Source organism: Gossypium raimondii, chromosome 7, assembly GCF_025698545.1.
Source record: "Gossypium raimondii isolate GPD5lz chromosome 7, ASM2569854v1, whole genome shotgun sequence".
Lineage (NCBI taxonomy): Eukaryota > Viridiplantae > Streptophyta > Magnoliopsida > Malvales > Malvaceae > Gossypium > Gossypium raimondii.
In genome coordinates, this window is record NC_068571.1 from 50,318,801 (window position 1) to 50,570,082 (window position 251,282).

Here is a 251,282-nt window from a genome sequence, read left to right on the forward strand (position 1 = left end):
ATATGGAATACCAGCTCCAAACCCTCTTCCATGGCTGTTTCCCACCGAAATTTCAAGAAGAAATGGTCTTGAAATCCTTAAAATAAAATTTGGCCACATAAATTTTTTATAATTCCAATTTTGTCCTTAAATACATAAAAATCTTAGATTTTTTTAACGGTATGCCATCTCAGCCACTTAACTTGGTCCATTTGCTCTTTTAGCCCTTCCTTATTTAATTGTTAAACTATTTAATCACTTTAGCAAGTTTTGCATCTTTTCAATTCAATCCTTTTTAATTAATTAACTACCGAAGCATTAAAATTTTCTGACGAAACTTTAACACTACCATATTGACACTTTGTAAATATTTATAAAAATATTTACGGCTCGGTTTATAACATCAAGGTCTCGATACCTCTTTTCCTCAATTTCTTGACTTAATAAATTTTATAAAACACAAATTACTAATTCAAAAATCTCTTAAAAATCATATTTGGCTCGTAATTATTAATAATGAAATTTACGAGCTTATTTTCTGAATTTGATGATCTCGTACCACTATTTTCGACATTTTTGAAAATCGGGCTATTACATTCCAGCTACACGTTAATCTACAAGAACATTAAACAACACGAGTAAGCTTAATGAAGCTTAGCAAGTTCAATAGGTTAAACATTGATATTACCGAACTTAATATAATATAATAAATTAAATTGTAAATAAATCATACATCTTTCCCCATCAGATACAATATAATCAATAAACACACTTCCTTCAGATCAATATCAATAATAATCTATAAATCTTTCAATTCATTCACATAAGTCTCTTACCATTTCTTACTGAATCGAAGAACAACTTACGGATATGAGTACATCGTTCTTTTTGTGCCATAGTCCAACTATGGTCTTATAAATGCATTGCCATGGCCCTACCACGATCTTACATTTTTAGTGCCATAACCCAGTTATGGTCTTATAATCAGAATGTCATAGCCCAACTATGGTCTTACACATGTATTTATACTGCCATGGTCTAACCATGGTCTTATGTTAAAAGTGTCATAACCTAGTTATGGTCTTTTCATTAAAATGCCATAGCCTAGCTATGGTCTTACATTTAAACATTGTCATGGTCCGACCATGGTCTTATCCGTCAATTCATTCTTGCCACAGAACGATCGTACTCAATCCTGCGTTCTACTCGTTTTAAACATTCGATTCAATTTTCATACTTTTACAATAATCTTAATTTCAACAACAAAATATGAATAAATATATTATATCATTCCTAAATTAACAAATAATAATGAAATTTTAACCATATGAACTTACCTGGGTTGTATTGTAAAATTGGTAATAGTTTAGAGACTACTCGGCTAATTTCCCTTTTTCTCGTTGATCTACGAGCTCTTAATCTAGAATGTAAAATTTTTTATTCATTAGCATATATTTCAATTTCAATCCACTTCACAATTTATACCCCTCAAATTTTGAAATTGCACAATTACTAGAACTTTTATTATTTTTACAACTTAGTCCCTCACCAATTAACTTATCAAATGAGATATTTTTTCTCAATTAACACTTTATATAAATATTATAAGCTATTACACAGCCCTCAATAAATAGGCTTTAATACCAAACCCTAAGATTTTAATCTTTTCACAATTTGGTCCTAAAATCAATTTCTATTGAAATTACTTGATAAAATCATCATATAACAAAATTAAAACTTAAAATCCATGTTTTATCATAAACATTCAGTACTCATCAATGATAAATTTCAAAATTACCCATAGAATAAAAACTAATGAATTAGATAGTTGGACCTAATTGTAAAAGTCTCAAAAACATAAAAAAATTAAAAGAAAAGCAATAATTAAACTTACATGATGCAAAAAAATGAAAAACCAGCTTAGAGGACCTTCAATGGCGTTTTTGGACTGAAAATTAGAAGAAGAATAGCCTAGAAAAGTTTAGCATTCAATTTATTTAAGTTAATTTCACAAAATTTACAATTTTGTCCTTAAATCACCTAATTCCAAGATTTTTTTCTGCTTATGCCGCCTCAGCCATTCCTTGGGTGTCTAATTTCCCTTTTAGTCCTCCCTTATTTGCCATTTATGCTATTTAATCACTTTAGTAAGTTTTGCACCTTTTTCAATTTAGTCCTTTTTAATTAATTAACTATCGAAACGATAAAATTTTCTAACGAAACTTTAATACTACCTTAATGAAACTCCGTAAATATTTATAAAAATATTTATGGCCCGATTTATAAAATCGAGGTCTCGATACCCCATTTTAAAAACTAATTAACCTAATAATTTCTTTTAAACTCAAATCAGTATTTCACAAATCTTTCTAAAATCACATTTAACTCGTAAATACTAGATAATAAAATTTATGAGCTTACTCATCGGAATTGGTGACTTCAAATCACCGTTTCCATTACCACTGAAAGTTTAGGCTGTTACATTGATTATGATTCAAATATATATATTTAAAAAAAATAAATACATCACTTTCTTTTCATATTAGATAAATATAATTATTTATGTATGCAATATATAAACATAAAATGATATTATATCGATAATTATTTCAATAATTTGTGAAAATAGAATCAAATCAAAATTTCATGTGCAAAATTGCACAAAATCATAATTTATGTATAGTATTGCATATTTGACCAAAATTTATATATAATTTTAAGACTTATTCCTATAATGAAAAAATTTTAAATTAAAAATTAGGGTTTTATTTATTTATTTTGGTATTCTAGATTTTAATATTATTTATTAAAATAGGTTTAGTGAGAGATTTTCCAAAGTACATTTTACATTTTGGAGGAGTAACTCGACATTCGTGGGTGTTAGTATAAGTTTTTTTATTATTGAATTTATTTGGGATCAATGAGGAGATAAAGAAAGAGAATGTTATTTGACGAGTTTGACTTAAGAACTCGACACTCATGGGTGTAAAATTCTACTTTATATATTGATTCCCATTAATGTTCGATTAACATTTTGACTATTTTTTTATTTCTTTGTTCCTTATTATTATTATTATTATTATTATTATTATTATTATTATTATTATTATATAAAAACATTTATATGGTGTTGCCTTAATCAACCCCAGAACTATGGGGCTGGCAAGGCCCCGATCTCTCTAAAATGAAATTTTTTTTATTTAGGCCTTTTAACATTTTTAAAATTTTAAATTAATAAATATAAAATTACACTTTGACCCTCCCTAAAAATATAAAAATTTGATTTAATCGTTTAAAAATTATAAAGATATAAGTTATCAAAATGATGAAATTACATTTTTGCTATCGTAAAAATTACAATTTAATTTTGGCTCCCTCTAAAAAAATTTTTTAATTTCGCCTCTAGTGTTGACTCTTGTTTAACTCAAATTCAAATTGTGCAATCCCATCCCACATTCAATATTATTGTATCAAAAGCTCTCATGGTGTTTCTTAAATGGAAGAAACTCCTAAAAACTTGAGAAATTTTTGATAACTTAACTTTGTTATAGATGAAAGCATAAACATAATAGAAAAAAAAAAAAAAACTAGATGCTATGCGAAATTGTTGAAAATTTTTCAAAATTTGATAATCCAAAACAAAATAAAGGAGAGATGAAAAATTAATTTTCCTTGGAATGAAAATATTTTATATCTTGAATTTACTTGAAATCTAAGTCTGAAACTTAAATTTTAAGTAAATTAATTTAACCAATAAAAATAATAAAATATAATTTAACAATTGGATCCAAAAATAGCAAAACCCCCGTTAGTAATTGAAATCGTATATGTAAGGAATCGTAAACCCTTTTAATATACCCGCCTAAACTTAGAAACCCCTAATTTTCTCAATCCCCAAAATCCTTGATTTTGCATGGATGAAGCCAATATTAAGCTTTTTGATGGTAATGGAGAGAATAAACTAATTTGGCATCCAAGTAGTAATGGTAGATACTCCGTTAAAGGTGCTTATAGAGCCATGGCTGAAAGAATTTCGAGATTTGGCCCACATAAGAAAATCTGGAAGTCCTCCTTACTGCCGAGAGTGTGTCACTTTGCTTGGAGTCTTTGTTGTGACATTCTACCTACGACTTCTAATATTGCGAGACGTTTAAATAGTCCAGACACTAGCTGTAAACGTGAGATGCTTGCTTTGAAGGACTGTAGTAATGCTAAGTTAGCATTGCTACCTTGCAGGTTCCCTACCGAGGTTATGGAATCGGAAACCAGTAATGGCGTGGATTGGCTGGAATCAACGACCAACTCCATTGACAAGGAGCAATTCCATCTTCTTTTATGATGGATTGGGGGTTTATGGAATGTAAGGAACAAGGAACAAGCAGATTAATGGTTTAAAGAAGCTAACGGTCGGTAATCTAATGAACTCCATCAAAAGCTACTGTAATAAATTTAGAAAAGTGAATAGCTATTAGTCAGCGCTTAAATAGGCTTCTACTATGCAAAAATGGAAGCCTCCTCCTCCGGACTTCGTTAAAGTGAACTTCGATGGGAGTTTTGATGGTGAACTAAAGGCTGGTGGAGGAGGCATTTTGATAGGAGACTGTAATGGATTTGTGTTGGCTTGCGCAGTTGTTAAGCATGGGACTGTCACTAACCTTGAGTCAGCAGAGGCTTTGACAGCAAAGAAAAAAAAAAGGGCTCTTGAATTTACTCTACAAACCGGGTATCGAAGAATTTGTTGGAAGGAGATGCACTCCAGATTATCAACAAGCTGCAGGAACTAGGGGAAGACTTTTGAAGTGTAGGACTAATTAATTACATCAAAATTTCAAAAAGTTGTATTAAATCAAAATAATGACTTGTGAATAATAAAGTTACCTTTATATAGACTAGTATTTTGGGCCTAATTCGCAACTATACCTCCTCAACTTAGTTCTTACTAGTTAAATGAAGTATAATGACTTATAAACAAGATCTCAATATCTTTCTTGGTTCTTTTGAAATCTCTCAAATTTTTCAATAGACAATACAACATGTATAACTCAAAGATGTAATGTGATGTTGCCATTAGGGGAGTTTAAAACAATGTCATACTCATTTCTTTTAGTTAATGTTTTGTCTCACAGAGTTTTCCTGGTAAAGGTTTTTAATGACTCAGCTTGTAGTGAGAAATTGTATACTCTCTTCCATTTATTAGGTTTTTATCCCACATGATTTTACTTAATAAAATATTGTAAATATTTCATATGTGAATGTTATTTCAATTCTCATAATCCCAAATAATGATGTGGATGACCTTTCAATTCCTAAAACTCTCAAGAAAATTATAGAATACATTAATTTTCTTATTTATGTATTTGCAATTTATGATAGTTAAAATCCTAAATATAGACAGCATATATAAGTTTCCATCCCATCTTGTTGTTACCATTCTCATCTTTGTTATCACTACAATCTCTTTTCAGCATAATTGCCATACAATTGCCTTTAAATTCAATGCATTTAGTTTGTGTAGCGATGAATATAGTTGAAATTGAATTTTAAAGTTTTCAAACCAAGACATCCTTTAATAAATTCAATTGAAATAGAGGCTTGAATCAAGAAGTCCAGGATTTAGCATTATGATAATAATATAATCTCGATTTTATTGAATTATAATTATGTCGATGATTTTCAATTTCTAAAACTCTCATGGAAGTTATGGAATACCTTGATTTTTTTATTTATTTATGTATTTGAAATGATTGTATGAAACAGTGACACCACATCATCTCTGTCATTTTTCATTTGTTTTATGTGAATGACGTGTTTGTTGCACATTTAAATTTTTTTAAATAGATGGTGCGTTTATTTGTAATTAATGTAAAAATAATTATAACAATAAAATTAAATACTATAAACGTGAGTGAGATAAAAAAAATTAAATGCTCCGCACTCAAAATAAATAACCGTTAAAAGTTTTTTCTTTTAATAGGAAGGCGAAAAAACTTTTTCTGATATTATGGTGGGTACCAAGACAGATTTTAATACGTACTTTGATTTTCCATCCCTAACACCGGAAGTGCAAGCGGCACATCAGACGGTTCTGGATTTTGTTTTAATGTTATCAAATAGCTAATGTGACTGCTTAGCCGAATATCAAAAGCTTTGAAGGATTTTTCTCCTTTTCTTTCTTATGAACATTCGGCCATGCGAGGAAGAAAAGATGATGATTTTTCTCTTTCCTTCCACTCATCCACCAATTTATATGATAATTTAAGGCTTAATTAACTTTATTTTCTTAATTAATTAACATAATCACCATTTTAACTTCAATTGGAGATGACCATCATCTCCCACTAACATTCATTAATTCTTGGTTTAATTATTATTTTAGGACCTTTAGTTAATTGCTATTTCAATCCTCACTCATTTTGTCAATTAAAGATCTTTAGCAATTGGACTTTACAATTTAGTCACCGTGCCTTAATTAACTATAATTTCGACAAAATTACTTGACCAATCTTTAATATATTTTTATATTATCTCCGTAAATATTTATTTTTAATATTCACAGACTCGATTCATAAAAATAGGATTCTAAAACCACATTTTCCGGTATCACTAAAAATTTGACTGTTACAACAGTGACGATTATATAAGACTCTGTCCCGATGGTGTTGAATTGGGCGACTCTACTGCACGGGTCCTGATTGACGAGGGGATCCTACAGTATTGCTGCAGGGGGTTATACTGCCGGAACCGTTCATCACCTACTTAAGGATGAGTCCCATGCTGGGGTTGATATTGATGTGGAATAGGTTGGTATTGGTGCGGCGGGCATGATTGCTTGGAAAATTAAGACACATGGGTTGCAAAAATTAAAGGTTGAGTTTGATCCATGTCCATCTAGTCACCCTCCGTGAAGCTATCGATGGACTATCTCATACAACTGTGGCAATTTCTTTTGAGGGTTGCAAATGATGTGAAACGGGAGAAATTGATGGGTGGTTTCAAACATAAAAACTTGAATGGCTAGGGCATTAGAGACGCCCTTTGTGATTATTGTTACAAACTTTCTCAAGCGAGGTCAATAGGAGATCAACGATGCTTGGTTTGTTGGCACGTGTCTCAAGGATGGAGGAACATAACAATACACGAAATTTATATTCTTTAAAAATTTAAAAGGACAATAAATCATATTCATTAAAATTTCATGTAAGAAAGATTTTTGATAAATTTTATGTAAATAGTATAATATCATTTTAAATTTTATTAAAAAATTAATATATAGAAATTTTATAAAATGACAAAAGAAGAAGGAAGAAGAATAAAGTTTTGAAAAAAAATATATATTAAAATTATTAAAGTAATTAAAATTTTGATAGAAATAAAAATTGAAAATTCTATTTTTTTTGAAACGTTTGAAATTTGAACTATTTATAAATTTTTCTTATTTTGTAATATCCTTTATTTAAAAATTATTTCTTTTATTTAAACTTTTTATATTTAGACAAATTTTTTTATGATTTTATTCAAATTTAAAATTGATATTATACCAATTACAATAAAATGTAAAAATATTTTTTGATGAATTTTATTGAACATAAATTTTAATAAAATTTTGGAAAATCCAATTTTTTTATTTTGAATTTTTAAAATTTTTGGAAAATTTTACTGAATTTTTCAAAAGAACTTTTGAAAATTTTTGAATCCTATATTTTATTAACTTATTTTAGTTTTTAAAACCAACCAACCACAATTCCACGCTATCATATATTACAATCATCTATTAATAGAAATAATTAACATTAATATATTTATTTTCTCACTTTCGAAATTAACATGAATTAAATTACTTTTTAATTTAAAATCTACAAGAGCCTAAAGAATAATTATACCATAAAGATTGTGGAATCCATGTACATATACGACATACATACATTGGTTATCTAACAGTCGTGGGTCTGAAAATGGCTTCACATTGATCAGCTTAGAAGAAGGCACCACCACTAAAGTAAAACGGCTTGGGTCCTCACAAAAAAAATCATCTTCTTCCTTTATTTATTTGGATACAAGAAGGTTAGTGTATTATGGATCAGAAATTCACATTCAGAAAAGAAAAAAAAAAGGAATAATAAAAGGGAAAAAAACGTTGTTGTTGAACTGGTGCTTAGATATGGTCCTTAGGTTCTTAAGCGAGAAAAAGAAGATATGGTCCTTAGATACCTTGGTTCAAATGGTTCACATGTCTCAATCCATAGCCACCCAATATACCTATTATCCTTTTACCGGCCACCACCTTATTTTACTGAGAACTATCACCAAAAGTAGATGACGAAAACTAATTCTATGTACATATATATATATGATTAAGATATATTCACATTAATTTAAATTTTTATAAATTTTCAATACCTAAAAACATATTTTTTTCATTTTATAAATAAACTTGTAAATAGAATTAAGTAGGGTTGAATTCATAGAGACCGGTGATAATTCTACTCCTTCAAGATGCATTTACTAAAATTATTTTAAAGTACCCATTTTCGGATAAATGGACACATATTTCTTTCAAAAATGTAAGAGATTCAATCTCAACTTTTGTTAGTGATGTTTTAATAATTCATATTATTTGAGAAGAAGCAACACTTGAAAAATGAAAATTTTTCATGTAAATTCTCATTTTGGCACGCCATTATTGAATGGGATGATCTAATCGATCATGCCAACTAATTAATATAAAGTTTACTGTGAATGTGATTCAACAATACTAAAGTATACTTCTAGTTTACCATCGTATGTGATTTAACCATACAAATAAATGCACTTTAAACTTTGCATATATATATATATATATATATATATATATATATATATATATATGTGTGTAAAATTAAGCAAAGTTCGTAATCATTCCATAAATGCACAACAATTAAAGTCGCAATATAGAATGAAACTATTAATCTGAATTTCAACATCAAACTTTTATCAGTCTTCATATTATCTTCATTTTTTCACTTCTAGTGGTGAGAATAATTATTATGACTATCACTTTTTACTATTATAGAGCAACTTACCACATATCGAGCAAAAAGAAGTGCATATTTTAATTAATCAATAGCATATTTACAATACTTCTCGAAGCCTATATTTATGGATATATGAAGTATAAATAATATAAAATTCTACTTCGATAAACATTAGAGTCTTGATATATGCCAAACTTCTTATCCTGAAAAAATTCACTTCTATAATAATAAAATATTTGTAACACTATCAATATAAACACGTAATAACGAAACTTTTATAATATATCTTTTACACATTAAATATTTTTACATCACATTTTAAAATTCATTTTCTATCATATGTTCAATATTTAATTTATTACTTAAAATATTCTTTTAATATAATATAAAAATTAATAAATTAATATAAATTTTAAATAATTAAATAAAATATTAAGTATTTTCAATTATTGAATTTAAATATATTTTGATAATTAAATTAATTAAAATTATTTTAAACTAATTCGTAATAATATATAAAGTAATGAAGGAAACCAATATCTAAAGAAAAAAAATTTTATAGCATAGAGTAGAGGCGAATCTAGGGGGCTGGTAAGGGCCCCGACCCCTCCTAAAATGGAAAATTGTTATTTAGGCTATTTAAAAAATTTTAAAATTTTAAATTAGTAAAAATAAAATTACACTTTACCTCCCAAAATTATAAAAATTCGATTTAATCCTTTAAAAATTATAAAGTAATAGATTATAAAAAATTAAAATTTCATTCTCCCTAAAATATTGTTCTGGCTTTGCTCCTAGCATAGAAGAAAAATAAAACTTTTCCTTATTGTAGAGCTTTGTAGTCTCTTCGACCGGTGAAGATATTATTTTTAGGTGTTTATTTTGCACCCTTTTAAGAGAACTTAAAGAGGTCCACCGAGTTCAATAAAAGATAAAAGGTCATGTGCTTGAATTCTATTGAGATTAAATTGCTAAAAATATTTCCTTAATTGAATAGGTGCTCTCACTAAACTTCATGAATCCTTTAAGATTTTTACTAAAGGAGGGAGTAAACGCTCTAAAATTAATATTTTCGACACTTCAATCGATTGTTCAGAAAATAACATTTAAAAGACTTTCCCACCTCAACAAGCCGAAATAGAGACGTCTTAGGCACCGAAACAGGGGCTTAAACGTTCAATCAAGGTGGAGGCACCCACCATTTCAATCAACATCCTTTGGTTCGGCAATGATATTTGCTCGCATGTGATGCTATCTCTGCATACAACAAACGCTATCAATTATTGAAAAATATATATGAATCAATACCGGACAAAACACGACAAGTTGACAAGAAACGTTTCATGTTTATTGTCACAATCCCTGAGAGCTGGAATCCATTTGATAGGGGGAAAAGTCACAGCCCCTTTTCTTCGTATTTATATTTTAGATCACGCGTTTTTTTTTTAATTATAAAATGTGAATAGTTCATTCTATTGTAAGTTGATTTATTTTAGATACAGTCGGCTATATGTTACTTTATTTTATTTAATTTATTTGATTATAATATGAAATTTTATTATTTGGTGAATTATGAAAATAGAGTAAGATTCGATTCAAATCCAGGCTACATCTGAGACGGTGTGTACTCTGACAATCAAGTCATTACATGGGGTTTAGAATTTAAGATTACTTAAAAATATATTGTTAGTGTCAATTACATGGGTAAGAGATGTAACTATAATTGTAAGTGATGGAACAATAAAATTCATCATATTTGGTTGGTATTTTTTGATAAAAATTGTTGGAGAATTTTTAATACTTCTGTGAAGGCAAGATATGGAAAATCAAGTCAAACAAAGATGTTACGAAGACTTTTAATGTGATTGAAGTTTCCAAATTAGAAGAGATTTGAACTTAAAAGGATGTTCATATCAATATCTCAACCACTTTATTCTATATTGAAAGTTTAACTGTAAGCAATTTTCAAGGAATTAAATATTCACATTCATTGTATTTGCGCAATCCATTGAACATCTATTTAACAAAAAGACTTGTTTAAGTTTTTGCATGAGATCAAGAGATCAGTTATCTTGTTCGTATGAGACCTATTTTAGTGCTGAACTGTTGTAAGTAAAATGTTCTTGTTCAATTTACAACTAAGTTTTCAAGGAGAAAGTCTTAGTGTGGGTTTGGATGGGTGATTGGGTGCGGTGCGTTTAGTTTACTTTTTGTCTCACGCTACAGTATCGCTACAGTATCTAATCTCACCGTCACCGCTGTTTTTACACTAACCGCAGGTAAACGCGCAGCCCATCCAAACTCACCCTTAGTAAAGAGACTTAAATCATGTATTGTACTTATTGATTCATAGTGAATTACTCTCTAGACAAGGCTTTATAAATGTAAGAAATTTTCGATTTATGTAACCAGCGGTAAGTAAAGTTGAATTTGAACTTTTAAAAATTGAGAAGGCAAAATCAATGAACTTTTACACATTTTACTAATTTATTCTTATATATTTTTTATTGTTTACTACATAAAAATTGAAACTTATAGTATTTTATTTTATTGATACATAAATACATTTCTCTAGTAAATTAATCATATATATGTAATATAATGGACACAACATTAAATTGTTGTGTTATTTGAAAGAATATATTAAAATGAGAGAATTTTGATTCATCAATTTTATTTTTAATAAAGAAAGAGAACAAAGCCTAAAACGAGTAAAAAACAGCTTAAAATCTTTGCTCTCCACCACTAATTTTATTGTTATTTCATCTTGATTTATGCAAAATAAAAAAAATAGGTAAAAATTTTCAAAATTTCAAATTATTAAAATAAACTAAAATCATTTGAAGAAGATATGATATCACCCTTACCGACTCAAAATAATTATCATACAAACATCATACTATTATTTTAGAATGTAAAATAATTAAATTTAATGGAACATTCATGAATGCAATATATTTATGGGTGGGTTATTTGTCTAGGTTCGAAGGTTTGTCTAAAATTTGAAAAGGTTTGGGTAAAAATATTAGGTTCGAGAAATGGGCTTGGACAAAAAAATTAGGCCTATTTAAAATATGAATTGGACTCGGGCTTAAGCATTTAAAGCCCGAGCTAGGTCAAACCTGTTTTTAAGTTTATAATATTTAATATTTACGTTATTTTTATATATTATGTAATTTAGAACATATTAAAAAATTAATTTATACTGAATATATAATACTACTCTAATATAAATATTAAAATACTGTTAAAATGACTATAAAAGTTTTAATAAATAAAATATATAAAATTATCAAATATTAAAATAAAATAATATAAACACATATTTTTAAAAATTTTAAAAATGAGTTTGAATTAATCTTTTGCAAATATGGACAGATTTAGATAATATCTTAAACTCATATTTCAAACCGGGTCGAATTTAAACAAACATAAAATATATTAATATAATGATTAGAGCCAACCATCAGCACCTCTAGGAGAGGAGAATGAATTGTATGAAACTATGATTCCACGTCATATCTATCCATTTCCAATAGAAAAATAATAAATTAGATTTTTCCTCCTGATTTTTAGTATTTTTAGTTAGATTTGAATTCTTTTAAGAGGAAAAAGCTAAAAATTAGGAGAAAAAATTTAATTTTTCATCATCCTATTAAAAAGAAAAAAGGATAACATAAAATCATAATTTTATATAATCCGAGATGTAAAAATAAGCAACAGTACCGTATTTGCGTCCACTTAGAGCCCCGCCAATGAACGCATATTTTTCCATTTGACTGAAAACCTGTACATATTTCATTACCCAGAAGCTTACAAAAATAAAACAAAATCCAACTGCTACATTATATCATCCATTTTCACTCTCTTCCACTCAATCAGATTCCCTTAAACAGCCACCTCACAAATTTCCTTTAAAAAAGCTACTTCTGGTGCTACACTTACCCACTGGCTCCTTCCATATCTACAGTTCACTTCTGCTTCTGCCTGCCTGCCTGCAATGGCTTCCTACAAACTCTGTGCCCTCTTTCTGCTCTTCACTCTTCTTTTCCACTCAACATTCACCACTGCTTGCAATTCATGCAAACCCAAACCTCCACCATGCCCTCCACCAGCAACCCCTGCTTCTTGCCCTAAGGACACGTTGAAGCTCGGTGTTTGTGCTGACGTGCTTGGACTTGTCAACGTGATTGTTGGAACCCCTCCTTCCAGCAAATGCTGTGCTTTGCTTCAAGGGTTGGCTGATTTGGAAGCTGCCCTTTGCCTTTGCACTGCCATTAAAGCCAATGTACTTGGAATCAACCTCAACATCCCAGTTTCTCTTAGTCTAATCCTTAGTGCATGTCAGAAGGAGGTTCCTCCAGGCTTCAAATGTGAATAAAAAGGATATATTATCATGTTGCTGGCTAAAGTTTGGTCTAAGTTACTTTCATCATTTCTAGTGTTTCATGTTGGATATTAGGGTTTTTCTTTTGTCATTCAACAATTGTCGTTGTAATATTTGTTCTAGTTCAATAACTAGGCGTGTGGGTTCAATTACCTCAGCCTAATGTAATGTTTGATTAATGTTGTTTGTTCTCAATTAATGTCAAGTTTGATTTTGCTTAATTGTTATCATTTCTGGAGGCAGAATTTCATGTTTGCGAAAACACAATTAATTATCAAATTGGGGGGAGACATTGACTATACCATCAAACTAATTAGGATCTCAATATCAATAAAATGCAAATAATATCTTCTTTTGAAACTACATAAACAACTTGTAACATGCTTTTTAAGTTGAGGTCCAGCAACAAATAATTTATTATAAATAAATTGAAATTGTTGTCCCCACTATAAATAATTTGTGCTAAAAGTATCATAGAGTTTATTATATTAGGAGTCAGATTGCATTTTATCCCTTCTACTCGAAAAATGACAAATTAATCGTTCTACGTTAGATCGAAGAGCCAATTGGTTCTTTTTGTTAAAATATTCATCCGTTTGTACTGTTATAAAAATTGACATATATAATTGAAGAAATAACCAAACAATGACATGTGACGTGCCACATGTACCTCATGCTGATATACATGAACCAGTTTTTAACATTAGAAATGAATGGTTTTCTTAACAAAAAGATCAATTTATTTATTTTTTGAATAAAAAGAGAAAAATGCAATCCAACTTTCAATATAAAAGTCTTTATAATACTTTTACCAATAATTTGCAGTGTGAAATTTAAGTTATATAATTTAGAGTTAATTTTTTAGTTTTTCTAAACATGCAATTTTTAATGGCTTAGTCAAAAGAAAGACTCCATATTTTGCAAAGCAAAGGACGTACGACAAAACAAAAGTAATTACTACATTTTTCTATTCTTTTCTGATAGCATTATACAAAAAATTATCTAATATATTTAGTTTTGCAATTATAAAATAAAATTTGAATAATTATATATGTTATTTATACTCCATTTCTAACCTATAAATAGGAGGATAATGTGTTTCTGTATACTTGAATCCCTATCATCTTGTATTGATAATAATACACATGCAAGACTCAACCAGCTTGTAATTGTAAAACTTTAAATGGGTAAGGATTGATGGTTATATGACCATTCAACTTGACAATGAAAGGAAGCTATTTGAGTGGTGGATACATAGTTTGGAGAGATGCATGTCGATCATAGGTTTTCCGAATACATGTGATATATATATATGGGACCTTTGTTTCATTATATTCATATTAATGTTATATAATGAAATTTTATTTTAAATTTTATAAAATTAATAAAATAATTTACCTTTAGTGGCTACAAATGACACAACTTACCTAACATGTCTCACTAAAACTAGTTCCACATATAGAACATATATCATAACTAAAAATGGAAATAAGCAGTCATATTTACATTATATATATATACACTTTTGGCACTCTCGTTTGAAGTATTTATTTATAATTTGGGTAAATTCTTCTTTTACTCCATGCTTTTTAAATGATATTAGATCATTTATTTTAAACATTACGTAATTATTGTATGTTTAATTATTACAATTTATAAGATTTTTAAAATTAATCTTAATTATTGTATGCTTTTTTAATTTATTTTAACAGTTGTTGACATTTCTATTATTATAATGGTTGAGACACAATAAGTTGAAACAGTGCCAATTGTAGACTATTACCGAAGTGGTTATGCGTTGTTTTATTGAAGATATTTTTGGTCCATCTATGAAAACCAATCTTTGGCATTTGAAGATTGGATTGAATTCGTGTGAATCAATTAAGCCCTTGAAATGTGGAGATGTGATCGAGATGGTGCTGTTGATTTTGGAGACTATATCTTCGAGTGACTTTATTTTGATTGTCATTGATGTAATAGCTATTTTCAAGGAGTTACTTTGTATCCACTTAGATTCTATTGTTAGCAAGTTAGAATAATTGATATATGTTTGGAGGCTTGTATAGGTTCTGTAGGAGAGCTTATTGGGTGCATTCTAATATGTTCATTGTGGAACTATCTTGTGAGAGAGTGCAAACTATTATTGTAAACATTGTAGAGTATTTATTGCCTAAATTCTCAAGGGGGATTTGGAGCTGAGTGCTCTAGTCTTTAGCTATAAAGGTGAGATCTCTATGATTGGAGAATAATAGAATGTGAACAAATTGTTTTATTGTGGATAAAATATATATTGGTTAGTTCAAATATTTGATAATAATAAAGATTATTGAAAATTATTAAATACTTAATTAAAATATTTGTAATAATAAAAATTATTGAAAATATTTAAATATATTAATATTATCTTTTATTTAAAAATGTAATATTGAAAAGTAACTTTTATTTCCAAGAAAGTGTTGAATGTAATACTAAATGTGTTAATGTTGTTAAACTGTAAAATTCTAATAAATTAGGATCTATCATGTCGATTATTAAGATAAAAAATTAGATGCGGAAATGTATATAAACATATTGATATGTTGAAATATTCAAGTCTTGTTGTTTTGATCTTCCAAATTAGCACAAAATTATTTTAGAGAAGGTAACTCTCTCTTTATTGAATATGGGATGTCAAATAAGTTACATATGTCTAATTTGGGGACTATAACCGTAATTTAATACTTTTGCACATTAATCTTGATTTCTAATCAGCCCACCATCAATGAGAAATTAGTGACTAGAGTATCTATATATATTTGATCCATGATTTATTGAATAACTAAAGCATAATAAGCCTCAACTATATTAGCTCACTTTTAATTTAGGTTAACTTGTTATGATAGTAAATAATAACATGTAATTATTCTTATAATATACATGAGACGTCCATATTATCCAACAATCTCCCACTTGGACCACATATATATACTAATTATCTTTTAATTACATGTCATTATTAAGCCTTACAAGCTTAAAATTTTATTATCATAATCAAAAGTTATTCGAACAATTTCATCCATTAATTATGTTAAGATAGAACCAATGCAACTTTCATTACATATATCGTAACTAAATTCATCCATGATCACATATATTAACACAACTAAATGAAATAGATCAAGTATGGATGTGTAACATGGAAATTACATGTAAAGTGATCTAAACATGTCTATTTTCAACTGGTCCTCCTTAAACCTTAATGACATCAAACCTTACCAAAATTAGAGTGTGAATATATCAAATAAACTTTATTTTTGCAGAGAATAACCTTAAAATATTTGCAAATTGAAAATTTGTCTATGATAGAAAAACATTTAAAATTACAAACTTCCACTGAAATCGAATATTCCTAAATGACATCACACTTATATGAGCAGTGTGCTTATAAAAAAAACCTTGAGTAGTAGACCTTTAGTAAGTGGATCCATAACCATGGAGTTTGTCCCAAAATGCTTTATAGATACCTAACCACTCTGAACTTTCTTTAACAACCAAGAATTTAAAGTTTATGTGTTTTGAATTTGATTACTTCAGATGTTATTAAAATAAAAGCAACTACCATTTATTGTCAGAATTTGCACCCTAGTTACAAAATTTTGTACTCATATTCCATCAAAATTGAAGTTTATATACTAAATGATCTCTAACTTATCAAACCTCTAAAATGTGAGCATGCAATATTTTGTTTTTTGAAAATAATATATGAATCGCTTGAATGCTTTCCAAAGATCCATACCCAAATTGCGCAAATGTCTACACAACCTTTTGCATTTCCTATTTCCTCTCAACAAAGTCGACTTCAAGATTCGAACTTGATTTAAATGAACAACAAATGCGACTAGCGCGACTCGAACTCAGGCCATACTTGGAGCAATGAACGCCCTTGACCATCAGGCCATCACATGGGGTTCAATTAAGCTTTTTTTTTTTTAAAGTCTATTAATAGATATTTATATATTTAATTTAGGGTGTCTTTGATAAACTAAAAATTTAAGTGCTGAAATATTAAGTACTGAATTTTTATTGCTAAATTTTATAAGGGCTAGTTTTAAATTAAAAATTATTTGGTAAATTAGTAAATATAAGTATTGAATATAATTATGTTGTTTGAGAAAATAAATATTAATTTTTTAATTTTAATCTTATTGATATAATATTTTATATTATTTTAGATAACTTTGGATGAAATATAAATATATTAATTTAAATATTTTATTTAAGAAAAGATAATTTATTTCAATTTTAATAAAATAAAATCAACTTATGTTAAAACTTTAACCAAACGTGGTAAAAGACATGTATTACATAAATTTAAAATGTCTACCCAACATTGTGATAATTATTCATTATGTATTAAGGAGCCAATTTAATACTTACCTAAGCTTTTCCTTATGTTATTACCTAAGTAATCAGACGAGGCATAAGTAATAAGTAGTTAACTTACCTACTTATTTTTTGTTAAAATTTTTATATTAAATAAAAATAAAATATTAAAAACATTAATTTTAATAAAATAAAAAAATCCAGTGGTTTATCAAACACTTATAGAAATATAATTATATTATAGATACTTATAGAAATAGATATAGATAAAGATATAAAAAAAAAATCTTGACATTTACTAGATGTTTTGTTTTGATGACATAATAATATGGTAGTATAATAAAAATTAGAAAGCAAAAAGTATGGCCGAAAGGTGAAGAAGGGTTTGATGGTTTGATAAATGGGTTATGAGAGGTGACAACAAGTCCACATGAAGTACTACGTCATGGGCTCAGAGCAGTTATACATATGTATATTTTCCCCACCCATCTGCCCACACGTACCATCCCTTTCATTTGCGAAACGCCCGAGGGACCTTCTGATGCAAACCGCAACGCACGCCCTTTCAGCATGTTAAATGTTTAAATTTTTTTTTTTGTGTATTATGATTGAGTTTTTGTTGATCTATTTTGAGTCAGTATTCAATTGGTTTGTGATGTTAATTTAGGGTGGGTTTTGATGGACAGTGCGTTTACTTGAAGTTAGTGTAAAAATAATGGTGACTGTAAAATTAAATACTGTAACAAGAGATAAAAAAAAACTAAACACACTGTATCGCACCTCATTATCTATCCAAATCCACCATTAATCAGAAATTTAATATATGTGTATAGAGTAAATGATTTGACATGATTGGTTACAAGTTCAATATATGCAATAAGAAGATTAGACTCTTTTGTTTTTTAGTTTACAAGGACAATCATAAGTATGTGTATTGGGACAATCATAAGGACAATAACAAATTATATATACATTGGGATAAGCTATAATTAGAATCAAATCGACACAAGGCACAATTAGATTGAACTCAAAGTTTGATTTATTGATCGGGTGTTCATTTATCTTATGAATAGCCTAGGTTCGAACTTCAAATCATCATTGTAAAAAAAGAAGAAGCACAATACCAAAATATAACCAAAACTAAATCATAACAAATCTAGATAGTTACCACATTCGATGAGACATTAAAAAAAAGTACGAGAAAACATTTAGGGATAAATCTCAAAATTATACATAAATTTTTATTCAATGTACTATTTGATACATGAACTTTGATTTAATCATACACATTTAAATAAATACATTAATTTATTTTTATAGTGGATAAATATAATTATTTGTGTATGCAATATATAAATATAAAACGATGCTATATCAATAATTGTGTTAATACTTTGTGAGAATTTGATTAAATTAAAATTTCATGTATAAAATTACACATTGGGCCAAAGTTCATGTATAACTTTTGACATTTATCCCAAACATTTATTAATGAGTCATAGCCAATAAATCCTAATATATCCCTGGTGGGGCTTAAAACTCAAAAATATTTTTATATAATCAATGTATCCTTCATATTTGTCTTACAGTCTATGAAGACTAATCATTTTCGAGTTCATGATTGTTCTTTCCAACAATATCATTTAAAAAAAAAAATTTAGGGAGGCCAAAATTGAATTATAAAATTTTGAGGTGTCAAAATATTAATTTATGATTTCATTATTTTTGAAAGGACTAAATAGATTTTTTTTTCATTTTTGGGGGAGAAGTACAATTTGACTTATATTAATTTATAATTTAATCATTTACAAGGGACTTTTAGGGTCAAGGACCCTACATACCCCTTGTATTCACCTTTTTTCTAGGGTTCGACCTTAAATTTTCCCCTTAGAACCATTGCACCTATTAATAAGCCCAAAATAAATCTTGAAAAGAAGCTAAGATTGTAAGTTGTAAGATTAGAACCTGGGTAGGGGCGACCAGGGGGCTGGCAGGGACCCTGGCCCCCTAAAATGAAGTTCTTTTTCATTTAGGCTCTTTGAAATTTTTAAAAATTTAAATTAGTAAAGATAAAATTGCACTTTGTCGCCCCTTAAAAATGATAAAAATTTGATTTAGTCCTTTAAAAATTATAAATATAGAGGCTATTAAAATGGTCAAACTGTATTTTTATTATCGTAAAAATTATAATTTTAATTTTGCCCCCTAAAAATTTTTCTAATTTCGCCCCTATACCTGAGCCATTGAGGACCCAAGGGCATACCATTTCATTTCTCATTGACAAAATTAGAACAAATTTAAATTTATATAGTGTAAACATATCTAATCTAAAATCAGTAACAAATCAAGAAAATTACTTAAAGATCATATCATTTTACAATTTTAAGCTCCAAAAGTTAAAGCCATTCATATTGCATCTCATACGTTACTGTAAGTATAATACAAATGGAATAGCCTTTGAAAATGAAGGGTTCTCTTTATGTATATATATGTGTGTGTATATATTCAGTTTTCACATCACAATAATACTACTCGGCTAGCCCTCTGCCTATCATTTCTCCCACTTTCACTTCTTCTCTCTTCTCTTCTCTTCTCTTCTCTTGCCTTTCATCTACCAAGTTCTTCTCAATCTGAGATATGGTTAGGTGGTCAGATGCTTGCATGCAGCAGCTATGGTTCTCTTTGTGGTTTTCCACAGCTTTCTTGAACTGTATCAAGAAAAAAAGCTAAAGCATTTCACCATGCAACAGTACTGAAATCAAACACAGTTCAAAAAATCTGTGGAAAATTACTGAGAGGATCTTCTTCTTATTCATCAATATTCCTTCATGGTATTAGTTCTTCTTATGATTCTACAACCAAAATGATTTTATTTCTACTTTAAGCTTTTATTATGGAGTTGTGTTGTTTCAAGTTCAACTAGTAGTAAAAGTTTGGGAGAGCATATTGAGAAGAAACCTAAAGATAGTCTTAGTTTTTTATTTTTTTATTTTATGGTATTAATTTTCATATTTTTGTTTCCATTTTTATGTAGTTTGAACTTTGATCGGTGGAGAAAGTGAAAGTTCTTACAAGAATAGGTTTAAGATTAAAAGAGGTATATGAAGACAAAAGATATTAAACGGAATCTGAGTTAAATTTTTGAAACGTGTTTTTGATAAATAAATTTTAGATGATACCAAAAGTAAATTTAGAAATAATAAAATTATGTTGCATGTAGGGCGAAGCTAGAAAACCTTTTAGGAACCGAAATTGAATTATAATTTTATGATAATAAAATATAATTTTAAATGATTAAATCAAAATTTTATTATTTTTAGAGGATTAAAGTACAATTTTATATTTATTAATTCAAAAATTTTAAATAGTTAAAATAAAAAAAATTATTTTAGAAAGGAGCAGGAACTGTCAGCCCTAGTTACATACAATAATGATAAATACATGTTAATAAGAGTGCAATTAGAAAGTAAAACTATATGATAGTAACATGATACAAATAAAACTATAGGACATAAAGGGTAAAAACATTGCTTATTTAAGAAATTAAGACACACATGTTTTAGTATAATTGAGACAGACATATATGAATGTAGATGCAGAGTGAAAAATCTAATTTGGCAAAGGTAGAGGAGACATGGGAGGGGTATTGACGTCTTGTCCTTCTAATTAAAACAACCGACTCTCTTTCTCTGCATGCAGACATTGTTGAAACAAACGTGACCTTCATGATTTACTTGTCTGATCTCTTCCACTCTGTTTGTCGAATTTATTCATCTCAATTTGAAGGTTTTTTTAGAAAATTTGAAATGTTTGGATAAAAATATTAGGTTCATAGAATGAGTTTAGACAAAAAAATTAAACTTGTTTAAAATATAGATTGGACTTGAATTTGAACATTCAAAGATCTGATTCGATCTTTTTTTTAAGTTTGTAATGTCTTATATTATAAAATTCATTACATATAAAAAAATTAAATTTATAGTATGCATTTAAAAAATGTTGAGATGACTATGTATAAAATTTTAATAAAATATATATAAATAATAAAGATATATGTTTCAATTTTTTTAAAATAAAATTGGTGGACTTAGGCAAGATTTAAAGCCTGTATTTCGGGCTAAGTCGAGCTTGGATAAACATAAAGTGTGACCATGAACACCTCTAGACGAAATCGAAATAAAATTAAAAGAAAATGGAATTGAAGTTAATTTTTTTATTAAACTAACTTAAATAAAATTTTTAATATTTGAAAGTAGCTAAAAAAGAAAAAAAATTCATTTAACAAAAAATAAAAAAAAGATTAAATCAAATTATTAATATTTGAAAGGGACTAAAATTACAATTATATCATTTAATAAAAAATGTCGAACTTAATTTTACTATCACAAATCTTTGATTGATTTCTCAAGAGCGTAACCAAAGGAAGCAGGGCCTTGACCCCTAGTTATGACAAATTGTCATATAAGTCCCCAAGAATATATTGTTTGACTTCACCCTAACTGGTTTCCTTGGTTAATTTTTACACTACTACAACTTCAATTAGATCTAATAGTGGCAAGACCAATGGATCAAGGATTGAGATCCTATCCAATATCCTTTCATCCATTAATTTTCAATCTACTAATCAATACTTTTAAAACATATGATTTATGGGGAAATAATAGGTATGAAAAATAATGAATGTGAGTGAAAGCAATACCAATGTGTTGAATGTCATGGGTTTAGTGAAAACTGAAGCCCAATCATGCACAACACATGGCTGCCTACATCCAAGATTATGCTTTATAAGCCTAAAAGATTAAATTGTTTTGGTTCTAAAATTAAAAATGGTAACAGTAGATTGAGTATTAGTTTGATTGATATGAATATTATTACCAATATAAAGGGTGCGAGTTCGAGTACACTGGAGTACATTATCCTCCTATTTATGAGTCGAGGATTATTTTTTGATTAACACACCATGAATATCAAAGTAAAAAAATGTCAACTTTGAATTGCACTTAGGCTAGCCTAAACAAATGTTTGTTATCCCAACACAATCGATAAGTGTTTGTTTTGAATAGATAAAATATATATATTTTTACGAGAAAAGATTGTATGAAATAAGAATATTATCAATTTTTAATAATTTTATCTTAAATCTTAAGATTTTTATTTAATTTTTTTAAAATAAAAATGTTAAAATTCTGAATAAAAATATTAATATCGTGGTTGTATTACAATCCTTTCCGATATCGTCTTTGGCGTGAAATTTAATGCAAGGCAGAACAAGAGAATTAGGTAAGACCGTTCACAAGTGTCCCGAAATTTATAAAATAATATAAAATAAAATAAACTGAAAAACCTGCAAAAATAATGATTGAATAAATTAAATAAAGAAAAGAATAGAAAGGTATGGGACGGAAATTTTGGCATCCAGGACCAGGACTTGTGAGAGACGACCAAAAAGAGGCAGAAGAAGACACCTTCGGAATATAGAAGCAAGGTTTTCAGATGATACGCTACGCTCACGGCTCAATTTAGCCCACTCCTTTCTTTTCGCTTTTAAAATGCGCTCTATCTTCTTCTTCTTCTTTTCTTTTTCAACTCCGAATTGTTATTACTGATAATAATAGAGAAAAAAAAAAGAGGCGAAATCGGTCTCTGATCATTGAATTTCCACGCCAAATGCCTAACTTGCCTACTTTCCTCCCTCTGATCCGATCAGTTAAACCCTAAAGCTCTTCGCCCCTTGATTTTAATGTTCTATTTCGGTTCCACGAGAGAGAGATCGGCGTCGTTTCCGCAGTGAATAATAGAAAAAAGAGAAATAGATGATGCAGAGACGGAGTCCACCGAAGCATAGGCACGATGGGACTTCGCCGCTGCCTCTCGGGATGGATTGGAGTCCGCCCCCTCGTAAATGGGTCAGCTTTCCCTCCAAATTTATCCCTCTTTCCTTTTTTTTTTCCTTATTTGAATTTAGTTTGGAATCTGAATTAGCGCTCAATAGTGTTTTGAGTGATCATATGGTGGATCGAGAAAACAGAAAGTTGATCAATTTTGCAACGACTTGGTTGCTAGATTGTTTCAGTAACTTAGTTTACCTTGATCTTAAATGGAAAAGACAGTGCGTTTATTGCTTTAACCTGCTTTTTTAATACATCAATCTAGTCAACTTTAGAATTTAGGTTATTTTGCTCCCCAAGTTTCAGTGTCAATATGAGACCTTCTATTGATTTATAAGTACATTCAGCTGTGATGTGGTTTAGGGGAGAAAACAGCTGCAATATAAAGAATTAGGGCTGAACAAATGAGTAAGAAAGTTGGAAATCTAGAAAACTCGAGGGCTATAGAAAACCTTTAGCTTTTTATATTAATTCAAAGAAAATAAAAAGAATAACAATGTTGGCTGTAAAGCTTACAACTTCTTTATATAAGCTTTCTTTCTTGCAAGTAAAGTTACTAAGCTTTCTTGCAAATAAAGTTTTAATCCATACCTAGATTTAGACCTTAAGATAACTAATAATCTTAGCTCCCCAAAATATATCCAATACTTAAACTAAATACTATAAAATAAACTGAAATAATAAAATAAAATATTATAAAATTAAGCTCCTGCGTCATTCTCCCTGACTTGGAAAACTCAACTCCAGTGAGACAACTTCCACCATGTCCGCATAATTTTCTAGATCAGCTCTTTTTAGGCAATTCTTCATGTTGTTTTCCTGATTCATATCACTGGTTTGAAAAACTTCTGCATTGGTAAAAATTAAAGAATGAGTCTGTTTTTCAGGTTTTCTTTCTCCTAACTTTGCTTTCTTAAGCAACTTAATTCGATAGATTTCCTGGTCAAGATTATCAGCACCTTTAACCACTACAGAATCGTAAACTTTCTGAACTCATCCACCTTCCCTTTCTTCCCTTTCTTCAACTTCATCAATATGTGCCACACAAAGAGAGGGATCATTAACCTTCAATTTCAGGATGTTAGTTGCATAATGGTCTCCACTCCTTTTCTGATTTCCACAATTTTGATTGGTAGCAAAATAAGTAAATTTCATGTCAGCCACCAAAGAACTAGATCCGAGACTGTTCGAGTTTTCTGAAGCTTTGGAACCTTTAGAAACAACCACTATAAAATACTTCATAGTCATAAAAAGCATGTCTGACTTGTCAAAGGTTATGTCACTCAAATAAGCAGCAGATCGATTACAAACCAATGTTTCTGCAAGAATATCCTTAAGATCAGTACTTCTATTTCCATGGGAAGTTCTAGGAGATCCTTTCAAAGAAGGCTCCACCTCAATTCCAGACAGTATATCAATCATTCTACGACTTCCTTCTTTGGTTTCAAAATCATCAATAGAAGTTTCCACCATACCCGCAAAAGATAGGACCATTCTAGAATTATTACCAACAATATCAGCTTTTGGATATTCTTTAAAACCAGACCGTAAGTTGGTTTTACCCCTCTCAGCAATTCGAGGTAGTTTCATTGGATTGGTAAAGTCATGTTGAACGCTAGAATCTGTTTGATCACCAGCATAAGCAAGAGGTCCTTGAGAAACATTGTTCTTATTACCAGCATTCTGAGAGCATGTACTATCAGCCTCCATTTTATTCTCTGTAATTAATTTTCGTTTGGAGTCTCTTTTGAACTTGCAACATTCTCTAAGCCAATATGGGTTTTTGTACTCAGGTTTCAAAGAATTAGCTCTCTGAACAGAGGTCGTAACCACAATAGATCCATTGTTCTCTAGTTCCTTTGCACCAAGTTCAGTAACATATACTTTTTCTTTCTTCTTTTGGAACGTCACAAGCTGAAACAGCTTTTCCATTTGCTGTTGTGCTAACATGATTTATTGTCAAAATTTTTCTTGTCTACCTCAACCAGTGTCTTTTTTGATATATGAGCAGTAGGAGTATTCCTGCTCTCACTCCCGGCAGGTTCCCCAGCTTCAGTTTTTGTTGAGTAGGTTTCAGAGAAAATTACAATATTTAAAGTAGCTATTACAACAGCTTCATACTGTTTTGCAGTGTCTAGTTGTCTGCCTACCGCACTCATGATCCACATTAGATGTGCTTGGCATTTCTAACCATTTATAAAAGCCATCTGTAGTCTTAAAAGTTGTCTTCCATTCATCAACAATTCTCAATCTATTATGGTGGTAACCACTCTTCAAATCAATCATTAAAAACTCTATAGAATCAGTCGATCAAGAATATCATTCAGCCAAGGTATTTCTGCAAGAATATGATTTGTAGCCGTAGGAATATCATACAAGGCTTATCATCCAGTTGAGGATATTCTTTAAAGAATACTTCAATCTCTTAGATTTTATGTTGGGTATGGCAAAGATAACACTTCTTTTTAGAATGTTGGCTAGGGTCCTGATCATCACTCAATGGAGCATCTATTTCAATAACTGATTTGGCTTCACAAAGGGTCATGCTGAACATCTTAGGACTCTCAAATATGTTTGGGCCAAAATATGAGTCAGTTTCCTATTGATCCCTGACTTCTTCAAAACCCTTCACTTGAGCACTCAACGCCTTTATAGTGAAGATTATCAGCTAAGTGCATCTACCACAATGCTAGTCTCCTTTCCCTCTTTAGTTGTTGTTGCCAACACATCACGAGCAATCAAGGATTCTTCCTCAATTTCTTCGGATACTCATCATAAATAGGATCTAACAAATCATAGTCTTGCTCTTCCGTATACATCTTTCCAAAAAAATCAACAACTTCAACTCTGATTCAATCCTCATTTAATTCTAGGGTACACAATAACCATTCCTCCTGTCCACCTTGTATTGCACAGTTTGCAGGTCCAATATCATGAAAGGGGTTTTCTTCCTCATCAAATTAGATTTATCAGCAAGGCTACCTTTAGGTATGTCAAACTGGCTGTGGGTAGCTTCCAGAATCTCCATTTGGGTTCCTACTTTGATGTGGATTGGGGAAGAAAACAGTAGCAATTAAAAAGAATTAGGGCTAAACAAACGAATAGGAAAGATGGAACTCTAGAAAACTTAGGTTATAGAAAACCTCTAGTTTTTCTATTAATTCAAAGGAAATAATCAGAATAATAATTATGGCTGTAACGCCTACAACATATAGGATTTCTTTCTTGCAAGTAAAGTTTCTAGGCTTTCTTGCAAAAAAATTAATTAACAATCCTATACTTAATCCCCAAGTAATAATAATCCAAGCTGTCAAAAAAACAAATCTAATACTTTAAATAAAATAAACTGAAATAATAAAATATATTTATTTTTAATTTTAAGCTTCTGCATCGCACTTGTTCTTGTGGAAACAACCATGTTGTATTTCAGCCAATCTTGTTTCTTGACAGACTTCCTCTTTCTCAATCTCTAATTTGTCCAACCATGGGTTAAAAGCAAACTCTAGTCGATATGGTTTAGGGGAGAAAATAGCAATAATAGAAAGAATTAGGGTAGAACAAACGAGTAAGAAAGAAGTTGGAACTCTAGAAAATTTGGGGTTATTGAAAATCTCTAGTTTCTTTATATTAATTCAAAGAAAATAGTAAGAATAACAATGTTGGCTGTAAAGCTTACAACTTATTTATATAGGCTTTCTTTCTTGCAAGTAATGTTATAAAAGTTTCAATCCTAAACGTAGATTTAAACCTAATGATAACTAATAATATTAGCTGCCCAAAATATATCTAATACATAAAATAAATATTATAAAATAAAACTGAAATAATAAAATGAAATATTATAAAATTAAGCTTCTGCATCAAGTTGAATTGCATTAGTTTTTTTGGTTAAGCAGGATGATCTGAGAACTCGAGCAAGGATCTAGAAATCATCTTAAAATAAGGATTGATTTTGATGCATTTTCAATACCATTGTTTATGGTTCTTTTTAGCAGGAAAAAAGAAATGATTTTCTTTTCCTTCGTTTATTTTCTGATTCTTGTAGTAAGAGCCTGTACTCATTATACATATACGTGCAGAATGGGAGGGAAACTGTTTGGCCACATGATCCTCAAACAGGATGGAGTTACTCTGTTACAATACCATCTTGGGTTGTCCTTCCCAAAGCAAGAGATTCAGATCCTGTTGTGGTAACCACCATTGTCTATGCCTATGATAGATGTAATCCTATTCTGCTTTGTAGTTTGTAATATTCTTATATGTTGAATTCTCTTTCATAATACAAAACTCTACCTAGTACATTTCTATTTATTAAAAAAATCTAATACTTTTCTAATGGATTGTTATATTACAAATCAGAAAACTTTCAACATGTAAAGGGGCTTAAATTCTCTATGTTGGCAATCTAATACTCTAAGAGTTAATTTCATTTTTTAAACTGACACACTGGCATTTTTTCGTAATCATCAGTCATATAGATATAGTCATCTTAGTCATACTAATATAATTTTCACAGTTCTCTGTTAACATTCTTAGGGGGGCAGTTTTACAGGGTACAGGTTGGGTTACAGTCACCAGAGGGCGTTACAACCACACGTGGAGTATTAAGAAGATTTAATGATTTTTTGAAGCTATTTACTGAAGTAAGTCCTGGAATTTGCTTTAGTTGCAGCAAGAACTCCATATGTAGAGTGTAATGTTATGTAACTGAAGCTGATTGTTATGACATAATTGCTTGAGCAGAACTATGGATACAGATGATATGCATTCAGACTAAAATATTCAAATACATTTCATTTGGGACCTCACCGCTTATATTGTTATTTGACTTCTGTCTACAGCTAAAAACGGCATTTCCCAAGAAAAGTCTTCCCCCTGCACCACCCAAGGGATTGTTGCGTATGAAAAGCAGGGTTTTGTTGGAAGAGGTAGGCAATATGCTTTTCATTTTGGGTGTGTGTGTGTGTGTGTTTTAATTTTTTATGGTTTTAATAGAATTTCTGTAGTGTCTTCTTTCTCTTTATCATCTGGAAAATGTGCCATAACAATATTTCATTTGCCATTGTTTTCTTCTCTGATGATCAGTACTAGCTTTTTGGCTTCCCCTTATAGTTGCTAATACAATGCATCCTTGATAGCAAACTTAGAACTTCTCAGATCTTTGCCACAAAACTTAGTTTTTTATGGACATTTTCCCTGCACTATTTTGTCCTAGAAACAGTTTGCGCAAATTGGGGCATGTCTTTGTGATAGGCTATATTGATTGAAGCATGTCAAAGTTCTCTACGTAACTTGGCACTGCATAATTCAGAACTGAAGCCCATAAAGGTGTTTTCCTTCAGTTGTCTGATGTAACTAAAAGAATCCTGAAAATGGAAATCACCACTATTGATTTCCAAGGTTCAAATCATATGTTTTCTATACAGACATACAAACTTGGTATTGAACTACAGTTTTTATTTGACAAACCTTTTTTCTTTAACAAAAAACTTGAACTTCAAGAATTATAGATAGCTAAAGGAGCCTATTGTTAAGTTGCAACAGTAGCAATTAACTGTTTATGCGATGCGAGTTGGTATGTTTGGGAAAAAAACAAAGAGAGAGAAAAAAGGGAAGCTTCTGATTAAATGTTTGTCATGTCTATTATCTGAGTGACTAATGTCCTCAAAAGTCTTAGTTTTGTTGCAGAGAAGGTATTCATTGGAGGAGTGGATGACAAAGCTGTTATCTGACTTTGATTTGTCGAGAAGTGTCACAGTTGCGTCCTTTCTTGAACTAGAAGCTGCTGCAAGATCTGGTATGTCCAATTCTACTTCATTAACAGGACTTTAAGATGTAGTTATCTTATCTTCTACAATTTTCCTGTAAAAGTGGATTTCTGATAGAATCCAAGCAATAGTGGATGTCTATTAGAAGATATGTAGTCTATCTATGATCGAGATTAATTTTATCATGAACTTGGACTTTTTACATATTATATATTCTTTTCAGCATTCCAAGAGGTAAATAAATGCTCCTCAGAACCGAATGTTGCTGGAAATAGCACAATTTCATCAAATGAGATTCATCCCAGTTCAAACACATCTCATATTGCTGGTTGTTCATCAGTGACGTCAGATTATGGCAGTGATACTGCTTATGAGACATCTGAGCTTGGGTCACCTAGGTTAGGGAGAGAAAACAGCTCTGACATTGGTTTGGGAGATCTGACATTGGATGAAGATTTGTCAGGATCAATAGAAAATTTTGTGAAGTATGGTATGTCCAACATTGATGAGGGACTATCTATGGGACAGACAATTTTGGAGCAGCTAGAAGATTTTCCTAGGCATAAAACACATAACAGAAACATCAATAAAACTTTGGAGAAAGATACTTATAATGGAAATGGCTCTAGAGCTTCATTTCATGGCACTGATGGATTGGAACTCTTTTCCGAACCAGAGCCTGCTAAGGCGGCTGGTCATGCTCGAAAGCTATCAACTGAAAGTGTTGGGAGTGATGTAACTTCTTTGAGAGGTAGTGATATGTGCAACTTTAGAATTCCAAATTCATCTTGTGACCTTCCTGGAACTTCTGAAGTATTGAGTACCATGGGAACTCTTGGAAAATCAGATTTGCAGTTTTCTGGTGCTACACAAATTGTTCTTCCATTGGATCAGCGTCACAAGATGAACAGGTTTCTTTTGACAATGCAGCAGGGACTATTCACTGCAAAAACTGACATGGAGGATCTTATAGCAAGACTAAATCAAGAAATAGCTGTGAAAGGTTATCTTACAACAAAGGTTTGTAGAAGCAGTTCAATGTGGCTTTTGAGATTTCGATTTTGGAAGTTATCATAATATAAATTGTTTAGTATCAATGCAATTTGGATATTCTCATTATTCAGGGGGTTATTTGCAGTGACAGTATATAGTTTTGATGCTGACTTTTGATATTTCACTATATTGGTCACTTTTTTCTTTCAATAATGTGTTCTATTTTATCTACATTTAGATGAATTGTGCGTGCAAAACAGAAATTTTTTATAGTTCTTTTTCTTATGGGTCAGTTTTTTTTTTTAATTTATTTTTTGCCCCTTTTTGGTCAAGGATTTTCAGACCTGTGTCCTTTCCAACAAATTTTGACCAGAATCCTATATAGCTTTTTTAATTCTGTTTTTAAATGGTTTTTGTCTTTGGGTGCTTTATATTGCAATAGAGGTTGAATTAGCTTTCTTCTTAGTAAAATATTAGCAATTTGAGTTTAATTAACATATTGGAGATTCTCAGGTTAAGGATTTGGAAGTGGAACTTGAAAGCACCAAACAGAAAAGTAAAGAGAACTTGCAGCAAGCTCTCCTGATTGAAAGAGAAAGGTTTACTCAAATGCAGTGGGAAATGGCAGAACTTCGGCGTAAATTATTGGAAATGGAGTTGAATTTGAATCCTAAACAGGTAAAGCATTTGACTCCTTTTAATCTTGAAATATGTTTTTCTTTATAACTGCCACACTAGTGCACATGCATGATATTGGTGCTTTGTGCAGATATTTTTGTCAATTAAGGTAGATGATGAACATAGCCTTATAAATTATGCATGGAGTGGAAGTGCTTAAAATTAGTGATTATATGTCTCTAAATGTTTAATGTCTTATTTCCATTAAACGTCTATCTCCAGCCCTCTGCCTCTCACCCCACAGGATAAAACCAAACTAATCTCTAGATAGGAATGTTATAGAACCTGATTGTTGAAGTTTTCTGCTGTTACTTGAGAAATTTGTTTGAAAAGTTAACCGTCATTGCTTTCCCTTGGACAAGCATTGCAAATCCTTTTTGAGTGCCTAACATGCATTTTGAGGCAATTTCTTTGCCCCTTAAAGTAAAATATACTTGCCGATGTTTTAGTATTCACTGATAAAAATAAAACTTGAGACAGGATGAGATGCAAATAACAGAAACAACTAATCATTCTGCTGCTAAGGAGGAAGATGCAATGTTGCAAGAGTTAAATGCTAGTAAGGAGCAGCTGAACATTATCTCAAAGCAATATGAAGAGCTAGAGACTAAATCAAAAGCCGAAATTAAAGTTCTTGTTAAAGAGGTCAAGTCTCTTAGGAAATCTGAAAAAGAACTGAAGCAGGAGGTTGATCAATCACTATCAAAGATATCTGAGGTGGAGGTAATTGTCTGTACTAAAGCATTTCCAGAACACCCCGCTCCCCAAATTTACTGAGATTTTTACATTCAATGTGGTCAAAGCAAATCGTCGCTAATGGATTTAGTCCTTGGATTTTGCAGGTACAACTAGAGCACGAAAGACAAATCAGCAAGCATGTAAGAACTGCTAGAGAAAAGCTGCTAAATGAATGCCAACTTCTTCACAATCGTCTTCTTGAGTGCAATGTGAATTTGTCCATAGTTGATGATGAAAATTTAATCAAGGATTCTTCCTTAGTTGAAGAAGCATTGGATTTGTTGACTAAATCTGATGATAAAATCACTGTCCTACTTGCAGAGGTACCTTGCTTTTTGGCTATTTCCAGCATTGTGAAAATTATTGCCCCTTGATTTGATCTTTAGATATTCATTTTTATTGGAAATATTGAATAGAAAATGAAAGGCTTATAAACCATAAAATGGATTCCGAACTTTTGTCCTCTCTATCTCTCATTCTTTCTTCCCTACCCTGCCCCTTGCTTTTTGGCAACTTTGTAATATAATGTTCCATTGTTTTATTGTTTCATCTTCCCTGTCCTTTGCCTTTAGCTAATCTTTTTCCTGCATAATATGATTTAGGTGCAACTATTAGCGAAGGAAGATAGCAGTGCCATTGGGGATACCGATAATGTACATGACAACCACTACGATAATAGAATAGATGATGAGTTAAGGAAGATCATAGCAGACATCTTCACCGACAATGCTAAATTAAGAAAGCAGGTGAATTCTCAACTACAGCATAGGCTCAAATGTGACATCATGTCAAAGAATAATGACAAGGAATTAGAAAAATCTTAGAAAAGTTGAAATGGTGTTTGAATATTGTAGTTCTCTGATACTATAGAGTATGATAAGCCAAGCCCCCCACAATCTCCAATACAGTTCCCAGTAATCAATCGCATGCTGCTTTTATTGCATGATCTTAACAATTATAGTTGTGAATTTTGCGGTTACATGTATATCAGTGATGATGAGAAGATGCCCTTTTATGACACTGCTGTATTCTTTTTTTTTTTTGTCTAGTCACTTGAATAAATAGAAAGATGAAAGCAAAAAGCATGTGTTAGATGTGTCCCTCTAATCCCCGGGGGGGGGGGGGATTAGTTTACCTGTTTCTGCATTTGATAACTTTGTAGAGAGATCATTGTTCCAATAGCAGCAATTTTCAAGCATTAACAGTTAAACCATGTTGTGTAAAAGGATGATCAACTATTCATTGTAAGTGTAGTTTGGTCGAGTGACTATACTCTAAAATTATAAATATATTTGGACCATCATGCTTTGTGATTAGGGACTTTTGTCACCATTGTCACAAGTCTCTGAACAAAAACTGACATTTAGTTATGGGGAAACAACATTTTTTTTATTTGATGCTTTATTCACGATTTGTGGATTGGAAACATAAATTTTGAAGCCTAGGAAAGGATAGCGAAAATGAAGCACATGCAAAATAAGCCTTGTGAGGGGTTTTGTTTCCTTTGCCCAACAATTAGAAGTTAAAAAAGCTGACGGCATCTTCTGTGCAATACAGAAAAATATGAACATAAAATCAAACTACAAGTAACTTTATGAAATGAAATAAATAGCATTATCTTCAATTTTAACACACATATAAAATCTAGGTATATATGTTATTTAATATCAACTTTCAAATCGTCCTAATAATTATCTTTAAACTTTACGGTTATTTTATTTTAAAACTACCTATTTCATATATATATATATATATATATATATTTCACTTTTTGTCATTTCATTTTTAGTTTTTCACTCTTGTGGGATATATTGAAATATAGTAAAATTAATATACCAACTGCTTGATCCTAACGTAAAATGAATTAATTAATCTCCATCCATGTACTTTTTAAAAAAAAAAAAAAGAAAAATACTTCTCGGAATACATAGCCATTAATGTACATATTTCATTGCCTAAAAATCTAAAAAGAAAACTTAAATAAAAGAATAAAAATAAACTGATATTAACTGCAATAATGAAAGAATTCATAAACAATCAGGGATAGTAAAAACTAAGGATAATCACAATATCAAAAGATTTCAAAAACAACCATAAATGTATAAAAGTTTAAAATTTCATGATTACAAGACTTCAAAATAAAAATAGGAACCAAAGAGGAAAATAAAAACAACAACAACAATAGCTTTTAGATATATATACTCCCCTTTTTTTGTTACTGGTACTTCGGGAGAGCTAGTAGATCATTACGCAAGGCAATCTCATAATCTTTGGTCAGTTGAATCACCTTGATCTCAACTTGAAGCTTTGTAATGATACAGTTGTGTGAATCAATAGAAAAAGCAAGGTCATCAACCATCCTCTTGTCGAAACCAGCCGGGTTAGATGTAGTGCCTGCAATGGCGAGCACTTCATCAATCTATTGAATTTGATGTAGTGCCTGCAATTCGAATATTAAAGACCACACTATTAGGAGGGATAGTAAGAAATCTTACATATAGATACATGAAATATACAAAAAAAAATGGTGTCACATTAATAATAATGTTAATGATACTTGAAAATGAAAGTGAATTAAATTTTCATATATATATAATTATAAAAATATATAACTTTGAGATTGAAATTTATTCCGAAAACACAAATTGATTTTAATATTCCTCAACTTTTAATTCATTTTCTTTCTTCCACTCCTTGTGTCATGGTGGGTTCCAAGAGTGTGGACACCACTTTTTCTCCCTCAACTAATTATTGGCATAATGTGATTCACATAAAATTGAAAAGGAGCTACCTTTGATCAAACTAAAGTTTAATCATCACACAACACCTTTGCAGTTCATGGTCAACAATTTGCCACATTCCCACCGCCCCAACCAATTTGTATGCAAGATTATTATACTATACCTTTTTTAAAAAAAAATTGTGCAAAAGTTTTATTTGGATAAATATAAAACTATATAAAATTTAATTTTGTGTAATTACACATATAAATTTTATTTTTAAAAGATAGAATTAAGATTAAAAATATATAGCAAAATTATTTTGAAAAAGACAAAAAAAAAAAATCTAAGTTTGGAGTATAGGAGTGAATATGAGGGCAGAATGGCCAATCAGTTTTCAGTTGAATCTATTCGATTAAGATAATAAAACAACGTATTCAATTGTCTTCTATATCCCCTGGTCAAATATATTACACGTGGCATCTCCTCAGAATCCTCCAGTCACTTAAACAACTCCATGGCATATATAATTCGTGGTATCAAAAGCAGGGGATTGCACCCCACCTAGCACGTAGGCATTCATTATCCGAATCCCAAAAATTCATTTTCACTGGGCTTTGGCGAGTGGCGTAGAATCGCGATTCTTTCTCTGCTGAAGCAAACTCCCTGTTTTCCTTTTTGTTTTCTTTTTCAATTTCTAATCCCTTGCTCCATTTTCAAGTTACATTTCATTCGGAGCTCAAAACTTCGTAGGATTTTTTTTTTTAATCGATGTTCAAAATCGAAGGTCAGTATTTATTCAATAAAGGGATTAAAGAGTGGGCTTTTGTTGAAGTGTGCTCAAGAGCCAAAAAACATGGGCTTCGCTGCTGCTCTTCGCCCTAATCTTCCAGCTACTTTTCCTCTTCGTTTTCGCCAGGTGTTTTTCTCTGTCTCTGCATTTCTTTTCCCTTTTTCTTTGCTTGGATTTATTTCAGCCCAGATAATTTGTTTCTTCTGGAATCTACATGCTAACTTTTATGTTTATTTTTAGTTAGGATTCCTGAATTCACTGTTTTAATTATTTCCAAGCTTAATTCATGCTTCTTTGGTGCTAGAGATAATGAAAAATCTTTAGCAAGTACTTAGTAAAGTCGGTGAGTTGACCAAATGGAAACTGGCTAGTAAAAAACTGGATTTATGAACATCATTTGTTGGATTTGTAACTTTTGGATTCTGATAATTTTTGGATTAGGATATTAGATTTACTATCTATAGCCTATATGGATAGTAACTCTTGAATATTTGATACTGTTGATGTGCGAAACATCATACCAATTGGGAGTGAGCACTGAAGAGCGGTGCTTCCTCTTGATGCCTGAATAGGCCAAACCATAGCTGCTAAAGAGCTTTGTGCATTGGGGCTTTGAACCCATGACTCTAAGATATAGAAGTGATAATGAGTGCAAAGGTGGTACCATTTGGACAGGTCGTGGGTTCAAGTGCCCCAAACTCTCTTCAGAGTCAATGACAAAACTTTGAGGATGTACGGCACTTCAGTCCAACGACACCCAAAAGAACAATACTCGATTTATGTGATGTTTCACACATCAACATATACCAAACCTCCTGTCGTTTTGATTCAAAAGTACTGCATATTCGAATCTATTATCCGAATTTGTTTTGTTTATACATATATATTATCCAATAAATTGTTATCTAATTCATATTTGGATATATCATGTAGTTATTTATGGTTGAGCAATATCTTGTGCAGTTATCTACTCAGAGGCACAGTTGGAAACAGAAAACGCTACCTTTTGTGGCAGTAACAAGAGGGAAAGGCCATTCTCTTCTTATTGTCGAATCTGTCTTGAATAACAGTAAGTCGAGCATCAATGACAATGGGGCAGCTGAATCTGCAAAAGTTCTTCTTGAGAGATTGTTTGCGCAGACCCAGAAACTCGAACAAGGAATAAGCCGAGATGGTGAACCACTTAAGGATTTTCACCTTGCTCTTGACCTTCAGACTCTTGAGTCTGATCTGCTTGCTGCTTTGACAGCGTTGAAGCAGAAGGAAGATGATCTACAGGATGCGGAGAAAATGGTTGTGTTGGAGCAAAGTGAGTTAAGCCGTGCGAAGGATGAGTTGGAGCAACGGGAGAAAGAAATTGCTGCTGCATCTTCTAAGCATGAAAAACTGGAAGAGAAGCTAACGCAGGCAAATCTTGCATTTGCTTCTCAAGCTAGTCAGATAGAAGATTTGAAGCTTCAACTCAAAGAACAAGACCATAAGGTTGCTGCTGCACAATCTACACTGTCTGCAAAAGAAGATGAAATGGATAAAATGAGGCATGAATTGGTAAAGAAGACTGAGGAAGCTGAGAAGATTCGTTCTGAACTTACATCGAAGTCTCAGCTCCTGAATGAAGCCAATGAAGTTATGAAGAAACAAGAAATTGAGCTTCAAGAACTCCGAGAAGCAATTTGGGAGAGAGAAGAGGAGTTAGAAACTTCTCTGACTCAAAGGAAACTTGAAGAGGAGAAGCTGAAAGTTGCTGAAGCTAAATTGCAGCAGCAGACCATGGAATGGTTATTAGCCCAAGAAGAACTGAAGAAACTTGCAGAACAAGCATCTAGACACATGGGAGAAGCTAATGAGGCCTTCAAAGATTTCACAAGGGTGAAGCAGCTACTTTCTGATGTTAGGTCTGAGTTGGTTTCTTCTCAGAAATCTCTGGCATCGTCAAGACAGCAAATGGAACAGCAAGAACAGTTATTGAAAATGCAACTCGAAGAGCTTGAAGAACAGAGGAAAAGTGTTGCATCCTACATGGAAAGCTTGAAAAATGCCCAGATAGAAGTAGAGAGTGAAAGAGTGAAGCTTAGGGTTGTAGAGGCTCGAAACAAGGATCTTGAACGGGATTTATCTGTAGAGAGGGAACTAATAAAAGAGTTACAAGAGGAGCTGAAGAAAGAGAAATATTCACTTCAGCTGGCTATCCAGGATGCCTCTTTTCTTCGAAAGCAGTTAGGGAAGAAGCATACTGAATTTGTTGAAATGAACAATGTTCTGCAAAATAAAGAAGTAGACCTGGTGGAGGCTAAACTCGAAATCCAGCATCTGAAATCTGAGAGAGCTTCTCTTCAGCTTATATTGGAGGAGAAAGACCAGGAACTCTCTGATGCCAAAAAGAATTTAGAGCAATTAAACCAAGAGATTGCAGAGCTGAAGATGCTTATGAGCAGTAAAGAAAATCAGCTCATTCAAGCTACTGCTTTATTAAAGGAGAAAGATGAATATGCTCTGAAAGTACAAGATGAGTTGAATGATACAAAGATGAAGTTCTCTGAAGCTGAAACTGTCATAGAACGAATTGCAGAACTCACAAACCGACTAGTTATCTCAGTTAAGGATGAAGACAATAATGTGTTGAGGCCTGTTGATGATGTGAGCAGCGAATTAATGCATCAGCTGGTAGATAGGCCTTCTAGTGATTTTGGATTGCAGAAAAAGCAACTTGAAACTGAACTCAGATTCACTAAAGAGAGCTTAAAAGATAAAGAAATGGAAGTTCTTGCTGCACAGAGGGCTCTTGCAATAAAAGATGAAGAGCTCAAAATGGTTCTTGGAAGGTTGGAGGCAAGAGAAAAAGAACTACAAAGGCTGAAGGAAGAAATGATTGAAGATGCTAATGATATGAAGAAGCTTTATGCTTTGGCACAAGAGAGAATTGGGGAGAAAAGTATAGGTGACTTGGCCATTGAGAAGCTGCAGCTCGAGGCAGCTCAACTGGAAGTTGAAGCTGCCACGAGTGCTCTTCAAAAACTGGCTGAAATGAGCCATGAACTTTTGATTAAAGCTAGCACTAGTATTGAGTCTGATTCTGATACCAGTATCTTCCTGCAAAGTGGTTCTGATCCAATGATTAGCATGATGAAGAACGATGAAAGTTTCACTGAGGTTAAAACAGGAGTAGCCAAGCTTTCAGCTTTGACAGAGCAGCTAGTGAAAGATGCTGGAATTGTTGGTGCACACCTGCAAAGTTAAAGCTCCTGACTTGATGTTGTAGATAAATATCTGACTGTTTTTGCTCGCAGTGAACGGCCGGCATTGGGTGGCGTGTTCAGCTCAGCAGAATTTTGGGTCGTAGGTTAGTTGCCTGCTTCTTGATTATTAATCATGTTCTCATCGATCATGCAGATGTCAAAACGTATAATATTCTTTAGTTTGATGCTGAGCAAAACTCTACCAACTATTTATTCCTTGCTCTGAAGTAGAGACTTAGACCTTCTGTGTACTTGTATCATGTTCATGTATTTTATCATGTTACAATCTGTGTTGAAGTTATTTTATATTTATATAAATTATGAGATTTTAATAATTCATTTAAGATAGATTTTAAGCATTCATATATCCAGATTTGGGTTTCTTTAGGTGTCTAATATTACCAAATCTACTCAGAAGCCCCAGTTCTTTCGCTCACTATTTTATGCTCTATTTATTGAAAATGCAACTGTTCCTAATATCAATTGAATTCTTACAATTTAATCACTTATTGATATATTCTTCATTTATTCATAATTAATATCTATTTTCCTTTAGATAGAAATTACATGTGTAACTCTATAAATATGTTTAATAACAATATTTACGTTAAACGTACTAGTTCTGAATCAAAAGGAAATTTGACTCTGCAGTCTTTTATTTTTGGGTTTATGGTATGTGTATAAACACAGATTAAATGTGTCATAATTTTATTAATGAATATAATATGTATATTAAACTTGTGCCGTGAATTTTATTTCATTGTTTTGTGTTGTAAATTTATTGTGGCAGTTTGGGACTATGGGCAAATTGGGAAGACGATGTTATTTTAATCAAGTTGGTGGTCATGATAGAAAGTATAAGATATCCATAATAAGATTTATATAAATCTAGGCTTTGTTTTGTGTTACTTGTGCAGAGGTTGGTTCTGGAGTTGTTTTTCTATTATTGGAACGAGGTATTTTCGAGTGGCCTTTGTGAAGCCTTGAAAATGAGGGTATAGGAAAGAAGTGAAACACTGATACAATAAATGAGTTTTGTTTAACAACTATGAGCGCTGATGTTGTGAAAGAGCCTTTGTGCAGGAAAAAGGAAGTTTTAGGGAATAGGATGGTGTTGTGGTGGCTTTGGAAGACAGGACAGATTGTCTGTGGGAATGAGTGGCGCCGATTTAACGTGCTCCATTGATATCAGTGTGTAATTCTTCTCTAGTTTCTACCACTGTTGGTGATTAACAAACTCCTTTTATCCACTAAAAGATATGGAGTTTGAAAACAACTGCCAGCTTTTGGCATTTGGCTTGGGCATTATACGAGCATCCGAGCCAAACATAGCGATATTAGTTTTGAGTGGTTTAGTTGAGAATTGGGAACTAAATGTACTAGATGCTCAAATTGGGATCAAACTGAGTTAAACATGATCAAATGTTTTCAAATATACTCAAAAGTCTTTTTACGACCTCACTCAAGTCTATAATATGTGTATTTAAAAAGGTGAAATAAAATTATACGAATATTGATATATTTAAAATAAAACACATGATTACATGAGAAAAAAGATTGAAAAGCAAAAAAGAAAATTCTCGAATGTCATCCATAAACTTGAGCAACGTCAAAAGAAAAATCATTAAAACCCAAAACGATAGAACTAACCAAAGGTGAGAAAAAACACAGTAATAAGCACTATTAATCCACAAATGAAACTAAAAAAACACCACAATACAATAGACATCATAGTACAAATAGCCAAAAATCTCCAAAACACAGTAGCAAACATATATCACAAAAGCACCCAAAATTCTTTGTACAAAACATAAGCTCCTATCATCGCAAATCCACTTCAATTCTGTATACCTCTCCTTAGTTTAATGTTTGTCAATCCACAACTACATTTTCTTCCCTTCCAATTACATTGAGACTTCTTTTTCCCCGAGAGCTCATGTTTCTTCTTCATCCTTGATGACATCTCCTTCCAAAACGCAATGGTGACATCTCCTTCCAATTACATAAGCCCTTTGTATTTGCCTTGCCTTTCTGTTCAATTTTTCTCAATTTCCTAATCCTCTTTCCTTTTTTTTTCTAGCAAAATCTTTAAGTAATGTGAACCAATCTTCATGACTACTATCAAACCTTTTTCCTTTGATCTCACCAACCTCCCTAAACCTCCTTTTCCCCAATATGACTTTCCTGTGTATCACGGCTTCAGTTTGGCTAACCATATTATCAATTAAGGGGTCCCATCTCAACTTGTAGCAATAACGTTTTTCGCTTTAGACTCCAAAGTTGTATCCATTAAAAAACCTGAGCTATTTCCGCCCTCAATACACATAATCAGCTCTGAGCTATTTCGTACATGTAACGTCGTCCATATCATCAATTGCCATTATGTGGGTATCATCAACGAGCTCAAGGTCTTTATGATGCTTTCCAAGATCCATAACTCAATTATTAGAGCCTCAAAACTCAGTTTCTTCAACATGATCCATAGGAGCCACCAAAGTATTCTTTTCCATATCATTAGCTAAAATATGATAGCCTATACCACTACCCCTTACGTGATCATAATCACAGAGCAAGGATTGAGCAAACGTTGTCCCATCATTAGGATAAAACTCCACCTTCTCCACCCGAATTGAATAATCCTCCCTAGCGCATGAAACTAAAATAAACTTTTCTTCATATGTTATAGTTTCAGTAAACAAGAACCCTTTACTAAGGTTTGACAACCTCATTGTTCTATTATTATAAACTTGAATAAAAGATTCCCGAATACTTGCAATAGTATGAAATGTGTTCATATTCCAAAGCTTGAAGGGGAATACCATAGCAACAAATCTACACAAGTCTCGTAGCTGGATCGGAACCTCTTAACCAAACCTCTATATCGGATAACCATTCAATGAGCCAACCACAATATCATTCTAAAGGATGCCAATGTGTTAAGGCTTTCAAATTCGATTAAGGAGTAGCAACCATCCAACTTCATAACATTGACATCAACATAATCCAATTGAAAAAAGTTTCTCAATAGCCAATCACTACGATAAACCCCTTTTTGCTTTCCCTATAATACTCGAAAGCTTATTTAGCATTTCATTGTTGACAGTTGCATTATTGGATCTAAATGTTACCTTAGATTGGATTTTTTGAACTTTTGAAGCATGTATTAAGATCAATAAACACTAAGAAGGGGTGATTGGTGAAAAAAAGAAAAGAAAATGAAAGCTTAAATTTGACGAATTTATAGTAATTCAAACTCAATTACCTGCTTTCATTATTTTCGCTTTCCTCAACTAAGGATTTCTCACCTCATTATCTCTTAAAATTGCACTTGAGGTGGATGCAACCTCTTTCATATACTTCACGTCTATCATTGCCTCTACTAAATTTAGTTTCGTCTCATTTAATTGATGAATAGTATGACTTCTAGGACTATCAAACATGGCTTGAGAAACGGAAACATGTGTACTGACACGCTTGGGAGGGATTTTCAACTTGTGCCTCCCTCGAATGTTTTTTTTATGCATTTGCAACTCTCCTACTTTAGTCCCGTTGTTCCTAATTGATGCCAATGGGGTTTGTTTGTATCCAACTGTTAACTAGTTTTTATTAATGTATTGATATTCCCTTTTCAACCAAAAAAAAGTTGAGGGTTGTTGAAGATTTAGTATTATTTTCGAATAAGTTGGATACTAGGGTTCTTAAGGATTACTCATATAAAAGTCAAATCTTTCAAAATGTTTATATAAGGCCTAACTTCTATAAAAATGTTTAAATAAGAATTTTACACACACTTCAATCCAATTTGAGTAAAAATTAGATGAATTCTAACATATTTAAAATAAAATGCATTATAGTTGAATTAGATATTGCTTGAAAATAAAAGAAGATAATAACAACATAATTTGAGACCTAATTTGTTTGAGCACTTTCAAAAAGTTTGACTCTTATTTAAGCACTTTGAAATGTTTGACATTCATTTGAGCACTTTGATAAAGGTTAAATCCTTCTATGAGCATTTTAAAAAAATTAATTGTAATGTAAACAACCCCTAAAAAAGTTGAGCACCAATTTGAACATTTAACCTACGAAATATGAGAACCTAAGATTGAAGAAATAAATTTCTTTTTTGTTTTTAGTATTACATAATTTCCGAGTTGGCTTTTTATTATATTTTTTTTAAAAATTATACGTCAGCATTAAAAAAATGCCATTTTAGTTTCACAAATGCAGCACATGTATGAACTACAAAAGTCACAGAAAAATCCTTATTTTAACACATTCAAATTTTCTTTTCCTTTATTTAATCATTACCCTTGTGCGGGTAATCTTTGGCTCAATTTGAGCATTTAACCAACCAAATTGTGCAAACTTTTGGCCAATCATTTTCATTCGAGGCAGCAAGAACAGTATAGGTTCTGAAACTGTTCTTTTCTCCCACAGATTCATTGGGAGATATTTGCTTTGTCATTGGTTAATGTTCAGTTTTCATCTATGAAAATCACTGGTAAGTCCAAGCGGCCATTCCAAGGAACCAATTTCTCTTGCTCGAATGTGGCTGATTGTAGTATTCAAAGCATCCTAAATCCTTTGGCTTCCTTGATGAATACTTAAACTAGTAAACCAACCCCCAAAAAAAAAAAAAAACCAAAATCGATTATCACTTGAAGAAAAACTAGTTCATAGATGAATTTAAATCAGAACATAAAGCAACCACACGAGCATAGCCCCATTTAAGTTTCTAAAGTTGCTAACTTTCAATCATCTTACGGAACTTAGGAACTTGAATAACTGGCGCCTTTGGCAGATAAATTGAAATCCATAAATAAAAAATAAAGGGTTCAGATTTCATTGGAGTACAGAAAGTTGTCCCTTGTTCTACAATTCAAAATCATATTAAATACATAGATGGTTTCAAAACTATATAAACATTATTGACTCAAAATTAAACCAAATATGAAGTGGGATTTTAGAGAGGAAGCACCTTCTTGACAATATCCTGACTGAGAGCAGCAATCTGGGAATCAAGTGACTTGATAGTCTCTTCTTTTTGATTCTCCAAATTAGCCAAAGCCTCCTGCAATTCAACCTCAACTTTCTTCCTCCCTTCAGCCAGTTTCTCCTCAACTTCCAACTGAGTCTCCTTCTTCATCTTGTTCAAAGCGGCTGCAATCTCAGCCCTTGCAGCTCTCATAATAGCCGCTGCTTGTTCTTCAAGTTGCTTCACTTCCTCAGACGTGTCCTTCACACTGGCAAGTTTCTCCTTTATGGCAGCATCTCTCTCATCCATGAATTTCCCGAGTGGGGTAAAGTAGACCTTGTCAAGAGCAAACATGAGGAACAAGAACTGGACCATCATGATGGGGAGGGTTAAGTTGAAATCGAAAAGAGCGGCCTTTTCTATTTCTGCAGCAAGAGAAGGTGGGGCAAAGGATAAAGTGGTGACTGTGAAGAGGGAGATAGATTTGAGAGTGGTGGAGGAGAGTGAGGGGATTTGTTGGGTTTTCAAGAACTTTGGGGTGGGGAGTTTTGGGAGGGAAAGTTGTGGGATTTGTTTGAGTTTGGGTTTGGAAAAGAAGGATGATGAAGCAGCAATGGAGATTACAGGCTTTGAGGAAGCCATTATCATGCTGGCCATGGCTTCTGGTTTGAGGAAGTAAGGGAAATCACAGACTCTTTTGAGTTTTAGATGTCGATACGATGTGAGATTGTGTTGTGCAAATTGAAAGGAAAAAAGGTGGGGTTTTTTTTTTTTTTTTTTTCAATTTTTTGTGGAGATGGTGAGCATGAAGTTTTGCAGAAGGTTATCTCATTCTTTGCCACACAAATTGATGAGGTTATGGTGGACTGAATGACTGGGTCAAGTGGTGTGGGGAAAGTGGGCTTTGGATCAGATAATGGGTCAAATGGTACTTTTTCATCGACCCAATAGAAAATTTGGGGTTCTTTGTTCCATCATAGTTGGGTACACCAAAGATTCAAAGGGCTCAAAAAAATTGGAAATTTAAATGAAAATCAAAGTTACAAATCCTACCCTAAATCAAAATACTAGATGTTGATGATGCTAACTAAATTTGTATTCAATTTTTCAGTAAGATGTGACAGCATGTTGAGAACTAAAAGAGCAGGAAAAGCCTATATAAATGTCAAATCTAATCGAGTTGAACCGAACAGAATTGAGTATGCCATTACCCTAAAGCTGTAAAGATTTTTCATTGAACTTTTCACAAGAAAGCACACATACTACGGCAACCTCGGTATTTGAAAGTTCCTGCTCTTTTAAGGGTTGGAAGCTTTGAACATGTGGACCGTAAGTGTTCACACTTGCCTTTTTGTGTCTCACTATCCTTGTATCCTTCTTCGTTATTAAGTTCAGCCTCCACAGAGCTTGATAATGGCCTGCATATTTCGAATACGATGACAGGATTATAGCACTATGGATGATATCCTAATATAAATAGCAATACTTTTACTGATGTAAAGAGCCTTACGTGTATGAATGATCTTGAGGAACAGTCTGTTTAACTTTTTGAACCTTTGTCGAGATATGCCTAGTGAAATGAAGCTGAAGAGGAAAAAGCGAATAGAGATTGACACATTTAATTGTGGGACAAAAATATGATAACAAACAATGTTGTAAGAGCAGAGGAAACATGGGACAAACCTGATCATCATCCTTGATGCCATACTTTTCGATAAGATCAGCGTCTGTGATCAACTTCACATCACCATAAGACAAGCAAAAGTGTCCCCAAACACGTCCCCTCCATGATGTATTATGCAGATTCATATGAATTCATATCACAAAAAAGCAATACAATGTCAATAACACAGATCAATTCGCCCATAGCCAAACTTGAATATTAGACATCACGTGCGGGCAGGGTAATAAGCAATAACAACAAAACGAATTGGCTATGATACTACATTAAGAATCTGGCCTAGAACCAATTTGCATGCATGAGAAGCCAAACTTGAATAGGGAAGGGATTTTCAGACAATGAAATAAGTGAAGTTACCATGAAATCTTGTCAGGACCTTCGTCTGGCATATGACAAAAGACATTCTGGACTCCCAGCTTGAGATCTGCAACGGTAGCCGACTTTAAAACTTCAATAACTGCAAGAAAAACAGATGTTAATGGAACACAAAAATAAGTGAAATGTAATTATGGCATTTGGGATGGGAAAAGAAAGGAGAGAAAAAAGTACCAAAGGAAGAGCCATCCAATTTGCGAATGGAGAGATTGAGGGTCTCTTCGGGAAGCTTAGAATAAGAGAAAGATTCGTGAGTTGAACCATCGGCGGCAACCACAGGGGATGATGAGGTTGACTTCCCTGGAAGCCTCTCCAAAGAAGCTGTTGAGGTAGAAATTTCCTCCACTTCGAGTCCCGACATGCTGTCAATATGTCAAGAAGAAAACAGAAGAAACAAAAACAAAAAACAAAGCAAAACAACTATAGGAAAATATATAGAAAAGGACCGGGAGAATATATCGGGTGGGGTCCCTGAACACACCAGATGTCAAAGGCTCAACCCATTTTAGGGAGAAAACTTTGATTCTTTGGCGACATGGGACGACCTTTGTGTGTCGTTGGAGATTCAGAGAAAGAAGGAGGGAATGGGCGTTTCTCGTTACTTCCTATATTTGCTATATTTGGAAGGCTTTTCAGGGGACAAATGGAACTGAGAGGAGATTGACAGTTTGAGAGTCTCAAGGGTCAGGTTCTCATTTATTACACACGCCCCCAGTTTTTTTCCTTTTATAATATACATATATTTGGTATAAATGCTTCTTCAATTCACCTTTCAAGCCATTTGGATGCCGAGAAAAACCAGAGAATAACTCAGAAAAAAATGTGATTGTCGATGTGACTCACTCTGCCAAGAGCCCTACAAGTTCACAGGCTGAGGGTTACATTACACATTGTCTCCTTACATTGCCGAGAGTTTTGGCAAGTTAACGGAGTGTTTGATTAGGTGAAAACACGACAATTGGAGTACCATGGCATATAAGTCATGACTTTAAGGGAAGATGCCACCACTTGCCATAAGCCATCAGATCAAATCCAACCATGCGCAAACTCTTCAATTGGACATGATTCCACCTATTTAGGCACTACCAGGCACCCCACTCTATGAACCATCATGAATTTCTACAAAGTAGAAAAACAGAACCCTGACCAAGAACAATATCAAACTAGTCGAAGGTTCGTAACCCTCGAAAGAGTTCAATATGTACTCTAAAAAAGAACATTTGAATGTTCCAGTTATAAAACTACATATCCATCTATAGTTGCAGCCTTTCAGGTGTAAATAGAATCGCAAAGCTTCTGGCATATAATCAGTTCAAATATAAAACGAAATGAAATAGGGGAACTTCAACATTTTCCTTTCCATTTGAGGAAAAAACATGGAAATCCCAACTACAAGAATTTGACAAAAAGAACAAGAAAGAAAGGAAGTAAGAAAAATGATCCCGAAAAGAGATATACAGTAGGAATAGTTGTAAGCTATCCTAACTCTTCACTATTACAAAGTTTCACCAAATTTAGTACTCTTGTGACCCCGAGGGAGGGAAAAAGGGAAGACAAAAAATGGTGAGATGATCAGACTGCAGAGTCATCAGCTACGTTGGCTCTAACCGCAAGGGATGTCAAAACTTTGGATAAATCTCCATTCCTTTTAGAAGGCTATCTTACTTCCAACAGCTCATAAGCACTTTGATTGAACAAAGGTAAAGCAGAAATCAGCAACTTAGCCTGAAGTCAGTTATTTCCCCACAAGCTTGTAGTAGGCATACAAACCAGAACCAACAAACCCCAGCAATTGCCCGATAACATTCAGCTGTAACAAAAATAAATAGAGTTCCTTTACAAAGTGCAACTTAAAAGGAGAGAGACAAATTTACATTTATGCCAAATGTTAACTAGCAGTAACAATAAGGTATTGCACTTACAATATCAAAGGGAAGCCCACCAAAAAGCATCCAGCCAAGTCCAATGGTAAAAAGATCCTACAACCACAAATTAATTAGCAAACCAGAGAACAAATTTGGAAATATGCGCATTTTTTTTTCTAACAAAGGAAAATATGTACTTGTATGTGCTGCATGACAGTAAATGAGGCCAAGCAAGATATCTAGAAAGTTCATTTATACATGGAGATGAGAAATGCATCATTATACCCTCATGGTCAAATCAAATGCGAAGTCAGACAGCTTAAAACTTTTAATAAATAATGCATTTAAAGGAGTTCAGTGCTTGGAACTTTTTGGGGGGCCAACATTTGGTGGAACTTCATTCTGAGGATTCCTCAATTAAACACAATTAGCAACAATGAGAATGAAATTGCAGATCATTATACATGACTGCCAGACTGTAGGGAGGAGAATGCATGAATCATGATTGGAGACGAGTGTAAGCATACCTTCAGATTCCCACAAATGGTTTGTGTAACTGCCGAATTGAGAGTTGTGTTCAAGAATATAGTGTAATTCAAGAAGAAAGCTAGCATACAAGAAAGAATCAATACGGCCTGTCCAGAAAGAAGGGGGAAAATGTATCACCATTGTAAGAACCATATTGAGTTATTTGAGGTGAAGCTAAAAGGCACTGCAACAAGAGGTAAACTGGACAGTGTTTCAAGTTTTCTGAACTTCAAGAGACTAATACAAGGCATAAACATATCAAATGTCAATAATCCTTCAAATGATTGAAAAGAGAATGGTTATGAAGCAAATCATTGTGGACTATGCATTAATATATGCAACTGTCGTTTATAAAAGAGTTCAATTACCAACAAACAGGCAATCCCCAAACATAAAAATAAATATTCATATTGATACAGCAGCTAGCTTGAGAGCGCAAAACATACCAAAAAACCAGGTGACAAGAGGTGAGGGAAATTCATTGTAGTCTTCAAATCACCATGAAGAAATGTCCACACTAACAAAATCGGTCCACATATTATACCTATTATAAAAAAAACCAGTTAATCATAAAATAGCTCTTAACTGAGACCAAAAGTTAAGTGACCATGGAATAAAAGAAAATGTAATTCAAGCTGGAGTTATAAGTTACCGTTACACCACATAAGCCCAAAGCTATTAAGCCCACTAGATTTCCCTGAAAAAGAGAAAAATAGGCAAGCACACAATAATTATGCCAAAACAGAGAAGGGGAAATGTAGTTAAAAGAATAAAAGATAGAAAGAAAATGGAGAGAATGCTACCAATTCGGGCAATGGTTGCAAGATATATAGCTGTAGAGATGTTGGCCAAGAAAACAATAGCGTATCCATAAAAGTCAAATGACAAGTCACGAGCTCCCGCAACAAATGCACCAATAACAATCAATCCAACACTGATAAGATCTTTAAATTTTTTCAGTTGAAGGAAGAAATCAGAAACATGGCTATTCAAGCAAAAGGTCTTTCAATATTTCCCATTAAAAAGTAAAATTTTTATGCAGCTAAGGTTTTAAAAACCACTTAGTTGAACTCTCACAATAGAAAATTTGTATAACTAGAAGTTATGTCAAGTAATAGTAGAAGGAAGAATTCCCTATCACAGCCACGATCTTACAAATAGGAGCACATTTTACTAATATCTGCAATGACCATAGAAGAAATGGAACTGAAAAGCCAAAGATTGGGCTTGAGTCCAACTCCAATGAGAGCACATCAAAACTATGATAAGCCCTTTTATTGGTCAGCTTAAAATTTTGTATTAGCATTCTCATCAATGAAAAACAACCAAACAAAACTTATGTTTCAAAATCATACTCTAGCAGCAACTCGGTCAAACACAATGTAAGATGCTCTAAATAAATTTCAGAACAACCTGAGCTACAGACATTACTAATCATCTTCCCTAGATTTTCTTACTTTCAACAAGATAACATTTCCTAGAGAAGCAACAGCAAGAAAGGGATCGAAGCAGCAGTTACCTTCCAACTATAGATGATGTATACTTCTGTCCTGCGAGGAGAAACTCCACAATCATCGTAAAAACAACAGTGGTTCGCCTAAGAGTAGTGTACATGGGAACATTTACTCCACGAATAGACTCAACAGTGACTAGCTTTCAAGGAGAAAGAGGAAGAACCCATAACTTTTTTATCAGCCAAATATTTAAAAAAAAAAGTAAACGATTATCCAATGGGTCGAAACATAATAATACCATGTAAAGCAAATAAGTTCCTGCAAGAGGAAGGGTATGAATCAAAGTCTTCAAGGGAACCAAACTGGTGTTGCTATCAGAAATGGTTAAAGATTCATTGTTTGCGAAAGATATCATCTTCCACCGTCTCAGTGCATAGAGAAAGGTACACGAACTTATCATCTACCGAAGAAAGGATACAAGATAATTCCAAAACAATTATGCAAAAAAACATATACGAATAATATAATTGAAATGAATTTTTTTATTTTTACCTGAAAGAGTGTAATTACATTGGCACAGGGGAAACCATAAGAAGATAAAGCTGCTTTATTGAACAGTATCAAAAGCACTGCAACAAAAAAAAAACAATTTAACCAATAAAAAAGCGATCAGAGAACTGAAAATTATAAAAAGAAAAAAAATGAAACAAAGAAGAGGGAAAAGGGAACGAACCAGCGCAAGACATGTAATAGATGGCGGCGTAGGCTCCTCTCTTGGTCATGGCGGATCCTTTGAAAATCCTCTCATCTCCTCTTTTGAGAAGCCTTTCTTTTTCTTCTTCTTTGTCTATCGGCGGATCCGAAACCGGAAGCATCGGGTTCTTGAAGGAATTCGTCGCCATCATTGACATTTCTTTGCTCTTTCGTTCTCGTTTTTTTTTTACTTTTTTTTTGTGAGTTTTGGAAGACGACGACTTCAAGCGATGGTAGTTAAGAGTGAGGAGAGCCAACCTTCGTAGCACGGCAACGACAAGTACGATAGCTGAGTCACTGAATCAGGAACTCGAACAGGGACCTAGTCACCAATTAGGCCCAATTCGTTTGAATATTCCACGTCTTTCCTCTGATCTTATCAACTTTTAGAAACAATTAATTGGGCCCAAATGCAAATCCGGGGCCTTTTTTAAGTGATATAGTTCATGTGTAGAGTCTAGTTCAGTGAGAATAATGCAATTTGAAGAGGAGATGTGGTACACTTATCAAAAATCTGTACTCAACAGCTGTCCTAACAGCTGTCATGCAAGTATTGGTCACCGAGGCGTTGGCTCGGGTTTTCCTAAAAAACTTAAAAGAAAAAAGAAAATGAAAGGCCACAGATAAAATCCTAAGCAAACAAAACCAAAAATAAAAAACTGAAGAAACATAAATTCTATAAACACATTTCCTCCTCTTTGCATCTTTAGACGTTTTAATGGAGTATACTGGCTGTTCCTTTCCATCACTGTAAATGATCCCATTGAATCACTATAGCAATGTTTAACAGTCACGTCCCACGACTTGGTTAACCATTTTCGAATCTGCCTGAGCAAACCCATACTCTCTTTGCCCAACATATTGGCCACCCATAGATTATCAGTCTCTCAAATCAGCTGTCTAATATTCAACGCCCAAGCTCTTTGGATACCTTCAAAAACACCCCACAATTCCGCTTCCATCGCAGAGCATATGCCAATACGTTTGAAGAACACCTCCAGCAGCCGCCATACTGTCCGATCGCCTCAAAGCCCGTCAACAGGAGGAGGGGACCAGCAGACCCACGTTGGAATTCTGCTGTTATTTCCAACAGCAGGCACGTTTCTATTCATTGCTGGAAGGAGATGAGAACATTGCTGGAGGCTCCAGTTCAATATCACGACCAGGATCGAAGATACGCCTACACCGGTCCTTCCAAAGTCCCCAACATATAAACCCGAATAATAGATCCCGATCCGAAAGGGTCGAAAACCGCTGTGAGCTGCCAATAATACTCAAAATCCATTCGCTAATATCAGCTTGAACTATCGACGATCATAAGCCTAAAGCTATTTAACCAAAAGGAAAGAAATTAAAGTCATTGTGGTAGAGTCCATATTAGCTAATAATTGACCGTGCAACAACAATTTTTTTTTTCATTGTATAGCAAATCGTTGATAACAAATATTTTTTTTGAATATTAAACAATTAAAAAGTGTAATTTAGAATGAACGAAAATAATAAAAACTCAATTTTGAAAGAAATTGTAAAAAATGAAAAAAAAAATCCTAAAACTATTCTTGTAGTAATAAAATAAGCTTCCTTCAAAATCGCAACTTAATTGGAAGCTTTGAATATCAATGCAACATAAAAGCACATGATAATGTCAGTGCCGGTTACAACTATTAGATGCAACGGCAATGGTAACTTAGGGAACCGCTGAAACACTATTATAACTTACTTTATTTGGTTGACATATGATTTATGAGAACTTTTAGCATCCTATTAGTGAAAACTCATCATGCTAGAATCAAATCAAGTGTGATTTAAGTTCCTATAAATAAGAGTTTTTATTTTGTGAGGAGATTATTTTTGCTCTTATATATATAAATAAGTACACTTGGCTCAATTGTATCCTAACCAATATATGACAAGCAAAACCAATGAACTTTTAATGGGTATGAAAGCAAGCTGCTTGACACCATCATTGAGTGATTTGCAATCAAGATAGAAGGTTCATGATTTCTTGCCTTCTATGTTGGATGATACAAATTATACCTATTGAAAAGTTACAACGAAAGTTTTTATAAAATCTATGAATGAAAAAGCTTCACGCTCAACTCTAACTAACTAAGAACCTCCAAGATGTGTCTAGTATAAGTCAACTCCAAATTTACTTAGATCGTTAAGGAAAAAAACTGGTGAATGCAAACTCCAAGGATTTTAATGCAATCTTCTATGGCATTGATTCTAAAGAATTCAGGTGAATCTCTAAATGCATTACTATCGAAGAAACTTGGACTATTCTTAAAAGTACGAACAACCAATTGCACTAGCTCGAAGATTATTAGATAAGCTTGTATACAATGGTCAAACGTTAAGTCTTAGGATTTGAATTTTAATTTAACGTGATTAATGGTTATTTTATTTTTCATTAATTTATCATTATCATTAGACTAAATCGTTATAGTTATGTTTGAATTTAAATATATTTCACCATTTTTAAAAATTTCACCGTTATAATACTTAATTTCACTAATACAATCTTTTTATTAACTTATCATTATCTTTAGGCTCACCATTATATTTGAATCGAACACATATTTTATAATTAATTTCATCGTTACAATAACTAACCCCATGGCTACCATTAGTTTTGAGATCCTTCTTTAGTGTATGTGATCTAAATATATTTTTAATTATTTATTTTAAATTTGTATTTTAATTCAAACACGATTAAATTTTAGTCTTATTTAATTTGATTGTTGCACTAATTAATCTCATTACCTCAATCTTATTGAACCGACCCAAAGTCTAAGTCTAAAGTAATAAAGAAAAGGTTAGTTATTATGTTAACGTCAAAGAACATAAAACAAGCGGTAAAATACAAGCATTAGCTTTTTTCCATGGAAAAATATCGACAAGATTTTTCGATTGACTCTGTTCTGGTCTTCGTCTTCCTATAATACAGTAATACTTTTTAATGAAGGGATTAAAAAAAAAGCCTCCTGAACTCATGGCTCTGCCTAGTCTTCTTTGTCCTTGTCTTACACCCCTTTTTGCTGATTCTTTCACTTGTAAATATTGTATGGCCGGCCTTCCCCTTCTGTATTTATTTTTGAAAACCTAACCGAAAACTAATCTGGTATGAGTTGAAAGTTAAATATCAGATTATAGAAAATCCGAGGCACACAAAGAAAAAAACCCAAAGCTTGGACTTGGGACAACCCCACTTTAAAATAGTGTGTGTATATATATATTTATACACCTTAGTTCTTTCATGTTTTCTATAGCTATTCTGATATGGGGCTCCTTAGCTTTACTTTGTTGATCCTTGGTTTGTTTCAGCTTGTTTCTGCACAACAAAACACTGATCCAAATGAAGGTCTATAAGCAAAAACCATTACTTTTTATAGATGTTATGATTATATTTCAACTGGTACTTGGCATTCTAACTTGCATGTCAGTGTTTGGAGTTTGCCAATGTTTATGGAAAAATCTGAATCTTCTTATATGCTTTTTATCTTTCACAGTGGCTGCCCTTAGAACGCTCATAAATTACTGGAACTTGGGAAGTAAGATAAATCTAACCATTGACCCTTGCAACCAAAATGCATCATGGACCTCTGAGGATTCAAATCCTCGTGTTGCTTGTGACTGCTCCAGCAATATTTGTCACATCACTCATTTGTCAGCACCACCATGGATAATTTTTTTATTCACCATTTCACTTCTGTTTTAGTTTTATTAACCTGAACTTGTTTTAAACATTTGCAGGAAGATTTATGCTTTGGATATCAAAGGTGAGATACCCAAAGAACTGTTTGAGCTTAAGGAGCTGATGGACTTGTATGATACTAAACATTTTTGAACTTTGGTCCCCTTTTTTTTAGCCTTTGTTTGAAATTCATTAATCTGGTATCTTACCTTTGATACAGGAACCTCGGTCAGAACGTGTTAAACGGTTCCATTCCGGCTGAAATCGGACAACTATCGAAGATGCAATACCTGTAACTGTCATAACTTGCTAATTTGAAGTTTACTGATGAGCTCATGGATATGATGGACTAATGCATTTTTATGATCCAAATCTGTTTTATGTGTAAAGGAACTTGATTTATCACTAACATCCTTTTGTTTGAACAATTCAACAGAAGCTTAGGCATAAACAATCTAACAGGTGCAGTGCCCCCAGAGCTTGGCAATTTAAGCCAATTACATTCCCTGTTAAGTTCATATCTATCTGCAATTTCTTGAATATTTTTCTTATTTTTGGTTTGTTTTAAAATTAACCAATTTAACCAAGTTCATTGTTATTATTATTCTTTTTTTGTATTTTTGTGTTACAGGAGTTTTAGCTCCAACAACTTCTTTGGACCATTACCCAAAGAGCTTGGAAATTTGACATCGTTGCAACAGCTGTAAGTAGCCTAAAATTTAATCTGTTTGACAATATCTCTTGAATGCTTGTGCATGCTATGTCTATGTTACTCGGACTCGGGTCTGAGTCTCACTTGCACATAAGTGAAAACTGAATTAAGCATTGATATAACAACTTAAAATCTACCCCCAGTTTTAAGAGCTATCATTAACTTACCATGTTTCTATTTGCTTTTAGGTATATTGATAGCAGTGGAGTGAGTGGATCAATACCTGAAGAGTTTGCAAATTTGAAATCCCTTCAGATTCTGTACTTATCTATTGATTATTGGAAGCAGCCTTTAAAATATATCTTCCTCATAGTAGAAATACAAAAGGAATTTGTTCGAAAGCTTATGTTTTTATGTTGACATGCCAGCTGGGCTTCTGATAATCGTTTAACTGGGAAACTGCCTGAATATTTTGGTACCTTCACAGAATTCAGAGACATGTATGAATATGGCTTTCATTTTAACTATATGATTCTTTCTTCAGAAATCATAGTAGACAATCGGTTTTTTATAGTTTTTTTCATTGACAGGCGACTTCAAGGAACATCTGTTGAAGGTCCGATCCCGAGCAGCTTTTCGGCTCTAACGAAATTGGAAGATCTGTAAGGCCTATTTGATTGCCTTTCTTGCAGAGATTTCCCTTCTTTTTTTTTTGTAGAATTCATTTTAATTATATGATTCATTGTATGTTTGATTCATATTTTTAATTTATAGGAGAATTGGTGATCTAAGAGGGGAAGCTTCATCTCTTGATTTTTTGGATAGCCAAACAAGTTTGTCCACACTGTAAGAGTCTTTCTGTTTTTTCAGCTGTTGTAATTGTTTTCATATATTAATGTCACTTGCAATGTTAAATGCAGATCTTTGAGAAATTGTCAACTGTCGGGACAAATTCCAGAACGTATTGGCAAATTCACCAACTTGAAATACCTGTAAGCCTTATTTAGTTCAGCTATGCACTGAAAGAGATTTAATTGTTCAGTCATTACATGACATTCGTATTTATCTGGACAAAATCATGATCTCAGGGACCTTAGTTTCAACAAGTTGACAGGCCAAATACCTACCTCTTTCCGGGGATTCTCTTCATTGCAGTTCTTGTAAGTCATCTAAAAGCTTCATGTCCTTAAATTTGAATGATCTTATGCGTAGAAACATGAATATCTCGATCCTTAAGTGACTTGGGGGAATAATGAGCAGTACAGGTGCAGCATCAATTCATCTGATTATACTTATATTGCAGGTATCTTGGAAACAACAACTTGAGTGGGGAGTTGCCTGAAGACATTATAACTCCAGAGCTCATTGCACTGTAAGTGTGGTTTCGAGTTATGTCAACGGTTTTCAAGTTGCTTCGCATGACCTTAAGCTTAATTCTCATGACACTGAGTGATTGTTTTTCATTGCAGAGATGTTTCATTCAATCCCCTTTCCGGAAATTTACCAACACAATTCGCTAAGACGAAATCAATGTAAGTTTCATCTTTCCATTTCAACCATATGGGATACCCCTAGTGCTAGCCAAATGCTCATTGATATTCTCCTGTTGCTCATATTCAGCAATGTTGTTGGAACCTCTATCAATGCAAATGGATTACAGGACAAGTAAGCAAATAATTCCATGCAAATTGGAGTTGCATTTAATGATTTCTTATGATATTTTAACTAGCTTTGGCAAATTTATGTCAATGGTGATGAATATAGCAAGGTTTCTGGGATGTTGAACTGCATCCAAGGCAAAACCAAGTGCAAAAACAAGGGCTCATCCAGTGAGTGTAGCCTTCCATCTTCTCCTTTATGTTCTTTTTATCATTCTTCAGCATTGAATAATGAGAATCAACCAATATGTGCAGCTTCATTTTCTATCAAGTGTGGAGGCACTGCTCAAAAGTCTGCATCTGGAATTGAATTTGACGACGACTCCGAAGCACTCGGAGCTGCCGCATTGTATACAAGCACGGACGAACAATGGGCAGTAAGCAATGCTGGAAATTTCATTTCGAACCCAAAGGGAAATAGATATGTTGCAATGACAGATTCTCAGATAACAGAAACTTTAGAATCAGAGCTGTATAAGACCTCAAGGATCTCACCTAGTTCCTTGAGGTACTATGGCCTTAATCTAAAGAATGGAAAATACAGTGTTGAGCTTCATTTTGCAGAGATAGAAATGGAGGACTCTTCGTCCTGGAACGGTCTTGGGAGACGCTTATTTGATGTTTACATTCAGGTATGTTGGCAAAAAATAAAAATAAAAAAGGAAGAAAGCTCTATCTTTAGCATTTTCAAGTTGCAGATTATTGATTACTTGATAAATTTGTTTTAAGGGTGAGAAAGTTCTTGAAGATTTCAATATCCAAAAAGAGGCTGGTGGATCCAAAAAAGCCTTGGTAAAAACATTTGAGGCAAATGTGACCAACGCAATCATGGAAATTCACTTCTTCTGGGCAGGAAAAGGCACTTGCTGTATTCCATATCAAAGCACATATGGTCCCTTAGTATCAGCAATCCATGCATCTCAAGGTTAATTTTTCTGTTTTCCCCTTCATAATCATTCAATTTTGCTGCATACTAATAAATTTTTTTTGCAGTATCTGAAGCTGCGGATGCCTCTTCAAGCCGCAAACATGTTGGACGAATAGCCGGAATAGTAATCGGAGCTGTCGCCGGTGTTGTGATACTGTCTTCTGTATTCTACTTATGGTGGAAGAAGGATCCACAGGGTCATATGAGAATTTTCACAGACTCACCAAGGAAACCATTAAAATAGTTCCATTGTATACATAAATGAACCATGTCCGTATACATATATGGACGGTTGAAAACTATAATGTAAAGGCATTTTGCTTGATGTGGGTATCTCAAGGTGGGATCATATATTAAATTATGTAATCGCTATCTTTCGCTTGCTTAGCCCCACTATTGTGTAATTTTATGAATAAAAAGTTGGGGTTTCTAGTGGCTTTCGCATTAGTACTGTTTTTCATTGTTTTTGTTTCTTTCTTGGTGTCCGGATGTTGGTGAATAAAAGTAGGACCATCTTTGTTTTGTCCAATAATGGACCGGCCAAAAAGTCTTTTCTGATAAAAGTGCCTGTAGGGGTCTGGATATTTTTTCAAACTTCATTGAAGTAGGGTTCAAATTTTGGTTTACTGTAAAATAATAAACAATCGTGGTGTAACATAGTGATAGCCGAATCACCGTTTGCTTTGCTTTGTAGATTTTTCTTATAAAACACTCCCCAGGTATAGCGTGTATAGGTTGAAATCTATTTCGGATTTTTTTATTCAAATTTTATTTAAGTTGGGTTCATATCGACCCAAAATCATGTTCCCTGAGTTGCTTATTGGTTGGGTAAGGGCTTGTATTACCAAGCCTAGATTCTTTATTGTTGTTAATGAGGTTTATTTCTGGAGCAAAAGGAGTGAGACATGGGACCCTTAGGAGTGAGACATGGGACCCTTTGTCCCCCTATGAATATTCTGTCAGGACTTCTCAACAAAGCTGGAGATTGGGGAAGTTTTCATTACCATCCTAAGTGTAAAAGAATTGGTGTCACTCATCTCTGATTCCTTGATGACTTTTTGGTCTTTGGGAAAAGCTCTTTGGAGGCAAATGAAGTTGTTAAGAATGCACTGGACTTCTTCTATAAGATAATGAACTCTGGAAAATGTGAAATTCGAGGATTGGTCTAGAAGAACTTTCATGTATTATAGATAGAACTGCCATGAAGATAAGAATGTTGCTTGTGAGATATCTTGGAGTTCCATTAGTTACTAGGTGCTCAAGGGAAGGTGAATGTGGTCCATTGGTTGAGAAAGTCACTTAGAGGATTCGAAGTTCGACTACTAAGTTTCTTTCATTTTCAGGTAGATTACAACTTATTTTGTAACACTCCTAACCTGAATCCGTTGCCAGAATAGGGTTACGGAGCATTACCGAAATTTACAGATCAAATAAACAGATATTTCATATAAAATAACATTTATATCAGAAACCAATCAAAAGCAAATATATTGTCACTTATGCGAGCCCTCGAGGCCTAAAATACACTTTAGAAATAAATCAGAACTAAATTGGATACTCAAAGAATTTTTTGGAAAACATTAAAAATTTTCAAAGGTGCAGGGGACACACGCCCGTGTGGCTAGGCCGTGTGGCTCACATGGTCAAGAGATACGCCCGTGTCTCAGGCCGTGTGGGTATTCAAAATAGGGGCATACGGTCGTGTCCCAACCCGTGTCCATACCCGTGTAACTCTCTGACTTGGGTCACACGGCCAAGCCACACGCTCATGTGCTAGGCCGTGTGAGCATTTGTTTTGCGCAAATTAAAGATACAAGGGGACACACGGCTGAAACACATGCCCATGTCTCTGCCCGTGTGGACAAAATAGACCATTTTCCTAGCCACATTTCTTACCCAATTTGTCATCAACCTAAATCAACATTTTAGACATCAACAAGCCATAACAAGGCAATCAAATCAAGCCAAAATCAATACTTAAACATATAATACTATCACATACCAACAATATGCCCTTAGGCTCTTTAAATGACAACATAACTCATATCAATCTAATAACCAATTTCACCTACATAATTAAATACATATATGCATAATTCACCTAATATACCTATTCAACCCAATCATCAATATACCTATAAGATTTTCATCATTCAACCATTTCAAACACACATCAAACATGATAGGGTCATTTACATACACATCAAAATTTATCCATCATAAGTCATTTAAATGGCTAGTGATACGCTGTAGAAGTAACATATTTTAATCATATTCTTAATGCGTTTTTGGATGATTAATTATGTAAATTAGTGAATTTGATGCTCCTAATCCTTTAAATTCATGTTTCTATACTTAGGAGAGCATTTTGGAGTAAAAAGAGCGAAAAACAAGCCAAAATCGGACAAATAGAGTTGTTTCCAAGATCCACACGGCCTGGGCATTTCCACACGCCCATGTTAGACACACGAGCTAGCCACACACCCATGTGTCAACCCATGTCGATATTGCACCCTATTTCCCAACAATGCGGAAAAACCCAATTTTTAGGCTTTTTGAGCATTCTAAAGTCTATAAATATCAATTAGAAGAAGATCTAAAGAGGCATGCAGAGAAGATTGAAGAAAAGACTCAAAGAATGCCATCGGAATCATCTCAGAAGCAGATTTCCTTCAAGATTGAAGATCTCCATTTAATTTCTTTAGAAGTTTTATTGAGTTTCTTTATGTCTTGCTGTTATCTTAACTTTGAGATGTTTCTATTTAGGATTATGAACTAAATTCCCTAGATACCTAGGGAAGATGAAACCTATGATGAATCTTGTTATTTGATGTCTGATTTACATGATAAATACTTGATTCTTGTTCTCAATTATGTATGCTTATTTCGTGTTTTGATATTTTAAGGATATTAATTCATGTTTAATGTGCTTATTTTAGTGGAGTAAAAGTCCCTATTTAAGAGTAGATCTAGCATAATTGAGTGGAGTTGCATGCAATCCTAGAAATAGGACGACATAAATCTACCAGATTAGAGTCAAATCTAATAGGGGAATCCATAAATCGAGTTAATGTGATAATAGGAGTTTTAATTAGAAAGAGATTTCAATTAATCAAGTTAGAGCCAGTTGTTCTTCCTCTCGAAAGAAATATTAACATAATTTAGGGAATTCTACGGATCAAGGCACAAGTGAATAAATATTTTAAATTCAAATTCATAATAATAAGTAAAGTCTAGGTGGATTTTTTCCTGTGTATTGTCTATCTCATTGATATCTTCCATTATTCTCATATTTTATTCTCTGTTGCTTTCTTAGTTAAATTGGTTTAGTAATTTTAAATTAAAAACAATCACTCCAAATTGTCGGCTAAATAATAGAAAAACGGTAATTACTAATACTTTTAGCCCTCGGGGATACAATATTTCTTACTCACCATAACTATACTATGGTTCAATAGATGCGCTTGCCTTAGTATTGTCGAAACCATTTTTTTTATAAAGGTCGACTTTTTATTTAAACGAAAACGAACATGGGAGTTGCCACCAATCCTTTTTGATGAGGTGTGATCGGGTTACCTCGAAGAGTGGTTGTTTTTAATAAACGATATCTAATATATAAAAACAACGATTTTGATCCACAAAATTCAGAAAGACGAGTTCGGGAGTCGGTTACGTACGAGGAAGGATTAGCACCCTCGTAATGCCCAAAATTGGTACCTAGTTGATTACTTAATGTCTTGGTGTCAAAAATTAAAAACTCGAAAAGAATTTAAAATATGATCTCTCTTTATATTGTGTTATTTTTAATTAAAATTACTCAAATAAATCAAAAGGTGTAAAATGCCTCCTTACCTCGAAGTCACAAAATGTCACATCCCATAAGTTAGGACACGACACCTTATATTTTTGAGAATAAGCTTGCCTTTTATTTTTTATTTAAACCTCATTTATTTTAATTTTAAAATAATATTCGGTTATTTAGGTTCAACACGAGAAAAATCGAAACTCAGTAAGTTAGGGCACGACTTCTCGAATTTCCAAATACGGAATATTGCCTTTATTATCGAAATTTTCTTTTTACGAATTTGGGTAAAAATTAATATAATATTAAAATTGATATATGAATAAAATGTTACACTAATGAATGACAACAATATGAAAACATGAATAAACGAATTATAGTATACATGTTGGCAATAATCACATGAAGCATGTCACTTTAATATCAATATTAACAATCAAAGAAAACGAAACAAAATAATATATAGAACAATTTGGAGTAAATAGTATAAAACAATTTAAAGCAAATAATATGTAAAACAAATTAAAATAAATAATATACAAACTACAAAGCAATTTAAAATAAATAACATATAAGACAATTTAAAATATGATGTAAAAAGTTTAAAATAAATAATATGTAAAAAGAAGTTTCAAATAAATAATATACAAAATAGTTTAAAATAAAGAAATGATGTGTATAAAAATATTCAAAATAAATAATAAATATAAAAGCTTAAAAATAGGTAATATATAAAAAAATGGATAATAGTTTGAAATATTTTAAAATACATAATATGTGGAAAACTTGAAATAAATAATAATAAAACAATTTAAAATAATAATATATGAGAAAAAGGTTTAAAATAAATAAATGAATAGAAGATTCGAAAATAAATTGAAATCAACCAAATTTGAGACTAAATCAAGACACAAATGAAATTAAGGGTAAAAACTATAATAAAATAAACAGAGAAGGACCCAAATGAAAGGGCGCAAAAGGGCGAAGGGCCAAATGGGTAAATAAACCAATCCTGGACACGTGTCCACTTTCCAGCGCATCAGTGGGTCGGGGACCCAATTGAAAACCAAACAAAATTATGTGGTCAAATTAAAACAAAAATAAAAATAAACAAAAGGGACTAAATTAAAAAGAACAGAACTGCGAAAGGGCTAGGGGTGCAAATAACCCCATCAAGCAAAAACACGTGGATCCCCCCTGGAGAAGGTCGGGTCGCGCGCGGATAGGCCTTAAACGGCGTCGTTTTGGCGCTTGGGTTCCCAACCCAAAACGGCTCCGTTTTGCTTCCTTATTTAAATCTAATTTTTTTTCTAAAATTTTTATTTTTCTCTTTTCTCAAAAAAAAATCCCAAAATTCTCTTAACCCTCTCTTCCCCTCCGAGCTCTGGCCAAAGATCCGGCCATCGGCCTTCGCCGGCATCCGCGGTGGCCGGAAAAAACCAAAAATAATCCCTTTCGATGCCCTTCACACGTGGAGTAAGGATCCGAGGCCAAAACCCCCGAAAACCTGGCCAAACCCGGTGAAGCAACGAAGAAACGTTTCGTTTCTTTTCCTTTTCCGGCGTGGCCGTCGACAGCGAGTAGATCAGCCGACGTAGGTAAGTTTCTTTTCCTCTTCCCTTTGTTTTATATTCGCAGATAAAATAAAAATAAATCTTAACGTGAAAAAAATAAACGAAATCAAACGAAAATCACCTTGAAAAATATATAAAAGTCAAGCTTTTTTTTCTTTTTTGTATTCAATCTTTTTGAAAATAAAAGAACCGCCCTCTTTTCCAAGCTATTTTCGGGCTCTTTATAGCCGAATTGTTACAATTTTTTTTGTTTTTCTTTTTCGTTTCATATATTGTTTTGCTATTATTTTCACGTGTTCTTTCTGCTGCTTCTGTCCTTTCTTCTTACAGGTGTTGACTGAGGCGTAAAAGAGGTGCCCTTGTCATGGAGCGGTGACGTGACCGAAGGATAGCGGCGGCACATGGGTAAGGGTCAGAAGACCCTAGGTGCGGCGCACCTAGGGTTTGCTTAATTGTTGTTTTCTGTTATAAGGCTGATTGGGCTTATTAGGGTTAGGTTTAGGTTTGGTTTGGGTTTGGGTTTGTGGTATTGGTTGGTTTGAGTTTGGGTTGGGTATTGTTGTTTGGGTTTTGGGTTGGGTATGCCGCAATCAGTGTAGTGGAACATGATCAAGATAGGATTTGTCTCTCATACATAATGAGAGCAATATCTTAGTCCCTTAATTGAATATGACTAGAAGTGCATGACTATACTCAAAAGAGTTAATATGAGATATCATTCACATTTGTTTATCTTAGTCTACTTGGGAATTAAGAAACAAGAGAATGGAATGTACAAGTTTGGTTGTTATGTTAAACCGTGACTTCTTGCAACTTAGGTAGCAGTGATGCATTATTAGATGTCACTCACTATTTGTAAAATTAGAATTGTTTTAATGTTACTATCAACGTTGTAGAATCCTATAGGGTCACACCCTATGGTTGAAGCGTTCTGAATCTAAAGAAAGTTGTGATTATATTTAACTATCACATAAGTTCAATTATTCATAGAAATTTTCTTATGATTAATTTAATTTGACAAAATTAAATATTAGACATAATATGTGTACATACTTAATGTACATGCATAGATGATCCAGTTAATATAATATATGAATTATGTTCCAAACAAATTTTAATTTGAATATCTTTACCAAAATATTAAATAATAATTTAATTTTCGATCACAGATATGTTTTAAGGAATTTTGGAAACTAATATCTTTATGAAAAAGGATATCATGTTTTATGGAAAATTCCTTATATCCCTCTATGAAAATAGAGATTTTATTTAATATGGTATTGTGAATAAAAGGTAGGTCCTATCCCAATTTTGTTGTTACCCACGAAATACTACTTTAACTAGTAGTAAAGAATTTCGTTTCTCTTTGAAAAAGTTTAGAGAGTGACTCTGGTTGTTCTTTTTCGGGTGGATCTTGTAGAAGCCGATACGATTTTGTTGCAATTGAGGTTTATCATTTCAACAAAGGCTTTAAACCCATATCAGGGTTACTCTTTTCAAATCGTTTTTAGGTATATTTTTCAACTCAAATTCGTTCCTCATACATAGGTCAATGGATTGTGATCGTTAATATCATTTTTTCACTACCTCACTGGACGTACCAGAATTCAAACAAAAGGCTCTATGGAGGAGACTTATTTGGTGTAAATTTTAAATTTCCAAACATTCATTCATCTCATGTCCTTCAATGTTAGATAGATTACCAATAAAGAGCATATTACAATTTTAAGAGATTCAAATTATTGTCGATTATAAAATTTACATATTATATATTAAAATAAGGGAAATTTTTTTTTATGAGTGTGATTCTGTGAGTATACTAAGCAATTTTGGAAGAGAATATTGAAAGCTTGAGGTAACTTTCATTTCCATAATGCAACATGAGAGAGGAAGGTCAATTGAATTCTTGAGACACAAAAGGAAGAGTACTATAATTTTGGGGTTAGTATAGAATGCCCATCCTTACTTCCTATGATGGGAGAAGAATGGAAAATCATATGGGAATTCTCTTAGATGGTATCAGACATTTTTATTTAGATTAAATTCACTATTAAAAATAGATCTTACTGTTAATATTTCAAAAGTTTACAAAAGTTGGGAATAGTTGTAAGGATTTTCTTGCTCTTTCCGTGATTAATTATTTATCCCTTTAAAAAATACCCGCGATAAAAGAATTAATTATAACCGCACATAAATATTTGATTTCGAAAATAAAAATTAAGTCATCATACGAGTGTAATATCACCGCGAATGAGCTTTTCATTGCGATATAGGAATTTCACCCTCCTCCATCGTCAAGTCATTTCACTTTAAAACTAGTGTTTTCCCTTTAAATTCCTTTTACTTTTTAAAGAGCATTAACTAGAAACTTCTGTCCTCCACTTCCTATATTTTCTTTTTTTCTAATTTTTGTGCTTTAATTTTATTGCATAACATGCTTCTTGTTTTCCTCTAAGCCCTCACACAAACAAGCTTTTGCTGACAATTTGAATTTATCCTCGTTTGAACAAAATCTAATAAACTCTTAGTATTTATGTATTTTCTATTTATTTTATTCATTTTAATTAAAAAACAATGAAATTTCAAGTATGTATTGAAGTTAATATATGTAGTTAAATAAAAATTAAATTTTAAATATTTAATATGTATTTTCATAAAAAATCATTTGATGTACCATCAGTAGAGTTCTTTAAACTCCACAAGTAAGTTAAAGATTTGACAAGTGTATTATAAGATGTAGATAAAAATAAAATAAAAATTATATAAATAAATGTGACACTTGTCACAACCTATAACGATGCATCAAATAACTATTCATTTTCATAAATAATTATTAAAAATAAATAAAAAGTAAAAGAGAAATCATGAACAAAATATAATTGTCGTTACTAACAATTTTAAAAAATAAATGGTTTAATATATCATTTGGTATCTGAGTTTGATAGTTTTTCTAATGTGGTATATGTGTTATTTTTATTATCTAATTTGGTACTTGTATTTAACAAAAGTTATATGTTTTGGACCCAAAGGTAATGATGTTAACATTTTTAGTGTTTAATTCGGATTTTACAATTGATTTGAAGAAAGTTAATTGCTAATATTATTAGGTTTGGATTTTTTATGATTTTGTTAATAAAATAAATTTAGTGTTAATTATGAATTTATTTAATTTTGGTTTCTAGTAGATATTTCATCAAATCTACTCTAAAACCCAAATTAAACACTAAAATGTTAATCTTGTTATGTTCAAGTACCAAAATGTATAACCTTTGTTAAATACAAATATCATGTTGGACCAAAAAATAACACAAGTACTACATTAGAAAAAGTGTCAAAGTTAGGTATCATATTCGAGTCAAACTCAAGTATAAATCATATGTGGGTTTTCATTCTTTATGTGCTCGGTTTATGTATCACCGTGTGTAGGTTCTCTATACATTTATTCGGTTTAGGTTTGAATATATTCTATTTATTATTTCATTCTAATCGTGTTAATCTTAGTTATGGTTATCCGATGTATTCTTAATAATTACAATTATGATTATACTTATAACTTCCAAAAAAAAAACCTTATGTATAATAGTTGAAAAATACATTCTATTTTATGTATGATTATATTAGAATATAACGTAAGTTATAATTTAATTTAATAATAATTAAATTATTTTATAACTAATTAAATCATTACTACTTTTAATTAAAATTTATTGAATATAAAAATTAAAGATAAAAATAAATAAAATAATATATTTAAAATTTATTTAATAAATAAATCTAAAAAGATTGATATATTTTTCATCAAATCTCACAAGAATAAATGAATATTTTGAATTATACAGGGGAGAATTTTTTAAAACCTCATTCAGGGTTTAAATACTTTTCTTCTCGAATATATTATAGAAAAAAATAAATGAAGAAGAATCATTTTTTTTTGCTATAATATTTAAAACTACTCATAGTTCATTTTTCAACCCTTAAATAAGAGGATAATGCGTTTCAAGACAACCGAATTTCCATATTCCTGTACTGATAATAATGTCGATATTGATCAAAACTAAGGCTTAATTAACAACTACCCATCACATTAAGAAACCATTTTGTTGAATTGTTTAGCCATTGTGTCTGGTTAAAAAATATTTTTTAATAGGAGCACTATGTAATGGGTAAGTTAAGCATCTAGTGTCTTTATTACAAAGTTTTATTCTCATGTATATTATATAAACCTTTTTTCTTTTCTTTCTTCTTCTTCTTCTTTTGGTTTTTGCATAACAGTGCCATCGATTTCTCTAGAATTCCCAACACATCCTGAAAACCGCAAATATTGAAGCGGGATTGTGGGTGTTGAGAGAGAGTTCAAAACTCTCCATTCATAAATACTTATAAGCTTGAAAATTGAAGTTGATGCAATTGTCGTTATTACTTTTATTTTTAATCTTTTAACAACTAATTCCTTTCTTGTTACCTTGGTTAATGATGAAGGTAATCGGAGTTCTGATGCTTTGACAAATTTGAAGAGTAGATTCCATTCCAATGTTCCTTCAAACATATTTTGCTTAGATGTATTATTTCATATTATTTATTTATTTATTTATTTTATTACTTAAGAATTTGTGGTTAATCTAGTTCATGTTTTTACCAACAAAAAATTCTCTCTTCTTTTTAAATTTAACACTCGAACATGACTTTGAAAAAGAAAAATTACATGACCCCAACCCAATTTGTCCATATTTTTTTTACAAAATATCATAAATTGTTATAAGAAAAACTAATTAAAAGTATATAAAATGTTGTAAAGTCTGAAAATATATAAAATCAAGACGGAGCCTTAAAATTTCCGTTAAATTACTGGCTCCACTCAATCTTTGAAATAAGAAAATTTTGATCCTCTACATTTGAAAGAGTTTAAATCCTAGTTTTGACCAAAAAAGGAAAAAAGTTGATTAGTTCATCATTAGTGTTTGAATATTAGGTGTAAATTTTGGTTGACCCAAAATTTGGATAACTCGGCAATTTTGGGATTTAGATTCAACGAAAGCCGGGCTGCTAAACTGTGGAATATAATATAACTCTCTTCATTAACTAAAAATAGCCTACGCTCAAACTTTTTTCATGCAAATCTCAACTTAATAATGCAATAAAATATAAGTGGAAAAAAAGTTTTATAGTAAACAACTGGTTTTGAAAATAATAAAATTTATGTTTCTGGAAACTTTCTTCTTCTTCTTTTTTAAGAAGTCACTGTTTTCTGCACGTGGATGACATAAATTTTGTCTGCATATAATGCACTGTTATATATATTTACATATTTCATATATTTATATTTTAGTTTATCAAAATTATTAAAAGGGTTCTTGGACGTTAATATGGTAGATTTGTTATTTAACTATGGTTACGGAACGCGTGGGAGGAATATCTTCGATACAATAAAAATGTTAATAACAAGATAAACCATATCATTCATTGTCATTCTAATAAAACAGTTAAGTCAATAAAATATTTAGTGACCAATCATTTATCACCCAATAAAAATTAAGTCATTCATTGTGTGAATAATTAGTCCAAGTGACAGATTTACTATTCAGACATCTTCATGACTTGCCACTATCCTAACACTAATGGGTATAACAAAAACTATATTAAAAATTTAATAAAGAAAGTATATAAATTTCATTTTGCAACTATGTCGGTGATTGCAAAAGTTAAATAATAGTCGCAAAGCAGCTAATCGGAACCCAATCTGTTTCTCTCTTTTTTTACGCCAATACACATGAGAGACATTACTTTGTTTTTCATTTTTTCGGACAATAATCACACGCCCCTCCGACACCTCCGCTAAAAACAGCTACTTCTCACCAGATCTCTTACATCCAACGGCCTTGATATCTCCACGTCTCCGTACCCCAATCCATTATTTGAATCTGGCTCTTTATTTCTCCTCCACATCCTCCGTCCTTTCCTCCACTCTTTTTCTTACACGAAGAGAAAGAATCAACCGGCGCCGCTGCGATTGATCGCCTCTTTCGCCGCCGCCGTACGCCGTTAATCTAGAAGGTAAGCTAAAACAACAATTCTTCCTCTCTGTTCTTTTTTGAAAGCTTTGCCCTTGTTTGTAGTTGGAGTTCATTAATGGTTCAATTGATCTTAATTAGAGTTAGTTAATTAAATTTTGTTAGATTTCTACTTTGGAGTTGGAACATTTAAATTTTAAAGTGAAATTACCGTTAACATAATTTCCAAACAAAAACAAAAGGAGGAGATTTTGGTTTAAAATCAGACGGTCGAGATGCCGAGCACGATTCAAAAAGCGATCGGGGCCGTTAAGGACCAAACCAGCATAGGACTAGCGAAGGTGGCTAGCAACATGGCGCCGGACCTCGAGGTGGCGATTGTGAAAGCGACGAGCCACGACGACGACCCTGCCGACGAGAAGTACATACGGGAGATCCTAAATTTGACCTCGTACTCGCGCGGGTACGTTCACGCGTGCGTGTCGGCGGTGTCCAAACGGCTCGGGAAGACTCGTAACTGGACCGTGGCGCTCAAAGCACTGGTGCTTGTTCATAGGCTGTTGAATGAGGGAGATCCGGTGTTTCAAGAAGAGATCTTGTATGCTACGAGGAGAGGTACGAGGTTGTTGAATATGTCGGATTTTAGAGATGAGGCTCACTCAAGTTCATGGGATCACTCCGCCTTTATAAGAACCTATGCTATGTATTTGGATCAAAGACTTGAATTGATGCTTTTCGACAGGAAAAGCAGTGGAGGCAGTGGCGCTGGGGGAAGTAGTCATGGAAGTGCTGATGATAGATATGGTGGGCGAGATAATTTCCGATCACCACCACCGAGGCCGTACGAATATGATTATGGGGATATCAGAGGTGATAATGGATATGGAAATTATGGGATGACAAGGAGAACGAGGTCTTATGGTGATATGAGTGAGGCAGCGGGGAGAGATGGGAGAGAGGAGAAGAAAGCAGTGACGCCATTGAGGGAAATGACACCAGAGAGGATTTTTGGGAAGATGGGTCACTTGCAGAGGTTGTTAGATCGGTTCTTGTCATGTCGGCCTACAGGATTGGCAAAGAATTGTAGGATGATCTTGATTGCTTTATATCCTGTTGTGAAAGAGAGTTTTCAATTATATGCAGATATTTGCGAGGTTTTGGCTGTGCTGCTTGATAAGTTTTTCGATATGGAGTACCCAGATTGTGTCAAGGCATTTGATGCATATGCAAGTGCAGCGAAGCAGATAGATGAGTTGATTGCATTTTATAATTGGTGTAAGGATACGGGTGTGGCTAGATCGTCGGAGTATCCCGAGGTGCAAAGGATCACTAGTAAGTTGTTGGAGACATTGGAGGAGTTTGTGAGGGATAGAGCTAAGAGGCCAAAGAGTCCAGAGAGGAAAGAGCTCCCTCCTCCACCTAAAGAGGAAGAACCTGCACCAGATATGAATGAAATAAAGGCACTACCTGCTCCGGAAAATTATACTCCACCGCCACCACCAGAGCCTGAGCCTGTTAAACCCCCAGAGCCACAAGAGGATTTAGTGAATTTGAGGGATGATACTGTCTCAGCTGATGATCAGGGGAACAAATTGGCTTTGGCTTTATTTAATGGTCCTCCGGCTAATAATGGTAATGGATCATGGGAAGCTTTCTCATCAAATGGACCTGAAGTGACATCTGCTTGGCAAACCCCAGCTGCTGAGCCAGGGAAGGAAGACTGGGAGTTGGCTTTGGTTGAGACCGCTAGTAACTTGTCAAGGCAAAAGGCAGCTTTGGGGGGTGGTCTAGATCCATTGCTGTTGAATGGCATGTATGATCAAGGAACGGTAAGGCAGCATGTTAGCACTGCACAGTTAAGTGGGGGGAGTGCGAGTAGCGTGGCATTGCCAGGCCCAGGGAAGACCACAACACAAGTTTTAGCTCTTCCAGCACCAGATGGAACAGTTCAGAATGTCAATCAGGACCCGTTTGCCGCATCTTTGAGCATTCCTCCTCCTTCCTATGTACAAATGGCTGACATGGAGAAGAAACAAACTCTGCTTGTCCAGGAGCAGCAGGTATGGCAGCAATATGCAAGGGATGGAATGCAAGGTCAAGCTAGTTTGGCCAAAATTAATAACCCTGGATACTATGGACCTGGACCTATGCCAGTGATGCCTTACGGAATGCCCCCAGTGAATGGGATGGGGCCACCAGCCGGGTATTATTATACTCCATATTGATTTTTCCACATATAAAATAGATAACTTTTCTTTGCTTACCTTCTGTATTATCTTTTTCTAGTTTTCTTTCCCTTTTTATCGTTTCCTTTGAGATGATATGATGTTCTGAAATATGTTCACGAAAGACTTGCTCGTTCTGTGGATTTTTTTTTTTTTTTGTGCTGGGAGGTTCATGATCTGGTTGTGATGTCTCTTTGTGCTTTTGTAATATTAGAATTTTATTTACATTCTTATTTTCATTGTGTGACCCTCTCCTTAACATCCATTGAATTGGCTCTACAGTGATTAAATTGTGATTGATTATCCAAAAAATTATACATTTATCATAATTTGTATATTTTCTTGTCAACTTTTAACATCTCACACTGATAGGTCTCCTATTAGTTTCAATTTAGTTGGTGAAGCGGTTCAAGGAGTTAGGTTTCGGTTTCTTGCAATGTTAATAGATGCACCTCCTTATGGCCCCTTTGTAATTATGTTGCTTAGAAAGAACCATGTTATGTTGCTTTGGACCAATATTTAACCCTGTCAACCAGAATGCCTGATTTGTTGATTTGATATGCAATCACTTCTTGTATTTGTTGGCTCCGCATAGATTCTCGTACCCATACTTAAAAAGTGTTTATTGCTTTGATCTCTTATGGTTTTGTCCCATAAGAAGCACTTTTTATGGGTCAAAACCGTGAGACTCTCGAGTCGAAGTTGACGAATGCTTTGCAGGTTGGGTGCGAATCTCTTCAACTGCTCAGCTTTGATGTTTCATTTAAGTTATGCTGGTAGAAATGTTGATTGATGGATATAGTTCACCATATAGGTCCCTTCTAGTTCAATGTTTCTATTATCTAATTTAGATAGACCTTTTTTTTTTTTTGGACATGTACATACTGATTAATTGAATGGAAATTCATATTGACATGAGATTTACACTTGTGGTAATAATCCGGTGGTAACTGACTGTAAAGCGGTGAAAGGCCTAGAGAATTGTCACTAAACTGCCATATATAGTAGATTCTACCTGGTTACTGAGATCTGCTGGCATAGGAGCTTGAGAATTTCTTGGAGCATTGGATGCCTATGCCTTCGGCCCCATTGACACAGAACATTATTTTTAGTGTGTAAAAACTTCCTGGTTCCTGGTTTAACACCGAGAAGAATCAGAACCCGAAACTGAAAGTGGTGGTCCATGTTGAGAATTAAACCTCCCAAAATCATGATGTTAACAGCTTTGAAAAAGAAATCTGTTGTCTTGTTTGGTGGTGGGTTCGGTTGAGAACAGCCGCCAAATGAACCAAGTCCATGGAGTCTGTCCTAAATGGCTAAACCTCCCCCTGGATCATGACCCACTTTCTTTTTTCATTTCCTATTCTCGTCCACATGATCCAAAATAGAGCCATCTTGAAGACCTGATCCTTTTTTTTTTAAATTAAGAAATGAACCAGCTTACCCAAAAAAAAAAAACTTTTATAAGGTGGTGTTTCCTCATTTGGTTGGCCATTTGGTTGGCCATTATGTACGTTTCATGCACGAAATTTGAAGGCAAAGTTGGATAAAAAAGCAAATTAGAAGTCAATACAGATTGTTACCCAAAAAAAAAAAAAACTTTTATAAGGTGGTGTTTCCTCATTTGGTTGGCCATTTGGTTGGCCATTATGTACGTTTCATGCACGAAATTTGAAGGCAAAGTTGGATAAAAAAGCAAATTAGAAGTCAATACAGATTGGTACCACTGGTGGAATAATTGGATCATCTATTAATTTACTAATATACCTGTCTTAATCCGGTATTGAAAGGCCAAGCTCAGCATCAGCTGTGCCTATATGTGGTGTGGGTCCTTTGGGGGTGCGGTGTTAAGGCGGTTGAGCTGTCCCACCACCTCTCATGATGTTGGGCTGGCTACCAATATTTTTTAATGAAAAGCTTTAATAAATTTTGAGGGTTACGTTGGATTTATGGTCAAAAGTAGTTATTCAAGCCATTCTACAACAGAGGCTAGGTTTTTTAGATCAGATGGACCATTCTATTCATGTAAAGAACGCCACTATTCATCGGCCTATAACACAAGGGTGGTTAAGGTTTCTTCTTTGCCATTTTAAGGATTAAGATTCAAACCCTGGAATTTTCCTCTCTCTTTTATTATTATTATTATCAGCAAAGCATGCAAAATACGATTAAATTATCAAAGTATCAGGATACAACAATTCCCCTGCGGCATCAGCTCGCAATATTGGGATTAAATTATCAAAGTATCCTGCTTCCCATTCTAGCGAGCACAACGATTACTCTCCCTAAACGTGGGCTGGATAACATGGTGCTCAAACTGAGATAAAAGGTTCCTGAACTCAAAGATTAAAGATTCTTAACAAAAACAATAGCTGCAGTGGCGTCAAGCTCAACAATAATCTTGTTTATGTTAACTGATTTAGCTAAACAGAAGCCATCCTTGAGTGGCTACAACTCGGCTTCAACACTCGTAGCCCAAGGGATGTGTCTATAAAACCCCGCCACCCATTCCCCATTGATGTCTCTGATCACAACCCCTGCTCCTGCCTTTCCCGGATTTGACAATGCCGATCCATCAGAACTTAGCTTGAGCCACCCTTGGGGTGGTGGGTGCCATCTAACACCCACAACACTTGGAAAAGGAAGGGATTTAATAGATGTTAAAGCTGCAAAGTACTCAACAGCTTTAAACATAGCTTGGTTAATCAATCCTCCACAAGGCTCCTTTCCTGTGAATACTTTGTTGTTGCGTGTCAACCAAATTTGCCATAATGTGAAAGCAAATAAAACCGTCTAAGGTATTCTGTTAATCATTCCTCTTTCAATTATAATGGTACTAAAAAAATACCCTCCACTGTTCATCAGCCATTTTCAGATGGTCTTCCATCGAAATTTTAAGTGTCCCTTTTTTCTTTTTTCTGTTTTTAAATTTAAAACATTAGGTTAAAGTACGTATAGGTCCTTGTATTATTGTGTGGAGTCCATTTTTATACCTTTACTTTTAAAATGAGCAGAATTTTTTTATATATATATACTAAAAACAAAAGCAATAAGGTCAATTTTTTTTAACAATCTTATTATAACTTTTGATCATATCTACTCTTTTTGATACAATGCTTAGAACTATCCATAGCTCTTCTTCAATCCTTAAATAGAAGTATAATGCGTTTCAGCGCACTTAAATCTACATCCTTTTATACTGGCAACAATTTCCATGTCAATCGAGCTAAGACTCAATCGGTGCAATACGATCATTTTTATAACAGTTGAAAAAACAAAGTTTTAATTTTATGCAGGGTAACCATGTTTTGTCTAAGTCAAACTTAGATTAAGTTCAAATTTCATGGCAGTTAGTATATTATTGTGTCATAGTTCTATTATGGTTTATATGTGTGTACAGTAAGGAACGGGGGGAAGCAAGAGGGATACGGTAGGGACTGAACACAAAGACAATTTTAGAGTAGGTGAACACGAACGGAGAGCAAACATAAAACTAAGTTTACGTGTAAAGCCTCAAAGTTTGAAAGCTGTTTTCTTAAAGAATTTGTGTGTATGTATGTATGTATGTATGCATGCATGTATGACATCTGTGAATATGGGTTGATTATTGGAATTCTAACGTATCTAGTGTAGTGTGTTATCCATTGTGTGTACTCGTGTTTGTTATAATACATGCCTATTTTTTAATAGCACATGTATAGATAAGGTGAAATTTCATTCATTAAAATTGTCAATTTTCAAGTTTAGAAAATCAATTGACTTGCGACTACTTTTTGGATGAGATCCATGAATTTTTGAGTTGAGATGTCTTCATATTGTTTAAAAATCTATCTTTTGGCTTTGAAACTCACCTTGAATCAATCAAGTTTGAGTTCGATAGCTCAAATTATGACCATAGTAAAGACTACGCAAGCAAAATTTCTGGCTAAGAGTATTATAGAAATTACAAGTCTCGGATTTTTAATTTGAGTTTAAATTATATTGGGCCCGATTTTTAGACTTAATTTATTATATATGACTCAAATGTTATATTTATTAGATCTTATTATTTCATCATTTATTTATTCAAAAGTTTGAATTTTTTTAAAGTATTTTAAGTTATATAGGAATTATATATCAACAAGAAATTAGTTTAAAGCTAATTCTTGGCTAGTTTAATTAGAGATTCAATATATTTAAAAGTGCTATTTGAATGTACTTAGCTAACTTGTATAATGGCCTATTCACGGTATGCAATTCAAAATTCATTCAGCAACTTCTCTTTCTAAGTTAATACAATTCTTTTTGAAGAGTTCTAACAATCTTTTTAGATTGTAGAGATCATCTTCAATGCACTTTTTCTTGGAGGAAAAATTAGAGCTGTTTAAAGTGAGTTGTGGATTCATTTGGTTCCCAAAACTCCTTATGACTTCTACACGCCACTTTCTATTTTTTTCATCTATCTTGTTCCGTTTCTTTATTATTATGTTTTGTTCTTATTTCATGGTTTCTAATATTTAATCTGGATTCTTTATTTTTTTTTCTATATTTTATTATTTGTTTTAATTGTTGTCCTTTTAAATTTTTAGATCTAACTTGGATTTGTTAGTGTTTCAAGTTGTATTAAAATCTAAGTTTCTTTTCAATCGTCTAGAACCTTAAGTTAAATCCGCGACTTGAACAAACTTACATTTCATATCACTGAAGGATGTTCAATTTACTCAAAAGTAAGGCAACATTTAGCATGATGGTTGTCAAAATTACTGGATACGATTTTGTTTATTTTTCCTTTAACCTTAAAATGGTGTTTTCAAACCCAAGTGAATTTTAAAAATAAATAAAATAAATTTAGTACTTTTGAGTTCGTAAATATAATACATTCAATTAATAAAATGTATGTCTACTAATTTTTCTTGTAGGATCATATTTAAATATTAGATTTGAACTTGTAATATTCGAAATCTAAAAGTAACACGTGTAAAGTGAGATACCAATTTTTTGGAGTTATGAGGGTGTTAATATCTTATTTACACATAGTCGACTCCTGAACTCAAATTTTTTCTGATTTTCAATATGTGGACCAAATCTTTTTAAAAGAATTTGCAAACTTTTCTTCTAAAAAGATTACAGGTGTCATACCTAGATGAAAAAATTAGTGGTGACTTCAAATTTTTTAATAAAAACAAGTGTTGAAAAATTAAAATTCATTTTTTAGGGATAGTTTTGAGAATCGAGCCTAAAGTTAAATAGGTATTATTTATGATTCCGAATTACAAATTCAACTGTGTCCTTTCATTTTTTATACTCGAGTTTTTCTACTATTTTAGTAAACAATTTATGAGTTTTTATTCACTTATTGTACTTGCAAGTTACATAACATGAGCTCTATGCCCGAGCTTCATCCGTGTAAGTGGGAGTATAAAACTCCACATAAATATAAGAAAAATATATCCCCTCAAATTATCTGTATTAGTTTAGTAGACATTTGTAAGGATAACTGAACTGTTTGAATCCACCTTATTAGAGTTATAATGAATTTCAGTGATCGCCAAAATAAGTAGGCATGATAAATTTTCCTCACATTTTATTATTGATGTTATGTCTAGTTTTCTATATTTATATTTTTAATTATGTATGGTTGGGTACTACCTTAGTTGATTTTTTTCCTTTCCTTCTTTTCTCTTTTTGTGCATGCATCATCGTTTGTGTTTCCGTACTTCTAGTGTTCCATACAAAAACGTTTATTTGTGAACATGGCATCATCACCTGGTTTTGATCTTTAGTTAGTGGTCGTGATGAGATTCACCAACAATTATGATTTTAGAATCAAGTGGTAATCAACAGATTCATCATCAGCACACGACAAAGGGTAGAATTATAGAAAACGAACAAGCAACCCAAATAAAGAAGTTAGAAAGGGCACCAAAGAAATTGCAAGAACAATTATCCCAATTTCAACAGGAAATGAGAGAGCAAAGAGAAGAGTGAAAGGATCAGATGATGAAGATGTTAAGGCAAAGAGAACTAGCTAATTTTTTAAGTAACTGAAAACTCAATTAAATTAAAATTTTCTGATTTGTGTTTAATTTTTAAGGCTTATTCCCCTCGAAATTTAGTTACACAAATCCCGTGAGCAAAAATGAGTCAAGGTGTGAAGAGAGAAAAGCGAAGTCATGACATTAGCAGATTTTGACAAGGCAAGAGACCTAAAGAAAAAACAAACCGACAAACAAAGCCCCTACAACTATGTCTAATCTCCCATATACCCGACACGTAGCAAATATCTGACCAACTCCGACTCTGTAATAATTCCATCAAACGTGACAATCTCCATAAATAATCGGCACAGATTACGATTACATTGTACACTGCATCAAATTTGGAACGCATCAGGCCTAGGCCTGGGATTGAAATAGAGCTCAACAGATAAAAGGTGTTTATCCTCCATTTGTAATTAGTAATGCATATGAATAAAGATAAATTTAAGAGTTTTTCAATTTTTTGATTTTAGATGAAATAAGTTGAAATTTATGTTCTTCTTTCAATATTTTCCTTTTAAATCTTAGAGTTTATATTTTATTTCCGGTTGTAAAAGTTGTTATATTATTTATAATTAATTATGATTTAAACAGAATTCTTTTTATTTATTAATAATACATAAAATTATACTACACATCACTTAATTTGAGATTAGAAAAAAAGCTGAAACTTAATTCAGTAGTTTGAAACTACTACCAAGATTGGTTTGAAAACCACTGAATTTTTTTAGGTTAGGTTATAGGGATCTTAGCATGAACTATGAAATATAGGAATTTAATATTAATTCTATTATTATTTGATGAAATTTTATTTTATTTATGATTTAATTGTTAAATAAATTTTTATAACTGTTGAAATTTTCTTTTATCATTATGATCACATGTTAAATAATATTTGTAACGTATTGCACAAAAATGATAATATGAATTAGAAATTTTAACACCATATTAACATATTTAAATTTATTTTCATTCCTAGCTTAAACTAGTTTGTTTTCTTACATGTTATTATTAGTTTATTGAATGTTATTTAAAAAAAACATACATGCGTCATTTTCACACACATGCCATGCTCTATATAACTATTAATTAGAATTTAAAATCTTATTTAAAGAAAATTAATTCTTTTATTACTTGATAAAGTTTTTGTAATCTTACTTAAATATATCAAATTTCTTATTATTATATTTGTTAGAATTAGATAGACTAGTCGGTTGGACTTATTAAATCAAAAATTGATCGATTGGTGTCTATCAAACTTTAAATGAATTACTTGAAAATTAAATCGATCAAAATCAAATTTAACTTTTTTTTTTATTGTTTTTAATGTTTATCTTAAAACTAAATCCAACACCAATCAATGATATACCTGAATTGATTTTAAAAAACCTGCTTACAATAATCCATGCCGGAGTACAAATCTAACTTTTATTATTAATAATCTTTGTCACATAAAGCAAAAGGATGGGATTAGAGGTAGTGAGCTATTATGAGGGAGACTGATGGGGGTAGGGGAAGCAGGCATGTGGATGAGTGGGGGAGACGCCAAAGTCATCAATTAACCCTCTTTGAAATTATTTGTAAAGCAAAATAAAAAGGGAAGAACCAGTTACTCCCCCCGTCTTTTTTCCTCACTCTTTTTCTTTTTTATTTATTATTATTATTATTTCACTTCTTACATTTTGCTTCGTACAGTAATGCATTTTGTTGTCTTTGGGCGACAGAAAGGAAAACCCCAAAAGCTTAAGCTTACCCTTAAGTTTCTACACAGCCTTACCTTTGTTTCCCTTTGAAGAACCAAAGAATCATTGAAGATGCCCAGACCAGGTCCAAGGCCTTATGTCTTTGAGAAAAAATCTTGGCACAGTGACAGACACCAACCCATCAGAGGTTCTCTTGTTCAAGAAATTTTCAGGTTTTCTATTTCTACTCTGTTTTTTTGTTTGTCAGTCCTTTTTTTCCCCTCTCTCTTTTTATGTGTTTGATTTTGTTTTTAGAGTTGTAAATGAGATTCATAGCTCAGCAACTAAGAAGAACAAGGAATGGCAAGAGAAGCTCCCTGTTGTTGTCTTGAAAGCTGAAGAAATTATGTATTCCAAAGCAAATTCTGAGGTAAAAAAAAAAAAGTTTCTCTACATTGGGTAATTGCTTATTAATTGTGTAATGAAAAACCCAAACCTTTGATCACAATATTTTCTTACTTTGTTAGTAATATAGATGCATTGGGCACTATTGATATATGAAGCTCATATTTTGTATTCACAGGCTGAGTACATGGACCTTAAAACCCTCTGGGATCGAACAAATGATGCTATTAACACAATCATTAGACGAAATGAGAGTACTGAAACGGGAAAGGTTCTTCAACCTTGTATTGAAGGTACCCTTTCACTTTTCTTTGAATTTGAACCCAATTATGCATATTTGCAATGGGATCTTTCTGGGAATTTTCTGTCTTGATTATGAAGAGCACTGGCTTTAAATGTACCTTGTGATTTATATGTACATTTTTTTGTTGGTTAGCTGCTCTCAATTTGGGTTGCACAGCGAGGAGAACCTCGAGGAACCAACGAAATTGTAGCCCAAGGTGTTACCTTAACCCAGGTACTCAAGAAACAGAGAATACCACTCAAGGAAATCCCATGACCAACCCACATTGCTTGGGTAGCTATTCTGGCTTTGAATCTGAGAAACACACTGGCTGGAACGGTTATTTCGCTGCTAACAAGTTTCATATTGCGTCTGAGAATGGTTCTCTTCCTATTAATAAAAAATGCTTATCCTTACAAAAGTATTCAGTTTATCCTCTTTACTATGGTAACGATCTTAAAACCGAAGAACTGCAGCATGGTTTTGGGATCATCCATAAGATGATTTCTGATACAGTAGAGCCTGCTAAGATGGTTGCCATTCATAAGCTCCTTTCTTTGGATGTGGAGTCTTCAAATGGGATGAACCAAATAGATGCTAGAAATACTTGTAATAACCCACACCACAAGAGTGCCTGTGATCTATCGTTGCGGTTGGGCCCTCTTTCAACACCTTGCCTGAGTGTTGGAAACGATCGGCCAGCAATTGATAAAAGTTTGCCTTCCTTTCATAGGAGGAACAGAAATGACCCCTTGAACTCATCTTCAAAGTCAAACAACCAGAGCGTTGAAGGGGAACATATACATGTGGATGCATCAATGAGAAAGAGAAAGACAGTTAATGATCCTACAATGGATCGACGACATTGTTTGTCCTCCGAAGCTTCCTTACAGCCATTCAACTGGAAGCCTGAAAAGTGCAGGATCCTAGACTCAGCCCCTTTAGACCATTGACATGAACTTGGTGAGTTTGTGCGGCTGTTTTGTTTGTCTTTTGTAGTGTTTTCGTAGTAATTAAAATGTTGCAAGAATGTGAGTAAATAATTGAGTAGGTTTCAGTTTAAATGTGGCAATCAACAACGAACTAAGGGGACAGACCCTTGATCCGCAATGTATAAAGAATGTTGTCCTTTACATGTTGCTGCTTGTACAACTTATAACTTAGGGTCGAAAATGGATGATAAAATTTGGACCGGAGATTTCCTATATGCTGTAAATTTGTTGAAGATTTAGATATAATCTTTTAAATATTTATTTTATATATACATATACAAGATCAATGAGCACAAATAGATCAAAAAAAAACATATATGAGATCAATCAATAAGCACAAATTGATTAAAAATCGGAATATTTCGGGATAAAATTGACCCACCTAACAAAAAAACTTGTACTTGATAATAGTGCGTCGTAATTGCATATTAGGGACTCAAATTTGTGTGGTTTGTTAAATTATTTCAAAATAGATGAAAATAATGACATATGTTGACGTGGTAAAAAATTCCTTGTGGTCCCTTAGCACCCTTATATCACTAGAAGTGTCTCGTTATTTCCTAAAAACATATATTTCAAATGACTCGGCAACAGTTTCAATTCCAATTTTGCTGCCTGCGCAATAGAAGAAAGAAGTTTTGTGTGAGAAGTTGAATCAAGCGAACCCGTTTTATACCTTAGTGGCCGGAGTGCCTCTAGCTCGAACACTACTCATTGCAATTCTGGGTCTAACTCTAGCTCTTTCTGCAAACTTGAGAAGTCAGATTTTCACAAATGGCGGTTTTAAGGGCATCAATATTAGAAAAACCAAAAACTTCTTTGAACTCAATCATCTATAACATCAATGGCATATACACATTATACATCATCAGGAAATTTCGTAGCATCGAAAATATTAAATTGTATTATATCTACATCAAAATTTATGATGAGTGTACCATCATCAGGCACCTCAATTTTTGTTTTAGATGTTTTCAAGAATGGTCCACCCAATAAAACCTTTGTCAAGTTGGGTGAATTATTATCCAACATATTCAACACCAGGAAAAATTAATTCATCAACTTGCACAAGAACATTTTTCAACAGATAAATCACGAATCTATCAATAAGTTGGATAATTTACACTGGTTTCATGCAAAGAACCTACCTTCAAGGATGAGTAAATAGACGATGACCTAACATCTATTGATACTCCTAAATCGCACTTAGCTTTCTCAATTTTGACATTTGGTAAATTGGTTGGGAGTACTTACATTAGGTGAAAATATTCGAAACACATTTTACCCAAAAACATAGAGAAAAAGCAACATGTTTTGACATACATTTTATTATATGCATTTACTTTCTTTTTTTTTCATCAAAGAAATTTTCGGGAAACAAAATGGAAAATACAGTTTTTACATAATATGAATTTTTTATTTAATGCTTAAATTTGTGACTTTTATTCTTGGACAGTATAAATAGAAGCCCTTCGCAACTTTAAAAAGGACTTTTGACACTTGAGCATTCTACTTCTCGAAATTTTCTCTAAGCTTTCTCAACTTATTTCATTGCTTAGCCTTATTCTTAACCTTCACCTTACAAACCATCACCTGTGGTACTACAAGATCTACTTCATTCCCTCTATCTTATGTTGGTACATTCTATTCATTTGTTTGCAACACTTCCTTTCTCCATCAAAATTAGGTTTAGAAATGACATTTCATAGATTATTAATTAAAGGCATACAAAAGGTGTAATACAACGATGTGACCAAGGAGTTTTCCCTTTCAAAAAAATGTGTGAAGTTAATGTGTAAATATTAAAACCTAAACAAACTGTACAATATATGGAGGCCAAGTGAGGAAAAAAGAAGTCTTTAACTCGTTCATTGCCTTAAAAAAAGAAGTGAGACGAAGAAGTTGCAGAAGAAAAAGAGCTATAATGAAAATCAATTTGCAATCTCTGGTGAAGAGTGAAAGCAGAGACTCTGCCCTTTTTCTCTTCTTCCTCAAGCTCCTCAACTGCTATGGCCGCTAGGAATCTTTTTATATATTCCCTGCAACATTCTTTCCCGCTACATATTGCCATCTCATCATCCTTCTTCTTCTTCTTCCCGTACATCAAACTTGAATCATCGAACTTCAACATGTACGCCTGTTTGCACCCCTCGAATAGCCGCTCACCCAACGTATCGATGATGTAATATGCCTTCGATTCGACCTTCAACACGAAGAAATGATCGTTCCAGCTGATGATATACACCCTCGGCTGACAATTGTTTGTTTCGCTGCTTTTTATTTCGTTCCATATCTCATCGAAAGACATTGCTCCTTTCAAGCACTCGAATTTATCGGGGCTGAAAAACCCCGTGAATGATTTTTCATGGGAGACGGTGACGGGCCTGACATCGGCTTTTAGGACGGTCTCGAGATCGAAATGTTTATCGGGGAAGGCATTGGTGTAAGCTGTGTTGGAGCAGAGCTTACGCCATTCAGAGGAACCTTGTGTTATGAGGTTATCGAATTCAGGTCTCGTTGGCATGGAGGCATGGTTTGAATGGAGCCAGTGAGCGATGACGGCGACCAGAGCGGTGCAGGCACTCTCCCCAGCGGCTCTTTCGCTTCGTTGGTCAAAGGAAGCAAAGAACACTTGAGCTTTCAGCCTTGCTGCTCCATTTCTGCTCACTAATTCTTTCACTTCCCACCAATATTCTCCCTTCTGCACAAGGTTGAAATGTTTGGCAGTGTGAATAATGAATACTAGACTCCTTAACACCTTAAATTAAAAAAATTCTATAATATAATATTGATATTTTAAAAAATTAATTAAAACATTTTAAATTTTAAAAATAAATATAATTAACCTAAATAATAAAACTTCATGTATTCGTCTGCCGGTCAGATCGGTGCTCTGTTTTTTATTTTTTAATAATTTATTCGAATGGGACAAATCCACATTTTCGTTAATAAATAGATTTTCCTTGTTTAACATTGTATTTTGCGGTAAAAATAAAATAAAATTTGATCAGACAAGACAAAACGAACCTGGGAGTCAACGACAGAACAGGTTTCAGGGTGCCGGTCAAAGTCAAAACCCAAGAGCTCTGTTTTCTTCGCGGACGTTCTAAAACTTAATCGTCTTTTCTTCCACGACAACATCCTTACCATGTAGTTCTGGGCCGGTCCCAACCGAGTTTCCAAATTTCGGGACGATTCCAACTCAGGTCCTAAACTCAGCTCGCCACTGCTGCTTTCACTCGTGGTGGTAGAGTCATCCCCATTCATACCATCCGAGTCAAATACCAGGGACTCATCAGAGTCAAAGGAATTCAGTTGATAGTTATTCTTTTTCTCCTTCCGGCGGGTTAACCTCTTCACCATCTTGAAGAACCCATCTTCCTTGTTTGACTCGACTGAGTTTTGGGCACCTCCTGTCGTGTCTCTCACCTCCGCAAAACTCACCAATATCTTAACAAAGAACAGAAATGAAATCTAGATAAAGTCAAGCGGAATTCACAAGAAAATGGTACTAAAATATATATATATTTGAAAAACAGAGAGAAGGCATTGCAGAATTAATTTGGGTAATTCTAAGGTGTCGAATTCGAATCTTGATAAACCGGTGGAACTTACGGAAAGAGTAGCTTCGATGACCACACCATTCACGTTCAACGTGATGGGAAGCTTTCTTTCAATCTCGGAACACTCCATTTCAGAAACCAGCTTTGCCAAATCCAAAGAAACTTTCCCCGCCACCGCCAGTTTACTTTTTTCTTCGCAATTCTTTCCCTATATTTATAAAAGAAATCAATACCAAAACGAAAGCCTTTCCCCAAAAAAAAACTGGGTTTTAGTAATTACTTACAAGCAAGACATCGAACAAAACATCCCAGGAACCGAAACCAAGATCTTTGGAAACTACTGGGAAATCACACAAGTTGTCAAATTCATCATCCTCCCATTCAATTGATTCCCCATTTCCTAAAATTTTCTCACTGCTGCGATTCCTTTTATGCCTTGAAGACGACGATATATGAAACGAAACCAAACTAGACTTGGGTCCTCTCCACACCATTTCAATCAACACGATTTTCTTATCATCTTCTTCCTCATTTCTAGTTATCCCTTCAAGCTTCAATGGCTTCACTTTCACGTGCAATCTCTTTACTGGAGACCTCAGCCGCCACTTCATATTTTTGATAAAAAGGATATGGAAATCGGTATTTTATGGAAAATTTTTAGACTCCTAATTTGGATCTTCAATTTGTAGAAGACATCGAAGCAAAGAGGGCGTGTTCTGGTTTTTATTGGTTACGTGGCGAGTTTTGATTGGGAGGATGAAAACACACTGTGGGAAACTGCCACGTCAAACGCGGACAGGAAATCCGACACGTGAGTTACGCGTAGGTTAAACTAAAGGAAAACATATCCGTAAACGTTTTTTATAATTTTATTATTTATTTTGTGTAGAGTAGACCAATTAAAATACGTGTGGATTTGTTGGTAATCTTTCAAGTCAAGTAACTCAAAACCAGTTCAAGGATATATCCTAGCTTCACCTCTAAATATAAACAAGGAAAGAGTGCGATCCACGTGTGATGTGCCAAAAACATTTGCTGTTTTCAATATCTCTGCCCATCACGTGCTTTAATTTTGGTTATGGTGACCCGCTTTCCCGGTTCAACTTTTATGTTGGGATAAAACTTGCTTTTCACATTCGCTTAATATAATTTTTTTCTATTTTATGTTTTTAAAAAAAAATTAATTTTCTCAAATTCAAATCCAATTAATTCTTTATAATTGGAATAATAAATTGGTGTAAGACAGTCTCACTATTCCATAATTCTTATTTTCCCTTTAATTATATATAAATATTAAATACCAAAATTTAAACACTATATAATAAACATAAATATTTATTTAAACTCTAAACCCTAAATAGTAATATTGCACAGATTAAATCCTAACCTTAATGCTAAATTTAAATATATATATATATATAATGATTCATTTGTCTCTCTAATTTTATAAAAATTCATTTGAGCTCTCTATTTGTTTTTCCGTCTTTTTAATCTTTTAATTTGCGTTTTTTATCAAATCACCTAACAGTAAATAGAAAATCTAAGGTTTTTAATTTTATTGACTTCATATACACATGCATTGTCACATGGGTGACTCGTCACTTTTAATTATTTTTTAATTTAAAATTTAGAAAATTATTTAAAATTATAAAAATATATTTTTAATATTTTAAAAATTAATTAAATGTTGACGTGTCATTTATGTTGCAATCCATGTATATTAAATAGTGAGATAAAATAATTTTTTATAAAATTGGAGGGTTAAAAAATTATTATGCCTCTTAAAATAGACCATGTCGAAAAATATTACAAAAATAAAAATAATATTAGAACTTTAAAAATCCAAAATTTTATGAAAATTATAAGAAATTATAAAATGGTTAAATTATAAAATTTTATTTTTTTCAATATGATAAATTTAAGGATTAAATAAATAAATTACTAAATTAAATTCATCATAATGAGTGTGTTGTTCTTTTCTTTTTTTCTTAATTTGCTTTAAAAGAGTTTTCTAATAAAAATTTATGTGCTTTTAGTTTGAAATTTAATCATCAATATGCTTAATTTTTTTAGGGTAAATTACCTAGTTGCTTACCCAATTTTTAGGGCGTTTTATTTTGGTCACTCGAAATTAAATTTTTGCAATTTAATCACCCAACATTTAGGACGTTTTTATTTTTGTCATCAAAATTAAATCCTAGCATTTTGTTCCAGTGAAAATTGGGTAACTTCAATTGCTTTTTTTTTTCCTCTTTTACCCATATATTCTTCTTCAGGCTTTTCTGGTGTTTGGTTACCCTTCTTCTCCCCTTTCCCCTTCCCCTTGGGTTGCAAATCAGTGTTCTTGGATTTTCTGTGTTTCTCTTTTTTTCTAATTGAAATTTTCATTTTTTTCCTTATTTGGTTTTGCATTTTTTTTTTAATTCTGTGTTCTTGGATTGACAGGAGCAAAAGTTCTTGATCGGAAGTTCAATAATAAAAATGTCTTGCTTCATTTCCATTATTTATTGCTTGGTTAACATTCTGTAAGGCCTTTGTAATTATGCTTCAATATCGTGTTTCAGTTTTTTTTTTGTTGATTATTTTCTAATCTTGAGTTTCCCCTGTTCTGCATCAGATATGCATGTACTATGAGTCCATAATCCATATTATTTCAGTGATAACATGGGGGGTGTACTGAGGACATTGTTATTTGATCCCTCTTTTTTCTTTTTTCTCTTATTTAAGGGACTTACATTTGTTATGCTCAGGTGTAAACCTTGATGGAATCTGTTTTCACTTTTCTTTCTCAGAGAGTTTTTACATAGCTTTATGGCTCTGTAATGATGGTCATTGAGTATATCCGTCCTGTGGATTTTGATCTAGCATTCTCGTCTCCCAAAAATATTTTAAGTTTTACATTTTTCCTTTTATTTTCACTGGGCTTTGGGAGAGGTTGTTAAAACTTTTGCAAAACCAGTGAACTTTTGTGGTATCTACCAGATTGGTTCAATGCCATTTGCTTATTTTCTTGGCATATGGTGGAAGTCGTGACTCGTGAAAAGCATTAAAAAATAGCTCGTTTTAGTATGTATAACCTAAGTTGTCGGATTTTGGATCAGTTAATATCCAGAATCAAAGAATCACTGCAAACGTGATATATTGTTCTTATGGTTCCTTGCTATTCTGTAGAATCGGTGAGTTTATTTGCTATTCTGTAGAATCGGAGTTGTTCTTATGATCAATGTTGCAAACTTTTGCTTCTAAAGATGCTTACAGTGGGAATTTTTATTGTTAGACTCCTGTGACTTCTTTTATGACTCTTCAATAGTCTGATCAATAAAGTCTTTGTTTTGAATGATTTTCTTTTGTTGCAAAGGATGGTGCGTAGGATGAATTCAGTTTTATGCTGTATTTTAAAATGCTATGCTGTCTGTATGCTGATCTGCATTTTATTCTCTTGTGTTCTTTGTCTGGTGATGTTCAAATTGTTAGGGAGCTTGTTACAAATTTGTTAACGGTTTTGTTTATTAATGTTTTCTCTGTTCATTGTCTTGGCTTTTCTAATCTATTCATCCTTATTCTGCAGCATATTGAAGACTTGACTCAGGAAAAGTTTTCACTGCAACGAGCTCTTGAGGCCTCACGTACATTACCAGAATCTTTGGCTGCTGAAAATTCATCTTTGACTGATAGTTATAACCAACGGGTTTGTTTCCAAATATTAGATTAGCAGCATTACCGGCTGTCATGGTCATGATATGTTTTTTTTTATCAGTTCATCGTGCTTCTCCATTGCAGCACTTTCTGTCATTTCATTATCCTAATTTGTATTCTCAATCCTTCTTAAAAATCTCTTAATTATCTTACATTTACTTTTCTCCCCAGAGAAGCATTGTCAACCGGCTAAAATCTGACATGGAGAGCTTACAAGAAGAAATCAAGGCCCAACTGGTTAGTATTTACTATATTTAGGTACTGGTAGTCACTTCAAATTGTTAGAAATAATTGAATCTCATATAACTACATACCACTTTATGTCATATGGTTAATGCAATGGTGTTTGTATGGCATGTGTCATGTGTGCACATATGCACATTGGTTTAGACTTGTTTGTGCTTAGATAAAGTTCTATCTAAAAATTGAGATACCTACTGCTGTCTATTGCATCTCTGGTGGTACCCATTAACCAAAAAATGCAGTACAAGGAACCCTCTTGAGGTTGTCCATGTCTATGCCCTTTGATCTACACTTGAAGGGGCCTTAAGTAGTGCTATCCCAAAGTTATTAAATATTGGGTTTGTTTCGGTTTTATATTCAGGTTGGGCCTCTCAACCTATTGCCTATTGGTTTTAGGTTAGATGCTTAATAACTTTTTATCTATAAAAATGATCCTAAGGCTGGAGCTTGTCCATTTTTCCTGGATTCAATCAATAAGTCTTTGTTTTGAATGGTTTTCTTTTGTTGCAAAGGATGGTGCACAGGATGTTGTTGAACTTTGGCCTGCAATGCAATAGGAAACCAGCAGCAAACCAGCGTGCAGACCAGCATCCAAGCTGAACCAGATAAGCAGCAGCATTTTGTTTATTTTGTTCATTTGTAACTTGATTTAGTTGCAATGTAATTTATACTTAAAGTTAGTAGGAGTAGTTGTTGATTTATGTTTGATGTTATAGCTGGTATGTCAGCTACATTTTGTTTGTAATTCTATCTAGGCTTTAGTCATGTATCTTATACTTGACTCGTTCAAGCTTTTGATGGTTTTTGAACCATGAACAATAAGAAATGAATCAGATATGTTGATGAAGAATTGAACATGTGGTTTCTATTGGATTTCTTCTGAAATTAAGAAATGAATCCTTTTTCATTCATCATTGCATTGCTTCATCTTTAGCTCAAATGTGAATCATTTTGCATTTTCTCTTCTGATGAATATTCCAATCTATTGGACAAATACACTAGTGTGATGTTGGAAACATGGATCTAGATTTGAATTGTATGCCTTGGGTTTCAATATAAATGAAGCAGAAATTATATATTTAAATTTGATTTATTATATAAATAGTAAGAATGAAATGAAAAGTATAAAAATATTTTGAAAATATGAATGTTACATTTTTAAAATATTTTATCCAATTCTGTTGAAATAATGTTTTGATTGATTGTAGGCTAAACAGGATTTAACAATGCTAATGTTATAAAGTCATATTTTGACGTCTTTAATCTTATATTATAACTCCAATGTTAAACTAAATCAAACTTAAAGTTTAAGTTAATTTTATCACCCCAATGTCTTATAATATTGTATTAGTAAAACATTTTAAAGGATTTGGTATGTAGGCAAAATTTCATACAAACATAAATAACGAAATTAGTTCAATTGAGTAACACGTTAAACCTTCTTGTTAAACCGAAACATTCAAGAACTTATGTGCTAGGAATTAGTAAAACCCAGTAGCATATTTATGTAATTGTAATAATTCATTTTATTTATTTATTATTGAAAATAAATATAATTGTAATAATTTTAATCATTTATTAATTTTATAATTGTTAAATAATTTTAAAAATTTATATTATATATCATTTTTAATCTAATGTCCTTAAAAGTCATTTTTTATTTTCACCTCACCGCTACAGCTGCGTTTGAATTCAAACACACACTCCACCGCTGTTTCTAATCTCACTGCTACAGTACCCAATCTCACCGCTACAGTAACTAATCTCACCGCTACAGTAACTAATCTCACCGCCACCGCTGTTTTTAACCTCACCGGAGCTAAACACACCGCCCATCCAAACTAAGGGTGGGTTTGGATCGACGATTGGGTGCGGTGCAGTTCGTTTAACTTACTTTTTGTCTCACGCTACAGTATCTAATCTCACCGCCACCGCTATTTTTACACTAACCGCAGGTAAATGCACCGCCCATCCAAACTCACCCTAAGCCTTAGTCACCCAAAGTTTAGGGTGCTTTCATTTTAGTCACCCAAGCGTTAAATCTCTAACGGAAGTTAACTGTACACACCAAATCATGTTTATACTTTCATTTTAGTCACCCAAATTTTAGGTCATTTTTATTTTGGTCACCCAAAAAATATTTTTTTAAGTATTGATTGGGGTAAAAAAAAATCAATGATTAAAGTGAAAAAGCGATATAAATTAAAATAATAAACAAAAATGGTCAAATTGTGCTTGTTTATCCCATTGATGAAAATTCTAAATTTGGGTTTTGAATTATAAAATTTTAAATATTAACATTCAAAAATATACTAACAAATTGGGTGACATTACCAATGGGTAAAAAAAATTCAACAATTTATTTTGATATTTTGAAATTATTTTCATCAATGGGATAAACAAGTACAATTTGATAATTTTTTGTATTATTTTAGTTTCGACCTCTTTTTCACTTTAATCCTTGATTTTTTTTTACCCCAACCAATACTTAAAAAAGATATATTTTGGGTGACACAAAATGAAAGTGACTTAAAAGTTGAGTGACCAAAATGAAAGTGCAAACATGACGTGGTGTGTACCGTTAACCTCCATTGGAGATTTTACGCTTGGGTGACTAAAATGAAAGCGCCCCAAAAGTTAGGTGACCGACTAGGTAATTTACCCTGTTTAAAAAAATTAAGACTTGAAAAAATTTATTTATTTAAATAGACTCAATTTTTTTAAAAAAAAAAAGTCAAATGGAATTAAGATGATAAATTGAATCACAAGTTTTGGCTTATTAATTTAGACGGTGTTCACCTTATTCAAGAATAGAGTTTGAATTATAATTGTACAAAAAAATCTGTTAACTTGACTAATTTAAACCCCTTTTTTTTACTCAAATCGATTGAATACTCACATTTATCTCTAACCGAACAATTTAGAAATTGTTATACTACTATTGAAACTTTTCATTATATTTTGCTGGGATTGATATTTGGACATGATAACTCGAGAAGAATTCTATACGCCATCTCTACGAATCTTAACATTAAGTATGACCCTAATTTTGTGTTGATTTTGATGGAGCAACAAACTCTAAATGCAGATAGTCTCATATAGTTATATTAAAAAAAATTGTGTATCTATTATGGTATATTTGAAGGCTTAAACAAGAAATTATTGTTTTGTTAACAAAATAGTTATAATATTTTATAGTGGAAGCAGATGGAAAAGATACATCATACAGGAGGGCAGATCTCCACACACTACTGATGACAGATATTCGATGTACCCAAATTTATGGATGCTTTCGGCTTACACCTCTGTTTTCAATGAATGGGTTTCTTTGTGAGTTTTTGCTACCAAACATCCTTCAATGAATGGGTTTCATTGGATGTTTGCATGGTATAAGTGGAGAGGAGAGTTTATTCACCACCTTCCAAGATGCCTGCGCCTTTTCCACCAAGTACCAATAGTGTTGGAGATGTGTTTACTAATCTGGGAATCTGCAGTAGAAGAGATGAACCTCCTTGACTTGCCCCAACTGCTTTCACTTTGTCTGTACTAATTTTATCTTGTTTAATACCCAATAATAACTCACCTTTCCTTGGACTCGAGAGCTTTTCTGCTTCAGAAAGTTGTCTCTTTCTCATATTATTATTCTTTTTAGTCCAAATCCAGTGTTGTCATCTCCCACAATTAATTCAATAAATGTATTCATTATTCCATCTGCTGTTGTAAATAAAACTCCAGTTTTAAAAGTCACGCCATCATTTATAGTTTGTTTTAATTCAAGTCTTTTAAAACGTTTAATATATTTTTGTTCATATTTGATTTCGAGACGTTTGGTATACGCATAATCTATTTATGTTTTTGTTTAATTTATTCCATTGATTTTTTTTAACGAATTAATACATAAATGTTATGTTCATAAAATAATTTTAAAAAACGAGAAAGATAAATTGACATTAATTATAATGTTGGAATGATCCAGAAACAAACTAAAGATGCGTCAACTTGACCAAATTAGCTAAAATTTTCATCATAGCCTCGCCATCGTCAAATCAACCTGACGATGAACACCGATCAATCAAGAAAAACTATAAAAAGCCTCAAGAGATCCACCACATTAGTAATGCACAAAAGTCAAGTTTCAGATGGCTTATCTTCTTATGATTTATCATGATGAAGCATTTCAATAACGATTCTTAATAAGTCTGGTACCACTCTTATATTGGCAAATCTTCCATATATATCAGAACATGACTAAAAGTTAAAAGTAAAAAAAAAAATCACATTTGCTTTTAGAGAAAACAAACTAAATAAAACAAAAATTATGAAAATGTCAACAAAATAAAATCACAAAACTATGGATAAAACCACAATAGTGTGAACTGAAATTAAAAAAATTATGAAAAAAAAAAGTTGACAACTTACTCAAAAATTGACTCCATGATCAACGAAAAAAAATTTAATTTGAAAAAGTTGAACCCCAGAAGTTTTTCTATGATTGAAAAATATTCATTCAATGAAATTTTTTCTACACTTCAACTTGACCCACAATTGATTGATATAGAAAATATAGAGTACAATATATGTAAATTCATTATAAAGGCAAATCTATAGGCTAGGCACTATTTCACATATCTGCATACGATGGCCCGTGACCAAGATATGCATGACAACCCAAGACATTTATATGAGTAAATTAGGTTTACTTAACTTATTAGTAATGATCCAATTTTTGGAACATTTTGAAAAATCGATAATCTATTTGAAGTTTGGTAACCCAATGCCCACTCTATTAAGTTACAGGTAATATGTTTAATTTGAATTGTAAGAGATATAGATAATAGGGAGTTTAAATTTCCTTTGAACTTTATCTTGTTGGTAAGTTTGAATTTAAGTTGATGTAATTCAAATTGCACCGTTGACGCATGGGGAATTCAACTATAAATAAAAGCCTCCCCAACCTTAATCTTATCATTTACCATTGAGTTATTCAATACATTGAGATCATTTGCTCAACTTTCTTCAGTGTTTTTAGTTTCTTGCTTGTTTTGCCTTACTAGCTTTTTAGCCTTAGAATTGTTTAAGATTCTCAACTTGATGAAAGCTAAGAGATTAGTGAAAGATGATTAGAAGTCTTGATGGAAGATATGTTTTAGTTAACTTGAAGTTCCTAAATAATAGTTCTAAAGTTGGAATTAGATTCAAATAGGAGAGTTGTGAGATATGAAAATTTTGGAAATTAGGGTTCTAATTAAGGGAACTAAATGAAAAATATGCATTCATGTTTTGATTTCTTTTGGCTTTTATGCTTGAAATTTTTGAAAACTGGTATGGTGATATATTCATATGAAATTGTATTATAGACTATGATATCATGTTAACAATGAAAAATGCCTTATTAAACGAGATTGGTCAGCATTGCGTGAAATAGAAAATAAGCTGAGGATATAAAGTTTGTTTACACAGTTCAGTTTTTTTGCGCCTATGGAGCCTAACTCAATGAGAAGTACCCATTATCTTCAAACTCTTACACAATGATCCTAAATCTATCACATACTCGTGACATTTTTCTTGCTTGATTCTTTAGATCAGAACCCTCACTACTAAATTCACCCCTGTGAATTCAACAAGTAAAATCACAAAGAAAAATGTTTTATTAACAATATGCACTCACAATATATAGTTTGTCACTTGAACAAATTTAGTGCTCTCAATTTTAGGGTGATCCAATCCTTCAAATATGTTTTCCCATGTGATATGATCTTCATTGATGGATTGGATATCATTCACATAATCAACACATCCGATAAACATGATTCAATAAATTATCAGCAATACAAATATGGAAACTGAATTAAACAACTTTAGTGGTCAAGGCGTAGAAGCTCAATTGCCTTTTCGATATTTTTCAACAAAGTTATTAATTATATTACTTAGACTTATATTTTATTTATTATGAATTTAGGGAAATAATTAAAGAAAAAGGAGATTAAAAGGTTATTTTTGGCAAGTTTTTATGGTGTGGACTTTCAACTTACACTACTTTAGTATTTTGGCCATATAACTTGATCTATAGACCTCCATTTTGATTCCATAATATACCGTTTCAAAGGGAATTGTAATATATAACCGAAGTTATTTTATGACTGAGCCTAAAAAATGTCAAGAAGGTATCTAAAAATAGCTTGAAAGTTTGACGTGAAAACTTGCCAATAAATCTGGAAAAATTATGCTTTGTCTAATTAATGCATTTTTGTATTTTCTCCATTATGTGATCGCTCCCTATAAATAGACATTATTAAGTTAAGATCTAGAGATAACTACCTTAGTATTTTTTTTAATTTTTGTGTTTTATTTTCTCCAAGAATTTCTAAACTCTGTTCTAGTAATACTTGTGACGAATAACATAATTAGATATAAGTTACGTATGCAATTTATGTTATTTGGACATGCGATCTAATTTAAATGAACCTCGCTGGTTTGTGTTTGTTGGTTAGAATTAGGTCTTTCTAGTTCTTAATACTATTGGTAAGCTAAATTCTAAGTGCTAAGTTATAAGGTTGTTTATTAATAAGGGGAATAATCTCTACGAATTTCCTCTTAGTTATCAACAAAGTAAGGAGAGATTGGTTATTATGCGCAACATTGACAACTATAACTAATTTATTAAAGAACACTGAAATTATTCTTGCATCAAATATCAAACACATAAATCAAAACTGAGATTTTAACTTTGACTGGATTCTCATTATACTAATTTTCTTATATTTTATTTTGTGATCTTTGTTTACATTGTTTTAATTTTAATTTTTAAAACCCTTAATATTTGTTTTTACTTGTTTTTAGTAAATGAATAAAATTAACATCAGTCTTTGTGGATTCAAACTTAGTTTACTGCTATCTACTAATATTTTTATATTTTAGTAGGATTTTATATTTGTAAGTCTCGACAAAATGTACAAAACGCTTGACAATTGTATGATATTAACACAATCTATGTTTACCATAGTTTGGCTATACTTAAAATATAAACCACAAATTTTTTCAAGACTAATGACATTTTAGGTCCACCGTATTTTCTAAAAGAAAATAAAAAGCTAATTTATGCTATTTTTAATTTATTATTTAATAAAATAATATGTTTTTTTCTTTTATTAAAAACATTCAATATAATTTTTTAATGTTTACACTATAGTAATATATATTATATAGAATTAATTATTATGTGCTATAAATGACATGATATATAAAATAATATATTAAAAAATAAAAAATAGGCAAAACCAAGCTGGACTCTAGTTTTGAATGTTGGAGCTCAAGCTCAATCTATATTTTAAGTAAGCTTAATGTCCAAACCCTCTCATATTTCACGTATTAGGATGAGCTTTAAACTTAAACAATTAACCCAACCCATGAAAAGTTTAATATTAGTTTTAAAAATTTGATTACCTGAAATCACTCTATATATCTTTACATCGAGTCTATTGCTTTTAGAATAAGCGATAAATTATCTTGAATTGTGGAGAGGAAGAATTCTGAAGACTACTAATAATTGTCATATATTTCCTTAATTTCTTACACAACTGTATGACAACCTGATTAGCCGGCAAAAGCTTTATTTCTTGATGATAAAAGACAATGACTTCATGATATTAATTCTCCTATATTTTGAAGCTTTCATGCATTGCTAATCAAAGATACCCTTACCATTAAGAAAGGTTGGCCCATCACACTTGCCCTTTCTTTATTTTTTTCCATGTAAAACATTTTCTTTTTCACAGTAGAGGTTATTTAAGGATTGAATTTGAAACACGTGTCCATTCAATAAAGATGTAATGAAATGTTATTTTGCAAGCAGGTGAGAGCAGTGGCTACGTTAGGGTTGCAAGTGGATGAGATAAGCATGAAAAACACAATACGTGGTGGACTGGAGGCAGGCATGAATGCATGGCAGCAAGAACTGGGCCATCATCACTCGTGCAACTGCTAAGGAAATGTACCCAATAAGGAAGGGCAATCCAACATGCCCATTTATTACTTCTGTATCTTAACGTTCATTTAACTTTCTTCATATATTTCTTGAGTTTTAATTCGATTGGTATGAGTGCATTAAAGTGTATTATCCTCCTAATTATGAGTTAGAAGGGATTATATTTAATTCTAATCATTATATAAAAAGAATAAACATAATCAAAACCTATAATAAAATTATTTAGAAAAATAGCCTGTTTTATTATAAGAATATATTGAGTTGTCTACATTCAAATTTTAAACTTCATGTTAAAGCAATGGAAATAATTTGGTTTATAAAAAAATTACAAAATTTAAAGTGGGTTTGAAGGAATAATTTTAAAATTTTAAAGATTTTTAAAATGATAATATTTCAACACTAATAATTGTAATTGCTTGGTTGGGATGAATAATTATTTAAAAAAACTTAGGTTATCGGAATTTTACAGATTAAAATATAGAAAATATTCAATATGTGAATATCATTATATTTCTAAAATTTCTAAAATTTATAATAAAATAAAAATTTAAATATGTATATTAAAGTTAAGTAAAAGTTTTGTAAAATTTCAATATTACAAATTTTTACCATATTATTTTAGTGTTAATAATTGATGCATTAGTCCTGTTAGTAAATCACATAAAGTTAAATTTATTTTAATGTTAAAAAATTTACTGCATGGGTTGGAATATTTAATTAATATTGCAAATTAGTTTGAGTTGCATTTTAAAATTTTTAAAAAATAGATTAAAAAAAAGTCCCGCCACTTTCAAATTTATTAAGGGCATTTCTTATCGTCATTCGTCACGCTCCGGTCAAAACATGCAATTAACTTAGCTCACCATGACGCCAACCTCGCGCTTGCCCTTCCTTAGGGTGCAATGGTCAAAGGTCTAATTTTAGTTTTAATCCCTACAAACTTTGAAATTTAATTCACTTACTTTGTTAGCCTCATATTGGTAAATAACGTTAGTTATTACTGTTAAGAGATTATGTGATTTTTTTATCCGTAACCATGAGATGTGACGTGGTGATCGTTTATATTGTCTTTTAATTATATGGTTGAGGTTTGATTTCTGCTTACGAGAACGAAACATATTTTATAGTCAATCATTTAGTTTTTCGAAGAACTCTCACGATAATAGAATTAATTATTATTGTCGATAGTGGATATCCTGATTTTGACAAAAGAAAAAGAATGTTTTTGTTGTTATTTGATCACATAATCAAAGTCAAGAAAATTCATAATAATTTTTTATAAAATTTTCATGTCAATAATTTTAGAATGGTATTATCATTTTAACTACTATAAAAGCAGATGATTAAATTATACTGAATTAAAATATGAGGATTAAATTTTAAATTTGGCATAATAAAAGGATTAAAACTAAAATTAGACCATGGTAAACAACACTTGAAAATTTTACCGAACTCCACTGACTAAATTTAAAATTTCAAAACTTTTTTTTAAAAACTGGAACATTCACTGCTGGTGGGAGGAGAGTTATATATGATTGAATTTTAACTGTATTTAAAATATTTATAATTTTATTTTAGATATTAAATAATCCGTCGTTTTCCTTTGAAAGAGAGTTATGGATTTGAAAGCCTCTGGTATAAAAGACCTTTCATACCCAAAAAAAAAAAAAAAAAGAGTTCAAATTCCAAATATTTTATTTATTTTTATTTAATTATCTTTGAAGATTCTTCCTGGTTTGGGCCCTAGACTCTCTAATCTTCGCTGTTTATCTTACTTTCTTCATCTTTTTTCTCAGATCCTTTCGATTTCCTTCACTGATTTCTGTCATTAATCTTCGTCTTGGCTTTTATGGAGATTTGATTTAACTCACACTTTACGAGGTAAGAAAAGAAAGAAAAATAAGTAATAATTTTCTTTTAGTTTTCTGAAAATTTCTCGTTTCTTTGCTTCCTGAGAAAACCGATGGATTTCATGTTTTTTTTTTTTTTTTTTGGCTAAGAGTAGATCAATGTGAAGCGAAATGTGTTAGTTGTTTGGTGGCGTTAAAGATCTATGTACTTTCTGGAGCTTTGCTCTACCCAAAGCATTCATTTTTTACTCGCTTTTTCACTGATTTAATTGAGTTTTTTTTTTTTTGGAAAATTTAAGCTACTGCCGAGCTTATTATGAAATCGACTTCTGTTTGCTGTTTATCATCAAATATAAGATCTAATTTAGCGTGTCTTTTGCTATTTTCCCCTCAAATTTTATTGCTGCAAAAAAAATAGAGAGCCGATAAATAATTTTTGGAAACCAAAATTTGAACGCGAATAGAAATGGACCTATGAAAGTTAGTAAGCATAATGTGAATTTATAATTGTTTTTGGGGTTTGAGAATTTCGGATTAGTGGAAAATGCTATATATGTTGTAGTTAGGCTTAAACTTTTTTTGTTTTTATTAGTGTTGCAGTGTGTGATGGATTCGGATAATCTCTTGTCTGCGGGTGGGCTTGAGGTTGCCCATCAAAATGGTGTTTATCCGCAACTTCGGGTGTCTGGGGACGACAGTGGTATTTTGAATAATGTAAATGGAAATGCTGAGGAAACTGTCGGGACTTGTTCGCAGAATGGAATAGATGACAATGGAGCAACTATGGAAGCTAGGGAACGATCGAATGACTTAGTCGATAACAATGGATCAATTGGTTCTAAGGTGGTAGGTCTTCCATTTTATTTGAGTGCTTTAATGAATTTCCATTAACCAAGTCTCATTTCATATTCGTGCGTGTGCTTGTCTTCGTAGGAAGGGGAAGTAAATGATCATGTGAATGTGAAGCAATCCAAACCTCAGAAGGTTCAAAGCAAGACCAAGAATGAGAAGCCCTCTGGTACCAGAAATGCTTCTTCAGCTTTAATGAAGAAAAGTAAAGATGGAAAAACTGCAGAGGTGAGGTTGACAGCATCCAATGGCGGATCTGTGGCTACAAATTCACATCTGAAACAGCCTCTGAAAAATAGATCATGTAATGAAAGACAAGCCAATGCATCCAAGGTGAGAGTTTGTGGTATTACTGGTTTCCTTTTATTTGCATTTTCCATTGATCTTTTACTCATTGATCCTGCCATTATGATTTTCTGACAGGGTCCTGAAAAACCGGATGCAGCCTTCTCTGAAGGCCCCTTGTACGTACTACTTGTGCTCATGATTGAGTTTCTTTTCCTTCTCTTTTTTAGTGCACCCTTCTACCTTTGGTGTTCATTTTGTTATGCAACCAGGGAAAGCTCTTAGTGGCGACCTTTCATCAATTTATTTATCCCTGAAATTAACTCTATGTGCTAGATGATGACAGATGTTTTCACCTGCCATGTCTCAACTGTTTTGTTGTGTATTCCAGGGAGAAACCCAAGCTGAAGCCTCTTAAGAAGGGGCCTCTTAATAAAGCTGAAGGAGACACAGAGTCCTCGTATCCTTTTTGGTTTGAACTTTTTATTATTTCTTTCTGTCTGGGACTATGGGTTGAAAAGGTTGCTATTTGAGCACTGTTGTATTTCTATTTTTTAATGACCTATTTATGTTTATCCTTATTGCTTCATTGAAGCCCCATGGCAGCTGATGCCAAACCCCGTAAGGTTGGTAGTCTTCCAAATTATGGTTTCAGTTTCAAGTGTGATGAACGAGCTGAGAAAAGGAAAGAGGTTGGTGCTTTATATCAATTTTATGTTATTGGCCATTGCAGCACTTTTATTTTACTTAAGCCTTTACCATTGTGTTGTACAGTTCTACACCAAACTTGAGGAAAAGATTCAGGCAATGGAAGTAGAAAAGAGCAACTTGCAAGCCAAGTCCAAGGTGTTATTTTATAACTTTGATGGCTTGTCATCCTCAAATGCTTCTTTCTTGTCATAATAATATTTCAATTTTCTGCCAGGAAACTCAAGAAGCAGAGATCAAAATGTTTAGGAAGAGCTTGAACTTTAAAGCAACTCCAATGCCAAGCTTCTATCAGGAGCCTCCACCCCCTAAAGTGGAATTAAAGAAGGTTAGTTTAATGTTCTAATGTATAAAAAGCTAGATGATCTGTTGAATATAAAACTTTAATAGGCGATATTTACTTCTGTTTGAACTACAATGGCATGCTTATTCAATTTCTTTCTTTCTTCTTTTGGTCCCCCCTTTTTCCCCCCCTTTTTTTTTGTGGGGGGGTGGGGGAGGAGGGGAGGACTGAAATTCTTAACATCTATGCCCCTAAGGTTTTCTTATCATTTGGTTTGCCAGCTTTTTCTACTTGTATGCATTTGTATTCAGGCATTTACATGTTTCCATTCATCATTCTACAAGAGCCATTTTCTTTTCTGCAAAACGCTTCAGATTGTTCAGTGGGAGGACTGAAATTTTTAACATATATGCTACAAGTTTAATTTCCAAGGTTTTCTTATCATTTGGTTTGTCACCTTTTTCTACTTGTACGCATTTTTGCCTAGCATTTACTTCTACTCATCCTAGAAGAGTCATTTTCTTTTAGCAAGATGCTTTAGATTGTTCAGTGGGAAGCCATACCTCTGCAACTTTCCTTTTTAGTTGTAGTAATACGATTAACATATAACAACTTGAACTGGTTAACAATTAAATCTATCTTGTGATTGTTATGAAAAACCATTCTGAATGAACCTGGGAGCATAAAAAATTGATATTGCAAATGCAAGGTTGGCTTTGAAGGAAAATTTTCTCTAGTCTTTCAGACTCATATCATGTCATCCCAATATTTTCCATTGCATGTTTGATACTGTGCTGAACTTGGTCGATCTCTGTTAGACTAGGTCATGAGAATTGCTTCTTACTTTCCTTGGAGCTACCTTGTACTAGTCACTGTACCTCTTAGTGCCAAGTAATATCAAAGCTACTTTAGGATAAATATTTTGATCTATCTTAACATGTCCTAGTTTTGGCATGATGAGCTTACATTTATATGCTTTGGTTCAACATCTTGAATTGATAACTTTGAATGGAACTATCAGAAACCATTTTATTTTTCCTTTCTTGAATGTGCTGACAGATGTAGCATTTTATAGTTTTATTATATGTTTCTTGCATATGCAATTCTGTTTTTCAATACATCTTTTTTTATCCATCACCAGATTTTATTGCTTTCTTTTTCCTCTGCTGCAACATTTATATTTTAAAATTTCATGGATGCAGATACCACCAACAAGAGCTAAATCTCCAAAGCTTGGTAGAAGAAAAAGCTCAACTCCTTTGGACTCTGATGGTAACAGCAATAGTGGTCACCAATCAGTCCAGCTAAGTCTGGATGAGAAAGCATTTCAGAGCACCTCTTCTAAAGTAATTTCTCCTGTCAATGCAAAGAAGCCACAGCGGAAATCACTTCCCAAACTGCCTTCTCAGAAGACTAGTCTGTCTGGTTCAACAAATGACGAAAAGATATCTAATACGTCCAGTCAGAAAAAGGTAAATGCACCTAAAGCATCTACCGAGCGAAAGATAGCCTTGCCTAAAGCAACAAATGAGGAGAATAACACTTTGTCTGATGTAACAAATGAAGAATTATCTCCAACCCAACTGCAGCCAGCAGTTTCTGCTGCTGATTCAGGTGAAAGTCAGCCAGACATTGATCAAGTGGACTTGGTTCAAGAGCCGATTGCACTGGAGCATTAAGCATGGCAATGGTTTCAAGTGGATGTTCATATACAAAGTTCTTGACCTGAATTTGCCTAAATAAGGACGTCTAAGACTGAATTATTTGATGATCAAGGCATAAAAAAGATTATACATTACCGGTTATGATGTTGTCTTCTCCGATATCAGCAGCCTTGGTTATTTGGTGTGTTGCTTGCAAAGCTTGGTGGGTTTGTTGTTAGGATTCTGCATTCCTGTTTGCAGCACTGTATCTCAATTGTTTACTAAGTTGACCTAATTTATGTTGTTTAAGGATGACCTATTGAACATAATTTGGAAAATTTTGGAGTCATCTGTTGTTGCTGTTAGATAATTCATGATCGTATCGGGCTTGCCTGAACCTGCTGAACAACTTAATATTGTGAAATAAGTCCACTTTCTGTTTCTGGGTCTGCCATAGTGTATGACATTAGCGCTTGCGTTATTTTGCGGAGATTAGATCTGCTAGTTGAAATGATCCCTTTGTAGGGTATGTTTTTCAAAATGGGGTGGAATTGCTGATAAAATGTAGAAAGATTACGAGTAGATTTGTGAATTGGATCGGTTTAATTGGTTTTAGTGTGTGTATGTTTTGAGTTGGGATCATTCAGATTTACAGTTTAAGTTTTTTGTGATTCCAATTTTTACATATTTGATCATGTTAGATTTAAGTTACTTCGGATTTGGATGTTTTAAGTTACGTCCTTTATAGGTTTGGATTTGTTTCTGGTTTAGGTGGTCTAGGTTAAGGTTAAATTTGGATTTGGTTTCGATGCAAGTTGTTGATTCTTTAGATGCGGTATGAGAATTTAATTGATTGAAATATGCTTTTGATGTTAGGGAGAAAAATTAGTTTATTTTTCTTGAAATATAATCTTGGTGTACAAGCCCAATAATGCCTGGGCCCGTACAATAACCCAAAATAGAAAATTGGGCCTATCCAAATCCAACTATGAAGCCCAATTGGTTTAAGGCATCAGAAACCCTAGCAGGGTTAGCGCCGCAAGCCCCAGCAGACGTCCCAAGCACCGCACGTCTCGGGGCCGACTTCTCCACGCACGTCGTTCACGCGCACGTCACCTGCAAAAAACAGACTCAAAAGAGTCCGATTGAGATAAAATAGCAAAGTAATTAGCAGATTTTTTTCATTTGTTTTCGATTTTGGAGGCTATATAAAGCCTTTGTTTTTGTAAATGAGGGGGAGGAAAAAATAGAAAGAGAAGAAGGGCTCAGATTGTTTTCGATTCAAGGTGAATCGGTTTTTTTTTATATTGTATATCTATATCTTTTTTTTTTCCTTTTCTTTTGCGTTTTAAAAAAAAAAGAAATAACAAGAGGGGAATCTTACCTCTTTCACCGGCGACGCCAAGGGAGACCGGCTCCGTCGCGATCGGGGCACGAGCACGGGCGAACGACGCTAGGACGCTAGGGGTTAAACCCTAGCAGAGCGCCGAATAAACATTTTTTCCCCATTCGGATTCAAATGATTTTAAAAGAGAAAAAGTTGTTTTAAATAACTTGCAAAACGGCGTCGTTTCGTCCAGGCCCTGACCCGCGCGGTGACCCGACCCGAAGGGGAGGATCCGCGCGCTCTGGCGTCATAGGGTCTATTTGCGCATTGAGTCCCTCCTGTTCGTGGCACGTTGCAATTAAACCTATAATTTTTTTTTAAAAATTTAGGCCGCATATTTCTTTTTGTTTCAATTGGGTCCCTCCCTGCATAGCGCATTGGAAGGATGGGATAATATCCCTTCTGGTCCTCCATGGTTGCGCGCACGTTCGAGTGGGCCCCCTTTTTTAAAATTTTTATTTTAAATACGCCCATTGCTTCGTTTTTAACTCAATTTAGTCCATCTTTTTTTCATAATTATGCTATGTTTTTTATTTTATCCTATTTATTATTATTATTATTATTATTATTATTATTATTATTAATATTATCATTATTATTACTGCACATATATACGCATGTTTTAAATAATATACATATATATACTTTTTTTATACTTTATATTTTTACTTTTCTAACATTTATAAATTTTATATTATATATGTATGCATATATATTATATAACATATACACTTTTCGCTTCATAATTCAAGATACCCATACATTTTTATATATTCATGTACACGTTTTCCTTTAAATTTTTATTTTTATATATCCTTTTTATACATATGGCACATATTTTTATATTTTTACTTTATTTTCACAATTCTCATGTATATATTCTTATATTTTTAAGTTATTTTCACAATTTGCAAATACATACATGCATTTTATTTAGATTTCTTTCATTCCATCTATTTTATATGTACACTTATATTTACACGTTGAATGTATGCGTACACATGCATGTAAATTTACTTGTATATTCTACCCGTATATATATTTGTTAATATTTATTCATTTTGGTCTTAAATTAGGATTTGTATCGTATTGTATTAACTTTTTAACATACCCATCTAAAACTATATTTTGGTTTAAACTATTCATCAAAGTGAATTTCTTGATTTGAAGGTTTTTTTGGGTAAAGCATTATTGGAAGTTTGGGATTTTCGAGGGAAATTGAGCCCTAACGTATTGGGTTCTGATTTTCTTTGTCAATCCTAAATGATCGAGAATATTTTTATTCAAAATGCATAAAAATCATTTTTGGGAACTTAACTTGTTGTGCCCTAACGTATTGGGTGTGGCATGTTACTTTCTCGAAAGGAGGATTTTCGTATAAAATAAAAGTGACATTCAAAGTTTGGGGATTATGAGGAATTGTACCCTAACGTATTGGGACTCGATTTCTTTACATGACTTGAACAATTGATTATCCTTTTGCCAATTTCATCATTCAAACTTATTTTAAAATCTTTTTTAACTTTCGACACTAAGACATTAAATAGTCAATTTGGTACCGATTTTTGGGCGTTACGAGGGTGCTAACCCTTCCTCGTGCGTAACTGACTCCCGAACCTGATTTCAAAATTCGCAGACCAAAATAATTTTTTGAGGTGGGCCGGTCACACCTTAATAAAGGATCGGTGGCGACTCCAGTTTTACTTTTAAAAGTCGACAACTAAAATTTTGTTTTAAAAAAACAGTTTCGACACTTGAAAAGTGATTTTTTTAATTGGTGAGATTTAATTTCGAATGCAGAGAGAAAATTTTCCAATGCAGCTTGTAGAATTAAGTAACTGTGTGTAAAATGAGCCTAATCACTCATGTCATCATCTACTCCAAATCAATTTTTAAATTCCAATTTTCTCATAAAAAAATATGACATGCTACTCTGACAAAAAAATCTTTTCGTGTTAAAAACAGAAAATCTAAGGACTATTGAAAAAAATGCCATACATCTAAATTAAACTATTAATTTAAAAATTAGTTTTAAAGTAAATTTAAGTTATACATGTAATATATGAATACATTTGAATTTATATCTACAATATAGTGAGGAAAATTTACGAATTTTATATCTCACAATCTTAAATTAATATGCATGTTTTTTTAATATATTCGTATAATGGATTTGATCAAATCATTATAAAATCATTAATTTAAATATTTATTAATAATAAATAATTTTACTCAAATACTTATTAATAATAAAAATATTGGAAAATGTTAAAATACATTAATATTATTATTGGCTAAACTACTTAGTTGGGTCACCCAATTTTTGGGTGCCTTCATTTTGGCCACTCAAAATGAAATCGTTACAATTTCGTTTAGGGTACTTTCATTTTAGTCACTCAATCATTAAATCTCTAATAGTGATTAATTGTACTCGCCACATCATGTTTATACTTTCATTTTGGTCACTTAACTTCTAGGTTGCTTTTATTTTGGTCACCCAGAAAATATTATTTTTTAAGTATTGCTCGAGCATGGCGATTAAGATCATCAGGTGTTGGGTTTTATAGTAGATTCCTGAAGTGCCTCTCCAACTAGACTATCTTCATCTTGTGACCATTGTAATCAGATGAAATGTCAGTATCTATTCCAAATGCTTGAACAAGGACCACTTATAGATTAAATTCAATGTTTCCCGTTATAAGATGCTTGTCTATTAGGAGTCTCGTCAGCAATGGTTCATATTTTTGCACTATTGTCGCTTCGCCATAAAAGAGATGAAACATATAGATATCTAGCCTCTGTTGTTCAATCAAAGCGATATAAATATTAGGACAAAAGTGATATTTCCAATTTACTTCACATTATAAAAATGAGTAATTCTTTCATCAGATGTATCTAAACCTATATTACCACGAAGCCAAGACAAAGAGAATACTGCAATGTCGTTACTTGCCAAGAAATATGTACTCCTTCATATCTGAATAGGTTGGCAGCCATTACAATTCACTTATATATAGTATTTTAGAGGTTCTTAGCTATTTAAGGTTAAAAAGGAAGGATGCAATATAGTTCTATTTTATATAATTAATACAAAATAACATTCTTCAAAACAATAACTAATTAAGATAATTAATTTTGATATTAATTAAGTGATAATTAATATGCTTATATATTTGTTCAAGTAATAACTCTATTTTACAATTATCACAACTTTTTAACTAATAATTGTTTTAAATATGTAATTACTATAACTACGATGAAATTCTAATTATTTTTAAATGTATATTTATCACAACCTCTATTTTACACCAAATTTTTAACTAATAATTTTAAATTAAATATTTAAATATAAATTTAGTAATATGATGAAAGATAATTGATATTAAAAAAACTTATATAGATTATTGATAAATATTAAAATCTATAATAAAAAAATTGAAGACTTTACAGTAGAGGGTATAACATGTCTATAACATAAAATAATGTAATCCAAGAGCTAATATCAATCCAACTTCATTTCAATGATCTTTTACGCGCGGGTTAATCAATCACGCAGTTGCCGAATAAAAGAAAATCGCTCTGTGTGTAAGCTTAAGAACCATTTGATATTCGATGTTCAGTCTTTCTTTCCTTCATTCTTAATCATCATCTTTCTCAGCAGCCCATAGATATCGAGCATATGATGCAAGGACATAGCTGCCATTCACAATCACAAGGATCCATTAAAAACCAAGAGATGATTCAAGGACCAAATCAAGAATTTTGTATTAAAGGGGTTTGAAATTATGATACCAATTATTTGGAGAAGCCTTAACAGCTCGATCAAAATAAGATTGAGCAAGAGCTTCATCGCCATGGTTAATCCATATTAAATCTCCATACAATGAAAGAATTTCCCCATCGTCTGGTTTCACAATAATTGCTTTCCCGCAATATTCTTCAGCTTTCAGAAGATCACCTTGTACCTAATCAAATCCAAAAAAAGAGAAAGGAATTAAACAATCAAATGAACAGAAAAAAGAAAAAGGGTTTAGATTCTTTTTGTTGTTTCATTTTCTGGGCCCGATTTGATTACCTCTTTTAAGAATTTAGCGTAGTTTGTGAGAAGAACAGTCTCTCCAGGGTAAGTTTTGATCATCTTCCGGTAATACTCATCCAATCTTTGTTTCCCTTGACCCCAATCTCCGAACCTATCTACTCCGCCGCCGCCGCCGCCTCCATTGTCATCACCACCATCATCAACGTCACCAAGAAGGGAGAGTTGTGGGAAAGTAAAAATTTCTTCTTTGACCGTATTGGGAGACCCCATTGAACTTGTAGGTAGCTTTTGCCTATTGGAAATAACAATCTGCCTCATGTTCCCATCCGACGACGCTCGTTGGATTTTGTTGATGGGGGAGGACGTCAGAGAAATGGGTATTGATGGGATCCGGTGACCGGAGTCAACCGCCGGCGAGCTCTGAGGTATATACGTTTTGAGGATAGGTGTGGATGAGCTTCGTAGAAGCATTTCTTGGCTTGTTTTGAAGGTGTTCGTGTCTCTGGGAACCCTTTTCCGGGGAGTGTTTCAGAGAATGAAAGTACAGCAAAAAAGAAAGATATGTGTTTTTCTGTTCAAGGTTGAGGAGAGGAGACAGACAGGGAAATGCATGAACTAAAGATTGTGTGAAGTCTGATATAGACATATTCCATGGTAAGATAGGAAGGTAGGAAAAAAAAGAGAAATGGAAAAACAGGCAAAACTGTAAAAACGGCGGAGAAGAGTCTAAACCATTGACTTTTGGCTCGTGTTTTATGGCACTTGTCTTCCATGTAAACTACCACTACTTTTGTCGTATCGATGACGGTCCGAATTTTTATATAGGTTTAATTACTTATTTAGACCTTCAACTTAAAAAAAACTATTTTAGCTATTTATTTAATTGTCTTTTTTTAGCTATTTATTTATATGGACATACACGTGAATTATCATGTGGATGACATGTCAGCATTTAATTAAAGTTTTTAAAATTTTAAAATTTTAAAAATTATAAGAACTATTTTTTAAAATTAATTAAATGTTTGCATGTCATCCACGTGTATGTTACATTATCAAAGTTAACAAATGTTAACTTTTTCATTTATTTTGAGATGATTTGATAAAAATATAAATTTAAAGATTAAAAAAAGATAAAAATTGAATTAAGTTGGAAGACCAAAAGATCATTAAGTAAAGCATATGCTATTTTTTTTTAATTTTCTTTTTGTCGTGACAAAGAAGAAAAAGCATAGGCAGATGTGATGATGTTAACATTCTAAAACTCAGGCAGAAGGCACTAGGTCTAATTGCAAAAGTTGAGGACATATGTGTAAATACTCATTAGCAGCAGGTTTTCGGAATGCTATCCGACAACAAACAAATTGGTTTGGTTAATTACAAGATTGTTCCTTTGTAAAGGAGAAAAAGAATGCAGGGATTATCTATTTTTGATAATGGCTTGGATGGACAGTGTAATACGGTGCGTTTAGTTTACTTTTTGTTTTACGCTATAGTATCGTTTTAGTATCTAATCTCACCGTCACCGTTGTTTTTACACGTACTGTTAGTAAACGCACTGCTCATTTAAACTCATCTTAAGATAAAATGTAAACTAAATGCACCGCACCGCACTCCATTGTCTATCTAAACCCACCCTTAAGAAGTTGTTTATGAATTCTGTACACAATAGACCAACATTTTTTGTTCTCATGAACGTCACAAACAGCACAGGGTTTCAAGGAAAATTAGATCCATCGGATGGCAATCCATAAGGATATATAAAAAGAGTATACATGGGTTTACTATAGATGTATGGCCTTGGGCATTAGGGTGAGGAAAGAGAAAGAGAAGCTATTTGTGTTAATTTTTATATATGTTCAGAATATTTAGTTATAAATATATATATATATATATATTTATACATTAATAATTTATTCATATTGTGTTTGGTGTATTTTGTAAGTTGTTTTGTAATTATTTATCTTATGTTGTGTTTAAATCATGTATTAATTATTTAATTCTTGTGTTTAGTTTATTATCATAATTCAATTTAAAGAAAAGTGATGTGTTCCTGCACTTGATCTATAATGATTTGATTTTTAATTAATTTAAAAACTTATTTTAGTAATTGAAACTTAAAAAATATATATTTTATTACGTAATTATTTTAATTTTAATGTTAAAATTTTTATTTAAATAGATTGAAGGCTGCTTTAAAATTTTCATTACATGGTTGACTGGTTACAGACTACAGTTGAAGGCAAAATTCAACCAGCAAAACTTAGTCATGGCAGACTATATAAACTGCTGCCATGGCCAATGCCCCTGAAAGCTCCTTGAACTGCCGAAAGCAAAGGAACCAAAACTACGATGACTCCAGACTTTCAATCCACCATAGAGGAAAACAAATTGCTGTTATGTACCTAACCGCGGTACTTATAGCTGATGGACCCAAAACTCAAACAAACTGCTGCTGCTCAAAAGGAAGGGATCTATATCCATTAATTCAGAAAAGGATATTACATCTCCATAACTGTTGCACAAGCAGGTCAATTGCACTGCGGCTGATTGCCTTGCATTGCTGTAGGTTTAACCCCAAGAGGGTCTTACCCAAATTTCTGAGTGAAGGCAAGCTCTTGTCCGAGACCATAGAGCATCCAGACACAGAGAGGATCTGCACATTGATCAGATCAGAATGAGCCAGAGCTGCAATTCCAGAATCAGTGATAGCACACTTGGAGACATCAAGATCACCGAGTAACCGACAGTTCTCTGCAATTGCAAACAAACTAGCATCACTGATCTTACAACCGTCAAGATTCAGCGTTTCCAGAGTCCACCTGTGCAAATTTGTCAACCTACAAACACCTTTGTCACTCAAATTTACACAATCTTTTAGGTTAACCTTAACAAGACCAGCATTACGACTCTTAAGCAATTGGAGAAACCCTGCATCTGTTATTCCATGAAGCCCTCTCAACTCCACATGCTGCAGTTGAGGGCACAACTTCCCCATCACAGCCAAGCTAGAATCACTAAAACCAGGGCAGTTACGGATGGAAAGTGATTGAAGGGATTCACAAGGGGACAGAGGAGGCAATCCTGTGGTTAGGTCCATAACACCTAAGCAGTTCACAAGAGAAATAACTTTCAACTTTGCACTGCAGTTGAGAAGAGAACAAAAGAGCCCAATTTGGGTAATTCTGTGACAGTCCTCCAGCTGCAAGCTTTCTAGTGAACCAGCTACTTTGGCAAAAGATACCAACCCCTTATCCGACAACAAATCACATTTAAAGATGTAGAACTGCTTCAAATTCACACAACCCTTTCCAACAGCTTCAAGTCCCCGATCTGTCAAACCAAGGCAGGATGCAATTGTGAAAGACTTCAATTTTTGTAGTCCTTGACTATTACCCATTATCCAGAAACCCTTGTCACTCACATTTGGGAGGCTAGTGAGAGAAAGGTCTGTCACTGACTTGCCATAGTGTCCAATAACAGAAAACATCTCATCAGTGATATTCAAGGCCTGTAGCTTTAATTTTGTGAGGGAATAAGAGGCTGAAGACAACAAGCTTGCAACTCCTTGATCTCCAACAAGGGGGCAGTTTTTGATTGAAACAGATTTTAAATTGGGACAGTAGCATGCTAAAGCTAGGAGACCTTCATTTCCAACGTTGGCACAACTCTCAATGGTCAGATCATTCAATTTAGGACAGCCCTTCGCAATGGCGAGCAAAGACTTGTCAGTAACTGCAGGACAGTGGCAAAGGTCAAGCGTTACTAGCCGGTGACACCCATTGGCAATCTCACACAGACCATCTCCAATAGAAGACAAGTTCCACAAGGAAAGAACTCTTAAAGAAGGGCATCCACGGGAAATGGCCCTGAGGCCAACAGTAGTTACTCTATTCCAGGAATTGCTACCTCGAATAAAAAGCTTGCCTAATCCTCCACGACTAGCAGTTCCGACGGCAATAGCAGCAAGTCCACCGTCTGTTGCTTTCTTCCCTTCCAAATTCCTTGTGAAGTATCCGTCACTGTCAACATCATTATGTTCAACCTCAGAAACAATTCCAACCTTCTTATTAGTACTCTCATCCTTGGGATTCAAAGCGTGGATGATGTTGTTGTCACGGATTTCATATTTGCAGATGTTGCTTACAAGTATAAGCCAACGCTTGGAAACACAAGCGCAGGAACTCCTCTCTCGGCCACCACGTAACCATCTGAAGATTTCAAATAAGCATTCATCAGGGAGAACCTCAATTGATGGTTTCTTCTGCTCAAACTTCTCTCCAGAGGCACTGGTGCGAGACCTCTTGCTAAGAGGAAAATAGACATCCATATGATGTTGAAGGAACAAAAAGAGAAGCGCCTCCTACGTTCTATTTTGCAATATTAATAAAAATCAGTAACCCAAGTTGCTTCAAAAATAATCTCAGAAATCTAAGATTTGTCTGTATAATAAAAATGCATACAACTGAATCTTATCTCATCTATAAACCAAGTTCAACAAATCAAAGATACCCAGATTGGAAAACAGCTGAAAAAACAATATATACTCATAAGGCAATGATGGAAACTTGCAAACATGAACAGCTTACCACCTCCAAAGAGAGAAAAAAGAAGAGAGACCCAACAAAGAAGAAGGCTTAAACGTCACCATATGTAGCTTGAAAACATGAAAGAGATTGAAGCTAGAAAACTGGGGGGAAGGATATGAAAGATGGATGGCAATGAACAAGGGCTAGCTTTATGAGGAGAGGAGAAGATGCAATGTACCTTAATTCTCTCCCACCATTTCAATTATGCTTACCGCCTTTTCTCGGTTTATTACTATAATTATTACCATGATCGATAATCTTATGATCGGTTGGTAAAATATTAAAATTAATTATAATAATTTTACCAAAAATCATTAATTATAATTATCATATATTATACAATGGTTACATACTTTTATATATTATCATAAAATATTAACTCAAATAGAAAGTGTTTTATTTTATTTAAATTTTATTAGACTCTAGTTATTAAATAAAATATGAGTTAAATATTTATAATTTTTAATAAATAATTTTCTAATTTTTTGAAAGAATTTAATAATTAATTTCTAATTGGTAATTAAATGATAAAAATTAAAATTAAGGTTTAAAATTATATATTAAAATTATATCTCAAAATACACAAACATGATATTATGTTGTCTTGAAGATTTTCTTTTGCTGAAACTTGTGAAAATAAATTAATATTTTTAGAAAATATTTATTAATAAATTGATTGAAATTTGAAACTTTTAAGTGATTAAAGGATTTTACTATTTTCTCCCTTTGGTTCATCTATTCGGGAAAAGAGTAAAGTGCATATGTGAATCGGTTTCTTGCTATCTATCTATCTATCTATTATTATTATGTAAGTTAGAACAGTATTTGAAATTTGATATTTAGAGTTGCTATTGTACTCAGTGATCGGTGTTGAAACTATCAAATAAAAATTCCTACGATAAAATAACTCTAAATAATAGTAAAGAGTAGTAGGGTCGAATCCATAGAGATTGATTATTGTTATCTAATTTTGTTTTTTTCTTGTGAACATGATTTTTGTCGTGGCAATGGTCGTGTCCACAACTCAAAACGAACTTGTTGAAAAATAAATAAATAAAATAAATTAGGGGAGTTGAAAATATTTAGAAATTAAATAAGTGAGATAGTAGAAATAAACAATTATATTAATCGAAAATAAAATTACATAAGAAAGTGGATTTGAATTTTGTAAATAGAAATATAAAGCCTTAGTTATAGCGATAAAAATGTCCTAACCGCTAATTCTTCTTTTCAGTAGCATTAAACTATTGGAAATGGATAATATCCATGTTTCATACAATCTTTTCGACATCTCATCTTTAGAAAAGAAAGAGTCTTGTCTTCTCTAAAATAATTGTGTATTAATTTGGAATATCAAAATCAAAAGGTTTAAAGATTTTAGGATATCAATGGATTCAAATATGCTTATGAATTTAAAATTTTTATTCTTGATAATCTAATATGACAAATTTTGATTTATCAAATATTATATAAGAGTATAGTTGTAGACACCAAATTAGAAATGCAACAACAGATGAATTTTGGATTCAACAATAGGATAATAACAGTTTTAAATTTTTATTTGGAAAGGATTTGCAAGGGATGCATGGCCTTTCTCAGGAACAGTATGCATTACATTGTTGATTAACAATTATTTTCATTATTACAAGTTCATGTATGAAACCAGCTAGGTGGTTAAGAGGGTAAGAACGTAATCAGATTTGATGCCAGGGATAGATTTGGATTTGGTGCCTAGGATACGAGCTTTCGTGTCCGGGAAAAACTCCATGTTCGGCAACGTCGTAATGGCTCCGGTGTCGCTGATTTCGATCGGATATCGAAGCAGGTGACCAGGCAGATCTTGAACCACTGCATCGCTTGAATACTCATTCCATAGCTCCTCCGCTAAGGAATTGACTGTCTGAACACATTGTAGACTCTCTGGATGCTCGAAAATGGTGTGTGGTCTTGGAAGTCCAAGGTGCTCCCACCACAATGCCATTCGGAAACCGTAGATTTGACCCTTGGCTCGTTGGCGATCGGTTGCTATATGAAACGGTTGAAATGCTCCCATGGCAATCTCAGTGTCTCTCCCACCATCCATTGATCTCTGGTTGATGTTGGCTGATCCAATTATGATGTATTCATCATCCACTGCAACAACAAAAATTGAACACAACTACGAGTTTAATGGTAAGCTAAAGCTTTATTTTACATTAATGATTAGCACGATTCATGGCGTTACCAATCATCATTTTCGCGTGAACGTAGATCATGAAACGTCGCGACTGCTGAGCTCTAGCGTAATCTGAATTAGGATCCGGTTTCTCAGGAGGTACATATTCTCTAGATTTTGTGGTCTCCTTGTTTCCAAGGCAGAAAAATGTCAAATAGTCCCTGGGATTTGCATTCAGTCCCTTTTTTTTAAGAGCTTCAGTAATATCAGTGTACATCATCTCCATTGTTCTCCTTTGCCAATCTAAAATTGCTTGAACGGATTCACTCTCAGGTATACCTTCAGGCCACATTGGGATCACTATGTAGACAGTGAACCTTTCTCCAGCTTCAATTTTGCTCACAATTTTCAGTGAAAGCTCCTTTGGTATGAGATGCAAAGCACCAATGTCGTCCACCTTGATACCTTGTGATTTCCAGGCAAATGAGCTTCCCAAGAAATACTGATTCTCAATATAAATGAAATTCTTCGCCCTTCGGATAGCATTGATATAAGCATCTTGGATGCTTCGATCAATGGTTACGTTTTTTCCGCTTACGAGACCGATTTTGGCGGCTTCATTGGGTTCTTCAGGGAATCCAGCAGCTGCCCCACCATCAATGGATCTGAATATCTGAACGTTCCATGTTTCAGGGTCGTTCCATGATGTCAATGGCGACGGTTGAATCACCATTTCATCGAGCTTGGTTCGCGGGATCAGGATATCGGTCCCAACTTGCTTTTGCCATCGCTGCTCGAAATTGTACAACACGTCCCAAGCAACTGGACCTTCTAGCTTGCAATGGATATCATGCCAAGGTTCCCTCGGACCACCCTTCTTGATCGAAGAACCAGCAAAATTCGGCTGATGGAAATCGTCATGATGGACCGTCCCTAGAGTACTAAACAGGGGATGCTCTTGTGTATCGTATCTCCCGTCGCAAAGATCAATACCGCCGACAAAACTAACTACCGTCCGCTTTCCGGACCTTTCGCTTGGCAATTCGCCGTCGACGACCACCGTCTTCTGATGGTGAGTAAACATGGTGTTTATATCACTTTCCTGAACAATACTTTCATCATGATCAGGTTTCCGAGGACATAAAACACAATGCACATTAGTACCCTTGAAGACATTAGCGGTTTCTTCATCATGAGTTGCCATTAAACCATCCTTCTTCAGCTCCTTAACCGAAGTTCTATCATCCCAAACAAGCATAAGAACCGTCACACCTTGTTTAGCCTTTTCTTTGAGAAGCTCTCCGAGTGTTAGGTCGCCACCAGGCTTCGGCCGTCTCGGGTCCCGTATCAAGGTTATCTTGGTGTATACAGACCACCCGGTTATATATATAAAATGTTTGGCATTGTCTATTGCATCAAAGATGTCTTCCCAGCATCTATGAACCTGATAGCGCTCACCTCCAGCCAAAAACACCGGTTGGGAATCATCTTCAGTATGAGCATCTTTGTAAAGTGTAACTTTGCAGCCTTGTCGTTGAGCAAAGTAAGTGTAGGGAACTCCATTAAAATCTCGGTTTTTGATCCCTCGAGACCAATGAGCATCTTGGGTGACATTGAAGAACTGGAGGTGAACATGGATCTTGGAATCTCCATGAATGGGAACATGGTTTTGGTCCAAGATGTTAACCCACCGGTCCACTATGTTCCCATTAATGATATCTTGAACTGGAACGTAAGCTCTGCCAATGAGTGTTGCACCAATAGGGTTAACATATTTGACTGTGAAGATGATGTGTGAGATTAAGTGTCCACAATAGATGCGGAAACTCTCGTTCCATGGAGATGCTTGGCCTTCATTTTTTACCATTCTGGTCCTTGCCGCCCTTGCCTTATCTAGATCAACTGTTGCATATATTTTTGAATCAGTGATCTGCAAAACAATTCGGAGATATTAAGAGGGAAAAAGATCAACAAAGTTGCGTAACTCAAAATATATATATATAAAGGTTGAGATTGTATAGGGGTAGCTACTGATTGGCATAGCACGAGTCTCTTAAGCTGGGCCAGCAATATTTTCCCTTTATCCAATAGTCCAACATCCTTCAAAATCCAACAAATACAAAAACATTATATGTTTAGAATTTACCAATTTTGGTTGAATGGGCAATTGTATATATAAAGTTTGATTTTGTGTAATTTTATATTAGAATTTTTATTTTTTTTATTTTTATAAATTATTAACACAATTATTAATATAACATCATTTTATGTTTATTTATTGCATATACATATAATTGTATTTCTCCCATATAAAATAAACTGATGCATTTATTTCTTTAAATGAGCATGGTTGAATCAAAATTAAGATTTCATATATACATTTGAACCACAACCAAAAGTTTCATGTATATAATTATATCAAATTAAAGTTAATGTATCAAAAATGAGACAAAAATTAAGTATTAAAATGAGAAATTTCGATATAATTTAGGAGCCAAATTATATATAAAATCTTAAATTTAAAATATAAGAATTATAAATTAATTTAGGTATAAAATCAATAAAATCAGATGAATCGAACTAAATCAATGGGTGGACTTAACTTTGCTTACTCAAAACATGAATAAAAATGAGAAATACTCTAATGATGAATTTGGTTATGAGACTGAAAGAGCTAATGGCTTTGTTTCCCCATGTCTCTAGTTATACTAAATACATAACAATCACAATAATATGGGAAAAAGGAGATAAAGCAAAGTTGGAGACATGACAATGGAAAAAGGAGGTTCTATAAGAGAATTCATATATGTATCTACGTAAATATCTTTTATGCAATTGGTTTGTATAACACATTCCAAATATACCAAAGATAAATGCTTATTGATTTGATTTTTGGTGGTAAGAGAATTGTTTTTAATTGCATAACCTCATGGAGTTCTCACCATTTAAATGCATGCAATGAAAAAGTTATGTTGTGAGCAAACGCAGAGATATCAATGTATATGTATGCAATGGTGACCATACTTAAAAGGGTCCTAATCATTTACCTTGCTGAGCAATCCTCCAGAGATCTTTAGTCTATCAATCTCATTTATGGTCACATTAAGTGTGCCATGCAGCAAATGTTGCTCCATTCTTGACCTGCAAATATAACTCTTTATGATATTGCTTACGACTCTAATGAAAAGTTACTTGGAGACAATGTTGGGGGAAGAAAAAAGATGGTACCGAACATATTTATAGTTAACAAAAAAGTGGGTTTCTCCATAAGAAATGTTTCTTGTTGAATGCATAGAGAAAGATTTACACGCAAGGGGAGTTTGGAAGTTAGAATAAGTTCCTGCCTTTGTTTCATGCAACTTTGGCATGGGGGAAGTGGCCAGCTTGACTAGGTAAAGATTCTAAATTATACGAGAGTAATAATAATTAATTATAGATCAGAATCAAACATTGGGTAAGTCATCCTTTGCTTGATTAGAGAAAAGCTATGGTTCTCGACATTGGACATGTATATTATTTATTTCATTAACTTTTACAAATCCTAAAAATGCATGTTTCAAAGATAAATATAGAATTCGGATATTCGAATCAACAAAGGTTTTTACTTTTTTTATTTTTAAATGTGAAAGATTATTAGGCTTGCATTGCACAAAAGAGAATGAAAGAAGCCCTTTTAGAAAATAAAGAGATACAACTTTTGAACTGGTAGCTTTAATGGGTAGATATGAGTAAAAATTGATTTTAATTCAAAAAATTAATTGTTTTAATTGGTTTTGTCGATTAGGATATCGATTTAGATGATTTGATCAGTCGATTGTTAATTTTTAACTGATAGAACCAATGGATAGTGTGATATATCTCCGACAAGCTTCCAATCCAATCGAGCTTCCGGTAATCATTTCAATGCATCTAATAATTATACATATTACCAATAATAATTTAATTCCAATAATAAAATACATATTTATATAATATTCATCACCAAATAACATTCACTTTAATTAAAATTATACAAAATATAGTTCATACGAACTTACGAGGCTAAATGCGTAAATACCAAAATTCGTGGATATTTTGGTAATTTTCTATTTTCCTCAATTTTCACCCAATCTTGATCTAAATTAATATTTCATTCAATTTATTAATGTAAATAATAAAACAATTCATTTCATGTAATTTGGTCACTTTTGACATTTTACAAATTTACCCTTAAAATTTTACTTTTATTCAATTTAGTCCCTAAACCTAAAACATGCAAATTAGCCATTTTAATGAAAACTCATGCTAGTTGCATAATTATATATATATTTCTCCTCCTCCTCTCCATTCCACACCCTTAAGGTATATAACATGCTTATATATAGCATTATCTATAATTTTACTATTTATTTATATGTTCATTCAAAATTGTCCACTTGAGTCATAGTCACTAAATTATTTATATCTTGAGCTATGGAACTCCAAATTAAGATCCGCTAAATTTCTTTGAAACTAGACTCACATATCTTCTTACCATAAAATTTTCAGAATTTATGGTTTAGCCAATAAGTGCAGTTTATTCTTTAAAGTCATCCTTGTTCTGCTGTCTGACAGTTTCGACCCTTCTTCACTAAAAATTAATTATCTCCTCATATGGAATTCAAATGATGTTTGTTTCTATTTAAAATAGACTCATTAAGAATTTAAACATATAAATTTAAGCCCCTAATTATTCTTCTCAAATTTTTACTTATTTTCCAAAGTCAGAATAGGGGAACCCAAATTCATTCTGACATTGTCTCACAAAATTTATTATATCTCATGATTTACAATTCCATTACTTACACCATTTCTTCTATGAGAAACTAAACTCAATAAGCTTTAATTTAATATTTTTTTTCATCCTCTAATTCGATCTCCACAATTTATGGTGATTTTCCAAAGTTAACCTATTGCTGCTGTCCAAAACTGTTTTAGTGCAAGATGTTGATTACTAAGTTTATAACTCCCTTTCTCTATAATATTTCTCATCACTTTCACTTAATTCCCTTCACTAATATATCAAGAACATAAGACCTTATATAAGAAAACTCTACTATAACATCATTTCTATGCTTTTTCAATAATATCAAACTTAAAAATATATTGAAATCTTGATGTTCTTACCTTGTCCTATTAGTTTCAACTTTTAACTTGATTTTATCTCTCCTCCAGCTTCTCTTTCTTGAATCTAACTTGATATTCTAGCTCCCTATAGTCTCCTTGTTATCTTTCTCTCTTGATGGATATGGAAATTCTTTTGATTTCTAGGTGAAAATGGTAAATTTTTGGTGGAAGGACCAAATTGTAAAGAAAGCAAAACTTTCTTTCTTTCTCTCTTCTTCTCACGTTGGATGCATGGGAAGATGATGATTTCTTTTCATCTTTCCTCCCTTTTATATTAATCATTTAATAATAAAATAATACTAAAAATCTTAATAAAATATTAATTAAATAACATTTATCTAATTAATTAATTAAAAATATCACCAACATCATCATTACCTTCTAGAGTTCTCTCTCTCTAATTGACCATTTTTCCCTTCATAATCTTTTAAAATTTCATCCTTGAGTCATCACTTAATTTGGTAAAATTGTGATTTAGTCCCTCAAAATTCTTCACCTTTTCAATTTGGTCCTAATTCATCATTAGTTTCTAGATTATTCCACCCTTAAAATATTTGCACTATTGGTCCTTCAAATTTTTCATATTTACACTTTACCCCCTCAAATTTTGAGTATTTACTCTTGGTCAACAAAACTTTTCTCATTTTTGCGATTTAATCCTTTCTTGAATTAATATATCATAATACACTTCCCAATGTTTCCATAACTCAAAATTTCACTTTTTGTCACTTTATTTCCTTATTTTACTATATCAAGGATACCTAATTTCTTACTGTAGTAGTTTTCGGGGTATTTCAGTAGTAATTTTCGGGATATTACAAGCGGAGGATCAATTGGACATATATAATTAGGGCTTAAATAATTTTTAATTAAGTTCCAACTCTTCGTCTATTAATTACTACATTATTTAGTCATGAAGTCATTCCACTAAAGTACCATGATTGAACTTTCCTCATTCTATACATTACGAAAGCTACTACACCAAGTGCTTGTCCAATGATCTTGTCATATGTGAGTTACCCTTATAGGATATCATTAATCTCTTTAGAATAAAATATGTTCTCCCAATATGATCCTAATTTATCTCACAGTAATCATTATATCTTCCTTCATTAGAAGTCAATTACTAACAAATAGTAGTTAAATTATTCATATTAGAGAAATGACTTGGGACCTCATTACTTTTCATCTAGTATTAATGCCAATGAGAGGATATCATTTACCCTTTATTAGGCTATAAATTTCACTATTGTAAGTTAAGTTATGTCATGCAAAAGTTATATACCTAATGTACTATAGCTTTCGACTATTACCAATTGAACTCAGGCTATCAATACATCAAAGTATACAAGTTATGCACATATAGTTTGTCACTTACTTAAGATTGAGGTAAGTCACACTATGAAAATCTGAAATGAATAAATCCACAAATGGATCTAGGATTTATCCTACTTGGGTCCTATTCGATGTATTGTTAGTCCAATTAATCATATTTATGTCTCTATCTTTTAAGAGTTATATGTTCCAATACCCAAGACAATGTATCTCCCCAACTGGACTTGATAGACAATATAATAGTCTTCCAATCGACTTACTCAATTCTAATACAAGTTGTCTTCTTACATTATAATTCAACCACATAATACAACTTAATATTAGTTAAACATTAGATAATCAATAAGCTAATATTTACTTTCATTTTGCTTTGTGTACAAAAACCATTTGAGGATATTTATGCAAAAGATATTAATAGTAATGATAAAATTTATTCAATTAATTTGTTTGAAAAATTACAAGTACATAAAGTATATAAACGATATCACTACACTAAGGGCACTAGAACCCAACATTCGAGTCCACCTAAAGCGAAAAGAAAGAATCCCAAGAAGCCTAAAGACTTGTCAAAATCTAAATGTTTCCTCTATAGTAAAAAAGAGCATGTCAATGCTAATTGTAAAGAATGGAAGGACTACCTAGCCTTTAAGCATAAAGGTACGAAACTTTTGGCTATTGAAACTTATTTAGTGGAAGATTCAGTAGACCATTGGGACATTGATTATGGATCCATTAATCATATTTGTGGTTTTCTTTTTTTGTTACAGGAGTTCAAAAAAATAAAAGATCTTCAAGATAAGAATCTCTTGTAAATCGAAGATGGGAGCAATGTAGTGGCAGAAGTAGTGGAAGACGCATATATTTATTTTGATAGTTTTAGGAATATTATATTTTAAATGATATTTTCTATGTATCGAATTTTAGAACAAATGTAATTTATATTGCATGTTTATTTAGAGATGGTTATACCGTGACTTTTAATAAGTTATTGCAATTCATATTTGCAATAGATGGATGCAAAATAATCTCTATTTTATCAAATCAAATATGTACTCAATGTTAGAAACTGAATTAGTGAATAAGAAACTTAAAATTTTTACTCTAATGATGCGTACTTTTATCATCTAAAACTTGGTCATATTGACCAAGATAGAATCACTAGACTTATGAAAGATGAGATTTTAAGTTCTCTTAAAGAGGTATATCTTATACAATGTGAATCTTACTTAAAAACAAAATGACTGAAAGATCTTTTAATGCAAAAGGTACAAAGATCGTTCATCTCTTAGAACTGGTACACACTAACTTATGCAAAATGTACAAAGCCTTCCTTTTCTCTTTTATTATTTATTATATTGTTACATTAACGATAGAAAAATGTTTTATTTTTATTTTTGAAATTTAAATATTATAAAAAAAATATTTATGAAAACCAATTTCCATTATTTACTTAACCATTTTAAAATTTTACCACTTCAATAATTTTTTTATATAAAAGAATTAGAGAAATTTTATCAAAAATCGAATGAAGCTGAATTAACTATGAACCAATTTATGGATCCATCTATCCAAATTACTTTCATCTGTGCCTGGTTGTAAAAGGCAGCGAAGAAATGAGGTTTTGCCATAAAAAAATCACGAAGTCGGCTCAATAATCAACCATCCAATTTTGCATTTCCTATTAACATGCCAACCCAAAAGTTGAAAAACCCCCCTCCCATTCCCAATCATAATTAATTCTCTTACCCTCCCCTCACTCAAAATCAACTAAATCTTTCATGTGCTAGAATTATGTGACCTGAATTCTGTTTATTCTAATTTAAAGTGCAAGTCACTTGTCAAAAGAATAAAATAGAGGGACAAAATTAGGAATCTTGCCGCACAAGTTGAATCCATATAGAACTATACTTATTCTATTAGACGTTGATTATAAAAAGATTGTTTAACTCTTAAAACATGTATAGTCGAAAACCTCTTTTATTGTTGTTTTTTTCAACATTAGTGAATTTCTTCTCTGCTCGTTATTTTTTTATAAAAGTTTTTCACGTAAAATCTGCTTGTTTTTATTTTTATTTTTTATTACTTTACGATCAATCGTACTACCATTATCGATGTATAATATAATAATATGTATAAATTAAAAATTAATAGATATTGATGAAAAAGTCCAGGTGAGCAGAGATGTCATCTTTAATGAAAAAGCTTGCTGGAATTGGGAAAAGAGTGAACCAGAAGCTACTTCAAAAGACCTGGTGCCTGATCAAGCTGAACTCGAGCAGCTTGGACCTGAAACAGATATTGATGATGTGCCTGTGAGAGGCACAAGGTCCTTGGATGAAATTTATGAAAGGGCACAAGTTGCTATAGCAGAACCTAGCAGTTTTGAAGAAGCTGAGGCAGATGAGGGCTGGAAACAAGCTATGGTTGATGAAATCAACATGATTCAGAAGAATCAGACATGGGAACTGGTTGACAAACCTGCTGGAAAGAAGACCATTGGAGTAAAATGGGTCTATCGAGCAAAACAGAATGCTGATGGCAGTATAAACAAGTTAAAAGCCAGGCTTGTTGTCAAAGGATTTAGCCAAAGGTATGGTCTGGACTACCTGGAGACTTTTGCACCAGTAGCCAGGCTTGACACAGTCAAAATAATAGTTGCTTTGGCTGCTCAACATCACTGGACCATTCATCAGCTTGTTGTGAAGTTTGCATTTCTCAATGGTTTCCTGGAAGAAGAGATCTACATCGAGCAGCCTCAAGGGTTTGTGGTCACTGGCAATGAACACATGGTGTACAGGCCAAAGAAGGCCTTGTATGGCCTGAAGTAGGCTCCTCAAGCCTGGTATGCTCGAATTGATTCCTACTTGCTCAGTTTGGAGTTTGAGAGAAGTGCCAATGAACCAACTTTGTATGTGAAGAAAAATCAAGCTGAGACTCAGCTTATTCTGTCACTCTATGTTGATGATTTGTTGGTAACTGGAGGAGACAAGAACATGCTGCATGATTTCAAGAAAAAAAAATGAAGAAGATGTTTGAGATGTTTGATCTAGGCAGAATGAACTACTTCCTAGGAATGGAAGTGAAGCAAACAGCAAATGGAATCTTTCTCAGCCAGAGTTCCTTTGCTATGAAAGTCTTAAATAAGTTCTCTATGAAGAATTGCAAGCCAACAAGCACACCAATGGCTGTTGGAATGAAGCTATCGAGACAGGAAACTGGTGAATCAGTTTGTGAGACTATGTACAAGAGTCTCATTGGTAGTCTACTGTATTTGACTGCAACAAGGCCCGATATCATGTTTGCAGTTAGTGTGCTATCTAGATACATGAATTGCTGCAAAGATCAGCACTTTCAAGCAGCTAAAAGGGTGTTGAGGTACATTAAAGGCACCATTAATCATGGTGTGTTGTTCAAAAGGGCTAAAAACATGAAGTTAACAGGTTATGTCGATAGTGACTGGGCTGGATCGTGTGATGACATGAAGGGCACATCTGGATATGCATTTAGCCTTGGCTCAGGCATGTTTTGCTGGAGTTCTAAGAAGCAAAGTCTGGTGGCACAGTCAACAGCAGAAGCTGAATATGTTGCTGCTACATCTGCTGTGAATCAAGCCATATGGCTTAGAAAAATCTTAGCTGATCTAAACCAAATTCAAGAAGGAGCAACAGAGATCTACTGTGATAACAAATCTGCTGTTGCAATTGCAAAGAATCCTGTCTTCCATGGTAGAACAAAACACTTCAACATCAAGTTACATGTTATAAGGGAGATGGAGCAAGCTCATGAAATCGAGCTGATTCATTGCAATTCAGAAGAACAAATTGCTGATATCTTTACAAAGGCACTTAATGTGTCCAAATTTGTTAAGTTGAGAAGGGAATTAGGTGTCACAAGCATGGAAACTAAGGAGGAGTGTTGAGTTTAGTCCCATGCAAAGGTGGCCACGCAAAAAGAAATGGCAGCAGGCAATCGAGCCATGGTGTGCAGCAGCTGAAGCTTCAAGTTACTAAACTACTTGTTGTTTTAGTTGTATTTTAATCATTTTGTAATCTGGTTCATATTGAACTAAGTAGGTATTTTTTGGTGTAATTTTGATGTTGATTGACTGAAATATCAGCAATGCAATGTGTGCAAGCTAATCTTGTAAGTTTTAATGCATATTAGTGGTGTTAGGTAATTGATTAGGTGATTACTTGTTCATTTGACAAGTTAACTGATATAGGTAATAGCATAATGCCTTTTTTTGTTGTTAATGAAAAGATTTCATTCAAATCTATCTCTATCTTTTCTGTTTTTTCATTGCAAATTTCTTTTTGTTCTTTCTTCTTCAATAGTTTCTTCAGCAAGGCTCGACACTTGATGTCCAAGCAAAGCTGAAACCAGCTTGCTGCTGCCTCTTGCACCAACAGGTTGAGATTGCATAGGGCAGGTACTGATTGGCATAGCACGAGTCTCGTAAGCTGGGCTAGCAATATTTTCCCTTTCTCCAATAGTCCAACATCCTTCAAAATCCAACAAATACAAAAACATTATATGTTTAGAATTTACCAATTCTGGTTGAATGGGCAATTGTATATATAAAGTTTGATTTTGTGTAATTTTATATTAGAATTTTTATATTTTTAATTTTTACAAATTATTAACACAATTATTAATATAACATCATTTTATGTTTATTTATTGCATATACATATAATTGTATTTCTCCCATATAAAAATAAACTGATGCATTTATTTCTTTAAATGAGCATGGTTGAATCAAAATTAAAATTTCATATATACATTTGAACCACAACCAAAAGTTTCATGTATATAATTACATCAAATTAAAGTTAATGTATCAAAAATGAGACAAAATTAAGTATTAAAATGAGAAATTTCGATATAATTTAGGAGCCAAATTATAAATAAAATCTTAAATTTAAAATATAAGAATTATAATTTAATTTAGGTATAAAAATCAATAAAATCAGATGAATCGAACTAAATCAATGGGTGGACTTAACTTTGCTTACTCAAAAACATGAATAAAAAATGAGAAATACTCTAATGAATTTGGTTATGAGACTGAAAGAGCTAATGGCTTTGTTTCCCCAAGTCTCTAGTTATACTAAATACATAACAATCACAATAAAATGGGAAAAAGGAGATAAAGCAAAGTTGGAGACATGACAATGGAAAAAGGAGGTTCTATAAGAGAATTCATATATGTATCTACGTAAATATCTTTTATGCAATTGGTTTGTATAACACATTCCAAATATACCAAAGATAAATGCTTATTGATTTGATTTTTGGTGGTAAGAGAATTGTTTTTAATTGCATAACCTCATGGAGTTCTCACCATTTAAATGCATGCAATGAAAAAGTTATGTTGTGAGCAAACGCAGAGATATCAATGTATATGTATGCAACAGTGACCATACTTAAAAGGGTCCTAATCATTTACCTCGCAGAACAATCCTCCAGAGATCTTTAGTCTATCAATCTCATCTATGGTCACATTAATAAGTGTGCCATGCAGCAATTGCTCCATTCTTGACCTGCAAATATAACTCTTTATGATATTGCTTACGACTCTAATGAAAAGTTACTTGGAGACAATGTTGGGGGAAGAAAAAAGATGGTACCGAACATATTTATAGTTAACAAAAAAGTGGGTTTCTCCATAAGAAATGTTTCTTGTTGAATGCATAGAGAAAGATTTATACGCATGCAAGGGGAGTTTGGAAGTTAGAATAAGTTCCTGCCTTTGTTTCATGCAACTTTGGCATGGGGGAAGTGGCCAGCTTGACTAGGTAAAGATTCTAAATTATACGAGAGTAATAATAATTAATTATAGATCAGAATCAAACATTGGGTAAGTCATCCTTTGCTTGATTAGAGAAAAGCTATGGTTCTCGACATTGGACATGTATATTATTTATTTCATTAACTTTTACAAATCCTAAAAATGTATGTTTCAAAGATAATTATAAATTAAGTAGGACTGTATGACAGCTGTTAGAATTCGGATATTCGAATCAACAAAGGTTTTTATTTTTATTTTTAAATGTGAAAGATTATTAGGCTTGCATTGCACAAAAGAGAATGAAAGAAGTCCTATTAGAAAATAAAGAGATACAACTTTTGAACTGGTAGCTTTAATGGGTAGATATCAGATTAAGTGCTAATGGTGAGTAAAATTGATTTTAATTAAAAAATTAATTGTTTTAATTGGTTTTGTCGATTGGGATATCGATTTAGATGATTTAATTAGTCTATTTTAATTTTGACTTTCAAAATTGAACTGATCGAAAAATCGTTTTATATTATTTTATTTTTAATTATTTAAAATATATTTAATTTTATAATATATAATAAATATATACCCACCAAACTCAACTCAATAAATTTATACCCAAACCATTAATCCATAACTTCTAAACCCATTAAATCTAATAAAATGCATCCTAATTAAAAAATACGTTACACCCCTCGACATCTTCCCCCAATTTCTCCAAAAACAATTGCAGGCCGCAGCATGGTGCTAGCAAATAATAACAATGAAACCCCATTCCTTGAAGAAATAACAAACAAAACCCCCATTTCTTTTTCCATTTTGCTTGAAGAAAGAAGGGTAAACTATCTAGTTGATTACCCAATATTTAGGGTGCTTAATTTCATTTTAGTCCATTTACTTAACGTGCTATTATGAAACTACGATGACTTCATTAATTTAATTTTTACTTCGAATTTTAATTATTTAATTACAACTTAATTAAATAATAATTTGAAGTTAATTTAATTACCAAGTCATCATATTCATAGCAAAAAAATACATTTACTGTAGATAGTGATACATGCAATTTACTTTTCTAGTTCGTCGTTTTACATTTTCATATCATCGGTTAATGCAAACTTTCAAGGTAGTACGGATCTAGCGGAGGATCAATTGGTCATATAAAATTAGGGCTTAAATAATTTTTAATTAAGTTCCAACTCTTCGTCTATTAATTACTACATTATTTAGTCATGGAGTCATTCCACTAAAATACCATGATTGAACTTTCCTCATTCTATACCATTACGAAAGCTACTACACCAAGTGCTTGTCCAATGATCTTGTCATATGTGTGTTACCCTTATAGGATATCATTAATCTCTTTGGAATAAAATATGTTCTCACAATTGATCCTAATTTATCTCATGGTAATCATTATATCTTCCTTAATGAAAAGTCAATTACTAACAAATAGTAGTTAAATTATTCATCTTAGAGAAATGACTTGCGACCTCATTACTTTTCATCGAATATGTAATGCCAATGAGAGGATATCATTACCCTTTATTAGGCTATAAATTTCACTATTGTAAGTGAAGTTATGTCATGCAAAAATTGTATACCCAATGTACTATAGCTTTCGACTATTACCAATTGAACTCAGGCTATCAATACATCAAAGTATACAAGTCATGCACATATAGTTTGCCACTTACTTAAGATTGAGGTAAGTCACACTATGACCATCTGAAATGAATAAATCCACAAATGGATCTAGGATTTATCCTACTTGGGTCCTATTCGATGTATTGTTAGTCCAGTTAATCATATTTATGTCTCTATCTTTTAAGAGTTATATGTTCCAATACCCAAGACAATGTATCTCCCCAATTGGACTTGATAGACAATATAATAGTCTTCCAATCGACTTACTCAATTCTAATACAAGTTGTCTTCTTGCATTATGATTCAACCACATAATACAACTTAATATTAGTTAAACATTAGATAATCAATAAGCTAATATTTACTTTCATTTTGCTTTGTGTACAAAAACCATTTGAGGATATTTATGCAAAAGATATTAATAGTAATGATAAAATTTATTCAATTAATTTGTTTGAAAAATTACAAGTACATAAAGTATATAAACGATATCACTACACTAAGGGCACTAGAACCCAACATTCGAGTCCACCTAAAGCGAAAAGAAAGAATCCCAAGAAGCCTAAAGACTTGTCAAAATCTAAATGTTTCCTCTATAGTAAAAAAAGAGCATGTCAATGCTAATTGTAAAGAATGGAAGGACTACCTAGCCTTTAAGCATAAAGGTACGAAACTTTTGGCTATTGAAACTTATTTAGTGGAAGATTCAGTAGACCATTGGGCCATTGATTATGGATCCATTAATCATATTTGTGGTTTTTTTTTTGTTACAGAATTCAAAAAATAAAAGATCTTCAAGATAAGAATCTCTTGTAAATCAAGATGGGAGCAATGTAGTGGCGTAAGTAGTGGAAGATGCATATATTTATTTTGATAGTTTTAGGAATATTATATTTTAAATGATATTTTCTATGTATCAATTTTAGAAGAAATGTAATTTATATTTCATGTTTATTTAGAGATGGTTACACCATGACTTTTAATGAAGTTATTGCAATTCATATTTGCAATGGATGGATGCAAAATAATCTCTATTTTATCAAATCAAATATGTACTCAATGTTAGAAACTGAATTAGTGAATAAGAAACTTAAAATTTCTTACTCTAATGATGCGTACTTTTATCATCTAAGACTTGGTCATATTGACCAAGATAAAATCACTCGACTTATGAAAGATGAGATTTTAAAAACAAAATGACTAAAAGATCTTTTAATGCAAAAGGTACAAAGATCGTTCATCTCTTAGAACTGGTACACACTAACATATGCAAAATGTACAAAGCTTTCCTTCTCTCTTTATTATTTATTATATTGTTACATTAACGATAGAAAAATATTTTATTTTATTTTGAAATTTAAATATTATAAAAATATTTATGAAAACCAATTTTCATTATTTACTTAATCATTTTAAAATTTTACCACTTCAATAAATTTTTTATATAAAAGAATTAGAGAAAATTTATCAAAAATCGAATGAAGCTGAATTAAATATGAACCAATTTATGGATCCATCTATCCAAATTACTTTCATCCGTGCCTGGTTGTAAAAGGCAGAGAAGAAATGAGGTTTTGCCATAAAAAAATCACGAAGTCGGCTCAGTAATCAACCATCCAATTTTGCATTTCCTATTAACATGCCAACCCAAAAGTTGAAAACCCCCCCTCCCATTCCCAATCATAATTAATTCTCTCACCCTCCCCTCACTCAAAATCAACTAAATCTTTCATGTGACCTGAATCCTGTTTATTCTAATTTAAAGTGCAAGTCACTTGTTAAAAGAATAAAATAGAGGGACAAAGTTAGGAATATTGCCGCACAAGTTGAATCCATATAGAACTATAATTTTTTTTATTAGACGTTGATTATAAAAAGATTGTTTAACTCTTAAAACATGTATAGTCGAAAATCTCTTTTATTGTTGTTTTTTCAACATTAGTGAATTTCTCCTCTGCTCGTTATTATTTTTTTCGATAAAAGTTTTTCACGTAAAATCTGCTTGTTTTTATTTTTCTTTTTTATTACTTTACGATCAATCGTGCTACCATTATCGATGTATAATATAATAATATATATAAATTAAAAATTAATAGATAAACTTGTTTGTTTGGATAGCAAATTTTAATTTATATCTCATAAAAAGTATAATCTCTTTTGGTACAAACTCACATCAACTTTTCATCCATCTTTCAATATCGCTTACTTTTGCTAGTTCCTTTTTTGTTTATTGAGACAAGTGGTGAGGATTGTTTTTATTTTTGGTGGTTTGGATTAAATTCAAAGTTTGAGTGAGATGAAACCTATTTCAAAGGGAAGAAATTGTCAAACAGTGTTATTCATTTATTCTTGGAGTTGTATGATGGATGTGTAGGTGAAAATCTTTATTGCAACAAAGCACACTAATTACTTGGATGACTTTTAAGACTTCCCAATCAATCTAATCCAATCCACCGACAACCTCATATAATTTCATTCTCATAGAGAGAGAGACCTCTCCATTATTATTTTTATTTCATCCCCTCTTAAAAGCTACACACCTGATCTCTGAACTTCTCTTAAGTGTTTGTTTCTCAAGAAAATTAAAAACATGGTACTAACAAAGAAATTCAGAGGTGTCCGCCAGCGTCAGTGGGGCTCTTGGGTTTCTGAAATTCGCCATCCTTTACTGTAAGCTCATCCACTCACCATTATCACCAATATTAATTACAACGCACACATATAAATTCTGGGTTTTAATTGTGTAGGAAAAGAAGGGTATGGTTGGGCACATTTGAGACGGCTGAGGCGGCGGCAAGGGCATATGACCAGGCTGCCATTTTGATGAACGGGCTAAATGCGAAGACCAATTTCCCAGTACCCAACAGTGGTGGTGATGATAATGGGTCTTCTCCGTTGCCTGCCGAGACTTTGTCTGAGTTTTTGGGTGCTAAGCTAAAGAAGTGCTGCAAAGACCAATCTCCATCACTAACTTGTCTCAGGCTGGACACCGATAATGCTCATATTGGGGTGTGGCAAAAACGAGCGGGGAGTCGTTCAAGCTCCAACTGGGTGATGAGAGTTGAGCTGGGGAATAAGAAGACAACAATGGAAGATGGAGCAGCTTCGTCTTCGTCAGAGTTATCGCATATGGTTGAGGAGACTGAAGCAGTGGGAGAAGAAGATAGGGTTGCAATGCAGATGATTGAAGAATTACTCAATTGGAATTGTCCTATGAACTCAACTTCAGCTGGAGTTTAGAAATATATATATATGATGTACATCCTCTGCAAAATTTATCTGCCATACATACATGCATGTAAAACTAGGGCAATATATGCAGTATATGTCTTACTTTCGTAATAGTGAAAATTATTATATGAAAATATATTATATATGAGAACAGCCTAATCAAAGCTTATAGGCCTAGAGAATGTTCAGTCATTGGAATCTTGATATCCCAAGTTTGACTCCAGCGTTGCAAAAATCATGCTTTTTAAAAAAAAAGAAATTTAAGTGGAGATATATTTTCGATTATTTGTTATACTTTGTAATGCTTCATTGTGATTATTGTTAATTTAGATATATATTACACGTAATGAGGAGGGTCCACTTATCAGTGACGGAATCAAGGAGATGCTGGTAAGTCCCGACTCCTTTAAAATGAAAACTTTTTTTATTTAAATTTTTTATAATTTATAAAATTTTAAATTAGTAATGATTAAATTACACTTTGGTCCTCTCAAGAATAATAAAATTTAATTTAATACTTTAAAAATTTTAAAGATATAGATTATAAAATTATAAAATTACATTTTACTATCGTAAAAATATACAATTTAATTTTGCCCCCAAAAAAAGTTTCTAGCTCTGCTACCGCCACTTATACAATTAATATTTTAAAAATTCAATTGTTATATTTTATATTTCATTCATATAGATTATGCATGTTAATTTGGCATAAATTATTTTTTTAACTATTTTTTTATGTAATAAAAATTTCAACTGTTCAGTAACTACCAATATATATAATATTTTAGATCAATATGATAGATATATCGGATGATCGTTAAAATATTAATCGTACAAAGCTATAACTAGAACTACCTATAGCCTCCCTCCCCAACCTATAAATAAGAGGATAATACACTTCAACACATTCGAATCCACATCCTCATACATTGACGATTATAATTTTAATACATGATTATTGTAAGCATTGGTTTTGGAAAACACCCAAAAATCAAATTAAGATTTTGGTGGTTCGACTTGACGTGGATGAACGCTTTTAGCACAAAATAAATGCAAATTTTGTTGAAAGGTAAAGTACATGGAATAAAAACTTAATTAAGCATGAATGGAAATACATTTTTGAGTCTATTTCTTTTTCAAATGAGAATGATGTTTCAAGAATTAAGAATTAAAACTCTCTTTTACCTTATATTCTACCTAAGTATATATACCTCTTTAATTTCAATCATATCACATATTTTTTAATAAATTTATTTTCGTTTTATCAATTTATTAATATTTCTTATAATAAATAATTGGGTTTTTTAAAAAATTATGGTTCTGTAATATGATTTAACTTAAATGAATGGAATAAATATTTCATAATTTCTTTTATCGTATCTTTCTTAATTTTAATTGGATTATTTTGTCGATTTTGTTCGTTGCTTTGGACTATTCGGAATTGATTTTCTTATTGTGATAGATGCTTGCAATCTTTTCAAATATTTCATACTTGAGTTGTGACAAAACCGATTGTCAATATATTATAATGTTCTATTGATGTTGAGGTTAAAACTTTTGTCGTGTTGATGAAATTTATCTTTCACCACCAATAATAAATGTTTGTTATTGTTTTTCTAAATTATATAATCATTTAGCTAATTGGTGCTAGCTTATTGTCAAAATTTATGACTTTACGCCAAGACTTTTTTAAAGTAATAGTTGAAGTTTTATATAACATGACACGGATTCAGAAAATAATTATAATATTACGAAATATTAATAGCCCTGGTCATGAGTCCGGTCAGGTCGGATATATAATTTTAAGCCCAAGTTCGATTTAAAAAATTGGTTTAAAATTTTGTTTAAGTTCGATCTAGATTAAAAATGTTAAGCTAGAGTTTGACCTGACTTGTCCATATTAAATTTTTTTGAATTATTTTTTATATAAAAATAAATTTAAAAAATATAATACATCAAATATACTAAAAAATATTAAAATAAATGCATCCTAGCAAATAGAAAATACATTACAAAAAAGTCTTTATACTTAAATAAGATAGTTGCAACTTAGCATACAAATGCCTTTAAAATAGTAGCAAAATTAACAATAAAATAAGAGTTATACAATATACAAATAATAACAATAAAATAATATCAATATAATAGTAAAATGGTCGCAAAACAGTAGCAAAAGAGCATCAAAACAATTCATTTGGGTCGAGCCAAGCTTGAGCCAGAAAATCTTACCTTAGGGCCGACCCATTTACAAAATAGACCTTAATTTTTGTTCAAACTTATTTTTCGAGTCTATATTTTTATCTAAACCCTTCTACATTTCAAACAAGCCTTCGGGCCTAGATGAATAATCCTACCCATGATTAAACCTTCTTTCTAACATATCAAGATTTAGTTAGATATGTATAAAACATACATCAACAAATAATAAATATAAGAACAAATTTTCTCAAAAAAAAAGTATAAGAATGATCATGTCTATACTCACTCGTGTAGATATATATAAATTTATGATATAGAACAAAAAATTATGATGCTATGACTTATTAATGTATCAAATTTATATAAATATGTGTTGGAAAATGTGTCCATATTATAGTAAACATAAAACTGTTTTCTATGTATTTGAACGATAAATAAATAGATAAAGTTAATTTTACATTTCACTATTATATTTTTTGTATTTTTGTCTTTCACATTTTGCATACATAGCAAAATTGTGACAAACAAATATTAGCTCATTAACTGTCTAAGTTCAAACTGATGTTAAATAGCACTGTAAGAATGTTTACATTGCGAGAGAGACAACTTACTTCAGTAGATAATCTAAACGAGTCTGTAATCTCGTAAAAGAATCAAAGTGAGCATTTGATTCAAATGCTTAGAAAGATTATTATGTCGTCTACAATTCCAATTAGGGAGATGACTAGTCTTGACTATCGAAACAGTTGACTCCACGAGTAGAGATATAAATGTACTCATTGGAAGAATGATATATTAGACTAGACCCAAGTTGAATTAATTCTTAATCCGTTTGTGAATTGATTCACTTATAACGTTCATGGTATGACTTACTTAAACCCTGAGCTAATCACTGACCATGCGTATGTAACTCATGTGCTTTGATATAAGTGGAGGCTTATACTCTAAAGATGATCGAGTCGATATTCGATATATTGGGTACATGAGTTGTGTATGACATGACTTTACTAGAAACAATGGAATCCATAACTCAATTAAAGAGTTAATGATATCCCCTCATTGGCATTGTGTAGATTGATAAATATGGAACGTGGTCACAACTTGCTACTTCTCGAACAAGCAATTTATCACAGCCATTAATTGACAGTGATCATATTAATCATTAAGAAGACACAATAGTGACAATGAGATAAAATATGATTGTATTGAGTGAACGGATTTAACTTAAAGGAATCAAGGATATCATATGAGGGTAATACACACATGGCAAGGTCATTGGATAAAGCAGTTGGATGAATTGTTCTCGTAAAAAGTATACAATAAGGAGTTTTCAATCATGGTACTTCTTGTGGACTGACTCCATAATTAAGTAAATTGTGAATTATCAGAATGATGCTTCTAGATATAATTACAGTTAAATCAAGCTTAATTGTATATGTCTGATTGATCCCACCACTAGCTCAACAAAAACTCAATCTGATTACATTTGAATCAGAATAAAATTCTACAACTTTGGAAATAATTTAATTGAGTCAGTTTATTCAATGTAGAATTAAATTAGGAGGTCGTGAGAATTGTTCAATTAGAGAATTTGATTAAAGAATATTTTTGAAAATTAATTTGGAAAATCTCAGTATTTTTGGGAAAATTAATTTTGATCAAGTAAAATTAAATTAATTGAAATAAATATTATATTATTGGAAATTAGTTTTCAAGTCAGACAATTGATCCAATGGGTAATTGAACTTAAAAGTTGGATTCGAGATCAAAAATTGAACCTGAGACCGAAACCTAAAAACTGGTTGAACCAGACCCTATGTATGAAATTAGGCTGACGATCCAACCGGTGGCTGGATCGGACCGGCCGGGTCGTCACTGGCCTAGACTGAACGAGCAACAGATAAATCGATCATGCTCATTCAGGTAAAACAACGACGGTTCGAGGTGCTGGGGAGAAGTGGCATCGACAATGGCACCCCCGACACGGCGGTTGCGATGGTGGCGATCGGCGAATGGTCAACAACAATGATTCTTCAATGGTAGAGCAGTGAAAAAATTAGACTCCTAGTAGGATTCTACCAAGTAACTTGATTTCAAATTAACTTTTCCAAAGATAATATTGTTTTAATGAAATTAATATTACATTAAATTTAGTATTTATCTAGATAATATTTTATTAATTTAATATTAATGTGATTAATTCTAAACACTTGAATTCAAGAAAAGTTGTAGAGAGACAATTCTCTGAAAAAATTATTTTAGAAAATTTCTAGAGATATTCTTATTATTTACAACTTCACTCCAGAATTTTAGAGAAATTATGAAATTGTCCAACTGGTAATTTTGTGAATTTTTTTTTATTCGAAGGGAGCCCACACTAGACAGATGTGCACTTGAGGATAGTGGAAAAGACTACTCGGTCGAAGCGTTCATCCTAGATGAATCATAAATGTATGATTTTGATTAAGTGTTTGTTACTTTAGATAACACAACCAAGTTCTTGTTTTTGGAAAAATTTTAAAACTCCAGTTTTTCCTTAACCTATTTTCTGCTGCGTTTTCCAAACCCGATCTTCCAACAATATGTAGAGTCAAATTTTTTTTGTTAATTCATGTACTATGCATAAATTGTGGATTTAATTTATCTACTTTAATTTGGTTAAATTTAGTCCCAGTACTTTTCACACTTTGAAATTTCAGTCTTAACACAAATGGTAGCAGTTAAATTTGTTAGGTCAAATTACATTATTAATCCTATATTATGCGAATCGACAAATATAGTTTAAATGGATGATTTTTAGTATCTATATTTTCTGATTTTTCATGATGTAAATTTTTCACAGTATTATGTGAAAATAACAAAATAATATACATAAAATATATTTATCACATAAAATTTTAAAATAATTAAATTTAATTCAACGAAGCAAAATTTGAGCAACATATAAAACATAAGTCAGCATGGTACAAATATAAAATAATCATATCTACACCCACTCAATACAAGGGAAATATAGATAGAAAGGTAAGGGAAGAAATGGAAAGATAGGCCTTTAGGCAGTTGGGTGAGAGTTAATGCTGTTTGTTAAATAAAAGTGAATATCTTGTGATTTACTTAAATACATATTTTACAACTAAGTTAAGATTTTTTCATATATTGTATTTTTATTTTTTAATTTTAAAAATATAATTTAAGGATGTTAAAACCATATAATAATAATAGTGAGTGTGAGGGCTTCTACTTAGTGATGAGATATGTATATTTGTCATTGGCTAGTTAATGTAAAAATAAGTAAAATGTCATAAATGTCCCTATATTAAAAGGCGGATTACATTTTGTCCTTCTAAAAAAAAGACAAATTAGCCTCCTATATATTAGAAAAAAGTACAAATTAGTCATTTCGTTAAAAATTCCGTCCATTTGTGTTGTTAAGTGATGGTTTGGCTTTTCCTTTTTTATATAAGTGATCTAGAAATAAATGATGAGTAGAATTTGGTAAAAGTACCATGAAAGCCTTTATATTAGAAGTCAAGTTGTATTTTACCCTTTCTATTAAAAAAGCGGTAAATTAGTCTCTATATATTAAATCAAAGAGCAAATTGGTTATTCTATTAAAAATTTCATCCTTTTCTAGTGTTAAAATTTCATCTTTTTCTACCAACGGTCCTTGTTTACCTTGTTTATTATTATGTATTGTATTTAGCTAGTTTAGTTGTTGATTCATAGGGATTGATTTAGATCTTCATTATGCTAGCAAGCCTCAAAAAAAATTTGTATAATTGAGAGACTTGTTTAAGTTATTGTACTGATTATTAAGAGCACTTAATCGATTAAAGTAACCAAAAACATTATTTGTGAGAGTGAATTTGATTATAAAACCTTTGTATTGTAGTTTTACAAGCTAAGTTGACAGAGGTGAATTTAGTGGTGAGAATATCAATTTTCTAGGATACAGAAGTGAGGAAATTGTCACTGGTGTGATAGATCAGGTTCACATGTTGTAAGGATAAAAGATAATGTATACTTCTCACCGAGCTAAACTTTGTAGATGTAAGAAAATCGAACTGTGTAAACAATTTTTTTATCATTTTTTTGGTGCATTGTTTTGCCGTACTTGAAGAAGTGCTAACTTTCCAATCAATTCTTTCAAGCACTTAACTTGTTAATTAACAATAAAAATAATCAAATATATATTATATTAACGTGGAACATAGGTAAGGCTGATTTACCAATAAAAACTTAATTTTTTATAAATTTACCGAAATGGGCCCTGTATTTTATTATTTATCGGAATGGGCCATTTTCTGACAAATCGCGTCCACGTCAACGCGATGTCAGGGGACGTGCCAGGAAATCGTGGCCACGTCAGAGCGCTTTGCTAACGCGTCAACAAAGCGCGCTGACGTGGCCGCGATTTCTTGACTTGTAGGTTTTTGGATTTTAGGGTTTAGGGTTTTTAGGATTTTTAGAGTTTTGGAGAAAAAAGTAAACAGATAAGTCGCGCCCACGTGTACGCGCTTCTTTACGGAAACCTCTGCCCTTGAATCTACAAAGGTTGAGCATGCATTCACTGAAGTACTAACTCAAATACATCATGTGATCAATCGAAAAGCACTCGAAGGAGGGAATGATCAAACAACATTGCCCAAGGGACAAACCATCAATGTCGGCTTTCGGGATGATGTTTCAGTTGTGAAGAAAGACTATCATTGCTCGCATAATTGTTAGATGATTCCGAGTGTCCAAATTTGCTTCCTCATTAAGCACAAGCTTTCCTCACCGTGATCTTTCTCGAGATCTTTCGTTGAAGACGAAGAAATCACAGCATTCCAGGGATTTTCTTATAGTTTGTTCAGACAGATCTAGTTTTAGTATTTTAAATGATTTTCATTAGTTGTGGAGAATAAATTTTAAATTAGCTATCATAATGTTTTCTATTTTCAAAGGAGTATTTTATGTAATATAATAAATAAATAGGGATAATTTAGGTATTATAAATAATTTAAATAATTTAGTGCAACTATATACATGAAATTTCATTAGTTCACGCGTTGGGCAAGTCGCGGCTACGTAAGCGCGCTTTGCTGACGTGACAACAAATCGCCCCCTTGTGGACGCGATTTGTTGCCACGTCAAGAAAGCGCTACCGACGTGGTCATGATTTCGCACGCCCCCGACATCGTCTTGGCGTGGACGCGATTTGCCGAAAAAGACCCATTCCGGTAAATAATAAAATACTGAACCCATTTCGGTAATTTAAAAAAATAGACTTTTTTAATAAATTACCCCACAGGTAATATAGAAAAGCCAATCGAATTAAACCATTCATGGTCATATTAATAAGAAAGTGAAACATGGATAGATAATAACCAAGGGCAAAATCAACGGGGTGGTGTAGCAATTATATGTGGCCCTCTACTTTTTACAAGCTCAACCATATAATATACGACCCACACTTTTTTTATTTATTCATTTGCTTATAAAAATTTGATAGTTTTCAAGTTTTGACCTTTGCAATGCCATTTGAAATGACCGTGGGTCCCTTACCCATACCCCCATTTCCATTCAAGTCTACCACTATTGTAGCATGTGGTAAACAATTTTTGGAGTTGCCAACACTTTTGATGGAAAGTCTAGGTGACAAAGTTGTAGTTGGCATACCCCCATTAATTAGCTTTTTGTTGGACAATTTCTCAATGCAAAGATCTCTAACACCCAAGTCTTTGACTCTCCACCTACTTAATTGTGAATGGCCTAGGATTGGTGTATCTTCAATTATGGTTGACAAAACGTCTTTATGGTACCCATTTGACTTTTGAGGTCAGTTTTACATTGTTTTGAGACTTGGGAGGTATCTAAATATATACATTGATGGAAAACATCAATTAATTGATTTTTTACTACATTTTCAATGTTTCTTCTATCATCATTTAAAGCTTCGTGTAAAAGCATCGTCAAGGCTTTTGTATTGGGAATTAGTCGTAATTTGTTCTTTCTATTCAAAGTATATGAAAATTAGTTCATGCATATTAAATTAAAAAGTAAATTAGTCATTTTATTAAATTTCATCCCTTTGTAAAGACGGAAGGCTCCGCCCATTATAAAATTTTAAAATATTCATTTTAATCCCTTAAGATATTTTTAAAATTTTATTTTAATATTATAATTAATGTCTAAAAATGATTATTTGTGTTTGTCCCCAAATTTTAAAAGCTTTTGCAGCTTGATTTCTTTAATATAGTTTATAGATTTTATATTAAAATTGATATATTTTTAGTTTAATTTGATAAATTAATATAAAGTGGTATCCAAATATTAATTTGGTAAAAAATATTTAGTAACATTTTAGTTTAATTTGATAAACTAATACAAAGTAGTATCTAAGTATTAATTTGGTAAGCAAATAATGTTAAATAATAGTCGTATCTAAATAAAAAAGTAGTATTTAAATATTAATTTGATTAAAAAATAAACTTAAATAATTACGGTATCTACTACAAATTGAGCATTTAACCTATTTTGCTTTTTTAAATTTAACTTGGGTATCAAGCTTAACTCAAACTTAAAAACACCTTGTTCAAAATAGGCCCGGCCTTGCCCACTTTAAAAATGTCTACTTTATATAGATATCTCAACCCCCCTTATAAATATTTTCAGTTTTGCCTATATTTCTTCGTACTGTTAAAAATTGACATGACTGACAGAATAATCAACTAGTGACATATGGTGTACCATGTGTGCTAAGCTGACATACAGAGACTAGTTTTTTAACAATGGAAATAGATTAAATTTTTAACAAAAAAAACATATTTACTCTTTAATTTAACGTATAAGAATTAATTTACCCATCTTTTGAGCAAATGGACCAAAATGTAATTCGACTCAAAGTATAAAAGTATAACCTTATTCATTTAAGTATAAGGTCGTAAATCTCATGGGGAATGCTGTTCCTCAATAAGTTTGGAGTGATCCATTTGTCTGGAAAAAAATCATTATTGGCGTGTGAAATTTGTGGGCTTATTGTTAAATTGCAACTTAAAGGATTCTCCGAAAGTGAGTACCTTTGCAGGCTCAGTAATAAGGGATTGAATTTGAGTTTTACATTGTCGATAGAATCTTAACTTAGTTGGTATCGATATTGTCAATGCAAGAGGACGTAGGTTTGAGTGCCGCATTATCCTCTTATTTAAGAGTTGGGGAGAGATTGTGAATAGTTTTAGGCATTGTATCAAAAAACAAAGACTAGAAATCGTGAGGATGCTATACATTCATATGAAAAGAAGTAAATAAATAAAAAAACGAGTCTCACGTTTTGGTTTCTTTAGTAAATTTGGGTTGAGTCATTTATTTAATTCAGTGTTTATAATAATTGATTTTAATTGAAACGGGTGATATTGTTGATATAGTTGTAACTTTAAAAAAAATGAACTCGTTATCGAACAACATAGTTAATAGAATTTTTTAACTAATCAATTTAGTCACTCAATTATTAGTAAGTTTTTTTCGTCACTTATGAAAAGTTATAAAAATGTCACCCAAATACTCGATTTTGACTCTTTTTTGGTCCAATTTAATCTTGATCCAGATTTCTTTTAAAACAAAAAAAAAATTAAAAATACCCAAAATTATTAACGGTGTAACATATGTGATATTGTACTTGGAAATTGGATATGCACCACTAGGTTTTGAGGACATCTTTGCAATGTGGATTGTTGTTCTGTGCGCAAGTTATAGGTGAACCCGTGGTTGGATTGTGTGCTCGAGCATTATCAATGTAACGAGTCTCTATTGATCAATTGAATTTGTAGTCTCTTTTGAACTTTTAATAGACTTGGCATGTACCTAATTGACTAAATTATCTTTAAAGTACCTATTTTGACACTATGGTTCTTGTTATTGATATATTGTTGGTTCATTTTGGTAACTATGTTACACCTTTAACAAAACTTGTGACCTTAATGGGTTGCATGATGTGTTTAAGTTGTTACATTTACTTGCATAGTCAAATTTCAATGTAATATGTTTATAAGCATGAGTTTAGGTGTTTAGGACTTGTTTTTGCATGTTACACACATTCGTATTATGTTGGTTTGATATCTTATATGTTTCAGGATTGATTACATTACTTAAAATGTTTTTTTTCTTAGGTGTAAGTCTTGAAACAAGTTGAATTTATCTCGAGATAAAGTGAGTATATTTGTATGAAACATTAATTTTTTGGTGCATGTTTTTAGACATACCACACTTGTCTTGAGACATGGAAGGCAAAATCTCAAGACATTACAACCATGTCTCGAAAAATGCAGATGAGTAACTAAATTTTAAAAACAAGAAAAGCTTGTTTTAAGAAACGATCTCTATGTCTCGAGACATGACACTGTGTATTGATATTTTAACTCAAGATTCAGACCTAATTTATGCCTCGAGACATGACACTAAGTATTGATATTTTAACTCAAGATTAAGACCTAACTTCCCATTTGATCAAAATTTAATTTAAAAACATTGAATAACTTACTGTGGAAACCCAAAGCATTATCCAATCCATCCATGAAAACCATCCTTTGCATGACAAACCAATGCTTTATTAACATCAAATTTCAGAGCTACTTCCCCAATATTGCCTCTCCCTTTACTTTGATGAATTATTTTAAAAGCTACCATGATGTTATTTATAATTAATTGACCTGGTGGACCAATCAATTTCGACAAAATTACTTTCAAACACTTCTCTAAGACTTTCACGGCTAAACGAAACTTTTCATGGCTAAACGGGGCAAACAAATTCGCATTATCATTAAAGATGTGGTGGCGGAGTTAAAAAAATTTTTGGAATAAAATTAAATTGTATTTTTTAATTTTAATAATTTAATAGTTTACATTTCTATAATTTTCAAAGGATCAAATTGAATTTTTATCAATTTTAAAGGGTCAAAATGTAATTTTACTATTTTATAAATTATAAAGGGTATAAATAAAAAAATTTTATTTTAAATGAGGGTCGGAGCTCTTGTCAGCCTTCTGACTCCGCCACTGTAGAAGTGATGAACTTAGCTTGAGCTTAAGAACCCTACTCGAAAAACTTGAACTTGAATTTGTTTTAAATATAAATTGATCAAAAAATAAAATTTTTTGAAAAAAAATCAAACTCAAATAGGCTTGAGAAACTTAAACCCAAGTTTAATAATAATAAAAATATATATTTTATTAAATATTTAATTATTTGTTTAATTCAAATATTTTTCTTAATAAATTAATTAATTGTTTCATATATAATGAAATAGTAATTTGTACGAAAATGATATTATCACTATTACACAAACATCAGAAACTCTATGATATTAGCCCCTAATTTAGACGATTTAGATATAAGAAATATTTAATTTTATTTCAACTATTGATAAAAAAATTTATATACACTAAAAGCTATTTTCGAATTTAAACTTTTGTGTTTTCAAATGAAAAGAAAAAAAAGCTTAAACTTTTATCATTCCAACAAATAATTTTTTTAAACTTAAAATAGCTCAAAATTAAAAAAATCCAAACTTTAAAAAAACATTCAAACTCAAACCTAAGATAACTGCCCTCAACTTGCCCAATTGTCACATTACAAGTGACCAGTATACTAGTGAAACCGTCAAAGTAAGCATCAGCAGAAATAACAAAATCATGAGAGTTTTTATATCGGTATTTGTTGTTGTCTAGGTTTTACCGAAAACCGCTCGAGAATTATATTTAAATTGTAAAACGGATGAGAACAATTATGATTATATCAAAGATATAAATATAAATGTCTAATATTCTTTAAAAAATGTTTATAGTGAATAACGGCCGGGGTACATGTCATCTATATTAAAGGACTGGTTAGTTTAGAACCTGACAAACCAATGGAAAATTGGGGATAATGAGAAGGAATGATCGACCCAGTTTGCAATAATGTGTTGACTTATGTTGAAAGCCGTAATGATTTTTATTTTCAATAACATTCATAACAATATTAATGATGTTGTCATTATAAATCGTAACGATTTTATTTTCAATAACAACCATAATAATATTGATGATGTTGTCTGAATAAGTGTAACTTGAGCTACAAGCTTTGAGAATTCAAAGTCACGTGAAGTCCATTGTGTCCAAAGAGTAGGAGGTGAACGTTGGATGATACCAGAAAAAGGGTGGATTAAGCTAAATACTAATGGAGTAGTCCCGGTCTCTAATGGGTCTGCCTCGATTGGAGGGGTATTCTAGGACCATTGTGCTAAATGGATTTGTGGTTATACTATCCGAATTGGAGAGGAGTCAATGTCCAAGGTCGAGGTAAGAGCCATTTTATAAGGCCTAAAAATTGGACGGGATTCTGACTTTAGGCAATTAGAGGTAGAGTGTGATAATACTTTGGTAGTAGAAACTATTTTAACTGGGGGTGCAACAAGTAGGATGCCAAAGCTGCAACTGATTCATCATTTCTTGAGTCGTGATTGGAGAATATACTTTCTATATATTCTTAGGAATCACAATAAACCTGCTTATCATAGGGCTAAAATTCTAAATTCAAATTACAATGAGATGTAGGTGTTTACTGAAGCCCCGATTTCGGCGGAAGAGCTACTTAAGTCGGATAATTACTACTTGACTGACATCATGTAATAATAGTTTTTAATGTAATCACTTTTACGTTGTTTGCTTTTAACAAAATCAGGTACGTAATCGGAAAAGTGACCGGCCATAAGCTTATGAACAATTAAGATAAAAAGTAAAAACAAAATTATAATAGATGGGGATGGACTTCCCATCAAGTCTTAAAACTCATTTCAACATTTTGTCGAGGTTTTTGCCATTTTTCAGACATAAAACAAGTTAGAAGTACTGAACGTACAAGGTCTAAGATGAAGAAGGTGTTTGTTGCAGTGAAAGGCTATGTACGCAGGGGCATTTTTGTAATAAAGAATGAGGCTTAAGGACATTAATTCTTATTTAATGTAGTTCAAATGTCCAGCTGAGCACATTTATGGCATTCAAAGAAGATGATGTGGAAGAGCAAAAAAATACAAGGAAAGCTTATAACAGCGCCAGCAATGCATTTTGCCACTTGTCATTGCTCTTACTAATTTCAATTTTATCAGTGGAGGCCACTATTACAAGAATCCTAGTTCAACACCCACTACGTATGTGATTTTCAGTTCTAATTTACCGTTTCACTACACCAGCAGATTCTCTTACATTTGGACCAATAACTGATCAAATCAGTCTGCAACTTACCATATAAACAAAATGCTTGTAATATATAATGTGATAACTTGTGAAATGATCTTTTCAAGTTTTTTTCTCTAGAATTCCATCCTTTTTCCCACATACACAGCACATATAATCATACGCATATTCCATAATGGCCTCGATCACTCTTGAGGAGCTCCACGCATATCATGCCATTGATCGCTCGGTGTTCTCTCGACTGGTAATAACACTTAGAAGGGATCCAGCTGAATCTCTGTTAGTTATGGCGATGTGGTTATGGTTAGAAGAGAAGGGTTATCCCAACATAATAGCCAAAATGGTGAACCTATCAGATCCATTGCTGGAAGCACTAGCCGGTGAAGCGGTTTCGTGTTTGAATTGTCTCGGATCCAAGAATCCTACCATTCCACCTAATGGCATTCTCCCTCTTACTACAAGAATCATGGAGAAAGATGTTTCCTTGCACATGTTCTATCAAAACAAATTCAGTACCATCAGTGGGATCAAAAGTTTTATGACCACTGTTTGTTCTCGGATTTTTACTGATATCTTGCAACATGTGGTGGGGAGCACATCACGAGTGATTCCAAACCAGCCTCTTGTCATCCCTGGTTTCCCTCACTCATTATTTGGCAGCGTCACTATAGTGCCAAGAGCCATGGACCATGATTTTCCTATTGGGGGCTTATGGGGATGGAATCCTTCCAACAACGTTTCCGAGGACGATCGGACCTTGTTTCTGACGTTCTCGCGGGGTTTTCCGGTTTCGGAAGATGAAATAAGAGAACTGTTCACAAATATAGGCGTTTGTGTTGATAGTGTACGTATGCAGGATAATGTCCCCTATGGTGAACAACCTTTGTTTGCTAAAATGGTGCTACGATCCGTTGCGAATGTCGATCAAATTTTGAGCGGGAGGCCCATAGCTAAGTTCCGGATCAACGGTAAACACATATGGGCACGGAAGTATGAACGAAGAGAGTAGATACACCGAGGAAGCCTGATGTTAGAACTTTTATAGATAATACATATACATTTGTCTTGCCGCAAACCTTTAGTACTTAAAAGCTTGTCTTCTATGCACTGATATTCATAAATATTTGCCAAGTATGTATTACTTTATGTGAATCAAAACTAGTACAGTAAACATTATCAGCCTTACTTTTTATCTCCATAGACACAGTTCTAACGTTATATATGTAGAAGGTTCTTTTTTGTTTTGGGGTTCTAAAAGAACACCGTTTCGAATAAAAAAACCATGCGTTTGCCGGGAGTCGAACCCGGGTCTATTGCTTGGAAGGCAATTATCCTAACCGTTGGACTACAAACGCTTGATATGTGGTTGTCACTTAATCTGCCATAATAGCCGAAACCAGATATAATATTTGAAGTGTAGAAGCGTGATTACAGCTACTCAGGTTTTGATGCATGATAAAAACACCGAATGGCAGAAGAAGGATGCGGCGTGTTTATAAGAAAATGAAGAGAATATCCAAGTTTGTTGTTTCTTCTCTGTTCTCCCATGTCCTCATCTTCCACCATTTATGTATCAATGCTATTTGCCTCATTTCCTGCTTTGGGTTAATATTTGTTTTTCATCATTTAATTTAAAAAAATTAATTTGGTCATTGAATTATTCAAAAATTTTCATTTAAATCATTGAATTATTTAAAAACTTTTATTTAAATAATTAGGATGTTAAGTTTTTTTTTTTAAAGTTCCGCTAATAAGCTCCAAGTAACAATTCGATTATCGTACCGCGAATCAATATTCATCAATGACAAAAAAATATACTTTAAATTCGAGTTGATCCCATAATTAATGTCAGAGATAAGAAAAAAATGTGTTTAAATTTTGATTCAGTAAATTGTAACATTAAAATAATTTCATAAAAAATAAACTAAATTATAAAAGAGAAAAGAAAAAATTAATTTATGTAAATAGTACAAATTAAGAAAGTCACATAACATTTTTAACGATTTAATTACTTAAATAAAATTTTTTGAGTAATTTAATAATTAAATTATAATTTTTTAACTTAATCTTAAAATTTAAGGTTTTTTTACAAATGATTTAAAAGCCCAATTCAAAGCATTTAAGTCTATGTCCTCGAAAGGACAAAATAGCAACACTGATGATATTTGTCCATAAAGTGGCAGACGAAACGTGACGTGACATAACGTAAAGCATCCTGTATACAATTGCTACCATTTTCCATGCGTTGGCTCCGGGGAGGAAGGGCGTTAAATGATGTGATTCTACTTTTATTTCTTTTTCTTAATTTTAAGATTGAGTGGTATTTAAATTATTATTTTTGTCTAATTTTTTTCTAAAATCTAAATTGTCCAATTATATCAATGTTATTTTATTTTATCTCAAAATATAAATAGATAGGTATCACATCACGTTTTCATTTTATAATGTTTTGGATAAAATGAGATAAATTTGATAATTTGGGTACTATTTTTAATTAAAAATTTTAAGTATTTAAATAAGAAAAATAATATAGTTTGAAGATTAATTTTGCATGTAAATCTTTTTTAAATATTAGTATTTGTATTTTTATAAATATCTTTTTTTAAATTAAGTTATTATTCTTTTATAATTATAAAAGAATAATAAGGTTTTTATGAATATAGCAAAAAAAAATCAAAATACGTATGTAGATAAGTTATTTTTTAGAATAATTCTTTTTAAAAGGGTTTTCGACATTCATAGGTGATGAGGTCAGTGCATTGTCAAATTCTCACAAAATTCATGCCCTGATTGCTAGGAGAAAAAACTATAAAATATAGTGCAAAAATATTGGGTGTCAAGTTCATGTTAGTCAATATTGACTGAGTATAGTCGAGGTCCTCTCTTATAAATACTCATCTCATTTTCTTTTGTTTCATCGAAAATTACCTTTAAAAGATCTCTTAGACTCTCCACCTAACAAAAAAACCCTAAATTTTGTACTTTCTCTCTAAAAATGATTGCTTTAAGATTTCCAGAAGAACATATAACTTATTATGCAATTGATATGGTAAAATTATTTACTTGGTTTTTTAATTCCATTATGATGAAACTTTGTAAATGTTTTACGAAATTAAATATTATTTTTGTAATATTTTAAATCATAGAGAGATCAAAATTGTTTGAGCATGGCATAATTTAAGCATTCGAAGCTATATAGGCATATACAAGACCACTTAAAGAGTATTGGTTTATTTGCAACGTCTATAATAATAAAATTTGAAACGATCCTAAAGTTGATTATTGCCTTATTAAGAAAATGGAGTTTGAAAACCCATACATCACAATTTTTCATGTAAGCAAGTGACCATAGCATTTAAAGATATCACTTTAACAACCAATCTTTCAATAGACTAGTAAGTGATATACGAAGATAGTAATAGACACAAAGCCATATTGTTGTATTTGTATAGTCTAAAGAGGAGAAAGAATTGGATGGAAATCGGGTGAAATGCACATGATTAAAGGGACTTATCAAATCAACCCATTCACTAAAAATGTGGAAGAGATAGACTGATAAGTAAAACTTCCATGCTTTGGATGATAGAATGAATATTACTTTTAGACAGGTTTGGCAATATAATGTCCATGCCATGGATTTTCCTCTATTAGAATCTTTTGATATGGTTGATGCATTCAATTGGGGACTAACGACTTAAGGTGTTTTGATGTGATTCAATATCAAATTAATAAAATAAATGATTGTTGTATGATGTTGCAAACTTAAGCATAGATATAGATGTTGCGGTTAGCACTTATCATTCTAGTTATAAGAATTCCCTCTTATCTAAAGGTAGAAATAAAATTGTAATAAATATCTTAAAGGCTTAATGTATGATTTAACTCTTAAAAGTAATCACTTTTCTCATTTTAGTACCTAATTTTTCAGGAGGAAACCCGTCATTAAAGTTGAGAGAATAGCTGTGGAAGTCATAGCTGAACTGTGTGCTGCCTCTTTGCAACCTTATGGCTTTCCTCCACGGGGGCTTGAGCTTCAAAACAAACTACTTCAACGCATATAGTTTAGGGCAGCAACACAAAGTCGGCCCTCGATAAGTTTGATTGTGTGTCTAAGGAAAGTCAAGGTTCATGGCCGATTGGGTCCCGATTGCCAGAAAAATACTTCTCAAAGAACTCAGAGAAAGAAACATGGAGTATTCTGGTGGTACCCGATCGGAGCTCCGACGGAAGTAGACTGCGACGGCGATGAACAACGGCTGTGATGTTCAATATTTAACAAAAACCCTTTTTTTTTCTCACTTTAATCCAATGAATGAGATCATTTCGATATGCACGATTCGCATGAGACATGCTTGACACATCTTTTCTCGGGTAAGAAAATAAAAGAGTACACAATCTAAAAGATTCATAAACATTATTACAATTTCGCTGCTAGTTCGAAAAACATGAACCATGACACTCACCAACCGAATTGTTTGGCCGCCCTGTCCGAATATATCGCACGACCAACAATGGGGCTCTTAGAATCCCTGGTTCGTCATTTTATCGAACACTTCCCGACCAACATTCCTCCATTGCAATTAATATGTGAACCAATGCGCTTAAAAACATTGTTATTCACTTCAAAACCAAAATTTAACAACAATCCATGTAAGAGCATGCCCAAATTCAAGTCTCTAATGCCAAGACAGGCCTTTAAAACAAACGGGCATGTGGAATTGTTGGACAAAACTTGAAAACCCATAAAGCGGTTTTGAGCATCAACTTTGATAAACTTTGTAAAATCATAATGAAATCCTTCTCAGAAACACAAAGCAGGGAGAACCCAGAGTTCCCTTAATCCAACAGTCAACCAGCGCTCCACGTCAGTATTGCTTTTTGGTCCCACGTGGCTGGTTGATCGTTGGCCACGTCACCTTTCTGTTCAACTATAGAACAGAACTTTCTTTCTCATCTTCCTACCAATTCGCTGGTCTAGAACAACAATCGGAAATATGAGAAGAATTTTTTCGATATCTTCGCTTCTGAATAAGGGATCTATTCAACGAAGAGTTTCAAATAAGTATCTTATCAATGCAATTCGTCCATATTCAGAGGATCTATCTTCCCCGAAATCTCCAGGTTTGTTCTTATACTTGATGTTTTCGTTTTACATTTGTTTTTATAATCTTCTTCATGCTTTATCCGATTAATAACTTGACCCCAAAATTTAGTATTTCTGTTAACTTAGATATGAATTTAGGATTTTGAACCTTGAAGTATGAATATGATTGTGCTAGTTTGTTTCTTCTAGGAAAAATAAATTATAGAAAAAAGGGATAACCTTCTTTGGGTTACTTTCTTTTTATTGGAAGGTTGGAACTTGTTCGGAAAGGAAAAGTATATATTTTTTTTTAACTGACAGATAGGAACTTTAACCACTGTTACAACCAAATCTCGGCAACTAAAATATCATTCTTTTATCACTTTTACATTACATCAAGAACATTTTATTTAACCTATGATGCTCTTATTCTTTAATTTTCTGGGTATTGGACACTTGCATTTTATGCATATTTGGATTCAAATATATGGAAAAATTTACCCATACCGTTCTTGTAACATAGCATTTATTCTTATATATCTGGAATTAAGCAAGCTAATGCTTTCAGGGCCTCTATTGCAATATCGCAAGTTAGTGGAGCAAGGAAGGCTGCAGCATGATCCTTACCAAGAAAGGGTTGCTTTGGCATTGGAAAATTTGCTTGGGAGGTTGGAACAGTATGAAAAAGAGATGGAGGACTACCATGTATGTTTTGAACTCTTATCTAGTGATGTACCATGAATATATTTCTTGTGATTCAATTGCCTTGACATTTTGTTTGTATGATGTCGTGTTTAAACTTTTCTTCTATTTGTAGATTAAGCTAGCTGAGTGGGAGAAAAACAGGGAGACTGAGCGTCGGAAGCTTTTGATGGAGGAAGCTGAGCTCAATCAGCGTGGGGACCTTTGGACATCGGTTAATAAGCGGAAGAGTGAACTTTTAGAAAGATGGTCATTCAGGTGAGGCATGCTAGTTCTGTTTTTATTTGACAAAATACTTTTCAAACATTTGGATGGAAATTCAGATATGTTCATATTTTAGTTCTTTTGGTATTAATGAAGTTCCATTTGATTCAGGAGAAAATCTGAAGATATAGAACCTGGAGTTGGTAAGTGGGTTTCATACCTCAATCGTGAGAAGAAGTTGGATTCACTTGTTGGTCGCCATCCTACTGCTCCTCCAGCCCCAAAAGGACTCTATATATATGGGAATGTTGGAAGTGGTATGTTGCCAAATTTTATCTACATGGTAACTGAGGTTTTGTGCACCAATAATCAAACCAGAAAAATAAAATTGGAATTGATTTCCCATTTTTTTCAGTTTCATCTCCTTTATGTTCTTTTCCTTGATTCTTCCAGGGTTAACAGACTGATTGCACAAATTTATTAACTTAAGATCTTTTCTTTTTTTTTTTGTAGGGAAGACAATGCTTATGGATATGTTTTATAGTGCCACTGAGGGGATAGTTAAACATAGACAAAGGTTCCATTTTCATGAGGTGAGCTCTTGGAGGTGAGCCTTTTCTTGTGTAATCTCTGGTTCTGTCTGTAATGATCCTATTTTTGTAAGTGAAAGCTTACTGTTCCCAAAGACACACAAAACAACATTAGTATTACCTATCTTTCCTAGTATCCGCAATCCTCCCTGTCCAAGAATAAGCTCTTTCTCATGCAAACGTTCACCAGTTTCTCAATATAAGTATGTGTTAATAGGGAATGGCTTTATGGTAATGAGTAGTTTGCACTCTTGTTATTTATATATATAAAGAAAAAAAAACATGGAAGTCACAATCGCTTTACACTTTGGCAGGCAATGCTCAAAATAAATGAAGCTATGCATAAATTGTGGAAAAATCAAGTTGAGGAAAAGTCTATTCAGTCAAGCTTATCTTCTTGGATTATGAATCTTCCCTTTGATATGAAAGCCAAGGAGTGGTTAGCTGCTGAAGAAAGATATAAACAAGAGTTTCAGATGAAAAATATTCTTCCAGCAGTAGCGGATAAGTTTCTTGTTGACAGGCAAGCCGGTGAAAGAGGAGCTAGTATTCTTTGCTTTGATGAGATACAGGTAGCATTTTTATCCAAATCATGACCATTACTTAAGTCTCAGATACTGAGATATTGGTGTCTGACATGAACATTAGATCTCTAACTGACTAGAGAACTGTTTCCCAACTTTATAGGCATAATACGATAGTTTCTTAGAATCAGGGAAAAGAACCGCTATTTTCGTATTGTTTTAGCAGTGACTCAGTTCCCTTTCTATCACTTTGTTGACGTTCTTCACTGCACTCTAATGTTGCTAAAAAAGGAACAGTTTTCAGAATGCCCAGCTCACGATGTATCTCGATCGGTCTTGCTTTTTGTTACAGGCAGTTGATGTGTTTGCTATTGTGGCCTTATCTGGAATTGTAAGCAGATTACTTAGTACTGGAACTGTTCTAGTTTCTACCAGTAATCGGGCACCAAAGGATTTAAATCAGGTGTTTTTGGAGAGATCAATTCCTTTCCTGTCAGTTGGATGTTTACGACTTCAATTATTACTTGTTTAACAATTGATGTCTCTTCTCACTTCTTCTTTTTTCCCTCTATAATTTTCTTATGCAGGATGGTATGCAGCGAGAGATCTTCCTAAAATTTGTAAATAAGTTGGAAAAACACTGTGAGATTATTTTGGTTGGAAGTGAGGTCGATTATCGCCGACAAATAGCACAGAGGTCTGTAGATAAGGTGATATTTCATTCTTCTCTACAAGGATACGTATTTGTTTTCACCTTTCTTTCCTTGAGATAAACAATGTTTTTCGTTCTATATTTCAAACTGTACATAATCATTCTCTTTTCCTACTTTAAATGAACCTGAAAATCTATTTAGTGATTAAAACTTGAATTTGTTCATGCAGGTTCATTATTTTTGGCCTCTCGATGGAACTGCTTTAAAGGAATTTGAGAAAATGTGGTGTCAGGTTATAAACCGGGCTGGAGGAGAAGTCACATCCAATACTGTTCCAGTGATGTTTGGAAGGTACTTGTTAATTTAAGGGCATCAGTTTTAGATCTATCAAATTCTAAATCTGAAGACTTTTTTCACAAACAGGACACTGGAGGTTCCTCAGAGCTGTAACGGAGTAGCACGGTTCACATTTGACTATTTATGTGGCCGGCCGGTATAATTCTTTGCTTATTATTAATTGATACATTATTATTCCTGTTTTCTCTCTGTGCTTTTTTAGGGGGAATAGGAATAGCTGCAAAATCAGAGACTTGTTTATTTTTCTAACCTGTAATTCGTATGTTAATTCACTTTTATTCTCTGGATATGCGCTCTCTCAATCTTGTTTAGACTTATTAACAGCGTATGACTTTTCCAACATCTATAAAACATGAACTTCTTGGTTCTTTACTTCCACTTTCTCACTTACAATTTATCTACAGGTAGGTGCTGCAGATTATATCGCTGTTGCTAAAAGCCACCACACAGTCTTTATCTCTGATATTCCAGTTATGAGCATGCGTATCCGTGACAAGGTACAATTTCTATAGAAGCAGCAAATAATGCGTAAAAGAAAACGGGAATTGAATTGCTGATAGCTTTAGGTGCTGCATTTCCTTACCCTACAATCAGTGTTGTCTTTCAACATTTCAGGCACGTAGATTTATTACTCTCATCGATGAACTATACAACCATCATTGCTGCCTATTTTGTTCAGCGGCTACTTCAATTGATGACTTATTTCAAGGAACTGAAGAGGGTACACTTTTTGATCTCGAAAGGTAAGCTTTTTCATTGCGGTTTCTATGACCGTTTTTTAATGTAAATCACTAAATCTTAACATTCATCACAATGAATAGCTTTTTCATTGTCGGTTATCTGATGATCTGGTTAGAAAGATCTGGTATGCAATTAATTGAAAGCATCAACCTTCTTTATTTCCAGTTTTCAGTTCGAAACTGAGACAGAAGGTGCAAAACTTCGGCGAGATGTTTTGGCAGAGGGGAGTGTGAGTTCAGGAGGTGCACCAGCTGGTATAACATCCATGCTATCTGGTCAAGAAGAGATGTTTGCCTTCCGCCGAGCAGTAAGTTGCCCTCTGCTTTCCTTTTTCAGATGTAATATCCTTTGTCTTATGCTAGGAAAGTATATTTGAAGACAAACCGAGGAGATAGTTACTAGCTAAGCAGAATTACTACGGATATAATAATATAATCTACTTTTGTAGGTATCTCGCTTGATCGAAATGCAGACACCATTATACCTAGAAGGAGTTCGTTCCCTTCATCCTTACTTCCAGAGGAAGCACCAAAGCTTCAAAAATTGTAGTTATAGTGCAAGCACAGTGCACCATCAAGTATCCCATTGAGCAGTAAGTTTATATAGTGATTAGATTCTATGCATGTGTATTCAACTCATTTATTTCTTATTAACAGAAGTAATGAAATGATATAATAAAATCAATCAAGTTGCCAGCAGCCTTTCTTCTTCGAGAATTAACATGAGCTATAGTTGGAACTGAAAATCCGAAGCTAAGAACTCGGATGTTATCTCCTTATGGTATCCTCCTTTTTGAAGGGTATTTCAACATTGTTGTGGTAATTGCTGTAAGGGAGATGTTCAATTATTCTCTCTGAAGTCTTCTGTTTGTGGAATTTATTCACCATCTTATTCAGTGGTATTCGATCATCTTATCCAGCTTGATTCTCTAGCTGATGATGTTTGCTTTATTCCATGTGATTTAGGATCTGCTTTATTTTTATATCGACATCTCTCGACACATTTACTATCAGCTGTGTCCATTAAAGGAAAGCTCCTTTTTCTGTTGCTGCTTGTATTAAAAAGTTGAAGGACACTTAACCTTCCCTTTGTCTCAATAGAAGGAAAAGCCAAATAGGTAGAGCATATATGTGGTCACTTCTTTTTAAGCCAAAAGAAAGTTAATGAATCTCAAATTGGGACATGATAACCCATCCATAAGGATTAAGGGTCATGTTTGTCTCTTCTCTTCATGTGTTCATCTGATAATTTTTGTATCACTAAGAGGAGAATATGATTTATTTTATGGTGTTTTTATAAACCTATAGCTTCAACAACGGTTCAAAAAATTCATTCCCGAACGCTTTTGAAGTTTGAAAGTAGGTTAAATTATTATTGTTATAGAATGAAAAGATAAATTCGACTGATTGAGTGTTAGTTTGATTGGTATCAATATTGTTGTTAGTGCAGGAGGACGTGGGTTCGAGTGCGCTGAAATTCATTATTCTCCCCTATTTAAGAGTTAAAAAATTTGAATATTTATCTGTCTAAATTCATTCCGAATTTATAAAAAATCATCAAAATTCTAAAAAAAATATTAAAATTTAAAAAAAAAAACCATTGAGAATTTGGGTTTTCCCTATTCTGATTTTTGAAGTTTTTTGCCCACTTTAACCCTAGTGTTATTAAAAAAAATCAATTTAGTTCCTAATATTATCATACATTTCCGGTTCAATCTTTTGGACATTACAAAAAAAAAATTGGCTGTGATATCCAATCAATTGGAGCGGTGGAATGAGAGGGTTTTTTTATTTAATATTAATATAATTATTTTTATTTAATATTAATTTATTATTATATATTTTGAAAATATTTATGTATTTTTATATTTTTGAATTTTTAAAATTAGGATCAAATTGAGAATATTTGTAAATTTGAGAGTTAATTTTTAAAATTATGAGTAAATTGATATAATATGTAAAAAATAAAGGTTAAATTAATTATTATACCAATTTTTTAATTGTTACTTCAATTTGCTATTTGTAATTTTAGCAAAAGTGACTAAAGGTGGGTTCGTAAATTATTTATTTTGAGTACTTAAAATAAAAATTTTAAGTTTTTTTTTTCCCTTAGCTCCAGTTTTAATACCTGTAAAAGATGGTTTTTTTTTCTAAATAAATAAAATTTAATTGGGATAATTTGATTCTTTCACGTGCCTAGAGTTCCCAGTTTGCAGCACGGTACTCAATATCGTACAATTTCACTACCAATCATATCGATTGCTACTTTTAAAATTTTAGGTAGAATAACTTCTTTAGTCCTCCATTTTTACATCACCTCACTCACTGCTCTCTGCCCCGTCCTCTTATTTTTAAACGCATACATCCCGCTTCGATACAACCCGACGCGCGTAAAGGAAAAAAAAATTGATTTGTCGTCCTCGTAATGATAAGGATAACTTAAAATGACGTTAAAATGACGTAGAATGACGATTTCGTACAACCCCTTTCCAACGCCCATATTTGGTGTAAACCATCCTTGCACAGCACGCCCCTCTGCAAAAGCATCACTTCAAAACAACAAACTCCATCTTTCAGACTAATGGAATTCAAATACAGAGCTGTTGATGAACGGCCGCCGAAGGATTTCCCTCCACCCTCCTCAACTTTCAATCCTTTACCGCCTCAAGGATTTCTACCCCACCCTGTCAACCTGGAATTGGGGAAGGCCCAACTCCGAGAAGCGATCGTCGCCTCGGATATTGCTCGTCGGAGAGCCTTAGAAGCTCAAGTCAGAAGGGAGTTAGAAACGGGCTTACCTTTAGACCAAAGGCTCACATTGCACCTCCACTCTCACTCTACCCTTCCTTTCATGCATCACTTTAATAACTATAATCGCTGCCGCTCGGAGTCGCCTTTCAGCTTGTTTCCACCGTCACTTCCCCTGTCGCCGATCTTGTTACCCTCACCTCTGACACAGGTTTTGGACAATGAAGTTAAAAATACTACGGAGAACAAGAAGTTGATTATATTGGTAAGCACCTTTTAATTATTTATTTTACTCAATAAAATATTTCAGCGTCAAAAAGGCATAGTTTTTTTTTTTTTTTTTGGTTAAAGCCACAAGCTTGAACGAACTTCATATACACGCTATTTTATCATGTAAGAATCTTACGCACAATGGCAATGAAGGCATGATCCCTTTTGAATTTACGGGTTGGGTCGTTTAAGTAGAAGATCAAAGACAAACCTTTGAAATCATAATTTAATGTTGCCGTAGTAACGTATATGTGCTTGTACGTTAGTTTTATGGCGATTTAGTTCTGTTTCTTGTGTTGTTTTTTTGTGTTTGATGATGTTGCAATTGGAACAAGACATGCATCTAGAGTTTGCTGTCTGTTCATATAGGGTAACCCTTTCTCTTTTCAACTGGACATTCAGAAACTAGTCCTAATGGGTCATTGATGCATCACTCAGGAAGGCATTTTTCCTAGATTGCTATAGCTGCTTTTACTCTGTGTTATCGTGGTCTATTGTAGAATAGTATAGATTGATGATGAATTTTCTATTCCATTTGGAACAGCTTTTCCATTTGCTTTGGATTTGTTCATGCATATGCATCTATGTTTCTACAAACTTTATTTATCACAATGCAACTTCATCTGATCTTTGATAATCTGTTGGCTGCTTCAAAAGTTTCTTACGACAGTTGAGACACCAAACCAATATGTTTAGTGTTTCATGTTAGAAATAGAGATATAACTGAATCCATCTAAAGTTACTTGGATTTTGTTTATGTTTATATGCTTAAATTAATTGATTTTACTTTCATCATTAGCATACATTTATACAGATCTTTGTCTGTATGCGTGCCCCTAAATTTCTTAATAGATTATATAAATATCATTAGAAGTGCTAGATTTTGCATAGAAGCAATCTCTGGTGCTTTGAATCTTGTTATAAAGTTCTTATAAGTTTTCGTTGGCTCCTCTTCTGCTGAGAAAGAAAGTATATCGGCTCAAATTATTGATGACTTACGTTTGAGGTCTATGCTGCTTTTTTTGACTGATTCGGTTACATGTAAGATGTTAGCAAAGGCAGAAAGTAGAGAGATTGACCATTGTTTAATTGATTATCATCACAACTTTCTGGTTACAGATTCTTCTCTGAGTGTTGTATTGCAGGAAAAGCCTGATCCTAATCGTGTTGTCGGAGTAAAGCGGAAAACACCACCTCTGGAAGGAACTGGTGAACTGCCTCTGCCTTCAATTAGCTCGAAGGGGAAACAGCATGATGAGTGGAGTTGTGCTATTTGTCGAGTCAGCACCACAAGCGAGAAAGGTTTCACTGAACACCTTCAAGGTAAGAAGCACAAGGCTAACGAAGCAAGGCTAAGAGCTAACATACTGGAGAAGAGTTCTAATACCAGTACCAAGACCATAACAGTGCAAAAGAAACTCGGACTCTCAAATCAGAATGAAAAGGATGAGCTGCTGAGTAAGGGAGAGAAGGCAGAAGAAAGGTTTACAGAGAAGAAATATGCAGATTCCTTCGAGAAAGAACAAACGGATGAGGTGGAGATGACACCAGAACTTAGCAAAAAGAAGAAATTTAAGTTTTGGTGTGACATCTGTTTAGTTGGTGTGCATTCTGAGGTGGTAATGGAAACTCATAAGAAGGGGAAGAAGCACATTGCTGGGCTCCTGAAACTTGACAAAATATAGCTGCCCTTCCTACCGCCACCGCCATCACCGAGCAGGCAAGATCAAGAGCTACTGATGTGGTCTCTGACAAAGCAAAGCTAATGGATGTTCCAAAGGTTGATAGAGTTATAAACTACCAGCCATGCAAAATTGATTGTGATAACCATAGAGAGAACATACACTACAAATGTATTGGGAGTTCTAAAAATTGCACTGTCTGCATCTTATTACTATCTGAGACTTGATTAGATGTTGGTATTACTTATGTGCACCCAAGATTTATTTTTTGCTTAAATGCCTAGGGTGTTGGGAGTAAACATGCCATTCGATTGCCCTTACTGTACCAGTGGCGGTGCAGATAACTTGGCTGGAGGGTGCATGAATTGATACTTAACCTAACATCCAAGCTCTGTTTGGTGACATTTGAACTAACTTCACCGTGCACTTGAGCATCATTTGGTGTTTGCTTTTGCTTTGGGCCCTTGGTTTTGGTGGGTCCAAACCAAAACCATGGAATTTTGATTGTTTGTGGTTGCATCCTAATGGAAAGTGACAACAACTTCCAGCCTACTCCAAATACCCATTTTCAAAAGTACCAGGATGGAACAGGCCACACCTTCCATTGCTTGGCAAAATCTAAACTATGGATGCTCGGCGACAAAGTTTGGTATCTTTCAACAACCATTCCCACCAGAGATAATTCCAAGGCAAGGCAAGGCAGCAATTTAATATATGCCAACTATATTTTTCTTTACAAAAGGAGGAAATGAAAAAGGAACATAGCGCAATTAAAGGAGGGGGAGGGAGGCTATAGCTAAACTCACTTAGTCCTCAACCCCTCCAACTAAGAACTTCTATTACAAGTAATGACACTTAAACCCTCAATGCCACCTGATCTTGCCATGAGATCTTTCTTTTCCCAACTCTGTTCGGTCCGTTCCCGGTGTTCCTGCAGGCTGATATTTTGATATCATTGTGCTGCTCATCACTTGCCATTCGGATTGAACTTTTCTTGAATTCCTCTATTCTCATTGAATTGTCCATAGCTTGTAGTTCTTCCTCCTCTCTCTACAAAGGAAGACAACTAATATCACATTAGCTTTGTTGTAGAAGATTATAGTATGCAAACTGCAATGAAAAACACTTGTAATAGTTACAAACAGACTACCGAAATCTGGTTTAAATCAAAAATTGGCGTCATGGTTGGAGCGGTAGCCTCCTTTCCACTGTAAAGCCTTTCCCTCTGGTTTAAGTCAAGAATTGGTGAAGAACTTCGCAGAATAACTTCCTCGCCATTGATATTTTTGTGCTGCTTCTGATTTAAGTCAAATATCAGAGAAGGATGAGCGAAAGTGGTTTCCTTTTCACTGTAAGTCTTTCCCTTTTGGTTCAGATCGAACCCAATAGCTAGATGTCGCAAACTGTGTTCCTTGCCAGTTGATTTCTTTTCCTTCACATTTGATTTGCTTCTTTTAACCACCGTACTCTGTGGTTGCACAAAGTTTCGGCCGGCTAGGGTGTTGGAAGATCGGTTTTGCATCAAGAACTTGTGCCTCCGTTTCAAAAACCTAAGAACAAACATATGGTCAAAAGTCAAAAAATCGAAATATTACCTCTACATTGATAATTGTGATTCTAAAGCTTGTCAATCCTAAAATGTTATGGAGGAACAATATATCATACCGAACTTCGGCCAAAAGGGTTAATTTTTGCTCTTTCATCATCTGCAATTTCATTCTCATGGCTTCTGTTTCCTGGAAAACAGAAAGCACATATTAGGACTATACTAAGGCCTTAACACAAGTGTATAAACAAGCCATTAAATTTGACATCATAGAAGGCAGAGGAACCCCAATATTTTGGGCCCTCAATTTTTTTGGAGGAGGGTTTGAACATACTGCCCTTATAGTTGGTGAGAATCCATGATAAGTCCTTAAACTACTAAAAGCATTCCCTATAGAAAAAGTTAAGAATTTGTGTGGGAAACAATCAACAATCTCATCATCAAACATTCCAATGAATTGAAAACAAATACATATAATCACCTTCATCAATAAATATCAATGGATCAAAAGACTATATTTCCATCATATTTTAACCCAAATAACAAAGGCCTTAACATGTTCCCATATAACAACAATCAAATGTTTTCATTTCCTCATATTTTAACCCATAAAAAACAGATACAAAAAGGGATCATTTTGGGTGAGGCAAGATCTCCATCAACAGAGACGAAAACATAAGATCCAAACAATCAACATACCCCAATCTTAAAGATTGAAAAACAAGAACGTAAGCCCCAGAGAATAACAGAAACCGGATCTAATAAAATATGAAAAAAAAAATTTGTTACCTTGTGCAAGTCTTCAAAGTCTTGCATAAGGCTCTGGTGCTTGAACCTGGTCCTTTGGTCCTCATACATAGGATATGGAGAATACCCCATGGAAGCAGCAACCCCTTTCATCTTTTTCATGTTTCCAGATCAGAGGGATCAGAAAAAGTGAAGAACCCAAAAGGCCAAAATAAGGAAATATGGAGGAGGAGAAGAAAGAGAGAAAGAAGGGTATTTGATGAAAAAAGGGAAGAAAGAAAGAGATATGGGCAAGAAATAACAAAAGGAATAGGGAATAAGAGTAGAGAGAGAGGATAGGAAGGTTCTCGTTTTGCTGTTTACTATAGGGAAAAACTCTGACCGAGACAAAGAAAACCCAATGAAGCCCACATAATAACTCGGTGAAAAACATGTTTCTTTTGAGAGTTGAGACACTGATGAAGATGGGATTTTTTTTTTGGGTGGGTTGCAGAAGGGTATTTCAGGTAAAAACGTTTTCATAGAAATGGTTTCTTTGAGGTGGGTTTTGGTTGGAGGACATTTGAAGACATTCCCCCCATCTTCTATTTACACAAATTTTGGTCCAGCTGGGCCATTGAAGAAAGAGAGAGTTAGGTACCCTTTCTTTCTTTGATTTCGAAGAGGGTGCGTGGAGTTTCCATGTTTCTTTCTTTTCTTGGTCTTTTGTTTGTTTCGTTTTCAATTACCCCCCCCCCCCAGCAAAGTAAGGGTTTTTTTTTTTTTTCTTAAGAGAGAGAAAAGGTAAAGGCTTTGATGCGAGAAGGGTGGGCTGAAAAACAGCAGCAAAGGATAAAAATAATATAAGCTGATGCTGTTTTTTCTGATGTTGTTGTTTGTTATTTTGTTTCTGTTTTTGAGTGCTGGCCTGCCTGGGTGTTTTCACCTGTTTGAGGGTCACCCTTATTTTTCGTGGATCAGTCCCTGATCCTGAATATATTAAAGTTTCAATCAGAAAGAGATGCTTTTTTTCGTTTCACATTATTAGGTCCCATTGCTTATAAATTTCCCATCATACCCTTCCCTTCATTCATGAAAATGCTTCCTATTTACCTCCTTTCAACAATGAATAGGATGGTGAATCCAGCAAATCTTGTATTAGAAAACCCCTCTTTGAAAAGCTTAAAAAGAAAGCTAAAAAGCTGGCTGTGCTTGAAGATTTGGAGCTGATTCATAAAGAAAAAAGATACAAATCACATGTATGCATATGAATGTATTTAAAGAGAAGGATGGTTCGGCATCTGGTCTCTGCGTCATCATGGTAGCAAACCTAATTAGCCTTTAATTTTTTTAGTGGTAAAGAGCTGTGATTTATTTACTCTGTAGTTCCAAAATCCAGATGTACATGTGAAAGTGAAAACAATCAGTCCCTTGGAATTATGTCTAAAGTTAGACAGTGGAGGACCAAAAAAGGTTGAAAGAAAAAAAAATTGTACTTTTTGTTCATCTAATCTAATGGTCTCAACTGTTTTAAACAGATTTTTTTTGCTTTTCTTCTTTTCAACAGTTTAAAGCACCCTCTCTAGGCTAGCAAGCATGCACTTTCTCTAAACCCCTTTTCTTTGATTATGAGTTAAGACAAGTGAACCATTAAATAATAGAAACAGAACCAAAGTGGACACTTCCACCATTGATGACTTTTGGAAAGAAATTATGGTGGGAACTTAGAAGAGAGAGACTGAAATTGGCTTTGTGTAGAAAGTTGACCATAAAAAAGAGGGGGAATACAATAGTAATTTCATAGGGGGGGCATATTATGGAGGGTTTCAAATTTCAAAACTACCATGACTCTGGGGTTTGAAACTTGTTTGTTTGCTGGGTTTGGAACAAGTCAAGGAAGTAGCCGGCTTTTGTTTAATGTTCAGTGCATCATTTTTGACGATACTGTTTGGTTCCAACCAAAAAGCTATGGCACCTGGTACTAAGTTGCATGTACCCTTCTAAAAGGATTGGGTTAGATATTTAAAATCAAAATTGAAGTAAAACCGACTACCATACCAACCCTTTTTTTTTTTATGATTCCATATGAACAGGCATCAATTTTTATGTATGTCAGCTCCCATCTAAAAATGGAGTGTCATTTGGTTTTTGGGCCTTTTGAAGTTGGGTTTGAAACTATGTAATACCTTGTATTGTAACAGTGAAAACCATTTCACAAGCATAAGCAACAAAAATTGGGCCTGAGAATATCATTATCAACCCTAAATGTAAAAAAGAAAGGCAAAAAAAACCTTATCTTGTTCTGAAATCTCTGTTTTTTTAGTCTATAGAAATATCTGAATTTTCTGGGGGAAGGGAACCACCTTCGTAAGCAATGGCTTCGTCAAGTGTCGTGACTACTCAAATATCAAATCAACTTGGAACCACTGATTGGAAGAAGTCCATCCCTTCACTCTCCCTTGGTAACTCTCTCTCTCTCTCTCTCTCTCTCTCTCTCTCTCTCTGTGTTTGGTTCTGAGAAAATAGAGGATCAGAATAGACTATGGAAAAGTTTTAATCTTTATTGATGGATTGTTCTAGTGATTATTTTTTAGTGTATGAACATGAATGAAATTGTTTTATTGGATCCCATTTAATATTCTTTTTAATTAATAAAAAAGGTTTGAACTTCCAATTCACTTTTGTTTTTTTCAAATGATAGAAATTTTCTCAGTAACCAAACCGATGACTGTTCCAATTGCATCAATTATTCCCAATTGATGAATTTAAAGAGTGAATTTTAATATGTTTTCTCTACCGACGGTTTTCAGGTAACTTAAACTTGAATAAAAATCTAGCTGGTAAGCAGTTTTTATCATTGTCAGCTCCTCAAAAATCTGGGCTGAACTATAAATCCCTACGTGTAAATGGTCTGTTCGGAGGAAAAAAGGAAAATGGTGAGAAGGGTGATGATGCACCTTCCAAGGTAAGCTATGGTAGCATTCGTTTCTGCTGTATATTTGGATTATAGCCTCTTTATCATTGCTAAATTCTGATCCATATTCCAATATTATGATGACATTTTTTGTTATAATTAATGCCCCTCTCTTTAAACTAGTAGTAAATACTAGTTGTGTCGTGTCCCAGCCTTGTCTATAATTGAAAACGATGCTTCAAGTTATGCCTTAGCCCTTAGGTGATTTATGTCAAGCATTTATTGCTGGCATTTGATCCTGGTAGTTCGGTAGATCAGTCTACAAACTGCATGCCTTATGTTATGGTAAGCTGTATTTGCAATCCATGCTAATTTGATGCATGTTTTATCAAGGGTAATGATAATGAGAAAGGAAAGAGCTTCTGCATATTCATAGGCCACTTTTGTGTCCATGAATAACAAAAATTCCATGTGTGAAACATATCCAATGAGACTGTGTACAAAACTAAGGGAGTCTAAGTCAATATGCTATGGTTCTTCGTGTTTTTTCCCCTGCTTTATCAGACATATTCATATCCATGGTGAGAGGTTATGGATCTAATCCACTGTCTTATCATTAGATTTACAGTCTGTCAAATAATCACTAATCCATTTCAAAGTGTCAAATTTGATTGATTGCTCGATTTGACTAAGCACCATGCTCCGCTTGAGTGCTACACGAGCTTCATCATCATTCATAATTTGAAGACTGAACCATGGTTGACTCTCTACCTCCTTTGAAACTAATGCTGCTTGCCTTCCTACTAATTTGATTTTAGGCAGGAATTCTTGGGAACATGCAAAACCTATATGAGACAGTAAAGAAAGCACAAATGGTTGTCCAGGTTGAGGCTGTGCGAGTGCAAAAGGAACTTGCCGCGTATGGATTTTTTTTTACACTTACTATTACTTTCACTGTCTTAAACTTTTCATTTCTCTGTTTGTGAGTTTCATTTGGTTTTCATTATGTTATGCAGAGCAGAGTTCGATGGCTACTGTGAAGGTGAGCTGATTAAGGTACGTTATTACAGATTACCATCCTCTTTCTATCCCTTCTACCAATATCATGTACTGCCACACATAGCAAACTATGGAAATGAAAATAGTTCTAGACATATCAATCTATACTTCTTAAATATAGATTATAATTTCCTCTACCACTTATTGTTCCATTGAACAACTTTCCACTTATTTTGCGTCAATTGAATCATTCAGTTTTTACAGTTGGAAAGATTGTTTGCTTGTCAAAATTCAAATGAATGACTAGATTGGTTATAATTCTATTTGTGATCTTGGAGATTAGGGGTAGATAGAATGATATAAGAGGCCTTGGATTAAATTTAGTTCCATTTCAGTTCCCCCAAAGAACTTTTGATGCTTTACACTCAAGCCAACTGTATGGCGTATCTCTCTATCATGTTTTACAGACTTTTGACTCCCAATATATTCTCTTTTTCAGGCAACTTTATCTGGAAATCAGCAACCTGTACGCATAGAGATCACTGAGGCAGCAATGGAATTGGGTGCAGAAGTGAGTCTGGTTATTAACTATTTTTCCTCGAGACCATTCGAGATTAGTCCTCTATTATGGCCGCATCTTAGGTTCTTTTTGCTTTCAAATTCCTTCTAAGGAATGTGCCAGGAAAGGATCAATTTTCTAAACTTCCACCTGGTTTAGTTGGGCTGCCATTGTAAGGCATTAAGAAGAACTTAAAACACTGTTGTGTGCAGTTTTACTTGATTCCGGTATGAAGTTGCTAATTTTTTATGCTTAATTCATGCAGAAGCTGTCTCTTTTAGTTAATGAAGCATACAAGGATGCACACCAAAAAAGTGTCCAGGTGATATTCTCATGATTTTTCATAATTCACAGAGATGGAAACGAGAAATCTTTTCCAGGTTCACTTTACTGATGATTTTTTTTTGGGTTTTCACAGGCCATGAAGGAAAGAATGAGTGACCTTGCACAAAGCTTAGGTATGCCACAAGGTCTCAGTGAGGGATTAAAACAACAATGATCTCTCAACTAACACCTGGATGGAGCTTAGTGAGGGATTGAAGCAACAATGATCTCTTGACTGGCACCAGGATTAGCTTCAGTTTTGCATACAAACCAATGGTAGAAATTTTCATTTGTACTTTTTACTGCGAATTCATGTTGTGATTTCCGTTTCTCCATAGAGCTGGCACACTCTGTTCTAGAACTCCTTCACAGTTACATCTGTTCTCATTTCTTTTTCGAGTCAAATTCTTTGCCTTTCGTAGTCATGCTCTACACCCCTCTTCCACGGATTGCCCGAAACAGTAACAGCAGTATCCTTAGATAAGTTAGATTCAAAATAATTTTACTAGTTTCCAGATATTGTTTACAAGGAAGAAGGCAATGTTTTAACACTTCAATGTTACTTGAAAATGACAATGAAACTTGAGATTATGTTTGTTAAAATCCCATTATCTAGGCAACAGCATTTTCCTATTGTTCAAGGTGAAATGTAGAAATATTAAGAGCTTGCGCTCAGTAAATTAACAATTTTAGTTTAGATCATTACGAAATGGAATAGAACTAACAAGTCTTTAAGTGAATTACAATCAATCCTAATTCAAATGAATCATTCCTAACTCCAGAAACCACACGTAAAACTAATTAAATGGGGGATTTTGGCTGTAGCTGGTAGGATCTGCATTGTGTTCATCTAGAGTTTGGCAATTTTTCCCCTCTCAAGAAGGACCTGAAAAGAATGAAAGCTCTCCTAGGTTGAAATAGTGGAACTTCATGGCCAGCTCCCCTCACTGTTGCAAAAGTTAGCCCTTCATAAACCTCTGTCCATCCTCCAACCTGGTCAAAAATCATTTCAAATTGAATTCATAACACATTTTTTTAGAAATGCAAAATGGGGTTTTAGAATCAAACATGGTGTGTGAGATTTGAATACCTGATTGCCAGAATACCAAGGATACCATGGTGTTTTGATATGGAGGTTGAGATGGCTAAGGGAAAACCTGGTGGCTGTCACAGGTACTACTGAATCTGTGTCTCCACTGCATCAACAATGAGTACTTATTATGGCTTATTACTTTCTGTCAGTTTTTAGTTATTGGGGGGAAAAAACCAGTTCTGCAGCAGATTAAAATCATCAAGTGCAGTCAAACACTCAACCTCTCAACCCTAATTTCCTATTGTCATTCATATGATTTGACACATCTTGAGCTAAGCTATTTGAGCTAGAGAATAGTAAATTGTCAAAAAAAACTCACCTGAAAACCCATATCCTTAGACCTGCTGCAATGAGCTCTTTGTATATTGGAAGCATTGAATTTTCAGAATCATTCCAGTTTTTTATGAGAACATCACTGTCCAATGACAAAAAAGACAAACATTTCTCAATTGAAAAAAATCCCCTCCATTTCAAAAAGAGTTCAAGTCAATGATAAAACTAAGGTAAAACCTGCAAGCAGTCCATTTATAAGGAATTCCAGTAGTATTTGCATGCATAGCCTTTTGCACATCTGGTCGATTATAGTACTTCTCGGCATAGTTCTCGGTACACGGATCGTAACCCGAGATCTGTCGATGCAAAAGAGTGTTTCCGAGCCTAATATGCCTGGCTGATTTGTTTGTTAATGCCAAGCAAGATGGTGTATAAATGCTGTATTGATCGATGTCTCCGAACTCATGGTTAATGGCATAACTCACAGCATCATCACATCTTGTAGAGCTTTTTTCTGCAGTGAAATTGCAGTGTTTCATGATGGATTTATATGTTCTATCTGATATCATGGAATGGCTCCACCAAAATGTAACAGTTCCAATACTGTCATAGTAATTGTCTGTCACAGCATTTCCTACCTGTATGTATATATGATCAAACAAATGTGAAAACTCCATTAACATGAAATGAAGCTTTTTGGTTGATTGTTTGTGATGCTTTATAAATGCTTTATTTACTTACCATAAATCCTTTAAGATTGATGATTGGATTTGAGTGAGCTTTATTGTAATCATGGATTTTTTTGGCCAACTGGGGAACATAATGCCCTACGCAAACATTGACAAAAAAAACTTACATATAACATGTTGCAGGGCTGGATTTAAGAATAGTTTTGCTATCGAAAGCTCGTTCGGGCCATTTTGTACCTGCATAACTTTCTCCGGCAATGTAAAATTCTCGGTGCCTGTAGGCCGGAAACCTTGACATCCATCTGGTGAGAAATATTAGAGCATCCTGAGCTGTGTCATGAACAAATTTACCGTCATTAGGATTAAGGAATGATATACATCAATAATAAGCTCTCGAAAAAGCTACGGCTCACTGCAAAATCGAAAACATTGAAACACCTGTCCGGTCGTCACCAGAGTCTTTAAGATCGGAGCTCGTATTTGTGTAGGAGAATCCAACTCCAGCAGGTGATTCCAGGAACAGAATGTTTGCTTCTGTAAACCATATGAAGATATCGAATTTGTTTAATGAACATTACTATTAACTTAATACAGCTTTCATATGTAATACAGCTTTCATATGATTATCATATTTGGACATAGATCATGCAATGAGTAATTGATTATTTACCCATATTCCATGAATATTTGTTAAGATAAAGGGATGAGCCAGTTTTATTAATCCGAAATGGTCCGATTTCCTCTGATGCTCCATATGCCACTGATGAGCAACCTGGTCCTGCCCACCGTGAACCAAAGACAAAAATAAAAATCATCAAATCACAGTATTTATTATTGTTGACAGGCAAAAATATACGAATTTTTAAGGTGAATTGGCTGGTTTAAAATTAGATCAACAAGGCTTTTACTGAATTCATATACCCCAAGTGCTTGTTTCAGATAAAATTAATCCAAAGAAATCATTTTATTGTTCTTATAAATATTAAAATTCGAGTTTTCATCGTTTGATGAGAAATTCATATAGGAAACTGTGGAAATAAAGTGATACAAAAATTGAGGAAGAGATGTGACGGTTGAAATGAGAGGTTTGAATGGTAAAGAAGATAACGAAAAATGAATGATGTGAAGCAGGAAAAAGAAAAGAGGGGAAGGCAAGGCAACATGGAAGAGTGGTCCAGTTTCAGTTTCCACTACGTAAAACGTGATGCTTCTATTCCTGTCTACCTATCTAACAACTTGCAGTAGGGTCAAACGTTGTGTGAACTGTACAAATTGGGGCTCCCTAACCCCAATCAAATCACCCTTTATCTTTTCCTTTAAATTTTATGTTATAGTTTTGTACATCGATAAAAATATGCAACTCGTTTATTATAAATTATATTTTATTTTATTTACACGTTAGATTAAAAAATAATTTCTTTTTAATAATTTCATCTATTTCTATTGTACGGTTACATAAAATGTACTAAAGCTAAAGCAAGTCACTCTTAAGAGAAATAAATGAATTTTAAAAATCTCGAGTAAAAAGTTACACCTAACTTGCCATGTGTAACTTCTACTAATGTACATTGACTAGTTTTAACCGTGAAAATGGCTGCAATTTTTAGTAAAAAGATAAGTTTACTCTTTAATCTAATGTATAGAGGCTAATTTATTCATTTTTAAATAAACTAAACAAAATACAATTCGACTCTTAATACAATGACTTCCACAATACTTTTACCCAAAATATAAATATTGTATTAATATTTTTTAAAATTAATCCTTAATTTAAGGGTTAAAATCCCAATTCAAATCTCATAACCACATAAGTTAATATCATAAACAATTTGCATTTAACTTGCTAAAACAACATATAATATTAATAAATTTAAGCTATCCATCGACTTACAATTTGATGAACCATTAACTCTCTTTTCAGAGCTAAACCTAAATTCAAGTTTATTTGCTTATATGAGATTATTAATTAATATTCTTCTTACTAGACAGAACAAACTAGAAACACACATGCAAGGGGAAAAAACGTTGCTTTCCTTGAACTATATTCAAAGTTTAGTAAACCCTAAACCAGTAGGTAAGATTGTGATTATTATTATATATAAATTACAAATTATGTGTATATATATCTTTTTCAGAAAAAAAAAACAATTAATGGTGTCACTGGAACAACCTGAGAAGGAACACCTACCTTCATTGCTCTTAATAAAATAGCTAAGCTAACAGTGTTCTGATATGTCAGCTTCTGTTATTAATATGCTAAGATAGGGACCCCATGTTATTTATATTTACTATGCTTCAGTTTTTAATGAAAATTTCTAAATAAATAAAATACTAGTTAAATCCCTCCCCCACATCATCATCATCATCACCATCACTGAATGCGCGTGCTTCAAAGAAACAAAAGCAAACAGTTGTGAGAGTTGTTCCATGGCTGCCTTGTGTCTCAAGTCAACTCAAACAAACTACAAGATAGAGAGAAAGGGGGAGCATCTTTGCAGAAACATGGAAAACTTTTGGACGGTTCTACTGGGAAAGAAAAGTTGGTTCACTTTGTGGGTTTCTTTTCTTTTTTGCCTTTGATAAAAAGACTATCGAATACAAACAAACGGCATAAGAAAATGACAAAAGAATTGGGCAGAGGGCGAGGCTTTTTTGAGGGAATTATAATGGGGTTTATTCAGAAAAACAGGCATAAACGTCAGTTTGTAGAAGGAATAAATAAAAACCCTAAATGGATACAGACACTGAAAGATGACGAGGTCCCACTTGTGGCAACTTATTCAGATCAAAAATGGGGTTCAATTGCCATTGCTTAGAAGGTGCATTGTAGCTATGGTTAAGGGAAGTTTACTAACATGTTCTTGGATTTGATAGCATCAGACAGATTAGGGCATGAACTGGGACATTAACATGAACGATGCTCTCCATTTATGGAGAGCCATAGATATTTTTATTTTGGCTCATAATTTTGGAATCAATTGCAATAAATTTCGAGCACTGAACCAATAAAGAAGGCTCTAATTGCAGTGAAAATGAAATGCTCAAATATCAGTTTATGGCATTGTGATTGCATGCAAGGTAAAAGCTAGAAGATAGATACCAAAGACTGACTGACCTCCATTGAGCCAAAGAAGAAGAGGTTTCTTCTCAGGAACTGTAGTAGCTTCAGTGAACCAGTAAAATAGAGCTCGCCCATGTTTTTCATTCACAGTAACATAGCCTGAAAACTGTGAAAACCCCACCGGTGGTTGCCCTGGAAGTGATGAAATTCGATCCAGTTCTTGTTGTTTTGGTACAGCATTAGCAGCAACAATGCCAAATAAGAGAAGACTGTAACATATAGAGATGACAAAGCCTTTGCTTTGAACTGCTGCTACCATTTTTGCAACCACGCTTTTGAAAATGAAGCCCAAGGCTAAAACCGTAGAGTTATATGGTGGTGAATACATACACACATATATATAATATGAGTGTGATGTTGCTGAATTACTTACTACACCATTTCAGGTTAGGCAGGTAGCTATATGTGGTGTGGACCTCTCACTCGAGAATCAGATGAGAGAGGGTCCTACAAGAGAGCTGGATCGGAACTTTGGTTTTAAACCCATAAACCACATCATAAATGCCTCACAACACACACACTATCTCTCTCTTGCCATACTGTAAAATGTAAAAATACCAATAAGGCAAATAACCCAGAAAATTATTTGGTTTCAGTAGGAAAGCTATGCACTGACTTTCTATATCTGTAATATCTTAGCTAAGCAGTTTTGGTTCTTACAATAATGAATATTCAACTTGTTAAATACCTAATCCCATTAATGGAGAGTAGTAGACGTGTAAACTTAGGTTGTGAATTAGTTTTCGCAGAAGGGTTATTCGAAGATCATCGAACTCGAAAACTTGATCATAAATTCATTCACATTTATAATAATCTTTTTATATAGAGCAATAGTGGTCAACATAAGGTATTGAATTTGATTATTATAATACAGGTGTTAATTTGGATTAAATTAAAGCTCAAGTAGTTTATTTGAGAATGGAATTTGATGAGTGTTGTAAACATCTTTGACTTGTTTAGTTTGATATCTGATAAGCAGATATCACAGCTAGCTTTAATTACCAACTCTTTTGTCTAATTTAAGACTCCAAAAAGGGTTTGTAAAAGTAGTAAATAAGCTGATCTCAAGTAAAAGAAAACAGTAAAATTGCTGCCATTTACCTACTTTTTCATTTATTTCTTGGTCTAATTTTGTTTTGATCCATCTACTTGCTGATGTCAACCTCCTCTTATCAATATGTTGAAATTAATAACACCCTTAATTGGTATAAATAATACGATGTTGCACTGTTAATTCATGGATAAATTTAGAGTTTATTATAAATAGTTGAAGTTTAAATTATAATTATTCCAAAAAATTAAACGAAAAATTCCATATTTAAGCCTTTTGGTCTTTTGGGTAAACAAAATTTTACTTTTGGCACTCTTAAAATTAATTATTTAAGATTATTTAAAATAAATTTTTATCTTTTTATCTCAGTGCAAAGTTCCTGAATTTATTTTTGTCAGTTTTATGAAAATCTAATTAATTATGTTCAACTAATAATAAATTTACATATCAACCCAACGTTTAAGCTTGTTTAAGAAAAACAAATTTACGTCATTAATAGTTATAAAATAATAATAATTCGATAAAAATGATAATAAATTTGTTTGAATTTTTCAACTCTTAAGATAATTTTATTAGTTATAAAAAATCATAAACGTAAGGTATCTGAGTCTGGTATCCTTCCTAACCTACAAACTCAATGAGAGCTGGTTTTAACCACAAAATCAAATTAAGCAGCAAAGCAAAAGGAATGCTCCCTCTACATCACTGCCTTTTGGTGGTCCAAAATGTGACCATTCAAAAGGCCTGTAGTTTTTATATTACTTTTTCAAAGTGGTACAACTTCAACTGCAATGATTGGCTACATGAGAGGATATACTGTTATACTATGAGCAAGCCTGAAGCAGGAAAAAGAAAGATGCTTTATCATCATCAAATCCCCAAGGAGTTGATATCACCTCTCTTTTGGTGGAGGTGTCAGCCATGCATAAATCTTCCCCCCAATGCCTTTTTTCTTTTCAATGGAGTTGTGGATTATGGTTTAAAAGCATGCAATGGCAAAGTGGTTAAATCTAGATTATTATCTATATGTTTGAGATTCAACGGTAAGAAATTTGATGTTTTTAAGTATTGTCTTAAACAGAGATGGAGGCAAAAAAAAAAAACATTTCTCTTTTCAGAGGTGATATTTGAATTGTAAATATTTGAGAGAGCTATAATGTATTTTTTATACATAAGATTTTACAATTTTTCAAGAGATTAAATCATAAATTTTCTATTTTTTAAAGGAATCGGAATTGAATTTTAAAATTTAAAGGTCAAAATATAATTTTAGCAAATTTTATAATTTTTAAAGGTGTCCCCCTAACTCTATCCTTGTCTTGAGTTCAAATCTAGGGGATGGAGGTAACATTGGGATGACAGTACACAAAATAACCCAAATTTAATGAGTTCTAACCTGATCCAACTTAAAGGGGGTGGGTTTTTTTTTTTATAAATCAAGTTTATGGTTGGGGTAGAATAGGTTTGGAACTAAAAATTTTGAGGTCGTGTTTAGGTATTAAAATTTTAAATGAAATTGGGTTTAAAGTTGAGTTAGGGTCAAAGGTATAAAAATTGAGTTAGCTAGGATCGAGGCAAGCAAAAGATCGCTCCGCCTTGTCATCCTCACTTTGATATAAAATTCTAATTTAATCTAACTCCAAATTTAACTAACGGATACCGAAAGATAAAAAAAAAATGAAAAATTATTGGGTTGGTCAACCTTCCAATTATTTGTAGCATCACCCCATTACATTGTCAATGCAAGTTGGTGAAACTCCTTTATTATAGAATCTTCTTACCCACCAAACTTTGCCTAATTTATATTCAATCCTCCTCTTTTTAACTTCCAACCCTATTAACGTCCTACCCTATTTTTCTTATCTATTAAAAATATCAATAAATATTATTGCAAACATCACCCATGATTAAAAATGAACTTACAAAGAACCCCGAATGTTAATATGATGGTTTGTTTCGAGTCGCATTAATCACGTTATTACTAAAATTTTGTCTTCTTCTTATAATTTTTCAAAACAAAAAAATAACTTACACATCATTAAAAAAAAAACAATACAACAAATATTTTAAAATCTACAAATGAAAGTATTTTATCTTTATTTCTCAAACAATCTCGTTGACTTAATTATCACTTTAACCCCCCCCCCCAAAGGTTAAGAGTTTTGACATTGGACAACCACATTTGTAACAGGTTTGGGTACTTGCAAACATGTAGTACTACTGTACTTGTTATGATTATTGAGCTTTGACCATATACATTTGTCCAAATTAATAAAAGAAGTGTTTTTTTAATTAAAATATTAATCTCAGATTCAATCTTTAATTTTATTTTATTTTTAAAAACCTTCAGCGGTGAAACAGCTAGAGAATTAATTTCGAGAGGTCTAATTTATTCAACTCTTACAATATTTGAGATCTGCCCATGATTTCCGAGAGGTTGCCTCTACCGTCTTTACTCCGTGTATTAATATATATAGGCCTAATTGTGGTTTTAGTACTTTTACCTATGCTGATATTTTGTGATTTAATCCCTTTAATTTGGTATAATTTGATCTTTTTATTTCTATAATATTATTATCGTTACTTGCTATTGTTAAAGTGTTGATGTGATTTTTTTTCCTTTTCAAGCATGTAATTGACATGTAAATTTATTATTGATTTAACATAGTTAATTGGATTTTGTATGGCTCTATCTCGGTAACTGTTTAACAATAAAATAAAAATAAAATAAAAATCATGTCATCGCTTTAACGACAACGATTAATGGTATTATCAATTTGGATTTATTCATGTAATTAGTTTTGGGTTTTTTTAATATATGATTTATATTTGTTTAATCTAATCATTTTTATGGTTAAATTCTACTATTCATCCCTGTACTTTGTAAAAGTTGTGAATTTATTCTTTGTACTTTCATTTGATCAATTTTAATCGTTATACTTTTCGGATTGGTCGGTTTTGAAATTTTAGTACCCAAACAAGAGTGATTAAATTGTTTGGTTAAATTCAACCATTAATCCTATACTATCCGTATGCAGTTATATGTTTAATTCGTATTCTCCAATTAGATTATTTAAAGTCTCTATACTTTTCAAATTTCACCTTTGATGTAAATGACATTCGTTAATACATTAATTGGATTTTAGTAAGTAATAGGTAGAAATAGCAAGCCAACATGGTATTACATGTTTGTTAATATGTTTACCACATCGGATTTTGGAAATAGCAAAACTTAGCTTAATAAATTTAATGATTATCATTTGAGAGGGCTGAAATTTTAAATTTTAAAAATATAAAACTAAAAATAATTAAATTAAAGTACATTAATTAAATCCACAACTTTTACAAAATAGGAAAATAATAACAATATTTAACCTATTATTATTCATTCATATAAATAAGTCGAGCAAATCAAAATGTTCAAAACTTTTAACAAAAAGGATTATTGATCTTTATATATATATATATATATATATATATGGATGGATTGGGAATTTTATTTACATCGCAAATCGACAAATACAGCCATATTATCCAACTTGATATCTAATTTATTAAAATAATCCATCAGCTAAATTATATTAGTAGTTACTTAATTATATTTTTTTGTTATTTAATTGTGAAAGCTACAAAAGAGTTATCTAATTATTCAATTTTATCTTTTTTTGTCACTAGCTAACTAATGTAAAAATAGAAACATCCAAAAATTCAAGGATAAACTACACCCATGGTCACTTTTGTTTACCTTAAGTTACATTTTAGTCACTTATGTTTGAAATGTTACGTTTTTGTCACTTATGTTATCGTGTTGTAACATTTTAGTCATTGAGCTATTAATTGTCGCTAAACGTGTAACGGTAAGTTGACGTGGCACGTTAAATCATCATTTCAAACAAAAATTTTAGGGTAAATTATACAATCGATCCTCATATTTTTTTCATTTTAAGCAATTTAATTTTTTTATGTTCATATTTAATTTTTTAAATTTTTTAATTATTTCCCATTATTTTATGTTTCTCCTTATATTTTCTTGCATTCTCCATTTCTTTTAACATATCAAGAAGTCGAATTGGCAGTGAAGAATAAGTAGGAAGTCGAAAACCATCATTGCCTATAACCAAAACCCATTAAACCCATACCATGCAATTTTTTCTTCACTGCCAATTCGACTTCCTAATATGTTGAAAGAAATGAAGAAGGTAGGAAAATAGAGGGAAAAGCAAAAGAGAATGGAAAAAAATGAAAAAAAAAAGTTAAAAGAACATAAAAGAAAAAATTAAATTGCTCAAAATGAAAAATATGGGGACCAATTGTATAATTTAACCTAATTTTTTTTGTTTGAAATGATGATTTAAAGCACCACATTAGCTTATCTTTATACTGTTAACGACAATTAACGGCTCAATGACTAAAATGTTATAACACGATAACATAAGTGACTAAAACGTAACATTTCAAACATAATCGACTAAAACGTAACCTAAGGTAAACAAAAGTGACCATAGATGTAATTTACCCTAAATTCAATATAGTTGGGTGACCAAAAAAAGATAAATTTGAATAGTTGAGTGACCAACTTATAACTTTTCATAATTTGGTGACTAATTTATTAACTTTTCATAATTAAATGACCAATATATATAATTAGATGACTAATAACGTAATTTACCCTAATCAATTATATACAAAATCATTAAAATGAACATTTTCCTTTTATCTGTTGAAGCAACAAAAACATAACTTTTTTAATATTGTAGGTTCTAATCATATCTGACTTTTTAAGACAATACCTAGAACTAGGTATAGCTTTTCTTTAATTTATGTCCTCTAACATTGACAACAATATCATACCAATTGAGTTAATACGCAATCTAGAAAAAAAATAATTATATATAGACAATATTATTTGTATGTGTTTAACACAAAACGCTATGTGCATGCTTAACATCTCTACTACAGACTAACTCGATCCAATGTGGGTCTCTCATCGATCCCACAAATATTTTAATCACCACCAACGCCATATCTGTCCTGAAACCATCTCTTTAATTTAATCCACCACTTCATATATGTACTTCAACTTGACATTTTAATAATATAGAGAGAGAGTCAAAGGTTGATTATAGTAGTAATTTATAGAAGGAAAATGATTTCTTTTGGATGTCATGCATTATCTCACCATGTCATGTAAGTTAAAACAATAACAACGTATCTTAAAAGTTGGAAAAATCTATATTCGAATTTTAGTAATAAAAACATGAGGTTGGGCTTGAAATACTGAAATATAAAATGGAAAAGAAAACCATAGTTAAGCAAAAGAACGTGGGTAGCTAGGGAGACATTTGGCCATAGATCCTCCTTATTCAGAATAAATATCTAAAATTAAGGTTGGGGGCGTAGATGTAGAGCCATACATGCAGAGGATGGATAAAATATATAGAGAGAAAGAGATGTCCCGTCGGCTACGGCACCGCCGTTTGACCCCATTTTGTCGCCTTAATAAAATCATTCATATGAAAATGAATGTAATTTTCTTGGTCCTCCACTTCCACATTTATGAAGCCAGCAGATACATACAATCAGATCACATTAAAGACCATTTATAAGACAAGAAAATTATGCGGAGTATAGATTTTTTCGGTTTAATTTAATAAATTATTAAAAATTAATTTAATTATTTGTATGTCAGCTTATCCGATCGGTCTGATTTTGAAAATAATGATTTTACTTTGAAATTTAAACAAACACTAAATTTTTTTTTTGAGATTATATATGTCTATTGTTTGAGCTTTAAAAATTCGTTTCTTTTAATAAATTAAGTTCTATTATTAAAACTTACCCTTGGTGATATTTGAATAAGAAAACTACAAATCTTAAACTTTCAATTTTACCATTAAATTAAAGTTTTTAATAAGTATATTTCTTGAAAATATCTATATAATGGGGTGTCATAATCTACACCCAACATATTGATGCTTCGCTAAGGTCCTTCTACTATGAATGTTTATTGAATTTAATTTTATTATAATTTAGTTATTTTCAGTCTTTTGAAATGTGTCTTGAAGCTTCTTGAATCCTTGATGATTTCATCAAGAAGGGTGTCTGAAAGGAAGCTAAGACGACTGGGAGAGAATCTGGAATTCTTGTGTATTATTGGTAAGTCTCTTGCATCCATAATAATGAAGTAATTAATGACTCAACAAACTGTTAACCGAATGCACAAACAATCTTGTTAGAAATAGCTTAGTCAATATGTCTGCCACTTGTTCTATGGCTGGTACATAGTTAAAGCTCTACATGCTTTGATCTTGCATGGAAGACTGTATTTCTTGACATAGCAACGCCACTTTTATAGTCACACTATAGGTACTTATGGTAAATAAATTGACCCCAAGTTCATCGAGCAAAGATCGAATCCAACTGAATTAGAAATTGTGTTTGATACACTATTAGACTCAACTTTTGAAGTAGAAAAAGGAAACAATTGACTGCTTCTTTGAGCTTTAGGTTATTACCACCGAGGAATAGTGCATAGCCTGAAACCCATCTTCAATCTCCCTAGGTTGGTGGATTACATGCATTTGCATGTATTTTATACTAGAGTGAATTTGCATCTTAGGTTATCATCGTATATTATCGGTTGTATTAATAGGTGGTTGCAAAGATAATCCACTTTTAAAGAATAATGATTCTGGTGGTGTTTGTGACATTCGGCAGATAATTATATTATATCGAACAGTTAAATTGTTCATAAAATGCTGAAATTATAGATAATGATAGATACGTTAATATTGTTTATAACATTAAAATTATACGTGAACTCACGTCTTCTTGCATATAAAAACTTATTGAGGGTTAGTAGGAGGAAATGAAAGCCAAATAAAAGAGAACCTACAAGTGCAAAAATGGCATCATATAGAGTTATGAAGGCAGGCCGAAAGAAACAAGACTAATAAAGCTGGGGCTCTATAATTATGGGTTCCCAAAGCCCTATTTCATACTTGCACTTCACTAACACGTTTATTCAATCTCATCTTAATAGGTGCTAGGGCTTTTACTTCCTCAAAAGTTCTAATGTTTTTTTTTTTTAATTTCAACTTTTAAAATTTATAATTTAAACTTAAAATTTAGGGATAAGTCAATTTAATTCCTGAATTTAGTAACTTTTTAATTTAATCTTTAGTTTTTTAACTTAATAATTTTTTCAATTTTGAAATATGTGATGATGTGACACTTTAAGATTGTGCCACATCATCACCTAATTTTCAGAAAATAATATTTTTTATGTGATGACTTGGTATAATATTATAGTGTCACATTAACACATGGACCAAAATTGAAAAAAATTTTAATTCCAAAACTAATGTGAGAAAGTTATTAAATCTCAACCTAAAACTAATATGAACCTAAAAGAAGGTTTAAAGACCAAATTGAAAGAAATTACTAAATTCAAAGGCTAATTACTACTTTATCTCTAAAATTTAATGTCAAGATTCGGTACTACATTCTTCGTTGATGACATTTGGTACGTGAATATGTGGTATCTTGCATTGAAGGCTTCTTTTTAGGCATCAATTGGAAGCAAGCTCAACTTCTCCTGTTTTCATTTACTCATTTGGCAAATTTAGCTGAAATAATAATGTTGGTGCTACAAAAGGTTAGTTCACATAGCTGAAATATTGGTAGGTGTTAGTATAAGTGTAATAGAGTGAAGCAAGAAATTTTATAATGAAGAGGTCGAAATTAAATTAAAAATAAAAAATTTATCATTTATTAATTAAAATTTATTAAAATATAAAAGTTTTAAAAAATATAAACTAAATTAAAGGAACTTAAAGTCCTTATCAGCCTCCTTAATGTCGCCCTTGTAAGTATATTTTAATGTATCATTTAATTTTATTATTATAATTATATATAAATATAAATATAAAATTATTAATTAAGTTTAATAACTTATTTTCGTAATTATAATAAATTAAAATAATTAAGACAACATATTAAAAATTGGTTTAATCGAAATCTTGATTAATTAATACAAGTAGGTACGTATAAGTAAAGATTGATACTAATCGAAATGAACCGAAACAAATTAAAATGGTAACCGGATATTGAAATTTTGATTGAAAAGAAATTTAGACTAGTTATTGAACTAACCAGTAGCACCGATACCAATAAATTTTTTTTTTTCTTTTGAAAAGTGAAACAGTCCTATTTACTCTAGCTTTAGCCAATCTATCCATTGTCGAATTGGCTTCAACCGCGACATATGCAATAGACCGGTTCAAATCTTGAAGAAATAATGATGTCTAGCACATAGCATTATTACAGTCACTTTCTGAACTATTTGGAAGCATAGAAAATCTTGAGAGCTTCCTTGATCGCAATGGTCTCCGCTAAAACAGGATCGACAACCCCAATGGCCTTGGAGAAGATAACCAAAGATGACCCTAGGTGATTACGTAAAATACCATGGATACCTGCTGAACCATAACTACCCAAAACAGATGCATTCACGTTAAACTTAAAAGGACCCAAATTTTGGAGGGTCTCGAACGCACAGTAGGCATATTGTCAACACTCTTCTTAGGAGGAGCCAAAAGCAAATCATTCAAAGATATCGCCACAGTTGGCCTTTGAGCCTTACACCACCAACCCAATCTTATTTTGATGGTCTCAAACAACTGAATATGATCGAATATCTTCCCATTATAAACCATGCTATTACGCCACAACCAAATGCGCCAGATGGTGGCAAAGAAAGCCATGCTCCGGACTAGTTGAAGTCTTTTAGAGGGAAAGGAGTGCAACCACCTCTGGAAAAATAGAACTAATTGAACATTCCAAAGCGCACCACCCATTTGCCAAATCCTCCACGAACATCACACGAAAAAATAATTAAGTGTTCAACGGGCTCTGACACCGAAAAGCTAAAAGGGAAAGTATTAAACTTCAACTTATCTAAAACTTTAAAAAAAAGTTTATGGTAAAAAAAAACAATTAAACTCTTAAAAAATTCATCATATTTAGCAATTAAAAAAATCGATTATCCTTTTGTATTAATAAAAATAGATGTTGACCGATTTGAACATTAATGAACACTGACATAGTTGATGAAAATCAATACATGGCATTGATAAATACTATTCATGCGGTATACTACATGCTAGCTTTTGTCAGTCACGTCAATATTCGTTAATGGTCAAACCAATTAATAATGGTTTTTGTTGACAAAAGAGACAAGTTAATAGTTTTCATTAACGGAAAAGAATATTTTATTCTTCTCTTTTTGTTTGTGAAAATCTTAAAGCGTTAATTATTTTTTATATTGGTACAATAAAAATAAATTATAATTTAAGAGTAAATGTTAACACTAATTACCTTTTTGAATAGCGGCTGTGATGCAATAAAATTTTTACCTCATAATTATAATAATCATTCTTACCGTCATTGTTATTTTTAATTTACTGAAAGTAAAGGGACATCATTGTAAATCATGATTCTGTTTTAGAGTTTTTTTTTTTTTGGCATATCTCTTAAAAAGAAAATAAAAAAACATGTTAAAATTCCAAGCCCTATGAATTTGGCTTTAAGTGACAAAAGTGTTATTTATTCCAATCTTGAAAGTGGAGGTAAGTGATACAGACATGGAAGCCTTGTTGGACCGCATTTTTATCTTGTTTCCAAAGAAAACACTTCTCATCTCCTGCGTTCTGAAACGCACCGTTTCAGTACTTTCAAATTTTAATTAATTTTTTTTTTATTTTACAAAGGCTTAATTAATTGTTTAAGTAATAATTTATCGAAATTCTTAATATTTTAAAAGGCAGTATAAATTATAAAATGGGAAGAGATCCATTTACACCGGTATAAAATTTAAGTAGTTTCATATCCTTTCGTAACTTGTTATACGATTAATATTTTAACATTCCAACCGTTGAATTTATCAATATATTTGTACTTATCATGAATGTAATTTTGGAATCAATTCGATATCTCTAATATATTAATTTAAAATATTAACTATATTAATATATATTTAAGGATTGAAAGTTTTTACAAAAATGAATAGTTGGAAATTTTTAATTTATGTCAAACTTGACATGCATGATCTAGATGAATGAAGTATGAAATATGACAATTAAATTGTTAAAATATTAATCGTATAAAAGTTACAAAATTGTTTAAAACCACTTAAGTTTTACACTAGTGTAAGTGGATCCGTCCCTATAAAAATAATATTAATTTTTTAAAATTTATAAAATACTTAAAAATTACTAAGGATTATAAAAAGTTTAAATGTTATAAAATATAAAAATATAGAAAATTTATTCAAATTTTCCAAATATTATAAAAATTAAAATAACTGCAACTTTTATTTTCTCTCAAGATATCCTGCATTTTACTTCAACTCATCCTTATCAATTTTCCTCACATAATCTTTTCCTTAACTAAAGCATTACACATCAATAAAGGTCTCTCTACTTTTCAGATTTAAAATCAAGTTTAATTTGTTAACCTTGTTAATTTTTTTGTTAATTTTTTGATGTCACATTTTAAATGAAAAATACTTGGTATTCATGTAAAAATGACTTATAATGAACATGAATTTAACAAAATATTTTTAATAATGTTAACAACTGAACTCAATTTAATATCTAAAAGTATGACTAGCCCAAAAATAAATGCACATGGACTAAATTTCAAATTCTGAAGAGTACAAGGAGTTATGGCATATTTTAACCTAATATAAAAATATGAATATTTTAATTATATAAATACAGTATTTGTTTAAATAATACTTAGCTTTATTTATCCCTTACAATTCTAATGTGTCAATATGTACTCTCATATATGTAATTTAAATTAAATTTTAATTAAACATTATTTATTTTAAGTTTATATATGTCATGTTTGTTTTACAAAGAAGTAAAATATAAATTTATAAAATATAAAATAAATTTAATTAAACAATGAAAATGTAAGAAAATCTCAAATGTATGTGTATTTCATTGAAAACAATTTTTATGAACTATTTTTACGAAATCTATCCAATAACAAAAGATATTTTACATGAATTCATCCAAATATAAAAAAATTAATTTTTCTAAAAACGAAAACTATTTTAGTGAAACAAACTAGTGTAGTAAAAAAAAACTATTTATCTCAAGTCATTAGATAGTTTTCTCATTTTAGTCTCTTCCTGTAAATTTGGCTAACAAAATATTATTATATCAACTTTAATAAATTTCCATTAAAATTGAAAATGAATGAATAAAAGAAAAGCTTAAAGTTGAATGAGTGTGTATAATAATATTGTAATTAGCGGGATTAACGGAGGAGTGAATGAAATGAGAAAAATAGCTTAGGATGGTGTTACTAAAATGTTATTAAAGAAAAGACCTATATAAAGCCCTACTTCAACATTTTCTCAATTTGATTTTTTTCCTTTTTCAAATTAACCTTTTCGTTTTCTCTTTGTTTTGGGATTTGTTAGATTTAGAAGGAAAATTCAGGTATTCTTCTTTTCATTTTTATTAACTTTCAATGTTTACTAGAATTTTATAGGTTTTGGTTTATAATAATTTTAGTCTTTGATTTTGTTGGCTGGAGGTTTTGATTTTATTGTGATTCCTGCTGATCTACTTAACAGGTCTCAAATTTAAACCTTTGTTTCGTTTTGTTTGGTATCTGAGAAAATTGTAGACTTTAGGTTGGCATTTTAATTGAGGATCTTGAATTTTGCTCTTGATTCTTTTATTTTATTCCTTCCAGATAATATAAATATCATTTCTTTTTAGAAAAAAACCTCTTTCATATTATAGGGAAAGGGCAGATAAATTTGAATTTGTAGCTCAACGGTTTCTTTCTTGCACAGTTATGTGTATTATATTGCTTGGGTATTTTAATTTTGAGTTTTGATTTGATTGTATTGCAGGAGAGTTATTGAAATCAAGAGATGTTAGAACAGTTGCTGATATTTACTAGGGGAGGATTAATCCTCTGGACATGTAAAGAACTTGGGAATGCTCTTAAAGGATCACCAATTGACACCTTGATCCGGTCTTGTCTTTTGGAGGAACGCTCTGGTGCAGCATCATATAACTATGATGCCCCAGGTGCTTCTTATACCCTCAAGTGGACCTTCCATAATGAGCTTGGCCTTGTATTTGTTGCTGTTTATCAGCGTATTCTCCATCTTCTGTATGTGGATGATCTTCTTGCACTGGTCAGGCGTGAGTTCTCTGAGATTTATGATCCGAAAAGGACTGTTTATAATGATTTTGACGAAACTTTTAGGCAGCTTAGGATGGAAGCAGAAGCTAGGGCTGAGGAGCTTAAGAAATCAAAACAGATGGTTAAGCCTGTCAATAACAGTAAGAAGCAAGGGCAGGCTCAGAAAGCTGGTTTTGATAAAGGAAATAAGAAGAGGGAGGGTAGCTCAGCTGCTGGTGGTGGGGATGATAATGATGAAGGGAAGGGTCGTAAATTGGAGAATGGGCACTCCAACGGTAATATTTTTGAGATTGACGAACCTAGGATGACAGCTGCTGTAAATGGTAAAGAAAATACTAGTTCCAATTTTAGTGCTTTTGATGTAAGTAAGCTCCAGAAAAGGACTAAAGGTGGAAAGAAAACTGACACTGTAGTTAACAAGGGTTCCAAGGTGGACCCTAAGAAAAAGGTTACAAAGAAGAATAGAGTTTGGGATGATGCACCTCCAGAGACAAAATTGGATTTCACTGATCCAGTGGATGGAAATGGAAATGAGAAGATAGAGGTTGTTCCAGCAAGTCAAGGTGAAAGTATGATGGATGTAGAAGAGATTATCAGCAGCGATAGTGAAGGTGAAGAAGATGACAATGTGCAGAAGGATAGCAAGCCTGAAGCTACGAAAAAGGGCTGGTTTTCCTCCATGTTCCAGAGGTAATTTATTGATGTAGTTCCTTCATTTAGATCATAATTCTATTCTCGAGTATATTTGTTCTGTCTTCATGAAGAGTGAAATAGGATGCAATTTTTTTGTGAAGCCTACTTCATTTTGAAATAATGTCTCATAGCTTGATCCTGTTTAGATGTTCATTATAAGGCTTGTCCTGGATGCTTTTTTTAGTTTTTATAGATCCTTACAAGTTACAACTGGAGTTTCAAATGTTTGTTTATTGAGTTGGCCAAATGTTGCCATTTTTGGGCTTGATGTTAAATGGAGAAACATGGGTATATTAGTTGATTTATGCGATGCTAGACTTTATCATGTAAAGAAAGGAATATTTTAGATATCATATGCTTGTAACATTGCCTGTTTTTCAGCCTTTCTGTTTTCCCATAAAATCGTGACTCTTATTGTGTTTAGTAAATGGCAGGCAGAACTGTATGCTTCTAGACATGTTTCATTTGGTCTTTGTACAACTTTTAGTGGAAGCTTTTATCATATCATTGTGAAATTTACTATCTGATTAAATCATTTATTCATTTTCTTCTTTCCTGGACTTAGTATCGCTGGAAAGGCAAATTTGGAGAAGGGAGACCTGGAACCAGCTTTGAAGGCTCTGAAGGATAGGCTTATGACCAAGAATGTGGTATGTTTTCTGCTAATTTAACATATTTGATTGCTGTTATATTAGTACCTATTCATATCTATAGGTCTGCTTAGTTATATCTGACATTCACAGGCTGAGGAGATAGCGGAGAAGCTTTGCGAATCAGTAGCTGCAAGTCTTGAAGGGAAAAAATTGGCCTCATTCACAAGGGTCTCTTCAACAGTGCAGGTCTACAAACCTCCATCTTTATTATGCGAACTCTCAATTTATATTTCTGTTTTCTTTTCTTGCCTTTTGATTTTGTATAAATTTAATTGTTTATGGTAATTGTGACTGCAGGCTGCAATGGAAGAAGCCCTTGTTCGTATTTTAACTCCTCGGCGCTCCATTGACATACTGAGGGATGTGCATGCTGCCAAGGAACAGAGGAAGCCGTATGTTGTTGTCTTTGTTGGAGTTAATGGAGTTGGGAAATCAACAAATCTAGCCAAGGTTGAGCTGGTTTAACTGCTCTATGTCTAGATTTTTGCTTTGGGATATGCCTTCTGGTCAGGCTGGCTAAAATTAAATGTTACTTTGCAGGTCGCATACTGGCTTCTGCAGCATAATGTCAGTGTTATGATGGCTGCTTGTGATACATTCCGATCTGGTGCTGTTGAGCAGTTGAGGACACATGCACGCAGACTCCAGGTATTACATCAATTGTAAATGTTTTAATTTTGACATACTTGGTGCCATTATGCTCGAAGGTGGTTTGCTTCAGGTAAAAACGAGTATCATTGTATAGCTACTCTTTTATATCTGACTTGCTACTTCTTGCTCTTGCTAGATTCCTATATTTGAGAAAGGGTATGAGAAAGATCCTGCAATTGTAGCAAAGGAAGCAATTCAGGAGGCCACTCGTAATGGTTCAGATGTTGTTCTTGTTGATACAGCTGGTCGGATGCAGGTATCTTCTAATCAGTAAATTTATTTGTTTGTAGACTTTATACTTCGGTTATAGCACAGTCAAATTAGTTTTTCTAAAGCCCATGACATGTGAGAGGTTTGCTTTGAAAAGTAGTACTTAAGTGCAATCCTAGTATATTTGCTTTTCTTGTTACCGCATTAATGATATAACTCTATGCTTATCAGGATAATGAACCGTTGATGAGAGCCCTTTCGAAGCTTATATACCTCAATAATCCAGACCTTGTCTTATTTGTTGGAGAGGCACTAGTTGGGAATGATGCTGTTGATCAGTTATCAAAATTCAATCAGGTTTGCTTTCATATCAAGTCTTTTGTCAATTTTATCTAAACCATACCTATGTTACTCGGACTCGGGTGTAAGTGTTGGATATGGGTTTGTCTATGACACGGGTATACTAAAATTTTCTGAGTTTTTCTTGGAGAATCATACCCTCATTCTATGTCCAAATATGTCTTGAATATGGATATCGGACACTAGTACTTCTGAAAGATGTACAGTCGGAGCAACATAGACCTATACAACTTAAATCTATGTTACGAAGCTGTGCCCTATTCTTCTTGCAGAAATTGGCTGACCTCTCTACTTCTTCTACTCCAAGATTGATTGATGGGATTTTGCTCACCAAGTTTGACACTATTGATGATAAGGTAAAATGAGCTTGAAACTTGAGAAGGTTTTCATATTTTACATAGGTTTGAGAAATCACACTGCCATTTTACCTCACCTATGGTGAACTTCCAACTGAAATTGATGTAGGTCGGAGCAGCATTGTCAATGGTTTACATATCGGGAGCACCGGTTATGTTCGTTGGGTGTGGGCAGTCATATACAGACCTGAAGAAACTTAACGTCAAATCGATCGTCAAGACACTGCTGAAATGAGTGAATGCTTGATCAAAAAACCCCCCCACATTTTATTTGCAATGCTCAACCAACTCTTTTGTTAATGACTTTGGCGCTTGATTGCATGTTTACTTTAATGGAGGTGCATTGGTCCCTTGTGACTGTAAGTTTGTTTATGTGAGATCTTAAAATTATTCCTAGTTTGGTTACTTTGGTATCCTAATTCTCTTGTAGAGGTGATCATGGGCCGGGTGGCCCGATGGCCCGCCTTAAATATGGGAGGGTTCGGGTAAAAATATAGGCCCGAAATATGGTTTTGGGTAAAAAACGAGGCCGGCTCGAATATAATAAATATATATACATTTAAAAAAAAAATTCTCATTTTCCCTCCCCATTTCCCCCTAAGCCCGTAAAAATCCCTAAGCCCTTCCCTCCTTTTTTTATTTATATTTTAAAATTTTTAATTTTTATATTTCAAATTTTAAAATTTAATTTTAATTATTACTATTGTTAAATTTGTTGATATGATATTTCATGGGCAATGGTTCTACTCTAAAATAAAAATAAAAATTCTTTTTTTTTGAACTCTTTATAATTTATAAAATTTTAAAATAGTAATGGTAAAATTACACTTTGCCCCTCAAATGATAAAAAAAGTTAATTTAATTTTTTAAAACTATAAAAATTTAGGCTATTAAAATGGTAAAATTATATTTTTCTATTAGAAAAAGGGCCGAGTTGGGCTTGGGCTTGGGCTTAGTTTTTTTTGGGCTAGGCCTGGACAAAATTTTAGACTCATATTTTGGATCAGGATGAGCCTAGAGCCTAAGAAGTGGGCTGAAATTTTTCTGAGCCTGGCCCAAACCCCGCCCGGCCATGATCACCTCTATTCTCTTGTCTGTGCTGTTTAGTCTTAGAAAAGAACAAAATTAAGTACCACTTTTTAGTATTTAAGTAGGAAAGATATTTAATTTGCTTCTTTTTTTTTCTCTTTTCACTTTTAAAACAACGTGATAACTGAGATGGGTTAGAGATAAATCTTAAAAATACAGTTCACCAATGTGTATTTGTTAAATATAAAATCTTACTTTTGATTAAATTAATTTTGATTTTAGTTTAATTTTAGATATTTTTTCTTGGCGAGACAAATGTACCCATTGAAAATAGATAGATTTAAATTTAATTGTTTTAAAGTAAATTATACAAATAGTCACTTAATTATTTTCGCGTTCTTGTTGTGGTCACTTAATTTTAAAAATTTCAATTTAGGCATTAATGTTTGAATTTCTTTTGTTTTGGTCACTTTTCATTAAATTGATAACGGAAAGCCTCATTCTAACCGGTAGAATATCATATTTAATCCTCGACTTATATATCCTATCAATTTGATCTTAATTCTAAATAATTCAATAAATTTAACGCTTCACATTTATAAGTTCCATCAATTTAATTCTCAAACTTACTAACTTAAGCTTTCGACTTCTAAAACATTAAATCTTAAAAATTTTAAGTACACAAAAGCTTCCAAAAGAATTTAAAATTTTCATAAAATTTAAAATTGCGATCAACAATCCAATTTATTGCTACTATGATTGAAATTATTTAATAAAATTAAAGTGGCAAATTTGATAAAAGAAAAAAAAAAACCATGTTACCGATAAAGAGGGAAACATGTTACAAAAGCAGACCTAAAGAGCAAAAGGTTTATTGATAGAAATGAAGAAGCAATATAGATTTTGAAGGGCTTCTCCTTTTTTAAACAATAAAAAGAGCATGGAATAGTTCTACAATCTCACTGTCTGCAACAACCTCAAAAACAAAACCATCTCACTTCCCTTCTTTCCCTTAATCACAACATACATTTTTGTTCATCAAACATATCTCAAAGACCGACAACCTGGGAAAAGTTTTATTCTCCTCTTTCCTCCATCTTCATTGTCACTGCTACAGCATGCTCCAAGCTTTTCATTAAGATGAGTTTTTCAGAACCCATTCCACCAAAGTCGCAATGCCAAATCCTGTTGCTACCCGCTTCTTATCATTCCAGACGGGGCCAGCCAAGTCGATGTGCATCCACTGTACTTTTTCATCAACAAACTGCAAAAACATAGCTTAACAATCAAATTCTGCAACAATCTTTATATCAAAGAGGTTGAAATATGTGTGCAAGTGTATAATTCAGATAGTAAAATTATTCAAGAGACATACCTGTTTTAAGAACAGAGCAGCAGTAATAGCGCCACCTTGACGACCACCGGTATTTACCATATCAGCAACTCCTGATTTCATCGACTCCCAATAGCTTTCTTCTAGTGGCATCCTCCAAAATTTCTCACCACTGACCTCTGAAGCTTCGAATACCTCCTTTGCCAGATCATCACTGGGTGTGAAAACACCTATAAGGGAAGAGGTTCCGACGAATTGATAGTGGTGAGAATGTCCATACATGCTTTTTTTTAAATTGATTAACAACCAAGGAAATGGTAAATGCAATGTCTTCTCAACTGACTATGAATTGATAGTGTTGATCATTACTACTATTAAAACCTTTAAATTTGAATGTCTGGAAGGCAAATGAAGGATTTCATTCATTATCCCTAACAAATATGTCCATTTATTGTGTAAGGTATCATCTTGTTAATAGTCATCCAGAGAATAGATGAATATCATTATTAAAAAAATCAAGTTCCCCTGCATCTAAAACTAACAAAAGATCATTTCAAAACACCCTTTTTGAGGACATTTAGAATCCATATGTTGTGGATACCTGCAATGGAGGGTCCAAGAGCAACTATACAAGCTCCAGTTAGTGTTGCAAGGTCAACTATCTGCAAACAGGTTGACAAAGTCTTAAAATGTAATCCTGATTACTCAGAAAATAGCAATTTACAACTGTCATCACAAATTAAGATTGCAGAGTGTTTGGCTTGACCTTGTCAACACCCTGTTTGCAAGCATATACCAGAGCATCTGCAAGTGTAAGCCTGCCTTCTGCATCAGTGTTATTAACCTGCAATCGACAGAGTGAGCAATGGCGAGCAATAAATTTATTGAAACAATGAAGGAAGTAAAAACTAACCCAGTTAGCAATGTCACTGTACCATATAATATACCTATACTTCAAAAATAAAATTAAAATAATAATAATAATAATAATAATAAAATAAAGAAACAAAGTATACCTCAATTGTCTTTCCATTTGAAGCTGTGATAATATCTCCGGGTCTCATACCTGTTCCACTTATCATGTTTTCGCAAGATGCAACAATAAAATGAACCTGCTTATTAGGACATTTTTACTGGGTGACAAACTAGATTCATGAAGCAAATTAAAAAGAAAAGAGAATAAAATACAATAACGAAAGAATACTCATCCTTTCCCCAGCCCTTTAGAATGTAAATTTGAAAAGGATACAAAGAGAGAGGTAATGCTGAAAGAGCAAAATGAGGTCAACCAAATGACTTACCTCTACTCCAGGAGGTTTGATTTGCCCAAGGGCTTTTGCTGCACCAAGAACTGCTGCAGAACCTCCCATGTCAGTTTTCATGATGTCAATGGAGCAACCAGCTCCAGTCTTGATATTGTAGCCACCACTAAGGACATTTAAGACAAACATTCAAAGCCTATATAAACACACAGCTAGAATACAAAAAGAACAACGGACATGCATTCTGACCACTCATGTTAAATAGATCTCAATAGCATTAGGAAGAAATTTTGGTTAGATTATTCAAGTAATATGCTGCACATGGATCCCATGGTGACTGGTAAAACTGTAGATGTGTACATAAACACTTGGTGAAGAACCCATCTCTTTGTTTATGGCATTGCACCAGAAACTTGAATGTACCATGCAGGCATCTCATCCCTTTCTTTTTTTTCTTTACTAATTTCCTACTGTAAATCATAAATATCTTCTTGTAGAATATGTGGAATCTATGTTACTCACAATGAGTGTGACATACCAGCATGTGTTCAATATAGATATACATATGCTCTATCTTTTAGAAGTTCTTTCTTTCTTTTTTCCATATTTTGGAGGATCATATCCCTCATAACCGTGTCCAAATATGTGTCGAACACGGGTATCAAACAAGGGTACAATGGGGAAAATAAAGAGTCGGAGTAACATAGTACGAAATTACCTGTCAAAAGTCAATCCTTTTCCAACTAATGCTAACTTGGTTTTAATAGGTCCACTGGAGGGTTTGTAACACAAATGAATGAAATGAGGGGGATTTGCAGATGCAGCAGCAACTCCCAAGTAAGATCCCATCTTCAATTCCTTGCACTGCTCAGCGCTCAATATGTTTGCAGATAGAACATCACTGTACAAGGAAGCAATATTTGAAGCCTCTGCTGCTAGTGCAGCTGCAGCATTAAAAGACATTAGATCAAAGGCTAAGAATTATATCATCCTTCTCAAACAAAGCCCTATTATAGTCCCATAACCGACAATAAGAAGTTCAGTTTTGTACTTTTGCCTGAAACAATAATCATAAAGAGAAAGGATTAAATATAAAAGGTAAGAATAATGCCCATACGAACCAGGGGTAAGTACATTTGCTGGTGAATTCACAAGCTCTCTTCCAAAAATTATAGCAGAAGAAACATTTTCAGCATACTTGAGCATCTTCTCCAACTCCGGTCCAGTTCCAAGACCAATAATATCCACAGAATTAAGCTTTGGTTTCCTTGGCTCCGACTTGTATCTACTGTCTTCATATATGCCCAACACCGTCCCTATGATAATGCAAATGTTCGAATAAGATCAATTTCAATCTTAGGAACAAGTACACATTAATCATGATGCTAAGAAACCAAAAAAGCATTACCAGATGCTATTGCCGAAGCAGTACTCAGCTTTGACTCATTTGAGAGGCCTTCGGAAGAAGCTAGAACGATAGCCACACTATTGGCTTGCGCAGTCTTTGCGGCTGCAGCAACAGCTTCACCAAGCCTTTGAAAAGAAGCTGGAGATGAAGCTGTCTTTCCAAGACCAATCAAACCAACCCTTTTGGAGCCACAGCTGGGAAGTCGAAGAACCATAGACTTGCCAGCTTTCCCGGTGAAATCCTCCTCAGAAGAGGCCTCAGCTAACATACCACCCAACAGGCCATCCAATTTTTTCAAAATTGAGTTTTGAAACTTGTAATTTTCATCCTTGGACATGTCTTTTTCAGTGACCCCAACTGCAAGTATGTCCCCTTTCCATTCTGCCACATCGATCTCTTTTGCAGCAAAAGAGATCTTTCCAGCATTTTTCACAAAAAGGCAACATCCATTTTAGTATTTCACCAAAATAAACACACACAAACAAAACAACCTTTACATATTAAGATCATAAGCAAATAAATCCGTGGATCTAACTAACACGATCTTATCATATAAAATCAATATTAAAAAAATGAAAAGGAAAATGTTTAGCTTATCTTTACTCCATCGATTTCAGAATTTGAGCCTATACTCAATGACATGGACATCAAGAAATTAAATACCAAGAACCCTTAAAGCATCAATCCACAATCAAAGGCCAGTTCTTTAAAAACAAAATCATCCCCAAACAATTAACAAGAAGTTCACTTTCTTTTAGATATATGCATTATCCCCATTAGCAAAAGATAAAAAGATTTTCAACCCAGAACTTACTCTGAACCTAAAAAGTCAATCAAAAAACAATTTTGCTTAAACACAACACAGAGAGAGAGAGAGAGAGAGAGAGAGAGAGAGAGAGAGAGAGAGAGTCAGTCTCAGTCACCTTGGGGTGTTGGATGTTGGCTGGCTGAGTAAAGCCAAGAGTGTGTGCCATGAACTTGGCTCTTGGAGAACACAAAGGAGCAGATTTAAGTTGGTGAAAACACAAACCAGGAGGAACAAGTACTCTAAAAGAGAAGTAGGTAAAGGAGCGACAATGGTGGCGATCATTTCGCAATGTAGCTATAGTGCATGTATTTATATTGAAGTTCCCCCAAGACCAAATGGGGTTCAGCGAAAAGTAAACGTAAAAGGGAGCAAAAGGCTAAAGCTGATGGATGCATTGACATCATTATCTTGGGCATCTCGTCGCCATAAGTTTTGCTTCGTTGGATTAGGTTGATATTTTATTAATGCTTGCTCAGCTTTACCTGGTTTTATCTTATTTTAGTTTCTAATATATTTTTATTGTACATTACATTAGTTTTTCCAAACCACAACCCGACCCTATGCATGAAAGAATATCTAATATTATATTTTCCAGGTGCAGCATAAATAATTAACAAAATTAATATATGTGATGAAATAAAATCATTTATTAATAAGAATAAGAGTAAAGAATTGGATATGATTGGTAGTGGAAGCGATAAGTTTACCAATTTGTTGATTTAATCGATTTAATTATTTACAAAAATAAAAAAATTAGTTGAATCAATCCGTCATTTGTCCAACTAATTTTTAACTTAGTTTATATCTTTCTCTAAATCGATATTCTGATTGATTTTCAGTCCAATAAATTCCATAGATGAATCTGATTCAATTCAAAAGAACGAGTATAAGAGGACAAGAAAAAAGTTGGTTGGCAAATCCAGCAGCAAAGGACAGTGAAGATAGGTTGAAGATGAATCCTGTATTATTAGCAGGCCGTTGATCCATAATGCTTCCAATCTTATTTTGCCTAGTTTGGAAGGCCCAGAGTATAGAAGAGCAGTGTAGCAGCGTTAGAGGAGTTGGTTGTTCACCAGAAAAAGCACACCTTATTTCTGTATTTGCCATAAGATAACAGCACATTTGATGTAGTAGAAAGCCTCTTCATTATATTTCAACCAGTGTGCTACCCATTCAGTTAGTTATATGTAAGAATTCAATACAATCAGTTGACCCAAACCAAACAGCATGGGGGAGTGGGCATAGATGATCTATCAGGAATCCTGCATTGTAGTTCCTATCTAATTGGTAGCCAACTGTTTCCAAAGAAAAATTAGTAGTTTAAATAATAGTTTAATCTTCCATTTTGCTAAGTAATTGAACCTCACTTTCAGGCTTGTAGAAACATATAATCCTCCTTTACACTGAACCTCCAAACATAGCAATCCCCTTCCTTTAAGAGGGAGAAAGCCCAATGTGGAAAACCCTTCATTCCAAGGCCCCTGCAAGCTGCAACTGCGAATGAATCTCATTCTACTCCCACATAAGCTTAGCTTCAGTTTTGTTATTACTTACAAGCACACCCGATAGACGTTGACTGTTATATTGCCTCAATAAAAACCCATTGATACATTGCTGCCATCCCAAATTTGAACGTCTGACAACATATATCACCTCCGCACAAAATGCTTTTCCAAGTCCAAGTATATGCTTTCCTTGCTTGAACCTGCAAGAAATTTTGTTCCGTACAATCTTTTGCCAATAGAATGCTTTGCGTAAAGCCCTGTGGCTTGGTAATTAGTTTCCACGCTTGCTTAGCTAGAAGAGCATCATTCTTCATCTGAGTATGCTGAATACCCAGACCTCCAAACTTCATCGGTTTGCAGACTCGGTCCACTCATATCATGACCCCAGAAGAAGGATCGAACTAATCGATCAATGTACCTGAATACTAAAATGAGAATGACTTATGATGTGCCATAAATATATGTTGAAACTGATGATCTTAAAGAGTTGGTAAATAAAAATTTTAATGTGGTTGACTTGTTGAGATGAACATGTAGCATAATGCGATATAGCAAGGCACAATATATGAAATTGTAGATTGCTTACTAAAAATAAGTCAAGTGGTTAAAATGAATTGGAAAAGAAATTATTACAATTGAAATAATAAATTAATTTATTAAATGATCATGTGAATTGAAAATTTCTATCGATTAACAATAATTGATAATGTATAAAGATTTGAAATCGATTAATAAAATGTGGTAAATAGTGACATAATCACCTAAGAACGTGTATACATGTGAAATGAAAGAAAATAAGTGATAATAATGCTCTAAGAGTACTTGCATGTATGAATGAAATACTTTCAATTGAAGTGGTAATATAGATACATTGCTTATTTGGGTTACATGAGAAATGAGATGTGGAAATTGATTAAATGCTCAATAAGCAGCGGATAAGTGTATATATATGCGTGCATAAGAATTATCATGCGGTATTGATGATTAATATGTGTGAATATGAGATATGCCATAAAATTTAGATAAGTAAAATGAATAATTATATACTTATTTCTTAGTAAATTTGATAGAATAATTAAGATATAGCTGACATGTCATAGGAATTAGTTGTATATTTTTACGGAAATACATCATTTGATGGAGATATATGCCTTATGACATAGCATTTATGTGCAATTTATAAGACCTACATATATGTGATTTTGGTTGTGATGGTTGGATGCATACTCGTGCAATATACATATGGTTGTGGTTGGATGGAAATTCTAAGTGTCCAATTTTTATTTTACTTAGATTACTAAAGGTTGAGAAGTGAAATTTAATAATAATGGACTAAATAAACAATTGATGACAACATGAAATTTAAAGCATATCTTTTAATTTCGCTTAAATGAGGTAAGAGTGATTATATAATGAAATTGTAAATTAGTAAAAGAATTTAGAGTTATGAAATCAATTTGATGGAATATATAAATCGCACATCGTAAATGGAGTTAAAGAGATAGAATAACTTACTAAGATGCTCAACAAGTGTATAATGAGGAAAGTGAATTTATAAGGTGAAATTGTAAAATGGAGTAAGACTTAAACTTATGAAGTTAAATTGATTGAATAATATATAATCCAGATAAGAAGTTACAAGATAAATGATTAAGTAAATGGTACGATTTGAAACCATAATTCTTTATTCATTAGATATTCATCGTAAGCTTAAGAAAGGATTTAGTAGAGAATCTTTGTGTACTTACTAAGCTCATCGAGCTTGGCGCATTAATTGTTTAAAAGCGTAGGTGAAGGACTTGTTTCAGGAAAGCATGGAGGACTTGGCTACATCAAATGCACCACATCACACCCTCTTGAGAATTCAAGGTCAAATCCTTGGTGTAATCTAGGGACTTTAGAGTCGCATGTATATAAGTTGTGTATATTTATAGTGAGTAATGTAATAAGTATTCTGTTAAATTCTTTACAAGTATATTTAAATGATCATGTGATATTTGGAATGATAATACGATGTTCCTTATCCTTAGGGTTTTAAAAGGTTTTGTTATTATTGGAATGGATATGAAGATGTTTTATCATGTTTTGAAGTGTTCCAAAGTTTGAATTCAGATCTCCTGTATCCATGTATCTATGCCTAATCTTCAAGTATCGGTACTTGGAAAGGCATTTGCCAAATTTTTACAGTATCAAGGTAAGTTATAGTACATATTACCCTATACCTTAAAATTTATGTTTTTGTCTTAAATCGTCACCCAATAAGAACTAAAAGTAATAGCTTTCTAGTAAGAGCACTAGTTGTATATGTGTATACCTATGAACTTATTTTTGAAGTTTTTGTGGACTTTGATCCTATCGCTATATCAAAATTAAACGAGAAGAGGTTAATAGCACCCGGACGCATGGCAAGTTCCTTGTCACCGAAACTAAAGCTTTGAGAATGCACGCCAAATGCCTAAGCTAGATGCTCATTCTCCTTTTAACCCTTTCTAACCTTTTCGATTATGAGATTTAGTTGACAACTAATAACAGTCTCCATACCTGATGGAATAAGACAAAAGATTTGATGTTATTGTGTAAGACAATAGCACACTTCTAGCCATCCACTTTAAATATGGACTTATTCTAAACCTATACTCCTAATGTAGGATTCATTAAATTGATTGTTACACCCACAATTAGGTATCACTTACATCTTTCCCTCTTGTCTTAGCAAGTAATTAGACAAATATAACATGTTCTAGTGATTATTTTACTTTCCGTGAAAAGTAGTTGAATAGTGATCTAAACTTTTAGGCTTGTGTTACTCAGATTTGAGTGTAAGTGTCAGATATGGATATGTATCTAATATGAATATGGTTTTAAGTTTTCACATACATTTGGAGGATCTGATTAAATTCTTTTTAAACTTTTACAAACATTTAAAAGATCCTGAAAGGTCAGATCCTCATATCCATATGTCAGACATGAATACTTTAAGGAAAATCAAGAGTCCAACCAACAATTTTCCAAGGATATATGTATCATATAGGACAATTTTACAGTTTGATGACATATTTTACATCATAAACTTATTATTTCTATCCATTAGATCGCAGCTTGCTTAGTTGATAAATCCCAAGTCAATTCATTTGATTTAAATTACTTTCCATTCATTTGGTGATTATCATTGTAACAAACTTTTTGCAGGTTTTGATGATACCAGGTTATAGATGAGTTTTGGGTCATTTGACGACTATACGGAGTTTTGTGAACCACAAGCCTATAGTTAGCAAATTCAGATATCCCCGCCAGGTTCCGGTTAAAACTCCAAAAGCAGATGTCATAAGCAAAGATATGGTAAGAAGGGGTCTCCAAAGCACGGGGCGCACGTCTACTCGTTCATGCAAGTGGCGTAATGACAAACGACCATCTCATAAGTTGTTTCAGATTCCAGGAGTGTATAACAGCAGAAGGAAAAGAGGAAAACGGGACCGAAGACATGCCCAAAAAGAAAAAAAACCAAATAATGTGAGGGAGTAAGACTTGTCCATAGCTATTTACAATGAATTATGATTGACAACAGAGAAGATTGCCTTCCAAACTATGTATTAAATGCAGTCACCCGCTGACCTGCATAGCCGCAATCTTAAGTTCCGGCAGGCTCATGTCACATAAAACAAAAAGAGAAAATTTTGGAACATGGTTCCAAATAAGATCACAATAAATGGGTTGCCAACCAAATCTATATTGTTTCCACTATTATAACCTTGTTCCAAACAGATTGAGAGAGAGAATACAACAGAAAATATACAGCCTCACCAGAAATAACAAAGGAAAAACTAAGCGTAGGAAAATCAAACCTGATGAATTATCATTTCAATAGTTTATATAGAGACATGCCTGATGTTGACAACAGAAAAAGGCCCAATAAGTTCAGCATGGCTTGATTTCAAATCCGATACTCAGTAGCGTTCTAGCTGATTCCATTGCCTTCTCACCTCCAAGGTCTACAGCCTCACCGGTCAATTCACCTTCTGTACCCACTGACCACTTTGTTGATGTAACTTGCTTTTGCTCTCCATCAGCTATTGCAAGTTGTAAATTGTTCATAGAAGCAGGAGCAGCAGCAGCAACGAGAGGAGCACTTGAAGGGCCATGCCGCTTCTTTGGTACAGGCATGTCATGGTCATGAACACCTTTATATGTTATAACGACAGCATTTGTATTATCTACAGCTGTCTCAATATGCTTACGAACAGGACACCCAGCAGAAGTGCATCTATAGTAGTTCCTAGAGAACATTATCAACTAAAAAGATCAGAATGAAGCCAATAGAACCCATACGCATTCAAGTAAATTGGAACTAACAACTTAGTTCAAGAAAGAGCTTGCAAGTCTACCAAATTGGTCATCCTGAGAAGCAAAAATGCCCCATATAATTCATAGTGGTTTGGGAGAGATTTAGATAAATATAGCACAACATTGCAAAACGAAGTTAACCTGCATGACTTTGCAAAGTATACTAAAAGGGCAAAGTACTGCAGAGACCAAAGGCAATGATAGACCACTGGAACTTTTTAGCATTAATTGTCATCAAACCCCACAGTATAAATGAATGATTTATCCAATATTTCAATAAAACAAAGATAATATAGTAAACCTTGCAGGTTCCATATCACAGGCATGTAAAAGAAGCAAACGACCATAACGTAGATTAACAATGATAACAGGTAGACAAAGTAGCCACATGCCTGAGCAGCCACATACATTGAGCAATGGTTTGATGGGAAAAACAATGAAACCTTTATCACAAAAGATACTGAGAAGTGAACAAGCACCTGGGATTAGAATTTCCTTTCACCATTTTCTGTCCATATTTTCGCCATCTATATCCATCGCCAGAGATTCCTACATCACCAGCTGCATGCACAACAAATTTAGGTTTTTTCCCAGCTTTTACAACAGAACCAGCACAAACTGCATCACCTTTCTTCCTCCTGGTTATCAAGAAAATGAGAAACTATTAAAACCAGGTTAGCAGAGACACTTTTCCATTAATAGTACACATCAGACATATGTCACGAAGGGGGAAAAGGCAAAGAAAATTCATGGAAAAGCTTGCCTTTTATTTGGTTCTGCTTCACTCAAAAACTCTTTCTTCATTTGCACATCACCGTGCCCATCAGAGCCACTTGAACACTGTCGTTTTCTTTCAGTATGTACAGTTGGTTCTGGTAAAGATTCTTTAGAAGATGTAGAAGGATCAGAATCATTAGGTATTCTGCTAGGCTGTTCTCTGACAATTGAAAGAGGCACAGCAGATGATAAAATATTGTTTTCCCTTGTAAAATTCATTTTCCGTGGTGGTTCATGACTATGTATGCCTTTATTAACAATCTCAATTACATGGCCCGTCTGATCAGAGCATTCTATCTTTTTGACCTGACAATTGGAGAATGTGCATTTGTAATAGCTTCGAGAACCTTTAGGACTCTTCACTTGCTTCTGACCATATTTCCGCCAATTGTAACCATCAGACACAGGTGTCTTCACAACGGGAACAAAGGATAGCATTTTAAGATTAGAAGGGTTTTGCTGGTTTGCTACAGGAGGAGATGCGCCATTAACCTTCTGATCTAAATGACTTTGTGCTGGTAGAGTTGGAGTGGGAGGAGATGAAATATCTTGTGTAATAGAAGTTGGTGATGGTTGTGATGAAGAAGTTGGAGAAACAGATGACTGGAGCAGATGTTGTTTTGGAGCTTCTGCACGCTGGACAGCCAAACTAGGCAAAACTTTCTGGTGGGCTATCTTAACTTGCTCCTAAAGAAAATTAAACAAAGAACCAAATTGAAAGAACTATTCAATCACAGAAAAAAGTTAATTTGTACGTATGTCCTTTCTCATTTATATTAGTCCTGAAGACCTCTAGGAGAAACAGAGGAAGAGATAAGATGTGCAGGTCCTAAAGAATTGATGACCACAAAGATCTTCCACATCATTGTAATCGTTTAGAACTCGTTCAATTTTCTAACTTGAAGGACGACATACATCACCACTAAAATACTTCAATTCAACACAATTTGAAGTTATTATTACTGGCAAAACTTTGACAAGGATGATTGGATGTTTGAGGAGATGATTTTTGCATCCTTTAGCCCATTGATTTACCATTGAAGTTGATGAAGCTTTATCCTTTAGTGACCACTTTTATATAAAAGATATATTAGATCATTGAGTTCATGCACAATGACCCACATATTTGCAAAAATAAATAAATTAATCATTAGTATATTTTTTAGAGATTTGGTCGTAACGGGCTTCTAAATATGAACACTTCCATAATAAAGGAGCACACTTGACATGAGAAACTACCACATTCTTATATCCTATAATTCAACTTTACTACCATATAGGGTGGTGTAGTATTTAATCTTGCAAATTCCAAACAGTCATTTCATGGACCTCCAACATCGTTGAAAAGAGAAACACAGCCGCCCTCAGCACATTATTTCATGTGCAAAGTGCTTTTAGTAATATATTTGATATTTCAAGGCAACATGGCATAAAAGGAAAGTCTTTAAGGCAACAAAGTCATCGATCCATACACCACAGAGAAAATCTAATTTTAGTTTCTTTGTGAAAAAGATAGAATCCTCGTAAACACTAACGAAATTCGTATGATCGCCAAATAAGGAATCAAACTACGCAGAGAAAAACACAAACAAAAAGTATGGATTTCAAGCAAACAGATAAAGTAAGAACACCGGAACATCGTAATCGCAATTTTTTTTTTCAAAAATAAAAGAAAAACACAGAAATGAAAGTCTTAAAATGATTATAGTAGCTAAAGAGTAAACTCCTGACCTTAGATTCAGCTCCTTCCTTCAATTCCGAAGTAGGATTTTCCCGCAACCCTGAGAGATCAGGGCATACTCGCTTAGAACAATTTCAACATTTTTATTAAAAAAATTAGGGTAAAAAGAACGAAATTCTTCCATAAAACACTCAGACAAAAATAAACAAAAAAATAAAACTTACTCTCACAACGATCATCATTTGTTAGGGTTTCCAATTTCGAGGCTCTCACCTCAGCATCACTCGACGGCGCCGTTCCAGCCCCGTGCGACTCATTAACTCTACTCACTCCTTCCTCTTCCTCTTCCTCTTCATCCTCTAACTCGTCCACTTCTTCTTCTTCTTCTTCTTCCTCCTCCTCCCCTTCTGAATTGTCGTATTGCTTTCCCTCATGTCGTTTTGCTTGGCTCTCAGTCTCAGCCATGCCCGATTTTTCCCCAAAGAAACAAAGCAAACAATTTTCGTGCTCTTTTTATTTCCCTGTTAAAAGAATTCGACACTATTCGTTTCTCAGACCGATAAAAAAGGTCAAGTTTTTTATAAAATCCCTGTACTTTTTCCTTTTTTAGATTTAATCTTTCAATTGTAATATTCATTATATCTAGTCCCTCTTTTAAAATATTTATTTTTAATCTCGAGACCAATTTTTTCATAAATTCTATCACATAATTTGACATGCCTTATTTTACATATATATTTTTGATATTTGTCTAAATGTACACAAAATAATATATATATCTTATATAACCACATGTTCAAAAATAAGTCATACAAATTATTTGATGAAATTCATTAAAAAGCAGTATTCTTAGGATTTAAATACAAATTTCAAATAATAAAATAACTAAAAACAATCAAATTATAAAGAAATTAAATCTGTAAAAAAAATAAAGTACAGGGATCTTCCATAAAATTCTACCGGAAAACTGGACGTGTCGTTTTAATATGTTTATAACTTGAAACGGTATGGAATAGATTTGGAGAGAGAATGAAAGAGAAAGGGGAAAAAGGTTGCTTTAAAAGAAGGAAAGGAAGAGAGAGAGAGTAGAAGGGTATATATGTCTTTCTTTGACTTGAATTGACTCATCTTTTCTTTCCCAGGTGGTTTTTACGTGTAACAGAAAACTCCGTTGATCTCTCCGTTACTTTAGATGCGGTGGATCACCGTTGATATTGTTGACTTTGACTCATTCCTTTGATCGACGTCGTTTCGCTGGCCCTGGCCCGGCCCTCTTTTTGCCTTTTCGATGGAGTGGTGTGTTATTTGGATTCTTATTCCCCGACATCAAAAATTAATGTGTCACAAAATCGGGGCCTAGTAACGCTCCACGTGAATTTCTGAATGATAAGACAAAAATTATAAATTACTCCAATTTTCAAATTCTCTACTCTCCTCATCCGAATGTTTTAATCTTTTTCTATTATTTGGTCATGGTATCGGGCGGGGCAATTTAGGTTTTTTTTCACCTCAACTTCGATTTTTTTGTTATCTTCCGGATCAACATTCGATTGAATCGAGTAAAAACTTCTCAAAACTGATGAGTTTTATTTCATTATTCTAATTCGGTTTTTTCTAATTTAGTAGAGTAGAATGAAATTCGAGTTGAGTCGAATAAATTTATTTGAATTAAAAAAATTAAACTGATTATATTGAAATCTTGTTGATAATATGACTAAATTTCAAGTTAAATAACATAAATACCATATATTAAGAAAATAAGTTATACTATATATTTTAACGGTAGTTTTTGATACACTGCCAGTAGAATATTTTAATTCAGAATAATCTCAAAACTTCGCATGAACTTTGTTCTGATGTGTAATTGATACATGGAACTTGGATAGTGGTTAAAATGTATACATGAAACTTTAATTTTGATTCAATTATACGTATTTAAAGAACTAAATACATAAATTTATTGTATACAATATGTAAACGTAAATTGATCTAAAATGATAATTGTGTTAGCGATTGTGAAAATTGAATGGAATAAAAATATCATATATAAAAATGCACGAAATCAAAGTCCATATAAATAGCGCACATTTGTTCAAAGTTCATATATAGTTTTAAGATTTATCTCATTTAAAATTTTGAGTAATGTTTTATTAATATAATTTTTTTTAAATACCAACTTTTATTTTCTTAATATACTTTAAATAGGACATATGTCACCCCATAGGGTTTAAAATAGAGGTGCTCATGGGCCGGGCGGCCCGGCCCGACGGCCGCCCGAAATATGGGATGGTTCGGGTAAAAATATAGGCCCGAAATACGGGTTTGGGCAAAAAAAGAGACCCTTTTAGAAAACGGGCCGGGCCTCGGGCACCACTTTTTGGCACGGGCCCGGCCTGAATATAATAAATATATATTTTTTATTTTTAAAATATTTTTTTTATTTTTTTATTTTTAAAATAATTTTTTGGTGTTTATTAAAAAAATGAGCCGGGACGGGCTTGGACTTAGAACTTTTTTCTAGGCCCGGCCCGGCCCATAAGCACCTCTAGTTTAAAACAACCAAATAGATATGAACTTATTTATTATCGAGTCAATATCTCAATAATGAATTTACCAAATACCCTTCATCTTTTATAAATAATATATATTATTTTAAGGATAAATTTATCTTTTCATATACGATCTGGAAAAATAGATACGCATAATGAAATTTGAACACAAAATATTATAATTTTAAATATTATAATTTTATCATTTTAATAAAAATCATTATTATATTGTTGATGTAACATAATCTAGTATTTAAATATTGATTCCATTAAGCAAATATTCCATTGATGAAAACTATAGGCCCCAAGCCGTATTCAGCAAAACGATATAAAAGAGAGAGAGAATGCAAGGACCAAACCAAAGAGGGAAACATGGAATCGAATGACTTGGAAGAATATGTGGTAGTGGCTTAATTTTCTTTTAGTTTTAGTAAAAGGGCCTAACTAGCATTTTTCTATTTACACATATTACTACTATTAAGCTTCAGGGAAGTCCACCTTTGATTTGATTTTAGAATCCTTTTAGTTTTTTTTTTGGCTTAATGATAAATTTGGTCACTAATATTTACATGTTTTCTCAAAATGGTTCTAATTGTATTTTTGAATTTTTTTTTGCCATTAACCGTAATTTGTTTTTCAAATTACTTTTTTAATAAATTTGATGAAAGTACTGTTAAAAGCGGGATGATGTGAAATTTCATATGTGAAATATTTTAATGAGATATAATTTATTACTTAGATAATCTAATAAAATAATTACATGTGAAAATAATAAAATAATTCATGAAGTTAAAAATAACAGTTAATTTAAAGAAAATAAACCCAATTATCTAAAAATATTTCAAAATGAATGCACACATCAAGTATTTTCGTTTTGATTTATTAATTATTTTTAAAAATTTGCACGATAAACAAACATATGCATTCATTTTGAAACTTTTTTAGATAATTAAGTTTACTTTTTTTTCTAAATTAAGAGTTTTTAATTTCAAGTATGATTTAGTTATTTTATTATTTTCACATGTAATTATCTTATTGGGTTACCTATGTAATAAATTACATCTTATTAAAAATATTTCATATTATCCTCGTTAATTTTTTAATAGTACTTTCATCAAATCTATTAGAAAAATAGTTCAAAAAGAAAACAAATGTTGATGGCCAAAAATGCTCAAAAATATAAACAGGGTCATTTTGATAAAAACATGTAAACGTTAGTGGCCAATTTTGTCATTAAGCCTTTTTTTTCCTAAAAAAAAAACAATTTAGGAATCTGATTCTTCGATCTATTTCTTTTAGGGTAAACTATCAAAATAATCACTTTTGTTTATCTCAAATTACATTTTAGTCATTTATGTTTGAAATGTTTCGTTTTAGTCACTTATGTTAACGTGTTGTAACATTTTAGTCACTGAGCCGTTGATTGTCGTTAACGGTGTGATGGTAAGCTAACATGACACGTTAAATCATCATTTCAAACAAAAATTTTAGGTTAATTTATACAATTAATCCCCATATTTTTTCGTTTTGAACAATTTAATTTTTTTCTTTTATGTTATTTTAACTTTTAATTTTTTTATTTATTTTTCATTCTCTTCTACTTCTCTTTTGTTTTCCTCCTTTTCCGTCTCTTTTAATGTAGTTTTGTATGTTTTTGTTAAAGCTAGTCCCTATATTTTTATTTTTTGAACAATTTAATTTTTTCTTTTTATTTCTTTATTTTCCTTTTCTTCTTCCCTTTAATATTAACAAATGTAAAATATAGAAAACTACATTAAAAGCAGATGGAGAAGGGAGGAAAAGAGAGAGAAGTAGAAGAGAATGAAAATAAAGAAAAAAAAAGGAAAGTTAAAAGAACAAAAAGGAAAAATTTAAATTACTCAAAATGAACAAAATATGGAAACCAATTGTATAATTTAACCTAAAATTTTGTTTGAAATAATTATTTAACGTGCCATATCAACTTACCGTTACACGTTAACAACAATTAACGGCTTAGTGACTAAAATGTAACATTTCAAATATAAGTGATTAAAATATAACCTAAGATAAACAAAAAAAGAGACTATTTTGATAGTTTACCCTTTCTTTCATTAACTAATTCTTTAATACAATTTTGTGCTTAAAGTACTATATTTTTAATAAAAATAAATATTTAATTATCTAAATTTTAACATAATATAAATTTAAAATGTCGATTTGTAGAATCAAAATATTTCAGCAGGAATTTAATCTTGAAATACATACGAGAGTTAGACCGAGCAAATAATTGATTTTCCATTGAAATGATAAACCCTTAAAACTAGGATGCCAAGAATGGAAAAGTGAAGAGAAAGATAGCAGGGTCCAAGACATAATTTAACAATCACTATACATATATCCCCTGCCATGGTGATTCTTATATCATTGTTTTTCATACAGTAGCTCTTGGTTCAATATCTTTGAGAAGACCAACAATCTGTTGCATGGTTGGTCGCTTGTTGGGAACATCAGCTGTGCATAAATATCCAATCTTCAGGGCCTCCTCCATTAGATAACCTGGCCCTGTTTCACGGATTTTAGGATCAATAGCTTTCGATCCTTGGCTCTTTCTCACCAACCCTCGAACCCAACTCACTAAATTTGCTGCTTGTTCCTCTGGATAATCATCTCCAATTGGCTTTTTCCCTGTTGTTAGCTCAAACAAAACAACCCCAAAGCAATATACATCGGATTTTGGTTCAGGTGGTACAATTTCATCCTCTGCACCAGTCGCAAAAACACTAGCTAGTCCAAAATCAGATAATCTAGGCTCTAAATTTGAGTCAAGATAAACACTACTAGCTTTAACATCTCTGTGGGTTAATGGAGGTGAGCAACCGTGATGAAGAAATGCCAGTGCTCGTGCAACACCAAGGGCGATTTTGTATCGAAATCCCCAGGTTTGCAATAGTCCTTTAGACCCAACATTGTGTACACCATTGTTGCCTTCTTCTTCCCATGTATCAGTGCTCCAATCCTCAGTTGCTTGAACACCAAGTGGCAAGTCGTAGAGCAAGTTCTGCAAGTTCCCATTCTCCATGTAATCATAAATGGCAATCCTTTGATCCCCAGCCAAGCAATAACCAGTTAATGGAACAAGATTGGGGTGTTTGATTCGACCAAGAGACTCGAGCTCTCTTGCAGCTTCTTGGTTTGTTAATCTTGATCCATGAACCAAAACTTTAACAGCTACATGGTTTCCACCAGGCAGAAATCCCCTATAAACAGGCCCGAATTTCCCTTCTGCTAGTAGTGTGCCTCGATCGAAATTAGAAGTTGCAGTCAAGAGGTCTGCAAATGTTAGATTTAATAATGGTTTCTCAAATATCACTACTGGGACTGATGCTGCCTGCTTAACATCAGCCACCCATGTGGTTGAATCCGTTTGAAAGGAAAAAGGACCTGAAATGTTCTCCTCTTTATATGAAGGTTGCTTAACAATCCATGTCATGGATTTCTTTCTGCAACTAAAGGCTAATAATAGCAATCCACCAAGCAAGCAGACCACGGAGAGGGTTAAAGCTAGGGCAAGCTTGAACCCTTTATGTGTGTGGGGTCTTCTTTTGAAAAGGGCAGGATTTGCAGCAATAGGGCAATTGTTTAATGAGCCATAAAAGGCTGTTTCCAAGATCTCAGAAGATAACCCTGAATCACAAAGGGTTAAGTTGTTGTAAGAGAAGTTGTATCTCTCCATAAAATGGAGTTTTTCCAAGAGAGAAATGGGGATTTCTCCACTCAAATTGTTGTGTGAAACATCAAGTGATTTGAGGTTTTGGTTAGCCAGTGATGGAATGTGGCCAATGAGGCTGGTTTTAGACAAGTTGAGATACTCTAAACCCAAAAGCATTTCAATTCTCGGGAATTTTTGGCTAGCAAATCTATTACATGCAAGATTAAGATGTCTAAGATTCTGAGCTTGACTGAGATTCATGAAAATTTCTCCACTGAGTTGGTTCTCAGATAAGTCTAGATAAATCAAATGAGACCACTTGAATTGTACCTGAGAAATGTGACCTTGAAACTCGTTCTTGCTGAGGTCAATCACTTCCAACTGCCCTTGAAATACACCCACGACTGAACCCTTAAACAAGTTCCTGGAAATGTTAAGGCTTGTTAGAGACTTCATTTCGGCAACATCCATAACCCTGCCATGAATCTCATTTCTAGCAAGGTTTAAAGTTTTGAGCTTAGGAAATGCAGCACCAAAACCATCTGGCAAGGAACCATTTAGATGGTTTGAAGAGAAATCAAGTGAAACCAAAGACTGGCAATTTAGAATTCCTTCAGGAATGCTCCATTCAAACCCATTACCACCAAGCTTAAGAACTTTCAAACTAACTAGTGAGCTTATAGTTGTAGGAATTTCCCCAGAGAAATTATTACCAGAGAGATCCATAACTTCAAGCAGACCAAAGTTGACAATATTGTTTGGGAGAGACCCTGAAATCTGATTATATGAGAGGTTAAGACTCTTAAGTGAGACTAAACTCCAAAAATCTGAAGGCAAAGCAGTGATTTTGTTATTGCTAAGATCCAATGACTGAAGCTGAGCTAACTTTCCAATGGTGGTATCAGGAATCAAACCAGAAAGGCCTAAACCTGAAGCCTTCAATGCAATAACATTCTCCTTGGTATCATCACAATTCACCCTCACCCACGAACAAACAGAACCAGGGAAGTTGTAAGACAAAGAAGAGTTTGAACCCATTTTGTTCAAGAAGTTAGAGACATAAAACCCATCAGTGTTGGGTAGTTGACAAGTAAAATGCTTGAAGAAGAGTGATAGAATTAGTAAAGAACCAAAGAAACCAAAACCCATTTGAGCTAACAGGTCAAAACTTAGAAGCAACAACAAAATGAGTACTCCTCTCGGAAGAATGGATGGTTATTTTCAAAGGGGAAAAAAATGATTTTTTTTAATTAAAAATGAAGCTTTGAGTGTCTTAGAACAAAGTGTGACCTTACCTTGTCTGGCATTGCAAGTCTATCAAAGCCAACAAAACAAAAAGCAACCAAAGTACTTTTGTGTCTTTGTCTCTACATAGGGCATAAAAAAAGCTCCATTCCTTTTTCAAAGGTTTTGGGCTGAAAATAATTATTACCACTCAAGAAGAGAAGAATCCATAAACAAGTTATGGAGAAGATAGAGAAGCAGAGACAAAGGGTGTATTGGGAAGGCAAAGATATGGTAGTTTGAAACTGTCAGAACTCTGAAGTTGAGCTCATTTAAATGAAATACAGTTCATTAATTTAATACACAGGTATAATCAAATTTTCGAACATGACAAACAAAATTATATATAATCGAGGATGGTGGATTTATCAAGTATGTTGGTGGCTATTCAATGATTATTGAGGGTTCATCATTTTTTTTCCTGCCTAATTCTCTTACTTCTTTCCTTTTCTTTATTGTGTAACTCAATCAATGTAAACAAAAATATAGTTTAATACTTGCTATATTTAGCATTTATGAAGATTAAAAATATCATAATTTAAACTTATTGGTTTAGATTTGAATCGTGTTAATCGTATTGTTGTTAAAATTTTACTCTCCTCCTATACTTCGTTAAAAAATATATATTATAATCTTCACTGGTCAAATAAAATTTAATTCGATTTGAAATCTATTTAAATTTAATCTTATTTATTAATAAAATTGAAATTCAAAACTTTAGTTAATATTTTCAACATCAAAACTAATTCATTCAGCAATAACCCCCAAAAAAAAACCATCTCTTTGTTAATTAGATAATATGCATAGATGTAATAAAAGAAAATTTGATACAAACGAGGTTAGATTCCTTGTCTGAAATGGGTTCGAGCCCTGTGCCCTAAATTTTTGCAAACAATTCCTATTATTTTAGTTTTATTTTATATTCTCATTGTTTATTTAAATAAAACAAAACATTATAGCAATATTTCTTTTAATAGAAAATTATTAATCCATTCTATGGTATGCAATTCGAGGAAAAAAAACATAACAAACATTTGTTGTAAGCAGTGATGGATAAGCTCTATCAACACAGTAAAAGCTTCAGTTTTAGCATCAATAGAATATTATGACACGTTAATAATTAACTTTATCACAACTTAAATACGGCATATTTAGAGTGATTGCAAACAATTAATACGATAAAGAAATTAACTCTGAATGGGCAAAAGTAGCATGCAAAAATCGACAAGAGAACCTAGCATCCACTAAATTGGAGAAGACAAATACTTATAGATCGACAAGACAAACACATTCTCCAAGAGCCGGCAAAAGCTTATAAAAGTGAGACTTATTAAACAATAGAAAACAAACCAAAACACATATGAAACTTAAGACAATATGGGTTCAAATCGACTCGTGAAATTATTTATTATTTTAAAATACTCTCAAAATAGAAACATATTAGCAAGTCGGCGAAGAATCACTAGTAGTTTCTGAAAAGAGAGACACTGTCATCTCTCCGTCACAATTTGTGAAAATAGTAAAGATATTCATAAAATAAATTTGTAAACTGAAAAGAGATAATATATAAAGTGAATGAAGGAAAAAAAAAAAGAAAAAATTGATAGAAGAGAAAAATAAACAAATAGTAATCAGCTCGAAAACAAACCGCTTTTGCTCGAGAGCAATATTTAAGTTAATAGGACTTGGGTAAAATAAAATAAACGGGACAGGGCACTGGTAAGTAACACTTATGTCAAAATTTTGAAAACGTGGGAGGTATATCATCATTAGTAATCATCACTAGATTCACTACTATCCACTCATAAAAATAAAAATAGGTAATTTACATTATTATTCTTCCCATTATTAATATTTTTTATTTTCATCACTAAATTAAATAATAATAATTTTGTTATAAACATTTTTTATTGGCTTTATTTTAGTCATTTTTTGTTAAATAATCAATGAAAATAAGTACGTGATTTTTTTAAATGGGTATCGATAAGGATCTAAACATGTAGTTTGGCTGAAGAATCCATAGCTCCCAAACAAGGGTTCCCATAGACAATGCGAATTATTGAGGTCAAATTTAGTGATGAGGTTCGTTAGAGATCTGCAAAGGGAAATGAAAAGTCAAAACCCGATGCTTAGGTCCGCAATGTGCTTAGTGGATGAAGTATATAAGAATGTTAAATAGCAGGGTGAGGTCTCCTACCTCTGCTGCAGACATGCTACCTTATTTATAGGCTTTTTGGCTCCTGCCCTGTCGATGCTGTTGAGTTAGGGTGGGTTTGGATGGGCGGTTGGGTGTAGTGTGGTGCGTTTAGCTTACTTTTTGTTTTACGCTACAGTGTCGCTACAGTATCTAATCTCACCGCCACCGCTATTTTTACACTAACCGCAGGTAAACGCACCGCCCATCCAAACCCACCCTTAGGCTTAGTTTAGAAGGGCGGTGTGTTTAACTCTGGTGAGGTTAAAAATAGCGGTGGCAGTGAGATTAGTTACTGTAGCGGTGAGTTTGGATATTGTAGCAGTGAGATTAGAAACAATGGTGGAGTGTGTGTTTGGATTCAAACGCAGCCGTAGCGGTGAGGTGAGAATGAAAAATGACTATTAAGAACATCATATTAGAATTGATATATAATAGAAGTTTTTAAATTATTTTACTTTTATAAAACTATTAAAATATGTGAATTTATAAATTAATTTAATAAAATATTAAAATGTATCTTCCAATATTTTATTATAAATATTTTAATAAATTATATAATAAATTTAAATTATTTAATAGATAAAATATATTAAAATTGTATTTATATTAAGAAATTGTTAAAAATTATATTTATATTGATTAATAAAACATATTAATATTAATCTATGATTAAAATAATAAAAAAGTAAAATTAACATATATAATTTTTTTTAAAAAGATTGCAGGGGTAAAAAGAGAATTACTCCTTCCACTGGTTGTCCAGTTCACTCATTGCCCTAGTTCACTCCACTTGAAAATTGAGGAGACGGTGTGGTGAGATGGTGGAGATGCAGTTCACCATTAATAATCCAAACAACAAAAAGGGTACAGTGAAAAGGCATATGCTTTAAGATTCTATCTCACTGATGGTAGTTGTAAATGGTGGAGATGCAATTCACCATTAATAATCCAAACAACAAAAAGGGTACAGTGAAAAGGCATATGCTTTAAGATTCTATCTCACTGATGGTAGTTGTAAATCCAAATGGAGCCTTAGTCCGATTTTTCAAGGTCGTTAGCTTCCTCATACTTTTTTATGCTTTGCTTGACTAAGCATTTGACTGAGTTGCTTAAGAGAACTCTGTATGTTTTTTAAAGCATTAAGAGGGAGCTTTGAGAGCGTGATACTCTTACATGGGAGGAACGTTAACGTTCCAGTGAGGGATGGTCCCTCTAAAGCTTAGGTGGCGTGGGCCTTTGAGGCCAACCCTTGGTGGGCTAGTGGAATTTGTTTGGACTATGTTTTCGGCCCAAGTTTATTGGGTACTAAGTATAATGAGCAAGTTCCTATACTTCTACTTTTAGAAATTTAATATTACTTTTTAGATTTTAAAATTTAAGTCCAATGGTTAGCACTATTAAAATTATTTTGTTAAATTTAAATTCATTATACCATTATTTTTTTAGCTACATTGCTACAAAATAAGTATTTTTATTTCAAAATAGCTCATTAACAAAAGTTTAACAAAAAATTTACGTTGCTAACAATTGGACTTAAATTTTAAAATCTAAAAATAGAGGGACTAAATTTTGGGAAATAAAAGTAAAGGAACTAAATTTCTAAATTGGTAAAAAGTGCAGGGATCTATGGCATATTTTAACCGTAATGAAATAATAGTAAAAGGATTCAATCTACACAAAATTAATAGTATAGGGGTTGCCCGTAGAATTTTAGTGTATTTAAATATACGTATGGGTATCCAGCGAAAAATAAAATAAAACTAAAGAAAGAAAAAAAAGGAGAGTAGGCTGAAGCGGTGCAGCGGCGCCACCGTTACGAGTGCCATTGGCGTCAGAATCCCAGGTGTTTCGCACCTTGCATCACATGTCATCCAGTGTTTCTTGGGTCCGTCAAACCCTTACCTTTTGGCCCAATTTGTACTCCTGAACTTCGAACTCTTCGTTTTCCGGAGCATTGGAGGTTAAGCAAATGGAACGTGCATGCATATATTTAGTAAGAAAACAAAATTCTGATTGTATTGGTCGAGTGTTTATTTTCTAAAAATATTTAATAAAAGAATAAAATTTTAAATTTATTTCTCAAGTATTCACCTTTTAGAAAAAATAAAAAATATTTTCTCTATGTTTAAAATTTTAATAAAAATATATAAAATTAATAAACATTAAACTAAAACTAGCATAAATTATCTTTAAAAGAAATATCGATGAGCCTTAAAATGTGTTTTTGAGTTAACTATTTACAAAAATAAGTAGAATTGGACAAAATGTGAAACCTATATTTCGAGGGCCGGGTTTGAATAAATATAGATCACGTGGATACCATATAATAACTTGACCAAAATTTGACTCCTCAACCCATGAATCTTTTTTATCTTAGATTCAATTTCCACCGTTTGTAAATTTTTTTAATTTGAACTACTTCTTTTATAGATTTTTGTATAAAATATAAAAGAAAGTATATTTATTATAATGATTGTTATTTTTTAAACAAAAATGTTTTGTAATGATTCTTTTAATTCAATTAATTCATGAAATTAAAAAATGTTGGTACAATATGATATTTTGTGTTCTTGGGAATAGATTAATGGTTGGTTTCCTCCAGATGTTATAAGGAGGCAGACCCATAATCCATGGCTCCCCAACACTTTGTATGGACAACTAACCATGACATAATCAAAGTCTATTCAAATCCTTCATTGAACACGTGGCTTTTCAGCAGGTTGAGTAGTGTTGTAAGAGTAAAGCCAAATTATTTTTTTAGACCCACATTTCTTTCAAAGTTTTGTATTTATAAACCATATGACTCTGAATTATTGAAACGCAACAATCAGATTCTAGGATTAGGATTAAGTTTTAAGGGAGTTTAGTAAAATTTTTAAAGATTTTAAGGGTTTAATAAAAATAATCCTAAAAAATTAGGGTCTAATTAAATTTTAAAATTTTATAAGATAAATGAGAATTTTCAAAATTTTAAAAGGGTTAATTAAAATTTTCAAAATTTCAAGAAAATATTAATTCTCAAAATTTGGGAGGATGGAACAAGACTCTCATAACGGTTCGCCTTTGAAAAATGCATTTGAGGGTAACAAAAGTTTAAAGAAATAACTCTAGATTATACTCTCAGAACATTATCTAATGGATTGAATCAAATATATCTTCAAATACAAATGATTTTTTATTTAGAGGGTTGTCAGCATCCTATAATCACCTGGAATGATGATTATTAAAGGTTGAATTAAGCAGGCAAGTGATAGCTTATTTGCAATAAGCTAAGGTGTTAATCAACAAGCTCCACCTGGCTGTTGCAAAATTTTGTCCAAGGACCTTTCAATGATGATTCCTTGCCACTTTGTAATCTGCTTTACTTCATCAAATATTAGCCCCAGAAATATTTTTTAAAAGCATCTAATTTCAAAGAAACATGATCTGAGAATTCAAGTTCATCAAGAAACATATCTGAAATTGAGTCATATCATGAAATTCAATCAAACATATTCATCATTCCCATGCTGATAGAGACAGAGACACCTACCAAATCCTAACAAGTATAACTAGGTTTTACCTACTGATCAATTTGTCTCTAATTCAATTATTGAACAAACTCTTTAGAGTTTAGCATGTTGCAATGGTAAATTAGTCACTCAAGCATCGGTTGATTATACATGCCACATCATGTTTACATTTTTATTTTGGTCCCTCGCCGTCCAGGTTGCTTTTATTTATAACAAATTTATACTAACGAAATTAAACGAGTGTACTACCAATATATTAAATAGTTAGGCGTGAGTGTACGATCGAATCGAGTGAAAAACTTTCAAGTTAATCGAATTGACGAGTCCTATTTATCATCCTAACTTGATTTAAATTTTTTTAATCAAGTCGAGTTAAATCGAGTGAAATTGTTCGAGCTAGATTTAAAAATTGAACATGTCAAATTAAAATCTTATTAAAAGCACATAAATTTGAAATCATATATATTTGAAAGCTTTTTCAAAGCAAAATAAAAAAAAGATATTTTAGTATGATAAACTTGAATAAACTTATTTAAGTCCCAAACTTATTATTTTAGAAAATTTCTAAAATATTAACTTACTTCACATATTTTTTAGAATTTTTAAATTTTTACAAATTTTTAAAAAATATAAAGTTTTGAATTTTATAAATATTTTAAATTCTTGAAAATTATATTTTATTTTTTGTTGAAATAGAGACCAATTTGCTCATTTTCAAAATTGACTGGGACTAAAAGGGTATTTGCATCAATCTATTATTCGAATTATTTGGGTTATTCGAATTGTCAAATTCAATTTGACTCAAATAACTCGAAATTCAAACTTTTTTTTATTTTTCGAATCGAATCGAGTTTTGTTCACCCCTATACATAATTACCCTAATTGATTTAACATGAATTCCATGAAAGGGGAAGTTCTATATCTAGCTGACTACCACTATTGTGATAGGATTATATTTAAAAAAAAAAAAACATGTAGTGATATTTAAATTTTGCTTATAGAAATAAAATATTCTACCGATAGTAGTGTATTTTTTTTTAACAATCTCGTTATACGTTTAGATTATATCTGTTCTTTTTGAGACAATGCTTAGGAATTGTCCATAGCCTCTCACAACCCAAAAAAAAGAGAATAATGCATTTCAATGTACTAAAACTCGCATCCTCCTGTATTGGCAATAATACCCGTGCCAATCGAGTTAAAACTCAATCGGCACTAATAATAGTGTATTAAATATTAACTTTATAATAATCCTTATATTAATGAGGAATCAAATATAATAAGACACTTTTACTAATTAATAATTAGTTTCAAAGTATGTGAAGCTTTTAATATCAACTTAGCAAGCTCTCCAATACCTGTAAATGATTCGAATCATAATTTATGCAATCAAGTGAAGAATAATGGAGTCAGCTAATCATAATTTCGTAAAATAATTATCTCTAAATTCATAACCAGGTATCACTAAATTAATTTATATGATATATGAAGTCCAAAGTTCATGTCAAATCCTTGCCTCCCCCACTTTTGTCGTATTGAAAAGTTTGGATGTTATTTCATTTATAAAAAAAAATTAATTACGTTGATTTTTTTCCACTTATTTTATAAGTCCATTGGGTCGATTAACGACATGAACAAAATACGCATGGTTAATTACGTGTGAAACAAAAACTAATGAATAGGTGGGTAGGGTCAGACGTGATTATAACTTTGTTTTAAATTATAATAAGTTTAGGTTTCATTTTTAAGGGTAAACCACACTTAAGGATATTGAACTATTTGTAAGTTTATATTTTGGTCATTTAATTTCAAAAAGTTACATAATGGTCATTGAAGTATTCAAAAGTTTTTATTCATTTTACTGGACTATTAAAATCGCTATTGTCTGTTCACACTGTTTGTATCAATCAAAAGCTCTTATTTTCCTTCTATTTTATTGTTTAGTTTTTTTTTATGAAATAAGTTTGAATGTCATGAATCTGCGAACCAAAACCCAAACATATTTCTTCTGCAGTCTCCAACACCGTCTATTAGATCAACTTGGACCTATATGGTATATTTTTCTACCCGTCAATGGGTATTGATCGTTAAATTATCAACTGGAACTCACTAGCTGGATTTAAAAAAAAAAGGAACTTAACTAACCTAGTAACTTTAATAAAAGCTTTCGAATAGTTTAGTGACTTAAACAAAAGCTTTCAAATAGTTCCACGACAATTTTATAATTTTTTAAAATCAAATGACCAAAACGTAAACTTACTAATAATTCAGTGACTTTAGGTTTAGTGTAGTTTACTCTAAATTTAATTGTTCCAATAAGTGGTGACCTCTGCCATAATGTAACACCAACTATTGTTATTTTTTTCTCTCTCCAAAATGTAAAAATCATCTTCCCATTAGATACCAAATTATTTCTCTTAAGCTAAATACATCGTTTTCTTTTTTTGTACGGGGTTTGGGTTGCTCCTCTCAATAATGCCATCTTCAAGGTTTGAACCAATATCTCCTCATAAGAATACAATATGCTTTACCATTGCACTCAATATTTATTAATAACCAAATAGACCATTTAAATGCAAAAGATCACTATATTCCAAACTTGAAGCTAGCATTTATAAGCCAACGACTGAATCCAAGGTTCAAAATAACATAATCGAGTCTTTTGGTAAAATTAGGTAAATATTCCATAATGCATAAAATTATAAAGGAATAGAGCATTTAATGAACAATTCATGATTAATCAATTTATGTTCGCTTATCAAGGTAAATAAATGAACAGATCAATTTATTTATGTTCATGATCAAACTTTTTATGCCCATTTAAAGTTCACTTAGGGAGGAATAATCCAGACATAAATTATAAAACCAACATGAAAAATACGCAAAGGATATTTATTATTAGATTTATCAAATAAAATAATTTTACAACTGCTTGTGTGTTTATTTTATTTATAATATAATTATTAATTTATATCTAAAAATAAGAAATATATTTATTTATTAGTAAAGATTAAAATTTTTATTTTTCATGAACAAACTAATATAATCTAAAAAATAAACATAAAAAGTAAAAACACATCATTTTGAATAAATGAACATAAATAACATTTTAAGTATTTTAACAAACATAAATAAAAATATATTCATTCAAGTTGGATTCATTTATTTTCCAAGAAATATCACATTGAACAAAGGACTGCCATTGTTGTATTTTCCAATCAGAAAGTACCCTACACAACAAGACACTGCGCTGCCATTGATTATCATGGCAAAACCCAAAATCTAGCACATTCCAGATTTTCTAATGGCTACTGCAAAAGTTTTAGGGAACAATGGCAGTCATCCAATCAAAAAATTTAATAGATTACATTCTCGATTTGCGTCCAAACAATAGATGTAAAAATATCACCAAATTGGCCGGATGAGTATTAATTCGATTATAGAATATCGTGAGTTTGAATACGCTGAAACATATTATTTTTCTATTTAAGGGTTGGGAGTTAGAAATGGAATATAAGTAGTTTTAGGCATTGTGTAAAAAAAATTAGATATAATCAAAACCCATAATGTGATTATTCAGAAAAAATACCATCATATTGCAATTAAATTAGACCGGTCCGTTAAATTAATTAAATTGAGAATTGGTTGGTATATTGATTAAGAGCAAAGGAAAAAAGTGATTGAGTCGAGGTTGAACTAGTTGAAAAGAGTTCTATATATATTTTATTTTTCTTTGTTATTTTTTAATAATTTATTTAACTAAAATTAAATTTGACAGTCGAATTGATCAAACTGAGAACTAATGACCTGATTGGTTCAACCATAGAATTTGGTTCAAAAACCATGATTTCTATTAATTTTTATAATTAAATTTAAATTTAAAATGTTTTTTTATTATTTAAATTAATTGAATTGGAACTAGACTAGCATGAAGTTAAAATCCCTTTTGCCAAGCAATGACTCGAGTTGACCACTCGACTTGTAGAGAGGCATGTCGCTAAAGAATTTTTTTAATGTTATATAAACATAATATAGCATTAGGTTTAACCTAAATTATAAATGAAATTGATTAAATGTGTAACGAGAAACACCAAATTTAAATTTCTGTAATTAAATACATAAATATTTAATTTTATTCAATTTTCATAAATTATTAATATTAATATTACTATTAACATAATGCCATTTTATATTTACATATTACATATTACATATTACATATTACAAATACAAATAATTATATTTATTTAAAAATAAATAAATATATTTGATGAAAACTAAGTCCCGAAACAAATTGGGAAAAAGAAATTAAGAAATAAATTATGAAAACTTGTGAAATTAAAAACTAAATGTGACTTCATCCATTAAATTAAATCAACATCCATATTTCATATTATAAACAAAATTTAGACCTAAATTCAAAATTTTATCCCTCTATAATATATACTTATATCATATATATAGATATATAATATGTAAAACCGTGGACTCTAGAGAATGGAGTAGAGGAAGTGGAGTTTGAGGGATAAAAACAAAGAAGGCTGAATTTAGAGAAAACCTGTGGACGGACCCTGGACACACATTTTTATGACTTGTTGAGCTATGGAAACCACAAATTTCTTTGTGATATTTGCAATCTTTCATTTGAGTTTCATCTTCACTGACAATTATCGGATAACAAAACTCACGTTATCTTATCCCTCGTTCTCTCCATCCCTACACTAAATTTCTCAACACCTTACATCTCTCTCTTTTTTACCTTTTTACTATTTTTAGATTATTTTTAATAAAAAATAAGTAATTTAGATTAAAAAGTAAATAAGTTTTTTTTCTTAAATTTATCTATTTCTACTATTAAAAATTAGTCCGTATACATCAAAATAAAGCACACATGATGTGTCACATGTCACCATCTAATTATTCATCAATCACATGATTTTTAACTATACAAATATATTAATTTTTTAAAAAATAAACAATTTGCTCTTTAATATAATGTACAGAGATTAATTTACCTATTTTTAAGTAGAGGAGACAAAATGCAATCCAACTTTTAATACAGGGCTTCCATAATACTTTTATCCAATACTTATAACGTAGGTGAAAATTTTATGTAATTAATTTATAAAATGATTAGTACAAAAGCTAATTATTATACTGGTTGAAATTGTAAAATAAGATAATGAAAATGATGAGATCTTGTGTTCAAATCATCATATGTACGTATCTTTTAGAGTTTATTCAAAATATAAAAAGATAAAAGACCTCCAAAATAATATTTTTTTACTTTAAAACGATTATATATTTTTGATAATTTTATAATAGAGTTAAAATTGATTAATAAGTAATTTTATCTTAATCAAATTAAAGAATGTGTAGATACTTATAGTTGTTGTAAGTGAATTAATTGAGTGTATTAGATAAATAAATGAACTAATTAAAATCGTGACTTGGATTTCTAATAAGCACAGTATCCATCGATCTAAATTTATAATTTAATAAAATTATATTAAATTAAATTGTAAAATAAATTACTATAAGAACATTTTTAATGTTGTAACTAAGAAAACCAGCACACTCTAATTCTTAATACACAAAAGACAAATCTTAAAAATAATTCTAAATATGATATTTAATTATACATGTATTTACATTACTACTCTTGATGTCATCCTAGTTATATTCAGAATATTATTATTTTATATTATATATTATATTAAAATATGATATTTAAAATAAAAGATAGAGAAAAACATGAATGGGGGACCCAAAGCTAAGAATCAAAACCTGAGCCAGAAACAACCAGTCAGCATACGTTTTCTTTTTTTGTCTTTCTCATTTTCCTTATTGCCTACTTTTCATTTGCTGGTTGATTAATATGTACGAGATTAACAAGTTTTCTTAATTATCAGAAAAAAATAATCTTTTAAAAATTGTATTTATTAGGATTAAGGACCGACTATGTTGATATAGTATTTGATGATGATTCATAAAAGAATGTGGAGAGTTGTTATAAGCACGTAAAATTTTAAAATTAAAATGTAATTTTACTATATATTAATTTAAAATTTTATAAAGTTTAAAAAAATTAAAATTAAAATTTTTCATTTACCTACCAGCCTTTTAGCAGCACCCTTGGTACCATCCGTACCAATCATACCAATGCACGTTGGCTTATAAAATGGTGTTTCCGAGTCATTTAGGTAGTAAGGCTTATATGGTTAATGAAGTTAAAGGAAGTCAATTCCGTAGTCATACCACCCATGCTAATCAAAATGTCTCGTAATGATGGTAAACTGAAAAAATAAAATCTAAATTTCGTTTCGATATAAATTTCTATCGATACTGGTCACACCAATGTGTAGTAATAGACCTGAAATGTATCAAGTGGTCTAGAAAATGTTTTCTGAGACTAAAAAGATCAATTTTATCTAATATATGCCTTTACTAGTTACTAATTACTGCCTTCGTAATCAATTATGTGTACCATAAGTAAAGATTTATATGCTAATCCTCAAACAGAATGTCTTGAATCTTCCTTGGAGGCATATCATAAGGTACTCTGATAACATGAATTTCGCCATTAAATCTGCTGCCCTCTTAGCCTCTCGATGAACATCTTTGATTTTCACATCCCATGGTCGATTAAAAAGCTCCTTAATCGTCTGGACCAACGATAAACAAAAATGATTCGCAGCATTATCTGTCAACATGTGCACTACTCTGATATTTCTAGGCTACATTCCAAACCCCATTTGATTCATTCCACTCGCCTTTCAAATGTCAATAGGCATTACTCTTAAACTTAGTAATTGTTAAATTTAGTGCTGAAGTATATTCATTTTTTATATTTGTATTTTTTTTAATAAATTGGCTTAATAATATTAATATTTTTTATATTGCCCTCAAAGTTTTTGCACATAAAGCAAAATGAAAACAAATATTAACTAATTGGTTATCTAATGTTTAACTAATGCTAAGCATGGCCGGATCGTAATATAAAGAGATAACTTATATTAATAGATGAACCTAAGTATATCTTTAGTATAATCAGAAATAAGCAGATTGATTGAAAAACTAATATATCTTCATAGTGTAACATATATTAATTCTGAGTGGATGATAAATTATATATATGTGAGTCGTATATGAGATTAATGACATAATATTTTTCTATCATTTATAAGGCAGAAAAGGAGAATAAAGCCCTGATGCTCTTTCTCGAAGGCCCCAATCTGCTGATTTCTTGTCATTGGCTATCCCATTTCAGCTTGGAATTACCAGAGACATCAAGCAAGCTCTTGCTGCCAGTTCTGCAGATTTTCCGGATTTTTCTGTAGTGGGTTAGAACTGTTACTACAGAATCAATTGGTCATACTTACAACCTTTTGTTAAATACCATAAACTTAACCTTAATACATGTATTATATGAACTTTGGCATAGTAGGTGTCGAGGTTAGGTTAAAATTGATTTTTTACTATTTAACCCAACTTAACCCTAATACATTACTGTCGACATCCATTGGGGTGATTTCTTTAGAAATTTTTTACCATGCATCGATATCAAGTTCAATATAATGCATTTATTAGGATTTAACTATCACTGGGGAAAAGATAATTTTATATCAATTACATGTTATATATAACTTGACACTCATAAGTGTTGAGATAACTTAATTTTACATAATTATTATTTAGGTTGTGTTGGGGCAATAAAAATGTGCAGTGCAAATTTTACGATTGAGCGTGTTTGAAAACTCTTAAAAGTCAATAATATTAAAATTAATATAAAAAAAATAATGTATATCTTTTTTAAAGGTATAAAAGAACTTGAAAGTTGATCTGATACTAGAAACTTTCTTGCTTGCATTAATCTTTATCAATTTCTTTTATTATTTATGAGGTGAGTAAAATCGATTCGATCAAAAAATTTTAAAAATTTTTGAATTTCGAGATAATCGAATTGAGTTATTCGATTTTTGAGTCAACTCGAATAGTAATTTGAGTTTCGATTTTGAGTTGAGTTAAATTCTAAATTTTGAATAATTGAATAACTCAGATAATAAATTGATGTAAATACATCTTTGATCCTTAATTTTGAAATTGAACAAATTAGTCTCTTACAACGAAAATTTGAAAATTTCAGAAAAAATTCAAAATAATTTTAAAAATCAAAATATTTTAAAAATTAAATATATATTAAAAATTCTAAAATAAAATTCTAAAAAGTTCTACAAATATATAAAAAGTTAAACAAATTCTAAAATAAAGTAAATTAATGATTCAAGTTTATTATACTAAAATATATTATTATTTTTCTTATTTTACTTTGAAAATATATATAGTTTCAAATTTATATCTCTAAATAGAATTAGTTATATGGTAATAAGATTTTAATTTCATATTTTAATTTTTAATTTAACTCGAATAATTTTACTAGATAAACTTGATTAACTTAATTTTTAAATCAAATTAAAATGATATAATAAAACTGATAGACTTGATTAACTTGCAAAATTTTCACTTAGGGTTCGTTTGTTTACATGTAAAAGGTTTTACGGAAAATGTTTTCTGCATTTTCCTGTATTTGTTTCACAGAAAACAGCTTGGTCAACGGAAAATAACTTACAGGTCAACGGAAAATAAGCCTTTTTTCCTTATAAAATGACTTACCCTTTTGAAAAACGTAAGTCATTTTTCGAAAAAGAGCTCCTCAATAGATAATTTTATTTTTATATAAAAATTAACTTAAATCAAGTTTAATATTATTATATTGATAATAATTTTTTTATTTTTAAAAATATTTAAAATATTATATTTTTAATATTATTAAACATACGTATTTAATTATTTATATTTAATCATATAATAAATTATTAATATAATTAATATAATTTAGCATTTTAATAAATTATTTAATATTTAAATTTTATTTTAATAGTAAATTTTAAAAATAATAATTTTAAATAATATTATTCACGTATTATTGAAAATATCAATATTAATATTATAATACTAAATATTTATTACAATTATAAATATATGAATAATAAATATTTTGTAGTATAAATGTTAAAATATGTCATAAGTCTATATACTCTTTACAAATTTGCAATTTAGTTTCGTACTTTTATTTTTAAGAATTTAGTCCTCTACTTTTGATTTGAAAATCAAGTCCAACTCACGACATTGTTGATTTTTTTGTCAATTTTGTTAATGTCACATTTTAAATAAAAAATACTCAGTTGGTATTCATGTAACTAAACAATAACCATTGCAATGAACCTAAATTTAAAAAATATTTTTAATATATGTAAAAACAATGTAAAATATAAAATTATAGATATAAAATAAACTCAATTAAATAATAAAAAATTAAAAAAATCTCAAATGTATATTTGTTTAATTGAAAACGACTTTTATGAAATATTTTTAAAGAACCTGCCAAACAAAAGAAAATATTTTGCACAGATTCATCCAAACACCAGAAAATATTAACTTTTTCAGAAAAATAAGTCATTTTCTAGAAATAATTTTCCGAAAGCCATTTTCAATAAAACAAACGGAGCTTTAACTACATCATATCCTTACTCTACTTATTTCCACCCAATATTTACCACATGGAAATGCCTAGCTGGGACCTAATGATCACCTACAGCCCAAAACAGAAAGTGTTAGTGAGTTACTCTCTGGCTCCAATCTTCCCCTTACACGTGTTCTCGGAAAACTCATTAAATAATAATATTTATTAAGAGTTAAAATAGGAATTCAATAGTTAGAAGGAAGATCTACTTTTAAATTTCATTCTTACTTTACTGCTTAGAAAGAAAGATATCATTTTGAAATCTATTTTTTTAAAAGAAAATAATACTTTTTATTTTAATTTATCATAATTTAATTTTCATAGAATTAATTAAATAATACTGATAAGTTTGTTATTAAATTATTATCAAAAAATTAACAAAAATTAATAATTCTATTATTTACATTTACATTTAACAAATTAACAAAAATCAATTAATTGTGTTCACATGTTTATCGGCAATAGGATTGATTAGTAACAAATTAAAGTAGAATGAGTAACTTTTTAGTTGTTGTAAAGTAGAGGGACTAAATATAGAATTAGACCTTGCAATAACTTGTATAAATACGGCAGTGAAACAGCCCAGTAGAAAGCATACAAAGTAATGCAATCTTTTGAAATTTGGAGTGAGAGATCAAAGATAGGGAATGCAGAGAGATGATAAGGGCATCGTTGGAAAGGCCTGAACTGTGCCGCCACGGTAAGCGGTCCGTCCGCCGGAGGGATTGCCACCGTAAACACGTTGAAGACGGGTGAATATTTTCATTCATTCATTCCTATCCCTATTCCTACTCTCTCAAAAACACTTTTTTTTTTCTCTGTGTTGTATCTCTTGATTGACAAAAATGGCGGATAAAGCTAAAAATAATAAAAACCCGGGTTTGCTTCACGGAAAATACGAGCTTGGTCGGATTTTGGGTCATGGTACTTTCGCCAAAGTTTACCATGCACGGAATCTTCAGACAGGGAAGAGCATTGCCATGAAAGTCGTCGGCAAAGAAAAAGTGATAAACGCTGGTATGACGGAGCAGATCAAGCGTGAGATTTCAGTCATGAAAATGGTGAAACATCCGAATATAGTCGAATTGCATGAAATTATGGCAACTAAAACCAAGATTTACTTCGCCATGGAACTTGTCCGTGGCGGAGAACTTTTCTCTAAAGTCGCTAAAGGCCGGCTCGATGAAGACTCGGCGAGACTTTACTTTCAACAATTGGTTTCCGCCATCGATTTCTGCCATAGCCGCGGCGTTTACCACCGTGATTTGAAGCCTGAGAATTTGCTGTTAGACGAAGATGGAAACCTGAAAGTTGCTGATTTCGGACTCAGTGCTTTCTCGGAACATTTGAAACAAGATGGGTTATTGCATACAAGTTGTGGAACACCAGCTTATGTTGCCCCTGAAGTTATTGGGAAGAAAGGATATGATGGAGCCAAGGTTGATATTTGGTCTTGTGGTGTTATCCTTTATGTTCTTCTTGCTGGGTTCTTGCCATTTCAAGATGATAACTTGATTGCCATGTGTAGAAAGATTTACAGAGGAGATTTCAAATGTCCGCCATGGTTTTCTTCTGAAGCTCGTAGATTAATCACTAAGCTTTTAGACCCTAACCCGAAGACCCGAATCACCATCTCGAAGATCATGAACTCGTCCTGGTTCAAGAAATCTACACCCAAGGTGGTTAAACTCAAAACCAAGGAAGACCCAGAATTTGAACATTTCAATGGCGACAAATCATCGAAGCCTGAGACATTGAACGCCTTTCATATCATTTCATTATCCGATGGCTTTGATTTATCGCCGTTGTTCGAAGAGAAAAAGAGAGAAGAGAAACAAGAGCTGAGATTCGCTACAACCAGGCCGGCGAGCAGTGTGATATCGAGACTGGAAGAGGTGGCCAAGTCGGTGAAGTTCAGTGTGAAGAAGACCGAGTCGAGAGTGAGGTTGCAGGGTCAGGAATGTGGGAGAAAAGGGAAATTAGCGGTGGCCGCCGATATATTCACGGTGACGCCCTCGTTCCTGGTGGTGGAAGTTAAAAAGGACAACGGCGATACCCTTGAATACAACCAGTTTTGCAGTAAAGAGCTCCGACCGGCGCTTAAAGACATCGTGTGGACGTCACCGGCCGAGAACTCGACACTTGCTTGATTAGTGTACAAACAAAAAACAAGTACCGAGGTGGGAAAAGTTGTTGTTGTTGTTACATTTTGGATCCAAAATGGAAACGGAGGATGCTCATAGCTCTGTTTATGCTGATGTCATGTTTTTCATGTTTATGTCGTCATCAACAGTTTCTCAGCATTTTCTTAGTGATGTTTTTAATCATTGATTTAATATCATTTTATGGTCCATTTAAGCAAAGCAAATTCATGGAGGCTTTTGAAAGATGGTAATCATCGGAAAAATGAAAAGATAAAAAGTAAAGGTTTTTAACAAATAGCTGTTTACTAGAATTAATCAAATGGAGTTGACTTCAGATTTAATCAATGTAAAATTTTAAATCGCTTTTTAAGTTTATATTTTTACTTAAATTCTCGGTTATCTATCCTCAACTTCGAGGTAGTTTGATGATAAACCCTTGTTGTGCCCTTCTTCTATTTTCAGTTTAAGGGTAAGTAGATGGTTATTATAAATAAAAATTTAATCATATTATTTAACTATTTAATATTTACTTATAATAATTTATATAAAATATGAGATAAATTAAAATATAATAAAAATAACATATGAAAAAATTAAAGCATGATACGGTATAAGAAGTAACAATAAAATGAAATAAATATACGATTTGTATGAGCTCTCTGCATACTGTTGATCTATAAATAAATTGAATTATGAATCAATTGTATATATAAATCAAAAGTTAATCCTAAATTATTATTTCTAGTAATTTACATTTTCAATTCCAAAATAACATTTAAATCCACTCTTCAATTATATCATTTAAAAGTAAAATAAAACAATTATTTAGATTTTTTATTTTTTTCCTTAATTGGTTGGATGCGAATTCTAAATTAACTAACAATTAGTGTCTGCTAATTTAAAAATATTTTTTCTAAGTTAAGAGTCATTATAATAAATTTACTTAAATGATATAAAATCATATAATTGTGATGCAAAAATATGATCATAATTTTCTTTCTAAATTTAATATATTAAATCAAATTATATAATATTAAAAAATAATTAAAATGCAACCAAAAATAAAAATAAAATAAATGAAAGGATTTCATCTCCCCTAGTTATCCAGCCTTCAGGTTTGGATTCTCAAAGCCAAACTTCTTTAGTGAAATAATGTATCTTCTTTTTATATATGGTAATACGTATCCTTTGATCTAAGTACCAGCTTCTGTAATGGAAACCAAATATAGGTGATTGATTAAAAAATTACATATGAAAACTATGTCTATGCATCATATAATATATTACCCATTTTCTCAGTATCCATGTTCAAATATTGCTCGATATTTTAAAGAAATTAAATAAAATATGACACCTCAAGCCAAAATTTAAACCCACTTGCATATATAATATATAATTTTCACTTGCATCACATAAATTTTAAACCATTTTATTTGTTTCGAGACTAATCATTTCAAAATTTATAATTGTCTTTTTTAATAATATTAATTTAAAATTCAAACAAAAATTCTTTCCATATTATTACACCCGACACTGTTTATTTTCTAAACTCGTGAAGCACCGAGAAGGGTTGGACCAATCAGTCATGTTGTGGCTGTAGCAGTGATGTTAAAAAGGTTTCAGCACCTTTGATCTCCTGGTTAGCGACGAGTATGTAAAACAGCAAGCATGTGCTTTGACAGCCACGTTAATACCCTTGAATGTTAATCCAAAAATCGAAATCTTTTCTCCGGAATGTACAAACTGATAGAAATGGTCGGTTCCTTCATTGAGCTTTCCATTCCCATGAATGAAATGTCCTTTGTTCCAGCTTCAAAGTAACTACATGGAAACAGGCATCACAGTGTCCACTATAATACTTGCACAGTAGACAAGTAATTTAAACCTGAAAACCACAAAGATAAGTAATTTTCTGTCGAGCATACATGGATGGCGGATACCTGACTTTGATACATATTCGAAGGCCAAGTATAAGAGTAAAAATCCTTCACACATATGAAAACAAATTAAAATTTTGAGTATGCTTGTATCCAACTCATTCCAACCCTTGGTGAAATGCTCTAGGCATGGTACTGAATTTATGGATCACCACGTCCACAATTGCCCTATCTTTAATATCACTGAAAATGTGTCCTATAAACTTCAGCAACAATAAAATTCTCAAAAACCGTTCCATTACAAATGCCCTTTAGCAAAACCATAACCAAGATATGATTCCAAATACTATTTTCAGCTTTCTAGCCTCTTTTACTCGCTTTTTTTGCAATCAAAGAGAACAATAGAACTTGTAGTACTCTGTATTGAACATCAAGAGAGCAGTCTTGTGCTTCTATTCCTATGGAAGTTGAAGTGTGAAAACAAACCTGAATTCTCTGCATATTTTGATTATAAGATATGTTCAAGATGTTTTTAGCAAATAAAAGGTTTTCACCAATCATAATGAGATCAGAAAGCCTCTTTACCAAGCCTGTATATAATTCAAGCTGTTTTACCAGTAAACTCATACTTGTCTAGTACCACAGTCATTGTCTTGTTTTGAAAAGCTTGAAAGCACCACATTTCCCCAGAAACATAAGAACCTTATGCATGATATTGCAAAATAGCATTGGCCATCATATAAATTCTACTTCTGAATCATAAGAGTTAAGTTTGACTTTTTACGACACTTAAAAAATGAAGTTAATGACAATAAGCTCTACCTCTTCATGAGACACTACTTTGAGAAAGAAAACTGCCACAGGTGACTTGAACAAGCGAGTTGTATCAAAATAAGCAAAGGTGATTGTACAAACATACACATGATACTCCCCTTCGAGTTTTCACAGTTTAACAACTTATTTATGCTGAGTCTTCCATTTCTTTCTTCGGCCTCTAGATCATTAGATACATTTTTCTCAAGGGCACAAGGCACACTCTAGCTGCAAAAGGAGCAAAAAATGCACCTGCCTGAGTCAAATATGGCACAACACGTTGTGTGTGCATTGTATGAAATTTAAGGTTATAAGTAATTATGATAATAACTCTAAAGAGAGATCCAGTAACCAGTATCTACAAAACATGCGAAATTTTGGTTTCTTCTATTAGCCTATATGCACAATTTTCTTATGATCCCATGTCTATATTGAATACTCAAATGAGTAAAACATATGGAAAAGATAAAAATAAAAGAAATTAAGTAGAACTTCAACCAAGAGGACCCTTTTTTACCTATAGCCTTGCAGAAAAGTCCATTTAAATACACTAATCATACACTTGATAACAACATGTGCGCTTCTTGAAAGGGTTCAAAGCAAATTTGTTGCTTGGCCCTAAGGTGTAATGTAGCACAATCTTGACAACATTGAGTACATGGATTTTCCATCTGTCCTTGCCCCCTTGTTTACCATAATATAAAAATTAATGGGTATGGAAGCATGAAAGCAAAGAACAGCCAATATTTTTATACGTGTAAGATATTATGAATTAAGGAAAACTCATCTTAATGCCAATCATTCTGACAGATTATAAACATCTAAAGGAAAAAATTCTCTTACTTAAAAGAATTTGGATTCACTAAAATTTCATTTGGGAGTTGAGCTTGTAGATCTCCTCGCAAGTAATATATGATTTTCTACCATATTCCATTCTTAACCCTTCTTCAAAGGCTAGCCATTTTGAATCCCACTTTTCTCTTCTAGACGTCTACAACAGATTTTTAAAGAAGCTATAGATTTCATAAGCTCTTCCATATAAGTCATGTTTCAATGATTTGAATCTAGTGTACCTTGTTGAGAGGAGAGACTGGAAATTACAATTAGCAAATGATTTGAAGCCGACAAAAGTATAAATTATCAGCAAATATGCAAGGACAACTGGGATTCTTTTCATTCCAATGCACAAGGAGAGACCACAGAAATAACATTTATGGTTTGAATCCAACAGAAACACTACAGCAAAACCTGGTTTTAGCCTATATATATATCACAGTGTTTACAAATGCCGCTGAAAGTTTAGCAGCTTAAAAGAAAAATGCTACCGATAAGAGTTCAATAAATATACCACTGAGAACTACTTACTATGACAACTTTTCATGTATTTTTCTCTATCCCAATTGAACAATTTTTTGTGTAGATTTTTGTTGTAAAAAGAGTACAGCTTAGAATTAATTACTTTTGACAATTTTTATTTTGCTTTCTCCTACAAATCAAGAAATAACATTAAGGTATAAAACACATAATTAATTTATTAAATAAAAGTTATAAATAGTTATGAAGAACTCATACTACAATCTATTGTGTCTCTTCGTTTACAAAAGATCCTTCTTGGTATGAGTAATTTGAAAAGCTCAAGCCTTTGAAATTTTTTCACTTTTCTCAATTTCTTACAAAATAATATAAATTAATATAAGCATATTTATCAATACAATCTTACAAGGAAAATATATACTTTTCATTGGCAATTCTAGCAAAACTTTTCAAACCACTTGTGTGAATATACATTTGTTTTCTTCTACTAGAAATCTCGTATCCTTCTTGTAAATTTTTAAAAGCATTTATATGTTATATAAAATTATATTATTAGTAATCCAAAATTAATTTAAATTAATTGATTTCTTTATCTCTACTTTCTTTAAATACCAACAATAAATTAAAAAATTGTACTACCACTAAACCACACCACGTGGTAGATTAGGTCTTGTGACCAAACGATTGATATTCTGATCAAAATACTTCCAAGACATGCTTATAAGCTTTCCAATTTTTCTCCAATTACTTCATAACAAATGAATATGGAAGTTCTGGAAAAAAAAATCTTTGTTGCAGTTAAAATATAATCATTTGGTTATGAGCTTTCCAAAATTTTCCCCAATAACTTCATAACATATGATTTAGGAAAAAGAACCCTCAAGATTTCTAGTAAAAACAACAAAAATATATTCACTCAAATAGTTCAAAAAGCAACAAAAGTATATTCACACAAAAAGTTCAAAAAGCTTTGCAAGAATTGTCAATGAAGAAATACGTTATAATTATAACTCAAGTGTGTGTTTTTCGACATCTATTGCTCTGGATGAGGGATTACATACTATGTGAGAAACTAAACACGAAGTGTTCACTAAAAGTGTGCTTGGTTAGGTGGAAAAGTCGAGGGATAGGAGAAAATGGGAAAATGGAAAGAAAAATTTTTTTGAGTGCTTGGTAGGGAAGAAAAGTGAGAGGAAAGAAAATAAGAGGGTGATAATTTTCAATCCTAATGTATTAAAACCAAGTCTTCTAAACTGGAATGTTGAGATCAAAGAAAATGGGAGAGAAGTTTATGCTGGTTCAAATTAAGCATTCTTCAAATGTTTTATTTTCTTTCTTTTTATTTTTCAACTCTACCAAGTAATGGAGGGAAAGAAAATTACTTTCCATTTTTCCATCTTTCAATTTTTCCACCCTTCAATTTTCCATCTTCCCAATTTTCATTTTACTCTACCAAGCAAAGCCTAAAGTTACTAGATTAAAAAGGAATGGATAAGTTCAAGGTATTATATTAAGTACGACTCCCTCTAGCTACTTTGAAAGTAGTTTTCAGCAGTATATTTCTTCACAACAGTCTTATACTCAAGAAGATGTTCAATTGAGAGAATATATGAAAAACATACAAGCAAAGGTGGCCAAAATTCAAGCACAAAGAGGAGGCAGAAGAAGATATCAATAACTTCAACCACAGGCTTCAGTCGTAACTTCAGATTTTCATGAGATATATGCAACAACAGTCCTCATATTCACCATCATAGGTACTTTTAACTAAGAGTTGACAAAGACTCCTTTTTATAAATAGAATTTGTAATAAAATTTGAACTTTATAAGTAAAAAAACCTCTCCGGTCACCTCAATTTCAATATTGAGCAATTGGTTCCTCTAAAAAGGAGCAATTTAGTCCTTGCCAATTTCATATTGATCAACTAAGGATAATTAATCATAACGTTTACATTTCCATCAATCTATCCTAGTTTTGATTGGTATAATAACAATCTTAACTTTCAATGTTTACAAATTTTGCCATTTTTGTTCTAATTCTAAAATAATTTCAACAAATTTAGCTCTCATTGGATATCAACAATTCTAGAATCAAGATCAAATTGATAGAATGTATAAATGTTGAAGGCTAAATTTGCTGAATTTTTTAGAATTAGGAAAAAGGTGAAAGAATGCGTAAACATTGAAAGCTATTATACCAATTAAAAGTCGAATAAATTAACAAAAGAATGTGTAAACATCAGGATTAATAGTACTTGGTTGCTCACTTTTAAAATTAAGAGGGAGTAAATTGCTTCGATTTTTTTAAGTGAATCAATATGCTCAATACCGAAATTGAGACGGACCAGAGAAGTCTTTTTACCAAATTTTATATATTTTAATTGTGTTCTAATATTATTTCAATTATCACTAATTGTAAATGAAATGCTAGAAACACTAAATTCTAAGAAACCCTACAAAAATAATTAAAAATGAACAAAAGTGTTGAAATGTTTCTGGCGAATTAACTATGTCTCTTGAATTGAAAAACCACTACAAGACGAGATTTAGAGTCATTTCTCAAGAAGATTCACCACTAACATCAAAAACTTAGTTGCATCTCATTAATAGAAATGTCACCGCTAAATTCATTAACTTACTAGTGTTTTCAAACAAAAACGCAGCTAAAAATGGCCAAAGGAAAAAAAGGAAGGGTGCCATTTCAACATGCAAACACTAAAACGATGTTTTCGAAACACCGACATAGTTATAATAAACTCCAACATTTAGCAACATCTACAACTGAAACAATGCTATATTTACCAATGCTCTTAGTGGCATTGTTTCTTGCAGAGTTTTTCATTAAGCCGGAAACTTCTAGTGATGTTTATAAATACCATGAAATATATAAAAAAAAGTTGCTAAAAGCAGATTTCGTTATAGTGAGTGTAGTCATGGTTCCAAATTATTAGCTACCACCAATATAACATATATTAAAGATAAAAATGATACGAAATATATATGCGTAAATTCAGCATAAAATTTAATTAGCAATCTTGTTTTCATTTCTCTAGCATTCTCGCATAATAGTAGTATAAACTTGCAACGAAATTAACCCTAGATTACTTTAAACAATAAATGCTTATGAAAAAAATACTAATAACTCACACCTTTACTAGGCAATTTTATCAACTTATCTCCTATTTCTAACATTAAAAACTTATGAATCAAGTGACAATTTCAAATAAGAACATATATGCATGAGCACCAAGATCATTCATTTTTCAAGTTCCAGTCAAAATTCACATCCTAGCATGATAATCAATATGTTCTCTTCATTTGGTTCTCTAGAATTAGTTACTTTTATAACTAAACTAAGAAATTTCTTGGTAAAAGATAGCAAAACAAATGCAGAAAAAATGTAGTGGACAATTTATCAAAGAAAGTGCCTTTCAAATCAAATTCAATATGAACACAAAGTCAGCTATATCAAAGACAACATCAAGAGATGACAAAATACATGTCCACCATTTTCTCATAAATACAAATTCATATCATTAATTCAAGATTAACTTATTTGTATGACTGTACAATTGTACATTAAGTTGACTATCACTAAATAGTGAAATCAAAAGTTTATTAATGGGATACTCAAAACAGCTACAAGTATCTCCTTTTTTATGAATGTCAATCACAAAACACATTTTAAGTGAACTTGTGCTACTGTATCATATGCATATTAGTCCCACTAAATTTTATGCTAAATCAATTCATGGTCCTAACCTGTGTTCATTCATCTTCTTCTATTAAAAGCAAATGTTAAACCATTAGTAGCTTCAGTTTAATCAGTATATTCAAGTATAGGATCGAAATTTCCTTTTTTTCCAACATAGAGAAATGCATTCTTGTCTAGATTAAAGATCAATCTCTCAACTAATCACATAAAATCTAGAAAAAATAATTAAAGAGTTTCAGGAAAAAAAAACATCAACCAAAACAAGCTTAAAGGAAATTGAAAAAGGTTACCTGGGTGATTAACTCAGGTAAAACAGATAAAGCTCGTTGCCTCTCATTGCCAAGTAAAGTACTGTGTATAACAACTGCAAACTACTTAACATCAAGATTAACATCAAAAGACAAGCATTTGCATGCTTCAGTGCTTAGACAACAAAGGAACCCAAAATCATAGCCGAAAACACCAAAAAAGTTATCACCTTTACCGTTTCCTGGGTCAAAATTCAGGAAAAGAAAACCCAGATTAAGGTTAAGATTGTGAACACAAGGGTGTTTAAAATAGCTTGCATGGTTTCCCAGAAAACAAGATGAAAAAGGAAGGGAGATGAAAGAGGAAGAGGGTTTTCAAAGAACAGGATGAAGATAAAAATTTACAATATACCGATACGGTTTTCCGTTAAAATGATAACAGTAAGCAGGCGTACCTTCAAAGAAGCCGCTTCGTCCTCTTTCAAAGAGAGGACCATCAAAAGTCACGCTTTTTTTTCTCTTCCAAAGCTCTCCATCAAAACCATCATTATGTTATTTTAATAATAGAAAATGATATTCCCAAAAAGAGTAGCGGAAATATAATCAATTAACACCGCAAAAATGGAATATAATATATAATTGATAAAATCATAACCAAAAATAATAGTAAACATGATCACACACTTACTGTGCTTTTTATCTCTTCGTCAATGAAGAGTCAACAACAAGAAGTCTACATATAAAATCCCATATGGAATTTATTTTCAACTCAATGATCTGTAGGTGAAGAAGGTGTAGAAAGTTTCCAGAAAATGTAGAAAGGAGAGGAAAAACAAGTGTAAAGAGTGAATTGTTAAGCTGACAGAAGAGAAGTGAGCACACGGCGGGCAAAGGTATGGTCTTTCATACAATCTGCCTGCGTGTGCTCACTCTCTTCTGTCAGACCTCTCCTTCCTCTCTAAATTACTCACTTTTTTTCCCCGATCTTTACCATTATTAGCTTTAAAACAAACTGCCTGCAAAACAAAGGAAAAAAGAACCCATTTGTAAACAAAAACGGAAATTATAGAAGCCCTTTAATTGGGAAAACTTAATAAAACCAGCCCCCCAACATCACCACCACCTGCTACTGCTGCTGCTTTAAATGAGAAGATAGAGATCACTCCTTCCTTTGAGAGACTCAACAAACAGATCTGAGAGATCATGCTTCGAATATGACAGTATGAATGAGAGAGAGTAGGTCAAAAGCTCTAGGGTTTTCTCTGCAATTATTCACCCAAACCCAAAGACCCCAAAAAGCATTCGCATTGTATTTCATTCGATATTATCAACTTATCTCCTATTTCTAACATTAAAAACTTATGAATCAAGTGACAATTTCAAATAAGAACATATATGCATGAGCACCAAGATCATTCATTTTTCAAGTTCCAGTCAAAATTCACATCCTAGCATGATAATCAATATGTTCTCTTCATTTGGTTCTCTAGAATTAGTTACTTTTATAACTAAACTAAGAAATTTCTTGGTAAAAGATAGCAAAACAAATGCAGAAAAATGTAGTGGACAATTTATCAAAGAAAGTGCCTTTCAAATCAAATTCAATATGAACACAAAGTCAGCTATATCAAAGACAACATCAAGAGATGACAAAATACATGTCCACCATTTTCTCATAAATACAAATTCATATCATTAATTCAAGATTAACTTATTTGTATGACTGTACAATTGTACATTAAGTTGACTATCACTAAATAGTGAAATCAAAAGTTTATTAATGGGATACTCAAAACAGCTACAAGTATCTCCTTTTTATGAATGTCAATCACAAAACACATTTTAAGTGAACTTGTGCTACTGTATCATATGCATATTAGTCCCACTAAATTTTATGCTAAATCAATTCATGGTCCTAACCTGTGTTCATTCATCTTCTTCTATTAAAAGCAAATGTTAAACCATTAGTAGCTTCAGTTTAATCAGTATATTCAAGTATAGGATCGAAATTTCCTTTTTTCCAACATAGAGAAATGCATTCTTGTCTAGATTAAAGATCAATCTCTCAACTAATCACATAAAATCTAGAAAAATAATTAAAGAGTTTCAGGAAAAAAACATCAACCAAAACAAGCTTAAAGGAAATTGAAAAAGGTTACCTGGGTGATTAACTCAGGTAAAACAGATAAAGCTCGTTGCCTCTCATTGCCAAGTAAAGTACTGTGTATAACAACTGCAAACTACTTAACATCAAGATTAACATCAAAAGACAAGCATTTGCATGCTTCAGTGCTTAGACAACAAAGGAACCCAAAATCATAGCCGAAAACACCAAAAAAGTTATCACCTTTACCGTTTCCTGGGTCAAAATTCAGGAAAAAGAAAACCCAGATTAAGGTTAAGATTGTGAACACAAGGGTGTTTAAAATAGCTTGCATGGTTTCCCAGAAAACAAGATGAAAAAGGAAGGGAGATGAAAGAGGAAGAGGGTTTTCAAAGAACAGGATGAAGATAAAAATTTACAATATACCGATACGGTTTTCCGTTAAAATGATAACAGTAAGCAGGCGTACCTTCAAAGAAGCCGCTTCGTCCTCTTTCAAAGAGAGGACCATCAAAAGTCACGCTTTTTTTTCTCTTCCAAAGCTCTCCATCAAAACCATCATTATGTTATTTTAATAATAGAAAATGATATTCCCAAAAGAGTAGCGGAAATATAATCAATTAACACCGCAAAATGGAATATAATATATAATTGATAAAATCATAACCAAAAATAATAGTAAACATGATCACACACTTACTGTGCTTTTATCTCTTCGTCAATGAAGAGTCAACAACAAGAAGTCTACATATAAAATCCCATATGGAATTTATTTTCAACTCAATGATCTGTAGGTGAAGAAGGTGTAGAAAGTTTCCAGAAAATGTAGAAAGGAGAGGAAAAACAAGTGTAAAGAGTGAATTGTTAAGCTGACAGAAGAGAAGTGAGCACACGGCGGGCAAAGGTATGGTCTTTCATACAATCTGCCTGCGTGTGCTCACTCTCTTCTGTCAGACCTCCTTCCTCTCTAAATTACTCACTTTTTTCCCTGATCTTTACCATTATTAGCTTTAAAACAAACTGCCTGCAAAACAAAGGAAAAAAGAACCCATTTGTAAACAAAAACGGAAATTATAGAAGCCCTTTAATTGGGAAAACTTAATAAAACCAGCCCCCCAACATCACCACCACCTGCTACTGCTGCTGCTTTAAATGAGAAGATAGAGATCACTCCTTCCTTTGAGAGACTCAACAAACAGATCTGAGAGATCATGCTTCGAATATGACAGTATGAATGAGAGAGAGTAGGTCAAAAGCTCTAGGGTTTTCTCTGCAATTATTCACCCAAACCCAAAGACCCCAAAAAGCATTCGCATTGTATTTCATTCGATAACCATCCCATCCAACCCCCCATCTCCCCCTGATTAATAAATGCAAACTTCTTTAGAAAAAAACAAATCTAGCCACTTTTTAAAAGTTATCTTTTTATGAATTCATTAAAAAAAATTATATTTTATGCTTTATTTAGGCCTATTATTTTTTATGAATTATAAATTATCACGATTCGAATTCAGATCACATGAGACTATAAATATCCTGATTATCAAGTTAGCATATAAGTTTTAAATCAACTCTTTTTTGAACATAGTGTGTGCATGTCTTGAAATTAATATATTTGGTTTTTCTAAATTTATTTTAAGTTTAAATATTTTATAAATTTTATATATTTTTGAAATCAATAGTTCTTTTAACCTTTTCTTATTGAATTTTTAATAGTCATATAGATATTTATACCAATGATAAGTTAATTTACTTATTAGCAACAAAGTTTGAACTTAATGATTTTAAGTTGGAATTTTGTTTTATTTTAGTTATGTATATTCTCATAATATATATTTTAATTTAAATCTCTTTATATTTATAATGCTTTCAATGTTTTTTTATGTTTATAAAAACAAAATGATAAAGTATATCTAATAGTTATCATTTTCCTTAATAAATAATATTTTTGCTAAAGTTCGAATTTGTATCAAACATAATGTATTTTATCATTATACGTTGAAGCAACAATTATAAAATAAATTTTGTAACTTATAAATTAAATTGAATAAAATAAAATTATTTTATTTGCTAAAATAAATGATCTCTTTTCAAGAATCAAAACTACATTATTAAAAACATTGGAAAAAGTTAGTGTTAAATTAATTGATTAAATTTCTTATAAATATATATTTTATATTATCCATTTAATAAAAATATTTTTATTCATTTATTTATTTGTTTTGGCTTGTCATAAGCCTGTTGTCTGCCTTTTTTCGAAGAAAGGACAGAATGATAGGTGGAGATAAGAACAAAATAGAGACTAGACACGTGGAAGGTAATAAATGGAATATGATTATGGCTGTGATTTGGGCCATGGGATTAATCATCATAAGAGGGTCATTTTTGTCGGTGATGTGGTTTTGTTGGAAGTCAGTACAAAAGACATCTAATTAATATATATTTAATAATTAATTGTTTTGATAATTAAATTATAATTCAAAATATAATGACAGTTAATAGGGTAAATTGCACCTCTTGACCATCAAGTTTTAGTTTGTTTTCGTTTGGGTCATCCAATTATAAAGATTTTAAATTCATCATTAAATTTATTTACATTCAATATTTTAGTCACTCTTATGTTGAATAATCATTAGCGGAAGGTCGATGTTACTTTTTTAATTGATTTAATAATAATTTTAGTTCGTAATATTTATACATTTTATTAATTTATTCATAATTTTTTTTAAAAATTAATAAATTTAAATCTCAACATTTGCATATTCTACCATTTTAATCATCCTTCACAGAGAATATAAAAATTATATAAATTGAAAATTTGAGAAATACCTTAAAATAAAAATTACAAAATATTTCCTTTTCTTAAATGGTTGCCCCCAAGACTCCCAACCTTTCCTCTAAGCTCGAAAGCTATGCCTGCCATATAACTAAATATCAGATATGCTATAAAAAGGGTAAAAGTATAAAGAAGAACTCTGTAATAAGATTTAGATTACATTTTTCTCTCTCTACTAAAAAATAGATAAATAAGTCATTATATGTTAAATTAAAAAGTAAACTGATCTTTCTATTAAAAATTTTATCGATTTATACTATTAAAAATTGATCTTCGTACGTCAACAGGTACATATGACATGCCATATATCACTATCTGGTTATTCATCAATTATGTCAAGTTTTAACGATACAAATAGATGCAATTTTAAGAGAAAACATTAACTTACTCTTTAATCTAAAATATAAAATTAATTTTATCATTTTCTTTCGTTTTCAGTATGTATTTATTTAAAATCCTTTAATTCATACAAATTTCTAAGGGTTTTTACAATAATATTATAAAAAAATAAAAAATAACTAAAATGTTATAACTTTTTTTTATTTACCAAAAAATATATATTTTTTTTATTTACCAAAATATATAAAAAACAAAAAACCTGCAAAAAAAATCTGACCGATGTGACGGGGCACCTTGGTCACGCCAAAGCCATTGGCGGCACCAAAGGTGCCAAAACCATTGGCGGCACCAATGGTGCCAATGCCATTGGCGGCACCAATGGTGCCATACTGATTGGCGGCACTACTCGTATTATATAATCCAGCTCTGTCCAGCTGAAGGGAGAAAAATCAAAAGAAAAAAAGAAGAAGAAGAAGAGGTGCTGCGGAAAAGAAGAGAAAAAGAGAGAAAAAGAAGGTATTTTTTTAAAAATAATTGATTATATTGTTGTTATTATTTTGTAAATTTTGTAATATTTTTTGTTTTAGTTTAGTTATTAAGATTAATAAAACTCAAAATAATAGTAATAGTAATAGTTAGTATTATTATTATTATTATTATTATTATTGTTGTTGTTGTTGTTGTTGTTGTTGTTGTTGTTGTTGTTGTTGTTGTTGTTAGTATTAAGATGTTATTAATGTATTAAGATGTAACTTAGTAATATTATTGTTAGCAAAAAACTAGTATTATTATTATGGTTACTTATTATTTTTATTTACCAAAATAAACTAGTTAGTAAAAACTAGTATTATTATTATAGTTAGTTAGTTAGTTATTATTTTAGTAAAATTAATAATTTTATTGTGTATTATTTTGAGTATAAAATTATTAATATTATTAGTGTGTTAGTTATAAGGATTAGTGGTTAAACGGTTTTCATGTACAAAATTACATATTTAAACATTAAATTTTATTTAAGTAATTTAGTTGCCGTTCGAGAATTTTTATGAGATTTTATTTTTTTGACAGATTATATATTGAAGATGGATGCTAAGTTTCTTGCATGCGTTTATTTCGATGGAGTGATCTTGACAACAAGTGTTAGATGTGTATTTGAATGTCGGCAACAAATAGCAATGAGATTTAATAGAAATGTATCGTTCGATGAAATGAAGGCAAGGATTAATGCAAAAATTCATAGACGTTGTGGGAGAAGGATATCAAAAATTTTCTACAAGTTTCCAGTTTCGACAAATCCGGTCAAATTCGTGAAAATGGAACTTGTAGACGACGAAGACGTGGAGACAATGGTCGATCTGTACTGTGGGAATGGGAGTGAGAAGAACGCATCGATTCATTTTTTTGCTGAGTTAGTCGGTATGGAGCAAAATGAAGATGTTAATGCATCTGATGAAGAAGACGGGGCTGAAGAACCGTGGATGGTTGCTCCAATATCATACGTTGATAGTGAATCAACTATGGGTGGGATCGGTATCGACCTGAATATTACACCCGATATTGACATGGTTGGTAGTGAAGAAGAAGGTGGTGGCGATCATTGGGATGAAGAGGTCGATAGTGACGGTGATCCCGATGTGGACGATGTACCTGATGATGTTGACGATGAAGATGTCAACAACGATGAATGTATTAACGCTTCTTCGGTTGGGGAGCAGATGCGGCGTATTTTGATACACAATAATCTTGGGCCACACATGTCGCTCATAGACCTCGACGCAAAGATATGTAGCCGAAGTTTCGAGTACTCGAAATAGTTCATTGTCACGGGCTGGCCGTAACATCTGATGATGATGAGTTATTCCTAGGCCAGAGATTTAGCTGTAAAGAAGAGTGCGTATATGCCATTAAACGGTACAGCATGAAGATATCGATGGATTATAAAGTCTCTGTGTCTACTCCGACAATATATGTTGGAGAGTGTAGGAAGGCAGCGGAAGGCTGCAATTGGCGGGTACGAGCTGCATTCATTAGAAGTTCTCAGATGTGGGAGATACGAAAATTTGATGGTCCTCATACATGCACATCAACACGTATGACAAAAGATCATGGAAAATTTGATTAGAAAACTATTTGTACGTGTATCATGCCGATGGTGAAGGACATGTCGACCATTAAAGTTTCGATATTCATTGCGGAAATACAAGCACGATTGCAGTATCGAGTCTCATATCGGAAGGCATGGATAGCTAAACAGATGGCGATGGAATAACTGTATGGGGATTACGATTCGTCGTATAACGAGCTTCAATGTTGGATAGCTGCTATGCGGGAGTACGTACCGGGGAATGTGATTGAGTTGCAGACAAGTCCATATTACGGCCCGGATGACCAGTTACAGCTGGCAAAAAGGATTTTCCATCGGATGTTCTAGACGTTCGATCCATGTGTACGGACATTTCCCCACTGCAAGCCACTTGTGCAGGTGGATGAGACCTGGCTGTATGAAAAATATACACAGATCCTACTTATTGCAGTTGCTCAAGACGGTAATAGAAACGTACTCCCGGTAGCATTTGCTATCATAGATAAAGATAACATGGAGTCTTGGGAATTCTTCCTCACAAATCTGCAGAGGTATGTTATTAGGAACGATAACATTTGCATCATCTCCGATAGAGGGAAGGGTTTAATTGCAGCTATTAGGCGTTCCGGTGTGCCGTGGAGATCCGTTTACTGCATTCGTCACATTGCGTCTAACTTCCATAAAGATTATAAGAATACAGACTGGAAGAGACAAGTCGTGGCAATGGGTAAATGATAACCTTATCTTTTCAATAAAAGTTGTAATGTTTGATGTTATCGACTTACTAGAACTTATTTTTCGTTAATACGTATGCAGCGTACGAGTTAGAGCCACATATTTTCCGGGAAAGAATGATCCGACTTGAGAGTGATATGGAGGGGCAGACAAACACATCTTTCCGACAATGGCTGCGCACAATAGAGCCGTGGCAGTGGGCTCAAAGTTTTGACGAGGGCTTTCGTTATGGCCACATGACCACAAACTTAGTCGAGGGGATCAACGCTGTCTTGTTGAAAACAAGTCATCTTCCGATTGCATTGGTATTTTCTGCTACTTTCTACAGGCTGGCTACTTTGATGCCAAGAATGGGTCAGCAGCAAGTGACAAGATTCAGGCGGGACATGTGTTTGTCAAACATGTAAGGGATGCAATGGTCGTAAACCGTCGGTTGACAAGGTCAATGAACGTAGAAATATATTCACGACGACTGGAAACGTTTTGAGTTACAGAGAACATCGGTCTTCGACCTAGGTCCTACGGAGTTGATCTCCGGAACAGACGGTGCGAGTGCAGGAAGTTCGAAACACTTCATTATCCCTGTGCGCATGTCGTGGCATCAGATATGTGTCTAATATCACTTTGTATTTTTCTCCGCATTTTATTCCTTTAAAAAATATCATAATTTCTAAATTTATAATTTTACATTATTTCAGTGCATAGTGTTTGAAATTTATTAATCTAGTGTGTTATTTAAATTAATTTTCTGTAAAAAATAGCTCTTATCCCTGCCCTTTGCTCGTATTATTTTCTCGATTTTATTACTTTAAATAAAAATATATTATTCTCGTATTTTATTATTTTACATTATTTCAAAGACATTTTTTATTAGTTGTATAACTTATTTCTGAATTTTTTAAAATTTACTAATACACTCTTACTTCGCCATTTGTTCGTATTTTTATTCCCTCAATCACTTTTTTTTGCGTGTTTTTTATATATATTGGTAAATAAAAATATATATTTTGGTAAATAAATAAAACTTATAACATTTTGGTTATTTTTTATTTTTTAATATTTTTGTAAAATCTCATTATTCGTAAATAAAAAGTTTATAATATTTTCGTATTTTTTATTTTTTGTAATATTTTGGTAAAAACCCGAAATAAACCCTTTCCCTACCCTTTGGTCGTATTATTATTTTCCGATTTTGTTTACTTTCAAGAAAAATATATTATTTTTAGTATTTTATTATTTTATATTATTTCAAGATATTTTGTTTCAATTATTTGTATAACTTATTTCGAATATTTTAAACAAATTTACTAATACACTCTTACTTGCCATTTGTTCGTATTTTTTATCCGCATTTTATTATTTTTAAAAATATCGTAATTTTTTATTTTATAATTTTACATTGTTTCAATTTATTATGTTTGAAATTTATTACATGTACATTTTTGCATTTTTATTTGCATTTTATTATTTTCGATAAATATAAAATTCCGTTTTTTCTTTTCGTATTTTATGTTTTCTTAAATATACTTCTTTGTTATTTTACTTTTAATGCTATTTTCCTAAAATTTAAATTTCAAATTCTAAGTAAATTTCATAAAAAATCCCTATTCAACATACAATGTACATACCATTATTTTTTCATTCTAAATATATTTCATAAAATATATATGCTAAACAAAATAATAAAATAACTATAATGTACATAACATAAATTTTAAACACACAAATATTACAAAAAATTTAAATTTATAAAAAAATTATCTTTTCTTTTCTTTTTTTTCCTTCCTTCCCTCTTCTTCTTTTTTTTCTCTTCTCCTTTCCTTTTCTTTCCTTCCTTCTTTCTTTTTTCTTCTCCTTTCATTTTCTTCTTCTTTCTTTCTTTTTTTTCTCTTCTCCTTCCCTTTTCTTCCATTCTTTTTCTTTCTTTCTTTCTTTCTTTCTTTCTTTCTTTATTTCCCTCTCCTTCTGGTTCCCCCACCACCGACCCCCCTAATATATAGTGGTGCCGCCAATGGTATTGGCACCATTGGTGCCGCCAATGGCTTTGGCACCTTTGGTGCCGCCAATCCCATTGGCGTGACCAGTGTCCCGTCACATCGGTTAGATTTTTTTTGCAGGTTTTTTTATATATTTTCGTAAACAAAAAAATTATATATTTTTTGGTAAATAAAAAAAGTTATAACATTTTGGTTATTTTTTATTTTTTTATAATATTATTGTAAAAAACCCAAAATAAATAAAGTTAATTTCACATTTCACTATTATATCTTTTGTGTTTCTATCTTTCATGTTTTTCATACATAGCAAAATTGTGACAAGTAAATATTAGTTCATTGATTGTCTAAATTTAGATTGGTGATAAGTGACACTGTAAGAGCGTTTACATTGCGAGAAAAATAACTTACTTCAGTGGATAATCTAAACAAGTTTGTAATCCCGTAAAAAAATCAAAGTGAGCATTTGATTTAATATTTAGAAGGATTATGATGTCGTCTACAATTCCAATTGAGAATATGACTAGTCTTCGCTATCGGAGCAGCTGACTCCACGGGTAGAGACATAAATGTATTCATTGGAAGAATGATACATTTGACTGGACCCAAGTTAAATTAATTTTGAATTTGTTTGTGAATTAATTCACTTGCGACGTTCATGGTGTGATTTACCTAAATCCTGAGTTAGTCATTGACCATACACATGTAACTTATGTGTTTTGATATAAGTGGAGGCTTATGCTCTAAAGATGATCGAGCTCATAGCCGGTATGTTGGGTACATGGCTTATGTATGACTTCACTTTACTAGTAACAATGGAATTCATAGCTCGATTAAAAAGTTAACAATATCCTCTCATTGGCATTGTTTGGATTGATAAATGTGGAACGTGACCATAGGTTGCTTGTTCTCGAACAAGCAATTTATCACAATCATTTGTTGACAGTGGTCATATGAATCATTAGAAGACACAATGGCGACAATGAGATAAAATATGATTGTATTGAGTGAACAGATTTAACTCAAAGGAATCAATGATATTATACGAGGGTAACACACACATGACGAGGTCATTGGACAAAGAAGTTGGGTGAGTTGCTTTCGTAAATAGTATACAATAAGGAGTTTCCAATCATGATACTTCTTATGAACAGATTCTATGATTAAGTAAATTGCGAATTATCAGAACGATGCTTTTGGACATAATTGCAATTATTAGAGCCTAATTGTATGTATTCAATTGGTTTCTCCACTAGCTCAACAAAAGTTGAATCGGGTTGCATTTGAATCAAGAGAAAATTCTACTACTTTAGAAATAATTTAATTGAGTCGATTTATCCAATGTTGAATTAAATTAGGCGGTAGTGAGAATTGTTTAACTAAAGAATTTGATTAAAGAATTTTCCTGAAAATTCAATTTTGCTCGAGTAAAATTAAATTAATCAAATTGATTAAAATTAATATGATATTTTTGGAAATTAATTTTTAAGTTAGACAATTGACTCAATCGGTAATTAAGCCTCAGAACTCAAAACCGAGATCGAGACCCAAAAATTGGTCTAAACAGGTCAGGCATGTGAAAATGGACCAACAGTCCAACTAGTGGAAGGATCGGACCAATCGGACTGTCACTAGTCCAGACCGAACTAGCTCGGGGTGCCATGAGGGTGTTGCACCTACAATGGCACCACCAGACACGACGGTGTTGGTGTTGGTGGTGGCGGTAACAATATTTCGATGGCCGGCGGGTGGTCCTTCGACAGTTGGGCAATGGAGGAATCACACTTCTACCAGAACTCTATTGGATAATTTGATTTCAAATTAATTATTTCAAAAATATTATTATTTTAATAGATTTAATATTTAATATAATTTATTACTTATTTCAATAGGATTTTATTAATTTAATATTAAAATAATTATCTTAATATTAATTTAATATTAAAGTGATTAAGTTTAATCATAATTGAACTCTCTAAACTCTTCTTATATAAAGAGAGCCATGAGTCATTATTTTTTACACACTTGAATTTAAGAGAAAGTTATAGAGTGAAAATTCTCTAAAGAAATTATTTCAGAAGATTTTTAGAGATATTTTTCTTATCTAAAATTTGACACAGAAGTTTAAAGAAATTACGAAATTGCCTCACCGGTAATTTTGTGTAAAATTTTCTTATTTGAAGCGAGCCCACAGTTGACAGACGTGAGCTTGAGGATAGCAAAGAAACTACTCAACTGAAATATTTATCCTCGATGAGTCGAAAAGGTAAAATTTTGATTAAATGTTTATTACTTTAAATATCATAATTCTAATTTTTCCTCAAATCTATTTTTTACTGTGTTTTTCAAACCCATTCTTCCAACATTCCTAGCCATGAATAGCAGCAGAATGTGAAAAAAGTAAAAAAAAAGAAGCAAAAATAAAAACATTTCTCCTCAAAAGCCTTGAGCAAACAACCTCGAAACCAAGAAAGCAATGACTAAAATCCAAACAACAGTAGAACAACAAGTCAACAAGAAAAGTACCAAAGAAAATTTCAAAAGTACAGCAGTAGAAATGGTTCCAAGGATAAGGAAGATGACAATATATAAGATTTCTTCCAAAATGGTAAATTTCTTCATCTTTAGACTTTAACAGCTACCAACTAGTGACACTTAGACATGTATCTCTCGAAAAATTGCCATTCATCATTGCTTTGACTCTTTTGGTGCAGTTGGTTCAACTTTGCATTTAATACGAATATTCTAAAAGCTCCAAGGCAACCTTTCATCTTCAACAACGTGCTTAGCACACTTCCTAAGTCAGCCATCACCATGCCCCCGATTGATTAACTACCTATGAAGTTCTTCTACAGAATGGTCTCAAGGCTGACAACTTTATAACCTGCCTTTTGACTAGAAGGACAATTGTTATATCCTATATGGCAATGACATGTGGCACCACGAGAAGACACTTAAAAAATGCTCACAAGTGAGCCTTTGCTTGTTTAGAAATGATACAAAAATGTTTAGATGAATTTTGAAATTGATTTTTAATACTTGAGAATATGTGGAAATGATACGATGATGTTTAGGAATGATTTTAAGGTGTTTTTGGTCTATTTTTCGATCCCAGGAGCCAAGGGTCTAGAACCCAATGCCTTAGGTACTGATACCTAGGGTCCTAACAATGTTATTGCACTGTTTCGAGGAAAATGAGCCCTCCAAAGCTCATACATGATTCCGGACATCTCCAAACACTTTTAAATTGACTCAAAATGGTTTAAAGCTAATTTTAAAGCCTTCAAAAATGCTTTACATTACTTTTATGTTTTTATTTAGATTGTTCAAAGCTATAATTTATAGTAAAATTTTACATACCACCACCTGAAAAACCGTAAACATTTGGTTACATTTTAAATGGATCCTAACATGTGTTCAGTGCCTCAAAATAATTTCAATTTATATTTTATTCTTTCTTGAATGTTAGGAATTGTTTTAAAGAAATTTTATATGATTATCAAATGGTGTTTTATTTAAAAGAAAACTTTGATTTTAGTTTGAAAGTGCTTAGGTAGCACCTCTCATACGTATTGTACGTTAAGATAAGTGAAGGGTGTTACACCATAGTCTCCTCATGACGATCCTCCTCCATTAACTTGAATTTTTTTATGACTTTACCCTTAATTTATGGGCCAAATAAGCTTTGTGACTTCTATCACACATGCAAAGAGAAAGTAATCCAACTATGTACACTTTTGATGTCATACATATCCAATTTGATTCATGAATACTACATTAAATACATTTCAACAATAAATTTTATTGAGATTTTCTAGTTACATGTTATTCTACATTTCAAGTTTTGGGAGAAAGGGATCCTCTTGTTTAATTGGATTGTATTCTTTTATGAACATTGTTACTTTACAACATTTGTCCCACAATTATTAAATATGTCAACAACCTGCGATATCAACTTAGCTAAATAAAGCAAAAGAAGTAAAAAAAATCAAAATCAAAATGCTACTTATTCATATAATGTTAATTAAATATACACTTATCTAGATAAATTAGAGATAGCATTGCAATAAACTGTTGCATGGTGAGCAAATGAAAACCACTACCCTAGCTTTAGCTACTTGACTCTATTATTGCATCTTGAGCTAGCCTTGACTGTAATATTTCTTCTTGTTTGGCCCAACTATATATATATATATATACACGCAAATAGCACAAGTTGTTTTGTTTTGGTGATGGGAACATACAATTTAATAATAGGAAAGGTCGTAGAGAGATGGTCGTAGTGGCAAGTGGTGGGATGGAGGTAAAGAAAAGTGAAAACAGCGATGGCTGTTACAATTGTTGGAAGAAAGTTACAGAGAGAATTTAGAGTATACATAAGTTTGTCAAAGAATCAGAAGTCTCAAATATACATTCAGTCCCTTATTTATAACCCTCTAATAGTGGTTATGAAGGAGAGATTATTGAGGATAATGGTTAGCGAAGTCAGATAAATTAACTTGACGTAAATAATGGCAGTGAAGTTACACAGGTTTTAAGTATAATAATATATAATTATATGAAAGTTACACTCGTATAACATATTTTGGCAAGAAGTGTGCTACTTTGCACACTCCAGCATAAATGCATTGTTTGTTCAAGAAGGAGAGGGAGATGAAGCACTTATGTTCCATAGAAAAGTTAAGAAACCAACTTCTTAACTAATTTCGTATCTAAAGCTTCAAAGTTCAAACCATACTCTCCAAGACTTTCTAATCTAAGGTTAGCCCCCAATTTTCCTGATATGGAACTATTCCAAGATTACCTCCTTTAACTTTTCCAGTAAAAAATGTTGTTCCCAGATGCATTTAAAAAGTGCTCTTGCTTGCTATCATCTTGGAGTAGTATGGCTAAGATGATAATAAAAAATTACAAGCGTGGATAAAATGATATACATTACAATACACCGGTGAACAAGTGATGAACCAATGAAATCAGCTATCCTAGCTCTAGGTACTTTTTGTACCGCACAGAGCACTATAATTGCATCTCTAGCTAGGCCTTGACTGTAATAGTACTTCTTGTTCGGTCCAACTATACATACATAGGCAAATAGCGCAATTCCCTTTTTTAGCAATTGCAACCACAGATGTCCACTAAAGGCTGCAGTACCAGTACTAGGGGTAACAAAATTCGATTCGACTCGAAAAAATCGAAAAAAAATTCGAATTTCGAGTTAAACGAATCGAGTTATTCGAGTTAATCGAGTTATTCGAATCAACTCGAATTTTTTTTTCAAATTTCGAGTTCGAATCGAGTTGAGTTTTCGATTTCGAATAACTCGAATAATTCGAATAATTCGAATATCAAACTATAATATTTTACAGTTTTACCCTAAACTCCCAAACTTTTTTACTTTTCCCTCAAAACTTTTACTCCTTCCCACTTTTCCCCCAAAACTTTTACTCTCCTCCCCTCCCAACCCCCAATCTACCCAAAATCCATTTCCCACCAAAATTTTACTCTTCCATTCATTTTTTTTCAAAATTTTACTCTCAAAAACCCTCAAAACTTTTTATTTTCCCCCAAAATTTTTACTCCCTCCCACTTTTCCCCTAAAACTTTTATTCTCTTCCCATACCACCTCCCATCTACCCCAAACCCTCCCCTCCAATTTTTTTAATATTTTCCTTCAAAATTTTACTTCCCTATTTACTTTCCTCAAATTTTATTCCCCAAAACTTTTATTTTCCCCTAAACTTTTACTTCTCACCCTTTACTCTCAAATAAAAATCAAAATTATCCAAAAAATCACTAAACATAAATAGTAATAATTTTATTTATATATACTATTTATATTATTAAATTAAATTTCACATTTTATATTATTTATATTATTGAATTATTTAGTCATATTGAATATTTATATTAAAATTGAATTCTTAATTATGCCATAAAATATTCGTGTTAAAATTTTATATTGGTATCAATTTCAAATTTTATTTTAAAATAAATTTTATTAAAAATCATATTTTTATATTTAATATATTTTTAATTCTAAAATACATAGTGACAAGAATCAAGATAATTGAAACAACTAAGCAAACAAATAAGCTAACCAAGATATAAAAATTAATAAATAAATTATGAGGTGATGAAAGTTAATAAAAATTTGATTAAGGTGGACAAATTTTATTACGATGGGTGACAATGGTTACAAGGACCCAAAATTATTTTTTAAAATTTAACTCGAACAAATATATTCGATTCGATTCGATTCGAATTCCATCTCACTCGACTCGATTCGAGAAAACTTCAAATAAAGTTAAGATGATAAAATGAGATTCGAAAACTCGATTAACTCGAAAATTTTCGATTCGATTCGATTCGATTCGATCGAATGCTCACCCCTAACCAGTACTGGACAAGTGGTTACTTCGTATTTATATTTTTAAATATTTTTTTTTTCCGGCAAACAAACTTCATTTTGTTTTACCGTCAGAAATTTTATACCACCATTTTCATAAATATTATATATATATTCTCTTACTTTTCCCAGCAGAGACATATATAGCAACAGTACTCTATGCAAGTGGGAGAGAGGGGGGCCTTTGGGTGGGTTTGCAGATTAATGCAGACGACTGGTGAGTGGTGAGCTAACTGACAATGAACTTCATAATCATGCCGGACTTTGCTGCAAAATCAACAATACAATCTATTTATACATTTAATTAGTGGAGCACTATGTATAACTTTTTAGTGCCTATGCTGTTTCTTCATCTCTTAAAATACGTGCAGATACATGTAAATATGTGAACTGGGAGAAGAGAACCCTACTTTTCCACTAAACATGGGGTTGCAGCCTTTTTAAAGAGTATAAACCTCCATGTTTTTCTCACAGTTACATTGAGTAATAATTTTCACACACACATATATACATATATACACATATACACACACTAAAACGACTGACAAACCATCTTCTTTCAACACAAGTTCCATTTCACTTAAAACTGAGATATATTATATATAAGAGACTTGAGTTCATATCGCCCTGCTCCTTATTTTGGTAATAGGTATGGAGTAGGGAAGCCTACGTACAGGGGTTGAGTTAACAAGGGATATCAGATATGATCCTACTTACTATATATGCTGATACTAGCAGATCTGATATAGTACTATTTATTGGTATGTTCAGTAATGAGGCTCTTGTATCTATTAGCTAAAGCTAGCGATTCCAAATCTTCTTCTTTTTTTTACTTTCTTTAGCGATTCCAAATTTTCCATTTATCAGTTTTTGGATTAATTAATTATAAAAAATTTCAGCATTCAAAATAAAAAATTTGTAATTTAAGGGTCTATGTTACATAATTTTTAAAAAATATATATATTAAAGCCAGATTTGGTAAAAAGTAATTTTGAATTTTAATAGCATTTTTAAAATATTTTTAGTTTTTATATAATTTGTAATTTTGGTAACCACGTCTGCTTTGTTATTTATATTTATATTTTATTTTAATATTTGAATTTGATAACTAGACCCATTTTGATCCTAAACTTGAAAAATATGAAAGCTTGATGATTTGGCACTTTGAGATTGGGTCATATCATCACTTGAGATTTTAAAATTTTATATAAATTTTCAAGTGACAGAGTGTCATATTCAATGTTTTAATAACTAGACTAGTAGTTGAACAGGTCAGACAATCAATTCCTGATTCAACCAGTTTGATCGGTTCAACCGATAGACCAACAATAAATAAATAAATAAATAATTTAAAAATCATAAACATCTCAAAGAATTTAAAAATAAATTTGTTTTATTAAACCGGTTCAACCTGTTCATTTTTCAATTTTTCTCCTAGTTTCGATATTTAACAATTTCAAGAAATTTTCGAGTTAACCGATTCAACCTATTTGTTTGGATCGTTATATACATCAATTCTTGGTCTGTTTAATCTGGTCTTATTCTAGTAATATTGGTCACATCATCAAATCTAGACAATATCCAAGTTCAGGGATAAAAATGAATCTAATTGTCAAATTTAATAACCAAAGTAGATAAAAATTATAGATACCAAAATAGACCTAATTTCCGAGAAATTATACTAACACTTAATTTTTATTCCGACTCAGAAATATGTTTTCATTTTTTTCAATTAAATATTAAAAAATAAATCTTGTTTGGTAAAGGTTTACATCTTT

At 32.3% G+C, this 251,282-nt stretch overlaps 28 protein-coding genes, 2 long non-coding RNA genes and 1 other non-coding gene across 59 annotated transcripts; 16 read left to right on the forward strand and 15 right to left on the reverse strand.

The window, feature by feature from the left end:
* Positions 1-12,873: 12,873 nt before the first annotated feature.
* LOC105770927 (14 kDa proline-rich protein DC2.15) lies at positions 12,874-13,598 on the forward strand. The gene has a single exon (XM_012592334.2). The coding sequence runs from the start codon at positions 12,991-12,993 to the stop codon at positions 13,369-13,371; it is 381 nt and encodes a 126-aa protein (XP_012447788.1). The 5' UTR covers positions 12,874-12,990; the 3' UTR covers positions 13,372-13,598.
* A 9,524-nt stretch (positions 13,599-23,122) lies between these two features.
* On the forward strand, positions 23,123-32,824 carry LOC105770467 (PX domain-containing protein EREL1). 8 transcript variants are annotated; one of them, XM_012592010.2, is made up of 11 exons: positions 23,124-23,645; positions 27,707-27,817; positions 28,172-28,270; positions 28,469-28,555; positions 29,316-29,424; positions 29,619-30,146; positions 30,243-30,415; positions 30,902-31,066; positions 31,547-31,789; positions 31,909-32,127; positions 32,407-32,824. In XM_012592010.2, exons 1-11 carry the CDS (start codon positions 23,553-23,555, stop codon positions 32,626-32,628), a joined length of 2,049 nt encoding a protein of 682 aa, XP_012447464.1. In that variant the 5' UTR covers positions 23,124-23,552; the 3' UTR covers positions 32,629-32,824. The 8 variants fall into 8 exon arrangements, with proteins under 8 accessions (XP_012447398.1, XP_012447464.1, XP_012447246.1 ...); XM_012591944.2 differs by having other exon boundaries at positions 23,123-23,645; positions 27,673-27,817; positions 28,180-28,270; positions 29,619-30,415; XM_012591792.2 differs by having other exon boundaries at positions 27,673-27,817; positions 29,619-30,415.
* A 2,272-nt stretch (positions 32,825-35,096) lies between these two features.
* Positions 35,097-38,892, forward strand: LOC105770332 (uncharacterized). Its single transcript, XM_012591606.2, has 2 exons — positions 35,097-35,443; positions 36,281-38,892. Exons 1-2 carry the CDS (start codon positions 35,381-35,383, stop codon positions 38,552-38,554), a joined length of 2,337 nt encoding a protein of 778 aa, XP_012447060.1. The 5' UTR covers positions 35,097-35,380; the 3' UTR covers positions 38,555-38,892.
* A 4,484-nt stretch (positions 38,893-43,376) lies between these two features.
* On the reverse strand, positions 43,377-44,317 carry LOC128042598 (ATP synthase subunit b', chloroplastic). The gene has a single exon (XM_052634015.1). The coding sequence runs from the start codon at positions 44,186-44,188 to the stop codon at positions 43,520-43,522; it is 669 nt and encodes a 222-aa protein (XP_052489975.1). The 5' UTR covers positions 44,189-44,317; the 3' UTR covers positions 43,377-43,519.
* Positions 44,318-44,609: 292 nt separating this feature from the next.
* Positions 44,610-46,785, reverse strand: LOC105803296 (uncharacterized). Its single transcript, XM_012635400.2, has 5 exons — positions 45,762-46,785; positions 45,570-45,669; positions 45,215-45,314; positions 45,042-45,115; positions 44,610-44,949 (listed from the first exon to the last, which is right to left on the reverse strand). Exons 1-5 carry the CDS (start codon positions 45,946-45,948, stop codon positions 44,775-44,777), a joined length of 636 nt encoding a protein of 211 aa, XP_012490854.2. The 5' UTR covers positions 45,949-46,785; the 3' UTR covers positions 44,610-44,774.
* A 136-nt stretch (positions 46,786-46,921) lies between these two features.
* Positions 46,922-51,514, reverse strand: LOC105770253 (UDP-N-acetylglucosamine transporter UGNT1). Of its 4 annotated transcripts, XM_012591406.2 has the most exons (10): positions 50,168-51,504; positions 49,987-50,063; positions 49,733-49,894; positions 49,500-49,633; positions 48,784-48,914; positions 48,633-48,677; positions 48,427-48,524; positions 47,980-48,087; positions 47,510-47,566; positions 46,922-47,397 (listed from the first exon to the last, which is right to left on the reverse strand). In XM_012591406.2, the coding sequence occupies exons 1-10, from the start codon at positions 50,343-50,345 to the stop codon at positions 47,323-47,325; spliced, it is 1,065 nt and encodes a 354-aa protein (XP_012446860.1). In that variant the 5' UTR covers positions 50,346-51,504; the 3' UTR covers positions 46,922-47,322. The 4 variants fall into 4 exon arrangements, 3 of the variants coding, with proteins under 3 accessions (XP_012446860.1, XP_052489973.1, XP_052489974.1); XM_052634013.1 differs by lacking the exon at positions 47,980-48,087 and having other exon boundaries at positions 50,168-51,511; XR_008198072.1 differs by lacking the exon at positions 46,922-47,397 and having other exon boundaries at positions 47,525-47,566; positions 47,980-48,164; positions 50,168-51,514.
* Positions 51,515-53,155: 1,641 nt separating this feature from the next.
* Positions 53,156-57,569, forward strand: LOC105770117 (probable LRR receptor-like serine/threonine-protein kinase At1g56130). Its single transcript, XM_012591215.2, has 19 exons — positions 53,156-53,551; positions 53,700-53,856; positions 53,944-54,015; positions 54,105-54,176; positions 54,321-54,392; positions 54,516-54,587; positions 54,785-54,856; positions 54,965-55,036; positions 55,127-55,198; positions 55,311-55,382; positions 55,457-55,528; positions 55,625-55,696; positions 55,840-55,908; positions 56,006-56,068; positions 56,157-56,201; positions 56,301-56,365; positions 56,450-56,826; positions 56,924-57,119; positions 57,188-57,569. The coding sequence occupies exons 1-19, from the start codon at positions 53,470-53,472 to the stop codon at positions 57,364-57,366; spliced, it is 1,953 nt and encodes a 650-aa protein (XP_012446669.1). The 5' UTR covers positions 53,156-53,469; the 3' UTR covers positions 57,367-57,569.
* A 4,542-nt stretch (positions 57,570-62,111) lies between these two features.
* On the forward strand, positions 62,112-63,464 carry LOC105770059 (uncharacterized). The gene is made up of 2 exons (XR_001126150.2): positions 62,112-62,522; positions 62,829-63,464. It is a non-coding gene; the product is annotated as an uncharacterized LOC105770059 (long non-coding RNA).
* A 4,792-nt stretch (positions 63,465-68,256) lies between these two features.
* Positions 68,257-70,874, forward strand: LOC105769888 (putative clathrin assembly protein At2g25430). 2 transcript variants are annotated; one of them, XM_012590874.2, is made up of 2 exons: positions 68,257-68,549; positions 68,672-70,874. In XM_012590874.2, the coding sequence occupies exon 2, from the start codon at positions 68,782-68,784 to the stop codon at positions 70,729-70,731; it is 1,950 nt and encodes a 649-aa protein (XP_012446328.1). In that variant the 5' UTR covers positions 68,257-68,549; positions 68,672-68,781; the 3' UTR covers positions 70,732-70,874. The 2 variants fall into 2 exon arrangements, with proteins under 2 accessions (XP_012446328.1, XP_012446483.1); XM_012591029.2 differs by having other exon boundaries at positions 68,749-70,874.
* Positions 70,875-78,273: 7,399 nt separating this feature from the next.
* LOC105769769 (uncharacterized) lies at positions 78,274-80,334 on the forward strand. Of its 2 annotated transcripts, XM_012590751.2 has the most exons (4): positions 78,277-78,663; positions 78,746-78,860; positions 79,014-79,128; positions 79,272-80,334. In XM_012590751.2, the coding sequence occupies exons 1-4, from the start codon at positions 78,563-78,565 to the stop codon at positions 80,069-80,071; spliced, it is 1,131 nt and encodes a 376-aa protein (XP_012446205.1). In that variant the 5' UTR covers positions 78,277-78,562; the 3' UTR covers positions 80,072-80,334. The 2 variants fall into 2 exon arrangements, with proteins under 2 accessions (XP_012446119.1, XP_012446205.1); XM_012590665.2 differs by having other exon boundaries at positions 78,274-78,860.
* Positions 80,335-81,793: 1,459 nt separating this feature from the next.
* Positions 81,794-84,334, reverse strand: LOC105769700 (uncharacterized). The gene is made up of 4 exons (XM_012590547.2): positions 83,958-84,334; positions 83,726-83,881; positions 83,138-83,560; positions 81,794-82,811 (listed from the first exon to the last, which is right to left on the reverse strand). Exons 1-4 carry the CDS (start codon positions 84,282-84,284, stop codon positions 81,987-81,989), a joined length of 1,731 nt encoding a protein of 576 aa, XP_012446001.1. The 5' UTR covers positions 84,285-84,334; the 3' UTR covers positions 81,794-81,986.
* Positions 84,335-85,878: 1,544 nt separating this feature from the next.
* LOC105769458 (protein BLISTER-like) lies at positions 85,879-88,462 on the forward strand. 5 transcript variants are annotated; one of them, XR_001126046.2, is made up of 5 exons: positions 85,879-85,897; positions 86,119-86,198; positions 87,242-87,361; positions 87,541-87,606; positions 88,125-88,462. XR_001126046.2 is itself a non-coding variant. In XM_012590228.2 (4 exons), exons 1-4 carry the CDS (start codon positions 86,823-86,825, stop codon positions 88,167-88,169), a joined length of 258 nt encoding a protein of 85 aa, XP_012445682.1. In that variant the 5' UTR covers positions 86,210-86,822; the 3' UTR covers positions 88,170-88,462. The 5 variants fall into 5 exon arrangements, 2 of the variants coding, with proteins under 2 accessions (XP_012445682.1, XP_012445601.1); XR_008197619.1 differs by lacking the exon at positions 85,879-85,897 and adding an exon at positions 85,982-86,000; XR_001126036.2 differs by lacking the exon at positions 85,879-85,897 and having other exon boundaries at positions 85,918-86,198.
* An 8,801-nt stretch (positions 88,463-97,263) lies between these two features.
* On the forward strand, positions 97,264-101,664 carry LOC105769248 (protein WVD2-like 5). 4 transcript variants are annotated; one of them, XM_052633538.1, is made up of 9 exons: positions 97,264-97,477; positions 98,039-98,292; positions 98,380-98,628; positions 98,719-98,759; positions 98,972-99,040; positions 99,173-99,272; positions 99,355-99,426; positions 99,506-99,616; positions 100,774-101,664. In XM_052633538.1, exons 2-9 carry the CDS (start codon positions 98,053-98,055, stop codon positions 101,248-101,250), a joined length of 1,359 nt encoding a protein of 452 aa, XP_052489498.1. In that variant the 5' UTR covers positions 97,264-97,477; positions 98,039-98,052; the 3' UTR covers positions 101,251-101,664. The 4 variants fall into 4 exon arrangements, with proteins under 4 accessions (XP_052489498.1, XP_052489499.1, XP_012445242.1 ...); XM_052633539.1 differs by having other exon boundaries at positions 99,176-99,272; XM_012589788.2 differs by having other exon boundaries at positions 98,039-98,289.
* A 4,361-nt stretch (positions 101,665-106,025) lies between these two features.
* LOC105769167 (uncharacterized) lies at positions 106,026-107,365 on the reverse strand. The gene is made up of 3 exons (XM_012589665.2): positions 106,677-107,365; positions 106,394-106,566; positions 106,026-106,297 (listed from the first exon to the last, which is right to left on the reverse strand). Exons 1-3 carry the CDS (start codon positions 107,109-107,111, stop codon positions 106,240-106,242), a joined length of 666 nt encoding a protein of 221 aa, XP_012445119.1. The 5' UTR covers positions 107,112-107,365; the 3' UTR covers positions 106,026-106,239.
* A 1,508-nt stretch (positions 107,366-108,873) lies between these two features.
* LOC105769050 (EIN3-binding F-box protein 1) lies at positions 108,874-111,080 on the reverse strand. The gene has a single exon (XM_012589470.2). It carries the CDS (start codon positions 110,965-110,967, stop codon positions 109,126-109,128), a length of 1,842 nt encoding a protein of 613 aa, XP_012444924.1. The 5' UTR covers positions 110,968-111,080; the 3' UTR covers positions 108,874-109,125.
* A 1,641-nt stretch (positions 111,081-112,721) lies between these two features.
* LOC105768988 (phospholipase D alpha 1) lies at positions 112,722-116,567 on the reverse strand. Its single transcript, XM_052633247.1, has 4 exons — positions 116,429-116,567; positions 115,413-115,481; positions 113,451-115,311; positions 112,722-113,359 (listed from the first exon to the last, which is right to left on the reverse strand). The coding sequence occupies exons 1-4, from the start codon at positions 116,513-116,515 to the stop codon at positions 112,893-112,895; spliced, it is 2,484 nt and encodes an 827-aa protein (XP_052489207.1). The 5' UTR covers positions 116,516-116,567; the 3' UTR covers positions 112,722-112,892.
* A 7,463-nt stretch (positions 116,568-124,030) lies between these two features.
* LOC128042363 (uncharacterized) lies at positions 124,031-125,449 on the reverse strand. Its single transcript, XM_052633248.1, has 2 exons — positions 125,311-125,449; positions 124,031-124,363 (listed from the first exon to the last, which is right to left on the reverse strand). Exons 1-2 carry the CDS (start codon positions 125,395-125,397, stop codon positions 124,043-124,045), a joined length of 408 nt encoding a protein of 135 aa, XP_052489208.1. The 5' UTR covers positions 125,398-125,449; the 3' UTR covers positions 124,031-124,042.
* Positions 125,450-129,782: 4,333 nt separating this feature from the next.
* Positions 129,783-130,806, forward strand: LOC105768911 (ethylene-responsive transcription factor SHINE 2). Its single transcript, XM_012589222.2, has 2 exons — positions 129,783-129,960; positions 130,038-130,806. The coding sequence occupies exons 1-2, from the start codon at positions 129,881-129,883 to the stop codon at positions 130,528-130,530; spliced, it is 573 nt and encodes a 190-aa protein (XP_012444676.1). The 5' UTR covers positions 129,783-129,880; the 3' UTR covers positions 130,531-130,806.
* A 13,273-nt stretch (positions 130,807-144,079) lies between these two features.
* LOC105768661 (uncharacterized) lies at positions 144,080-145,075 on the forward strand. Its single transcript, XM_012588768.2, has one exon. It carries the CDS (start codon positions 144,107-144,109, stop codon positions 144,938-144,940), a length of 834 nt encoding a protein of 277 aa, XP_012444222.1. The 5' UTR covers positions 144,080-144,106; the 3' UTR covers positions 144,941-145,075.
* A 139-nt stretch (positions 145,076-145,214) lies between these two features.
* Positions 145,215-145,286, reverse strand: TRNAG-UCC (transfer RNA glycine (anticodon UCC)). Its single transcript has one exon. It is a non-coding gene; the product is annotated as a tRNA-Gly (tRNA).
* A 3,419-nt stretch (positions 145,287-148,705) lies between these two features.
* On the forward strand, positions 148,706-154,106 carry LOC105768336 (uncharacterized). 3 transcript variants are annotated; one of them, XM_052634048.1, is made up of 15 exons: positions 148,706-149,052; positions 149,583-149,719; positions 149,832-149,974; positions 150,092-150,237; positions 150,434-150,513; positions 150,825-151,082; positions 151,387-151,497; positions 151,622-151,744; positions 151,917-152,038; positions 152,111-152,180; positions 152,449-152,541; positions 152,639-152,787; positions 152,951-153,092; positions 153,234-153,377; positions 153,814-154,106. In XM_052634048.1, exons 1-14 carry the CDS (start codon positions 148,926-148,928, stop codon positions 153,372-153,374), a joined length of 1,842 nt encoding a protein of 613 aa, XP_052490008.1. In that variant the 5' UTR covers positions 148,706-148,925; the 3' UTR covers positions 153,375-153,377; positions 153,814-154,106. The 3 variants fall into 3 exon arrangements, with proteins under 3 accessions (XP_052490008.1, XP_052490007.1, XP_012443708.1); XM_052634047.1 differs by lacking the exon at positions 153,814-154,106 and having other exon boundaries at positions 148,707-149,052; positions 153,234-153,716; XM_012588254.2 differs by lacking the exon at positions 153,814-154,106 and having other exon boundaries at positions 148,710-149,052; positions 152,660-152,787; positions 153,234-153,716.
* Positions 154,107-155,258: 1,152 nt separating this feature from the next.
* Positions 155,259-157,727, forward strand: LOC105768599 (uncharacterized). The gene is made up of 2 exons (XM_012588650.2): positions 155,259-155,797; positions 156,948-157,727. Exons 1-2 carry the CDS (start codon positions 155,366-155,368, stop codon positions 157,485-157,487), a joined length of 972 nt encoding a protein of 323 aa, XP_012444104.1. The 5' UTR covers positions 155,259-155,365; the 3' UTR covers positions 157,488-157,727.
* Positions 157,728-158,166: 439 nt separating this feature from the next.
* LOC105768726 (hypothetical protein) lies at positions 158,167-160,693 on the reverse strand. Of its 2 annotated transcripts, none has more exons than XM_052633521.1 (4): positions 159,820-160,693; positions 159,150-159,220; positions 158,635-159,034; positions 158,167-158,550 (listed from the first exon to the last, which is right to left on the reverse strand). In XM_052633521.1, exons 1-4 carry the CDS (start codon positions 159,937-159,939, stop codon positions 158,452-158,454), a joined length of 690 nt encoding a protein of 229 aa, XP_052489481.1. In that variant the 5' UTR covers positions 159,940-160,693; the 3' UTR covers positions 158,167-158,451. The 2 variants fall into 2 exon arrangements, with proteins under 2 accessions (XP_052489481.1, XP_012444344.1); XM_012588890.2 differs by having other exon boundaries at positions 158,167-158,534; positions 159,820-160,516.
* Positions 160,694-162,017: 1,324 nt separating this feature from the next.
* LOC105768797 (nucleoid-associated protein At4g30620, chloroplastic) lies at positions 162,018-164,973 on the forward strand. The gene is made up of 7 exons (XM_012589097.2): positions 162,018-162,218; positions 162,567-162,721; positions 163,489-163,589; positions 163,687-163,726; positions 164,169-164,240; positions 164,494-164,550; positions 164,647-164,973. Exons 1-7 carry the CDS (start codon positions 162,131-162,133, stop codon positions 164,725-164,727), a joined length of 594 nt encoding a protein of 197 aa, XP_012444551.1. The 5' UTR covers positions 162,018-162,130; the 3' UTR covers positions 164,728-164,973.
* A 138-nt stretch (positions 164,974-165,111) lies between these two features.
* Positions 165,112-170,190, reverse strand: LOC105768526 (serine carboxypeptidase 24). Of its 2 annotated transcripts, none has more exons than XM_052633520.1 (9): positions 169,708-170,190; positions 167,278-167,385; positions 167,046-167,141; positions 166,845-166,937; positions 166,660-166,745; positions 166,156-166,556; positions 165,965-166,060; positions 165,643-165,748; positions 165,112-165,545 (listed from the first exon to the last, which is right to left on the reverse strand). In XM_052633520.1, exons 1-9 carry the CDS (start codon positions 170,054-170,056, stop codon positions 165,399-165,401), a joined length of 1,482 nt encoding a protein of 493 aa, XP_052489480.1. In that variant the 5' UTR covers positions 170,057-170,190; the 3' UTR covers positions 165,112-165,398. The 2 variants fall into 2 exon arrangements, with proteins under 2 accessions (XP_052489480.1, XP_012443976.1); XM_012588522.2 differs by having other exon boundaries at positions 169,723-170,184.
* Positions 170,191-182,125: 11,935 nt separating this feature from the next.
* LOC105768124 (uncharacterized) lies at positions 182,126-186,349 on the forward strand. The gene is made up of 10 exons (XM_012587911.2): positions 182,126-182,292; positions 182,715-183,703; positions 184,272-184,356; positions 184,450-184,545; positions 184,657-184,809; positions 184,900-185,007; positions 185,147-185,266; positions 185,452-185,577; positions 185,853-185,936; positions 186,046-186,349. Exons 2-10 carry the CDS (start codon positions 182,736-182,738, stop codon positions 186,169-186,171), a joined length of 1,866 nt encoding a protein of 621 aa, XP_012443365.1. The 5' UTR covers positions 182,126-182,292; positions 182,715-182,735; the 3' UTR covers positions 186,172-186,349.
* A 1,457-nt stretch (positions 186,350-187,806) lies between these two features.
* LOC105768012 (leucine aminopeptidase 2, chloroplastic) lies at positions 187,807-192,105 on the reverse strand. Its single transcript, XM_012587803.2, has 10 exons — positions 191,892-192,105; positions 190,969-191,383; positions 190,682-190,876; positions 190,279-190,504; positions 189,600-189,726; positions 189,315-189,410; positions 189,065-189,142; positions 188,900-188,960; positions 188,341-188,528; positions 187,807-188,229 (listed from the first exon to the last, which is right to left on the reverse strand). The coding sequence occupies exons 1-10, from the start codon at positions 191,940-191,942 to the stop codon at positions 188,101-188,103; spliced, it is 1,566 nt and encodes a 521-aa protein (XP_012443257.1). The 5' UTR covers positions 191,943-192,105; the 3' UTR covers positions 187,807-188,100.
* A 4,887-nt stretch (positions 192,106-196,992) lies between these two features.
* Positions 196,993-200,602, reverse strand: LOC105767953 (probable WRKY transcription factor 32). Its single transcript, XM_012587612.2, has 5 exons — positions 200,305-200,602; positions 200,131-200,180; positions 198,386-199,086; positions 198,102-198,260; positions 196,993-197,554 (listed from the first exon to the last, which is right to left on the reverse strand). The coding sequence occupies exons 1-5, from the start codon at positions 200,543-200,545 to the stop codon at positions 197,197-197,199; spliced, it is 1,509 nt and encodes a 502-aa protein (XP_012443066.1). The 5' UTR covers positions 200,546-200,602; the 3' UTR covers positions 196,993-197,196.
* A 4,225-nt stretch (positions 200,603-204,827) lies between these two features.
* LOC105767888 (probable LRR receptor-like serine/threonine-protein kinase At2g24230) lies at positions 204,828-207,855 on the reverse strand. The gene has a single exon (XM_012587489.2). It carries the CDS (start codon positions 207,467-207,469, stop codon positions 205,043-205,045), a length of 2,427 nt encoding a protein of 808 aa, XP_012442943.1. The 5' UTR covers positions 207,470-207,855; the 3' UTR covers positions 204,828-205,042.
* A 15,641-nt stretch (positions 207,856-223,496) lies between these two features.
* LOC105767793 (CBL-interacting serine/threonine-protein kinase 6) lies at positions 223,497-225,264 on the forward strand. The gene has a single exon (XM_012587393.2). It carries the CDS (start codon positions 223,742-223,744, stop codon positions 225,044-225,046), a length of 1,305 nt encoding a protein of 434 aa, XP_012442847.1. The 5' UTR covers positions 223,497-223,741; the 3' UTR covers positions 225,047-225,264.
* Positions 225,265-226,491: 1,227 nt separating this feature from the next.
* On the reverse strand, positions 226,492-236,474 carry LOC105767697 (uncharacterized). Of its 6 annotated transcripts, none has more exons than XR_008197720.1 (5): positions 234,131-234,330; positions 233,696-234,023; positions 233,463-233,526; positions 233,050-233,249; positions 226,492-228,414 (listed from the first exon to the last, which is right to left on the reverse strand). It is a non-coding gene; the product is annotated as an uncharacterized LOC105767697 (long non-coding RNA). The 6 variants fall into 6 exon arrangements; XR_008197719.1 differs by having other exon boundaries at positions 233,463-233,537; XR_008197716.1 differs by lacking the exon at positions 234,131-234,330 and adding an exon at positions 236,243-236,474 and having other exon boundaries at positions 233,463-234,023.
* Between the last annotated feature and the right edge of the window lie 14,808 nt (positions 236,475-251,282).

Excerpts from the sequence above, each read along its gene's own strand:
- LOC105770927 (XM_012592334.2), top strand. The coding sequence starts at position 12,991 with ATGGCTTCCTACAAACTCTGTGCCCTCTTTCTGCTCTTCACTCTTCTT.
- LOC105770467 (XM_012591717.2), top strand. The coding sequence starts at position 23,553 with ATGATGCAGAGACGGAGTCCACCGAAGCATAGGCACGATGGGACTTCG. Across the intron at positions 31,067-31,546 it reads TGAATTTGAATCCTAAACAG|GATGAGATGCAAATAACAGA; the intron begins GTAAAGCATTTG and ends AACTTGAGACAG. Across the intron at positions 31,790-31,908 it reads CAAAGATATCTGAGGTGGAG|GTACAACTAGAGCACGAAAG; the intron begins GTAATTGTCTGT and ends TGGATTTTGCAG.
- LOC105770332 (XM_012591606.2), top strand. The coding sequence starts at position 35,381 with ATGGGCTTCGCTGCTGCTCTTCGCCCTAATCTTCCAGCTACTTTTCCT. Across the intron at positions 35,444-36,280 it reads TTCCTCTTCGTTTTCGCCAG|TTATCTACTCAGAGGCACAG; the intron begins GTGTTTTTCTCT and ends TATCTTGTGCAG.
- LOC128042598 (XM_052634015.1), bottom strand. The coding sequence starts at position 44,188 with ATGGCCAGCATGATAATGGCTTCCTCAAAGCCTGTAATCTCCATTGCT.
- LOC105803296 (XM_012635400.2), bottom strand. The coding sequence starts at position 45,948 with ATGTCGGGACTCGAAGTGGAGGAAATTTCTACCTCAACAGCTTCTTTG. Across the intron at positions 45,116-45,214 it reads GCATCAAGGATGATGATCAG|CTTCATTTCACTAGGCATAT; the intron begins GTTTGTCCCATG and ends TTTCCTCTTCAG. Across the intron at positions 44,950-45,041 it reads CCTCAAGATCATTCATACAC|GCCATTATCAAGCTCTGTGG; the intron begins GTAAGGCTCTTT and ends CGAAATATGCAG.
- LOC105770253 (XM_012591406.2), bottom strand. The coding sequence starts at position 50,345 with ATGTCAATGATGGCGACGAATTCCTTCAAGAACCCGATGCTTCCGGTT. Across the intron at positions 50,064-50,167 it reads CTATTACATGTCTTGCGCTG|TGCTTTTGATACTGTTCAAT; the intron begins GTTCGTTCCCTT and ends TTTTTGTTGCAG. Across the intron at positions 47,567-47,979 it reads CCATTTGTGGGAATCTGAAG|GATCTTTTTACCATTGGACT; the intron begins GTATGCTTACAC and ends TTGTGGTTGTAG.
- LOC105770117 (XM_012591215.2), top strand. The coding sequence starts at position 53,470 with ATGGGGCTCCTTAGCTTTACTTTGTTGATCCTTGGTTTGTTTCAGCTT. Across the intron at positions 54,177-54,320 it reads CTATCGAAGATGCAATACCT|AAGCTTAGGCATAAACAATC; the intron begins GTAACTGTCATA and ends ACAATTCAACAG. Across the intron at positions 54,393-54,515 it reads TTAAGCCAATTACATTCCCT|GAGTTTTAGCTCCAACAACT; the intron begins GTTAAGTTCATA and ends TTTGTGTTACAG.
- LOC105769888 (XM_012590874.2), top strand. The coding sequence starts at position 68,782 with ATGCCGAGCACGATTCAAAAAGCGATCGGGGCCGTTAAGGACCAAACC.
- LOC105769769 (XM_012590665.2), top strand. The coding sequence starts at position 78,588 with ATGTCTTTGAGAAAAAATCTTGGCACAGTGACAGACACCAACCCATCA. Across the intron at positions 78,861-79,013 it reads ATTCCAAAGCAAATTCTGAG|GCTGAGTACATGGACCTTAA; the intron begins GTAAAAAAAAAA and ends TTGTATTCACAG. Across the intron at positions 79,129-79,271 it reads TCTTCAACCTTGTATTGAAG|CTGCTCTCAATTTGGGTTGC; the intron begins GTACCCTTTCAC and ends TTTGTTGGTTAG.
- LOC105769700 (XM_012590547.2), bottom strand. The coding sequence starts at position 84,284 with ATGAAGTGGCGGCTGAGGTCTCCAGTAAAGAGATTGCACGTGAAAGTG. Across the intron at positions 83,561-83,725 it reads TCATCGAAGCTACTCTTTCC|ATATTGGTGAGTTTTGCGGA; the intron begins GTAAGTTCCACC and ends TTCTTTGTTAAG. Across the intron at positions 82,812-83,137 it reads GTTCTGTCGTTGACTCCCAG|AAGGGAGAATATTGGTGGGA; the intron begins GTTCGTTTTGTC and ends AACCTTGTGCAG.
- LOC105769458 (XM_012590147.2), top strand. The coding sequence starts at position 87,059 with ATGCTGTATTTTAAAATGCTATGCTGTCTGTATGCTGATCTGCATTTT. Across the intron at positions 87,362-87,540 it reads CTGATAGTTATAACCAACGG|AGAAGCATTGTCAACCGGCT; the intron begins GTTTGTTTCCAA and ends TTTTCTCCCCAG. Across the intron at positions 87,607-88,124 it reads AAGAAATCAAGGCCCAACTG|GATGGTGCACAGGATGTTGT; the intron begins GTTAGTATTTAC and ends TTTGTTGCAAAG.
- LOC105769248 (XM_052633538.1), top strand. The coding sequence starts at position 98,053 with ATGGATTCGGATAATCTCTTGTCTGCGGGTGGGCTTGAGGTTGCCCAT. Across the intron at positions 99,041-99,172 it reads GAAGGAGACACAGAGTCCTC|AAGCCCCATGGCAGCTGATG; the intron begins GTATCCTTTTTG and ends ATTGCTTCATTG. Across the intron at positions 99,617-100,773 it reads CTAAAGTGGAATTAAAGAAG|ATACCACCAACAAGAGCTAA; the intron begins GTTAGTTTAATG and ends TCATGGATGCAG.
- LOC105769167 (XM_012589665.2), bottom strand. The coding sequence starts at position 107,111 with ATGCTTCTACGAAGCTCATCCACACCTATCCTCAAAACGTATATACCT. Across the intron at positions 106,567-106,676 it reads ACGCTAAATTCTTAAAAGAG|GTACAAGGTGATCTTCTGAA; the intron begins GTAATCAAATCG and ends GGATTTGATTAG. Across the intron at positions 106,298-106,393 it reads AAGGCTTCTCCAAATAATTG|CTATGTCCTTGCATCATATG; the intron begins GTATCATAATTT and ends TGTGAATGGCAG.
- LOC105769050 (XM_012589470.2), bottom strand. The coding sequence starts at position 110,967 with ATGGATGTCTATTTTCCTCTTAGCAAGAGGTCTCGCACCAGTGCCTCT.
- LOC105768988 (XM_052633247.1), bottom strand. The coding sequence starts at position 116,515 with ATGGAGCAACATTTGCTGCATGGCACACTTAATGTGACCATAAATGAG. Across the intron at positions 115,482-116,428 it reads CTGGAGGATTGCTCAGCAAG|GATGTTGGACTATTGGATAA; the intron begins GTAAATGATTAG and ends TGGATTTTGAAG. Across the intron at positions 113,360-113,450 it reads TCACGCGAAAATGATGATTG|TGGATGATGAATACATCATA; the intron begins GTAACGCCATGA and ends TTGTTGTTGCAG.
- LOC128042363 (XM_052633248.1), bottom strand. The coding sequence starts at position 125,397 with ATGGAGCAATTGCTGCATGGCACACTTATTAATGTGACCATAGATGAG. Across the intron at positions 124,364-125,310 it reads CTGGAGGATTGTTCTGCGAG|GATGTTGGACTATTGGAGAA; the intron begins GTAAATGATTAG and ends TGGATTTTGAAG.
- LOC105768911 (XM_012589222.2), top strand. The coding sequence starts at position 129,881 with ATGGTACTAACAAAGAAATTCAGAGGTGTCCGCCAGCGTCAGTGGGGC. Across the intron at positions 129,961-130,037 it reads GAAATTCGCCATCCTTTACT|GAAAAGAAGGGTATGGTTGG; the intron begins GTAAGCTCATCC and ends TTAATTGTGTAG.
- LOC105768661 (XM_012588768.2), top strand. The coding sequence starts at position 144,107 with ATGGCCTCGATCACTCTTGAGGAGCTCCACGCATATCATGCCATTGAT.
- LOC105768336 (XM_052634048.1), top strand. The coding sequence starts at position 148,926 with ATGAGAAGAATTTTTTCGATATCTTCGCTTCTGAATAAGGGATCTATT. Across the intron at positions 149,053-149,582 it reads ATCTTCCCCGAAATCTCCAG|GGCCTCTATTGCAATATCGC; the intron begins GTTTGTTCTTAT and ends TAATGCTTTCAG. Across the intron at positions 150,514-150,824 it reads AAAGGTTCCATTTTCATGAG|GCAATGCTCAAAATAAATGA; the intron begins GTGAGCTCTTGG and ends ACACTTTGGCAG.
- LOC105768599 (XM_012588650.2), top strand. The coding sequence starts at position 155,366 with ATGGAATTCAAATACAGAGCTGTTGATGAACGGCCGCCGAAGGATTTC. Across the intron at positions 155,798-156,947 it reads ACAAGAAGTTGATTATATTG|GAAAAGCCTGATCCTAATCG; the intron begins GTAAGCACCTTT and ends GTTGTATTGCAG.
- LOC105768726 (XM_012588890.2), bottom strand. The coding sequence starts at position 159,939 with ATGAAAAAGATGAAAGGGGTTGCTGCTTCCATGGGGTATTCTCCATAT. Across the intron at positions 159,221-159,819 it reads ACTTTGAAGACTTGCACAAG|GAAACAGAAGCCATGAGAAT; the intron begins GTAACAAATTTT and ends TCTGTTTTCCAG. Across the intron at positions 159,035-159,149 it reads ACCCTTTTGGCCGAAGTTCG|GTTTTTGAAACGGAGGCACA; the intron begins GTATGATATATT and ends GTTTGTTCTTAG.
- LOC105768797 (XM_012589097.2), top strand. The coding sequence starts at position 162,131 with ATGGCTTCGTCAAGTGTCGTGACTACTCAAATATCAAATCAACTTGGA. Across the intron at positions 162,219-162,566 it reads CATCCCTTCACTCTCCCTTG|GTAACTTAAACTTGAATAAA; the intron begins GTAACTCTCTCT and ends GACGGTTTTCAG. Across the intron at positions 164,241-164,493 it reads CAATGGAATTGGGTGCAGAA|AAGCTGTCTCTTTTAGTTAA; the intron begins GTGAGTCTGGTT and ends TAATTCATGCAG.
- LOC105768526 (XM_052633520.1), bottom strand. The coding sequence starts at position 170,056 with ATGTATTCACCACCATATAACTCTACGGTTTTAGCCTTGGGCTTCATT. Across the intron at positions 166,938-167,045 it reads CTCTGGTGACGACCGGACAG|CTCAGGATGCTCTAATATTT; the intron begins GTGTTTCAATGT and ends TTCATGACACAG. Across the intron at positions 165,546-165,642 it reads CTTGGTATTCTGGCAATCAG|GTTGGAGGATGGACAGAGGT; the intron begins GTATTCAAATCT and ends ATTTTTGACCAG.
- LOC105768124 (XM_012587911.2), top strand. The coding sequence starts at position 182,736 with ATGTTAGAACAGTTGCTGATATTTACTAGGGGAGGATTAATCCTCTGG. Across the intron at positions 185,008-185,146 it reads CACATGCACGCAGACTCCAG|ATTCCTATATTTGAGAAAGG; the intron begins GTATTACATCAA and ends TGCTCTTGCTAG. Across the intron at positions 185,937-186,045 it reads TTGACACTATTGATGATAAG|GTCGGAGCAGCATTGTCAAT; the intron begins GTAAAATGAGCT and ends AAATTGATGTAG.
- LOC105768012 (XM_012587803.2), bottom strand. The coding sequence starts at position 191,942 with ATGGCACACACTCTTGGCTTTACTCAGCCAGCCAACATCCAACACCCC. Across the intron at positions 190,877-190,968 it reads TGCTTCGGCAATAGCATCTG|GGACGGTGTTGGGCATATAT; the intron begins GTAATGCTTTTT and ends GCATTATCATAG. Across the intron at positions 189,411-189,599 it reads TCAAACCTCCTGGAGTAGAG|GTTCATTTTATTGTTGCATC; the intron begins GTAAGTCATTTG and ends CCTAATAAGCAG.
- LOC105767953 (XM_012587612.2), bottom strand. The coding sequence starts at position 200,545 with ATGGCTGAGACTGAGAGCCAAGCAAAACGACATGAGGGAAAGCAATAC. Across the intron at positions 199,087-200,130 it reads AGGAAGGAGCTGAATCTAAG|GAGCAAGTTAAGATAGCCCA; the intron begins GTCAGGAGTTTA and ends AATTTTCTTTAG. Across the intron at positions 197,555-198,101 it reads AAAGGAAATTCTAATCCCAG|GAACTACTATAGATGCACTT; the intron begins GTGCTTGTTCAC and ends AATGTTCTCTAG.
- LOC105767888 (XM_012587489.2), bottom strand. The coding sequence starts at position 207,469 with ATGGGTTTTGGTTTCTTTGGTTCTTTACTAATTCTATCACTCTTCTTC.
- LOC105767793 (XM_012587393.2), top strand. The coding sequence starts at position 223,742 with ATGGCGGATAAAGCTAAAAATAATAAAAACCCGGGTTTGCTTCACGGA.